The sequence below is a fragment of the Sebastes fasciatus genome, chromosome 5 (genome assembly GCF_043250625.1).
Source record: "Sebastes fasciatus isolate fSebFas1 chromosome 5, fSebFas1.pri, whole genome shotgun sequence".
Classification (NCBI taxonomy): domain Eukaryota; kingdom Metazoa; phylum Chordata; class Actinopteri; order Perciformes; family Sebastidae; genus Sebastes; species Sebastes fasciatus.
In genome coordinates this window covers 6,317,567-6,605,924 of record NC_133799.1, presented here as the reverse complement: position 1 = coordinate 6,605,924, position 288,358 = coordinate 6,317,567, and the positions used below count along the sequence as shown (strand labels likewise).

Genomic DNA, 288,358 nt, shown 5'->3' with positions numbered 1-288,358 from the left:
CTGCAGTTGTTTGAACAATATCTGAGTTAACATGGGACTAAATCTATGGCAATAAATGAACAGCTTCTCTGCAAGCCAAGGTAACAGTACCAGGCCTTTTTATGTTCACATATGCAATGCCACCAGCTGAAATTACTTACAATATGTCATATTATCTAATGTGCATTTTAACATACAATTACAGGATATTGTTGATTTATGAACAAATGAATCAAAGTTCAGTTAATACAACTAAAGATCACTTTACAGTTATGTTTTTTAATAAAATATGAAACGGTACGTTTCTTGATGTCTCAGGTTGAAGACGAAGAGCTGCCCGAGCTGGAGTTTATTGAAGTCAGCCCCCACATCCAGGTATGACCACCTGACACTGACACTTGTCTGCATCCACACCACCGCTTGCAAAACTTAAATGCTCTAAGTTTCTGTATGACACTTCACCATGTTGTTGGTTTGTTTCTTCAACATCTGTATTGCAGCACCAGGTGACAGCTGAGCATGAAGTGGTAAATTGAGAGATTGAGCAGAAATCTTTAGTTTATTGATGTACACTCATTATCAATTCAACCTAACCTAAACAGTTTATATGTACAGTATATGACAATTTTAGTAATTGGATCATTGCCTTAACTTAAAGACTGACTTATGAAAGTTTATCTTAACTTCTTTTAAGCTGCTGTTTTTCTGTATGTGGGCAAAAAGAGTTGTTTTACAAAACAAAACAATAGCGTGAACAAACACCTCTAAAGTCTTGTTCATTGCTGTATTTTGTTCAGGGTATGGATGACAACCCATTCAGTGCTCTGCTAAATGATCAAACCCTCAGCTACAGTGAATTGGGCTGGGCCTTGACCAACAAATCGCCTCCTACCAACCCTTCCTGTCTGCCCTCCAGCCCTCTCGCCCCTCCAGATGTGATCCAGACCCAGACGACCCCAGCTCACTGTAACGCAGGTCTTAAAGTGAGAAGACATCAGTTGCAAAATAACTTTTTTAAATTTATGTGTTAAGCACTTTAAAAACAGAATAATAAGTAATAGTTATTTTTTGTCCATTAAATAAACTTTACTCTCTACTCCATCCAGCATCTCCTACAGCTCCTGCAGTTCAACACCGAAAGAGGAGCAGCACCGGCCCAAACTCGTTGCCCCCTCGTTGGTCAGGCCACCTCCGATCCTGAGGACCGAGAGCCTCCACACACCTGACCTGGCCCGAATCCAAGACTGCACTCAGGGTACATGTACATGCATCTTTACTTGTTGAGAGAAGTATTCAATGTGCACAGAAGTCATGACCTTAACTTTAAGAATATAGTCGGCTAAGGTGTTATGATTCAAATTGAGTAACTGCAACAGATTCATAAAAATTAATACTTTCACTCTTTATTGTAGAGTGATAAGTAAGTTTGATTTACTGTTAAGCTATTTCAGCAAATGTGTTTTTTTTAATTTTAATTTGTTGTTGAATGGCAAAAACATTGTTCTTGTCATTTCTGTTCATTATAAACACAAAAAATGCACTACTTCTTGTGAGGGACTACAACTTTGTGCCAGTGTTCTTTCCAGTAGAGTAGATCATAGATCAGAAAAGTAAACTCTGAAGGGTTAAGTTAAGCTAAATGTTTTGTTACATAGTAAAAAACATAAATATTTGATTATTACAAGGCATCACATAAAGATTGAATCATTTGTAAGAGTAGTTACCGTTTCCTCAGAATTGTAGAAAGATAACATTATGGAACAAAAATCCTAATGTACACACAAAGGCTTGTCCACTCTCTCTTGCGCACACACTCTCATTTTCTAATAGGATTATACAATGACCTTCATTAACCTGCTCATGTACACACTGAGAGAGAGAAGCCTTCAATGAAATTAGACTGTCCATGGTTGCAGAGAGGACGTATTGATTTCCAGCCTGCTGCTTGCAGTGGTGGATGTACCTGCACTGAGAACCTGACACTGATTCAATTAGACCTGTTACCAGAGCTATTTGACCCAACAAGCTGCTTTCATTACATTGCATTTGTCCTGATATCGATACACTGCTGCTCCACCATACCTCTGCCTGCACAGTGTTAACAGAAAAAAGCAAAACAAAGTGGGTCAAGGCAGATTTATCTACAAATCGCTTTTGTGAAATGTAGCATTACAAAGTGCTTTACACGTCTGCACAAATACAGATAAAAACACAAGATAGAAACAAGAATTAGTACATGACAGATTAGAAGATATGATGTTTGAGTGTGTGTGTGTGTGTGTGTGTGTGTGTGTGTGTGTGTGTGTGTGTGTGTGTGTGTGTGTGTGTGTGTTCTGAAAATATGTGTGACTACATGCAGACAGCACGATCTGCTGACGATATTTCCTGTAGTCGGTAGAAATTCTTCCCCTTCATACTTACATCTCATCTCTGTATTTTGTTTCCCAGCATGCCCTGAGACTTGTATGCAGGCTTCCCTCAGAAACCTGACATTGCAGAAACGTGACTCAAATTTAAAAAAACAAAACGTATTAAACTGAAGACTTATTCGACCGTGGGAACACAGCCTCCTTCTTTCTCCAAAAACTTGTTGATATCGAAGTCTTTCATAATGTTTAAAACTAGGTGTGATTCTCCTTCCTTTTTTTGGGCATGCATCTCTGCAAACTGTTGCTAGTTGGTTTGTGTACAACGCACAGAGCTGGCCGTAAACAGCCAAGAGGCCGTGTGTCGCAAAATGCAGTAAAAACCCCTATTGAGATTAATATTCTGAATGTGCTGTATACATGTCCAAAGAATGCTCCTAAAGCCTGAATAATATCGGCATATCCCACATGTCTTCATCGGAAAATGCTCCATTTCGAATAAGGCCTTAATCAGAATATCCAAATGGAATAGGCTGTGGCTCAGAGGGTAGAGCAGGTTGTCCACCAATCGGAAGGTCGGTGGTTCGATCCCCGGCTGCTCCGGGTCACATGTCGATGTGTCCTTGAGCAAGACACTTAACCCCAAATTGCTCCCGGAGGCATAGCCATCGTTGTGTGAATGAGTATTTAGATTAAATCCTGATGGGCAAAGTTGGCACCTTAGTAGCCTCTGCCATCAGTGTATGAATGTGTGTTTGAATGGGTGAATACTGACATGTAGTGTAAAGCGCTTTGAGTGGTCGGAAGACTAGAAAAGCGCTATATAAGTCCAAGTCCATTTATCATTTACGTGACCCGTATCAAATTTGGAACATTGTCATATTTGGAATATTAGTGTGCATGTAAACACAGTCACTGTTCATACAGCCACGACTTTCAGTGCTGATTCACACTTAAGTCTTTAGTTCAGTCTGTTGCTAGCTCGGTTCAGTCAAAAAAAGAGCCTATACCAGCACTGCACATGAGGGTAATAGCTCAGCAGCCACTTAATTATGACTAACTTGTCAGATTATGATTGTTTCTGTGGCTTTCGAGGTCATTCAATATTATTTTACTGAGGAAGAAGCGTGCTGTGAATCACAGCTGAGCTGATAACAGTGCTCTCAGTCACCTGTGAGGAGCTCCACTGCTTAAAGGTACTGATTCGTTCAGTGACAATGATGATTCGGTAAAGTGACTTCACTTTAAAGATTTGTTTGTATATGTACTGTACACCTCTAATAGTAATAGTCGTGTCTCATATTGATAATAATTGTTTTATTCTGTTGTCCAGGTGTACCAGTTTCTCCGCTCCAACTACGAGACTCTGGCATCCTGTTTCCTCTGTTTGGTTCCAGGTAGGTGGTGCCTCCTACTGTACATCCATCCTTCATCCAACCCAACCGCCTGAAAGAGTCAAAACCCAAAGGAAGGAAAATCTATTCCTTAATAACTGCTAATAAAATATCCTGACACTCTTTGAGATCCAGTTTTGGAATCATCCTGTCAGCAAGCACTTGAGTTAGTTACTGAATTGTAAAAATAACTAAAAGCATTTTTATAAAAAGTTAATTTTAATCTATTCTAGATTAGTTGAATTGTATGTTAGGCCCTGTTTGTTTTGTTTTAGTTTGTTATCATGTAATTATCATGTAATTGTAACAATTTCCTAACAATTTATTCTTGGAAGACAAAAGAAATACAGGAAATGGATGGCTGTTCTTTTTTTTCTACATGTGAATACGCTTGTGAATGCTCTTTGTTTTAAAAACAAAAAAAAAGTTATTTTATGTAAAGCGTTTAATCATTTTCTCAGAAGCCATCAAGATGTATGTGAAGTGTGAAATGGTTTAATTTCCTTATAAATATTAATATTGCTGTTCTGGACGGGGTCAAAACATTTCAAAATACTGTTATAATAAACATTACAGAAAGTCATGAGAAAATGTAACTTTATTTTGAAAAATAAATCTAATTTGATAGAATATTTTAGTATTTTTACTTGTTTCATATGATTCTTAGTAGTGTGTTTTAGTAGTTTCTTATTGAATACATGAATATGTAGACCAATTTTAAAACAGCTTTACATAAAGACAAAGCCTTTTTGCTTGATTTTGAAATATTTTAACACTCCTTGAAATGATTATAGCTAGAATATTGTTTGAATTTCTCCAGGAAATTGTAAGGGCTGCAGAACAAATTTTGAGATGGTATTATTACCTTTCAACCTTTTATAAAAAGTTAAAATGAAAAAGATAATCAATTTAGAAAATGCTCCAGTCAGTGTTGTGATTTCAGTGTTGTTGGTCCAGTGATGCTGCAGCTGTAGTGCCTTTCCTCTTCCCTTGTTCTACTTACCTCATCATGACAATGTCAATGGTGACCTTCAGACAGGCAATTAATCCATGGTTTGCCTCATCCTGCTGAGTCACTCAAACTTCTCTTGTTTATACAAATCTGTTCTCCTGCATTTGACTCTGCTCTCCCAGTGAAGCTGCATGCGAACGCTAACACTTTAAAAACATATCTCAGAGGGAATATGAACGAGAAAGACAAAGACAAGATCAGCGCACAGGAACGATGAATAAAACAAAACAACAAGGAGACCATCTCTGAACTCAGTGACGCTCATTGCTGTGAATCAAGACGCCTAATTGAGCAGAGCTGACAGTTATGGAGCTAAAATGTGTTATTTAGTAGAGCTGCCAACGCAACCCAGTGTAAACTCAAAGCCTCTCCACAGTTCCAAATCCTACCTTCTTCACTTCATTTTCCAAAACAAGTTAAAAAAACTAATTTAATGTATGTATTCCTCTGAAATCTATGGAGAGGCTAGAGCTTGACACTAGAGCTCGGTTACCAAAATGTGGTTGGACTTATAAAGGTTAAATCAAAATGTGTAGTCCTGGATCATTAGTCTGCATCCTGCTGGGCCCCCTGACCTTTACTGCCTCAGCCAAATAGCTTTTTAAAAAGGATCCTAATGAGAAATGCTCCTCCTCTAACACAGCAACACAATGAAGAGCATTAACCTATATACTGTACGTACACACACACACACACACATTTCCTGTACAGTCTACAGTCTGTACAGTCAACCTACATTTATATACACAAACCGTATCTCTAATTTGCATGCACACACACAGAGTATCTTTTTTGTTGTTGTTTTAAGTCAAGTGCATGACAAATAACTATACACACACAAATGGATAAACATTGTCTTTCACGTTCTCAAGCTGATTTTAAAGCAGACATACAATGGCAGTCTTTAACAAGCTTGCACATACTCACACACTGCACTAATTTTTAACACCAATACACAACAGAAAGCTTTTACAAATGCACACATACACATTGCAAAGGCATTGTATGATACAGGCTCCATTAGTGTGTGTGTATGTGTGTGTGTTTGTTTGTGTGGAGGAGGGTGAGGGTTGGTAAGGCAGACGCACACGTAAACCTTATTAAGGAGGAGAGTAATGTGGTTGCAGCTGAATTAGCAGCCAGCAGCAGCAGCAGAGCATCAGTGTGCTGAATGAAGCATGAAGATCGGATGGTTCTGATTTACAGTCGAGACCCTGAACCAGACTGTCAGAGGAAGACTGCTTTTGTTTCACAGGCTTTTTGGTTCACTTGTTAGCTGAGTAGATGATGGATGCTGTTTATCATCTGGATCTTTTGTCTCCCACTCTTTTTTCACATTTACATCCATATGTTGGACATTTGGTTGATTGAAAATAGCCTTTAGTGCAGGAGCAGGTAGAGAGCAGGCCATTAATAATGCATTTTATGTAAAACGCAGGAAGTGAGAATAAGTTGTAGCTTCAGTGCTAACACCCGTAATGACAGTTAGGTAGTGGAAGGTGTGATGATGATGAGTGGCATCGTTTTGGGTCCTCCAGGCAAGTTTGCTGTTCATTGACATCCTGTTTTGGGCATTACAGTAACAGAATATTGATCCATATTTGATCAGCGCTGCCTAGTTTGACTGTTTGATCTGAGTTTGCAAGTGATTGACAGCTGCCTCTGTTGAATGAACAGCCAATAGGAACGCTCTCTCTCTCTCTGAAATGACCTGTGATTGGTCAAAGTCTCCCGTCACGGGCTAGAATTATTTTAAAACCTGAAATCAGAGCCATGAGGAGGTGCAGGAGTCTAATTATCTCTCAGAACACTTATAATATGCTGTAAGGTTATTATGGAATTTTTGCCCAATGATGCCAAAAATGTTCTGCCTACTGCAGGTTTAATACACAATGTTGTTAAGAATAGTTAAATAAATAAATGATGCTACACGATGAATAGAAGGCCTCAAATCGACTCTGTGATCGGTGATCAAAATTGGCCGATACTGCTTCTAGCGATCGATGATGGGCCCTAAAAATCCTGATCGGAGCACTCTTAATTGTTATTGGTGTCATCCTTCAGAAAATCTGTGTCAGTTGAGGAATACAAAGGAGAGAAGCGTCACACCTCAGATGGCCAGTAGACCAGTCTCTTCTTTTGTCTGCTTTTATATGAGCGTTTCTGGATGTTAATGTGTGCGAGTGTGTCCATGTGTGCGTCCTAATAAGGTGTGTGTGTGTAGTATTTAAGGAGGTTTATGTGTGAGCAGCTGTGTGCGTGTGAATTTATATGCTGTGTGTAAATAAGGATGTATTAAGTCACACTCATCCACTGAGAGATAATTTCTAGAAGAGAGCCGCCTTTATTTTTATCCCTGTGTCAATTCTTATCTGCTGTATTAATTTGAGGACAATTCTCTTGTTAATCCCTCAGGCCTCACACACACATCAGTAGAACCAGCCCTCGTAATCAAGCTTTTCCACTCTACACATTAGATTTATATGTCACGCTTAGTTAAGAGTTTCCTTGTTCCTTCTACTAACTTCAAACAGTACTTTAATCACCACTACATTTGTAAGGATTTGTCTCGTTGATATACTGTTGGCATTGTCAAAGTAAGATTATTCACTCTTAAAGGACCAGTGTGTAACATTTAGGGGGATCTATTGGCAGAAATGGAATATAGTATTAATAAGTATGTTTTCTTTAGTGTATAATCACCTGAAAATAAGAATCGGTGTGTTTTCATTACGTTAGAATGAGCCTTTTATACTGTATCTACATAGGGAGCGGGTCCTCTCTTCACGGAGTCACAGAGTTTCTACAGTAGCCCAGAATGGAAAAAACACTGTGTTAAGTTTTCCTGCTTGGGCCGGAGTCGATAACGTTTCTCTATCCGGAGTTAACCCCCGTCGTCTCTCCACTCAGCCAACGCGAAACAAGACACAGGAAACCTCTGTTGGTCTTGAAGAGCTGCAGCATTTATTTCTGCACTAACTGCAACTTCCACTGTAAATTCACTTGATATTTTCAGAGCTAAACTAACTCTTTTCTTCTCCACTAGCTCACCTGTTCGCTCACACACATTCGCCACCTCTCTCTTTCTTGCTTCACCACTCACTTCTCAAATACACACACCCACTGTTCTCCAAATGACCTACCCTACTCTTGCAGCAGCTCTAGATAGGGCCTTGCGCGTCGGCCACTGTAGTTCTCCTACACACTTGGTACACGGGAGAGGTTTCAATCTGCAACCTCACCGCTGGATGTCGCTAAATCCTACACACTGTTCCTTTAATCCACCGAATAGTCTTAAAGGGCTTCAAAGGTCAATATCAGAAACAATGATGTCCACCTCAAGTTTAAAGACATTTTGGGAAATGTGCTCATTTGTTGTCTTGCTGAGAGTTATATGAAAAGATCAATACCACTCTGATCAAAAAGCTAGCCTGGCTCTGTTCAGAGTTCACTCATGAGCATAGAGTTTCTGTTACATTTTTACACAAACAGAAACGTTAAAGAGACAATTAATGGTTTTATGGGAAGTGGTGTGTCACACATGTTTTTGGCAACTAGCACGGTGATCACAAACATTTAAATCCCTATAGAAAAAACTACCACTTTTCTCTTTGAGTATTAATCAAAGAAGATATAACGTGGAAATTAATAAAATAAAAAAAACACCTGCCTCCAGTCTTTATGCTAAGCTAATCTAATCGCCTCCTGGCTCTAGCTCTGTACAGATGGATAGGAGAGTGGTTTCAATCTTCTCATCTATCTCTGCGCAAGAAAGCAAATAAGCATATTTCCTAAATTGTCAAACTGTTTAACAGTTAAGCAATCCACAAACACAGGACATCGGGACTCTAATGAGCTAATGGAAAGCATAGAGTACAGTTAACAACATCAGTCCATCCTATCCTATAACTATGGTTTTAACTATAAAGAGAACTTTTTAGATCTTTCTAAAGAACAGCATCCTGCCACCTATCGTGATGACACTCCCCTTATGATCCCAGCCCTGCCTCCTGTCAGTCTGAGAATCTATGACTGAATTAATGGAGGCCTTAAAGAGACTCTGGGGGGGCAGAGGAGAGCTGCCTGTTGGAAGGACTGATAGCTAGAAGGAGAGAAGAGGGATGAAGACGAACGCTGAATCCCATTTCTTCACCTCACCGATGTCCTCGATGGTCCCCCTTATGATGGCTTGTTATTGTTTAATGTTATGGTGTCCCCATTTAAACTTTGACTAGTTAGCCCTCCCTCCTTACAGCAAATGTGGTTCTCAGGGAGCTGTGGCTCAGGAGGTAGGGCAGGTCGTCAACTTATCGGAAGATCGGTGGTTTGATCCCCGGCTCCTCCAGTCTGCATGTTAAAGGCTGTGCCATTGGTGTGTGGGAATGAGCATTTAGATTAGATCCTGATGGGCAGGGTGGCACCTGGTATGGCATGCTCTGCCATCAGTGTATGAATGTGTGTGATTTGGTGAATGTTGACATGTAATGTAAAGTGCTTTGAGTGGTCGGAAGCCTAGAAAGGGGCTGTATAACTTAAACGTTTCCAGTGTAGTTATATTTTCTGTTAAGTCAATTAGCTGTAAGTTTGGCAGTTCCAATATAAACTCTGGCACCATCACCTCTACAACTAGACAGGCGTGGTCCTTATAGACAAGCTACCCTTCAGCTAGTATGGATGGATGTTGTTGGCACTTCTACTCGTTGTTGGAGGAATCAGAGCAAGCTGCTGACAGAAATCCGATGGTAAAATTAGGCAACATCATTAAACAGATTAACCACCATGAAGCAGAATCGACTGCGAGCAGGAAAGTTCATTTTTGACCTTGGAAACCGTAGTTTGACAAAAACAAACTTAAGACCCACAGCTCTGGCTGAGTTACGGTCGTTTTTGTAATTAGGCACCCACTGAACATGCTGGGTGCTTCTGACATGACTGCCACAATAAGATAAAAGCAAATAACTTAAATTAAGAAGTCAAATAATGAATTAGAAAGACTTTCAAATAACTTTTTGAATTATTTAAAAACAGGAGATCTTGGAAATCTACATTTGAGTAAATATTTTGCCAGCCGAATCAAATTATTTACAGGATATTGAACCTTTCAACCTTCGTTTCATGATAATACTTTCTACGTGACTCCTTTTTTTCTTTTCTTTTTTACAGGGATTGTATAAAGGAGATAAAGTATGTCAATGAATATGATGAATGAGTTTACAGTGAATTCAAATTCCTCCCCGGCATTGAGGATTTTGGTTTATGGCGCTTTCCCGGTAACGCTCGTTGACTTCTGGCTTCTTCACAGAATATTTTGTTTGTATGCCCCCTGGCTTTTCAGGGAATACTGCAACGAACAACACATGGAGCATAAACGCCTTTGTGCATGCTCGTAGCTTGTTCACCATCTGTGGAGTATAAACAAAGCTTTAAGACTGTGTAGGCTAAATGATTAACTGTTTGCAGCAGATCCCAGCAAGCTGCACAGCCACAGACATTGTACTCTGAAAGCTATGGGAGGACATGGAAAAGAGTAACACAAAATAAAATAAGTATTGTTTTTTAATAGGAAAAGTAACACCTTGTGGTGAACTATAATAACAATAAGTCTGCAAAAAATACCAGTTTTCAAATTCTCTACAGAGGGGTGTTGATCTGGGGTGGGGTCGTTATGGATTGCATTATTTAGCAGAGTATTAATTTGTTAACAACAAATTAAACTTTCACATGCATATTCATATCATGGGTTTTTCATTGGATTGTTTACAGTTTTAAAACAGTTTAGTATTACAGTTTAACTTACAATACATGGGCAAAAATTATTGCAAATTCCAATTTGTTAATTTTTTTGTATTCAGCATGGTAGAAATATACAGGGTAGTTTTTTAAATTAAAGTATTTTTTACACACACATTGTCCATATTCGAGTCAGCACAGGTTGCTCAGACCACCTGCTGCACTCCCTGCTGTTCTCCACCTGGATGCAGATGTGGCCAGTATTGTTTGGCAGCAGCATCCAGCTGCAGCTGAGCTCCAGCGTCAGTTAATATGCGATGGCACACACTGACAGTTCCATTAAACCGTATTTATGGCAGCCACGAGTAATCGATATGCAGATACGCCAGGCTGTCCGCATTCGCAGAATTGTCTTTGGTCCAGCAGTGCAATGCATCAAACTGCCATGCTCAGTGACAACAGAGACAATATACACCATCACTGGGTATTGTTTGTCCCCATAGACCTCTCTCTCCCTCTCTCTCTCCCTCTCTTTCTATCTCTTATCCTGTCTCTCCTCCTCCATCGTCATCTTTTCCCCCATCCCATCCTCCCAGCTATTGTCTTTTTTTGTTTTGAACAAACACTTTAGCCTGTATATTTGATTCTATAAAAGATTATAAAATATATCCATTAAACAGGCAAGGTAGAAAGATATACTCAATGTGTGAATGTCCCTGGAAGGAGTGACCTCCAACAAGTACTGTAAATCTGTAGTTAAAACCCTCTCTGCTCATTCCATTGTCAGTCCCTTTGGTGCATTAGACAGGGTCTGTACAACAAAAGACACTCAGCTATACATCATATCTGGGATGAGCAGGCTTAAACCCATTCATATACAGTAGGCAACGTCACAGCAGTGGGACTCAGCAACGCTTTCATTTTAGACATTCATTACATGAAACTACAGTCTGCAGCTTCTGCACCAAAGACAGGGACTCACCACTGTTTAACCAGACAACCGTATGGTGCTAGAGAGGTGCAAAATAAATGGGGTCAAGGGTAACAGAACGTTGATATTGGATGATGTTTGGATGCTCAGTTATCTATTTTTTACAATATCCACGCATGGTGGATGGTTAAGGTGAGGGACCGTTAGCTGCTAGCTGCTGGCTCGGACATATCCTTGTTCAGAGCCATGTTCAGGCAGTTAATCCCGGCTGTATGGGTTGTAGCTGCTGTGGTAATGGGTCAATCACACGTCGCATGAAATCAAAGGACACTTTCGGTGATTGGCTGCGAGCAAAACCATACCTATAGTCTTTTTTTTCTTTTAGATCTGGAAACAAAAGGTATAGATTGCAGGTATCGTTTGACTGGAGACATTTTGATACTACTTGGTACTGGGTTATTTCGGTTGATTACCTAAAGGTATCGAGTACCGATACCTAGCCCTGCTAATATGAACATTATGCCTATAGGGATACTGGACTGTTATATAAAGACTGTGTTCATACAAGTCTAATGTGTGATCTACCACCACAGTGACCCAGCTTCACTTCCAAGGCAATGGTGCTTCAAGCTTGGTCATGCCGGTCAGTTTTCATGGGTGGAAAGCATCGGAGGGATCCTGTCCTCGTCGGTGCTCTATTAACAATTACTGTTTGGTTTTGCCGTCTGTATGGAAGGGTTTTCTTCACACCATCTTGCTGAAAGGTTGTGCTTTGTCACCAAATCTGGAGGTACAGTCCAGGAGAAGATAAAAATGAGTTCAAGCAGGTTGTCTAGGCTGACCCTTGAAAACAGGAAGAGGAGCATCAAGGAGCTTGGAGTTGAACCGGTTGTTCCATTATGCTGAAAGAAACTAGTTGCTTACTGTGGAATTAATCTGGGCATGTCCAACGGAGTGGAGACCCCAACTGGAGGACATGTCTGGGGAAAACGACACCAACAATGGCGGAGAAAATAGATGAACGGATTGAAAGATGGACCTTCTAAAGAACTAGTTTCAAAAGGAGCAGTTCTTGCAAGGATGTTGTGTTTGTGCGTTTGGAAACATTTCACTCGAATGAAAAAAGAAACTACTCCCTGAAAAAGTGCCCTGTCTCACTGCTTGTTCCTGACTATGCTAGATTACAGGTGACTGATCATGTAGGATGTTCATTTACTGTGATTTGAAACGTTGCATATCTGCACTTGAGTTAACGTAGATAGATATTAATGTCGACTGGCTGCGTGTAATCGATCTTAAACCGATGTTGTCTGTCTGCAGTTAAGTGATGAACCTTTGTGTTTAGAGAAAGCAGCGTTGAATGAAGAGCAGCAGGTCACCTGACGAATTGCTTCACTTACAGCCAGCAGCATGACGCTTATTCATGATCAATCATCACCAACATGCCTCGACTCCTCTTCCTCTCTCATCTCTCTTCTTCCCATATCTCCATTCTTAATACTTGTTTCTGCTCTACAATCTTCTATCTTCTTCCCTTTTCTTTGGTCGTTTTCTCTTGCCCCCGCTTTTCTCCTCCCCTCACCTTTTCTCTACCCTTCCTCTCTCCTCTTCCTCTGTTGTCCTCTTCCACATTAATCTTTGCAGGGACAGAGGAAATTGAAATGTCACCTGTAATCATTGTGTTTATTAAGTTATATTTTAAAGTGATATTGACCAGCTGAAAATTAAAGTACTATATATAGTACAATGTGATAGCAGGTAAAATCCCCATGGAACATAATGTCAGGACCAATCTTCAGTCCTTGCTTTCTTTCTTGCGTTATGGCTGGATCGAATTCGACTTTGTCATGCTTTGCCTCCATCTTCCACTTTAGTTTAATATCCAAATAGTCTTTTTTTTTTCTTGCCGTATGCACTATTTCTCATGTGAGTGCATATTCCTTGAAAAAAACTAAAATACTGTAAAGATGTGACCCATTTGTAGGCTCATCGGATTGAAAAAATAGCTTAAAGTGAAAGAGGAGGAACGTGATTCCCTAAAAACTTGGTATAGGGCGTGGTTTTGTAGGAGGTAGCAGTGCACGCTTCGGCGAGCTCTGTGACCGTCTCTCAGCCCACAGCCCGTGCTCCAAGTGCAGTTTCATGAGTTACGTTAGTTTTGTACAAATAATGTAGGTTACTACTTTTAATTTGCACTATCCAGTCATGCTAACATTACACCGATCAACCATAACATTAGGACAGCATGGGCACCCTGACCGGTCTGTGGCTACGAAGCTCCATACGCAACAAACTGCGATGCACTGTGTGTTCTGACACCTTTCTATCAGAACCAGCATTAACTTTTTCAGCAATTTGAGCTCCAGTAGCTCTTCTATTGGATCGGACAACACGGGCCAGCCTTCAGCCCCAACGTGCATCAATGAGCCTCGGGTCTGACCCTGTCGCCGGTTCACCAGTTTTCCTTCCTTGGACCACTTTTGGTAGGTCCTGACCACTGCAGACCGGGAACATCCCACAAGAGCTGCCGTTTTGGAGATGCTCCGACCCAGTCGTCTAGCCATCACAATTTGCCCTTTGTCAAAGTCGCTCTCATCCTTATGCTGGCCCATTTATTCTGCTTCCACCACAAAGTTCAAAGTTCAAAATGTTCACTTGCTGTCTAATATGTCCCACCCACTGCCAGGTGCCATTGTAATGAGATAATCAATGTTATTCACTTCTCCTGTCAGTGGTCTTAATGTTATGGCTGGTCGGTGTAGAATGTCGTAACATGTGCCCCATATCTAACGTTAGTTAACTGGTAACAAGCTAATGTTACATTAACAGGTTTTCTTTGTGAACGAGCTTCACGTGTGGAGCGCTTGGTAACGTTAACGTCTGCCCCATGGAGCTATAAAGAATGAAGTCACCCTAGTCTATTGTTAACGTTAAATGGTTAACCCTAACGTTAAATTATATAACCCTAACGTCACCAGTTTGTCAATAAGTTTAAAGTTAATTGCTCGGCGAGTGTATGAGAGTTGAGTTGTGTAGGTAAGAGAGTGAGTTAAGTAAAATCAGTGTGATCAGACAGTTAGGTTAATTGCTGCTCATTGGATTAACGCTTCATAGATCTATTCCTACGTGCTTTCATTTTTTATTTTCCAGTAACGTTATGACATTATGATGGTCAATTTGAGAATTTCTCAACAGTCAGGTAAAGTCATTTGAAAAGCAGCAGGAAAGTCTAGTCGTGGTTGCAGCCGTGTGAGTCGATGAGAATGCCCCGGGTGAAACACCAGGTTTTTAGGGAGACTCAAAGAGAAACATGTTCACCCCTACTGATGAAGCCCTTTGCTAAGTGATAAAATGAAGCATTTGGCGTCTCCATGACTACCAGAGGAAGCTCAATGCCTGTCCACACCTTCTTGGTCAATGATAAGGACCACAGTGCTTAAGGAACTGGGATTTCCAAATGGAGAGAAAATGTGGAAAACATTGACATAAAAGTGTTCAAAAGGTTTTGAGTACAGCATCGAGAAGAGAGATCTGCACATGCCCAATAGAAAAATATAAGCGTTTTTTTTCCAATGTTAATGACAAACTTTTAGAAAGCTATCTTAACAAGTTTATTTGGATGGAAAATTTGACATGAAACTGATTTCTATTCACATTAGTGTGGACATGGCCAGAGAGACAACCAGTCAGTACACTAAAATATCAGGGATGGGCAAATCCAGATAAGCATCAAGTCGGAGCTGCCTCCCAGCACAGGAAATAGCATTAGCTTTGTTGTCACACACACACAGTGACCTCTTACTCCCCAGGTTGCCATAGAGATACTGCTCCCTCTTTACACACTCCCAAACAGCTGGCAATGTGAAGGCTAGTGTGTGTGCAATGGTTGTATGTTCATTGACATGCATACAGTACCAGATACACTGCTTTATTAGATTTTACAGCAGCTCCACCTTCAGTGCCAGAAGTCATTGCATAGTGTTTCAGCACGGCATTTCCCAGAACCCACCTGTCAATCAAACAGTGTGGGTGGGACTTTCTGGTTCTGGATTTTCTGTTGTTGTTTTGTTAGAAGGGATTTTTTTTTCTTTGTCTGTTCAATCATAGCAACCATCACTGCTCATCCAGTTCTTCTTCTTCTTCTATTTAATCAAAACAACACATAATTATATAAAACGTCATCCTGCACATAGAAGATATTCGCACATTGTCCTTCATGGAACGGTGTGTCTCCCGTTTCTCTTCTTTTCTTCTCCATATTGAGCTTGACTGTGAGACTCAAACTTCTGGCTCGAGCTCATCACTGTAATAGATCGCTTGTCTGGCAAACCGATCGAACAATTGCCACAAGCTGGTGTTTAGCTCATCAGCTGGAGCTCTAATTAAGATAAACGGTGAAAGTCAGTCTCATTAATACTCATCATGTTGTTGCAACAGTGTTAACCACCAAACCAAACCACCACTTCAACTTCTCCCAGCTTAATAGCATAATGCATTCTTGTATTTGCTGGAATGTTACAGCTATTGTTGAAACCAGCGTTATCTGACCTGTCTGGACGCTTTGACCTCTGACCCTTAAATCTGTGATCCACTCACTCAAGCGTAAGCCACTGCCAGTCGGACTATAATGTAATACTGCAGGACTTTGGTCCTGGATGCAAAGAGGGAAGGTCAATGCTGACTGACCCAGCAATCTGAAGCCCAGATCTAGTGTCACACCTGGGCAGTTCACCGCACCTCCCACAGAGTCGATACCATCAGTCAAATCATATACAACCCAAAATACTGGCCACACCTCTGATCCAGCCAGTTCTGCACTGTGGATGTTCTCCTGCTTTTCGCCAGGTGAACTGGATTAATGGTAGTTTCAACAGAAACAAATTTCAGATCAAATTAGTTTTCAAATAAGATTTAAAACATTCATAGAAAGCTTGAAATTAAATCCTTAAAATGAATAATGGGCGTCTTTAATTTCATGATTATAGACATTTCAGTGGTTGTGGTGGTTTTACCTTTCACAGCAGCTGGATTCTCGCAATGTCTCGCGGGATCACATCATGAAAATCCATCATGTCAGGTTTCAAGTAATGCGTTTGTGGCCGGCAAGCCAGAGCACGGACCAATCAGCATCCTACTGGCAGCTACGGGCGTTGCTTTTGTGTGTGAGGCGACATGGAGAGGCGAATGTTCGTTCTTAATAACAATGGTTGCTCCTGAGCAGGTTCGCGTAGATGCTGCAATAGCGTCACTTATATCAGAACTGGAGAGTATTTCTTCATTGAAAGACGAACAAAGAACGCCACCGAAGACTTTTCTCGATCAAAAAGATGTTTTTGCTCTTCTCCTGATTGGCTTCGACAAGAGTTTGATTGACAGATGGTTCATCCAATCACCTGCCAAGTATTTTTTTGAAAGGGCCTGTCCTTTTCCAAACAGTTTCCAATGTCGGCTTCTCAGATGGTTCTGTGTAAGAAACCATCTTGTGGGTCAGGTTAGTGGTGGCTCTGGGTCACCTTGGTTTTGGTTTTTAAAAAAAAATAGTTCTACATTTTGGGAACTATGCTTATACGTAACTGCTCCCAGCCAAGAAATAGTTTAACACATAACTCCCAGTTACAGTTTTTGCATGGGTAACAACATATATAGCATGTTAATGAGCTTTAGAAGTGGAGAGCAGGCTGGCTGTTTCACCTTGTTTCTAGTCTTTATAGAGCCAACCAGCCTCTGGACTCTTAGGGGAAAACAAATATTTGTATTTCCCAAAATGTAAAATGATACCTTCAAGTTTGGATCCCACTGCACGTTAAATTCATTATGTTTATCTTTCTTCAGTGATAAATAAAAAGCTCCGCTCTGCTTCACATTCATCTGATTCTATAGACTGTGGGAGCTGGACTGGACAATACCAGAGTCTACTTCGCAGAACCAGTGGAGTGGCTGGGGCCGAGTGCCTTGCTCAATGGCAGACGACAGAGTACCTTTTCAAGGATTCTGTTTACCTTTTTTTTTTACCTAGATGTATACAGCTGCTTTAATATTTGTACCAGTGATTCATTTTGATAACAACAAAGCCTACTATTTCCCATCAACCCGATCTCTGTCTGTATTTTGGGCAGCTGAGGGTAAAATGACTTTCTGCAGCAGTGAAGGCAGTTTTCTAGCTGAATGAACACAGATGAAGTACGGAGCTACAACCAGCACTCCCTGCAGCTTTAGCTCTGCTGCAAACTATTGTCAACAGAAGCTGCTGTTTCAGGGAAAGTTTGATCTTCATTCTGTAACTTTATTGCAATATTAGCCTTTTAGCTCTACTGTGGTAGTGTCTCTCAGGCTGATGGTCGGATGGGTGTGGCTGAATGTGAGGCTAGTGGAGAGAAAGAAGTCCCAGCAGAAATGAGCAGGAAGGAAACAATGCGCTGATCAGCTCAACATCAGCCCCAGAACAGATGACAGCTCACTACGTTTAATGGCAGATGTTTAGGCAGGAATTTGAGGAGCAAGACAAACGATACACTGTCAGACATTTTTAAATCGGACAGACACACAACATGAGCTTTGATTTTTGGCTTATTTCATAGTAAAATATGTTACATTTATAGCACTTTCAAGTGTGAAAATGAGTGCTATATTATTAGTATGCATGTAAATGAACTCACTGAAATACTTGCTGTGCTTTGACTTTCGTAGAGAAACTGCACATTGGTTTATTTATTAGCCAACAGTTTCAAAAGACATCAGAAAGCCCAGTTGGCACAGGGTTCCTGGTTTCAGCCAATCAGGTCATCTTCAGTGCTATTACTCTTCTTTTGAGCTCTTATTTTGCAACATGACTCATTAAAGTTTGTTTGCTCTCTTACCTCCCTCAACCTGTTTGTTGAAGCTTTTTGTAAATACTACATGTTAGCCCCAAACAGATTCCCTGACATCCACCCCCCTCATCTTCCCAGTTGGTCCTGTGACTCAGTAGTATATGAATCTATACGTGTCTCAGTTTTGTGGTGCAGCACTGTCTGGTCCGCCTGGCTTTCCCTCTCTGTCGATATTTGCGTTGACTTGGTTGCAACAGTAAGTAGATTAAGGGACCAATGATTGAGGGCAAATCAATTACTGTAGCTCAGTGGTCTGTGTTCGGGGGGGCTTACTGTAGCATTTATTTACTGTGTGCAGGGCACAGCCATATTACCCAACCTCCTTTTCTAATGGGAACATCCTGAACAAACCATCATTATGATATTCAGGTTATGATCATATAGGAACGTATGTGTATATTATAATATTAGCAACTAGAACAGTCTGGTAAGTTCAGAAAATTACATCACTTTACTGTAATGCAGAAAAGACAACACTTTCACTTACACACTGCCATATCACCATATCCAAAATCTAAGACCATATCTCATATCACAATATCAATATCAAATTTTGCCCAACCCTACACCTATAAACTTATAGTTTGTAATATTCAGGTAATGTATTGTATAATATATATTCTTCCTCTCTTATTGATATAAATGTTTCAATAATACTCGCACTAACTAGGTCACACTGTCCTCTATGATTTATATTTGTGCTCTTATATAGTCTGATCATATTCTGCCAGCTGCTTCTATACAGTGAAGTGAAACAAACCGTGATCTGACTGCAGCCTACTTCCTATTGTACCTTAGAGACATATCTCCTCTAATAACAACCTTTTGTTTCCACACAGATTTTTTGATAGTAGTAATCCTCTGAAGCACATCAGGACCTTTTCCAGGGAGGTAGAGTAGAGTAATGCTGGGCGGCTCCTCTCCTCCTCCCACCACCTCCTCCTCCTCTCCTCCTCTCCTCCTCTCGTCTCCTCTCCTCTCCTCTACTCTCCTCCTCCCACCGCCTCCTCTCCTCTCCTCTCCTCTCCTCTCCTCTCCTCTCCTCCCACCGCCTCCTCCTCTCCTCCTCTCTTCTCCTCTCCTCTCCTCTCCTCTCCTCTCCTCTCCTCTCCTCTCCTCTCCTCTCCTCTCCTCTCCTGTCCTCTCCTCTCCTCTTTCCTCCTCCTCTCCTCTCCTTTCTCTCCTCTCTCCTCTCATCTCTTCTCCTCCCCTCTCCTCTCCACCTCTCTCCTCTCATCTCCTCTCCTCTCTCCCCTCCTCTCCTCTCCTCTTCTCTCCTCTCCTCTCTCTCCTCTCTCTCCTCTCCTCTCCTCTCCTCCTCCCTCTCTCTCCTCTCCTCTCCTCTCCTCTCTCCTCTCCTCTCCTCTCCACCTCTCTCCTCTCCTCTCCTCTCCTCTCCCCTCTCCTCTCCACCTCTCTCCTCTCCTCTCCTCTCCTCTCTCCCCTCCTCCTCTTCTCTCCTCTCCTCTCCTCTCCTCTCCTCTCCTCTCCTCTCCTCTCCTCCTCTCCTCCTCTCCCTCCTCTCCTCTCCTCTTACTCCTCCTCCTCCTCCTCCTCCTCCTCCTCTCCTCTCCTCTCCTCTCCTCTCCTCTCCTCTCCTCTCCTCCTCTCCACCTCTCTCCTCTCCTCTCCTCTCCTCTCCCCTCTCCTCTCCACCTCTCTCCTCTCCTCTCCTCTCCTCTCCTCTCTCCCCTCCTCCTCTCTCTCCTCTCCTCTCCTCTCCTCTCCTCTCCTCCTCTCCTCCTCTCCTCCTCTCCTCTCCTCTTACTCCTCCTCCTCCTCCTCCTCTCCTCTCCTCTCCTCTCCTCTCCTCTCCTCTCCTCTCACTCCTCCTCCTCCTCCTCCTCCTCCTCTCTCCTCCTCCTCCTCCTCCTCTCAGTCCGCCCAGCAGCGGACTCCCTCTCCATCATTTCGCCTCCTCGTCCCTCACTTGTTGGATGTGTCCGTTTCCTGTGATTTCACTCTTCCTGCTGGTTGTTTGTCCTCTCAGAGTCCAGACTGCTGCTACTGCTGCTGTGCGTGAAGGTTAACGCGTTTTCACACGTTTCATCCGCGTAAAAGGCGCTCATCCTGAAGCCTTGTACCTGTTTGGTTTGTTTGTTTGCGTATACCGTGACTATGCTCCGTACTCCAGTGGCTGCTGGTCGTGGCTGTCTCTGCAGCCGTCTCTCTGACCTTTAGTTTGCTGGTCCCGCAGCGGGAGTGTATAGGGTTTTCCTGGCGGTGTTGTGCGCTCTGGACTCCGGCTCATCCTTTGGAGAAGTTCCGCCGCAGTCCCATGCACCGCGCGTCTCTCCTCCATCCTCTCCTCCATCCTCTCCTCTCCTCCTCCTCCTCCTCCTGCTGCGATAAGGATGCTGGCGGCTTTACACGGTCAAACTCCAACAGGATTAGCCTGAGTTGAACAAACGGACCATGTAACCAGATCAGGTATGTGCATGATGAAAATGGGGAGATGTGTGTGTCACATCATATGTTTGTTATATATTATGAGGAATTTGGCTCTGGATTCAAATGTCAGAGTTTTGTATTTTGACATAATATGCTATATGGTCCAACCACTAATGAGTCATATTTACCTCTGTACTCTGTGATTAGTATTAACTTGAACCTATAGGTCCTTTGTTGTGTGTTGGGTTGTGTCTTGAATATTGCCGCTGTCGCTTTTGATGTTGTAGTCATTGTTGGTAAAAGATTGTAATGTGATTATGTACTGAAATGTATAGCCTAACAGTTCAAAGTGATTTAAGTGGACACCAGGAAGAATAGCTGGGCTTCAGCCACAGCTAATGGAGATCCCAATAAAAGATAAAGATAAAAAAAGAGGTGGCAGATACTTTTCTCTCTGACTCGGACCCTTGGTGTGAAGGAGTCGCCCCCCATTCAGTTGTGAAATGTAAAAAGGTTCACATTGCTGAGCAGCATAGATATGTGTGACTTCAATACAATTCAACGTGGAATTGTGCCTTTAAGGCAGCCAGAAAGAGAGGAAGTGACAGTGGAGCAGCTCAGCCGGAGCTGGAGTCTTGGGGTTTTGCCATTTTGCTGCTGCTGTGATCTTCTTTCACACTGGTTCAGTCTGGTCTGGGTGGCCTGCTGCTGCTGCTGCTGCTGCTGCTGGCATTGGGTTTTTAAAGAGATTGCATTGTTTCTAATTGAAGAAGATGAAGAGCAAAGTAAGGCGCGGTGACTGCCATGGATATAGGGTTTCAATACCCACTTGGGTCACCTGTATTTAAATGATGTTCAATCATGAGGCATTTTGGAGAGAAAGAGGGCACAGGTGAAGGTCCTGAGTTGAGCACATCACTCCCACTGCTGGTTCAATTCCCACTGAGGCCACTCCTGTTGAAAGAAGAGCTGCAACGATTAACCGATTCAACTATTAAATTAGTCACCAACTATTTTGATAATCGATTATCAGTTTGAGTCATTTTTTTCATCTCCAATTCCAGCTTCTTAAAAGTGAATATTTTCTGCTTTCTTTACTCCTCTATGACTCAGACTGAATACAAGACAACAAGACATTTGAGGACGTCATCTTGGGCTTTGGGAAACACTGATCGACATTTTTCGCCATTTTCTGACATTTCATAGATCAAACTAATCGATTAATCGATCTTAACAATGAAGATAATCCGTTAGTTGCAGCCCTAGTTGAAAGTAATTTCCTATATTTTACATTGAATACCTCTGGATTGCTTATACAGTATATGATGTTAACTATAAAAAAGAGGAACAACATTTAACGGTCATTTCACTCAGTTATAAAACTCTACAGTTCATACATTTATATCATTTAAAAAACGAAGACAAATCTCCAGTCCCACTTTACAATAATGATATGTCAACATGTAACCCAGCTGCTACTGTTTGGATTGTACAAATACTGTATATTGGGCACTTATATTGTTAGCAGTATGCTATTTTTATAGATACAGTGGACATCCTGCAATAGATGAAAGAAAAAAATCTCTAATCTTGAGTTTTATTTTTGTTGTAAATGAGCAATTTAATTAAGACGTGCATGTCATCCCCCCTCTCTCTCTCTCCCCTTTCCTGTCTTCATCTGCACTATCAATAAAGGCAAAAAGAGCAAAAAAAAAACTCCCTGATTGCCTGCAATGATCTGTGCATTTGAAGCTGTATGTGAGGGTGTCACTGCATCTGCTTGTCTCGATCTCAAATATTATGTTCATAATAAACATATAAACAAAATGTTCACTGCAAAGTAGAATGTTCCTTCACTCTGTGCACATGGCAGCTAACGTACAGCATGTGAAGAGTATTGATCTTCCACATCATCAGCCATCAGCAGGTGCTGTGCTGCTCTGACCCATTTCTCACAGAGGAAGCTACAGGAAAATACAGCTTGACTAAATAACTGTAGAGCAGCCTCTCTATATCCTCCTGTCTCCACCTCGCCCCAAACACACACACACACACACACACACACACACACACACACACAGACTCACACACACATGCACACACACTTCGTAATTCCTCCACCTCCAGTGGCTGTGATACAACAGGAAGTGGGCTGATTTCCCAGAGGAGTCTGCAGTCAGGGCCCGTCACAGCTAACACAGCAGCAACAGACAAAATGTATTTAATACACAGGTTGTATAATGGTGTGCTGTGCCAACAGTTCAAAACACTGACGGGAAATTACAACCAGCTGCTAGCAACATTTAGTCTGCCAGTGCAAAGTTGTTCTGTAACAGCCTCTCTGGCTGGGAAACTAAATATTTGATTGACCCTGGTTAATTTAAGAAACAGTTAACCCAAGCTGCCTTATTAACCCTGACAAATCCTCATGGTGCATGATTTTTACCTTTTTGCTTCCCTTAAAGGACCAGTGTGTTGCATTCAGGGGGATTTATTGGCAGAAATGGAGTATGTTTTCTTTAGTGTATAATCACCTGAAAATAAGAATTGTTGTGTTTTTGTTACCTTAGAATGAGCCGTTTATATCTACATATCTTCACAGAGTCCGCCATGTTTCTATAGCCCAGAATTGACAAACTAAACACTGGCTCCAGCCAATGCGGAACACCATTTGCATTTTCACGTTTTTGCATTTGCCACCGTAGTTCTCGTACACGCTTGGCACATGGGAGAAGCTTCAGTTGGTTGCAATCTGCAACCTTACTGTTAGATGCCACCGGATCCTACATATTGGACCTTTAAAGAAAGACTGTGATTATTTGACCTTGTTGGACAAACTGACTGTCTGCTGTTGTGATTTCATCCAAAAACGGTGATGTATATGTTGGTCACATACGTCCTTACCAGCCTGCAGATGTTGTACGTTATTAAAGGTGCTATCAGTGCTAAACAGTGTAAACAACGGCAAAAGTGCTGACATAGCTAACAGTGTTAACCTGGGGGGAACCGGAGGATGGGTGCTACGCTTCCACAATGGATTACAACATACATAGAGGGAAGAGCGACTTCTCTGCTCAGGTAGATATTACGCCGCTATATCTTTACATATCATATAGTTGTTTGATGCTATATAAATGCTCTGGATATTGAATTTAGCACATTTAAGTACTGGAAAAGTTGCCACCGTGATTCTGCAATCCTAATCTCTGTCTTTATGCAGACACTGGCCTCATATAACCGTCTGTATTTTAAAAGTTTTATAGTCTTCATGTTCCTCCAACATTTTGAAGTTTCTGAGTCATGGTCGGGCAACTAAAAAATACATTAAAGAACCTCAGAATGAAGAGCAAGGCTGGCTGGTCAAAGTCAAGTCATCTTAGTTGAGCACGTGTGGGTGGATTTTGCTTTTAAGTGTGACCCCACTATCTTGCATCATGTCTACACAAGATTGGCAGGAACATCTGAAGGTTGGCGGGCTCAGACTCAAATCTGCTCTGGGTTATGCGGAATTTAAATGAGCCATTTTTTAAAAATCAAAGTAGAGACACTGTTACTGTAGGAATAGATTTAGTGTGTCTTGCTTTCTGGAGGCGGACTACTGTACTCAGCCTACCTTTGGTTTTAAAGTCATGTCTCGCTTCCTCCTGCTGACAATCCACTCAATGTACTTTCTGGGACAACATGCATAGAAGAGTGTTTTTAAGATGTGGCAGTGATGTACTGTATATGTGTGTGTGTTTGTTGGTTTGAGGTTGGGGTGGGTGGGGAGCTACCCACGGAAAGTGTTTCCGTGTTTCAGGAGTGGTGTGTGTGAATTATTGAAAAGCCCTCAAGGTTTTTCTGGCTGCCGTATCGGTATTTCTTGCCATAGAGTCGCAAGTAGAGTGTACTGTAGTTACACTTTAAAGGTGAGACGAGATGTGTCCAAACTGCACTGCAGCATTAGCAGGACAGGAAACTTAACTCCAGGGTCTGCTCCCAGCTTCAATCAGTCAGTCAGTCACTCCAGCTCGCCTTAAGGTCATGACCAACTAGCTATATAGATTTGAATCTCCAGTTGACGGCTGGTTTCTGGCAGAAGTGTCAGAGAGAGAAAGATGTTTTACTAGCCACTTTTACTCATGGATGTGTTAAACAAAGAATGAGGAATCCACCCAGCACATACAAAAAGTCTCCCACTTCCAACTCAGATGCACATAACAATTTCACTTTAGTGTAGCCTGGCAGATTGCTTGATGTGAATGATACCAAGATAATATGTTGGTATGTGTGGCTCTTGATGCAGCTTTGAAAAATACTGGACATTAAAGGGATAGTTTGGGTGTTGAAGTGGGGTTGTATGAGGTACTTGTTCATAGTCAGTGTTTTACCTACTGTACAGCCAATGATGACAATCGGCACGGCCCCAGTTTGGAGAAACAGACAGGAGTACCAGCACGGAACCAAAGCAATGTACAGCTGTGGACGGGGCCAGCAGCAAAACATATTTTAGCCACCTAAAAGAAAGGTCCACCTAAAAACAATCAATATCAGTTAAAGTGTGCGCTATATTTAGAATATTTTCTGCGCTTTCCCTTGCCCTCAGACAGGCCTTTCCAATGAGGAACTGAAGTATTGTATCCATCTATGCTCTCTCCAAAGCCACCGGACACCCTTGTAGAACACGGGAGTTGCTGGTCTACCACTGCCTCGTTCGATTAGTTTAGTGTGTGACTTTAGTTACTGTAGTTCAGATTCACCGAAGTCACACAATAACACAAACAAACTAACCGACTGAGGCAACGATAGACCAGCAAACCCTGTGTCCTGATGGAAAAATTACAGTTTTTTTCAATGGAGTCTGGTGGCTTTGGTAAGAGCATAGACGATACAACGGCTTCAGTTTCCTGTTGAAAAGGGCTGTCTGACGGCAAAGGTAAAGTGGTGAAAATGATCTAAATATAGCGAACATGTAAACTGATGTTGATTTCTTTTAGGTGGGCCTTTCTTTTAGGTGGTTAAAATATGTTTTGTTGTCCGTCCACAGCAGTACATACCGTTGGTTCCATAAATTAACTCCTGTCTGCTTCTCCAAACTGGAGGCGTGCCGACAGTCATCTACTGTAGGTAATACTCTGACTATGGATAAGAACCTCATTCAACCCCACTTCAAAACACCAGAACTATCCCTTTAAACCTAATGGTTAAAATTGTTCTGGAGAAAGGATTTGTTGTTGTTGAGGGGAGTTAATCAGCACTACGCCTTGTGACTATAATAGCTACTAACAGGCCACTACATCATCGACCACTGCCAGCATCAGGTGGGCCTGAGCAGGTATTATTTGTTTTCAGTTGCTTAGGTGACTTGGATCACAGCTTGTGACTCTTACTGTGTCGTTGTGCGAGGTGATCTGTGCGAGTTGATGTGAATGCAGTTCGGAAGCGCAGCCAGGCAGGCAGGCAGGCTGGGTGAGGATGAGGCCAGTGAGAGGAAGGCTTGTTGGCAGAGCCGGAGGCCTCTGGAACAGAAATGCTGTTATCTGCTAACGTTGCTCTACTGCTGCTGGCTGCTGTATCTGTGGTGACTCATCAAAAACACACACATACAGACATGCACACTTATGGAGAAACTCCCTGACTTAATCAGACTGACAAACATAAGCGTGCACACCCTTAAAATGACACAATACTATTTGACATTTACATACTCACACACAGTTAGATAGGCACCTTGAGACATGCACACAGACAAATACAATCCTGAATTCTTACAAAAACACACATGAGCATTATGACAAACGTAAACACATACTATATACACACTCTTTGTGTTTTGGGACTTGAAGTCAGAGTGACATTTCATCCAAATCAAGTCACATGGAATTTTTGTGAAACGACTTAACTTTGATTTCCTGTAATAGAGATTGATAATAAGATTATGTGGAAGAATACAATTTGGAAATGTCAACACTTTTTGTCCTTTTTAAAGGTGCTAAATTCGATATCCAGAGCATCATTATAGCATCAAACAACTATTTGTTATGTAAAGATATATCGGAGTAATGTCTACCTAAGCAGAGAATGAAGTCACTCTCCCTCTGTGTGTGTTGTAATCTGAGCTTCTCCTTGCTTTGTTGACATCACCGGGCCAGCATCGTGTACTTTTAGTGCATGTTCGTGCATGTGAGCGTGCCCCACTGGCTAGCTCATGGCGAATGCTCTGCACTGCTGTCGTACGGCGGTTACAGCTGATAACGCCGTCCTGACCGACGGTTGCATAGCACCCACCCTCCGGTTCCCTCTCAAGTTAACACTCTGTCAGCACTTTCACCATTGTTTGCAATGTTTAGCGCTGTTAGCATCGTTAGCTGTGAGCTGCGGCTCACCGTCGTCATGTTGAGAACCGTCGAGAGGCAATAAAAATGCTCCAAATCTCGTATTTAGCACCTTCTTTAAAAAAAAAAAATCTTCACTCATAGTAAAAAAACTTGAGTTTTGAATTGAACAAGGGACATTTGAGGTAAAGATCCACATCTACAGGTAAAGATCCACTTCTACTCCTTTCTACCCCCCCATAACCTTCACACCCTTTACTTTGAACACCTATTTCAGCTTCAAAATACCTCCTGTATTTAGCCTAAACCTGTCCATATCCCAGTGAAAACCCTTTCCTCTCACTGTTCATGCAATGATCTCCTCATGTTTGTCCTATAACATCTGTCATAAAACATCTGCCCTTTGTCGTAACTACCCACCAGCTCCCTAACTTTGTTCTATTCATAATTTTTTGAAATATAGAACTGTTCATGTAGCAGCCTTCTTATGCATCAAGCATTGCTTGAAGTTTCAATCAAACATTTACACTTGCAATTAGCAGTTTTTTAGATTCTCTTACCGGGAGCGATCTGCAATACAGTTCACAGTTCAGTACTACATCACCAACATGCACATGGAATGAATAGTAAGGAGGGAAAAAGGTCGGAGGTCACAGGACAAATAATATTCCTGTGACCTGAGGTGAACATGGAAGAAATATGTGCTAAAACATATATATATTCAGTATGAATAAAACATGCCACACAGCTGAAATGTATTGTAATACTGCTGATGTCAAGACTTTCAAGTGAAAACTATAAGTTTCTTCATAACGTTATATGATGGTATTCATTCACTCTACTCTGCACCTCTTACCAGTTTTCACATCCACAATCCTTCTCATTCAACCGTCACTATTACTTTAACTTCAGTTATTATAAGACAGAATACATTTTCATTTTAAAATATAAACAGCACTTTCATGTGATAAGTTTTCATTGAATGCCCTACACATGCCTCATTAGGTATGTCTGAGAGGTCACCTCATGGTGAAGCACATACAAACAGATTTTTAAATGAGTCCATGTAAAACAAAATATTAGAGATATCACATTACTTCAAACCATGTAAACCTTTAATCTGAATATAAGATGATGAATCCCATTGCTGCTGTGCGTATAAAGGTACTGATTTTGTCAAGATGAAATAGGTGTATGAGGAGCTGAGTATGTTATCTCTTATCTATTCCCTCTGGCTAACATTATGTTAGAGATTTAACCATTTCCCAAATCGTGTCTCCATCCTTTGACCCAAACAAAGATGTGAAAACAATAACTGCTTTCCAGTTGCCATCTTTGTTTGGGTCAAAGGATGGTGACATACCAGGTCAGGGCTGTAGTCAAATCCAACTTAATTGAGTCCAATCAAGTCCAAGTCTAGGTCCAGTCGAGTCTGAGTCAAGAACAAGTCCTAAGGCAGTCGAGACCTAATCAAGACCGAGTCCTGAGCAAATCGAGTCCTGTTCAAGACCATAATCGGCAATAGTGCCTTTCCAATGCTAATATAGTTATTAATGCGTTAGGATGGACAGAAATCATCTATAAACAATATTGATGTATCTTCTAACATTAAACTAATCAATGCATAATTTAGGTTTGAGGACCATTACAGTCTAACGTTCATAAACCTTGAATTTGATCTGATATTTGCTACAGACGTTTCTACTTACTGTTAGTGTTTTCCCCTTTCTTCCTGGGATACAGTACAGGCAGGATGTGTAGTACACAAGGAGGCTATTTGTGGCGGGAAAGAGGATTGTTTTTTTATCTGTTTATCATCATATTCATTAGTCCATTATTCCTTGTGAGGCAGACGCTATTGCGCACGACAACATTGAGGAGAGAGAGAGACAGAGAGAGGACAGAAGTGTAGACGTTATACAAAAACTGTCTTTGATCATGAAGCCTAATGTTGCTGTACAGTTCTCAGGTGTTTCAGTGAAGTAGCCTAAATACACTGCAGGGTGAAGTTTCTACTAACATGGACAAACAGAGTGACAGCTGACTCAAATGAACGGGTCCAGTGCGGGTTGAATGCTCATCGACAGGTCTGTGTTATATACAGTACGTCTGGTGTATGAAACATCAGTATCATCACTGCTGCATTTTTATTAACTATAATAATCTGGTCACATCTCTCATCCAGGCGCCGTCTCACTCCCTCTTCCTCTCATTGCATTTCTCGCAGTCATCAAACTAGACGACCTGTTTTTTTGCAGTGGCGGGCCAAATTGCGTTCGGGGATATTTTTAGCAGCACCGCTTTTGAAAGCGTATAAGATGACGGTCAATATGTGTAGGGTGCTTATTTTGATCTTTACCGTCGGGACGGTTGTGTGTCTGGCCTCTCCGGTCCGGCTTCACTGCGGGGCTGCAGGGGTCTACCAAATAATGACACCTGCTACTCTGAGTTGACACACCGTATGGAGCAGATGCATTCATGTTCAGTTTGCAGCATCCGTCTTCCGACTATCTAATGATAAAATGCAGCTGTTACGCCAAAATTAACCAAATGGGTTTTATTTCTTTAAAAAAAAGCAAAACGACGATGTGGGCGGTGGGTACGTAGTGTAATCGGTCTGTGCCCGACCACCGTGTAACACCTGTAACACTGACTACCGCTACAAGCCTACTGGTGCAACAGGTTAATAGTTTACTCACTGCATAATAGAAAAGAGTTTGATTATGGGCGTGTCTTCAAAACCTCTGTGAGATTCCTTAAATTACCTCCTGAGCTTTACTGGTGTGTATTTTCTTTTTTGATAACAGTGGGTCATTACAGTTACAAATATGAGAACAATAACCTAATTAACTAACCTAACTAACTAATGCCGAGAGCTGAGAGGAGAGTCAGTGTTTGTCCTGGAAGTGTTTCTCCTCCTGCGTGTCTGCCCAGCTGTTAGCAGGATGACACAGTGGATTCAGTTACCATCCTGTCAGCTGAAGGTCACAGGTTCAGTGTTTTTTTTGCACAGCAATGTGTTGAGATGGCCTTGAACACGAACAGCGCTCTCAAATTCACACCTACTCATTCAGGCTGACAGCAAAGCATGTGGTGTTCAGGCAGGTTTATTTCTAATTTATCCGTTTCGACAGTTGTGGGAAAAGCTCGAAAGTTGACAAAGACCTGTCTGGTGGTGTGACGGCTTTACAGACTCTGTTGACAGACTGTCACTGTTCAAGGTGGCAATGTTTTATATTTACAGTTAAGGATAGGATTGGAAACGTAAAAGTGGAAGTACAGTAAGGCCCTGTTCAGACCTGTCATTAGCATATCTCTTGGGTGATCCCATCAAAAGTGGAGAGCTTTAAACCTGCAGTAGGTAGAGAGTTTTTGGCATCATTGGGCAAAAATTCCATAATAACCTTTCAGCATATTGTAATTCAAGTGTTCTGAGAGAAAACTAGACTTCTGCACCTCCTCATGGCTCTGTTTTCAGGCTTTCAAAAATCTACTTTGGCCAATCAGAGGTCATTTCAGAGAGAGAGAGAGCATTCCTATTGGCTGTTCATTCAACGGAGGCAGCTGTCAATCACTCGCGAACTCCAACCAAACGGTCAAACTAGGCAGTGCTGATCAAATATTAATCGATATTGTGTTACTGTAATGCCTATTTCTCTCCTCAAATGTTTTCAGAAACATCTTGTAGTGTACTGTTTAGCTGTAAAATGAGAAAGTCTGCTCTGGCTGGTGGGCGGTGCTTGGTGTTTCTACAACTGATCATAACATGGCTGCCGGGTCACAAACTTTACCTGTCTCATGCACTGCTGTCAGGATATAGTGACACGCACATGCATCTTGCAAAGACCAAATGTGTTGATGTTTAAGCAGCAATGCACTTCCATTCCATTGTTTTGAAAGGTGCTATATACATAAAGTTATTATTATTATATTATTATTATTATTATTATTATTATTATTATTATTATATTATTATTATTATTATTATTATTATTATTATTATTATATTCTATGGTCTATTCTTTGGAATGTTCCAAGTAAACCAAATCGCCCAAGATGTTTGATGCACTCGTAATATCTCTATGGACTTTTCGAAAATTTTAGAGGTCGTGGACAAAGTTGAATGTGTACATAGGCCTACTTCTGCTTATGCAGAGGTCGTCAGTTGAGTAGGCGGTTCATCAATGTGGCTCAGGACACATTCACGTACACACTGCTAAAAGAATGTGGCCATATGCGGCCCAGATCACGTCCGAATGTGGTCCGAGCGATCGGATCTCAATTAGGGATGTGATGGTGAGGAATATTTCCCACCGGTTAATAAACTTGTGACAACATCGGTGTTACCGATTACACCGGACGTTTTACAAGAAAATATGACGGTCAGTATGTGTAACATTGATTTTTACCGTTGGGTGGCTGTGTGTCTGGCCTCTCCGTTAGAGCTTTTGCTGTAGGGGCGAAAGGGGTTTACCTGGCACCGCTGCACCGTGCACTCCAGCTGTGACCGCTCCGTCCTACTCGCGGCGATTACCTCATTAACGTTATGGTTCTCTCATAGTATTGGGATTAAATCTGAAATATAGCCAAATAGGCGCGTTTGCTTTTCGCTTCGACACCAAATCCTCCGCCATTGTCCGACTATCTATTGATAACATGTCGTCTATAGACATGACTATCTATTGATAACATGTCGTCTATAGACATGACTATCTATTGATAACATGTCGTCTATAGACATGACTATCTATTGATAACATGTCGTCTATAGACATGACTATCTATTGATAACATGTCGTCTATAGACATGACTATCTATTGATAACATGTCGTCTATAGACATGACTATCTATTGATAACATGTCGTCTATAGACATGACTATCTATTGATAACATGTCGTTAGTGTCATATATTTTGTATAATGCTCAAAAGTTAACGACCATCAGTAATATGTATTTAAATGAGCTGTGAAAATGTTCTCACGCATCAGTCCACAGGCAAATGGCTAATTCTAAGGCTGATGGTTTAATCCCTCATGGCAAAACAAGGATATCTACAGGTCCTTAGCGAAAGCTGACAACTCATTACATCCTAACTTTTACTGCTGCTTTTCTGCTCCTGAGCAAGGCACCTGCCTTCATTCATCCTCCTCGCCCTGCCATCTGTGACTGTGCTCCCTCATTTTATTAACTGTCACAGATGAAGTGTCCATGTGAATGTATGCTAATGTAATATCCGTGGTACATTACTCCCTCAAAGATAGAAGCTGGACCATTTCATTTCCTTTTATGAGACTGCCGTGCTGACCAGCAGAATGGAGGTACAGTAATTACAGCTTCCCCGGCTGCCCGCTGCCCTATACTGGGTGTGCGTTCAGTGCTGCTCTGCTGCCAAGTGTGAAAGGGAAGCTGGCATATCGCAGGACAGCAGAGGAGGAGCTGAGCAGCTATAATGAAAAAACCTCTGCAAACCTCGTAAAGCAAGCAGACGCAGAGCTGTGTGCATGTTTAACGTCAGGTCCCTTCTCCTGCAGAAGTTATTCACTGTGAATCTGGACATAAATGAACTAGAAAATCAATCCAAGCATTCCAGTTTGAAGTGTGAGCGAGTCAATGGTTAAAATTGTCCCCTCAAAGCCAGAGGCTGTTGGTTCAGATTGTTTTTGAAGAATCTTAAAGAGTAACTTCATACCAGGCTGAAATCTGTTTCACTGTCTTATCTCTCTTTGACACACATAGTAAAGATTATAAAGACAACAAACATAAAAACAACATTTGGGAAAGTATAGCAGTTGAACTTACTTGTGATGGTGAGTAACCTACAAAAGAGGGGTAAACATACTTCGCTGTCAAGGTAACGTATAGAGAATCATTCATTTCCTAGTGCCTTAAGTCACAGTCACACGTGCGCCATCGCGTGCCTTTAGCTGATGTTTTGCTATGGACATTATTTGTGTCAGAAATGACATGTAGTCGTTGTAAAAGGTATACTATAAAACCTGACTATAAACAATATCAATTACGCTTTTATATTATTATTTTGATTACCAGCAATGGAAGCATATGAGCTCACTGTCTCAGAAATTGCCGGAGCCCCGGAGGTATTGTAAGTTGACCATTACAAACTAACCATTGAATTAAAGGCCATGTATCACATATGATATGAACACATTGAGACTCTGTTCAGTCAAGTCATGAATGATGAGAACCGGTGCAATGTAGCTCAGCATTTACACACGCGCCACCCATAGGAAATGCGACCACATTGTAGCTTTTTTACTGCACACTTGGAATATCGCGCCTCTCTCCAGTGTGCAGAGTCGCCCGATTTGACTGTTATCAGCTCACTAAATGTGCTTTATTAGTCGTTATAAGCCTCATAGATATGGGTCTATTACATTGTAAAAATGAAAGTATTAAAAATGAAAGTAACTAAAACTTTTTTAGGTTTAGGCAACAAAACCATTTAGTTAAGGAGTGTGGGTTTATTTTAGTAAAAACAACGATGAATCGATTTTAATACATTTTCAGTGGAATTCACGGAGAGAGAATTTTTGTGTTGGTGTGAAAAGTTTGAACGCAAAAAATCATCAGCGAATATTCCATATGTTCGTTTTGGTTTTCTGTATTGTCACGGTGTGAAAAGGCCTTTAGAGTACACCTGTACATCACTACACCAAGCTGAGAACTTAACCCACTTGAGGTCAGCAAAGAGAAGATTTCCAGGGGGTGTTAAGTTACTCTTTAACAAGCTGTGGTCGTGGTCGTGGTTGTATGTTTGTTTGTCGGCATGTTCATTCTGTGACTGACCCAAATCGGTCTAGGTTGTTTCCTTTCTTTGCCTCCGCGCCGGCGACTAATTCGATTTTGGTGGTCATAGGTCAAGACCACTGTGACCTTACAAAACACGTTTTTTGGCCATAACTCAAGAATTCAAATGCTAATTATGACAATTTCACACAAATGTCTAACAGGTTAAGATGATGAAGTGATGAGATTTTGGACAGACGTGGATGTAAATTGCAACTTGACTGGTTGGGAGAGATGTACAACTGTGAGGCTAGTTTTATGATTGATTAAGTCTTCCAATCAAAAAATGATAAGAGAAGTGTTAAGAACAAAGAGTATGAAAAATGATGATCAATAACACAAACCGTATTCACTTTCATGTCTCTGTGGGTTTGACCTCGGACATCATTGTATTATATTATTCTTAACGTTGATTATATATGAATTGTCTCCACTGTTGCAACCATTTTGGGCTGCATAAAAGCCTTCAGCAAGGTTTTGTGTAGCTGAAAGCGATACTGTCATAGATATGCAGTGTCCTTCTCACATCTCCTCTTCTTTCCGTTCTTTGCGTTCTTCACAACAGTCATGCTTCTGGATTTTTATTTTTTTAATAACCCCATTCAGTAAGCATTTAAAGGACGGGGATGTACAGGATGTTCAGAACAGTTTAAACCCAAATCAGCACAAAATACTCCTAATATAATTTTATGGCATGGTAAAAAATAAATCAGTCAATATCAAATATATATAAAGGGCCCTGTTTAAACAAAACAAACAGTCAGCAGCTGTGGACGACCGCTAGTGCAGCTTTACCTCCGCTGTTTGCTGAGCGTTGCTGCAGGCTGCTGTGTCCACATCTGCTTAATGTCTAAATGTGTTTGGGATGTTTATCGTGGGGAGATGGGCTGAGCTCCATGCTCGTTTCTAACACCGTCCTGCTCTACATTTGTACAGGTCCACACATTCAAACCTGAGAGCTCACAATCTGCTACTGATGGCTCCATCTACAGCAGTTAGTAGCATACAATGCCTGGCCTAAGGGCACTCCAACAGCTTTGTTGCATTACAGGAGGGTTTTACTCAGTGACTTTCACAGTCAGAGTTTGTGACAGGCTCCTCATCAGATCTAATCATGACTGTTATTAAGTGAACCATGTTTGAGCAAAATATCCATCATGCAATAAATTATGAGCTCCCTGCTGCAGGCTTGGTGCCCGTTGTGGTTTTTAATGGACTCACCAGAAAGCTCCCCAAGACACCGGTAGCTTTGTCACTGATGTGATATGAGCTGATGGATTTTGAGAAAATGTGAAATAATTATGCGTCGTGTGACCCCATTCTGTTACCAACAGCCTTTCAGTCAGCTGCTACTAGCTGTTGTCATACAGGTAGTTATAGCCGCCCTGTGCTGGTATCCATCAATTTCTACACATTTGTTTTCTATTAACAAATACGATTAAAATATTTTCTTCAACACACAGGGTCAAATTATAACTTTATTGAAATAATACACTTCAAAATAAGAGAATAGTTGATACAGAGACAAACGATGTACTCTAATAGTAATCAAACTGTTAAAGCAAGGTTAATAAGATATAGAGATATATGAGAAAAGAGAAATGGCAACAGAAACTGAGTTTGCGGTAGTTAGATGTGTCTACAACATTGGCGTGTCAAAAAGAAAACTCCGGCTGCCTTTAGTTATTCGAAGGAATGAAAAATTTACAAACATTATCCACAAAGCATCTCTAAACTTTGAACAGTGGCAGCAGTAGTTATAGAGTATACAGTATATTACTCATTATGGTATACCATTAAATAACAGAAAGTGTTTTGTATTTGCACTATAGGAGCACCATTAAATAATAGAAAATGTTCGTTATTGTTTTTTTTACTGTTGATACACTCTTAAATAATAGCAAATTGCTTGTTTTTTGTTTTTTTAACTATAGATACACCATTAAATAATAGAAAGTGTATTGTTTTTTACTGTAGGTACACCATTACACAACAGAAAATATCTTTTTTTTTTTTAGATACGCTTTTAATTATTAAAAAATTTCCGTTTTTAAATTGCAGGACAAAGTCCAATTTTAAGCCTAAAAGTCTAGTAAAAAAAAGATCTGAAAAAGAAGATCTGAAAAATGTCGGAGAAAAAAAGTCTAAAAAAAAGATCTGAAAAATGTCGGACAAAAAACGATCTGAAAAATGTCGGACAAAAAAAGTCTGAAAAAAAAGTCTGAAAAAATGTCCGAAAAAAAAATCTGAAAAAAAAGATCTGAAAAATGTCCGAAAAAAAAGATCTGAAAAGGTCTAGTAGTAGTAGTTTGGATCATAGAAGTTTGCAGTATTAGTCACAGTAGTAGTAGGAGTATGAGGTATGAGCAGCAGCAGTAGTAGTCGTGGTTGAGTAGTCGTAGTAGTGGTAAAAGTGCAGTAGAACCATAGAGGTTAGAAGTCGCCCATAGCCATCCCACTGGTCTGGATGTCTGCTGATTGGCTTTGATTGAAAGGGAGGAAGTTGAATTTGGCATGTGTATAAAATTCCAGATGAACTGTGAGTAATGAATCTTTTGCTTGCCATGTGAGTGAAGGTATTCACCACATCTTTAGTCACAGTGAGTGTGTAGAAAGGCTGAATCAGGAGCTGGCAGGCTGGGGCACAGTGGCCTGGAGAGCTGCATAATGTACACCAGTTATAAATCTGCCAGCAGCGTATACGGCATCACAACATGGTCCAGATTGGACGGAGAAAAAAGACTGAAACTGTGTTCCAACTCTCTGTCGTCCTATCTCCCTTCATCTTCACGGGGACGAAGGCATTTTTACCGCCTGTATTGATCATGTGCTTTTATAGGGCCAAGAGGATCATTCTGGGGAGTGGTTCTTCACGTCCATTGCATTCTTCGCCCCAAATGACCTCGAGCAAAATCAAGTAATTGAACTAAAATGTTCGGTGCCATCAATCTCTGCTTACTGGGCTGTAACTGCTGCGACAGCTTAAGAGGGAAGATGGGATAACGGTTGGTTGAGCTCCTGTAGGTGTCTCAGTACATGAAGAAGGCTTTCAAGGTCACATGTAAGTGTTTGCATCCGGGAAGTTAATTTACGTTTCATTAGGAGCATTCTTACATCACAAACATATAGTCGTAAAATACTGAAAGACTGTTTGTTATTCTGTAGTAAATTTCAGTGCTGTGGAAAGTTAGTTCCTTGGTTGTTTCATCTTTTCCATTTAACTTTGTTTGCTTGTTTCACACTCATTGAATAAAAAACGCTTTATATTAAGGTCTTTATAATAAACATTAATAGGTAATAAGGCCCTTATAAGTCCTTATAGCAATAAGGCTTTTATTAACATTCTTAAGCAGTCTATAAACTGCTAACACGTTTCTTATAAGTGCTTATAGATGTGTTATAATGATGCTATTATCAACACTTATATAGTCTTATTAACACATAATAATGTTAAAAAGCATCTTATACAAGTTCTTATAAGGGCCTTATTACCTATCAACTAATGCTTATTACATGAACCAATATAAAGCATTACCAAATAACATTTTCTTTTTAAATTCATAGTGTATAACAAAGTGCAAAAATGAAATAAAAATACACTTTTAACAGATATTGTCACATGCTACAATGAAGAAAGGGTTGCTTGTATTACAATGCAGAGTAGCAGCCAGTCTGAGCCTTTTTGTCTTCTTTGTGCCATTAAGTGCCTGTATTTGTGCACATATTGAGTTCATGAATGCTCTAATTTTTCTGCATTCAGTGGCTCCTTCTTGTCCTTCGTTTTTATAGATCAGTGAACAGCTGATATTCAGATCAGTCATTCCCTTTTCACTTATCTGTTCCATTTTCCATTATGGGCATGGATCGATCAACAGGACAGCCTCTTAACCAAAAGCTACACAATATGTGGTATTTAATTTAATAGGTAATACTTTTTCGATTTATCTTAACTTAACTAACCTATTTAACTTTTGAATATGTAAATCAAGACATCAAGTGTGGACAATTTATTTTTCTTATGCTTTTCATTGTATGTAAATACTACTTGTTTCTGACTGTCCACTTGTTAGTATGATCATTCTCTTTTTCTTTATTTTTTCTTTTATTCTTTTTTGTATTCTACATGTTCAAAATAAATTTTGAAATTAAATTAAATGAAATTAATAATGGACAGAATGCAAAATATGCATACATATGTCCTATTACTACTTACTAGTGAAGTAACACAACACAAACATTCATATAAGTACAGTGCACATAGGAAGGGTATCAATGGTATAAATGGTTGTCAGCAATGCAGCTAAAAACTCGAAATGCTCTTTCTCTCCTGTTTTAAATGTTTTTATTGTGAAGCATTATTTTTCCAAGATAGCAAAACATAGTATTGTCACACTCCTTTTCCATATATATATATAAACAAAAGTCACAAGAAGAACACTCTTCAAAAATATGAAAATAAATAAATAAATAAATAAATAAATAAATAAATACATACATACATAATAAATGAAGGAAAATAAATACATTCTGAATAATAAGATCAATATATACTGTATATAACTATTACTAATAATAATATATGATAAACAATAATAATAATCATGACAACAGTAATAAACCAGATGATTTTACCCTGAAGATTTTTAGATAATCTGACCCAAGTGGTCATCTCTCCATGTCACTCTCGATAGTATAAGAAAGCCCAATGGACCTTCTATTGCTATTCTTCACCCCACGAATCCCCAATCCCTCACTACCACACTTTGGCACTTTGGTTGATTTTCAAATGTGTGTAGGAAGAGGGAACAGTGCGTATGGAAGTGTTTCACCAGCGTTTCAGCAGCAAGAACAACACATAAACTGTATGTCTGTCGCCAAACCAAAGCAATAGTCCAAACAGTAACCTGCCATAAAGCTCAATACACCCGGCCTCACAGTTTAATCCATTTATTGGGTTTAACAACATGGATAAAACTACATGTACACACAGTAGGACAGGAAAAAACTTCCAGTAACATCACTTCAGCACCAAGGACAGCGCATATTCCTTTACAGTGGAGTATAGGTCACCTGGTGTTTTCCAGCTTGTCATATGTTTCCAGTGAAATACACTAAATAATAACTGTACTTTTACAGTTTACAGTTACAGTGTACAAACTGCTGTTGTCACCTTACAACATTAACTAAAATCAAATGATCCAAACACTTCCTTTAATTGAATTTTGAGCTGCCACCGGGTGAAGTTTTCCAGTGCAGCTTTAACAGATTTGTTTTTTTTTGTTTTGACATTTTCCTCATGATTCTACTTTTACGGTGAATAAACTTAATTAAAAAAAATCCCACAATTTCTAAACTGAACCCGTAAATTGTGTTTACTTCGCACACCCACGCATGCAAACAAACAAACATGCACACACACACATGCAAACACACAATCAGACGCCCACGCTGGGCCGCAACGGAGACGATAGAGAGAGGAAACAGATAGAGGAAAGCCTTTGGAACGCCAGATAACAGGATTAGACAAATTACATTTCAGCTGTGACCATGAATCCCGTTTGGATGTGCGACTTGTTTTCTCTCCGCCTACAACGCCAGCCGTAGAGCCGTGGAGTTTAGATGACAAAATGGTGGTTTTCCAAAATAATGTGTGGTGAAATTTTGCATGAATTAATGCCTGGGTGGATTGGCTCTGGGTCTGTGCTGCTGCTGCTGCTGCTGCTGCTGCTGCTGCTGCTGCTGCTGCTGCTGCTGCTGCTGCTGCTGCTGCTGCTGCTGCTGCTGCTGCTGCTGCACAGACCAACACCTGAAGTTGTCAGGAGTAGAAAAGAGTTTAACAGGGAGTTTAAAAAAAACAGTCCTGGGTTCAGGGCTTGGACTGACGTTGATGGTGGGAAGATTGTCAGTCTTCCACATTTTTGGGGACTCAGGTGAAATTAACCTTGCAAAGGCAGCCCACAATTTTCACTTCTGTCATTTTGCTCTGACAAGGCCGTGGATGAAAGTACAGTCGATGGCTGACAGTGAACACTTACTACAACTCATGTGACACACACATCGAGTGCTGAGCTGTCTTTGGTCTTCGCTTCCAGTTTTAGTTCTTTAAACTGTTGACAGAATTATTTTCTAAATAACACTGATGTGAGAAACAGATCATACAGTTGCTGAATCATTTCCATTTTATATTCATATATATAATTGTTTCTTTCACCAATAAGTGGTCAGAGTCAGTATCATCATCTAAACACTCCCTAGCGTTCACTAATCTGGTACCTGGTTTGCACAATTTATTCTCAATGGACATTTCTTAAACTGTGTTCACACTACGAGCGACACAGCAACAGGCTACAAGTCATTTTCAATGGAAGCCGGTGACAAAAAGCCACAAACTGACGCCCGACACTTTGCTGCGTGGCGGCCATGACGTGCTACAAATAAAGTTGTGCTGGTCTCATGGTACGTGTCCACATGGATGTTTTTGGATGTGAGAGATCGCCTCGCTTCCCAGCATTGGATACTTGATGGGCTGCCACTAGACACAAAGTACCTGATTAGACAAATGCTTTCCGTCGTGGGCTGCTGCTCACAGCTTTCAAACCGGACATGGCGGCTCGTTTGGAAACTCTTATATCACGAATAATAGTTCACCGAAAGGTGTTTCTGAAAACGAGAAATAAGCAATACAGTTGCTTAATCTGTCGTCATTTTAGATTGACAACTGTTCGTTTTTCGGGAATTTCCAGAAACGACGAGTCGAACTGGACGCCCCTGATTTTGCATAAAATAGCCCAACTTTATGCAAATGAGGAGCGGCCAACGTGATGGTCCGACTCTACAAACGCAACGCTACACAACCATAATGCATTGCATGGCTGCTCACATAGACAATGAATGATAATGATATAATGAATGAAGCGTGGAAAGGACGGATCCATCAACTTTTCTTCAGCACTCCAATGAGGCTGTGAGGCGTCAATCAATCATATGTTTTTCTTTCACCCTGTTCCGTTCTATCTAACGAAATGCTGTTAGCTAGTTCCCAGCACGTACATAACTACGTCAACAAGCGTTTAAGCAACAGCAACTCGCCGACAATGTAGCTGGGCGCGCTGGCGGTTTTGTTCTTTTTGTCGCTTGTAGTATGAACCTAGCATTAGACTTAAACCATGTATTGCAAACAAGGGTTGGATATTGAGAACCAGTTCTGAACTACAACAAGGATTCAATAAGAATATGCTTTTTTTAATTCTGCTTATTGATTTCTGGTAGCATCATTTGTACTATGATTTAATCTACATTGCCCATTCATCAGCACAAGTGTATAAAATATGAACAGGAACCAAAATCAATTGTCAGAATCAGATCGCTAAAATCTAAACGATGCCCAACCCTAAAACATGACCTTCATGATGCAGTCTGACTTTGCAAGGCTTTGTCACAAGCTCACTTCTGTAACCTTTAGACTCTTGCTGCTCCTACGTTAACAGGAAGTATAGTGTAAAGTTCAGCTGCATGTTTTCAGAGCTACATAGGCATAAGTACATTCATTTCTGAAAATGGGATGATTTGGAGATTTCTTGGTAGTTACAGGTTTGGGACACCGTTCTTTGGTGAAACCCTTTTCAAAATCTCCAAAATGTCAGCAGTAAAACTAGTCTTCCTATTAGTTTCACTACAATGCATTTTTTTTAGTATCCAGTGGGTTTGATGGGGATTTACATATTGAAAGTTAATAATCCTTCATGTGAAATTACAAAATTGCTTGGTGCCTTGCACAAACAATCTGTTTGGCAGGACACACTGTGGGGATCGAACCTGTGGCATTTATGTTACAAGCATGGATTGTGTTTGTAGTGTGTTTTGGGGGAGGAGAGACTGACACTGGCCGGCTGCTGGCCGGAGCAATTTAAGATCCGAAGAATCAATCTCGTAAAAATCCTCCAGGGCAGTCGAGGTCCTTCAGCTGCTCCTGAAGACTGATGGCCGAGACTCCAGAGGGAACACTCCATCAGAGAGAGAGAGGAGGGAGGTCGCTCATGAGATATTCTCATTACTCTCATTTGCCAAAGAAAGCATATGGGAAACCTGCAGTTTTACAGCATGAAGGGTATTTATCCTACAAACCAAATAACTTACAGGACAATGGAAAGCAACAACGGAAATGGAACCAATATAGTGCCAACAAGCTGATAAAACCCACCAAATATAAAAGACCAATAATTACAGGTGTACAAACTTCTAACATCAATATAGTCTAGTGTAGTGCATTGTATCATACCATGACATAATCTAACGTTAAGGTGTGTGATGGAGTGTTTACAGCATACACTTTACAGTATATCATAACAAAGAGAGGGACACTTTGTTTTGCCCTAACCATGAGTCTGCCAAGCCAACGTCATTTTCAGTTCACATGGAAGCTGCAGTAGTTTTTCTTTCTGTAATCTGACTTATGCCACAGCACAGGTAGTACAATTTGTTGGGAGATCTTTTTTTCCTCTAAGCCTAAAGGCTGCAAACAGGTCACAACATAAACTGAATGCCTTGATGACCAACTACAAGAAAAGGATCCCTGAACCCAGAAAGCTCTGCCTGCTTCAGGCAGTCGCTCCACTCTTCCCCAAGCATGTATCATAAGAAATTAATACCAGACTCCAAGATGGCGCCTATTCAGTCCAATGACAACTGCTCGCCTGGAGCATATGACAAAAATGTTTTCTAGCTTCTGTGTTTACTTCCGTTGTACAGTAGTGTTTCTCAAGCTTTCCCCGCCGGCGAGTTCCCGCTCGGACCATAGACTTTACATTGTGATGACGTCACAGATGTTTAAATCGCTTTTCTCGGCTCGAGGGAAGTTTTACAAATATAAAACCTCCATGGAGCAAACCTTAATCCACCTTGTTTGCAGTTCGAGGTGTCCGGTCAACAGTTTTACAGATGTTTCTTTTACAATGGTGATCTATGGGGGAAATGCTTTTTGGGCCGTGGGGGGATTTTCCGTTGCAATATCGCAAGTCGCCACTGGAAAAAATGGGAAGCAAGGCTGAGCAGCAGCGCTGTATCCTGGTCTTATTATACATCCATGCTCTTCAACAGCATCCCTCGCATTCTCAGTGTGGTAGGGCCAGCTCGCTCCGATCCTTGTCTCGTGTTGCTAAACGTGCACGGAGCTCAGCGTTGGCTTCAGTTCATTTAGCTTAACAAATACATGCAGACAGAAACTAAACCAAAACATTTCAGTACTCTTTTTACTTTTACTGTCTGTCCTCTGAGGTTGGTAACCAATCAAAACTCAAATGAAAATCGATGACCTTTACGCATACAAGAACCTGTGCATCTGCGAAGACATCATCCACACATGTTGACATTTTTGTGCCATTTTTTTGTTGCTATTTTTAAAGGCTTAAAGGTTTTTTAAAGGCTAGGTAGTTATGTAGGAAGGCGTCTCCACTCTTATTGAAGCTCTGATTGGTCTGATTGTTTCTTCACCTTAGGAAAGCAGTCATCAATTAGCACAACACCAGACCTATTTGAGCTGCTGAACAAATTAAAGATGTGGGCAATGATTTAGGTCAGGAAACAGGCTGCTTCCAAGTAATTAAAAGTGACAAAAACAAACCAACAAAAGGAGACAGTTAAACAGTTTTTTTTTTAGCTGCAAAATGTGGTTTTATTATGTATTTTCCTCAGTTTCTTTTATTTACAAAATAAATACAGATAAAAAATAAAATTAATGAGCCCTACATATACTGGATCGTACCACAATGTAACACAACATGCTGTTAGTGTAGTGTAACAAAATGTAATATAAGATATCACCATTTACAAACATCAGCATTACTTACAGCCTCAGGATACACATAACCCAACCGAGATGACTGACATGTGTCAGCATGGTGGTGGGAGAGAAAAATGTATTTTCTGCCTCAGGCTAAAATGTTGCAGATTCAAGCTTTAAAGAAAAATAACAGCTTGTCCAAAACTGAAATGTGCTGAGCACCAGAGTGCAGTGCAGCTCCAACTCAACAAAGTGACACACCGAATGGATTCTGGGAGGATTTCATCATCCACAGGGCCAGTGTTGCCAGATCAGACTGACAGTTTCAAGTCCAATCACAACTTAAAACACATCCAATTCAATAAAATCATAACCTTGGTAAAAACCTGTGTAAAAGCATTACATGTGCAATAGAAAACACATCAGACGCATACAAAATTTCATATCTGCGTCAAATAACCAATGATAAAATGTTAGATAAATAGGCTATCGCAACCCACAAAGAGTGCAGTCAGACAACCAAATACACAAATTCCCATTTGAATGTCAATGATGATGACGTCAAGGTCCTCTCTTATCCCTGCAGCGATTGAATACAAGTCGTGTCAGGGAAATATTTCTCAAATGAAATGAGTGAGTGGACACAACAAAGTTTACTGAATTCTGTATCTGTGTTTTTGACCATAAAATGACAGCTTGTTTGCCAGCCCAGCTTATTCAAAAGTAGCCAAGTTGGGCGGAAACCAGCCCAATCTGGCAACACTGCACAGGGTACGGTTTACCTGAGACACACCTAAATTTAATATTATTAGCCTATGCTGACAACTTTGATGGATATATGTATATACTTGTTGCTCTTTCAGTGTATTTTTGTCTATATGACTGTAACTGTATGACTATAAATCGGCTAAAACCTCCCGTTAAACCTGTGAATCCATGAAGACCTGAGCTGCTGACTTTATTAATGTGTTATGTATGTACAGCACTATCCGCTGCTGCAAACGACATGAGTTCCGCTGCTTTAAACATACTGAAATGAATCAGACTTAATGTGTATTATACTGCAGTATCAACTTTTCGATTGGACATTTGTGGTGAGTGTTGAGGTATAGTGGTGTAATTTAGTAAATGAAACACTTGTGCTTTTTGTGCACTGACCGCAGCTAAGTGCCATGAAGACTCTGTGTCTGTTCTAATGGATGTTTTATTAGGATGTCCTGATTTATTTGGTAATGCATGAGTACATGTTTGCCTGAGTGGGTTCTGTATGTGTGTGTGAGAGTCTTATCAGTATACAGGGCTCTTCAGGCAGTACTGGGGATTGAAGGCCACTCTAATCTGGACCCAACGGTGACTGATCCAGCTCTCTTTCTGTCTGTGCTCAGCATGAGTGTGTGAGTGTGTGTGTGTGTGCTGATGCAGATATCTCATTTCTCTCTATAGTTTGTCAAACAAAGTGAACTCAAATTAATCTAACCAACGAGTTTTGCCTGAAAGTGCTTGCAAAGCAACATGTAAACAGGGAGAAAAACAAATCTGTTATTGTGTGTCTGAGTAAAGGATGACGTGGTGACAGCGGTGACTCCGTTTCCATTTCCTCCACGCTGAACAAGTCACCGCGCTGGCATTAATTATGAAAAATAGTTTGGAGTCTGAGATTGCGCACAGTGGAGAGAGTTCTGATGAATGATGTTAAGAGGAATCTGTCAGCTGCCATCCCGTTTGGTCTCCACAAATAATTGAAGGCTAGTGTACTTTGTGACGGAAACATGGTTTATGAGCTCGGAGCCAGTGTAGCGGTTCAGACCGCGGCCTCTGGGAGCAGCACCGCCTCCTTTTCTTTTCTTCAGTGAAGAGTCTGACAGCACTTCCAGCTCGGTGTGCTTTTAATGAAGAAACCCATTCAGCTTCTCTTAACACCGGTACATATCATCAGTTTCAGATGTTCAACATGTCTCAGGAGCTGTTGTATGATGCGGTTTGGTCTTTTGCTGACCTCAACCTGCCTCAACTGCTTCTACAGTTAGTCCCTGTATCGACATGTCATAGAAAGTATGAAGTAATTCTGTGTTTGGACTACAATATATAATGTAGTCACTCTTATATGCTTTAAAATACAAATATGCACACTAACATTGATCCATTTTTGATCCATCCATTCATGACAATGGACACAATCATCCCACATCGATGAACAGAGAAAAGACAAACATGGGAAAATATTGATAGGGGTGCATATCAAACAAAATATTATTTTCCCAGAGTTGTTGCTCAATATGTACATATTTCCTTTAGGTAGCTTTCTGAAATGTTTAAAAAAAAAATGTAATTATTGGAAATGTTTTGTCAGAACTACATGAAAAATCAGCACACAGGGAGAATGGATGGCTTTCATTCAGCAACCTAGCGTACTGTCAGTCAGACTAAGTGGAATGATTACGCTGTTAGGTGATTTTAACATCACAGGTGATGTGATGCCCTTTGTCCCAAAAGGGCTTTCTCCCCCATGCACCATGCACCATGCACCATGCACCACGCACCACGCACCACGCACCACGCACCACGCACCATGCACCATGAATTGTTTTTATAGCATCACAAACATTTCAGTTTGTCTCGGGAAAAATTACTGGAGCGAACAGGGCATGGAGTCCATTTCTCTAAGAGGAGCATGGTGTAACATTTCGGGGGATCTATTAGCAGAAATGGAATATAATATTCAGACCTATGTTTTCATTAGTGTATAATCACCTGAAACTAAGAATCGCTGTGTTTTCATTAGCTTAGAATGAGCCCTTCATATCTACATAGGGGAGCGGGTCCTCTTCACAGAGTCCACCATGTTGCTCTGCCATGTTTCTACAGTAGCCCAGAACGAACAAACCAAACACTGGCTCTAGAGCGAGACTTTCACGTTTTTACATTACCTGAAGGCCACAGTAGTTCTCCGTCACGCTTGTGAAACTGCGGTAACGTGAGCCGCAGAGTGAAAAAACGTGGTACCGTCAGCCGCCGTCTGACTTGCGTTGCTCCTAAAATAGCGTTATTATGGTAAGGATGCCCTCTGAGCGAGGTGAACACCATTACCACGGTTTTGCACTCCAATTTTGAAAGGGAGGAGAAATCCTACACGCATTAACTTTAAAGGGGAGAAGACTGACTATCTAGTGAGGAGCCCAGATCTCACTAAACTGGTCTCTGATTAAATCTGGATTTCATCGACACTTTGTACAATGATGGACTGACAGACTTCATCTATCACATCACATGTACAACACAAACTGCTCACATGCTGCTACAAACACACACACACACACACACACACACACACACACACACACACACAAACACACACACACACACACACACACACACACACACACACACACTCAGACATCAAACAGCAGGAATCATAAGTGACAGGCTGAGAAATAAGCCCTGTGTGCTCATGCAGAACGGTGTGAATGTGTGTCAACATCCATACACATCTGTACCCATAGTGCTACTTCCTTAATTCATTCCTTTATCGTCTTGTAGTTTCTTACTTCCTCTTTCCTTCTTCCTTACATACATTACCTTCTCAATCCTTTATCCCCCCTCCTTTTTTTTCATCCTTTCACTGAAATGCCCTCCACCCCAATCATGGTTTTGGCATGTTTTTATCAGCAGTGATAGATTTCCCTTCACCTAGACAAGCCTCAGCGTGCAGATTAAAACCCCTCAACAACAGAGCCCCTCGCAGCTAAATCACTTTTACTGCTGCTCTGCCGTAATGCTGCATGCATGTGTGTGTGTGTGTGTGTGTGTGTGTGTATTTGAGTGTGATGAGATGAAGCGATATTGCTCAAGAATACATTTGAGGATTTTAATCTCTTTCTAAATACCATGATTCTCAGTTTCTTTCCTCTGAGCAGTGATCTGACCTACGAGTTTCTGTTACACTGGTTATTTGTAGCCAAACTGAAAATTTGTTTTGAGGAGATCTAAAACTACTGCGATGGAGTAGACGGTGAAAAAAATAAAAATCAAACTTCATCAACAGAAATCCAAGAAGGAAACATCACATGCATGCATTGAATATAATGACAATGCTGTTTATTTACAGCTGGTGGACACAATTATAACACCAGTCGATCACAACCTAGCACCCCCTAAATAAATATGTTGTAGAGAATGTTGTAATAATGTGATGTCATTACTTTATTGTTGTGAATGTGTCAGAGCAACCCGATCTCATGGGACGGCATATAAATATCACGACATTACAAAGACATTCCGCGTGTCATGAGGATGCATTTTAGCATTTTCGCGTGTCATTTGTAAGCCATGCAACAAAACTACAGTAATGTCCACAGTTAGGTTTAGGCAACAAAACCACTCACTTAGGTTTAGGAAAAACATCATGGTTGGGCTTAAAAGAAGTAAAATATGTACGAAAACAACGTAACATAAGTATAGAAAACACGTCATAAATATCACTATCGTAACTTACAAAACAAAACACTGATCTCGAACACCGATCTCCTGGTTGAAAGTCGTGTGTTTGTTGGACCCATCCACCTCCCCTCCCGGCCTTTCTCACTTTTTATTCTACCCCACTAGCTCTGAGCGTAGCGTAGTTACACGGATGCATTTACATTTCAGTCAGTATAGACTACATGGCATACAAATGACATGCCAAATGCAAGAATTGCACGCTTTTGCCTTGCGTATTATCATGTCATTCATACGCCTTGTCGTGCGACTGCGCTGGTCAGAGACAAGTAGATTCAACTCTGTGATATTTGAAGCTGTGTTGTGGTAGTAAATTAAATTGTTCATGGTGTAAGAGCTGTGTTAAGAGTTGATAAGGTGTGTTCAATGACTTAGTAGTAAAAATGTTGAAGTTCTCCTTTAATTATGTTACTGACTACGTCATAGCCAATAGCTCGCAGTTAAGGGTAATCAGTCTGTGGAGCAAGACAGTTTTTTAACCGGTGTGTCAAGTTGAGCACAGAGTGAATCTTAACTTTAGTTTTGTTCTTAGTAAACTTTTAAAACAGAGTTTCTGTCTCTGAAGATACATTTTGCGTCAGGCTTATTGCCAATATACAAACGGTAACAGTAGTGGTAATGTAGATTACTGGACAGAGAGAAGATTGCCGCTACACATTGTAGCGGACAAAATACTGAATTGCATTACACTATAGGAACAGGTGTTGCTATTATTTTGTCCACCCTCTGTGTGTACTGTAATGCGACATTAGTTTGTGTGTGTGTGCATGTTTAAGCCTTGTGTCCATTTACTGTGTTACAGACATGACTTTCTGACCTTGCTTCCCTTTTTCCTTCCTTCCTCCCTTCCTGCCTTCTCTTTCCTTACTTACTTCTTTGCTAGTTTCCTTACTTCCTTTCTTCCCTTCTTCTGCATTCCTGGTCATCATCTAGTGTCAGTACTGTATGTTTGTGTCTGTGAATGATATCTTTCTGCTCTCTCTGTGCCACCTAGTGGAGAAAAATGTGTAAAGCTTCTTCAATTCAACTGTTATACTTCCCATTTCTTCCATTTGCTCTCTCCTTAGAGATGTTCATACAGTGTGGCTATCCAGCGGTGTGACCTCTCACCTTTGACCTCTGATTTGATTTCTCTTCACCCTTACAACCTTCAAACACTCTTCTGATGTAAGTCTGTCTGTCTGTCTGTCTGTCTGTCTGTCTGTCTATCTTTCTATATGACATTTAATATATGACCTCTGTTGTTTCTCTGCTTTCAGGTGTTAAGCAACTTTGCTGAACGTGAGTATATAACAACCATAATCACAACCAGGTTTACTCTATAGGACTTATGCCACGTGGCAAATTAATTTTAATATTGCTTTGTTACAGTTTTTCTCCATCGCTTCGGCTCATTTGTCTTAACTTTCTCTAAACTGTAAGTACAACTGTCACAACTGTTTGATGGGACATCACAACTCTATTGCATCTTTGTAAAAGGTAGTAACTCACCAAACCATTTCATTCATGTTTCAAAACCTAGTTATTGTGTCAGTAAGTTGGCCAATGGCACCAAAATGAAAAGTTGTCATCGTGTGAGCCGTACTGGTCAAAATGTTTACATGTTTTTTCACCATAGAAGTCAACCCTGGAAATGTTTCTTATTTAATTACATAAATTAAAATTAAATTAAATTATATAAATCAATTTCTGTTTTATTCTACTTTTTGTTCACACTGACTGCTTGCTGTTCTATACCAGGATGTCAGTTTTGTTCAGCTGAATGCTGTTGTGTGTTTAGATTCCCCATTTCAACAGTAGGTCAAAATCTACTGGGAAAAGTCAATACTGTAGTAGTTACACAGAAAAAGGATATGCACTTTTACAGTAAACGTATTGTGTAGCAATGTGAAAATTATCTCTTGATCTTTCATATAAAGTCATAGACAGTGAACAGAAATTTTGCCACAAAATGACATCTATTCCAAAAAAACAACAACAACCCTGCAACAATGAAAAAACCTGCAGTAGCTCAGTTCAAACACGACTAATTGTACCTCCTCGTCATAGATATTTATGGAATATACATGCATGTCTGACAAATTTTGATAAATAAATGGATCATTTTGCATGTGATGGCTCAAACGAATGATAGAATTTTTAGAAGTTGTGTAAAGGACAACAATTTCACTGAGAATCAACTCATCAGTTTGGATCAGCAAGACGTGCTAGTGGTTATTGTAGCAGAATGGCATTTTTATATGAATTTTGAAAATGTTTGATTTCTGTTCTGTTTAAAATTTGTTTTTCAAAATTTGTTTTTCAGTTACATTAAAGTAAATACTTGATAAAACAAAACATCTTCAAAATAAAGCTCTCTATATGTTTATATTCACACAAGTTACAATAAACATAATGTGGTAATTTCAGCTGCAAAAAAAATGAGGTGCAGTTTGTTGATTGAGGTATTAAAAAGGTTGTTAAAAAAAATAAATTTAAGTTTGAAATAATACAAAATATATATTAAAGTGTCTTTATGATGGGAGTCCTTTTCTGCAGGTAGAAGAGTTGACACTGTGTTGGATGTTGATAGATTTCAGCTGTACTAACTCTCATAATGCATGCTTGTATTTAAGTCATTTACACTAAACACATTTTCTACCAATTCTCTCCATATAATTATAGAATGACCTTTAGTGTTTGCTCTATTAACATACTTACATAGAAAATATATTCCAGCACATTGCATCTGTGTTTACTGTGATGTTGACCTTTGCGTGATTTGATTAAGCTTCATATTTGCTGTGCAGTGGTTACAGATTTTCTCATTCGCTTTGGCTCAATTCTTGAATAAGAATTATTTTTTTCAAAACAATGAGTTCAAATCTCTGAAAAATTAGATTGTTGTTCACAACAGATTAGAATTTTAAATTGCACATTTTGGCACATGTGTGCAAAAGAGTCAGTACAATTTGCACAATAACCACGTACACGTGTGTTGCTGATCAGAACTGATGAGTTGATTCTCAGTGAGATTGTCATCCTCTTCACAACTTCTAAACATTCATTGTTTGAGCCATCACATGAAAAATGATCTATTCAATTATCAAAATCTCTCACACATACATACAGTATATATTCCATACATATCTATGACAAGGTGTTTTTTACTTTACTTACTTTTGGCATAGATGTCATTTTGTGGAAAATGTTCTGTTCACTGTATATGACTTTACATGAAAGACCAAAGGTTAATTTCCTGTTTACAGTAGGCTACATGTTACATATTGCCACACAAAGACATTTACTGTATACATACAAACGTGCATATCCTGTTTCTGTGTAACTACTACAGTATTCTACAGTACTTTTCCCAGTAGATTTTGACCTGCTGTTAAAATGGGTAAACCGCTCAGTGCGATACACAACAGCATTCAATAGACAAAACTGATTTATAGTATAGTACGGTAAGCAGTCAGTAGAACAAAACAGATATTTGCAAGTAAGAAACATTTCCCGGGTTGACTGTCATGGTGAAAAAACATTTTGACCAGTACGGCTCACACGATGACAAAACAACTTTTCATTTTAGTGGCATTGACCTACTTACTGACACAATACTGTAACTAGGTTTTGAAGTAAGAATGAAGTGTTTTGGTTGAGTTACTACCTTTTGCAGACATGCAATAGAGTTATGATGTCCCTTCAAACAGTTGTGATGATTGTACTTACAGTTTAGAGAATGTTAAGACCGTTTCACAAAATGAGCCAAAGCGACTGAGACCAAACTGTAATGTTAACTTGCTAATGATGTCACTTCCTGTACCCTGTGTGTCAGAGTTTGATGGAGAGCTGGTCGGATGACAGCTGGAACTGTTGTCATAACCGGAGGAATACTGGCCACAGTGATACTTCTGTGTATCATAGCAGTGCTCTGTTACTGTAGACTCCAGGTACGTCTCATTAAGTGTCAAACCGTAATCCTTCTGCCACAAGTGGTTCTCAGTATATATATACAGTATATATGGAATTATATGGAAATTGTATTTAGAAAGTTCAGTAAGAGTTTGTAGTTCACAGTGCTTTCGATCAGTGTTTCCCGAACTTTTTTTTTCTGGGCACCAACTTTAAAAATGACAAAACATTGCAACCCAATTCACAATAGGCCTTATCTATAAATCGTGACACCAGCGAATCTGTGCATAAATTAACATTTTACTGCTATTTCCACATCATACACATCATACTATCTTGGAGAGGTAAACCAGTCATTTTGAAAGAGATATATGTTAGATAAATCATACATTTGTTTTATGCACGATATTAAAAACATCTACACGTTAAATACTTTATAAATTAGACCAAATAAATGCATTTAGGCGGAGTTAATAGGCCCTCAGTTTTTTCCTCTCATCAGTAAAACAGAATATACGCTAGTCTTTCATATTAGATTCAATGTTATAAGTAGGCTGCAATTATCATTGATAGTATATTACAATACGGATATTCAGGCTCCCTCATGTGGCACAAAGGTGTACAGCAGATATATATGTTAAAAGACTATGGAAGAAATTCTGCAAATGTATCTGGCGACCCTAATAACATCTCCTGCGACTCACCTGTCTTTGGGATTGACTGCTTTAGACAGTTTAAACAACATTATATTGGCTTCAGCTTAGTAAACTAAAAGCCTCTATCTTTATCTCTATCTATAATAAGCTTTGAAAACTTACTTTTGTTTCAACAACAACATCTGAGTTCTCAGTGCAGTGTGTCTGGTTGTAGGAGTATTGTAGAAGTGGGTGCTAGTAGCTACCTTAAAAAAAAGACAAAGTAAAACAAGACACTTCTTTTGTATCAAGAAAACAGCATTTGAATATGCTACATTCTTGAAGCATGTTGATTATATTGGAAAAAGTGAATTGATCTCATTCTATTTGCAGATTTCTTCATTTGTTTTAAAGGTCCCATATTATAAAAAAAGCGAAATTTTCATGTTTTTTTTTTATTATAAAGCAGGCTTAAACACTGTGAAAGTATCAAAACACTCAATCCACAGGGAAATACACACAGCCCGTATTCAGAAACTCTGCATTTGAAACAAGGTGTCAGGATTTCTGTCCATTTGTGATGTCACAAATGTACAATATTTAGACCCTTTACGCAGTTTTAAACGTAAACCTTCTAAACGTGTCCCAGTTTATTCCTGGTTTCAGTGTATGTGAATGTCATCAGCTGACAGGAAGTACACATGGACCCAAGCTGTTGCCTAGCAACACAATTCTGTTGCAATTTCGTCACAATTCCGTCGAAATGTGCTAAAACGGAGCGTTTCGGACAGAGGGTAAATACAGGTATATTCAGGAAGACAGTATGAGGAAAATAAAGTTTTTTTTTAACATTACAGCATGTAAACATGTTCTAGTAGAAACACAAAACACAAGTATGATCCTGACAATGAGCACGATATGGGACCTTTAAGAAAATAAGACTCAATAACAAACTCAATGTTGTAGACTGAAGAGCAGCCAGTTTATGTCACAAATCTGTATTGTTTGACATGTAATGGACTTCTCTCTCTCTCTCTCTCTCTGCAGTACTACTGCTGTAAGAAAAATGGGTCTGACAGCGGCTCCATCTCTCAGCAACACTTTGCCTGCAACGCCTGCAGCGTCTCTGGCCTGGACGGGTCGATCGTCACGCCGCTGTCCATGTCACCACCAGAGCCCCCCGCATCCTCCGACCCCACCAAACCCACAGGGGGGCGACGCGGTTACTGCCCCACCTGCTCACCCTACGACTCGCCCTTCTATATCCGCACCACTGATGAGATGCGAAACGGCGGCGAGCGCATCACCTACATGCCCACACACTATGAGAACCAGGCGCTGGCGATGCCGCTGCCCGCCATCCGAGGCTCCCTGCTGAGGGAGACTCAGAGAGGCCGGCCTCCCGATTTCTACACCAACACCCGAGCCATCAGCACCGAGGTGTGACCCTCCCTCTCCCAACACCACCCATACAAACACATACACACACCACTCTCTTCACTTACACACACACCAGCACCACCACTAACAAGATCAAACACATACTTTTGACACCTGCTGCAGCTGCCAGTGAGGATCTGCTGGATAAAGGCCCACTGTTAGTGGAGGTTATACCATTTATTTAAGTGAGGATTGTCTAAGACATGTTTTGAAGACTAAAGTGTGTGGGATCACTTCCAAACCTAGTTCCTCACTTTATACCCTTAAATTTTAAGTTTTCATGTTCACTAAGATAGTAATTCTGTAATTGATGGTAGTAAAACTGTAGGTTTCTTGTAGGAAAATGTCTCTTTGTGCTCCCACATGAAGGGTATGATTGTAAACATGTTGACTGTTACTGTGTCTTTACTGACTGAGGGCTATCTTAGATAATTTATGATTTCCCCCAACTACACATTTTCCTAATGACTGCCAAAAAGACAAAAAATGAGTGTAATGAAGTAAATATGAAGCAATTTTGTCATAATAAGCATAATGGAGATACATTTTGGAGATACATTTGAAAAAGTTGGAAGAAGGAGAAGTCAACATCCCCTCTGCAGTTTTCTGCATCTCTGGAAGCATGCTCGAGTTACAGGAAAGGTGGAAGAGGGCGGACGACTGGTGCTTTCTCTATGCAACTGCAGCTCTTCATCTCCAGTCATCTCCTTTTTGACTCATCATGTAACTTTATTGGAGGAATATTGTAAGCACGGTGCACACCCAGTAAGATATGACGATGCTGCACATGTAGATAGACATACAAGCATATAAAACTGGATCATGGATGGTACTGTTGTTCTCTTGGGTTGCCAGATCCACACTGAACTGCCACTTTCTCCACTAAGGTGTAAACCTGTGAATGGGCGAGGAGCCATTGAACGCAACAGTGGCGAGCTTGAAATGAACGGAGTGAATTTCTCCTTTGACAGTGATGCAAAAAGTTTGATATGTAAATATTAATTGGAAAGCAATGAACGTGCGTCTCTTGATTCCACCGTGTTCTTCTTGACGAACACGAGATGGGATTTGAACATGATGTATTTTGAATGAGGGGGTGTGATTTACTAGTTTGTGCTATTTTGTGTACACACTCCTCCTATACTCCCGTACTACTCTCATGTTGAATCTTCGAAATGCAAATAACCATGTCATTTCTTTTCATGTTTTTTTCATATTGTGAGGAAGTCAGAATACACATTTATGTGATTGAAAATTGTTTCACAGTGCTCATTTTCTACATAACACTTACCCAGCATTGCTTGTCATACACAATAATATTTCCTGTGATATGTGTCTTTATATGTATGTGTACAGCAGGATTCAGTGAGGCCGAATAAGCAATGCAAGAAACCTTAAGGACTTGCATGGTGTGATAATGTTGGGTCATTTTGCAAGACTTTCAGGCATTAAACAACAGTGCATATAACATAATTAGCATCTATTGATCAGCAGCTACTTCATTATCTCTCAAATACGTTTTCATTAAGATTAAATAGATGCCATCTGCAGTGCCATTACACTATACACCTTGACACTTCTCAAGACCGTTTTACACCAGAATTGTGTTTAACTTAAAAGGGCAAGTTAATGTACAGAGGGCTGTCAAAATGAAAGTTCATCACTAAAGGTTGACAGGTTTGATTTTTGGAAAACTGGTGAAATCTGGCCAGAAATGTCTTGAATCTCCGAAGAGGATTCAGTGAAATAAAATCAGTGTGTCTCCATGTTGTCGTCCAGCACCACAGATAAGGATTCATAGTCATCGTTCATTTATTTAGGCATTGTATTAATATTAACTATATATATTTTACTACTTACTTAACCAGTTATCTTTGAAAACAGAGAAAAAAAAAGATTTTTAGAAATGTGGTCAAAACAGATATCGTACCTGACAAATACAAAAACAGTAATATTTGACAGTGTTAACTTTTGACAATAAAGATTTGTAACAGCTTGAAATGGCTCTTTGTGTAATGATTGACAATACTACACACACACGGACACAAATTATGCCTATTCAATTTGAAATATTATTTTCACATTGTATTCATTTGAGTTCCATCAAAATGTTAAAGATGAAAGGAGAAACTAAATCTAATAATTGTATCTAATCATGAGCTCAGAAAGTCGCATGAACTTTGACCTCCAGCTAATGGTTGTCATGAGGCAAGTGACCACTATCAGACACTGAAATTAATTTTCAGAATAAAGCATTCATTTTAGCTTATGTTGTTCCCTAAAAAAATGCCCTTTTGTGTAAAACAAAAGCCTTTATAGCTGTCATACTTTTTTTAATATTTTCCCAATTTGATCTACCAACAAGAAACACGAGATGTTGAAATAAGAAATAAATAAGATGAACCTTTATTAATCCCCGGAGGGAAATTCAGGTGTCAAAGCAGCAACATCAGCAAACATAAGCAAACAGAGTGAAACACAGGAGAGGTAAAGGTATACAAAAACTATAAAAACTATAAATAGAGATATAAAAGATATAGAGTGAATGGGTGAACAAAGTGTGTGCAGTCCGTCAATAGATAAATGTAGTATGTATGTTAGATTGCCCGAGCGGTCAAGGAGGAAATGAGGATCAGTCCACAACTGGATGGCATTTCAGCATAGAAGCATTTAATTTTTATTTTACCACACCCGTCACACATGTTAGCCTCCACCTTAGTATTCCCCAAATGGACTGAAATTCACCAGCATTATATACTCCCTTCAATTGGCACATACCATTTCCCATATCCAATACCACACACAAATATACAAAAATATACAAATCTATGTACATAAAACCATTTCCCAAATATAAATCCTCTTAATAAATATATACACACACCTAAATATCTTCATTAAATATCAATAAATATTCAAAAGCACAATAATATATATTTTTTTATGTAAAAAAAATACATTTTTTTGTGAGCATATGTGTACACTTATTTTGAAAACGGTGGTAAAAATCCCAATTCCTATATAGAAATGATCGTCCTGTGAATGTAAGAGGTGTGTGAGCACAGTGCATATGCAACATTTATGTCTTGACATGACTTTAAAAGCACAATAATATATCTTTTTTATGTAAAAATATACATTTTTGTGAGCATATGTGTACACCTATATGGAAAACGGTGGTAAAAAAAATCCCAAAATCCTATATAGAAATAATTATGTGAATGTTAAGAGGTGTGTGAGTATGCACAACATTTATGTCTTGACATGACTTCAAAAGCACAATAATATATATTTTTTTATGTCAAAAAATACATTTTTGTGAGCATATGTGTACACCTATATGGAAAAGAAAATCCCAAATTCCTATATAGAAATTATCATCCTGTGAATGTTAAGAGGTGTGTGCAAGCGCAACATTTATGTCTTGACATGACTTCAAAAGCACAATAATATATCTTTTTTATGTAAAAAGAAATACATTTTTGTGAGCATATGTGTACACCTATATGGAAAACAGTGGTAAAAATCCCAAATTCCTATGTAGAAATAATTTTCCTGTGAATGTAAGAGGTGTGTGAGCACAGTGCATACGCAACATTTATGTCTTGACATGACTTTAAAAGCACAATAATATATCTTTTTTATGTAAAAATATACATTTTTGTGAGCATATGTGTACACCTATATGGAAAACGGTGGTAAAAAAAATCCCAAATTCCTATATAGAAATTATCATCCTGTGAATGTTAAGAGGTGTGTGAGCATGCGCAACATTTGTCTTGACATGACTTCAAAAGCACAATAATATATCTTTTTTTATGTCAAAAAATACATTTTTGTGAGCATAGGTGTACACTTATAAGGAAAAAAAATCCCAAATTCCTAAATAGAAATAATCATCCTGTGAATGTTAAGAGGTGTGTGAGCATGTGCAACATTTATGTCTTGACACGACTTCAAAAGCACAATAATATATCTTTTTTATGTAAAAAAAATATTTTTTTGTGAGCATATGTGTACACTTATTTGGAAAACAGTGGTAAAAATCCCAAATTCCTATATAGAAATGATTGTCCTGTGAATGTAAGAGGTGTGTGAGCATGCGCAACATTTATGTCTTGACACGACTTCAAAAGCACAATAATATATATTTTTTATGTAAAAAAATACATTTTTGTGAGCACATGTGTACACCTATATGGAAAAAATTCCTATGTAGAAATGATCATCCTGTGACTGTAAGAGGTGTGTGTGAGCACAGCGCATGCGCGACATTCCAAACCGGAAGGCGTGTCAGTAAACTCCCGAGTGATTCATCTTCTTACACATATACGATCTTCGTTGCAACTCTTCTGACAGCTAGCAGAGCAGAGCAGCAACTCCTCTACGCTTCGAACTAGTAAGTTGACAGCTCTTCTACCAACAACCTCTGTCCGCTTCAGTGTCCCAGAGAGAAGAGAAACGTTGTTTACCTCCTGCTCTCTCGTCGTTTCCCTCCTGAGCTGGGCGGTGGTGTCTATATCCTCCAGATAACAGTGGTCCAAGTGTTGTGGACTTCGAGCTGGTTAGCATTAGTTAGCCTCACTTAGCTTTAGCCTGGCACACATATAGGCACTTCCTCTTTAGCCTGCACTCACCTGTCCTGGCAGCTAGCTCCTCGTCTACAGGTCTGCTTGTGACAAACACACGTTATCTCTGTCTTATTATGAAAAGGCTGTGGTAACTGCAAGGAGAAGTTAGCTTCCTAGCTAGCTTTTCCTTGCCTGTCTGTGTGTGTTGTTGTTTATGAGCTAGCTGCTGTGAGATGAGTCTGTCAGCTCAACCAGCACCTTGCCAGTTTCATCTATCCTTTCTAAATGTCCTTGTTGAAAAGAGAAAAGCTGTCATGTAAAAAGCTATAGCCTGCTGCTGCTGATGCTGTGAGACTGTGGATGTGCTCCATCCATCCATCCAGGCCTGCAGACACCAATGAGAGCAGCAGTAACAGTCTACTGCAGTAATTAGTGAGGAAATCTACTCTAACACAGAATAAGACAACATTTCAATGAGTTTTGGACGAGAAAGTTATTATCTAAAAACACCTGTCTCCTCAGTTGGAAAAAAAAAAAATCATAAACATCTGTATTAATGGTTCCATCAGTTGACTCTTTGGAAATGAACAATTTACACAGTATTAGTGTCTTAATCAGATTTTATTTAAAGGTCCCATATTATAAAAAAAGTGAGATTTTCATGTTTTTTGTTTTTAATATAAAAGCAGACTTAAGTTCAAGATTCAAGATGTTTGTTGTCACGCCGGTTATACAGGTACAATCGTGTGAAATGCTTTTTGCTGGGAAGCTCCATTAAAAATAATAAGTTATATTACAATTATAAAAGGAAATACTTTGTACAAGGGCATATTAAGAACATATACAGTATATACAGTATAAGATATATATTTTTGTGTGAGAAGGTGTCGTATGAATTATCTATTTAAAAGTCTGATGGCCTGTCGAAACGGTCAACCCACAGGGAAATACACACAGCCCGTATTCAGAAACTCTGCATTTGAAACAAGCTGTCAGGATTTCTGTCCATTTGTGACAGTTTAGCTCTGCCTTGACACAATTTTAAACGTAAACATTCTAAATGTGTCCCAGTTTATTTCCTGTTTGCAATGTGTGTGAATGACATCAGCTAACAGGAAGTAAACATGGACCCAAGCTGTTGCCTAGCAACGCAATTCTGTTGCAATTTCGTCGCAATTCCATCGAAATGTGCTAAAACAGAACGTTTCGGACAGAGGGTGAATACAGGCATATTCAGGAAGACAGTATGAGGAAAATAAAGTTTTTTGGGAATATTACAACATGTAAACATGTTCTAGTAGAAACACAAAATACAAGTATGAACCTGAGAATGAGCATGATATGGGACCTTTAACATATTCCACCCAGTTGAGTTTTATTCTACTGGAGGGCTTCCAGGTGTGTTGTAGAAAACGTACTCATACCTCAGCAGGCTGACATCACTGTGGCTGCTGTCATGTTGTCATGGCATTTGTGTTTGGATCAGCTCCAGGATGTGTCTCTGGATGACATCAGTAACCACAGTCTGTGTCTTTGCTGTTTACCTGAAGGAGAGACTTGAGAAAGTTGAGAGAAATTCACAAGCCATAACTGAAGCAGGACTATTAGCAAACATATCAATGTGTTTATGATATTGATATGGATAATTGAAAGTTAATTTGATGTAAATTCAGAGTAGAGTTACTCCAAACAAGGACAGAAGTATTGTTGCACTAAATTGAGTTCCACAACATTGTGATTTGAAGTCCTGCATTGTTCATAGGGATTTGCATATTTTCTTATTATCAGAGTCTGGCTGGTAAGTTGGCTTGCTTCTTTAGCCCTTTGGCAAGCAACTATCCATTAATTAGGGGTTGGACTTAGTTTTGAAATGCTCAAGCTGCTCCGGTTGATATTGGCAATATTTTCAAAGTAAAGTACAGTAATGTAGCAGATATAGAGCTGCAACAATTAGTTGTTAATCACAACTATTTTGATAATGATGAATCATTTTTCAATCAAAAACAATTGCTGTTTTCAGCCCCTCAAATATGAAGATATTCTACTTTTCTGTGTTTTACATTTGGGTTATATTTGGGTTTACTATTGGACTCTGGACATTTGAAGACATGCCCTTGGACTTGGAGAAACTGGGGTGGATATTTTAATGAATAAGTTGATGTTTTAGGAGATGAAATTAATAGTTTCACACATGGCTTGGCTGTGTAGACTGACATGGATACATACTGGTCATAATTTAACAACTATGGAGCTTCTTGACCGGTAGTAGATTGTGGATGTTTGAACAAGCGTGAATAAACAGGTACTACTAGTTTGATGTGAGCCAGGCTTTAGCAGTGGGCGTAAGTGGTCTTTTGTTGTGTGTTTTGCTTCTTTGTCATGAAGGAAATACTTTTACTATTAAGGAGTAGCATTACACAGCCAGCCGGAAAACTAACCAGTATATCAAGAATTAATTAGCTTACATTCCACATTTTTTTCCTAATAGCTTTGTATGCAGTAATACAGGTTGTCACGACATTGTACTTCAGGTCAAAACAGTGTACTTCATTTACAGCTGTAGTAAGACTTTTCAATCTACAATAGACAGACCAAACAGATGAGACCATGTATTTGACTATGAAAATAACTGGGATGGCTTTAGCATCAGACCTAACGGGAAGTGATTCAATGACAGGTGTAAGGTGTCATTAGAAAGCAGACACTATAATGTTCCCCAACAAGCCTCAAAGCAGGTTTCAGTCCCAGCTACAGAGGAGGCTGAACGGTTTCTCTCTGTGGGGCTGTGTGGAGAGTGAGTCACCTGACTCAATCTTATTCACATGTTCAGACTGACTGAGGTTACTTTTAACAAGGCGTGCAATGGATGCTTTTGCACAGAAAGGTTTCCAGGAACATTAATGAGAACAGGGAAATTAACTCCCAACCCTGACAGTGCTAATGTCACAACCTACAGTAAGGAGTTACTCATTGTAACAGATTACCAGTATCTACAGAGATAGTGTGCAGTGGACGACAGACTGGGACAAAATCTGAAAACAAACAAGACCAAAGACATACATACGATACTTTTCAAGTTAATACTGTCTTAAAACCTTAACAATGCTATTATCCTTTGTAGGCTGCACATTGAACCGGTTTACCATGCAGCAATGACCGGTCGGTTCAGTGTGCTTATGCACCATTATCATTCAGGTGCAGTCAGCAGGTTGGGCAGTCTTTAGCTGTGTTCCTTATTGGTAGGTCAGCAGAGTCACAAAGCAGATGGAGTTAGATTGAGGCACAACTCAGACATGTAGCTAGGGCTGCAAGACTATGGCCAAAATGATAGTCACCATTATTTTGATTAATATTGAGATCTCTATTATTTATCACGATTATTCAGCAATTTTCTTGACAAAATATTTTCATTGCTCTTTCACATTAAATAAACAGCTTTCACTTTCATGTTGTGCTACATTCCTGCTAATGCACGAATCTTTGCATCAAAATAAGACAGGTCCTCATTCACAGTGCATCTCCTAGAAGCATAATAAAGTGGTACCCAAACTTTTTACCCAAAATTAAACCAACAGAGCACACTTCACTTTCACATTCCTGCTAATTCACAGCGGCATGACAGCTCCCCAAAAGTGAAACCAAAACATCTTGATCCCCCCCTGGTGGCTGGCTGATAGTTTAGGAAGCTTTTTATTTGATATGCAGCAGAGTTTTCTATGAGTGGAGCATGCATTTTAAACGTTAACATCGCTGTCGATCATGTTCATTTAATTGTGGGAAACCAAAATCGTGATTGCGATTAATATTTGATTAGCCCTACATGTGCAGCCCTACATGTAGCCATCATTATCTACAACCAAAAGAGACGCCAAGCCAAATACATTGGCTATCACCGGCTGAAGAGTTTGCCCCAGCCCTCCTGTGAAGTGTCATAGATTTTGCACCAATGCTTCTTGTACACAGGGTCATGAATACATATGTCACAATGTGATGATAGATTTTGTGTTATTTCAGTCAACTTTCCTGGTGTCAATGCCGTCCATCCATACTGAATACAGTATTCATGTGTGTCTGTTGACACTGTTGTGTCTGTAACAAAAGAGCAGGGCAAGTTGACTAATAAAGCGCGCACACACCCTCACAGACGTAATATGTCTGGTTAGCCCAGTGCCTGTGGGTGTTGTTCAGCCTGTCTCCACCACTGGCCACTCACAGTTTCCATACAAGCCAGTGGTTGGGTAGCAAGGCTGCCAACTGGGACTGTACTGGTGGAGCAGGCTGGTAATGACTGGGTGCAAACTTGCTGCTGAGTTTACAGTTTGAGTTACAGCCAAAGTTGATGCGACAGGCCGGCCTCACAAGGGCAGCAGCAAGAGTGAGAGGAAGGTTAGAAACAGTGTAATCTGGATAAATACTGTTTTATGTATATAATAACCAGGTTTGAAATGACCACATGGCAGTAAAATGTATGGATAAATCAGTCAAAGCCACCTACCACATTTTATTGTTTTGACATAATTCAAAAGCATTTGTTGCAGTCTGTTTGTTTCTTATTTACTTTTGCTGGTAGAAATACATTTGATCACATGCAGTTGTAGTTAACCTTTTTCATTTTACAAAATGCTGTGTCACAACATATTTAGAAGGAGATTATGGGATGTTCTGTACTTGCACTGTCAACATTAAGTAATTATGATTAATAGCCAGTTCAGTATGTCTGGAGTGTGTTTAACACATGCTTCAGTCTGACTTAGAAGAAGAGACATGTGATCCAACAGAGCCAATGCATACGTTTTGCTCTAAAATTACATAATGTTCCTACAGCTTCTTCCACACTAAGCGAATCAGTGGTCGGTTTCTGCTTCACGCTGCTCTCTGTAATTGAATAAGTGTGATTGGAGCACATGACCCCGTCGCTTTCCTCATGTATGTCAATGTGGGTGTGCACATTTGTGTATAATTTTAGCAGGGTTAAGCAAGCATGAATGCCTTCTGTATACATGTAATCATGTCACTGTGTGTGAATGAATGCCCCCTTCATGCTTTTGTTCTCAACTATGTGTGTTTGCTTGTGTTAGTGTATGCGTGTGAATGTGTGCGTGCTCCTCTACGTTATCATCATAAACCGCTCAAATGTTAAGCGATTAATCGTTTGGTCTATAAAATGTCTGAAAATAGAAAAAAATTATATAATATTTTATAAATAATTTCTTAAAGCCTGAAGTGACATCTTCAAATCTCTTGTTTTGTCCTACGACCAGCAGTCCAAACCCAAAGATATTCAGTTTACAATGATATGAAACTGAGAAAAGCAGCAAATCCTCACATATGCAAAGTATGAACCAATTCAATTTTGGCCATTTTGCTACAAAAATGATTCAAATGAGATCTTGATTTCTAAGATAATTGGCTGTTTATTTATTTTTCGATCAACTAATCTCTGGTTATAGTACATTTGGAAATGTGTTTAGCATGAGGTTAATATTGCTCCTGAAAACCGAAGCAATAGGTCCGCCAGGTTTCACTTAATTTGTCTGTCCTTGAGGATAACTTAGGTATTTTTCAACCTGTAGATTCTGCGTTTTTTCACATTATACTCGGTGAAATTACAGTTGAGTTCGACCAAAGCACACTTGGTGATTGTTGGAAAGAGTAACTTCGACGGTTTAGGTGAGTTTTATTTAGTTTCTGTCCAGTTTGATTGAAGTGTTTTACGATGCTCCACTACGTACAGCTGATGTCATCATAAACAAAAATACACGTGGATGATGGCGCAAGCTGAACGGAGAGGGGGAGCAATCGTACTCGGGCAGCTTGGCGGAGGTCTGTGCTCTCCGAATGCTATTCTAGTTATTATAAGTGTCAACATTATGGAATGAACCATACAGGAACATTTTACGTTTTTCTTACCTTTCACTTTCACAACGTCTGTTTGTTATTGTGGAGAAATCTCGTTGTGACACCTCGCGTCGCCTCCACATTGTGAAAATGATTCTCATTTCTGTACTTCAACACAACAAACTCTGACAACACCGGTGTCCAGTGTCACTCCTCTCTCCACTCTCACTCACGTTTCCACCGTTGTCTCTTCCGGCAACAAGTCACATGACACAATGACAAACAAACTGAATCAAGCGAAAGCTAAGAAAAAGGTTTTATTTCTCCGTAGGGTCCTTTCCATAATGTTGTCAGACACTTATAATAACAATCTGAGCCAGTCAGTGTCAAAAACAAGCACTTTTAGTGGACATAAACTGATGGTACCAGGTTGCCCTAAATGATTACATTGCAGCTCGTTTATCGGCTGGCGGCTGCAGCATTATCCTTCAATACTGGACCAATTTCAAAAAGTGTTGTCCCCATTAGTCATTTAGACACAAAACCATGGGAAAATAAGATACAGGTTGAAATATACGGAAGTTATCCTTTAATTAAACCGTACTTTAGAACTGGTACAAAACACTTCCTTAATTATATGTGTGTTTTATTTATCTATGCTTACTTACAGCCGGGTTTCAGCCAGCTTTGCATGAAGACATGTTTGTTTGTGGTGTAGTCCGGCTCATGGCAAAATGAATGAGCCAGCAGGATGTAACATGTAGAGGCAATGGGCTGATACAGATGTGCAGACAGACTGTGTCTGTGCTTGTCTTTTGGTGCTGTTGTGCTAACAAACATACACGTATAGTCCACAAGAGTAAAAGAAATAAAGAGTTAAATACATGACAATTAACGCCTCGCCCAATAGTTAGAGTTGTGTCAGCAACACATTAGCCTCAGACTGCTAGTATAATTGCTAGCTTAGTTAGCAGTAAACTGATCACAGAAAAAATTAAATGTGCAGAATCACAAAACAAATTTAATAAAAGAGTACTTAGTAGATAATAGTCCAACAAGGACATTTCAAGAGTAGATAAAAGATGCTTGGTAATATGTGTTTGGTCACAGATCTGTGGATGTAACAATGTCAGTTAAACTGCTTAGAAATGTATAGTGGTTGCTACTAGCAACAGTATGTTCAACTGGCAGAATACTACATATCAAATTTCTTAAATGCTCATAAAGTCCAATATCAAATGCTTGAATGTTGAAAATGAAACCATACAGAAACCTGACTGCCAGCTTGGGCCTGCCAGACACTGTGACAGGGAACTAAATGCCAGTGTGATCTGGAAGACACTAATGACTAACCCTAAGCACTGAAAACAATTTTAGGAATTGCGGAACAGCAGATTAGTGGTTACAGTAGGTTTACAAATTGTGCTCACTTCTGGGCTGGTATCATTAACTCAAAGATGACGGGGCATAGAATAACTGGTTCGGGCTCACAATCTAAACATGTGGCCTACAAAACCAGGGAGTTGTTTGGCCAGTGCTTGGGATGTCCTTGCTGTGTCTAAGTACTGAACACTGCACACAGTACCTTAAAGTGGCAGTAGGCAGAATATGTTTGGCATCATTGGGCAAAAATTCCATAATAACCTTTCAGCATATTGTAATTCAAGTGTTCTGAGAGAAAACTAGACATCTACACCTCCTCATGGCTCTGGTTTCAGGCTTTAAAAAATCTAGCCCGTGACGGGAGACTTTGGCCAATCACAGGTCATTTCAGAGAGAGAAAGCGTTCCTATTGGCTGTGCTCTGGTCATATGACCGGTACTTGACGTTCCTTCAGGCCATCTCAACCTGATCTCAACATGGCTGCTGGGTCACAAACTCTCATTTTACAGCTAAACCGTGCACTACAAGATGATTCTGAAAACATTTGAGGCGAGAAATAGACATTAACGTAACATAATATTGATTCATATTTAATATGCACTGCCTAGTTTTACCGTTTGGTCGGAGTTCGCGAGTGATTGACGACTGGCTCTCATAGACAGCAGATGGAGAGCAGATCTCAGGTCAGCTCTTACTGCTTGTTTTCCTCCGGTCTGTGAAATCTTGCAAATGCTGTTAGGAGCACCGGAGAACACCGGAGGTGTCCAATCTCGCCTACTTCAGCTTTAACTGTGATCTAATAAACTTTCTTTTATTCTTTTAATAGGTCCTAGACAGATAAGATAAGATAAGATAAGATATACTTTTCAGGGCTCTAGACTGCGACCAAAATGATCGCATATGCAACCTTTTTTTGGGAGTGTGCGAGTAAAATTTTTACCGAGTCACATTTTGCAAGTGGGAATGAGTGATCGTTACTATTTTGGTAACAAGGTAAGAGTGTTGGATATTGCAGATGAAAGCGGTGCTTTTTGTTCCTCACTGGCGCAGCCTCTCTCTCCTCTCCTGCACTCTCCTCTGTTCTGTTTAAACCTTCTATGATGGAAATGACTGCACGTTTTGTGTAGCGCACCGTTATTATTAAACTTCCGTGACAACATAAACACACACACATACACACTGTATGCGCCTGATCCGTCCCGCACGTACATACACACACATACACGCACACACGCACACACACAGACACATACAACATATACCGCCGGCCTCTGATCTCAGGAGCTGCAGCTGCAACGGGGAATTAATCTCAAGTCAGTGAGTTAAACTTTCTAGTAGTTACCAGTAACGTTACAGTTAGCTAACGTTAGACTGTTGGATGTTAACGGTAACGTTACCAGTTAACGCTCACTAACGAGCCGGCAGCCGACGTTTGCAATCACAGTTGACGATAACGTTACGTTAACTACGAGGAGTCAAAACCACAGCTCAAATCATGTTACTAATGTTAACCACTTATTTACTTACTCCTCTCTTCGTCTCCTTTGGGTAATAAGGCTGCTATGAATGAATTCTGTCCGTACCAACATGCTGCGTCTCTCCTCACCTCTAACTTTAGGAGCAGCTAGCAGGGCCGGTCATAACTTTTTGGGGGCCCTATGCAAAATCTTGTTTTTCGACCAAATGCTATTTTTTTTTCACAGCAATATAAAATAGATAATAGAAAGGGAATTATGATTATACATATTATATTTAAATAATCACAATTAATAATTATGTTTTTAATGCAAATAACCACTACAGATGGTAATAACAAACCACAGCTAATGGAAAAAAGTTAATTTCAGACCCTGCTCACGCACATCACACACTGCAGGGCGCCAAAGTTTCGCTGTTCACCAAAATGAAGCAGTCTATCGTTGATTATTTAAAAAAACAAATGAGGAGAGAAAGGAGGAAGCTGGTGGTGAGGGAGAGTCTAACAGAGGTGCCGACTCAGACACCACCGATGATGAAAAAGTTGGTAGCACAAGTGCTACCAGTGGAAAAGTTAGTCTAGAGCCCTGCTTTTATTGTCCAACTGCAGTTACAAACACTAAATGAAAACAACAACAACAAGAATGATAAATGATCCACATAAGACATAGAAGCAGTTTCACAGAAACAGATGTTTCAACACATACACAGTCCACGTACATAAAGGCACGTACCATCTACTGTCTTCCCCCTATTGCACAGACAATAGCCCAATATTACAGAGAGGCAACATATTGCACTGTCCCTATTTCACACATTGCAATTTCCTAACACATTGCACTGTCTAACTATTGCACTGTCCTAACTAATTGCATTGTCCCTGTATAACACATTGCTCTATGGCTTTTTGTCACTTATTGCACCTCCTTTATATTGCACTTATGTCACCTACAGTATTTTGTTGTCTAAACATATTGCGCTCTCCCTGTGTATTTTGCACTGTCCTTATGATAGCTTTATATTACGAGTTGTTGAGAAGTTTAAAGGACATCACACATGCATATAATTTAGATCTCTAACGGATCTGTAATTTTATTCCTTACATTCAGGCAATGTGCTAAGCAATATTTAAAATAAACATTTCCCCCCATTATTAGGACATTGTATGAGAGCGCCATACAAGAAGGCTGAAATCATCATTGAAATCATTAACCTGACCAACCTTCCACCAGTCTTGTTCATCAGCAATAACCTTAACAAATTCTGCAAAGAACGCAACGAGTACTAGCCGGTTAGAGAATGAGGGTGAGGAAAAAAAATTAATCAAACTACCATAAATAACAGGCCTGGCATGCATATGAGAGAGCATTTGAGCATTTAAAAAAACTCTCTTGCACACTTATTGCTATTGTGCCATTGGTTAAGCTTGCCTGAGGTTGCCTACCCCTGGTCTAATAGGATTCGTTTGTCTTCCCACAGAGCTGGGCGGAGAGGAGAGGGAAGGGGAGAGCTTTAACCCTGGTCTCCCCAGCCGACCCTGAGTAAACCAGCCAGCCATGGATGACCGCTCCTCACTTGGAAAAGTCAGCAGCTCCACCGAGTCCGTGGCCACCGTCACCAGTGAGGAGTTTGTTCTCGTACAGACCAGTGCCGCTGGGTCACCGCAAGGCTCTGAGGGCAAACCAAGACTCAAGGTCAGAACCACACATGGACAGACTTTTACACCCGACTTGAATGGTGCAATATATAATATTCATTCCCCAATACAACACACATGGAGCATCTGGAAGGCTGCTGGTCAGATTTACAAAAGGTCAAACACAGCAGCGAAAACACCTTTTACCCCATCACCCTCTTCCTGGATAGGCCTTTCACGATAACTACTTTTATTGGACAATATATTGTCCCTGAAATAGTTGCGGAAAATGTATGTTATTGTCATTATAGTCATTTTGTTAACTCAACCAAATGTGAGCTGGTGTGGCTGATTACATCATCCAAAGATGTGTTTGTACTTTGATTTCATGTATCATTGTGGTGAGATTACGACCCAAGAAAGCAAATTGGCAGCAAATGGAAACAAGGTGATCAACCAGCTTTTGCCAAAGCGCTGACTCAGCCCAGGAAGCTCCACTCAGTCTTCATCTATCTTTATGTGTCCTTATCCTCACCCTGTTTTATCTCTCCTTGTTTCTCGTTCGTCCTCATCCACAATTTTTCTCTCTTTCCCTCTCTCCCTCAGATGAATGTGAATGGTAATGAGCAGCTGGAGAAAGCTATGGAGGAGGTGTTGGATGATGACGATGAGGTGAAGGTGGAGAAGAGCAATGTTGAAAAGATGGAGAAGCACAGGGACCCAGAGAAGCACAGGGAACCAGAGAGCCAAATCCTGGAAACCCCACCTGCAGTTACAGGTCCATTTACAGTCATTGTGTCTACTTTACAATCTGCCTGTCAGCTGTTCTTTCATTCACCAGGCATCAAAACTAAAATATCAACTATATTGTTCTTAGTGCAAACATGTTCCTTCCTTTTTCTGCAAGATATTACCGTCAAAAGGCAGCTGATAGATTTGTGAGTCTTGCTGTTTGGCACCGTACACACTTCACCTTGAAATTTCCCAATTTCTTTTTCTAATTTAACTAGTTAAATCAGATACTAATCAGATTGTCTTTCATTGGGTAGTTATTTGATTTTCAATTTTGGGATTCAGATATTCGTTGTTGTTTTGTTTTGTTTGTTTTTTTAACCCCTCGGGATTACAAACTTGTTTAAAACACGCCGAACCTTTTGGAAATGTTTTTTATATTCAATAACAAATAACAATACAAATAACAATATTGTAGAATAACAGAATCCTTAAAAATAAATGCCTTTAATTAATCCAAAAGACACAAGTTAAGGCTTGCAGCTGGGCATTGCTGGAGAGGCGGTGTGTAATGCGTGGAGACATCAGCCTCAAAACGCCGCCGTTGAGCGGGAGAGGGCCCGCGAATGTGACTTGAGGTACGTCGACGCTGCGTGCAGACAGAACAGAGGCGGGGATCGCTCTGGCCACGGCAGTCCCGCCAGTGACCAGAGGAGCCCCCCCCCATCAGATTAGCATAGCTGGTATCTGAACTCTCTGACATTGGCTCTTGGTTCTGTATATCAGCAAGGACAGGCTGGCCCTGACAGCTCAACAAACATTAGTGCAAAGACAACATACTAACAGTCGTCAACGATATGCTGCGCTGTTTAGCTCAGCTGCTGGTGCAAGGCATTAGCACTACCAGGGTTACAACTTGCATGTTCCAATCCCTCTGGGAAATTGTATGGTTGCATTATGAGCGTCTCTATGTTTTGGTTTCATTTCCATCCCTGTTCAGTCCCGGTGCTGGTTTTGGAGTCCAAAATATCTAGTACCCAGTGTGCAACCTCTGGGTCTAAATTAGTAAAGCCAATGCAGAAGCGCCTTAAACTTGCATTCTTTCTAACAGCCAGCAGGGGGCGACTCCTCTGGTTGCAAAAAGTCTGATTGTATAGAACTCTATGATAAATGACTCTACTTCTCTCTTGATTTATTACCTCAGTAAACATGACTTTATTGTCTCAATAGCTAGTTTCAAGTCTTGTTCAGCATTTGGCTGTACTTAGCTAAACCCTCTTGTGTCACTTCTGGTTGCAAAAAAACAAGATGCGGCGACCAAAAACCGAAATTCTGAACTCGAGGCTTCAAAACGGAAGTCCACAAACCAATGGGTGATGTCACGGTGACTACGTCCACTTCTTATAAACAGTCTATGGTAGTACCCACAAACATCAAATGTTCTTGTCTGGAGAGTGATTTAAACTCACTCTTTCATTAGAGACCAGCAGCTTCAGCTCTTCAAACACTTCACAAAGATACCTGTAATGCCCCGGATCTGAGAAGATAAAGTCAAATGAAAAGAGATAGATAGATAGATAGATAGACAGACAAGCAGACAGATAGATGTACTTTATTGGTCCCAAATTGGGAAATTATTGAACAGGAGCTGCTGCAACAGGCTGCCATCTATCACGGCACCAGTGAAGCTGGTTTTCCGGTGTAGCTGCTCACTTTCAGGTGAAATGAAACAGCAAGTGATACCATGTTTCACAGAGAAAGGAAGCACATGTTTCTCTTTCTCTCTCCAAACCTACAGTGGAATTAGCAACGTTGTTAACCATGAAGTTTGTAGCACAACAAACTCCAAAAAATCAAGGTGTGTCAAAACCTTTTCATAGTACTATGCCATTATTTTAAAACATATTATATACGGTCTAACAACAGGAGAAACTGTTGGATTGATGTCATATATGCCTTAGGTACTGTGTGTCAGTTGTTACCAACTCTTCCTGTATGGACACACTTTGTTCAATCCCATAAAAATGTACCCTACCTTAGGTCAACACATCTTTATTTATTTACTAGTAGTTACTTCATTTTTTCGCAGCGGGGTCAGTGTTTTGTGCTTTACTACTGCAGAGTGAACAAAGAGGAAGTGGTTAGCGATGTGTAGAATAATAGCCAGTCAGCAGTGGAAGTCCAGCTGCTGCTCTCATTGTTCTGCTTCCTGTTTGCAAAATGTGAAAGTACCAAGTCAAAGTTAATTTCAGAGAAGACCCCCAAATTTCCTGTGTAGTTCTCTCTCATCTTCTGCTTATCTTTACTTCTTCTCAGTTGTGTTTTGTCTGGTCAGCTGTAGAGCTGTTGAACATTTTCTCATGATGCGAGAAAGGGATATGTTGTTGTTGAAAGCTAATTAAAATGTTACTAGACAGTAGAGAAGCAGACGTCAGTTTAGCTTAGAATACGGACAAAAAAAACGAAATACACGTTCCAACTTTTCAGAAAAATTAACAATATCACAACCTTTCTGTCTGTCCACAGAAACATGTCCAGTACCATCCAGCCCCACAGTGCTGGAGGAGGACAGTGTCCAGTTCAACAAGCTGTCCTACCTCGGCTGTACTTGGGTCAAAGCCCCTCGCAACGAGGCAGAGGCACAGAGGGCCATGGCCACCCTGCGGGCCGAAAGCGCCATCCCCATCCCCATAACCCTGCACGTCCCCTGTGGACCAGACGGCTCCGTCAGGTCAGCCACACATTGAGACAGAGCGGGTGTATGTTGACACGTGGGTCGTTATAAAATGGGCTGTGATTAAAGCAAAGTAGATATACTGTTGTTAAACTTATTAACTTAAACTCTTAAATCTGACCACTACATCACTACTGGTTTGGTAAAGCAGAACTTAACTTCCTGTATATACAGCCCAGGCACCCATCGCCTCTGAAGCCTGTTAGCCAGCAGAAGAAGTGAAGTTACAGATTAAGTGGATATTGCATGTGTTGAGAGGAACTTTTCAAACATCCTGAGGTCATGAAAGGGAACATGAAATGTTTATATACACTAAAGAGGAAATGAGATATGTGTTTTTAGGACCACGCTGAAATTTTATTTTAATTTCCGCTCTGCTAGACAAGAGTGACATGGATGCTTGGTTGAATATAAAGTTTAATATTTACACATTGAAATTTATTATCTTTAATCTACTGTTACACTGATTGTAAGTCTGAACCAAAGCATCATTTTCACGTGTAAAATAAAATAACTCTCCCCAGGATTGTGGACCAGGCCTCCGGTACAGAGATCGCCTCATTTCCCATCTACAAGGTTTTGTTCTGTGCTCGTGGAAATGAGGGTTCAGTGGAAAGTGACTGTTTCTCCTTCACCGAGAGTTACCGGAGCTCTGAGGACTTCCAGATTCACGTCTTCTCCTGCCACATCAAAGAGGCCGTGAGTTACCTACATACATACATACCACCTTATAAACTACAGCTCAACATGGTTCAATCCCATAACAAGTTAGCTTTAAAGGAGAGTTGATTTTGTCAACATGCTTAAGTTAATCCAGGCTGTGTGAACCAGAACGCCACTAGATGACTGGATGTTCAGTGGTGTAAGACTTGGTGTTGTGTAGACTAACAAATAGAAGATATTAAGAGAACTGTTTTGAACAGGAAAAAAAAGTATTCAAAAGTATTTTGGTTAAAATAAGATTTGGAGTAGCTAATCAAAATGTTTATCTCCACAGACTCCATAACATCTGCCTCTGGTTTCCTTTTAATAATGTTAGATGTCACGTTAAGTAAGTGACGTTACTTCAGATATATTTTAAAGCCATCATGATATACTGTACCAGAAGAGTGGAGTCTACAAGATCATCCATCCACTAACTGTGATGAATACAGTACACCTCCATAAACAGTGTGTACTTGTCTGTAGTGAATTATTCTCAGGTGGCAGAATTGTGAAGCTGACTACTGCCTCTACACTTTTAGAAACATAATACCCACTTCTGTCGTTACTTAAAGAACAGACATTTCCAGTATGCTCACTGTATGCTGATGTAAAAATGGTAGAGATTCACTACAGTCCTATAAGTACTGTCACTGGTAAACCAGCAGAGGGCACTGTTGTCTTCTATTGTATTTTCTCAATAATGTCCAGTTCTATTCTACTCGTCTTTATTATTCTCCTTTAATTGTCATGTTGTGTTAATTTCTATTTGCATGCATTGATTCATGTTACTTTATATTTTCAGCTTGCTCTTAAATAAGTGTTTATTTCGATTTTATTCTTTTTTTAATAATTTATCTTTCCTAACCTTTCCTTCTTCCTTGTCTTTCTGCCTTTAAAGCTTCTGTTTTTCTTTTCCTCTTCCATGCAGGTCAGTCGTATCTTGTACAGTTTCTCGACAGCCTTTCGGCGTTCTTCACGGACGGCAGACATCAGGGACACCGCGCTGTCCGGTCCACCGGACGGCGACCTCTACACCTTCACTGTCTCACTGGAGATCAAAGAGGATGATGGCAAGGGCAACTACAGGTACTTAGTCCGCACACCCATACACACACATGCAGATACACACTACAATTAAATGATATAATAATAATAATAATAATGATAACTTTATTTATGGAGCATTTTCATACAAGAGATGTAGCTCAATGTACTTTACAAAAGAAAAGAAAAATGCAACACATTCAAACAAGGGCAGATTGACCGTAAAATTAGACAATAAGAGGACAGTAGATGCTAAAATATGTAAGTGAAATTAACAACAGAGCACATTAAGAATAATAAAAATTAGAGAATTAGTAAAAAAACAAACAAAAAAACCCAATAAAATAATAATGATTTGAGTATCATTAAGTATAAACCAAATTGTTTAAAAATGTTCACAGAGCCTGCATCTCTTATAGCTTTTGGTAGGGTATTCCACAGTTCAAAAAAAGCTGTGCTGCCTGTTTTCTTGTGCCTATAATTGTGTGTATTTAAAAATCCAGCAGTAGAAGATCTGAGAGCTTGTGAAGGCTTATAAAATGACAGATAGACTGCAATGTAGACTGGTCCCAAACCATTAAGAGCTTTAAAAACAAGTACACATATAGACCATTTCAATAGCAACATGCAACAGTTTGGGTCCATGTGTACTTCCTGTCATTCACATACACTGCAACAGGAAATAAACTAGGACACATTTGGGATGTTTGCATTTACAACTGGCTCTATAGGTGTCTCTGAGTAAAATTTTTTAAATTCACAAAAAGTATGTTATCTTCATATCTTTTACATTATATGTGGACATTTCACGAGAATTAAACACCCTTTTATGGAAGAAGAATGATGGTGCTACATTATAGTATGATCATGTGGTGCCATTATCCTGTTTTTTGAGGAAAGCCCTGTGATACATGTGAATTACACACATACATAAACACATATAGTATGTGTTTCTTATCAGCTCAGGGCCGTTGGTATCACAGATATGTTGATAGTTGTAAAAAGCTTTAATATGCTGCCGCAATGCTGCTTTATCTGACTGTTATTGTTCATCCGTAAAGAGCATAAAGCTTATCGGCACAGTAAGACAATTTTCCATTTTCACAGGCCATCATATATCGAGTACTTTAGTGATGGATTTTCATTTTCTGTTCTCCTCTGAAATAAAATGGCCTGATAGCCATTCTGAAAGCACAGCAGACACTCGTAAAATATAATACACTCAGAAGACTTGAGGAAAGAGATGTCGTATTTTATCTTTAACAGAGCTATTCATACTAAGGTAATGAAGATCGAGCAAAGAAACTTGCATTAAGACAGAACAGTAACATAAAACATTTCAAAAATACACTTAAAATTACATTAAAGAACACCACAGTACTTCAAAATTGAATCACATCGAAGTCCCTAAGGTTATGTATAATAACCCCCCCGTTCTTCCCCTCCACAGTCCAGTGCCTAAGGACAGAGATAAATTCTACTTCAAGCTGCGACAGGGTGTTCAGAAGAAGGTCGTGGTTTCAGTTCAGCAAATGTGCAACAAGGAGCTGGGCATCGAGAGGTGAGGAGGATCACTGTAAAAAGAGATGATGCATGACAACATCCCAGTAACCTTCCACTGGGGGTCTTTGTTGGGGTCTTTACATCTATCCTTCCTTCCACTTGTTTTTTTTTTTTTACATCATCGGCTTAATTTACTATACTTTGAAAAGAGACTTGCCTTTTCAACTACTGTATCTTGGTGCTTTATCCACCAGAGTTTGTAAGGCAGCTGTCTCAGCAGGACAAATGAGCTGAACTAAAGGAGGTCATGACGTAGAGCTCAAAACACTGCTCTAAACAGCATTGAAAAAAATATAGCATTGTTATAAACTTCATAATGGTAAATTATACAATGACTTTACAGATTAAAGCACCAGACTGTCTTGTTTTCAGAAGGACAGTGCACACTCAGTGGTCAAAATATTGCAGAAGGAAGGCAATAAGAAGAACAAAAAAAGTGAAATGAGTCAAGCCACCCAAATAGAGCATATATAAATATACTGGTGTACTTAAATCACTTTCGACCACCTGAAATCTCTCATTTCTATGTGTTTACATGCCCTATCAGCACCACAGAAGTAGGTCATCTTTATCACCCGCCTCTTTTCTTCTTCATTCCCTCACCTCCTGTCGCTATCAGGGGGAGACAGACACCTGCCCTCTCTGTTATTTTTAGTGTCTATGGAAACCATACTAACCTATTGTGTTCATGTTTAGAACTGAGACTTTCTGAGGTGCTTGGCCAATGTTTAACAACACTTAATTTTATTAATATTCATTGTAATAGCCTAATGGTTAATTCTTTTGAAATGCTCTATGGTGTTGCATCATGTGTTGTATGGATGCAGTACATTATGTTCTGTTTTTATCCTGAGGAGCTCAATGACGCAAAAAAAACAAGTCTAGTCAAAGTTTGGAAGACTTTCTATCCACACTTATAGATCCTGTTAAAAAATGACTTTGCAAGACACGCAGACCCATATCTTTCAAACTCAAAATGACCCCTCCTGGGTTAGTGTTGTAAATATATTCTTATATAATGCATTTCTGAAACTGAAAGATTCCCATACTGACCACTTGATGGCACCTCCAGCCTAACGCTGAAGGGACTTTAATATAACAAGTGATTATGTTGGATTGGTATGAAGATGGACTGGAAACAACATAAACGACGCTGCCTCAGTATAGTGCAAGACCTTAGATATGTGTATTAAACCTGCATTCTTTCTAATAGCCAGCAGGAGGCGACTCCTCTGGTTGCAAAAATAAGTCTGATGGTATAGAAGTCTATGAGAAAAATGAGCCTACTTCTCACTTGATTTATTACCTCAGTAAACATTGTAAACATGAGATTATGGTCTCAATCACTAGTTTCAGGTCTTTTTCAATACAGCATGATGTTCATTTAGTAAACTATGGTCCCATTTGAAGTCTAATAGACCATAAAAAGCAGGGTATGCTTTAGGGGGTGGCTACCTTGTGGTTGACAGGTCGCTATCACGGCGTTGTCCAGTCTGGGAGTTGTCTGTGTTTTTGTCTTACAACTTTAATAGTGGGGCAGCTAAGCTGAAATATTCATAACAATTGTGCATTTTGAGATAAAAGCAACACATTTGGCACAGACATAGGTTTATATGTTATGAAAAGATATAGATATCGGGGCGCTGCAAATTTGGCACCTGAGGGCTGTGGCAGCCATTTTTCAAAATAGCTTAAATACTGTATAAACACACAACAACAACACATAGCTTAAATATAAACACATAACAACACATAGCTTGAATAAGAACACATAAAAACACATAACAACACACAACTTAAATATAAACACATAACAACACACAACTTAAATATAAACACATAACAACACATAGCTTAAATATAAACACATGGTTTAATAAAAACACATAACAAAACAGAGATTCATAACCATACATAGCTTAACTTAAAACACTTAGCTTCATAGCAACACATACTGTAGTTTTATAAAAACACATAGCACATAGCTTCATAACAACACAAAGCTTAAATGAAAACACATAACAACACACAGCTTAAATGAAAACACATAACAACACACAGCTTAAATGAAAACACATAACAACACACAGCTTAAATAAAAACACATAGCTTCATAGCAACACATAGTTTCATAAAAACACATATCAACACATCGCTTAACCCCTTGCCATTCCGTACTCTTTTTTTTTTTTAGAGTGGTACGGTGCACTGAAAAAAAGGGAAATAGCAGGTCTTTGAATTTACAAAAATGTAGTTAGTATATGTAACACAATTCATTCATATTCCTTGTGTAAACATGGTTTAATCATGTAGACTTAAGTTGTTTATGGGAAATGTTGAATATACAAGTTTCTCTCGCGTTGATAGAAAGTGATTGAATTGAAAAATTTAAATCAATGTAATTGAGTTTTGTCACCACCGGAAATGGAATATATTTAAAAAGCGCGGGGCCAACTGTCATTGGTCACTCCGGAGCAGGAGGTGGCGCTAATGCACCAATCAGCTGGAGGCTCAACCGCCGCAATACAAGAAGAAGAAGAAGAAGAAGCGTTAACCGCGTAAACAGTTGAAGATTCTCCAGCAACATGTTTCCTCCAACAGAGACCTAACTACTGAACAAGTAAGTTCATCATATTCATTTATGTTCGTGTTCAAGTAGGCGACATTTCCACTAGAATGTTGTTTTCGTAACGTTACGTTACACTAAGTATCAATTACAACAGTCAATCGAGTTGTTTGTGTTTATCTTTTAGCCTTTTAGCTAGCTAACTACCTTACGAACTAACGGCGAATACGAGCATGCGGTTGGTTATACTGTTGGTGGTGGGGGTCGCATGAGTTAATACGACGTTTAGAACGGTGTGCGTGAGACAGAGAGTGTGTGTGCGTGTGACAGAGAGCTTGTGTGTGAAGGTAAACGCAAGTTATTTGCGCGCGACACAGTTGAGTCGAACCTGTGTTAATCATGTTAGTTTCTCTCATCCCCTCTCTCCTCACATACATCAGCTAAGTGTTCAAATGAATTAAGTAACGTTCTTAAAGTCTGACTCAAACTTGATTTAAAAATATTTTCAGCTTGCCATTGTGTCCAACATTGTGTCATATTACAGAAAATACTTCAAAGTTAATGTCGGTTGGATCTTTGCGCTTTTATTATATTTGTTTGTGGTCTTTTAAGAAATTGAGTTTACCTCACTGATTCTAAATATTGTCTTTCACAGGTCCATCATCCTATTTGCACAGAATTTGGTAAGTGCTGTCACATTTATTTTATTTTGTGTTTTGCTGTTATAGGGGGGGGAGGGAGGGTTACAGGAAGGTGCTGCACCACCTTCTTACTTTATGCATGTAACTATCACTTATTTGTTACACGTGTTATATATATATATATATATATATATATATATATATATATATATATATAAATAATAACCTACTCTATTTCATAATTCTATTCCAGGGTGTCTGCAGGTCCTTACTTTTTTTTTTAAAATTCAATTGTATAGTATTGGGCTCATTAAAAACTCATTAAAACGTCTTAAATATGAATTCATGAGGTCTTAATTTCCACATAAACTTGACTTAGTCATTAAAAAGTCTTATATGAATTCATGAGGTCTTCATTTCAACATCAACTTTTTAAATTTATTTTTGTCAACATCTGACGTGGACCAGATATACAGTACTGACCTTTATACTGACCTGCAGTGATGGTTAGAATTGGGAAAAGGTGATTTTGGCCAAAAATCAGCCTGAAATGTAGTTAACATTTGTCTTTAAAAAGGTCTTTAAAAGTATTAAATTTAACTTGAAATCTAAAATGTATGTATGTCTGACGTCTAATCATTGTTGTGTGTGTCTGTGCAGAGTAAACGGCTTTGAGGATGGGGACTGCTGTGATCCTTAAGATCATCTTGACTGATGGCAGCTGTCAGAGGTTGACTCTCTCCCCTGGACTCCCTGCATCCATTAATGACCTCATCGTTGAAGTGAAGAAACAGTGTGGACTTCAGGGAAATTTTGGACTTCAATTTATGGATTCCTTGTTTGGAAATGAGTTCCTTAACCTCACCTCAGTTTCAGAAGTAGAAGATAAAGGTACTCTTAAAGTCATGATATGTCAAGGCCCACCACTATGCAGCATGATGATGAGAGGTCCACTGTTTTCAATCCAGTCCTAAGACCCCAAGCATTCACTTCTTCCCCTGTAAATGACTCTTCGTCCCTGTCAAATGGATCTGTGGATACAGATATACTGTCATCGAGTGAGTCTACAAGCTCGCGGTCCTCTTGGCCTGCTGTTTTTCCATGTGCCTAAGTTCACCTGCGATGCTGAATTAAAACTTCAGCAAGCAATATTAGCTTATATTCAAAATGGCACTGTACTTATTCCAGATCCCAAGTTGAAGTCATCCAACCTTGATGGTTTAGTGCAGGAAATTGTGCAGTATAAAGTCTGTCAGTGATAAGGAGATGGAACAGGTAGCCCAGAGTCTTATCAAGACGCATTCATGTTTAACTGAGAAAGGGTCCTGCACTGGATGTGGCGGATGGAAAGACCAGTTTAAAATATAAACTATCTAACTACCGCACACACCTGAGAAAACTGGGCTGCCCAGAGGTGACAGTGAACTCTTTAAAAAGCAAACCTGCAGGACAGCGCAGTGCAGCCGTTGGTGTCAAAAAGGCAAAGAGAGCTGAGGTGAATTTTTGCCCGACAAACCCATCGGCAGAAACTGAGGAGAGTCTGGAGGCCATGCAGAAAGCTCTACTCTTAGATGTAAAGAAGAGGAACAACAGAGAGATTGTGTAACTCAAGATGGAAAAGACTTTCGCACACAGAAGACATGAAGTCGTTCGTGATGTACCAATGGTGGAGGATTTCATGGCTATGTGGCCTGCTCTGTTTGAAGTCAGTGAGGTAAGGCTTATCTCATGCTCGATTTTTCATCTTGGATTTGCTGTAGATAAAAGGAAATTCTTGGGTACACTGGCAAACTGCTAATATGCCTGATTGTTTATTATTCATCTGTGCTTTATCTTCCTCCTAGACTGTCCTGGTCTGCAGTATGTGTGATGGTGGCTTTCTCCTTGATGTTTAACGTTTTTCTGATTCCTTTGTGCTCTTTATCTGTTTTCAGATCAACGCTGAATTCAAGAGAATCACCGTCCCACTTCAATCCAAGTTCCTGTCTCAGCTGGACCACTACTCTGATAACCTGACAAGGCTTTTCCAAAAGAGAGGAGGAGGACAGCTAGGGGCAAGGCTCAAAACAATCATTGCACAAATGGCTGATGTAAGTGATACCCATATGACAGTTTACACCAGTAGCTGACTTTAAAATAAAGCACATGGGCTGAAGACGCTAATCAAGAAAATCTCTTGTCAGTGTGATGATGTAGATGCTGGACGAGAGCGTATCATTAAGGGAGTCTGTATCTACATGGGTGAAGATCCAGAGAACCTTGTGCGGGAATATGTGGTATGAACATGAATCAGTTCTTACTTTTTCCCTTTATCTTCCAGCCTTCTCTTATTGCCCTACTTTATCACTTGGGCTGAAATAATTCATTGATTAATATAAAATGTATTGATTATAATTTTGATAATTGTTTCATACCATTATAAAATCAATACAATGTTTCTTGGTTGCTGGTTAAACTAACAGCGAATTTGAGACATGACTTAAACTGTAGTTGTGGTGGGTATTTATCATTATTTTCGATATTTTTTTAACTAAATCATTGATTTCATTGATTTGAAAATGTCAGGTTATTTGAATAATCAGGAAAAAAATCTGAAGATTAATCAGTTAAATTAATCGTAGTTTCAGCCCTTTGTAGCTTCACACACTCAATAACTGTTCTGTCACCATTCTTTTTGTCTCTGTCCTGGCCACTGCTGTTGTTCTATTACAATCCATCACTTTTGTAACTATTCACCTGATCTAGGTCTACATCTTCACTCTTTGTTGCTCATCTATTATTTTATTCTTTAATGTGTCGTTCTTTCATGTTTCATCCTTTTCATTTTGTTAAACAGCTACACGGTTCTCTGACATGAGTAAAGCAATTGAAAGATAATAAAACAAAAGTCAGTCTCCAATGTGATGGTCAAAGTTTGACTAGAAGTATGGTGGCCACAACAGCGTTCATGTGATTTAAACATCATCTGAAAATAGGGGCTTGGTTAAGTAGTTCTTATTTACCTTCCTTTATTTACCTACCTTTATCTGTTTTGTACAGGGCATGGATGAAAATGCCGTCCAGGAGGCCATTGAAGACACCACTGTTGGGATTTATGTTCTTAAAGAACATGCTTCAAGTGATGAACCTGAGCACATTGGAATTGTCCTTGAAGGCATCAAGGTGTTGCAAGATCTGGATAATGTAGCATTAGCTGTTGCTATGCTGTTCGGACTCATGTATGTCCTGAACCTCAGCTACCCTGCTGACCTCCGCTTCACCTTTGAGGTAGTCCAAAAGATTTTCATGGAACTGGATGGAGGTAAACTTTCTAACAAAGCACTCACTCTAAAAAACAGGCTCTTTCAGTGAAAGGGTCAGAGACACTGCCAGCAAAAAATCTAAAAACCAAAGGACATTTGAATTGTCCTCAAAAGCATCTTGGGTATTGCTATACCATTTGGACTGCTTTTTCTTTTGTGAATCCACTGTTGTAAGTTGACACTATTTTCTTTTATGAATCAATTATGAAAAAAGTTTAAAGAGGGTTTGTAACCATTTTAGCTTGCTGCTCTGAGTCAACTTAAAAATACAGCAGCTGTTTTTAATTTGTTACTTTGAATCCTCTTTGACAATAGCTTGTACACGGTTTACATATCTGTGTTTATTCCTCAGAGAAAACCTATTTTTCGCAGGGTTGATATTTGTTTGTTTTTTTATTTGTAAATCCACTTTTGAAAATACTGTTGTCCGCACTGTGAAAAATGGTTTACGCAGGGTTAACCTTGGGAGTAAAGTTTTTAACAAAGCCCCACCTCTAATTTTGCCTTATTCACTTTGTACCATGTTTAGTTTACTTGTGAGATAGTTATTCTAGTTTTGTATTTGCTCTTGAAAATGTGCTGTTTGTGGTAACAGTTGGCAGTATTTTGTATTTGCACTTTTAAATCTACTGTGACAAGTTTACACTGGGTTTATAACTGTATTTGCTGTTCTTAATCCATTCTGAAGATACGTTTGAAGTATGTATATGCTCCTATTGATACACTGTGAAAACGGTTAATGCAAGGTTACATTATATGTATTGCGAATCCATTGCACTCTATGCAGAATTAAAAAAAATTCTATTGTGAATCCACTCTTCAGTGAAACCACAAACAGTTGTGTGGTTTGTATTATGTATTTGTGTTTGAATCCACTGCTGTTGATGCAGGGCTCAATATAGTGAAATTTGGGTAAAGAACTCTGACTCTGCCTTTTCTTGTCAATGCAAATCAGCTTTTTTACATTTATGATTTTGTATTTGCACTCACTTAATCAGAACATGGAACCGATGTCTACAGTACTTTTGGATAGAGTTAACTTTAACAAATCAAGTTAGATTTACAGACCTAACTCAGGTACCAGGAACATTTTGGAATTGTTTTAAAGTTACACAATACCTTTGAATAATATCAGCATTAACAAATCAAGTTGGAGTTACATGATGAAATTACTTTAACATTACACAATAAATTGGTATTATTGTAACTGGAAAATAATGTGTTGAATCAACATGATTATTTTAAACAGTCTAATGTGAATTAAACATTTTGGTTTGACAAGCAATAATTGATTGAGAAAAAGAAGAAAATTGTCAGTTGGCCACATTCTGATCATGTGGGACTGATGTCCACATTAAAATCTAGTAAAGCCAAAGATGTACAGCACATTTCAACAACAGGGCTTTACATAAACATTTAAAGAACATCAAGACAAAATTAAAACGGTTATAAAAACAAAAAAACATTAAAACATTAAAGATTAGAAAATACAAACAAGCTAAAAATAAAAGCTAGGATAGAAGCTAAAATAGAATATAACACACAAGAGTGAAAGCTCTATTGCAGTATCAGATCATTATCTGGTTTAATTAAAGGCAGCAGCAAACAGGAAAGTTTTAAGCTTTCATTTAAATGAACTCAGAGTTGGAGTTGGTCCTGCAGTTTTCTGGGAGCTTGTTCCAAATATTTGGTGCATAAAAACTGAACGCTGCTTCTGCATGTTTAGTTCTGACTCTGGGGATACTAAGCAGACCTGATCCAGATGACCTGAGAGGTCTGGATGGTTCATAACATAGCAGAAGATCAGAAATATATTTTGGCCCTAAACCATTTAGTGCTTTGTAAACCAGCAGCAGTATTTTGAAATCAATTCTCTGAGAGACAGTGTAGAGACCTCAGAACTGGACTGATGTGATCCACTTTCTTGGTCTTAGTGAGAACTCTAGCAGCAGCGTTCTGAATCAGCTGCAGCTGTCTGATTGATTTTAGATTAAAAAGTCAACAGTTTATGTCACATAGAAGTGGTGTACATCATCTGAACTGGGAACCCACAGAATAATTGAAAAGGTGAAAAAAATGTAGATGAACCTCAGCACTGTGTGTCAAGTTGTTCTAGTCATTAATAATAAATAAAAACAAATTAATACATAAATCAATTAATTTATTGATTAAAATATAATTGTGAAAGTGTATCAGGGCTTAGAACATGGTGATATGAGTTTGTGATGGCCATTCCCATGCTCTGTTATGTCAGGTTTATTTCTCAGGTTAAAAGATTTTAAAAAGCACCCTTAAAAAATAAAAACATGTCTGTGATCTTCTGACATCTGATCTAGAACACACCTTGGAAATCACCAAGAGTCATAAAATCAGTTTTCTGCCACACTTACATCTGTGTCAAATGTGTTTCTTTTATTTCAAAATGCACATTTGTTGTGCTTAACTGCCCCGCTATAACCCTTTCACAGTGTGTTTTCAGGTCATGAAAGTTAATTATAACATTTTGGTTGCCTAAAAATGTCTTATTCAGCGTTCGTTTGCACTTAGCTCCACCCTCTCGTGTCAATTCTGGTTGCAAATAACCAAGATGTTGTGGGTTACCTTCTATACATGACCGCCAAAAACCAAGATGGCGAAGGACAAAATGCCGATTTGAGGCTTCAAACGAGATCTATATATATCTCGGACAAAACGAATTTGAGGATTGAAAACGATATATATATATATATATATATGGTATATACTGTATATCTCGTTTTGAAGCCTCAAATTCTGCATTTTGTCCGTATATGCAAAATACTGGCTCTTGAAGCCCTTTCAGAGTGTCCGCTTAATGCCTGAAAGATTATAATGCATTAACATTACAATATTTGACTGTAGTTTGGTCACTTGAGTTGTTTCCATATTCCAGTTTCCTTTCCCTCCCAACAACTGCTTTGATTCACTCTGCTGGTGAATGCAGACTGTAACTCTGCAGTGGAATTAGTGATTATTGATTAGTGATTGTATCCTCTTCCAGGTGTTTTGGGATGCTGCTGAGTCCAGGACAGAAAGTCTGCAACAGTGACATGCATCTACTAGACATGGTGAGCAGAATCCACCTTAATTTTTTGCCAAGTACTGTAGTTAAAGGTATACTTCACCCTTAAAATTACAATTTGTTTGTCAATTACTCAAGGTTTGTAACCTTGAATTATTGAAGAAAACTTAGTTTTTCTCGCATGCCTCCATTGGTGAATGAAGAATCCAAATTTGGAGAAGTCTTGATAAATTGAAGTAAATGGAGGCCAGGTTTAAAGGATCAGTGTGTAACAATTAGGGGGATCTTTTGGCAGAAATGGAATATAATATTAATAAGTATGTTTTCATTAGTGTATAATCACCTGATAAGAATCGTTGTGTTTTTGTTACCTTAGCATGAACCGTTAATATCTACATAGGGAGTGGGTCCCCTCTCCACAGAGTCCGCCACATTGCAATGCCATGTTTCAACAGTAGCCCAGAACGGACAAAACAAACTTTTAACTCTTCCTGCTTGGCCCGGAGTCGACAACGTTACTCGCTCCCATCGTCGCCGCGCTCTCCCTCTTGCTTCACTACTCACTTCCCTCGTAAATACACACTCTACGCACTGGCGCTGCTCCAAATGGCCGACGCTAGTCTTACAACAACTGGCTACCATAGCTCTCCAACCTGCTTGGCACACGGGAGAGGCTTCAGTTGTTTGCAATCTCCTCACCTCACTGCTTGATACCGCCAGATCCTACACACTGGACCTTTAACGACAGCAAAATCACATCAAAACATCCGTTTAAAAACTCTAACACAACTCGTGCTGTATATTCCAAGTCTTGTTTATCCAGTTGTAAGTTCAGTATTGCCTAAACACATGCATTTTTGCCAAAATCGTACTATTAAAAACACTTAAAACACCGCCACTACTGTCTCATGCTTGCGCATAAGCGCAGTGAGTCTGTGAGAGTCCAGAGTGTTTTAAATAGTAAGGTTTAGCAAAGATGCATGTGTTTGGGAAGTACTGAGCATACGACTGGAGAAATTAGACTTGGATTATACTGCTTGAGTTGTGTGAGAGTTTGTAAACGGATGTTTTGTTATAGTTTTGCCATTGTTAAACCTCCTGTGCTGTGGCCGAATAGTCCCAAAAAATTAAGTCCTGTCTTTTCCTAACCACTTTTTCTTGATCTTGATGGAGACATCATGAGGTCAAGGAAAAATATGAAAGGAGAAATCATGAGTAATGAGGAAAATACAACCACGGTGCTCGGAGAATCCGACTGCAATTACTCTAGGCCAGTTAATTATGCAGTGTATCCTAAGCCTAAAGGAGATAAAGGAAGCATTGAAGCACCTTTCTTTAGAATTTAGTGAATTCGACCGGCTCTTATCATGGCTGTCACTTAGATAATTCAGGGTCATTTCCCTGTTACAATTGCTAAGCAAAAAAGACTATTAGATTGCAGCCCTGGCCTCCATTTTCAATTCATCAAGGATTTACTCAGTTTTTGAAAAAAATACTTTTCTACAAGAATTCAAGGTAACACACAGTGAGTAACTGATATACAATTTTAAGGTTTGGAGTGCTCCTTTAACCTGCGTTCTTCTCAGCTTTCTTTGTCCCAGTTTATATTTCTGAAACTGATCTTACGTGCTTGTTCAAAAATTTTACATTTACCTGTATGGATATTTTCCATTAATAATTTTACTAAAACCTTCTATGTGTTGCAATTTATATGATAATACGTTTTTTTAAAAGTACATGATCCATGCATTAATACTTACGCAGGAGTCGATGGGGAAAAGCTCTGATGGGAAGGCCTATGTGATCACAGGAAAATGGAACCCGAACATGGCGACCTTCCAGCTGCTGAATGAAGACACACCTAAAGGTGAGGCGAGTTACTGTCCCCCTAAATGTTACGTCATACAGCTTACAGTTTAACTTAAAGTATATCCAGAGTAGCTGTGAAACATTAAACGTTTGCAGTTGTATGTCACTGAGCAAAGCTAGCAACCTTCAAAATTCATTTAAAGTACGTTACAACCATGCATAATGTTCAAATGTTTCCAATGTCTGAAAAAAAAAAAAAGTCTGAAAAATGTCCCGAGGAAAGTCTGAAAAATGTGTAAAAAACAAAGTCTGAAAAATGTCCGAAAAAAAAGTCTGGAAAAATAGATCTGAAAAATGTCCAAAAAATAATTCTGAAAAATAATTTTGAAAAATGTTGGAAAACTAAAGTCTGAAAAAGGTAAAAAATAAAAAAAAGATCTGAAAGATGTCCGAAAAAAAAGATCTGAAAGATGTCCGAAAAAAAAGATCTGAAAAAAAAGTTTGAAAAATGTTGGAAAACAAAAGTCTAAACAATGTCTGAAAAAGGTAAAAAAAAAAAAAGTCTGGAAAATATCTGGAAAAAAAGATCTGAAAAATGTCCGAAAAAAATGTCCGAAAAAAAAATCTGAAAAAAAGGTTTGAAAAATGTTGGAAAACAGAAGTCTAAACAATGTCTGAAAAAGGTAAAAAAAAAAAAAAGTCTGGAAAAAAAGACTGAAAAATGTCACGAGTGAGTGTCCACAGCTCTGTTAGCTCGGCTGCCTGACACGATTCACACTTCAATGTGCGAAAACGTGCCAGGCTTTGACAAGTACTGGGTCACAATTCCACATAAGAGACTATATGTTATGCTAGAGAATGGATGAAGGATGAAAAATGTCCCAAAAAAAAGTCTGAAAAATGTTGGGAAAAAAAAAAAATCTGAAAAATGTCTGAAAAAAGTTTGAAAAACGATGGAAAAAAAGACTCTGAAAAAAAAAAGTTTGAAAAATGTTGGAAAACAAAAGTCTGAAAAAATGACCGTAAAAGAAATGTCTGAAAATGTCTGATAAAAAAGTTTGAAAAATGTTGAAAAAAAAAGTTGGAAAAATGTCGGAAAAAAAAGTCTAAAAAAAAGTTGGAAAAATGTTGGAAAAAAAGTCTAAACAATGTCTGAAAAAGGTAAAAAAACAAAAACAAAAAAGAAGTCTGAAAAATGTCCCAAGAACAGTCTGAAAATGTCTGAAAAAAATGTCTAAAAAAAGAAGTTGGAAAAATGTCCCAAAAAAAGTCTGAAAAATGATATATTGATATAAATATATTGATTTAAAATTCCCTTCTGTAATAACTCTAGTGCACGTAGCAGTGATAGGTTGTCTTTTTTTAAGTAATTGTGCACTGAGTTTTGCTGCAGTTATGATCTGTGTGAAGTGGAACCCACCAGTGTTTTACTGGTTGTTCGCACACATATAAAGTAGGAATTATTTCCATACATTATCATCATCACGTGATGTGGGACTGCACAAAGCTCACGATCACGTCTGAGAGTTATGCAGTGCTTGCATTGGAGCCAATTGCCTTCATCCATTCTCTAGCATAACATATAGTCTCTTATGTGGAATTGTGACCCAGTACTTGTCAAAGCCTGGCACGTTTTCGCACATTGAAGTGTGAATCGTGTCAGGCAGCCGAGCTAACAGAGCTGTGGACACTCACTCGTGTGAGAAATAGAATTAAAAGCAGCATTTTGAGGAGATTATTCTTTTGCAATTCACTTTGCAGTCTTGTCTGACATTCTTATAGCTCTGCAGGTCTTGAGCTTTATACACTTTCCTCCTTTTATTGGCTCTTTGTTTTGTGTGATGAGGCTCCTCATGACACAACTTGATAAGATAGGCCTGCAGGATTATTCTATTGCACACACAAATAATATGATAATATACTCAGCTGATGCTCTAAATGTAGTTATTAAGTTAGAGAGAGAGGGAGGGAGGGAGGATTTATTGGTTTGGTCATACTGTATCTTTTTTCTGAATATTAACATCTAGAACCTGAATTGAACAAGAACATCAAATAAAATATTCATGAATTAGATACACAAATATATTGAAATTGTAGTGAATTGTAGTGCTTTTTTTGAGTTTCAAACAGAATTGAAATGTGTGTTCATAAATGGAAGTGTGTTCAGATAAATATATTGGAGTTGAACGAGTTGATTTATCATCACATACCTGAGAAGACACAATTTTTATTGTCTTTTTAAAAGGGAAGAATTTACTTGTGTTTGCACCGGATCCCACAGAGAGTATCCAGGCAGAGAGCTTGCCTCACCAAATCCATTACAGCTAATAAATTAGAACACTTGGCAACTTGCTGACTCGAAGGATTCGAGAGCTTGACTTGAAGGTGGATGGCAGATCTGTCAAAGCAGTGTACTTCATGGGAGTCAGACAGTAGAAAGCCCGACTAGCTTCAACACACACACATGGCATGAAGTGATTCATTAGTTTGAGGCTCACATCTCTTTGTGTATAAACCAAAACCTCTGTACTATGAAAACAATTTTAAGTTCCAGGGCTCACGTAATAAATATATGTATAGACTTCAGTTGTGAAGTTCAAGACTTTAATGTTATGTCCTTATCCACTAGGGGGTGTGGCATCTCCACAGGATACATGTGTGGATTTCCTGCCTCCCAGTAGAAGCCAGTCAGATAAATAGTGGAATCTCTTCAGCTTACAGTTACATTTATGGATTTCTAATTCATAGTAAAGTTTGTTTTACTAGTTCTGAGTATTTTTTAAAATAGTAAAAGCATTAGTACCGCAAATAAAGGTTGGTTTTCTGCCACAGGTCAGTGCAGACTTACTAATGTGTACCAGTTTTTGGACAATTCATAACCTGGTTACACTTTGAAAGCTGTAGTGCACCTAAAGCTGTTTATCATGTGTACCTAACACTGTAATTCAACATTTTTAAGAGTAGACAATAGGTCAATGGGCCTCACTGACTGAAATCAAGTTAAAAGAAAAGAAACTAGAATGGCACTCGGAGAGCGCAGACCTCCGCCAAGGTGCCTGACTTTAAGAATAGATCACAGCTCACAGCTGGCGGTACCTTGAGGTGGTCGGCTTATTATTAACACGGTGTGTTTCCTGTAGCGTATCGGTGGATGCCTCTCTCATTCAGCAGTCTTGTTATGTCTGTATAACGTTACACTACGTTGTCTCTCATCCCGTCATCTACCGCTTTTTTTCTTTCTCACCTCGATGTCTCGCCACGCATCCACACACTTATCTCTCTGCTCGAAGAAGGAAGGAGGCGGGGTCACGCATCATCAACGTGTCATCAGTTACACTGCGCATGTGTTATACCCAGTGATCATAATGTTGTGGCTTATCGTAATCCGTAAAAATATTCATGAATCCGGATCATGATCCGGATCGGCACTAAAATCTAATGGACTGTTCATTGTGCCACACCCCTACCCTCCAAAAAATGTCAATCAAATCCATCACAGACTTTTGGAATAATCCTGCTAACAGACAAACAAACAGACAAACAAACAAACAAACAAACAAACAAACAAACAAACAAACAAACAAACAAACAAACAACAAACCAACACCAGTGAAAACATAACTTCCTTCCTTTGACCTTGGCGGAGGTAACAAAGGAGTCTCACATCATACCTCCACAGTAACCTTGCTTTTTTTCCTGTCTCTCTGGTTTGCTCCAGATAAGCAGGTCTACATGACAGTGGCGGTGGACCTGGTCGTTACCGAGGTGGTGGAACCAGTTCGCTTCCTGCTGGAAAGTCTGGTCCGGGTATATCCATCAAACGAACGCTTCTGGTACTTCAGCCGCAAGACCTTCAGTGAGACCTTCTACCTCAAACTCAGACAGGTATTTTACATGTAGTTAGGAACTAGTTGATTGGCTAATTCATGGTTTATTTGTAGATCGATTCGTTGTAGGATTGGGCAATATGCTAATCTATCCTGTACAATTTTTAGACATTTCTCAACCGTCAAGTATTTTGCTATCCTGTTTATATTATGGCAGTTGATACAGCCATCGCGAATGCCTAGCAACCACCCTGCAATTCCCCGCCAGGTTAACACTGATAGCTCTGTCAACAGTGTTGCCTTTGTTTTCACTGTTAGCACCGTTAGCTACGAACCGCCGGCTCAGCTGTCGCCATGTTGAGAGTCGTGCAGAGGCAATAGAAATGCTCCCGATCTCGCATTTAACACCTTTACTGATTTCAGTTGCACAGTTATTTGTCAATGTATATAACAGAGCCAATCCATCAATTCTATCATGATTCACCCAAAGCACTCAGCCACTGTCCTTATTGTAATAAGAACTCAAAATAGTAAAAAAAAAAAGTAAATAGATGAACTGAAGGAGTCTGAGTAGAGACCTCCGGCACAGAAAGGTGTCAGCCATGTTGCTTTCACAAGGTTATTTAAGTCAAGTCAAGTTTATTGATATAGTCCAACATCATGTCTCAGAGGTCTTTACAGCCCACAACGGCTTCACTTCCCAACTCAGCCCGAGCTCTCCACAAAGACCGGGTAAAAGTGGAGCGGGTGGCTGGGCAGCTTGAAGGAGGTGTGGAGTGGAGGAGGAGGTCAGAGCGGGCGTTTGGAGGCGTGGCCGTGTGTCAGTGACCAGTCAAATGCTGTGCCCCAGAGAGCTGAAACACTTGCTCGTTGTGAGAGCTACAGTTCTGTGCTGAAAGATGCAAATCTTTCAGCACAAGTCTCGTCAGCTGACTTCAATTTCTCTCTTTCCAACTGTGCATCTCCCACTTTGGCCCCCTCGTTTTGTCCGCCTGCCTTCCATTGTCAAGCTGGTGCATTGATGTGCAACATGTTATTCCCTAAGCCAGTGGTTCCCAATCTAGTTTCTTTTTAAGCAGAAATGCTGAGCCCCCCCACCAATATTTTCTGACGTCACTACCCTTAAAAAGAAATTACAAATCCTCAATTTGAATAAGGTGATTCAGTGTATTAAATGGGTTAGTCTTTCTTTAATGAATATAACTCATCAGTTTTGTAAACATGAATAAAGTGATGACGTCTTGACTGATTCGCCAAGTGAATGCAGATACATAATATTATCTTTTTTTGTAACCACTTAATTAATTTACTATAATAGCTTTAGAGCCAAAATAGATTTTTGTTATTGTGATTAAATAAATGTAATTTATGGTGCTGTTAGATTGCTGCTAGACCGCCCTGTAATACAGGTGTGTGCCTCCTTTAGTGTGCAGCAAGCGGGAGAGCAAATACTTTTACATACCTGCAGTGAAAATGTTGTTTTTGAAAGGCTAAACGTCAACAAATATGGATTGAAGAAGAACATTTCATCAGATAAAAATTTGTTGTGAATTTTGGAAATGATAACATCGATCGTTTTTCAATACATTTTGACTTTGGACTTGTTTGGAAATATTCTACAAATAGTATAGTACAATTAATATTAGTTATAACCCCAATCTTTATCTGCAACTGTGCAGAAATACCGGGTTTAAACAGAATGTGTACTACTAAGTAGTAAATAAATATATCCTTTTAAATAGTTTTATGTACAGACTCTGTTATTAGGATTTTAGTTATAAATGTGCATATCTAATTTTGACAACCTCAGAGGTTGGGAACCACTGCCGTAAACTTTGTGCCAAACTCCACCTCGGTTATCACATTTATCTTGTGAGCTGATGTTTGGCAGCTGAATAATCGTCACCACAATCAACTGACGTGATGAGTTTTGTTGATAGCACCAAATAAATGATATCGTAGAAGTTCTTGTATCTTACTGTTAGTGTATAATGACAAACATCACACACCCTGAAATGTTTGCCCTTTTGAGTTTCCTCACAACTTGTCTGATTAAAAAGTGCTGAGAGAGAGAGTGAAGAATGCAGATTCACTTACCTCCCACCAACACAAGGACACCCAGCCTGAGCAGTTGCTGCAGGTGCTTAAAACAATACAGTTAAGCTGTAAGCTTCCTCTTTCCTGTTAAAAAGCAGATCTCCTTTAGTAGGCCGTGGGGAGCTGGCAAAGCAGTGGAGTGTGGGGAGGCTTTGGATTGTAGGGAGCTAATAAGAGGCTCTGTCTCATTATTGGCATGTGGGTAATTAACAGCGGCGGTCTGACTCGTCCGCCTGATTGCCTCTCTAGTTATCTCCTCAGTGAATGGAAGAATGTTGGACTGGTGCTGTGGTTAAGAGCTAATTAAAAGATAATATTGTGTGGAGGTTTTAGTGGAAGATGGTAATCAGAAGTGATACACACACACACACACGCACACACAAAATATGTAGTCCTATTGTCTTATTTTGCCAAAACCATTCGTCATTAAGTACCAGGGATTCATTATCTGTGCCAACTTCTCAGAGTGTTTTCTGTGTCTGCTTCACTGGAAAATGTATTCGGTTTTCTGCTTTACTGGGAAACAGACCTAACAGGGCTGTAGGTTACATCACCTGTCTCAAGTTCAAGTTGATTCCAAGATTGAGTCCTGTCATTTTTTTAATTTAACCTTCATTTAACCAGGCAAATCCAGACCAGGGTTATTATAATAAAATAAAACTGAAACCCAAATGAAAATAAGCAGTAAAAAATATTTTTAGCAAACTTAAACTAAACAAAAACAATATCCTTTACGAAAAACTTAATTGAAACGATATTGCCTGGTCAAAAAACTAATACAAATGAAAAAAATAACCAAAATTCATTTCAGTTTTTAGTTTTTTACCTATAATATATCACTCCCGAAAAAGAAGACAACGGGAATTTCCGTCAACTCTCGTGATATTGAACCATTCAATTCAACGGACTTGACATTCCAGGAGATGGCGCTGTGCAGCAATTGCTTCATAAAGTAGCCCGAATATTAAACCTAAAACAATATGGCCATTCCTACACAGTCTCCAATAGGGCTGTGTATTGGCAAGAATCTGGCGATACGATACGTATCGCGATACAGCGGTTACGATTCAACATATTGCGATATATTGCGAAACTGTAAGTAAGGCGATATATTGTGATTGTTTTTTTATCTAATTTTAGGAAAACTTTCATAGAATAAAGAACACACCACCATATGCATAAAATGTTTTTTATGCAATCAGAACAGTGGGATCTGCATTTGCATTTATCACAGCCCCTATAAAATCCAACATCATAGCACTACTTTCAGAGGGCACATACACTGAGAGGGCACATCTCTTTGTAAATGAAATAAAGTATTGACTAAACAGTAAATTATTAATTAAAAATCAATACAGTATCACAAAACCTAATACAAATTGTATATGTTCTTACACCCCTAGTCTCCAACCATGTTTTTTATATGTAACATAAACAAACTAAAACTACTGTAAAACTAAAATAACTACTAAAAATAATAAAAACTTTTCTGAAAAACCAAAACTAACAAATGTGCTCTGAAAACTAGCTTAAAAAATAATGCACAGCGAGCCGGTCATTGTTGTGAAATAAACCCTGACAGGGCGATGTGTCGGGTCCTGCTATAAAGAAATAACAGACTGTAGAATGCTGTAACTGACCAATCAGAATTGAGTATTCAACAAAGCCGTGTAATAAAATAGAATAAAAACTAATTGAAAATTCAAAACTATTATACAATACAAAATTATACAATACCTGCAGGAGCTACATACATGTTTCTGCAAGTGATGGTTATCTAATGCTGGAAAATCAAAAAAGAAAAAACACTTTATAACTTTGTAAGCTTTTAAGATGATAACTAAAAGCTTGAGGCAGCATCAGAGGTTAATGGAACCAACGGCAGAGAGTTATACCAGTGGTTTTCAAGAGCCCTTGTTTAATGACAACAGCTGAAAAATGCTTTGTAAGAGAAATACTGCTTGGTGATGTTACACAGACTTGCATTAACTGTTACGGCAGTCCTGTTATTTTGTGAGGTAAAATGATATTCATCTCATAGAATAACATTTAGCAGAGAGAGCTGTTCTTTCTTTATGCATCAACAATTTTGGATAAACTTTTTTTTCCCACTTCTTTCTTTCTCTTATTAGAAATCCACAATAGATGATACTGTGTTTGCACAGTGGGCCTTCTTCTTTCTGTCTCTGTCAGTGTTAATAATTCATCCCGTAGGGTTAACAATTTACCATGAGCCATAGCAAAGCCAACGTGTTACCTAAGCCTCCTCAGATTTTCTCTAAAAATAGGCCAGGCTTGATATTCTCTCCCAATTTGTGCTCTCATCACTGACTTGAGTTAGTCATTAGATGCCATGCGAGTGGGCAGATCGATGCAGCTCATTGATCCATTCTACCAGGTGGAGGAGAGAGGCAACGGCACTACAGTAATTGAAAAGACCAGAACTAAACGTCAGTAGATTATGACACCCAAGGTCAAGTCTGCTGGTGTATTTGTCCTCTTGTGCATTTCTTCAGTCTCTTATTATGGATTTAAGGAGTAGTTAAAAACTGTATTAAGCATTTTTTACACCCTAGATTTCAAAACAAACTTGTTACAGTGATCATTGATATACTAACTTTATATGACTAACACTTTTTCAACGGTACCTGCCCAGCAGAAACGGTATAGTCGTCCTAGATCTCGCTACCTGTTGAATGCAAGTCAAGTATTCGCTTGGGTTTTATCCCTACTTTATCAACGCCTGAGTGAAAATAATTAAGTAATTCATTGTTTATTTCATTCATTTGAGTGAGCGGTTCAAACACAACGTGTAATAGTGATACTCGTTACCCGGAGAGGTTAGAAGGTGGGTCAATTGATGGGCTGGTCTGCAAACCCCCTGCATCCCATCTCAACTGCTGCTGATGGTAGTGCTTTCCCTCTAGTTCCTCATACATGGCTCTTTTTCTTATACCGGTGTCATCTGATGGGACAGTGAGCTCTGGCCTGACCACCTGCTTGATCGATTCACACAGTTGGTCAATGTCAGGGCTACGGGTGATCGTGCTGATTGCCTTGTTGAGATTGACCCTCACTGCCAATCTCATACTGACACAAGAATACGTGTAGGTGTTCTCTCCGGAGCTGGGACTGCTGTCTGTCCTGGAGAAATGAGAACCGGTGGTATGCTGGTTGGAGGAACTCTGTGCTATTCAATGACTCTGTTGCTTCTTTGGCTGTAATGATTTAGACGGATTCAACGGAATTGTATTGCTAGGCGACAGCTTGGGTCCATGTTTACTTCCTATCAGTTTATGCCATTCACATACACTGAAACAGGAAATAAACTGGGACACATTTGGAATGTTTAAATTTACTGTGAAATGGTCTATAGGATGTCCTTAATGCTGCAAACGAACATTTTCACACTAGATGATGATCCTCCTCCTCCTCCTCCTAGCTTTCCTGTGCTTGAAGGGATATGTCATCTGCATATGTAAATGTGTTTAAAGCTCATCACTGCGCATCAATTGAGCCTCTCGAGCCTTTGTAGCAACTGTCTCCTGGCGCGGATTTACCCCAGTTGTTTGAGTCAATTTGTCAATGAATTGCCGTGCCTTGTTGGCTGTTAAAGGAACAGTTTGTAACAATAAGGGGGATCTATTGGCAGAAATGGAATATAATATTAATAACAATCTGCAACCTCACTGCTAGATGTCGCTAAATCCTACACACTGTTCCTTTAACTAGTAATATCTGATGTCCTATCTATGTTAGATTGTATATACAGTATTTTTGGGCATCATTGAGGTATTTTTTCTTTAAGGAGGATGATTTTTCAAATTTTCCAAAAAGAAATGTATGGAATTAATTCCAGTTTAGGATAAAATAAGGTCTGATCATGTGTGTTTGTGTGTGTGTTTGTGTGTGTGTGTACAGCAGGCACCAGAGAGGGTGGGTCAGAGCGATGCTGTGTATGAGGTGGTGAGTCTTCAGAGGGAGGCAGAGAGAAGCACTGAAGGACTGGCCCCTGAGGAAGAGGAGGCTGATGAAGGTATGGATGTCTCTCTTTTTTTACTCTCCCTCTTTCCCTCGTCAGTTGCTTGGTTTCTATCTCTCGTACTCTTCGTTGAGTTAATCATATGCAATATACACGAACTATGCCACAGTACATAATCACCAATAATGCAAATTCTTTAAATCTTTGAAAAGCCAGTGAGGATTTCTGTCTCTGTACATCATTGATAAGATGCCAGAATTCTTCATCAGAATACCTTCCCCCCCAAATACACACACACACACACACACGCATATATATATATATATATACACACACACACACACACACACACACACAGGCATAACATAATTTGTCTTCAAAATCTTGCATGATTGAAAAATGCGACCTCACATTGCATAGCGCTGTACAAATCTACCACTGCCATTAATATCGGAGAAAAACGAGACGTTTCTGTAAACCATCACCGGCCCAACAAAGAAAATAATTGCTTTACCACAAATAGCTTATCGGAGGGAGAATTTGCTTTACATTCCACATATCCAGCATTTATTTATTTTTTTCTAGGTGGCTTGAACGCCTCATCTAAGTGAGATCATATGTCCAGATGTTCAGTCTAAAATAGAGGTTTACCGACACACACCTACTCTGTGTTTTCTTTATAGTAAGGCCTTGTCACAAGCACACGTGTGCTATTCATTGGCTGACATGAATCAACTGTGAAGTTTCATTTTGTTTAGGCACATAAACATCGGCAGGGTTGTGTGTACATGTGTGTGTTTGAACATGTGTTTATGTGGGTCGTGTGTAAGTGAGTGTGGCAAGGCATGTGATAACGGCAATGTGTATATATTATGGGGAATGAGTTTGAGTGTGTGTTTGCATATGTGTGAAAGAAAATGCATCTCTTCTGTGTGTTTTACAACAGATTTTGTGTGTGTGTGTTTCATGGTGAGCAGCAATGGCTGCAGGCAGAATCTCAGGGGTTTTGATAGCTATTTGTGTGATTATGCACGCTTGTGTGTGTGCGTGTGTGTGTGCTCGTGCGTCAAGCGTGAGTGGTTTTGTGTGGAGCCAGCCGGTCCCAATCCTGTTAGAGCTTGTTGGCTTATAGCACTACAGCACTGCAGTGTCAAACTACCATCAAACAACCCCCACACAACCTTTTTGGGGGAAATGACCCGCCTTTCGTCAGTCAAGCAGGCCGATGATCTTCCTAACCAGCCGAAAGGTGCCAGGTGTTTAAATGTGACATTAGGGCTGCACAATTAATCAAATATTAACATGATCATGATTTTGGCTTTCCACAATAAATGAACATGATCTACTGAGATACTGACATTTAAAATGTGTGCTGCTATAAATCAGGTGCTTCCCTGAACTATCAGCCAGCCACCAGGGGGTGATCAAGATGTTATGGCTTCACTTTTGGGAAGCTGTCATGCTGCTGCGAGCGCACCATGCAGCGGCAGCTTGTGAAAACCTTTCCTGAATGCTTCGAGCAGATGCACTGTACATTAGGACCAGTCTTATTATTATGTAAATATTTATACATTAGCAGGAATATAGCACAACATGGAAGTGAAAGCAGTGCTCTGTTTATTTAAGTGTGAAAGTGCAATACAAATATTGTGAATAGATTCGATGAATAATAATGATGAATAATCATTATCTCAGTATTGATCAAAATAATCGTAATTATCATTTTGGCCATAATCATGCAGCCCTATAAAACAATATAACAATGTGACAATATGAAAGAAAAGTACAACAACAACAAAAAACAATTACAATTTTTTTTTCAACCACTACATTTGGCACCAACAACCATCAATCAGAATAGAGTCACTCATCAAACCATGTTACTTGTGATAATTAGAGCTGCAACGATTAATCGATTAGATGTCAACTATTGATTAATCACCAAATATTTTGATAATCGATTAATCGGCGTATTTTTTATAAATAAATTCTCTGATTCCAGCTTCTTAAATGTGAATATGTTTTGGTTTCTTTACTCCTTTATGACAGTAAACTGAATATCTTTGAGTTGTGGACAAAACAAGACATTTCAGGATGTCATGTTGGGCTTTGGGAAACACTGATCGACATTTTCACCATTTTTCTGACATTTTATAGACCAAACAACTAATCGATTAATCTAAAAAATAATTAACAGATTAATCAACAATGACAATAATAGTTTGTTGCAGCCCTGATATCAATTCCCTGTAAGTGTCTTATGTCTTAAGACACTGAATTCATTAAACATAACCAGTTTAGGTGACAAGCCAGAGCGGAGTAGATATTTTCCCGTCAATAATGGCAGGTATGCCAGAGGGATGGAGGCAAAACAGCAATAACATTAAAAGCACCAACACTGGCTGTTAGACTCCAGTGGTTTCCAAACATGACCCAGTTTCAGCCCGCTAATATAAACAGGACTGGCATTTCCACCTGACCAGTGCCTCGGCTGTGCAGGTGTCGCAGATTAGGTCTGGCCACAATTCAGACTGCACGCTTCATAATGTTGGTTTGGATAAAGGTGCCCGTATTTCTGTGTTCATTTAGCGCTTGTGTGTGTGTATGTGTGTGTGTGTGTATCACTTCAGTGGATTTTCTCCTTCCAAGTTTCACAGTGTGTGGAATATTGTTTCATAGCAGCTAAATTAATTGAAATGGAGATCATCCCATGGACTGAAATATTTTAATTATCAAAATATGCATGAAAAACACGGAAATCTACTAAATGACTGTATTATTTATTATACTGTATATATGGCAGTATAAAGAAATATCCTTGGTGGATGTTACTCAGGTTAATTAGTCACAGAAACATCAAACATTGGAGGCTCCTCTTCATCTCATTCTGTGGCTTCTCTCTTTTCTTTGCCACCGTCAACACGCTTCTACTTTTTCATCTTGAAGCACAAAAAGGTGTTAACAGAGTGGGAGGCAAAAAATTGTCGCCCAAAGTCACGAGTTAGCCGCCAAGGCTGGAGCTGACGGCTTTCAGCTGGCACTGTGGGAGCTATTCAGAGGGCTTTTTCTATAACGCCCCTCTCCTCCCCCAGAGCTGAAAATTGGAGGCGCTCAGGGCCGTGGAGCTGGAGGTCAGCCTCATTGTGTACAGAAATGAATACACTCCCAGTGTAGATGCCACCGCTGTGAGCGCACACACATTCAATTCATGTGGATTTTTTTTTTCTTCTTCTCGGAGGCTGCAATGTGGAAAATAGGCCTGAAGCTGACATCTCTTTTTTTTTGTTTTCTTTGCTTTTCCTTTCACAGCAGGCTTTGTGATTGTTGCTTATTGTGTTTTTTTGTTACCCATCCTTATATACATGTGCGGGCACACACTGTGTGTATGAACTGTATGTTCATGAGACTGTGTTCACACACATGCATATATCCATACAGTCCTTCTGCTTTATCATTTATAACTGGAACCATATTGTATCTGCATAATACTGCTATTCAAATGTTTTTATTGTTTTTTTTTTGCCAACATCCTCATCCCACCCATCCCACCCCCCTGAGAGACTGGCCAACGAAAGAAAAAATAATAAAATAAATTATTATTATTATTATTAATATTATTATTATACTACTACTACTACTATTACTAATAATAATAATAATAATAATAATAATAATAATAGTGTAGTAGTAACAAATATTGTAAAGAATGTGAATAAAACAAATAAAGGAAAAGAAAAAAAATAAATGGTAAAATAAATAGGTAAAATATATGTTTTTATTGGGTTTTCAAACCTTTACACATTGTAGATTATACAGTATGCCAACATCTATTATATATAAAATAATAATAATAATAATAATGGTAGTAGTAATAACAAATATTATAAAGAATATAACTTAAAAAAGGAAAAGAAAAAACACATGGTGAAATAAATAATAAAATATTCTACAACAATTCTATGCAGTTATGGTTATTAGTTACAGGCAGTTCTATTTCTTGTTGTGTAGATATTATTATAGTAGTCCAGGAATGGTGGTATTTGTGAAATACAACACAAAGAGACAAGAAGAACTTGATAAATTCAGTACACTGCTGTCAAATACGAGGTCAAAAAACAAAGTGCAAGACAGAGTAAAGGACAACAATGTCAAATTTAAAGGATAAAAATACATTAAAATTGTGTAACATATTAAAGGGGGGACATCTTCATGGCACTAGTAGGGAATTTCTGCTCACTTTACTGTAGACAAAACCAATCCACTAGTGGATCCTTCAACATCAGAGAGATCCTATTTGAAAGTAATCCTGCAGTGAATCCACAGCCCCTCTCCAGATTAAAAGGTAACAGTAATGGCCCTCGTCTTCACGGTTTCTTTCATCACCTGGTAAGTTGTCAGTGGCATTGGACTCACGCTTCCTCGCCACGTGGCCTCAGCCAATCTGAGGACAGAGGCAGCAGCTTTGTGCTGGGTCTGAACCGTTTGAAAGGGCTCATCAAGCATTTATAAAGACCTGAAAAGCTCCTGCTGAGGCTGTGGGGATGTATAGGAGCAGCAGTGCATTGAGCATAGCGGCTGCATGTTCTGGAAGAAAATGTCTTAAGTCATTATTTAATGCCAACGCTTTAGTAAAGCCTTCATTGGGAGTGAATGATGCCTTTGAGGGCTGTTGCTGTTTGGATTTGTTGTTGAGATATCAGTGAAACCTAAGGCCTTGCCCTGAAAGTTCGTTGCCACCATTGTTTTTTTTTTTTCAAGTCGCAGTCTCCTTCTTACTGTGTGCTATGTGCTGGACGCACCGTGTGAATCTCTGTGTGGACTGTGTGAGTGTGTGTGTGTTTGTGTGAGTTTGTTCCAGTGGGTGGCCTCTGTGTGCGGATCAGTTCATCTCTCCAGCAGCCGAGCAGGCCAGACGGTCAATTAGTGCTCCTGCATCTAAACACAAGTGGTTCGCTGTGCTGATTGCTTCTTGTCTGCCTCACGAACCACCAGACAGAAGAACAGCTATAATGGAAAGTGTAGGCACCGCACAGGCACTCCTTCTACCATTTGACTGTGTGCCATCAATATTAACAGGTTTTAAAATGTGCACAGACATCTTGAGGGGCTGTTGCTCTAACCTGAAAAAGGGCATCCAGCTACAGCTATGAAGAAAGGGTGTTTTAGTCATTGTTTGAATTATTAAGACAGAGAAAAGTGTAAAAATGATATTTATATTTATAGGATTTGAGGACATTCTGGGCTTATCCTGGACCGCAGTAGTTTATGCTACTTTGTAAAATAAAATAAAACACTTACAATCATGAGGAAGAGACATGTATTCCATATTATAAATCATACTACATGGGTTAACTTCTTACCTTTCCTTCTGTTTTGGAAAACAGATTGAATTGATCCCTCTCACATAGCCGCCACTCTGATCTTAAAGATTCACATGTCTCCTCCATGAGGTTAAAATAGTCACGATTCTGATGAAACATCCTCAAGACCAAACAATGTGTCCTGTTGTCATTGAGCACATAGACAGCTGAACACATTCAGTAGTAGACGATGTAAAAGGTCTTGTCAACAAGGTGTTGATGTGGACAGAGGTTACAGATACCAGGATTCATCCATTCATGCTCTGAATGTCTGTTAATATCTGGATGTGTTTGTGTTCCCCTCAGATAGCGACAGTGAAATCTCCAGTGGGACAGGAGATGTTTCCAAAGACTGTCCTGAGAAAATCCTGGAGTCCTGGGGAGGAATCCTCACTAGATGGTAAGGCTGTAAAACAGACAGAAAAACTGAGAAGTTGAGAATGATTAAAATTTTATTAAATTAGATGGTGGCGTCTACAAGAAGAAATAATGGAAGGTATAGAGAGAGACAAGAAGAATTGGAGATAAAAAGTGGGAATACTGGAGATGGTGAGTTTAGAGGTGAATGGTTCAGAAATAGAGGGAGATGGCCATAGATGCAGGGAATGTGGAAATACTGTACCCTCAATTAAATTAATTTCAGAGATTGGAGGGGAGTGTTTTTAGCTGTATCAAAAAATCTCAAGCTATATTTTGGTTTAAAAAACCTGTACGATATGGCAATTTGTTGTAAAGAGCATACATAAATCATAGTGATAAAAATCAAGCATTATAAAATATATATTCAATACAGTCATGAACTAGTGCAGTCGCATTAACCGCAATATTGCAATACCGTGCTATTGACAAGTCAACAGCAGGGGATGGCAATCAACCGCCACAACCGCTATGTTCATGTCTTTTTCTTTTTTTAATTCTCTGCAATGGGAGCGCCACATATTTATGCTGTGTTTCAAACGCCAGCAGTGTGACGAGGCGCCGAGCGTTTATTCTGCACTGAGCGCTGCACGTTTGCTGTTTTTTTCTGGTCACAGAGAGTCGAAAAATGTTCAACTCTGGGTAAAGCGCTGCGCTCGTCACTTCCACTTTTTACCCACCTGTCCAATCACAATGGAGGAAGAACAGGACCAATACTAAAAAGACCAGCACTTGTAGCCTACATGTACTTCTATGGATATTCCGTATCATAGCAACCAGACACAACCAAAGCATCTCAGCTGACAAAAATGCTGCGCCTCATTGCCATACTGAGTTCTATTTCACAATAAAGCTTATTTTTATTGCACTTAAATCAGGATAAATGAAGTAATCTGCAAAAAAAAAGGCAATAATATCGCATATCGTGCTGTTGAGCCAATCATTGTCACCGCAGGGGAAATTCCTTCACTGCGACAGAAAATCCAGCCTTTAAGAGGTACTGTACATAAGCAGTGCCTAAGAAGATCTATGATTTATGCAAGTAACTTGTGAATGAATTACAGCAGCAGCAACTTCTCATACAGGATACAGCAACAAAAAAAAACAGAGTGTAAACAGAAAATGGAGCGTAAACCAGTTTAAATATACGACCAGGGTCATAAATGTAATCACGTCAAACATGAATTTTAGCTCTTCATCTTGTGCAAAAGCACTGCAACATGACACGTTGATGCTGAAAGGTGAATCGGGCTGTAAATCTTACAGCACAGGGCCGGGGTCCCTTGATTGTTTTATCATCCCTCTTAGTATGTAAAACAGCTCCCTTCAGATACAGCCATTAATTTACCTACTCTAACACATACAGTCATCATTCTAACACTTTGTGCTTTTACAACAACCAGCGTTGATGCATACAGCTTTAGGTGTGGCATGATTAACTGGATGAAAGATGAAAGATGTTTCTGGCTTTTTCATTTGATTTCACAGCCTGTTTTTCTTGCTGTTGCATCAGCACAATGAAGTGAAGTAGTTTATCGGGAAATTGCTTTCATATGGCCTCAATAAATGCATTATGATGAGATTTCAAGCATCATTAAAAAGAGCTGACGATGTGTTTTCAAACAAGCAAGATATTTCCTCATGTGGGAGAACTCTTACAGCAGAATACTTTACTCTAATACACTACAGTATTGTACTTGGCACTGTAGTTAGTGTAGTAGATACAGTAATACTGTACTCAATATGGTATTTAATGAGGTAGGTATTACTGCAGTACTATTCTGCAGTAGGCAGGCTGCCAGGTCACAAACTTTCTCATCTTACAGCTAAACAGTACACTACAAGATGTTTCTGAAAACATTTGAGGAGAGAAATAGACATTACAGTAACAGAATATTGATTCATATTCTAGCAACGCTGCCCAGTTTGACCGTTTGCTCAGAGTTTGCTAGCGATTGACAGCTGCTCAGAGACGGCAGACTCCAGCTCGGCTCTGATTGGTTGTTTTCCTCCGGTCTGTGAAATCTTGCAGATGTGGCATATGATTTTTTTCAGATTACCTGTCTCATGCACTATTGTCAGGATATAGAGACCGTTTTATAAGAATAACTTTTTTAATCATATTTACTCCATTTCTACCCACTGCAGCTTTAACGGACACCTTTACTCAATACTTAAGTTAATACTGTAATTCAAGGGTATTTGAATGAGGCAGTGATCCTAGAGCTGCTTTAGTAGACATGAAGAAGAACCATAGCAGGAGTCTGTTGTTGCACTGGGTAGCTCCCATTGTAAACGTTTGTACCAGCAGGGCTCAACAATAAGGATTGCCTGCTTGCCCGCGGCAAGTAAAATGCCACGTCGGGCTAGTAAATCTAGCAAGTAAAAAATAATTAAACACAGTTTTTTTCCGGAGCTGATAATGGAAGTAGCTAAGGAGTGAGCCATCTTGCTTCCTTCCCATCTCTGTTGAGAGTTGCACATGTTGAGCACCGATCGGGCACTCGCGAGAAAATGACGGCAGGTAAAGACAAAGTTTATGAGCTGAAGCAGCGCAAGCAATCATTTCAATTATCCCCAAAACAGGTGTTTAGTTGGGTGGCGCTAGAGGATGTGGGCTAAACTCCAGATTAATTTATTTAAATAAAGATTAAACATGACAATTAGATTTGCTCTTATTTGGTATTTGATAACCGCTAATTAATAAAACAATTTGTATAGGGGAAAGTACAAATTGATCTATGGCAAGTAGATTTCTGACCCCGGCAAGTGGAAAAAAAACATTAACGTTGAACCCTGACCAGTACGAATAGGGATGGGATGTTCAGCCCTACCTGGCCAGAGAAGTGAGGGAAAAAAAACATAAATGCATTCTGATCTTATTATACTATAATTAATAACTACTTTGTTATGAAGTCAAAGTAATGTTCATGTTTAGTACAACATGAATACTTCAGTGTGACAGGCGTATAACTCTGCACTTGATTGACTCGATTAGTCTTCAAACTGTCACTGTACAAAAAACAATTATCAAATCTGTCCAGCTGCACTTCACATTAATATTTAAATTGGCTGAATTGGATTAAGTGAGATTATGACATAATGGATTACCTCTGCGTGTTGTGTATCAGGCACGGGAACCTGACCACTCGTCCGAAGGGTTTGCCCTCATTGGTTCGCAGTGGCATTCCCGAGCCACTCAGAGCTGAAGTCTGGCAGCTGCTGGCAGGTTGCCACGACAACCACGACATGCTTGAGCACTACCGCATCCTCATCACCAAGGTAAGCGCACACACCACACACAAACACACACACACACACACACACACACACACACACACACACACACACACACACACACAGACCATGGAGGAACAACTGCTTATGACAAGTTGCATTTCTCATATTTTGTTTTGTGTGAGTATGTGAGGTGATGCAAAACATGTGCAGGATGTTTGCAGACTGCTTAACTTCCATTTCCAAACAATTGTTTTTTTATCATACCCTGATCTGAGGGCTGACAGGCCAACTGGCTGTTATTGGTTTCCGCTGAATTTCATGTCTCAACATTAGCTTAAAGGTACTGTTTGTAACTTCTTACACGTATAAATCATTGCAGGCTGCTTCGTCTGGTCAGCTAACATTTCTACCAAGCAGGTGAAATATAGAGTGATATTGTGGTTTTAGCTGACGTGCGTCGCCTCACTGTTTTGAGCAATGCTCATTCATGTCTGTGTAGAGCGAGCACAAGCGTGAGCGCGAGCAACAGGACGCTGACTTTCGTTGACTTAACGGCCGTAGGTGTCGCTGTTAACAAGCAATTTCTGATTCTTACAAAGAGTTCCTTTAAAAAAAGTCAAGAGTTGGTTTAACTTAACAGGCTGATGTGTAGTCGACATCGTCTCTTCTCCTGCTCTGTATTCATGACTCTATGTCGATTTGAAATATGAAGTGCTCTCACAGGTAATTTGTGTATCATTCCATTAGTTTCACTTGTTTGCCTTTGGAGATATGAATCTTTAGCATACAAACTATTGAATATATTTTATCTTTCTCTTGTGTGATAAGTGGTTCCCAACCTTTAAGTCCTATTTTATGGATATTTCATATTATATTCAATGCATAACAATAATGGTACTGAACAAGCAATGAACTGTACAATTGACCCAAATAGTGAACGCAATAACTGCAGGAAGTTTCTATAAAACGAGCGATTTGGATGAATTTTGAGCAGATTTCCTGTTATTTTAGGAACTTTTAATACAAATCACTGTCTGTATTATGTGTTTCTTTTATGATATCATGTCACTATGATGAAAATAAAGTGGGAAATATAATAATATAATAATATATTGTGTGTACCGATGTGCCAACATCATCGACAGCATAGCTGTTCCTCTGAACTTTGCGTCTCTCATTTAGCTGTGACATTTAAATGCACGTGGTGCTGTCTCGGGACTATTACAGCTCATGTCGGCCCTTTGGCCTCCCAGAGAGCTTGTAAGAATTCAAAGTGATATTTGGACCTTTAGTATTTAACTGTTGGGTGTTCTTCAGGCTGCGTCCAACTTCACATATAACCTACTTGGTGCAGTTTGACTGTTTGTTCGGTTGAGTTTAAGGTGGTGAAAATGCTGTCATAGAGGTGAGCATCAAACTCTGGTGCACCGACACTTCCTGAATATTGGATTTGGATTTGGATCTGGTACTGATACTGACTATGGTTGCTTTCGCACAGTTAGTTTGTTTCATAGGATGAGGACCAAAGGACCACAAGGACTCATTGGGCCTCATGCAGGAAGCGATTTAATAAGAACAAATTAATTTTTATTTTTGTTCGCATCCACCATTTATTCATTTGTACACATTGATTTCTGGGATTCACTTATGTGTTCTTGTTTTTCTGTAAGAGAAAATGATATGAGTGGTCGAGAGCACTCTTACTAAGATAAGAAAAAAACATCTTGCATTCATAGTCCACTAATGGTTTGTCCAACGCAAGGAAACACAAGTTTTAAATTTGAGAAACAAAAAAATGCATGACTATCATATAATCAGATTTAGATTATTATATGTTTTAGAGTAATTATAATGATTGGATTATTAAATTTGTGGGCTAAAGAAGTACTATTGGTCCATTCATCCCAATTAAGACTATAAAAACCCATTGATGATATTGCGTGCGTTCAGCGTGGCTTACATACTGCTTTTTCATTGCGCTTTTTGATTTGATTTTCCTGTAAGCAGCTGCTCAGAGCTGCCGCACTGAAAAATCATGTTTACTTTGTTGAAGTTTATTTATCAGTACCTCAATTTCACTACTGCTGAAGTTCTTCTTACAGACTTTGTTTTGGTGGCATCTCTCCAATTCTTGGACACTCCGGCACAACACCTGTCCTTTTATAGTGTTAGGGGTCGTTACCTATGCTAATAACAATGCTAATAATAAACAATCAGCCACACGCCTCACATTTATGATCAAGTGGGATTCATCATTCAGCACACCTGGTAAGAGCAGATTTGAATAGTTAAGAACATTTGGTGCATCCGACTTCTCTTATTTTTTCTCTTTACAGAAAATTAGGAGAAAATATAAAAGAGAATTTTAAGAGAATATCGCTGCATGAGGCCCAGTGATCGGAGAGTTTTGGCAACTGTCATCCTGCATTATCAGTCCTACACAGACCCTTTGACAGTTTACAGTATACACAATTTTTTCATTTTTTTGTCCTTCTCCAAAATGACTTACAAGGCTAGGCTAGAGCAAAGTAACAGTAAACCTGTCATCCAAACCGGGTGGCACAAACACCCAAATTGTCCTATGCCAATATATTATAGGCAACCAGTAGTAAGGAGGTCATAGTTGAGGTTAAAGGTCAAAGCTTCAACGGCCAGAGAGCAGAAATGGAAATTTTCCATTGACATAAATATTGAAATGGAATCGAGTAGCAAGCTATTAAACAGTTATGACCTTTTATTGTTACACATTTTCAAACACTGTATTAGTCAAATAAAGTAAGTAACTGCTGTTAATTATGAGTTGCACTGCATGAGACTATAGCTTTATGTAATGTTGCCCTATGGAGGCCCCTTTGAGTTGGTTATACTGCATGATTATGATAAAGATAACAATCCATCATTGTCTAATCCAGTAAATATCTATTACTTTGCTTGACATGTTGATATATTGATGATTTCACAAATACATTATTAATGCCTTAGTGTCATGTTATCGGTATCAAAGCTCTAGTTATCTCTCAGAGCGCTTGAATTACAATATGCTGAAAGGTTATTATTGAATTTTTGCCCAATGATGTCAAAAGTAGACTGCCTACTGAAGCTTTAATCTTTTTATAGTTTTCTTGCTGTGCTAGTTTTCTACAGTTTTCAATCTTAGTAAAACTAAACTTTCCAAATGTGATTGAGCAGTTGTGCAAACAAGGTCTGTGACCTGTCTTTGGATTTCTAGCGAGAGATTTGTAAACCAGTAGGTAGAGTGACAAAGCCCCACTGGACCAGACAGCAGCAGTAGGAGTAGGAGGAGGTGATATAAACACGCAAAGCTTTTATGGATAATGCCATAGTCTTTCTTTTTGCCGCACAGAAGCGGGGGAAACTACCTGCCTTGATCAATAGGCAGAGAGAGAGAGAGGGGGGGGGACGATGGAAAGAAGAAAAATGGGGAGAGGGAGGAATGTGGACCTATAAATTTGAGGTTGTAGTCACTGAAGGAGAATTGGAGAAAAGGATTGTGTGTAAACGTCAAGAGAGCTGGCAGATTTCTGTCTTTCCTGAGTCACATATCTTTAGTTGTCTTTCACCTACTGAGTAAATTTCTCTCTTTGTCTTTCTCAATCTTTCAGTTTCTCTCACCATCTTTATCTAGTAAATTGGGACCGTTTTTCTTTTGCTCTTTTATATCCCATTTCTCTACCTCGCTCTCTCTGTCCTTCTTCCCCCTCTCTTCTTCCCCCTCTTCTTACATAAGACCAAGCTTCTGTAGTTCAGCTCATTTATTCTCATTCTGGTGGCTGGGCCATGCCCACATCCTCTGTCTTGCTGGAGTAGTGATGGTATTGATAGGCGGGTGGCCGGGCTATTAATAGCTGCACCAAATGAATGGAACTGAGGGGAGATGGAGGAGGGAGGGAAAGAGGGAAGAGAGGCGAATGACAGCAACGGCGCGGGCGATGTGGAGCTTATTAATGTCTGTTGTCTGGGCTCAGTGACGACGTTAATGCTGATTGAATTTTAAGTAATTGGACTGTCGTCCTTATGGAAGAGGTATCGTAAATCAGCGCTGTTCAGGCGCTATGTTAGTGACCCACAGCCAATGGGTGTTAAACCATGTGTGGTTTCTAGTCCTAAACCTACATATCCAAAACAGATTTCTGTTTTCTTATTGTACTTGGTGATTGAACTAATTTTAATTGTGATTTTTGAGTTGTAGAGTCATAAAAACGAAAGACCATATCCAACGATTTAGTTATACAGTGCATTGTTTTTCCAGTGGAAAATGAGCTGCAGCATATGCAGTAGGTTCTATATTCAAAAAGGTGAAAAAATATCAGAAAGTGTGTTTTTCAATATGTGCATAAAACTGGCAACCTTGTCTTATAGCAGCTCCCTCTCTCATTGTAAAGGTCTTAAAAAGTCAGATGTTAATCTTAATGAAACTATCAGACACCCTGACTGAAATGTCCTTCAGCCTTCTGTATTTCACCCTTGGGAATGAATCCTGTGCAATTCTTCTCTAATATAATTTACTGTAGCAGGTCCATGTTAATGACACAGCAAAAAACATACTTTAGATAGAAAATAGAGAAACGATTGCAGCATTTCCTATCAACTCTATCTTAGCTTTTTAGTTTGAGCCATGTTCAGACAAACACTTTAAATGTTTTTTTTCAGTACAAGTCCTATATGTATGTGATTTTAAAATGTGATTCAGATCACATCTGATTTTCTGTCACCCCGTGTGACATGACATTGACGCTAAACGAACTGGGAGGACAGACAGCATGAGAATATAGAGGTCTGAACAGATAAAGATATTTCATGTCCTTGAGAAGAACTGAGTAACAGCCAAACGTTTGTATTACTAATTTTGACATCTTGAGTTTGTGAGCTTATTACATGCATGCCCGTGCAGTTACTATGACGACCAATGTTATAATGACAGCAAATGATTGTATAGTTTAAACCCAAAAATGTGAACTGGTCTTTTGTAGATTAGAGTGTGGACAGAACTGTTTTTCTCTTGTCCTGCCTGAACACAAAAATGTGTTATGTTCAGTGTTCAACTACAAATGTACATGGATTGGTCATTATAGACACACAGATGCACACACAGACCTACACCCTTGCGGTTGACTCATTTCGATGGGTGTTTGGTTTTACTTGGCGATACCTTAAGATGAGGCACTGCCTACTCATAAGCCGTTTTCGTGCCAAACAGTTCTGGAAACTCAATGACCGGAACTGCTCACTGGGGAGCTCCCCTGAGAACTACATACCTTAAAGTGGCAGTAGGCAGAATATTTTGGCATCATTGGGCAAAGATTCCATAATAACCTTTAAGCATATTGTAATTCAAGTGTTCTGAGAGATAACTAGACTTCTGCTCCTCTTCATGACTCTGTTTTCAGGCTTTAGAAAATCTAGCCCGTGACGGGAGACTTTGACCGATCACAGGTCATTTCAGAGAGAGAGCGTTTCTATTGGCTGTGCTCCGGTCATGTGACCGGTACTTGGCGTTCCTTCAGGCCATCTCAACCTGATCTCAACATGGTTGCTGGGTAGGGATGTCACGAGAACCGATACTTCGGTACCAAGTCGCTGCCAAAATTCTAAAAACGTGGAATTACTCTTTTTCTACAGTACCGAAGGTACCGTACGATGCCTGTAATCAGGGTCCGAAATTAACAAGCGCCAAATGCAGGTGGATTTTCCGTTTAGCGAGTAACTCTCTGAAGGATTCTGTCCTCTGCTCTCTGTGTGTCGGAGTTTGACACACACAGCAGCGCCTTCGAGATGTTGGGTTTGTTTACCTATTTCAGAGATCCTTTATTAATTTGTTTGAGAAGAGGATTCACTCGTGGGGGAGAAAACTGAACTGAACTGAATTTCTATCTTTTGTTGTTTATTGCTAAATCTCTGAAAAGTGGTGCTTTTTTATTGTCATCAAAATATAACATTAGCATTTTAAATAAATATTGAATGGTCTAATGGTCTGTCACCATGTTTGCAATCTGAGGATATATATAGGGAGAGTGTGTGTGTGTGCGTGTACAGCCTTACGGTCATTGAGCTATACCTGAGGAATAAAATCTCATACTTTTAATTTTTTGTATTTTTTACTTTTGTATCGAAATTGGTATCGAGAATCGTGAAAATTCCCTGGTATTGGTATCGACTACTAGATTTCTGGTATCGTGACATCCCTAGTACTGGGTCACAAACTTTCTCATTTTACAGCTAAACCGTACATAAATAAATAAATCATGTTGCGAGCCTCCAAAGTGATGTTGTCACCTCTTGAGGAGTCCGTTCCCAAGGTGAGAACCACTGGGTTAGACTAACTCACTGAGCATTTAGCAGCATGTGGCCCGTGGCCGGCTAGCTTGATATCATAGATCGCTAGTGTCATGTTCAGTGTTGTACTGCTCTCATTTACAGTCATCACACACAGAGTCACATATACACACTCTGTCACACACACCGTGGCCTTAGGGCATCTGAGACATTCACAAATAACTTCTTTCTCGGCAGGCGCAGCACTGTGTTCGGGGTCGGGGTTGGGGGGCTGCTAGTGACATTTGAACAACCTTTTCGTCTCCCTAGAGCCGAACAAGCCCAAGGTGTGCCGCCTCGCTTGAACCCACAGCTTAAAAAAGCTCAGCCAGCTATTTCCAGGACTGCCTTTCCAACAACCATTCTCACTCGCAGCACAGGCAGTGTGTTAACAGAGGTCAGCATCTCTCCTAAGGTTGTACGGTTGTCATTAGAGGCCTGGAACAGAGGTTTTACCACAGCAGGCCGTAAGGAGCCTTATACTGTATGAAACTGAAGGTCTTCCAAGGAGATTGTTTCTCAAAGGGAATTGATTTTTTCCATTTTAAGTTTTCTGTTCAATACTTTTGTACAATCTCCCACCCTTTTCTCCCTGGCTAAACAAATTTATACCAGTGAGCAGGGTAAGAAAATTTGTACTTAGAATTGGCACTGGCTTTTGTATATATTGTATTAATACAAATTATAATTCTTCTAGAGCACCATATTGAAACACTATACATTTAGATCGATGCATGTGTTTCTGGCCATTAAGAGGTGCAGTAGGTCAAATGTCGCTCTCAGGAATTGATAAATGGAACTGAAAAGCATTTTTCTGCATAAATCCTTGTTATTATATATTTTTTTTAATATGTTTCTTTTTTGTTTTTTATGAACAAAGAACTGGTGAGGACTTTTATATAATAATAATAATCAGCGAAAAGAAAAAAAAAGAGAGGCACAGTTCAAAATGCATATAAAAGGGTTCAGACAAAAGAAAAATTATTAAGAGTCTAAGTGGTTATAACAATCCCATTTTTCCCTGTATTCGTCCCCCTTCTCCTTTTGAACTCGAAGAGTGAAAGTAATTTTCTCCTTTGAGCGGATAGAGTTGATTATGCTCATAAGAAGGGCAACGGAGGGAGGGTTCCTCCAGAGCCAGCATTTTATACTAGTTTTCTTACTAGCAGCCATAGAAATCTTCAAAAGGTATGCGTCGCTTTTACTGAGACCTTTAGGAATATTTCTTACGTACAAAAAGGTAAAAGAGAAATCAGGTTCAGAATCTCTGAGACTAAATGGCCTACTCCTTTCCAAAAAGGCTTAACATCTGGGCTACAGAAGAGTCTCTTGATACCAACCCTACATGCAGTATTGTGCCACCACTGTGGCTGTGCAATGGCCCCATGCTTACTTGGACATATTGTGACCCCGGTATGATTACATTTGATAGAGAAATGCTATTTCAAGCTATAGAAATGAGTGCATGGTTAAAGTTTTAAAAGGTTAACTTGTTTTAGCTGTTAACATTTTTTGTTCATTGTATCATTTTTCATTTATTTTCTGAACTTTGCTGGAATTCCCACCCGTGACCGGAACCTGCTTGGTTTAATTCTTTGCAAAGCATGTAATGAAATCGAAGAGCAAATTAGACCAAGGCTGTGAGGGGCTTTACATTCTGATGCTGAATCATATTGAGGCCAGGCGCCAGCTTAGCGATGACATTTAACGTCGGTGTACAATCAAAGGTAGCATCAGCCATGCAGCCAGGCTGGAATAATACTACACCCACGCCTGATAACCCACATAAAAATACATGGAGTACAATGTACATAAGATAGGCTGCCATGGTAACTGCGAGGGTCTATGGACTTCTCTCTGCTTGAAGTTGTCTCCATGACAATTCTGTGTCTCCTTTCGTCCTTGTCACTTAACTTCTGCCTTAGTTCATCAAGTGCTTGATATTTGGATAATTGGAAACTGGGTAGGTGGCCAGCTACTTATGAATACACACTCCCAACCTTCTGGCAACCACAGTATGTGTACACATGCAAGTAATAGTTTTAATTTTGAATAAAAACCTGAAAGCTCTACTGTCTAGTGAGCTGGAGAGCGCAGAGCATATTGGTACTCGCAGGGACCGTTAACATTATATGGCTAGAAGCGTGCTTGTTTCTCTATCGATTAGAGTCACTGAAAATGATGTATCGTCTCAACTGACGACATCACACAAAACCATGTATTTTTCTAAATAAAATGACATGAAAATAGTTACGTTATTTTATGTTTCAAATACATTGTTAGGATTACTTTTTGTTCTGCTAAGGTTTAAAATATGAGTTATTTGATTCAATGATATATATACAATGTAGGTGCTCATGTGCCGTGACCAGATGCTGTATAAAATATGGACGTAGTCTCCGTGACGTCACCAATAGGTTTCTGAAGAGCAGTTGTGAAGGTTCGTGGCTGGAAGGTAAGGCGCAAATTGCGAAACTCTTGCAAGATGGTTAAGGTTAGGCATTGACCTTGAATGGTTAAGGTTAGGTTCTGTATTGACCTTGAATGGTTAAGGTTAGGTACTGTATTGACCTTGAATGGTTGAGGTTAGGTATTGACCTTGAATGGTTAAGGTTAGGCATTGTCCTTGAATGGTTGAGGTTAGGCATTGACCTTGAATGGTTAAGGTTATACATTGACCTTGAGTGGTTAAGGATAGGCATTGACCTTGAATGGTTAAGCTTAGGATAGGTCGTCGGGCAATGAGTCTCGCGAGAGATTTCTGCAAGTTTTCGCAATATGCGGGTTACCTTCTAAACACGACCGTTGTGAAGCTCAAAGTGGGTGGCAAAATCTGGCAGTGACGACACAGCCTAACTCGCGGCTAATCCAAAAATTGGCAAAGAGGTGGATTGTCGGTGGAGCTGAGGCGGGCCGGGTGACGCAGCAGAGAAAACGGCACCCACCTATCACTCAATTTATGCCTTAATCTAATTTAAACAGGGGAGTTATATACATATTCACCCCCCGTACAGTTGTCATGAACAGGGAAATTAGCTATAGCGACCAAAACCGTTTTTGTACCAGACTGTAAACATGTTTATTTCTGCTGTAAATGTAGGCCTTTTAACAATAATTGTGTTGCTTTTGGTGCCAGTCTCAAATGGCCATTTGTAGAACTGCATTTTTTCGTCACTTCCGCGTTGGCTTCATTTCTCAGCACCGGAGGTTGCCGTTTGGCTGTGACATGCATATTGCTATTGAAGGATAGAACTTTGATGATGTTGTTGTTTGCACCTCTACCAGACCTCACAGACCACAGAAATCCATCAGTTTAGTCAAAAACATGCAGTGTGATCGAAGCCCTAAGTTGTTTTTCTTAGGTCTTCAAACATTGACATTTTAGAGATACAAGTTTTCCTCCCCCTAGCTGAAAATACAGTATGCATGCCTGCACAGACACACATCCTGCACATACATAAACATAATTCCTCTGGCTTAGCTGTGTGCCCTGCCACCAGTTTGAGGTCTCCCATCATTCATGGATGAAAAAAAATCCCCTTGAGGGTCTAGAGTCTTGTCAATCACAGCCTCTCACACAAAGACGCGGACACACACACTCCCCACTAGCCCATCCTGCTTCATAGTATCTGTAGAGACCAGCTGCACTGCATGGCCACACCACAGCCAAGCAACACCACTTTCATTCTCCCCTCCTTACAATATAGGTCTATTCACAGCACCCCTCCCATCCCGGCTCTGCGTGTGTCTCCACAACGCAGCCCTCCGGCTCCCATTCACATATCCATAGCAGGAACCCAGTAGGACACACTGCCTGTCTCTCACAGCTTCAGGAAAATCTATATCTGGAAAAGAAAAGCAAAAATTGGATCTGTCATTTCTGTAGTCTAATCATTTTGATTTATTAAGTGAGAAGTAATTATAAGACAGGGTTTATGATGAATTCTGAGTGTTTATGTGTGCATGTAAGCGTTTCATTTAATGTAGAATTTCTTGCGTAGATGGAAATTAACATGCAATGCCAAAGGTGTGATATATAATTTTATAAGTAAAGGTGTTTGTTGTAGATGTAGCTGTGCGGCCATACAGTGTATCCACCATGTGTGTATTAGCATAGCCTCCTAGCCATGCTGACACTGATATGACAGCTCGGATTAAGGAGATCCAGCCTACAGCGTCTTCTCTGGTCACAACACTTCTGTGTCTCAGTCCTCATACCGACTGTAGCCTCAAAGCTAGAGTAGTGCTCTGCTTCTTCCTCTTCCTCCCCGCAGAGTTGCACTAGCTTGTGTTTCCTGATTCAATAAATGTACACGAATCTTCATGAACAATATCATTAACAATTTTATCAAGGTGTCGAGTACGTGATGTTAGACAGGATTTGTCCTGAAAGGGTATAAAACTAGTGTGATTTATTTACAGTTTAAGCAAGAAAAAGCTTAAAGAAAATACATTTAGCATGATCAATAACATAGTACTGAATGTACCTGAACATACCGTAGCGGCACATAGATAATACAGAACAACAGGCCACTCAGCATTTCACATTTCCTCTATGAGAAAAGTATTGCCTGTGTGTTAGTGGTGTTGAAAATGCAAATGCAAAAATACAGCCATGACCTGCATTTTATACAATGTGATTTATTTAACAAATATCTATTTTAAGTAACGGCACAAAGACTTATTGTTTACTCTCAGCCTTTACAGATGCAAAATACATCCTGACCTACATGGTGCAAGGACAATAGGTGCTACAGAATGATGAATATAAGTATCTTACCTGAGTGGTCAGACAGGGCTTCACTGCCATGTGCTGTGAGGTTAGATGAAGGTGATAGATGGTGATTTCAGTAGGCAGCCTGTCTGTCTTTGACCGTTAGTTCCTCTTTACCATACCAACTGCTGCAATCCCAGTGAACGCAGTGAACATGGTGACATTGTGCTGGAGGTGAACATATAGATATTTTTTCCTGTTAATGGTGTTCAGAATAAATTGTTGTCATGTGAAATGTGATAATAATAGCTGTGTCTTTGTTTCCCACATGCTGTGAGCTACAGTAGCTCTTATCTTGACACTTGACATTTTCCCCTTCCCACGGTGTCTGCTTCATACATCTTCTCTCTTATATTGACCAGAAATAGAACGTGTCCTCACAACTATTACTTTCTAAAACAATAATTATAACTTGCTGCTTTTTTATTTTTATTTATTTTAGAACTTTTTAGCTGCCTTAATGGTCGTTCACATGCTGGGGTTTTTGCGCCCTCAAATCCATTGTTGTAGATGTAGCGGAAGGCGTGCTCAAAAGCGAAAGCGTCGTAGCGGGCAGGTGTTACCAAGCACCTATTTTTCAGGGTGTGACGGTTGCTTGTTAAACTTTTGGAGCACAGCAACGCGTACCACATGTCATGTTAAAGAACAACAAATCACACCCAGCGGATATCTTTTCTTTGACCAGTCTACAGTAACTTTATGGAGGAGATGTTAATCATTTTAGTGCAGGACTACCCAGATTTTTACGATCTGTTCCACAGACTGTTGCACTTGCTTCACCCTTTCCGTCCAAGAACGTCACAACATCTGTTTGAAAGGTCAGCCAACCTGACACAGAGAAAATCGAGCAGTAAAGCTACCGTGAGGGATTTACGGTGACTTTGTTGAGTTTAATCAGTTAGGCTAACTGCTAAATCACCACAACTTCATCATCATCGTCATCGCAGCACGCAGATTTTTGTTGCTTAGTAACGGAAAGCACGACAGGACGCAACCTCCCAAGCACCTTTGATAAAAGTATGAAAGCAGCACGGCTGGCGTTTTCCACACGTTTTTAGATGCAACATGTGAACAACCCCTTACGAAACTAACTTCTTCTTCTTCTTCTTCTGCTGCTTCTTCTGCTGCTTCTGCTGCTTCTTCTGCGCCATCAACTTGGGAACTGAATCCAGACAAAGCTTGTCCCACAAATAAATACTGGCTTCTGCCTGCTAAGCTGGTTTAGTGTTGGTCCGTTGGTGGTGCTCGCCGAATGTTTGTATTCAGGCAGTGAACCAGCTCTAATCTGCCTCAATAACCACCCATCCCTCCATATTTCCAACCCCTAGACTCTTGGACAAGAGGTTTGTCAGTGATCAGAGCTGCAGAAGCCACTACATTTCAGATTTTACCCTTCAGGCAAATTACATGACCTGGAATTCCTTGACAACCAACTAATAAACAAAGCACCTACATTCATACAAAGAAAAATAAATCACGATCTAATGGAGTTTAGTTGCAGAGTAAAGTCTGAGAGGTGCTTCTGAAGTTAGTGGAGATTAATAATTTGTAGTAGTTGTAGCACAGGCTGCATACTTTGGCTTTAGGCCCTTTTGCCATCGCATGTCATTCTTGTAACCAAATTTATTATGCAATGAATTAATAAAATGGCCACTAAGGCACTCATTAGATATAGAAATTAGCAATCGCCAAATGTATGGGTAGCATAAAAAATGCGTTATTATCATTATCCAACATTAATCAAGAATGACATGATTCTGCGTAGTTAAGCATAACACATTACGCCTCAGCCGAGTAGGCAATACTTGTATCTGTATTCTCAGTACCCGTGGTTGTGTCGGGAATACGGTAATACTTACCAAAACAAAAGTACAGATGGATGGCAGTTTTGCAAAAACAGAGCATGACTGATGCGGACAAAACACAAGAAGAGGAAATGGAAAGCAGCAGTGCAGGTCTGCATCTCCCTCCCAAGATCTGAAGAATATGTGTGTTCTTGCACCTTGTCATTTTAGTTTGGTCACACCAAGGCAAAGCAGTGAGATTACAAGCTTCTTCTACCGAGACCAGCTTTGGACTGGGGTAATTTAGTTTGCCTTAAAAGAAATTTGGACCTCTGATAAATACTGGAGGGACTTCAGACACAAATTTGGCAAACATCCCACAAGCGGTTGCATTAAAATTTGTATTGGTGTGACAATATACTGTACATCCGCTGGTCATTTGGATCACTGAACAATGTTTCATTATATAATATCACTGACTGCTTCACTTTTGCATTATTCCGCATATTTACATATATAATGCAGTCATCTGCAACTTTGCAGCGCCTGCTAGTCTTGAAGTAGGAAAGAGCATTTATCTTTTACCTGCTTCTCTGTAAGTTTCAATCCAGGAACCTGTGAAGGTCTTGTACAGCCACGACTTTATAATGTCATCAGACCAGGGCTTACAATACTGGCTGTCCCTTGTCAACGGTCAAGACCAAGGCTGACTACTGTAAGAGTTTACATGGCCACCAGGTTCTGTAATAACCATAGACTGTATATAAAAAGTGGATGTAGTCACTGTGACGTCACCCATTGGTTTGCGGACTGCTGTTTTGAAGCCTCAAGTTCTGCATTTTGGCCGTCGCCATCTTAGTATCTCAAGGTAGCCACGCACTAAAGCATCCCCTGCTTTATGGTCTATTTGACTCTAAATGGGACCATAATTTACTAATTGAACATCATGCTGTATTGAAGAAGACTTGAAACTAGCGATTGAGACCATAAACTCATATTTACAATGTTTACTGAGGTAATAAATCAAGTGAGAAGTAGGGTCTTTTTCTCATAGACTTCTATACAATCAGACTTCTTTTTGCAACCAGAGGAGTCGCCCCCTGCTGGCTATTAGAAAGAATGCAAATTTAAGGCACTTCCGCATTGGCTTCACTTTTCAGACCCGAAGATTGCCCACTGGTAATAACCTTTCTGGCTTGTTTAAAGAACATCCGATCGCCTATTTGTACAGACAGGACTTGGATTAACTTTTCGTGTTATCTTTGAGTGTGAAGTTATTCATTTGTTTTGTTTATATTGATTTAGCACTTGTGATGCTTGCTCTAGACAGGTGCTGCACATATAAACTTTACTCACTGAATTACTTACTCACCTTGTCCTGGTAAAATGTCCTTGAACAAGATGGTGAACCTCCTTCTTCCTTTATCTCTGTACTGTAAGTTGCTGTAGATAAGCCCATCAGCTAAACACGTGTAATGTAGATGTAAACTCCCTGCTTATACCAACACGTTGCTGTTGAGACTGGAATCAGCAGGAGCCCAGGGGTGGAGGAGGGTGGGATGCTGGGAAGCAGTGAAAGGTGAATCAGCCTACACCTTTGTTTCCAAGTGGCCCCGCTGGCTTTGTTTTGGAGCAGAATGAATTATTAACGGTGGCCTTCTGGTCGTGTTTTTCATCAGTGTCCACCTCCAAAGGTAAAGAGCACTGTGCTGAGAGATCTCCATTGACTGGCTCCTTCCATCGTGACAGCACAACTGTCTACTTTTTTTTTTAATCTTCACTTTGTCTGTCTTTATTTTTAGTTTTCCTTTCTTTCTGACCCCTCTCTCTGTTTTTCCATCACACTGTTTCTCTTGAATGGCCAAATTAACCAACACAGGTGCTGAAGAATATCTGCTCTCCATGACAATGAAAGAGCCGTCCTTCTGCATGGCAGACTACCTTGTACTCCAGTTCACAATCACATTGTATGAAACACACTGTGTTAAACCTTAAAAGGATAATTCCACTTCACCTAAATTGAATAATCTCTCATAAACATTAGTTAACAGACAATAAATCTCAAGCATAACACCTGTAAATCACTTTTTAGTATGCTTGTGAATCGGTGTCTCAACAGTGAATTATTTAGATTTTTCAAGTCGGTGAACCGTAAAGTGGGTCAGGAATGACTTCCCAATATAGTAATCATTAGATGTACACCTGCAGTGATGTGAGGTAATACTTATTCTTCTGCAAATTGTCACAGACAGCAAATGTTTTGATTTATATGTTATTCAAAAACTAGAGACAAAAACTAATGTTTCTATTATTTTACAAAATGTAGTGATACTATTTTTTATTGATGTCAATCAACGTTTAATATATTATTGTTGACAAACTGGAAAAACTATAAACACAAAATAGAAGTTTGAGTATCCTGTATTCTGAATCAGAAACAGAAATACTTTTTTTAGTCTCCAAGGGAAATTGAGATGTTGCTGTTGCTCTTATGTAAAAGCATAAAGAAATATAAGAAAAATAGAAATAATGGAGTGTGTAAAATGTAAATTATGTACATAATGCTACAATATCTAAGTATAAATAAATAAGAAAAATAAGAAAGGAGAAATATGTACATCAAACCCACAATAGTGCAAATAAGAAATAAATAAGAATATTTCTTGATGAATAAAATAAAAATGAATAAAATACGATAAATGTTTCCCCTTATAGCGAGGTTATCTGAACTGCAGATACAGAGAGTAAAGAACATTTTTTGTGAAATAATGATCTTTACACCAAGATGCATCTAGGCAGTCTTTTAAGTTAAATTCCAGCGGCTACTACTGCCTCCATATTTAAGGTCAACGAGTCTGTGTGAGGCATTTTCATTGGCTTGAATGCTGTCATAAACAGGTGTGTTAAAGGATTGGATTGGCTGCATGCCACCTTTTTCCTGTATAATATTCTTACATGGTATTACATCTTCCTCAAGGACACTCAGTCAGGTCTGATCAGCCATTGTGTTTGTGTGTGTGTGTGTGTGTGTGTGTGTGAATGGCTCTTCTTCTGGAAAACACATTCCCTTGTTGTTGTTCAGATAACACATTTGGTTTTGCTCTGATGGTTTAATATGTGGCTTTCTGTCTTGATTTGACCAAGAGTTTTTCTAGAATTTAGTTTTGTCAAATTTGACACGTAGGTGAATATCACCATGTTTTCCTTTGTCCATCTGCAGTATACAGTATACGTCTACTTTGGAGGTTGACAGGATGTCAATATTTTTCCAGAAGGGATTTAGTTCTTGTCATGTTTGCTCCTTTCAAACAATCAAACCCCTCTGCTCTTCCTGGAAGAGGCCAGGTGCAGTGTTGTTTTCCAAAGTAGCCATTTTCCATCCAACTTGCAGACAGCCGCTCCTCGTTGCCTCTAATTAGCTCTGATAGTTAAAAAACTAAGAAAAAGATATTGATAATTATCTTTTTGCAAGATTCTCCTGCCCGGCCACGCTGCTTGACAGTTTCTTTCCATCCGCCCCTTCTGCTTAGCCAATTTGCTGTCACTTGATCCTCTTTATCATCTGCCGGCCAGAGGATGCTCCCGACTGGCCGAAATGCCCGGCAACTGTAACTAAGGGGCAGGCATAACTGTGCTAAGCTTTTGGTTAAAAATAAAGAATACATAAAGTATCCAGAAGAACCTGGAGCCGGGCTGGATGAGAGAAAGGACTCATTTTACTGTGGTTAACTGTGCAAGATGTTTCATGGGACTATGGAGGTTGAGTGTCATCTATTCATGAACATTATATACTAATGTATTTAAGAAAGTGGCGAGCTCAGGCTGACACTAACAGCAATCGTCTTTCCCTCTTCCCCCAAAGTAGAGACAGCATAACGGGTGACTCATGTGTCGTGAAATGTATATTTTGCTATTTTTTGCTGTGATATTTTATCTCATGTTATATTTTCAATGCTGTTGATTGTTTTCATGTAGGAATTAAATAGACCTGGGTGTTTATTTTTACATACTGGGGCTAGGTAGATGAATGGAGGAGGGAGATTGAGGGGAAGAAGTGAGACTAAAACAGTGAAGGAAAGAAAGGAGGGGGCTGTGGGGGCTTTAGTTAATAGAAAACCCGACTGAGAGAGATAAGTAATATGTAAAGAGGAAATGTATCCAAATTTACCTCTGGGAAAAAGCCAGAGTGAGAGACAGAATAATGTGGCAGGGAGCCTCAGGTGCAGCTGGGATGGGAGGAGGCGGGGCAATGAGGGAGAAGCTGAGGGAGAGAGAGCGAGAAAGAGGGAGGGTTCATGTGTGTGTGTGGAAAGAGAGAGAGGTTGAGTGTGCAAGCTAGAGAGATTGTGTGGAGAGGGAGGGAGGGAAGTGTAAGCCAGTCACAGCATCTCTCCTTCTCACTGCACCAGGGCTGAGGGACTCTTCGTCCCCTCGCTTCCCTCGCTGCAGATTTAACTCATTTCCATCAGCGCAGTCATCTCTTTTTTTTTTTCTTGCTTTTTACTTGCTGCTTTTGACAGATGCATTGCATTCATCTCTTTCTGTATGCCAGGATCTAAGGATTTATTTATCAAAAGCGTGGGTTGTCCTGTTTTAACGGAATTAAAAGGGGGACGTTTGCAGAGGACAGTGCTTGAAACTGGAACTCTGACTGGGACATGGTCTTTTTTTAATGCTGCTGGAGTGGATTCCCTTTTTGTTGCGCTGCCAGTGTTTTGTTCAGGACGACATAAATACTGAGAGAGGAGTTGTAGGACCCCATTCCTCTACAACTAAACACAGCGCATACTTCAAAGGACTAAAGCAAGTTAGAAAATCTATGGTTGCATTAAGCACTTGAGGAGGTGCTAAGCCTCCCCTGCCAATGCTTCCGAATGTCACAACAAAAATGCAAGTAACACGTTTATGGGATGAATAGATGGATTTCCGGTTGATCCCCACACCCCTCTCTGCAAGTGTCTGCCACAGGATTGCGGAGGAGTCAAAGCGAGAGGAGCGCTGAGCTATTCAGCTGGCCTCTCATTGCTCCAGGAGAGTCCTTCCACCTGCCTGCATGGGAGTCTTACATTCAACACTTTTCATCAGCTACTGGACTTTTACATTTGTTTGTCTTTCGCGACTTGCAGTCCAGAACACTGAGAGGCAAGTTTGCACATTCGGATTAAAACTTTAAATCACTTTAATAGCAAAACTCATCCAGACATTTTGACGCACATTTTTTTTTTTTTTTTACCTCATTCTGCCGAGGGATGCCTTGTCAACACATTTCCCCCCCAGCGCCGTGTGTGCTGAGAGAGCTGTGACATTATCTCCTGCGGAGATCCCCATGTTGTTCTAGCCTGTGTCTGTGTTTTGATTCAGACAATAGCTGGGCATGCATGGGCTCCAGACACTGACCAGAGGACCACCAAAATAAGGGAAGCCTGCTGTTACATTGTAAACACACTAGCACCCATGGCACAGTGAAACTTTGGATTTAATTGAAGGATTGATTTGCAGAGATGGATGTAATTTCTTTTCCAGACTTTGGTTTACACCAAGACAGACTCCTAAGAAGCTTTTTTCTTTTGAAAGGTAACTGCACTCAGTCAATTTCAACTGATCTCTTGGAGTGAAATGGGAGCCATATGCTGCTTATTTATTTGATCTCCTGTGAGGATCTGTCAAGAGCGCAGAGCATTGTGCTTTGCTTCATGCTTTAACCTCTTTGTATGGTGTCCTCCCTCGCATCTTCTGTGCTCTCTGCCCTTGTACGGACAGCTTATGCCCTCAGCCTCGCGGTGGCAACCCTCATTAGGATCAGGAGATGAGGCCACAGACTGGCAGGCAAAGCAGCAGGGATACTCGCCTTTGGGATAGATGCTGGCCAAAGCACTAATGCTACCCTGCTACTCTGGTTTACTGAAGCAGTGCCGTTTTTTTTTCTCTCTACTCCTGACTGTTACCCACCCACTACTTTCACTAACCATGAGTGATTGGAAAAGGAGAGCTAAACGGGTTGTCCTACCCGCCCAGAGGCTGTATTGATTTTCCTCCAGTCAGTGTTCATTTGATTGAGACCCAGCTATGTGAGCGTAAGGTGAAAGAGAGAGTGAGTGTGTTAGAGAGTATTGAGCTCGGTTAACTGAAGAAGGCTGCAGACACCGCGCTGTAGAGCGGGTGGGGGGGCTAGGCAGTTCTCCAGTTTCAGGCCAGCTGCCTTATGGGTGACACACCACAAACCTGACCCACCTGGACAGCACCCAGAACAATGAACCAGTCTGAACTGACAACGGACCCGGTGCTCAGTGCCAACAGCAGTCATGGAGACTTCTTTCCTGGCAGGGCCGGCAACCACTCGTGTCCCTTGGGCTGGGGGCTGAACGAAGGCCTAGAGGCTTGCGTCCTGGAGACTGCTGTCATTGTACTTCTGACAGTGCTTATTATTGCAGGGAACCTGACGGTAATCTTCGTGTTCCACTGTGCCCCCCTGCTACACCACTACACCACCAGCTACTTCATCCAGACCATGGCCTATGCTGACCTGCTGGTGGGTCTTAGCTGCCTGGTGCCCACCCTGTCTCTACTCCACTACCCAGCAGGTGTCCAGGAGCCCATCACATGCCAGGTCTTCAGCTACGTCATCTCCGTTCTGAAGAGCGTTTCAATGGCCTGCTTGGCTTGTATCAGTGTGGACCGCTACCTGGCTATAACTAAACCACTGTCTTACAACCAGCTGGTGACGCCATGCCGGCTACGAGGCTGCATCACTCTAATCTGGGTCTACTCTAGCCTGGTTTTCTTGCCCTCTTTCTTTGGGTGGGGTAAACCAGGCTATCATGGGGACATTTTTGAGTGGTGCGCTCACTCGTGGCCCACCTCTGCCCTCTTTACGGGCTTTGTGGTGTGTTTGCTCTACGCGCCCGCTGCACTCGTGGTTTGTTTTACCTATTACCATATCTTTCGCATTTGCCAGCAGCACAACAGGGACATCAGTGAACGGCGGGCACGTTTCCCCAGCCAGGAGATGGAGGCTGGTGAGGGGGGCGGAGGCGGCGGGCATCACGGAGGGCACGGACCAGATCGGCGCTATGCGATGGTGCTGTTCCGCATCACCAGCGTTTTCTATATGCTTTGGCTGCCCTACATAATCTACTTCCTGCTAGAGAGCTCCCATGTGCTTGATAGCCCTGCCCTCTCCTTCATCACCACCTGGCTGGCTATTAGCAACAGCTTTTGCAACTGTGTCATCTACAGCCTGTCTAATAGTGTGTTCCGCCTGGGCATGCGTAGGCTCTCGCAGACGATTTGCTCCTTCAGCCACTGTGCGGCCGATGACAGGGACTTTGGGGAGCCTAAACCGAGGAAGAGGGCAAACTCGTGCTCCATCTGAAGGGATGACTTTTACAGGATGAGGATACTGCTGGAATCCATGAATGGGGAACGTGAATCTTAACAAGCTTAGCAGCTTGTTAACTTTCAGTAACATTGGCAGGGCTTAACCAAACAGAAAACAATTTCTGTTGTACCAGCCTGTCAGCTGACACCAGTGACATTGCCTTGGTCACAATAAACCATGGTTTATTGCATTACAAGCTTCTCAAGGAGATGGTGCAGTGTCTAAACAGAGAGATTTAAAGAGATGGGCACTCTGTGATGGCTGTTATTCTGTGGTATGTGACTTGGCTGTGGATCATATAGAAAGTAGTCTCCCCATGGCTTTCTTTGCCTTTACATCTCTCTGTATGTCATCAGCCAGGTCAGACATAGTGGGAAGACAAAATTGTAAAAGATTCACAAATAGCTCCTCAGACATCAAATGTGACCACACTATTTCATGGCTGTTAAACTTTGTCAGTGGCTGTGAATTGGATCGACCTTCTATTCGATGTCTCTGTGCTTTCTGTCGTTAGGAGAGACTAGATAACCCACACATACTCGTGCTCATACACCTGTTTAAAGGTTGTAAATGGATATTTGACTTTTTAGCTGTATAAACCCACACGGTGACAATGACGACAGCCATTATGCTGCTGATGAATAACAGATGGGCGTATGGCCTTGACTGTTTTCTAAAGGAAAGTGCGCAGTCCATTTCTAGTGAAGTATTTTGTGTTGAGTCTGTAAACATGATGTGTGCAGGTGAGCAGGAGAGCGATGCAAAAAAGTCATGATGTACTGGTCAGGTGTTCTGGCACATTTTTTTCTATTATCAGAGTGATGGCCAATGAAATTTGGATAAAGTTTACTTTAAAACATAATACATAATGTAACAGTGGACAGTAAAACATGCTCCTACATCACAGCATTAGACCAAGGACTGCAAAAATATCGAAACTTGTAAAAGGAGTGTTGAAACCTTTAAATCAAAATCCCCAAAACGAGAATAAAGTTTTCACTTGACTCAACATGATTACTAATCTATGATGTAGATGGTCAAATTATCAACACATTTAAGGCATTCCCTACTGCCGTAGTGTGACCTATATCAAATTTTCCACGGATGACATGCTGCTTTCATTGTTTACCAATTTAAATATTAACTGATTATAGTCAGTTACCACCAATTGTTTGGTGCACCCCCTACTAAAAAGCACCTTATTTCCAGAATCAAAGGTGTCGGTTTGACACTGAGGCCTTTATATTGAAGACAGTGAACTGATGCTCTCAGCTTAGAGTTTTTTCCCAAAGTCCACTCTTTGCGCTTATGAAATAGCCCATCAGCACCACCAGCATTCCCACCATTGGTGTGGCATTCCTGATATGGCTGTGTTATGAGTATTCTGCTAACAGTTTGATGCATGAGTGCTCATGACAGCCATTTCTAACCAGCAAATAAATATTACACCCCTCCTTCCCCCCGTACTGTATATGTAGGGCCATATACTGGATAGTGAACAAACAACAGAATTTGAATTATCTAATTTTTCACATTATTATTTATAATGCAAAAGGTTTAGTTTAGAAACTGAATTCTGTAATTGAGCTGACTTGAGGATATCTGAATGTTGCTTTTTTACCCGCTCAAAAACCTCCCTGAGTCACATGGGCAAGAAAAAATAGTGTAGACCTGAATATGTAGGCTGGTTTCGGGTGCTTTGCATCAGTGACACAGTTATCTTTGTTAAAGATGATAGTGGATTTCATTTCCCAGCAGCGGTGGACAGAGGCTCAGGTTAATGTGATCTGATCTGTCTGGAGGTCGCTGTGAGGTTAAAACTTAACTGATCTGAAATTACATGCTTAGTTGTGATAAAGGTTTAAGGCTATCAGTAGCTTATCTTGTGGAGTTTTTTTTAAACTATTGGTCCGGACAATCCTCTTTAATTTTAATTTGCCCCGCTCTCGTTCAGCTCTACCAATTCTGTTGCTAATCTAAAAAAGTTACCGCCCTCAAATTACAGGCCTCAATGTCTTACATACTCCTCAGTGCTTTTGTAAGTGACCACAGAAGTTAGTGTGCTCTTCTCACAGGGTCCAACCTAACTGGGAATCACACTGTAAATTTAGTTGAGCTTGTTGAATTTTCCTTATCTTTTTTCATGATGTCAGTGCCCAAGCAACAGATGGCTGTGTTGGAGAGTATAGGTGTTAGAAATGGAGTCCTTAATGGATTTTGTATGGGCTTCTTATTGGAGATAACTCCATTCTGCAAATAAAATACAATTTTGTTCTTTTACTGTGCCCATTCCAGCTTGGTAAATCTAAAGACTGTTCCCCAATCTGGGGCTTTTGATATACAAAGTTCAGATGATGTGCGTTGTTAAAGCAACCCACAAACTGCCATTGGTTATGATTCCCATCTCTTGCGACAGCACATTAGTATACAGAAGTCATTCCAGTCAATCTACCTTGTACATTCCCTTGATCACTGGATCAGTGTCAAAGCATAATTCGTTCCACATGAATACAGCCACGTACTATAGCCAATAACTGATACTCATTTCCCTCTTTGCTCATGTAGTGTCATCTGTGGTTTAGGCCTTGCTTGTCGTGTATGTGTGTCCATGCTAGAAACCAAGTGACACAGCAAACCCAGCCCCTCGATATTGTAACTGCATTCTATGCTGCTTAACGGTAGCCTGTGTAAGTCATTCCTCATTTTAAAGCTGCATTAAGTGATTTTTGAACACAAGGGGCAGAAAGACTCTAAGCCTTTAGCTTATTATATATTAGTGGCAAGAAATTTGCTTCTTCACATCAAGCAAAAACAGAGCTACTTGATCATTCCATTCAAGAGTCTTTCTGGCCATTCTGATGAATGTAAGTACAATATTGTTTTTTAAGCCAAGGTTTGGTAAACCAACATCACCAACAGAAAAATATCTGTCTCGTTTAGGTTATCTACATGCTCCACTTTCTTTACCAGCCATTCACCCATTTACTTTGGCGCTCTGCAGTTTTGCATGAGTTAGGTAGCCCACAGTCAACTTGAAATGATCACGTGCTGGGAGTGCCTGCTCATGGTTTGTAATGTATGTGCCAGCATTGTTTTGGTTTTGTTGGTTCAAACAACTAAGATAACCAAATCCGTGAGGTAAAAGCAGCTGTGTAAAAGCTGCAATATTGATTCTTAGCGGGATCATCAGCGGTCATCACCCTTTAACATAATCAGGAGTTGTTTGAGTCAGTGTTAGTATAAAAAAATATTGCTTCATGCAGCTTTAACGCATTACAGATTGTTCTGTATACGTGCCTAAAGATGTTATTTTGTAGGAAAAGTGAAAAAAAAAAGATGTTGAGAAGTATTTACTGTTACATGGACATGCTGCACTTTTTAAAACATTTTCCAGCTTCATGAACATACCTTGTGACCGCGTACACATCTGAAGGTACATTGTTGTTGGATTCATTTTCCGTGACTTTGTAATCAGATGGTCAAGTCATTAATTTATCACAGTCGATCTGACTTCTGCCTTCAAGTGGGTACATGTTCTACTATCTGACGTCTGCATCATACCTGTAAGATAAGAGGAGACAGCAGATTTGTCGAAGTCTTGTGAATGCCCTTCTTTAGCCATATGACCTGGCATATATGAGGAATAGCAGTAGGGAACCACAGCATAGCCGTGTCAAATACTAGACTTACGATGATATTCTTTTTTTTTCGATAGCTCGTGTTTTTTGATGCTCCTTTGGAGCATAGTGCAGTGGGTTAGTAGAAGAAATGTATAAGGTCTGAATTAGTGCTGTATTATCTTCACAATGTGGTGACAAACAACAACTAAATAACAAACTGTATAACACGGAAGAAAGCAAAGTTCTGTAATAGCCTAAAATAAAATAGCTCAGTTGTTACCATTTAATGTAAAATTTGGAATATACCATTCAAGTGGAGATTATAGTATTTGCACAAATATTCATTCCTTTGGTGGACTTTTTGTAGCGGGTTATGTGAAATGGGTGTCTTGGCTCAAGGTTTCAAAAATCCAAGAGCCACTGAATGAATATTTAAAAAGAAATAAATTGTTTATATGTGTCTGTATTACACTGACCAAACTGAAGTGGTAGAAAATCAAAACTGTTAACTTGTTCAAACAAGTCATCTTTGGTTTCATTGATCAAGTCTTTTAGTAAAAAGAGTTTTATTAATTACAGGATAATATGTATTTATTTATTAAGTTATGTTTAAACCTTTACACAATATACTGTATATGAGTATACTGTATGTAAAGTGTGTGTATCTGTTTTTAATCTGCTGTACAGCCAAAAAAATCAGACAAATTCTGACAAAGGTATGGCGCACCCATTTGTGTTAAATCAACCTAGGCTGCTGATGTTTTGAATAGGAGGCAGAGTGTGTGAAATTACATAGTATCTATTTTTTTATTTTGAAACTTTGTCAAAGACTATGGTTTTGTCGTTGCTGCCAACCCAATAAAGGTGAAAATAGTAGACATCTGCACATCTGTGTAGTTGCTTTTGTGAAATGTGTGTGCTTTTGTAGCAACACTCACCAGTTAGCCAGCTTTCATTCATAACCAGTACTCTCTGTTAAATGCGACCTGTGAGGGTTTCTGGACAATATTTGTCATTGTCTTGTGTTGGTAATTGATTTCCAATAATAAATATATACATACATTTCCATAAAGCAAGCATTTGCCCAGTCACATGTTGAAAAGAGTATTAAATACTTGACAAATCTCGCTTTAAGGTACATTTTGAACAGATAAAAAATGTGTGAATAATGAGTTCCAGCAATGAAATTTTGGATTTTGGGATTGATGCACTAATGTAGTACTCATCAGGCATCAGGCAGTGGTAACAGATTTTTATAGACGGATGGCCAAAAACACTTCTTAATCTCGTCTACAGCAGATTCATGTTGGCATCATAAAGCCTGGAAATTAGCTTAGCGAGAACGTCATGTATTCATTTTACTTAATACCATTTCCTATTACATATTATATAGAAAGAATGCAAGTTTAAGGCACTTCCGCATTGGCTTCACTTTTCAGACCCGGAGGTTGCTGCCTGGTGTAAATGCGTCATGATGTAAATCTCGGTCCAATGAGCAGATCAAATGTTTAAGCCACATGGCTCCTCCGTGGAGAGAGAGAATCATGGATAAAAATTGCCACCCTATAATTTCACAGCCATTTATCAGAGAATGAAGCCCAAAAATGGGGACTCTATTGTCATTTTGCTATTGATCATATACAGTATCTGTCCAAAGTTCTGCTCCTGACGGTTGCTCCAGCTCAGTTATGAGCAAATTAAAGATTTATTTCATTTTCCTCTGAGCCAGCGGATGGCTGGTCAGGTGGCATTTGCTAACAACTCTGCAGCAGTGTAGCCTTTTCCTTTTGTGTCATTGGGAGTTAATGCCCACCATCATGCCCTCTCTCTGTGTGAATAGTATCCTCATTATAGAGCCTGATCCCTTGTTCTTGGTCTTAAATTGGCCTTTGAAATTTCATACGCTCAACCTTTTGGACTCCAGACGAGCTCTAAAACAGCCATAACCCCAGCGAGTAGCTTAAGGACTAGCAAGAGGAGATAGAAGGAGGTATTGAAAGAAAACTGAATGTAAGAACAGCAGATCATGGAAAGGAACGGGTTGGAGAGAGAAAAGGTGGCAAGATAGGTGAAATGGTTTAGTAGACTACCTGAATGAGAAGAACAAGATGATAGAGAGAAGCAGTATCAGGAGGGAGGAAGGTAGGGTGAAATAAAGGTGGTAAGAGGAGGAGGGTTGGAGAAGGAAAAGAGGGAAGGAGCAAGAGAGAAAGGATGACTATGAACAATGATTAGGAGGATATATGCAGTTTCATGCTCATTTCAAAAACGCTGGTAAGATATATTTCAGTAAAATTTTAAAAAAATTGAAAAAGGTTATTTGTTTCGGGTAGTTTTATATTAGAGCTGTCATTAAAATATTAAACACGATTAATCACAAATGAATCACACATTTTTTTATCTGTTCAAAATGTGCCTCGAAGGGAGATTTGTCAAGTATTTAATACTCTTATCAACATGGGAGTGGGCAAAAATGCTTGCTTTATGCAAATGCATGTATATATTTATCATTAGAAATCAATTATACTTCATTCACATACTGTATCTTGAGGTCAGATGTCAAGGGACCCCTTTGAAAATGGCCATGCTAGTCTTTCCTCGCCAAATTTTAACATAAGTTTGGAGCATTATTAAGCCTCCTTCGCGACAAGCTAGTATGACATGGTACTAATGAATTCCTCAGGTTTTCTAGTTTCATCTTCACTCTAGCTTTAAAACTGAGCCAGCTACAACCCAAAACTTGCAAGTTACTTTAATAAGCTAAAGAAATTAGTGGCGTTAAATCAAATGTACGTTATCGCATTAACTTTGATAGCCCTACTTTATACATAAACAACATTTGCAATACAAAATTAAAAAAACCCAATATATTTCTACACCACTTCTACATTACCATAAAGGTTGCATGTGTAAGTATATGAGCACAAAAGAACCATTCTGAAATTGTTATTTATAGCGCTGTGAACTATTTGTATCGAGCCGTTTAAGCTCAGCGCTACTGTATAATAAATGCTCATTGCATTACAAAAGGTTGTTGTATAGCACAAAGCCTTAATAGCTATTTTAATATACAATATTGAGTCCTATTATGTTGTGTTTGTGTTTTATTTTCATGCCAGCAACCATGTATAAGAGGAGGCATTTTTTGGATGCTTTACCAGTTTTGTTTGATATCTACTTTTGGAATGAAAATCTGTATATGTCTCTTCTACCCGAAAGCATTTCATCCACACCAATTATTCAGCCAAACCAAGAACAGCTTCCCGGTCCAAGCCTGCTCAATATTCATGGCCAGCACTAAATCAGGAATTCCCTTTTATTTCCACAAATGGCAGCACTCGCCTCACTTCCTCTTTCCCTTTCCATCCTGCCACTTTCCTCCTCCTCTTTCCGTCCTGATTGAGAAAGGACCACCTGACCGTCTTTTGAGGTGGGGAAGTCATAATTGGAGGGGAAGCCAGTTCCTGCCCCTGTGTGCTGCTCATGGTGGAGGCTTGCGGCGCCCACCAAAAGCCTTTGATGGCATAAGAAGGACACACTCATGCATCCACACACCAACACACCCTCATACATCTTGCATGGCCTCAGTCAGTCTTTGAAAATGTGGGCTGCGACTGTGGCCTGATAGCTGACAGGTGTTGATCTAGGCACAGCTGATTGTGTGCTCTTACAGTATGTGGTGTTAAACATTTATATACCCATTATCAAGACTGAGGCTAAGACTCTAGTGGTTCTGTGAGGCTGTACTTAGGCACAGCAGTGCTTTGAGCTACATGTATGCTCCACATTTCATTATAATTCTCCCAATAGTTGTCAAGACATTTCACTAAAAAACATAAATATCAACCTTACGGTGGTACAATGTCATGACAATCTATTTAATCGATATTTCAGTCTGCATTGAAGTGGTGGACCGACCAACTATCATTGCCATCCGTAGAGCCTCCAGCTAAAATATGAGCATGCCTGCTCTTCTTCAGTACTAGCACATGCTCACACGTTCACCTTATAACCACAATCTTCTACTGGCTATGTGGGGTTAATGTCTTAATTAAAAACACAATGAAGGTAAGGGTAGTTGTTGTGGGAAGGCAATTTCTTATTTTCAGTTTTCACAGCTGGGGATTTTCTGGTTACAAGCCGAGTGTGGTTGTGTTGCTCTGGGATTTCTTCTTTTGATGCCATCTTTGAATGTGCCGAAAGTTATCAGTTTAACAAACCAAATGCAAAAAAAACAACACGACATTTCAACACTTTTGTACAGTGCTTTGTAGAACAGTGTCCAAAAAGTTTGTTTGATTTTACTCCATGGTTATGAGGTGAAGCACTGCAACTGGAAACATAACAGAAATGGCCCTCATTATGACATTACACACACTTACTTCACTTATTCACAATCACAAACAAAAATTAAAAATATCAGGTTGCAATCAACTAGTGAGTGCATACTGTAGGTTTCAGTCAGTATCATGTTTGTAAGCCGAATATGTGTACTGTGTATTATGTGTACTGTGTATTATGAGTTAGTCATGCCTCGTTTCCACACCGTTTTGTGTTGTGTCTATAGAGTGCATAGTGGTTCATACGGCTTTTAACAAAATAGTCACAAAAGTGCTAAACATGCCATCAAACTATTAACAACATTTTTTATAAATAGAGCTGTATTACATTCATCAATCATATTAATTTGCAGACGCACAGTGCATACGGTCTGTCGGTAATCTATCGCAAAAGTTGAAATTTTTCAATATACTTGAGGCAAATTACAGACGGAATAAAAAAGGATTGAATGAACTTACACAACATACACAGAGCTATGTTGAAACAAGGCATTATAAAGCATAGTAAATGTTGTCATTGATCATGGAAGCACACAGTGATGCTGCAGAAAGTTCCTGCAGTTTAATGAGAACACTGTGAGAGCCTCTCAGCAGAGCGTACAGTAGGGACTTGACATTTCAACCACATGGTATTTTTTTATTTTCTAAATATTACTATCTCTCTAATCAGAGAAAAGTGTGTGCGGGAGCAAGACATTTTTTTGAAAAACTATCTCTCTAATCGCCATTGTTGCTAAGGGACAAAACGGTTGCAGGTTAAATCCCCATAGTGGACCTGAATCCTGTCAAAGTGCCCCGGAGCAATAAAAGGAACACTTACCTGCCTGCTCACTGCAGGGCGCCCTGGATAGGAACATTAGAAAATGCCTAAAATGTGGAATGTCTCATCAGCTGCTTTTCAGACTTCAGCTCTTTCATTTCACCTTTGGACCTGATGATTGCCATAGGTAGGCTTTCTATCCATCAGTGGCCACTTGACTGAGCGCTTTCTCTTCCATCTTGTCTAAGTGCTTCGACTCTCCCAAATGTGCTCATTGGTCTCACTGGTTGAAAGTAACGTTCAGCATTCCACTTTCAGTCTGAAAAGTCTGATTCTGCAATTTTTCGCTCTTTGTCCTCTTAGTCTCTGTTGCATAATTTGTTTTTGTCTTGAGTAACGCTGACTCCGCAAATAAGAAACCAATTTGTGAAATCCCACCTCGTGGCATCCCTATGGCCAGCGGCAACTATGAAAACCAATTTAGGTCAGGGTTGTTATTTGGCCTGTGATGGGACCACATTGTCTATGTTGCTGATTTGGCAGGTAATGCTTCTATCTGACTGGTCAGAAACTATTTTCTATTGTGAAAACATGGGTCATTTTACCTTATTAAGGAATATTTGTTGTGTTTGCCACTTGACCTTCAAGAAAACTATATATTTAGGTATGTTTCAACCTCGCGTATTTCCCATAAATATGGCAATTGTGATTAAACGGTGCTAAAATTGCACTCGCAACCTCCATTGTAGAGATTCAGGTAAATGAAGGACTTGCACAAAACAAAATAAAGATGAGTTACACAAGCCTCCAAGAGATTCTCAAAGAAACATGATTAGTTTAAACACCTGTCTTTGAGTCCGACAAAACGTGGTCCCCTGGAATGGCCATTATGGCTAACTGCATAGGGATTTAAAATTAGCTACTATATAGCGTCGCAATTTATGGGAAATATGCCAGATTGAAATATACTGGAATTAATTAATAGATGAGTTGTTTGGTCTATAATCTATATAATATATCTATGTGGACTTTTTTCTTTCAAAAATTACTCAAACCCATAAATTGATTATTAAATAGTTGGCAATTAATTGATTAATTGTTGCAGCTCTAGTCAGATTTAGATTAAGGTTAAATTAAGGTAAATGTTAACGGTAGCCATGTTGTTGTGACGTTTAAGGGTGTGGGATAGGGAATTCATTACATCATAAATAATACAGGCCCTCAAAATCTAGTATTACAAAACTGTCTGTGTGTGTGAGACAGTAAATGCCAGCCTCCTCTATACCTGGGCCTTGCTGCCAGCCTTTTGTGCCCTAGCTGAGGTTAGCACACTGAGAGCCCTGTTATGATTCCTTTTGTGTTCACATGAACACATAAAGAGAAGCAAAATAATACTGGAACCAAACTTTTAAGTTTTTGAAAGTCGATGAGTCGAATCATCGTCAGTGACTCCCGTTCTTGAAGAGGCTAGATCTATGAAGAGCTTTGTGCTCTTGTAAACAAAGTAATCATAAACACATTGGTTGTAAAGATATGAATGGTGATGACACAGCAAAAAAGTCACACCCAAGCAAGGTAAACAAGACGGATCCGTGTTTCAACACGAGTTGGGTGGTTTGCCAACATCGCCCCTCATACTGAGGAGAGTCCGCCCCGGTTGACAGTTGCGCCGAGAGTCCCATCCATCCCCGCAGAGAGAGGGAGCCACGAGCACCACAGCCCCGGGAAGCGGCGAGGTCCGGGCCAGGGGTGCTGCAAAGCTCACGTTCGGAGCCACGAGCCACCGTCACCCCGGGCCTTTCCAAGCCGAGGCGCCCTCGGCGAGTTGAGAAGTGGGAAAGTATTTTCGGTTCATTATGAAACTGTGGTGGACCTCATTTGACTATGTTGGTCGAAATCATTACTGAAACTCAGGCCAATGGATTTTCTGATTGCCAGATAGTCTATATGAAGAAAAAAAAAAAGAACGAATAGTCGAATCTTCGTATTGAACATCCAAATCTGAATCAAATCCAAAAATACTCATTCAGGTACAACCGTACACATCTTATACCTTAAACTCAGTTTTAATCATAGGGAGCTAAAATACTCTCCAGTATTAAATATTTAACAGGTTAAAAAGCAGAAATGAAATACTAGATGAGTCTGACAGAATAGAAATATAGATAGATTTGCTGAACTGAGCAGCTAGTTATTGATTCACTTGAACCACTGTAATGATCATTCAACCTGTGATTGATAAACTGTCAGCAGTGATCTACTACAGCTCCACCTCCTCTCCATCTTTCCAATCTCTCCATGCCTCATGGTCAGAAGCACTGAATATTTTAACACCAGGAAATGTACAGGAATTAGGTCACCATCCTTTTAGTACAAATCATTTCAATCCAAATTATTATATACTTGAAAAGGTAAATCAAAAGAAAAGCTAAACTTACCACAACTGCATTTAATAAAACATTTACTTCATCACTATGTTTTCATTTGAGGCAGAACTGTTACATGATATTTTATCACCTGCATTAAAGCAAATAAACAACATTCAAAATCATATTCACATGACAAATGTAGAGTCTTTGAAAAGCTGTTTTTGCTCATTCGTGCTGGTCATTTTCCTGCTGTCTGAAAACCAAAAACAAGGGAATTCACTTGGTGTTAAAGTGATATACTAAGTCATTTTTGTACAATTGACGTATTAAACATTTGTTGCAGCTTTTAAAGTAATGATGAATACAATCTATCTGCAACAATTAATCGATTAGTTGTCATTTATTAAATGAATCGCCAACTATTTTGAAAATTAATTAATCGGTTTGAGTAATTTTTGAAGAAAAAAGTTCTCAGATTCCAGCTTCTTAAATGTGGATATTTTCTGGTTTCTTTGCTCCTCTATGACAATAAACGGAATATCTTTGAGTTGTGGACAAAACAAGACATTTGAGGACATCATCTTGAGCTTTGGGAAACACTGATGGATATTTTTCACCATTTTCTGACATTTATAGACCAATCAATTAATCAATTAATCAATTAATCGATTAATTGAGAAAATTATCAACAGATTAATTGACAATGAAAATAATCATTAGTTTTAGCCCTAACACAATCAGTCAATGTTTATAAAAGTGATGATGCCAAATTTAACACTTTAAAAGAATCCCTAAATGTGTGTTCTTGTTCAGTCGGTCTCAGACTGTGATGGATCCTCCTCTCTTCTCTTCCATGGTCAACATTGTCAGACTACTGACCTATAGCCACAGCTGGCACATTGAACTGCACACGTTCTTCCTCCTGTTCGAAAAGGATTTTATTGTGACAGAATGGAGCTCATTAAAGTATTGGTTTTTGGAAGTGCTTCAATCCACTTCCCTTACTGCTGTACTAAAGGGACATCTAAAGTTCTTCTTTCTTTTCTATTCATCCTTTCAAATTTGATTTAGCATAATTCGCACCAATATTCTTGCTCTAGCTATTCATACATAGAGGACAAAGACAAGCACCTTGACGGACACTGGAGGACAAACCTGTTTTTTATTGTTAACCTCCCTGCAGACCTCAGGTTCTGAAGCTCTGCCAGCAGACGTACAGCCAGCTTCTCTAATTCTCTCTCAGGGCATTTTAGCTGAATTAAATACCATAAGACAGTCAAATTACCCCCTTGGCTCCTTAGCATATTTCCTCCCTCCTTTTACCTCCCCTCTTTTGCTCTTCCTTTCCCTCTCTCTGTCCTGAGGCAGTGTTTCCCACAGTAGCACACCAGGCTTGTCTGTGTTAGGCAGTTATTTAGTAGAGATGGTCCAGCAGCTCGCCTCAGGCCATTGGTGATATGGCTTGTTCTTCCTCTGTGGCATTTAGCCTCGCTACTCCTGCCGGGGTGGGAGGAGGGGAGTGACTGAACGAAAAAATTAAAAATTAAAAGTAGCTGTTTCTGGTGTTTGCTGGTCTGTGTGACCAGTGAGACTCTCTGTCCGTCAGTTAGTCAATGACTAAATTCAGCAGTCAGTCAGAAAACCAGCTGTGATAATATGCTGAGAAAGAAAAAATATGTACATTATTACTAAACCACACCAAACCATATCTCCTGCTATTCAGTTTACTATCTTGTGCATGTGAAAATTGTTTAGTAATCAGGTTAGTGATTGAGTGTTGACGTAGCCACCATGACGTCACCCATTGGTTTGTGGACTGCCGGTTTGAAGCCTCGAGCTCGGCGTTTTTGGCCGTCACCATCTTGCTTTTTTTGCAACCAGAACTGACACTAAAGGGTGTCTGTCAACTCTCTCTCATCCCGTGTGTGTGAAATATGACTCCTGCTGCTCTGTGCTGAGACTCCCTATGCAGCAGACATTTTCACTTTCAGTTTGTTGTGTCCATCATCTGTAACTTTATTGATAACACAGTGCTGATACGCAAAAATGAACTAAATGAGTTTTATTTCTGTAAAAAAAGCAAAACGACTGTGGGGGCGGTGGATACGTAATGTAATCGGTGTGTGCCCAACCACCATGTAACACAGGTAACAGCGACTACCACGGCAAGCCTAATTGAGACCATAAACTCATGTTTACAATATTTATTGAGGTAATAAATCAAGTGAGAAGTAGTCTCATTTTGTCATAGACTTCTATACAATCAGACTTCTTTTTTGCAGCCAGAGGAGTCGCCCCCTGCTGGTTATTAAGGCACAAATTCACTTTTCAGACCCGGAGGTTGCCCACTGGTTGCAGTGTAGGTTTCGAGCCTCAATATTTTTGTGTAAACACACCTTCAAATTGGCGACAACAACTACAAAACATAACCTTCCAGGTTACCCTTTACAAAATAAAGGTTTTGTAGTCAGTCAGTATGAAGATATGCTCGGCACTGATACTTGGAGTGAATTCTTCTGGTGTGTGCACTGACATGTACTGTGCACGTTTTATAACTGAAACTACTTCAGTGTTATATTTGTCATATTAGTTATTGGTCTTAATGATGAATTTGAATATTTTGGGGTCATTTTCACAGAGGCAGTGTTTCCTGCACTCTGCACATACAACAATGGGATAGAAATTGTATGTTTAAAGGGACTGTTTGTAACTTCTTACACGTATAAATCACCCGGGTCGGTGTCCCATGCGCGCTCGCATAAGCACAGTTCAGACAAGACTTCAACACAAACTACACGGAAGCACCAAAACCGCAAAGTTATATCTAGTGAAGCCCGTCTGTTAAACAGTGTTGGCCGCGGTCGGAGTACGCGGGGGAGACCGTAGCTTTGGTCTCCAGGGCCGGAGTCTCTGCTGTACTCTGCTCCTCTGCTCCTCTGCCTGCCTGCCTTCACCCAGCTCGCTCCACCTCTACACGTTTATGCGCGCACACTACACACTGCAGAAGACTTCGTAGCTCTGAGAATATCTAGTGTATGTACAGTGGACGTTTGTGCAGAAATAACTGCTGCAGCTCCTCCAGACCAACAGAGGTTTTCCGTGTCTTATGAAGTGACGGGGCTCCGCAGCGAGAAACGTTATCCCCTCCGACCGGGTGCCGGTCTCTTCCCTGTTTCCTCCGGCCGTGTTCGGGAGGCTGTGGCAGGAAAAGCCAACACTAGGATCAGCATTGATTCATGGAGAGACCTTCGTCTGGTCAGCTAACATTACTGCCAAGCAGCTGAAATATAGAGTGAGATTGTGGTTTTAGCTGACGTGTGTCGCCTCACTGTTTTGAGCGATGCTCGTTCATGTCTATGTAGCGAGTACAAGCGCGAGCCCGACGCTGACTTTATGTGACTTAACGGCCACAGGTGTCGCTGTTAACAAACATTTCTGATTCTTACAAACAGTCCCTTTAACCTTTGGTAGCATACAAAATAAACTGTAATGCATTCACCACATGCATATTTAATACTGGATTTCTGGTTAGTTGTACTCTCCCTGTTAATGTGTGTATTAAACGGTAGATGAGACTGCATCTCTGGTTATAGTTGAGTGTCTCTGTTGTCTCTCTGGTTCTTCCCAACTGAACATCAGGACTTAAGAGGCGCTGTGTCGCTATGGAAACCCAGAGCTGAGTATGAAGAAGCAACAGAGTTCATTTTAAGTTTATAAATAGGGCGCAATTAAAATGGATGTTAACATTGGCTCCAAAATAGCAACCCCTTCATTATTCATTCATGTGCGCTTTTATTTTGAAGATGCAGGGGAAAGAAAATGCAGGCAGAAAAGAAGACTAAAACGATGTGTGTATGTGTGTGTGTGTCGTATCTGCATCTCTGTATTGTACAGGCTGTTTCTTTCACACTAGTCGATCGAAAGACACAAAGACCCTCCGCACATACAACAATTCACATAACTTTATACACATCCATACACAAATCTTCTCTTGTGGACCGACCCCCTGAGTGTCTGACCCTCCACTCACTCCACCTCTATCGTCCCCTGGGGTCTTCTGTCCCCACATAACAGAGACTCAACTCATATCCTCCAGGAAAAACCACAACACACAGAAAATGTCAGATATCTGGGGGGATGCACTTTATTCACTGACCTCTCTCAATGATGCTGTGTGTGTATGTGTGTGTGTGTGTGTGAGAGAGAGGAGAGGGCATTTCATCCTGCTCCAGCTCCAAATTGTTCCAGACCAAATGCAAACGGTACAGCACGTTTTTCAAATTTATTTTTGTTTGCTTTCTGCATTTCAGTTTGAGTTCAGTTTCTAAAAGCCGGGTTTCCACAAAAAGTTACCGTGACTTTTAGTCCCTGGAACTAAAAGGTTCCTTCAGCCCACTGTTGTCTGCTCTAAATACCTGCAAAGATTAGGCAAATTAGTCCGCTGTACGGAAAAACAACTTGACATGAGACAAGGGCCCAGCAGTAAACACACTCTGCAGCCTGCAGTTCAGTGTGCCCACCTGTTTCATCTAAAAAACATGATGGAAAAAATAAACAGGTTTTGTCTATATTTACGGCTACATATATTTACTGATGCACGTTGGATATACTGTATAGAATGAAATGCCTACGAGGAAAATGAAACTAAGACCGTTTGTTTCCACAGTAAATCATCCGTTGAGTGTTTTGATGGTTATTCATTTGTGCTTTCGAACGTAACGGCCGTAACACAATCAAAAAAGATCTTTTATTTCTCTCATTCGCAGCACCGCTGGGCTCTTTCTCTTCTAACGTTACCTCTCATCCTTGTGATCCCTCTCTTTTTTCTCTCTGTCTTTTTTTTTGATGAGTCGGGAAGTCCACAGCAGAGCCTTACTTTACTTTTTTTTAAGAAAACAAAGAAACATGTTCTCCCCTTGTCCTAAAACGGTCCTAAATCGATACTAGATTACTTCCTTGTTTATGAATGGAGCAGTATACGAGTTAAATCCGTTGAAGCAGCGACGATGTGTGTAAGTGTGTGTTTTACCAATCAGCCCGGGTCATCCCTGAAAACTCCACCAAGGAAGCTCCGGTATTTCAGAAAGTACTACCCCCCGACCAGGGCCTTTTGGGGGTAAAAAGGCCCTGTAAAATGTCCCCGGAACTTACTTTAGACCGCGGTCCCTGCGATTGAAACGCAATGAGTTCCTCAAAAGGTTATTAATTACGGGGGGAAGTTCCTGTGGTGGAAACAGGCCTAAGGGGTGCTATACTTTGGCTACAGCATAGTACTAATATATATCCTCAAAATACTGTCAGGCTCACCCCATTACATTTGCAGTAAATAAATTGTAACACTACATTCAAATAGAGCACAAGACAGAGTGACATTTCTGCTGGAAAAGTCAGTTGAAAGTGTCTGGGAGGGACACAGCCTGAGGAGGTGGTGATGAAACTTTATTTTAGGGCTGCAGCTAATTTCATCATCATTTAATTATTATCGATGAATCTGTTTTTTTTTATTAATTTACAACATTTTTTAGTCTATAAAATGTCAAAGAAAATTATAAAAAATGCCCATCACGATTTCCCAGAACCCAAATCAATGTCTTAATTTTTTTTTTGGTCTGAGCAACTGTCTTAAACCCAAAGATATTCACTTTCCTATGAGAAAAAACAGAGCCGGAACCAGATGTGAAAAATAACAACACAAACTGATTGCATGTTTTGGGAAGGATGATTACGGCCTTTTTCCCAAAACATGTTTGAGTAAAGAGCGGACCCTTACAGACAGTTAATGTTGAGTGTATTTTTTGCATTGAGTTTCTGGTGTTTCCACATCTAGTTGTTGACGAGTCAACTAATGACCAAACGCCTTTTTCATCAAGACGGTTGAATGAGCAAATGTTTGGCATTTTTTCCTTGATAAACGACTTTAATCAGTAATAAGGTTGATTCATTTTCTGGCTATTGACTAATCATTTTAGCACAACTTAATTAAATTTAAAGAATAAGTAAAGAAAGATGTTAACCAAAACAGCTGATCCTAATAACAGCTCTGTTGCGCTTCGGCTCTCTGGTGTGTCAAGTGTTTTCTCCAACAGGCTTTCTTGTCACCAATTTCACTGCAAGCAAAATGAGAAATTTAGCTTTTTTTGCTTTCTGTGTGCACACTGCGTTTGCACTCCCAACTCGGCTTATTGAAATGCAGAACCAGCCGGACCATTAAAATGCCACGGCAGCGATACAGAGACAGATGAATTTGCAATCTGCCAGGCGGGCCAGCTGTTGCCTCCCCACCCCACCCTCAAACCTCCAGGGAAGCCTCTAGAAACTTCCTCGCCAGCAACCAAGGACAAAGGCCTCAGGGGGAGCTGGTTTTTAATTACCGGGCTGCCGTCCTCTGAATATCACTCCAATCGATTATTTCCCTGTGTACAACTGAAATGAAGAGAAATGAGGAGTGTTTGTGGCAGACAGGTGTGTCAGCAGAGAGGGGTGGTGTCACTTTTACATCCGGCTGTCTCACTGTGTTATGACTAAAGGCCAGACTTTGAAGTTAGAATATGGTCCGTGTTTTTTGTCTGACATACTTTTAGAATTACTGTAGCACCTTTCTTTGGAAAATCTAAAGGACCAAGACATCTTCCAGTATATAGGTGTACCATCTCTTCAGGAATCTGGCATTTAGGGAGTTTTTAATCCCAATACCCCAGTCATGTTTCTTGAGCCTCGGAGTTACCAACTTGTATCACCTAAATTTAATCCTATGTTTTAAGATCAGACAAAACAGAAGGCAGGGTTCAAACTATGTTTAAAATTGTATTAGCAGCTAATTCAGTTGATCCTCTAACAATAAATAGTTTATACCTCATTCAGCCCATGCATTTTTTCCTGATATCATCATTTTTTATGAAACCAGGAGGTGCCTCAGTGGAAATTAATGGCAGACCTTTGAATTGCTTGGAAAGCATTTTATTTACCTTAACAAGGAAAGGTTTGCTGAGCACATATTTTTCCTTTAACAGCACCCATCTTGATCAGCAAAGGGAAAACTCATGGGCTAGAGTGTGGTCCGTGCTTCCCAAGTGGGTTCTTGCTTGCTGGTTCTGTCGTAATAATACCACCTGAGAAAGATGCCTCTTCACTCTGTAAAGGCAATCAACAGATAATAGCATGTCAGAGACTCAAATGTCAAGCAGTAAGATAGTGACATAAGCAGCAGAATACAAAACCACATAAAGTTGTGACAGTGTTTTACTCGTATTTACCATATTTTCATCAAGCACAGTAGAGCATTAAATCATCTGTTGTTTGTATGTGTGGTGTGATTATTTAGTAGGATAGGACTTGTTTCCAGATGGTGTCAAATATGAAAAATGAATCATGTAAATAATTGGGTTGGATAAAATAATTACTGTTATTGAAAGGTTGATCACAAGTGCATTATACACAGTATGTGTCCGGTGTGTATGATGTAAGGGGATCTATTAGTAGAAGCAATATAATATTTACAACTATATTTTCATTAGTATATAATCACCTGAAACTAAGAATTGTTGTGTTTCCGTTAGCTTAGAATGAGCCCTTCATATCTATATAGTGAGCGGGTTCTCTTCATAGAGTCCGCGATGTTTCTACAGAAGCTCAGAATGGACAAACCAAACACTAAGCTCTAGCGAGAGCCTTTCACACTTTTACGTCACCTGAAGGCCACCGTAGTTCTCCGACACTCACCACTAGATGCCACTAAATCCTACATACTGGTCCTCCTAACAGTGCCATTAAACAAACCTCTCTTAACGGCATCTTTTTTTATACACCACACGTCTTTCCTTCCCTCTTTCCTTCTTCCATTTCTGTTTTTATGTGGGGTTTAATATGGTTTTTGCGATCCAAATGCAGCCTGTTTGTCACTTTCAGTGCTGGCCTTCCATTGAAGGAGCTGCCATCCATCCAAAAGATGAAGAGGCTGGCTAATATTCTGGCTGTCAGTCATTCAGCTCCCACTCTCCTCTTGCTCTCCCCTCATGCCTCCTCTGTCTGCCTTTTTAAGTCATCTCTTCCACCCTTTCATATTTGTACTTTACATTCTCTACCATAGAGATTCTCCACCATCACCTGTCTTCCATTTGAATGTGTCTGTCGTCCATAACGAAACAAATGATGTTGCTTTACACTGAAGCAGGCATTTTTTCCAACCGGTTTGGAGACTCTGGGTTTCAGTGCACTCTCGCCTGGAGGAGGTCCAGGGTGCAGCTCTGTAACAGACGTGCTCTTTGACATACCATCCTGCTGGTTTATCACAGCCTCTGTTGTCTAGTGTGGCCCATAATGCACCACTCCCCACTCATGCTGAAGCCAGGCTCAGATGGCGCAGCACTTGCTTTTGTTTTCTCATTCCCATCAGAGAGAACGGTGCATTGAATTTATTCAATTGATCCACCACTCTGCCAGGGTGAGAAACTATTGATCCTGAGAGTAGGATCAATAATTAGGTTTGACAGTATATGGAGATGAGTAACACATAAACAGTAGTGTAACGATTTCTCTCATCAGCTTCAGGAGTGTGTTTTACTGTAAAACCTGCTGTGAAACCTGCCTCGGGGAGCTGTTAACCTACCTAAGAGAATTTGATTACCCTATGTTTTAATGGAGAGTTTTAGTGACACGATGCTGATTACTGTTTAAAGATTTTTTTTATCTACTGTGACATTAGTACGATTGAGGAAAGAAACACTGAATTTGAATGGGATGAAAATCTAAAAATGACTGTGAGAGAATGTTTGCAGAAAACATTCTCTCACAGTAGTCCAGAAACCTGTTCTGGTTTAACACTGTTGTGACCTTCTCATCCCTCCTCCTTCAGCTCTTCAAGCACCAGCAGGGTGCTGCAGTCTCCCATTGTTGGATTTAGTGGTGTTTGTTTGTGGTTGTCCAGAGATAAACTTGACTAAATATAGTATTCATATTAACACAGTAAACAATGCTTGAATGCCATGTTGGTGGTTCAAGCCTTTGCAACTTCTCACCCTGCTTGTTCCTATTCACCTAAACTTGCTTTTACATTATTATTGAGTACAACAAAGTGTATTAGTTTTACTGTCAGATTGTGTAAATTGGGACTTTTTAAATGTTTCAAAGAATACAGTAGTGATAGACAATATGGATCAAATCCTCTATCATGGTATAGATAACAAATTTGAACCATAAACTGTATGTAAAGATGGACGACGCGTCTCCACTTCCTCCCACTGTAAAAAAGTGAAGCCAAAATATCCCGGAAATCTTGAGATTTTGGCGTAATTTTGAGCCCTAGTCTGTGCTGTAGTGATCGGGGGGCTGGAGCCGCGGTATTGATGTCACGCCAACACACCCGCTCAAGTCGAGCGCAGCCGCAGCTTGTTAGCGTGAGCCACCTAGCTGCTACGTTAGCACCACAGTAGCTGTTTGGTTAGAAAGACACAACAACTAACCATAATATCTCTATAACTACATTTATGATCAAACTGACTCACGTTCTATTACACAGACAATCGTGACGGTTATGAAAAGTTAACGTTACATCTTCTCTCTGGTATAATTGCCGAGGCTCCGGCTAGATGACGACTTCACTCAGAGCAGCTGTCAATCACAGCTGACGTCTCACCCCCTTTTTATAGCATCAAATAACTAAATTGAAACCAAACTTATCAGAAATATAAACGTGAACATACATCCGCACGATAATAATTACCTAAAATGACAGAAACCCTCTTTTAAAAAAATGTATTTGATGTGTACTTTGACTTTTTAGTTTGGCCCGTGTCCCATCCGCTAACATGGAGGGGGCGGGACTTATGATCTATACTGCAGCCAGCCACCAGGGGGAGATCGAGATGTTTTGGCTTCACTTTTTGGGAGCTGTCATGTCGTCTATCTTCATTCTATACAGTCTATGATTCAAATGAACACATAATTCGATGACCAACCGTTGGAGGTCAGAAGGAGCGTCTTACCATTCAATATAGTCTTTATATTTTCCCTGTGCGGTCTTGAGTAAGCAGTCAGACTAGGTTGTATACAATAGTTTATTTTGCTCCACTCCTTCCTGGTGCCTCTGTTGCATCACTTCGGTGGCAAGCTAGCCAAGCCCTCAGATTTGTTGTTGTTGCAGAGTAGAGATGTTAAAGGGCTCACTACCACAGTATAAGCAGTATGGCAAAATCTCACAGTATAAACAGTATTGTCATATCAGACAAAACAATAGCAGTCTGATGTGTGAACAGTCACACCATTAAATTCAGATGAACCTTTTGTTTGTGACAAAACGCACACATCTCTCCAGTGGACTGTGTTATCTTATCCAGTCATCACTGTCTGTGTCCCTATAAATGGCAGTTGCTGGAGTTGTTAAGTAAAACATTTAGGTTTTGTCTCTTGCTGTGCTCCGTCTGTAATTATTCTGTACACACAGTTTGACTTTGTACCCAGCAATCTGTCTTCATGGTTGCCTCCAGCGGTTTAACGCTAGCAGCATCCTCTCTGATTGGCTGAGCTGTCACTTCAGGACTTAGTGGGCTCTGAGTGCTCAGCTGTCTGAACCCGGCGTATTTCGCTGCCGCCTCATCGGTTTAGCAAAGCGTGGCTGCCTCTCTGTCGAGGGGGCTCACCAGCCAGCACCCGTGGGCCCCTGCCACACCCGGGAGTTACATAACACTGTCAGAAGAGAAGGGTAACTGGAGAGCTCACTGCTCTCTCTCTAAAAAAAAAAAAAAAGGGAGAAAGATGGAGCTGCTTCTAAGATTCTACATTTGCATTTTTACATTTTGAGCGTTTAACTTGCACTTTTATTCAGAGAGACTCATAATGTGAGAGCAGGTAGGTGGTTCATTATCTTTCTCAAGGACATTTTGACAGGATTCTGTGCTATTGATGGACAGACTGACTCATGCTTCTAAAGCAAAATGTTACAGTGCGGCGAAGAACACATAAGTGTCGGCATAATTTTTCTACACTTTGTGCTTCACATGACTCATGTTTAAAAATTACCAGTGTGGGTTGCAAGTCTCAGATCAGCCTTGATAACTTTTCCCTTATTTAGGGACAGACTTACTGAGTCCTGATACTGTATCACAGAATACTGTAGTGGTGGATCCAGTGTAGGTACAGCACGATATTCTGTCAGTGGAAAAACTCGACCTGCCTACCTGATACTGTGGACACTCGGAGCAGGGCGGCATGACTAGACTTCACCAAGGTCACTAGTCACCAATGTCAGCTGTCCTCAAATGAGTGACCAGTGTCTCTGAAGGTCCCCTGGTTTCATCTTTCCTCCCTTTAGAGGCAGGGGGAAGCTGACAGAGCCTAATGGCCAGCAAGGCAAACACTAAGTGGACATAGGAGTTAACCTCTCAGCTGCAGGAGCTCACTTGACATGGAACAAGTCTGGTGTCAAATCCGCTGTACCAGCTTCTGAATGAAGAGTTTTTATCATAAAATGACAGGTGTTTGCTCGTATTGCCTTCAAGCTTAATGTAAATTAAAGCACAGTTCCCAAGGCTGTGATTAACATTTAAAATATCCCCCATCAAGCATCTGCCCTTTTACTGCTTTCTTCTACTTGCAGCAGAAGCAGTTTAGTTTCAGCCACTGGAGCTTTTCTTCTGTTATGACTACTATAACCGAAAAAGTACATTGTAACACAAATATTAACCTGCTAATAATAAATATTAGCGCTGTCAATCGATTAAAATATTTAATTGCGATTAATCGCATGACTATCCATAGTTAATCGTCATCAATCGCAAATGAATCACACATTTTTTTATGTGTTCAAAATGCACCTTAAAAGAAGATTTGTCAAGTATTTAATACTCTTATCAACATGGTAGTGGGAATATATGCTTGCTTTATGCAAATATATGTATATATGTATTACTGGAAATCAATTAACAACACAAAACAATGACAAATATTGTCCAGAAACCCTCACAGGTATTGCATTTAGCATAAAAAATATGCTCGAATAACATGGCAGGTATTAGAATAGGTAACGCTCCTTAAACACTATATAAGGGCAGGTGTTGTGCCGTTAGCAAAAACTCTGAAACAGGTCCCAAGGATTGGAGAGATGCTACCAAAAAATGCTGTAAGAAGAAGAAGAACTTCAGCGTCAGTACTGGCGTTTACAGGAAATTCGTAAAGCATCGAAGAGCAGTATGTAAGCCACACAATATCATCCAAGGGTTTTATAATGTTAATTGGTTCCACTGGACCAATAGTGTTTCTTTAGCCAACAAATGTAATAATCCAATCATAATTACTCTAAAACACATAACAATCTAAATTTGATTATATGATATTCATGCATTCTTTTGGTTTCTCAAATTTAAAACTTGTGTTTCTTTGCGTTGGACAAACAATTTGTGGACTGTGAAAACATTGTTTTTTGTTATCTTGGTAAGAGTACTGTTGACCACTCGTAAAATTTTCTCATACCAAAAATAAGAAATCAATGGGTACAAAAATATAAGAACAAATCATGGATACAAACAAAAATAAGGGAGAAAATATGTTAATATAACCCTTCGGGCATGAGGCCCTTTATGATTTGAATCTATACAAAACATAACATGCTCCACAAATCATGTATGTAAAGCACAGCAGAGAATGATTAATGATTCAACCTGGTTTGACCGTATGGACATACAGTATGTAGGAGTGTTTGCTGCTCTGTGGCTGTAGTGTTTCTCCAGTCAGTTCTTTTGCAGAGGAAAACCTCTTGACTCCGTGAACCTGTGGCAGCTTTCACAGTTAAATGAATTGCTGTTGAATGTAGAGGGATGTGGAGGTGAAGTGCAGGTTTGGACACATCAGCAGTTTTTATTTTTAGCTGCTTGTGTTAAGTAGGTTACCTGTTGGTGAGGTCTGAGTAATGGACTGTCTGCCCAACAAGCCCCGAGGCTGCAATTAGAGGAAGCCTCTCGTTCCCCTCTTTGTACACACCCCCCCGCACCCCCTTCTCTTTATCTCCCTCTTTCTCAGCCTCTGTCTCAGTCTGCCTCTCTCTCTCTCTGTTATCTGTCTTGATCTGTCTCTCTTCCCTCTTTTCTCTTTGCTTCTCCTTCTCTCCTTATTTCCTCCTTTTTTGTCTTGTTTTCCGCCTTCAGTCAGTTTGTTTAAAAGCCACCAGGGGATAAATCTGACGGAATAAACACACACCGATAAATGCGCAGACGGTACGTTGGATTCAGACTGATGGTGGACAGTGTTGATGGAATCCCCCTGTCGGTGCTGATGCTTTTTTTTTTAATCCCTCCATATTTATTATGTCATCTGCAAAATGCTGAGAGAGTCTGTGCTGATGTGTAACATTCCTGCAGCTTATTTCTGTCCAGGTGTAAGGGGGGAGTGTAGGTATGTGGCTCAGTAAAGGTTGATTGTATGTGTGTTCGAATGCACGTTGTTGCACTGACATTTGTGCTTTCATGCATTCATTAGTGTACATTTGTGTGCATGTATACTGACTATAGTGCATGCCCTCATAAATATGTGTATACAGCTCTGATTTACACAGGTTTTACAGTCTAACAGGCTCTATAGGATTTCCTTCTCACTCCCGTGGAGCAGCTTACTAAAATTTGCATGTACTGGTTTTGCCAATCAGGAAGGATCCAACAATCCTTTCTGTTACCGGTTGTATAAATCACACCCCAAACCACCATCCACTTTTTTCAGCAACTGAAAGAGCAACATGAAAACTAAGAGGATTACCTGGAGTCAAGAATAGCCTTGTGTTCTCTTCAGATATGATGCTGCCTCTCTTACCATGGTCTTATCGCAGCCACAGCTCCTCTGTGCTTCTCTTACCCCTGTCTGGAAGTGGAACAAACACATTGCTAACAGCCTTCTGGACGCCCCCCGACTGTCTGTTACATTGATTCACCTGTGGCAGCGGTGGAAAGATATTCAGGCTGAAGATCCTTTGGAAGATGGCGATAGTTGTGACCATTAGGGCTGTCCTCGACCAAAGTAATTCTTAGCTGACTAATCGATTAGTTGATTTAAACGACAGATCAGTAAAACTGAGTTTCTCCACTAAGAATCACACAATGTGTGCTCATAAGTTTCTTGGAAATAAGTCATTCAGCAGGAAAAAAAACATAAAACGACTAATCAACTAGGAGGGGGCAGCTCTAGTGAGGATGATGAACTCACTGCTTATAGCTGTGCCACACTCAATGACAACATCCAGCTCTCTCTCCTGCTTCAGAGGATGATGACCTGGTCGTGCTGTATGGTTTGGACACTCTGTCCAAGCCGTGGCAGGAAGGATAAACATCTGGATTTGCCCCATTAAGCCTATAGAGCCAAAATAACCTCAGTTATATGAGCACAGACCGGGTCCCCTGACCTGGTCATTATGTTGCTTGTAAAGTTCCTGGCTTTCTGATGCAAGGTTAGGGTTTGACAGCTGGTACTGGGAGGGATTAGTGAGTCTGTCCCGAATCGCCTACTTCCTATAGCTGCTATATATATATATATATATATAGAGGGCTCTCTATCTACCTGTGCTCATAGAACTAGGATTATCGGGTATAGGGTTTATTCTGTTTGTTTTGTGTTTGTACTGACGGTGTACCGCAGGGATGTTGAACTGGGGCACTGTGATGGAGAACTGATGCTGCTGATGAGGCTGCAGTTCCTCCTGAACACTTCAGCCTCCCTGCAGAGATCAAAGAGCTGCCAGCCTCAGCATTCACTCACACGCACACACACACAGCATATAGCTCTTGTTCCAGCACGCACTTCACAAGAAAAGGTATACCCTAATCAGCTCTGGTCTGCAGTGAATTTAAGGAACAGTCCACCATAGAACAAAATGAACTTGGGAGACATTGAAGACGACAGCGACAGCAGATTTGTTAATCACTAAACAAACTTACATTGTTCTTTTTGAGTTGTGCTCTACTGAACACAATACAAGGTGGATGCAGTAGGTCTACAATTCTTTCTATGGTGACTGCGCAGATGAAGATAACATGATGATAATTCCATCCTTTTACACAATGTAAAAATATTCCCACAATAACAATAAATTAGCAACTGTAAAAAGACAAGAACAACCCATTTACTTTTTCCATTTGATGTTGTTGCTGCAAAAGAAAATTACTTAATATTACTTTTTTTTAAATATCGTCATCATCATGAAAACTAGTACACGGCACTACACCCTGTAAACACTACAAACGCTATACACTCCTATCTGTGTGTGTACAGTATGTGTTTTATCTCTCTCAGCTTAGCACCTGATCAAATTTTGGTGTTACAGATAAAAACCTGCGTTCTTTTGATTTCATTGAAGAGGAGAATATTGGTGCAAGAAATATGTAAAGAATTGCTGTCAGAGAAAAGGCTGGCCCTGAGACCATAGCGCTTAAATGTCTTTGCGTGTTTGCTTTCTGCATTGAAAATGAGATGAGATGAGGCAAACATTTAGGAGGACACATGGAGGTGTAATGAGAGGAGGGAAGGAAATGAAGTAGAAAAGAGAATAGAAGATTAAATAGAAGTATATAGCAGGCAAGAGAAGGATATAGAGAAAGCAGTAGTAGAGATGGTACAGAGGGAGATGAAGCAGAAAAGAGGGGAGAATATGGAAGTAGAAAAATGGAGGAGATGAGTGAGAAGAGAAATAAAGGAGATGGGAGTAAAGAATTCAAGGATGGAAGGAAATATGCAGGGGAAATTAATGGGGAGGAGGAAGAAAGGATTCCAGACGAGGATGGAAGGAGATTAAGCAGAGTAGAGGACGTCCGCACCTCATTTCTGTGTGGTGTTTTTTTGAGTAATGAGGCTGTTAATTAGCAGAGGCATGCATGGTTTATTAAATCAAAGTGTTTACAACTTTCACTGTCAACCAGATTCTTGCCGGTCTTCGCTGATGTTGCCATGGATATTACACGGTCGTAAATGTGTTATTGATGAGCTAATTCATAAAAAGTAATACATCAATCATTAGTTTATAATTATTTTAAAAGTAATGTTTTTACTCTTTGAGTAATTAACTAACTGTTCTCTTTGTGGTCGTCCTTTACTCTCAATTATTCTCTTGTTAATGTTCCTCACTTAAACTATGATTGGTCTTTGTGAAGATGATAACATCTGTATGGAGGAGGAATATGGCTTTTCAGTCTTCAGTCTAGTACTGTATTGATTTAATTTAAGTAGGGCTGCAACTGACAATTATTTTCTTGATTAGCGATTGATCATTTGGTCTATTAAAGCTAGGGTCAGAAATGCTGATAATATAGCAAGAGTACACTAGATTTTAGAAATTATCCAACAGAGAAACCCAGCCCAGTGGTGACAACTCTTTTCCAATGGAAGTAGCTAGCAGCACTAGCTCCAAAAGTCCCCAAATCTAGCGAGAACGTTGCATGTCGTCAACACTGACGGTCCGTCCCGTCAGGCCTCCCTCTATAGCCACTCCCCCAAAATTATCGTAATGAACATAAACAACAATCATGGTTATTGTTAGTACTCACAGCTGTCAAGCTAGCAGCTTGGGGAAGACTCTGGTGACGCACAATGCACACAGGTAGACAGGTAGCTGATTGCTGTCAGGAGGAATCTAATATAACAAGAAATATATTTGAAGAGCACTTTCAACTCTTGCTTTAAATGTCAGAAAATAGGGAAACATGTACATCACAATTTACTAAGGCCCAGTGTGATGTCATTAAATTAATTGTTTTGTCCAACCAACAGTTCAGAACCCAAAGACAGCGCTACCTTCGTTCCTGAAGAGCTGCATCTTTTTTTGTCTTTTTGTGCTGCAGAAACACAATGTAAAGCGGTTAGTTCCATTTCCAACACATAATACACAGAACGACTCACCACCTCCACACTACAAATCCCATTAAAGCATTACACACAGTTGTGCCAGCAGCTTCTATCAAACCCTTTTGGGGTGCGTGTGCATGTGCCCGTTGGATACACACTTAAACCATATATATTTGCACTTGTACAAATTAAGCATATTGTAGGATAAGGGCAACATGTTAAACAAGAAATTATATGTAGCTAATTGTTGACTGTAATATCAAAATATGTTACAGTAGTGATAAATTAAATGTGGGGGCATAATTGTGTTTGTGATTATTTCACGTACATTGGGAGCCTTCATATTTTTTGACAAGAATGTGACAAGACGTGGGTGAAGTCAGGCGTTAATTAACAACAGTCAATATTCTGTCATAAGCTTTTGGTTGTGGCTGTTTTTTTATTTAGAATTTTACTAGATTTTTCTTCCCAAATTCAATTTATTTACCAACAGAAAATAAATCAAGTTGATCAACAAAAATATTAAAAAAAAAACTAAATATAGGTTACACAAATGGCCATGTAACATAAGTCAAGTTACTGTATGTAGCACATGTTATATATTAAAATATTAGCATGGAGCACTAGGGGTTAAGGAACCGCACAACCCCTGGTTCACGTTCACGTCCTTGGTTGAATGTTATTCCCCATCTCACTCTCCCTTTCATGTCTACTGTCTACTATACAAAAAGAGTAGATTAAATTGAGCATAAAACAAGGTCTGCAACTAGCAATTATTTTGATTATCAGTTGATCTGCAAATTTTTTTTTTCGATTAATTATGAATTTCGATTAATCTTTTGGTCCATGAGATATCCAAAAATTGTGCAAAATGCCCAACTCTGTTTGCTGAGCTCCAGGTTACATCTTGAAATGTCTTATTTTGTCCGACCAACAGTCCAAAACCAAAAGATAGCAAGTTTACAATAGTAAAACACTAAGAACACCAGGAAATATTGACAATTGAGAAGCTAGAACCAGATAATTGTGGCATTTTTTCATAAATAATAACTCAAAATAATGAATCGTTGGTCGACCAATTGATTAAGCTTTGGTTATACTTTCCGCAAGGACAGCCGCACGGACATGGACTGACGTGGAATCGTGACGACGAAACGTTTCGATCTTTTATACTCCATGCCAGTTTCTCCTCGCAGTAAACAGACTTTCTCAAAGCTCCTCGAAGTTCTCCTTTTCGTCTGCCCATCGGCGTCCGCGTAGTTAGAAAAATGTGTATGTGCCCGGACGGGCGAAATCCCACTGCACTGAACCTCCACTAAGGGCCATGGCCCGTGTCTGATGGTGTGACGCCACTTTGGCCATGCAGACAGTCGGGGCCCTTGCAGATGCGGCAAACATAAATCAAGCCTTAGTCAGCTAATTGTTACAGCTCTAAAATCTCAGATCAAAAATCAACAAACTCAGAAGTTGTACAGTGTCATTTAAAAGCCATATAACAATATGAGGAGAGTTTTGAGCCATAAATATGTCTTTAAGGTCATTAGAAAGGTCCTTTTATTAAGTACCTGTCCGCCTATCTGGGGAAAAAGATACATTTCCTTTATGTAAAGATTTGATTTGGGGATTTTTTTGATGTGATAGTTGAGGCAGATAGGAAACATAGAGGGATTGGGTAATGACATGCAATAAAGGTCTCTGGCCAGAGTCATCCCAGGGCCATTGAAACTACATGGTAATGCATGTTAACCACTAGGCTGCCAGGACACCCCAAAAAGATATCTTCTCTTGGTCTGCCACCTTAGTGTTCAAGTTGCACAAATCTGTAAGCGATGGCACAAAAACTGACTTCCATTGTTATACAAGCAATATCCTGGCTAGCCTGAGCCACTTGTATCCATTCAGTGAGCAGTGGTGGGCTTTTATTTTTTAGGGTGGAAGAAACTCCCTGCACAAATACATGGGGGCAATAAGGGACCCCCTGACCAAGACCTCTTACCATATGAGCATGATATTCTGCAGTGTTTTCCACAAACATGCAGCAGACTGCTTCCCTCGTTCGTTTCTCTCTACTGACAGGAAACGAGGAGAAGAAAGAAGCAAGAAAGATGAAATTTCTCACTCACACACTCTCCCATTTTCTCTCTGATACACACAAACACACATCAAGGCCAGTCAGGCTCAGGGTTGGTTTATCTGCAGCTTACAGTGAGTTGTTGGTGAATACTGTGCTGCCAGTCTTCTCTCCGGTAGTGTTTGCACTGTGTGTGTGCGACTGACTGACTGTGTGAGAAAAGAAAGTGAGGGGGGAAATAGTGCCTGTCTGTGTACAGTATGTGTTTGTGAGTGAGAAGCGCATAAGAAAACAAGGAGGCTTGTTTGGTAAATGTGTGTGTACACTGCAGTGGCTGGATTAGAAAGCACAGACTAAGAGAGGAATGAGACAAACACTAATACACACACAAACAAACACGGCGACATAGCAGTGTGCTGCTTTGCATCATAGCTGTGAACCGATACAGTCGAATACATTGCCTTCTTTTCTGCTGAATATAAACATTTACAAACAAAAAAGATATATGTAAGAACATGATTAGTGTACATGTCCAAAAGGTGCTGAGTTGAACAATTCATGAATCCATTTAGAGTGTATAAATCAGAATAGGCAGTTTTTAAACTTTAACAACCTACACATTGTGTATTTAAATTTGTCTTTTCCACATATCTAAAGCGTGTTATCCATGTGTGTTGCAGGACTCGGCTCAGGAAGGTGTCATCACCCGGGACATCCACCGCACCTTCCCCGCACACGACTACTTCAAGGACTCTGAAGGAGACGGACAGGATTCACTGTACAAGATCTGCAAGGTGAGTCTGAGATATGACGTTGAGGTTGAGGAGGGGCATCCAAGTAGGGCTGGGCGATAATTCAAAATGATAATTTATCGTCTTTCAATAGAGTCATATTGTTATGAAATCATACATCGAGATATCGTGATACACATTTACGTCGTCTAAATTAGTAATAATGGGCACATACCAACTCAAATTTCTCCAAAAATCTGATGTGAAATATCTTTTACATCACACTTTACAGTACCACTCAGTTCAATGTGATTAACAAACTGGACTCCTACTGGCAGTCACAAGCCTCTCCAACCTTTAAGCTCCACTACCCAGAATACAGTAGTGCATACAGCTCCGGACAGGCTTCTTTCTGCATAATAATGGTGGAGAATAAAGTGTAAAGGTCCACTTGGAACCCAGATGTAGGGTAAAATAAATTGTGAGTAGTGTTTTCCAACAGCTGTGTTGCAGGATTTGATTCAGTCATTCCTTAATTCATTCAGCTTTATTTTTTAACTCCTGCATGCCTACATCCAAGAATTCTGCTTATGGGAATACACCAGTGTAGTTGATCTTAATCTGATTACTTTGCATTTGTGTGCATGCATGTAAACATACTCAGTGTATAGCTGAAAATATATATGTTTTTTATTTTCTCTATTATTTCAATTGAAACGGTAATGTTCATTTTGCATTAAAGTCATAATACAATGAGAAAATACTCCATACTTTTCATTTGCAAAGTATTTAATGCACATAGGTGTATACAAAATAAGCTTTACCATGTGGGTATTTCATATAGACTATTTATTTATTGAATTACCAGACAACATACAATATTGAGATATATATCATTATCGAGATATGAAATGACCCATAACGAGATAACATCCAAGTAGAGTAACATCCAGATATCTTGTATTTGATAAAATCAGCATTGGATTATCCCGTACTGTATGTTACCTCACTTTCTCTATGGCATCATGGAACAGAAGGCCAATCTCGATGCACACTCTTTCATGCTGTGTTCGATCGTTTTTGAAAACTTTCCTGCTGAGAATCAAGTGCTGTGAGATGAGAAGCTAATTCTGAAATGTGTGCTAGACCTTGTAAAATTTGTGTCTTTTCCTATGAAGCCAGCCATTAGTGTGTTTTTTTTTTACTTATTTTTTGCTTTTTGTGGTCTGGCAAGGCTGAGTAGGAATTTGCTTGGCATTTCAAATTGGCTCTACAATATATGATTGACAGTGCCCGCCTTTACTAAGACATTAACATGAACCCTTCCTACACATGACATACCCGACATACCCACCACTCAGTGGACAGTCATTGATCCTTTCCTTCCAATTTTCAAAGTGGAAAAACATGATGGCTGTTATGTAGGTGGCAGATTTCTCTCAAAATACCCACTAAAAATGGATTCTGAATATCAAATTTGAGGCAAGATATAGACTGTTCAGTTGCAGAATGTGTCATGCTTCTTTCTCTAAAGCCTAGTTAAAATGCTTTAGGTTTGGACGGTTTTAGAAGCAGAAGTAAAGTCGTCACTTTAACGACTCTCAATAATTCACCGTTCGAGATTTAGGGTCGCAATGTCAATGTATTGCTTGTTATTATTTACAGGCTGTCAGTAGTGGAGGCAGCCAAATATATCTGAGAAAATGTAGCTAAGGGAACAACATTAGCATAGTCACAAAACATCAAAGTATATTAGATTTAAAGGGATAGTTTGGGTGTTTTGAAGTGGGGTTGTATGAGGTACTTATCAATAGTAGGTGTATTACTTACAGTAGATGACGGTCGGCACGCCCCCAGCATCGAGAAGCAGACAGGAGCACCGGCACCGAAGCAAAGCAATACAGTTCTGTGGAGGGGGCCGGCATTAAAACTTATTTTAGCCACCTAAAAGAAAAGTTCACCCAAAAAAAATACACTGACGATGGATAAGTACCTCATACATTGAATACAACCCCACTTCAAAGCCTTTAAGGCTATGAGTGAGGTAGGGCAGTGTGTCCACTAATTTATTACATAAATCCTGATATGCAGTTTGAAGAGTGATGCACTCTTGGTTAGTATAAGTTTAAACACATAGTTGAATATTTAGTTTCTACGAGGAACTTTCATTTTGTGTTGATTTTGGCGCCCCCTGTGGGAAAAAATGTTGTTTCCGAGCACCAGAGTCCCTTTCGAAAACCTCTCATCTCACTGCAGCAGGATTTGACATTCTGACCCGTGCAGTCCTGGTTCTGGTTCTCCCTCTAGTGGGCCCAGCAATACGGCATGAGCCTGCAGCAATTTGTTGGCTCCCAGTGGGGACCGGTGGAGCAGAGAGGCGAAGCTATGCTCCTAGCCACAGGAGGAGCCGCTGCTGCCGGGCGTGGCGCTCTGCACCCCCCGCTGGTCGCTGCTGGAGGCCCCGCTGGAGTCTGAGCTGACGGAGTTTCTGGTGAACCTGCATGATTTCGTCTGAATCGGACCCGGTGGCACCAATGACATGCATTAAGAATAACTATTTAGAAAATAGCCAATCTTCTCGCTGATGGTCTCGTTCATTGCCAGTTAAATGTTCCTCACAGTAACGTTAACTGTCATGTAGACCCCATGTTGATGCATCCTTGAAAGAGAAACGCCTCATACGCATCAAACAGACGCATACATTATCTTTCAAGCTGACCTTTAGTGGATCAGCCTGGTACCATTAAAAAAAAAAACATGCAGTTGAGCCTTTCTTCCATTGAAATGAATGAGAAAAATAAGTGCTCTGAGGAGAGGGTCCCAGTGGACTCACATCCTGAGGTAATTATCTGTGAAGACACAAGGTACATTTTATTCAGACAAAAGCCAAGGTCAGCACTCCTGTAATGTATTAAAGCCAGTCTTAATCTCTGTCACTGTCCTCCTCTTCAGTCGTCTGCAGCTGTGAACTCAACCAAGACGGTTTATTATGCACAGATGTCTTTGCATTCCCCTACTGTATATCCAACAGTTCTATCACAAAGAGAAAAAACTAAATGTGAAATCAGCATGTAGGATTTTAGTAAGTAATCAAATAGTCAAAAAAGGGATACTCAGAGTTCTCAAAAATTGCATCTCCAAAATAAATTCCTTTATAATCTTCAACAACAAAATAGCTCACTGATCGTTACCGATCATTACTGGTTAACTTCTACAACAATTCTAACACATATGGAATGTATTGAGTAATAGCAGAGATTTGACAGACGCTCGTCAATATGTTGATTTAACAATTCACTCAAGTCTGGACAGCCAGAGGTCACAGAAAACTACATGTTGATAAAACATCTTAGTTAGCTAGACACACACACTTTTAACCACATAGACGAAGAAGACACAGAGTATGAAAGTTTAATAATAAATATTAATATGTACATACATATGAAATAAAGAAGATAAGTTCATAACAATTTTGGAAAAAAAAATGTAATTAATCTTCTTGAACAGATTTAACATTTATGTATTAAACTCTGGAATTACAAATCAATCTGTATATAGTATAGACATTTTGACCCTTCTAAACACTCCCTTGTTTACTCATTCACTACTCATTTAATGATAGACACTCTTTTCTTTATAGTCAGCAGTAAATTGAGATTTTGGACACTTTATAAATCCTTGTTGCACAACTGTAATATTCGCATCTATTAAAAGTAATGTACATGCCATGAACACTACTTTTTTATTCCATTGTGGGTATTTTTGAGCGCATTATATAGGGGATAAATTTCACATTTAGAATTCAGACACTCAGCTATATAGTGCACTACATTTAGTGTCCTCTCTTTCATTACTGGGGAGGGATTTCAGACACAACCCTTTCTATATGTTAACCAGTGGGCAACTCCGGGGTCTGAAAATTGAAACCAACGCGGAAGTGCCTTAAACCTGCATTCTTTCTAACAGCCAGCAGGGGGCGACTCCTCTGGTTGCAAAAAGAAGTCTGATTGTATAGAAGTCTATGAGAAAATGACCCTACTTCTCACTTGATTTATTACCTCAGTAAACATTGTAAACATGAGTTTATGGTCTCAATCACTAGTTTCAAGAGTCTTCTTCAATACAGCATGATGTTCATTTAATAAATTATGGTCCCATTTAGAGTCAAATAGACCATAAAGCAGGGGATGCTTTAGGGCGTGTCTACCTTGTGATTGACCGGTCGCTACCACGGCGTTGTCCTGTCTGGGAGTTGTCCGTGTTTTCGTCGTACAACATTAACCCTTTCACAGTGTGTTTTCAGTTCATGAAAATTAATTGTAACATTTTTGGTCGCCTAAATATGTCTTATTCAGCGTTCTTATGTACTTAGCTCCATCCTCTCGTGTCACTTCTGGTTGCAAAAATGTCACGGTGACTACGTCCACTTTTTATATACAGTCTATGATGTTAACATGCAGATAATTTGCACCTGTGCATAACCTGTCATGCCATCAGCTGTCATGTTAATGGAAGCATTTTTAGCAGGTGAATAGCAAGACGTGAGATGTTTATGGATAGAGAAAAGGCCAGCACCCCGACAGGGATTCTTGAGATAGAAATGACAGTAATTGAAACAAAGCAGATAGTAGTGAGGTAAAAGGAATATTTGGTCCTCTTTCTATAACGTCTAATTAACCAACAGTAATTAGATGCTAAACGCTTGCATTCAGTAACTATTTAATGAACAGAAACCTGTAAGCACAAAGCTAAATCAGATGAAAGGAGTGTATAGAGGGTATCCATTAAACATAAATATAGATATCACAAAAGTGTTTTGTTTACTTATTTAAATTAAAGGTAGTTTTAGAATGATGAAGTAGAACTTTTGCTCCTTTGTATTTTTCTGGCGCTGCGGAAGTAGAGTATGGCCCGGTCAGCGCTCAGGGAGAACCTGTCAGGAAGGGTTAGCATCCGGTCTGGACCCAACTAGGTCAGTGGCGAGCCAGCCTTCATTTGTATGCAAATCCATGTAGATTTGCTGCTGATAAGGTTGGTTGGATCTTGAGGCATGAGTGGGTTACAGGCACAGAGAATCCAGGACAAAGTTTATATTCATCTTTATATCCTACTCAGTAATAAGCCTGGAGTCTTTTATTTTCTAACCTTTATTCTCCGGGGAAGGTCACCTGAGTTCTGTGCTCTTTTTCAGTGATAATGTGCTTCATTCTCTTAATGCTCCACTCAGTCACACTTCCAGCTAACCTGTACAACCTCACATATCTACTGGTGGTCACGCAGAAGGCCTGCTGGAGCAGTCATGGGTTGACTGCCTCACTCAAGTCTCTGACAGTGGGAGAGGAGAGCATTATCCTCCCAGCTGGTGTGGGGATTCAAAACCTGCGACTCTCAGATAAATGGATAAAGAGAATATCTGCTATGTTTCCATGGAAACAAAACTTAAACAAAGCGGGGGGGAAAAGCAAACATGATAATGCCTCATCAACCAGGCTAATGTTGCATATCCCAGTGATCACTGAGTGTTTCCATGCACACATTATTCAGGATACCAGTTGATATCCTGGTGACCGCCATCAGGATCAGATTTGTGTATGGTTTGTTAGAATAAGAGTTGCCCTGCTGAATCCATTCCTATTCTGAAGCTGACACTGACATTGGATCTACAAAAGTGAGAAACTGTTTTCTACTGTACACCGAGCCAGTGATTTATCACAAAAAGGATATTACCATGGAAACAGACCTCAGGCTACAAAGTCTTAATAGTCAAAGCTTTGATATTCTTACATTTCTCATTATTCAGTACTTCTTAAAAATATATGAACGGGATTCCCTGCTGGCTCAGGGGTCAAAGTGTCAACCATGAACCATAACATCCCCTGTTCTCATCCAGCTGTGGGCCTTTACTGCATGTCATTGCCTATCTCTCTCTGCCCTCATCCCTTTACTTTTGTGTAATAAAGGCATGCAATCCCTAAAAAATACCTTTAAAAACGATATTATGTAAACCAAATCATAAAAGCAATACCTGAGATTATAGAACATTAATAACAATGTGCAAAAGCACACAATTTTTGCATTATAATATTTCAACGGAGGTCTTGAAAGACCAGTTTGTAACAATTAGGGGGATCTATTAGCAGAAATGGAATATAATATTAATAAGTATAGTTGTATAGTATAGTTATAGTAGTTTCCTTTAGTGTATAATCACCTGATAATAAGAATCGCTGTATTTTTGTTACCTTACAATGAGCTGTTTATATCTAGGGAGCGGGTCCTCTCTCCATGGAGTCCGTCATGTTGCGAACAAACAAACCAAACACTGTTAACTTTTCCTGGTTGGGCCGGAGTCGATAACGTTGCCCGCTCCCGTCGTCTCCGCTCTCTTTGTCTTGCTTCACCACTTACTTCCCAAGTAGGCACACACATCGGCCACCGTAGCTCTCCAACACGCTTGACACACGGGAGAGGCTTCAGTTGGTTGCAATCTCCTCACCTCACCGCTAGATAGCACCAGATCCTACATACTGGACCATTAAAGGTACAGAGTATAGGATCCTCCCTCTCCAAGACTGCGGTAACGTGAGCCACCGAGTGCAAAACCGCGGTAACGTTGTTTGCCTCCCTCAGAGGCCATCCATACCATAATAACACTACTTTAGGAGCAACGAAGTCAGACAGTGGCAGCTGACGTTACCGCAGTTTCACAAGCGTGTCGGAGAACTACGGTGGCCTTCAGGTAACGTAAAAACGTGAAAGTCTCTCTCTAGAGCCAGTGTTTGGTTTGTCCGTTCTGGGCTACTGTAGAAACATGGCAGAGCAACATGGCGGACTCCATGAAGAGGACCCGCTCCCTATGTAGATATGAAGGGCTCATTCTAAGCTAACGAAAACACAATGATTCTTAGTTTCTGTTGATTATACACTAATGAAAACATAGCTATGGATGTTACACTATTCCTTTAATGATCTCTTACAGTTTTGTTTCTATGCCACCTTGAAAGTGATTAATAATGATCTGGTTTTCCAATAATAATGCGATGATAATGTGGTCTTGGCTTTCTTTTGCCACTGGCACAATATCCCTCAGCTAGTTTACATATCTTTTTAATAGATTCGGTGAAACACTTCTCTGGAATGAAGTGTTCACATATTCATGATTTTGCTCAAGGACACTTTTACAGTAGAGTGGTTCCATTGGCTGTTGCATGATTAACCTATGACCTACAGTATATATACGATGGAATGAAACCGTTCTCTAAGTACGATCGCTTTTGTAGTAATAATACAAGACAGAATGTTCAAGGACTATAGGTGCGATTTGCCAGCAATGAGAAACCCACACATACGTTATAATGATTATCAACACAGCTGTACTGCCTAAAAAGTTTTCTCCAAAGTTATACACATATGGAAGAATAAAACTCTGGGGCTTATGGTTATGAGAAACTAGGCATATAGATGTAACAATCCACCCCTCTGAGCCTATTATCTGCTCAGGCTAACAAATTTAGATTTCACCCACCAGGACCTCCCCCATCCATCTGTCAGCATGCACTTCTCCCAGCCGAGTTGGGGACATGTGAATGCCACACTCCATCAAGCATGTCAGCTTGTAGATTACACTCCAGACTGCTCCACAAGACTTCTCCATTACCTCCACATCAAACCCCAAATTAGCTGAACAGATCAGCAGTGGAGCTCTGGATGTCCACACTCATTTTTCAAGCATGGAAAGGGGGATAGGATCTTTTAACCCGATGTGCGGAGGTTTGACTGCTGTTGAAGTTAATGTCCATCAAAGAGCGAGCATGCTGCTGAAATATCTGTGAGGGAGATATTGAACTATTACCAGCTGAATCATTTCAAGTGGCTCTGGATAAGAGCGGAACTAAACACATAATATTTAATGGTGATATTAAAATTGTACGTTTCATTTAACTCCACACAACGTATGTATAACTGCCCAAACATTTGTACAGGTGCATATGATTAGAGGGTATCTCTTCTACGCTCTCTGGGTCCGTGATCAGTTCTGGTGCTGCTGACCTCTCAAATAATTCAGGCTGCGGGGCTTCTGGTTTTGCCTGCCAGCTTTTATGTAGGAGTCAGGTGAGGTGGCTTACCTGCAGTGTATGGTGCCTCACTTACTGCTGATGCCTCCCATTTTATTTACATTAGACATTAGGCATTCATTGGAATTACGATTCAGTGATAACGTATGTTTCTTACAGTCCGTATGTCTTGCAAGGATATTGGCAGATAAGAGTGGAAGCTGTGTGATGTGGTCGTCACCTTCTCTCCCATTAAACAAAATGAAAGTCGAATGGTTTTAGACAGATTTGCCTCTCCCTGGATCCGTGTTTACACTGTGAAAAGGCCTGTCTGTTTGCTCATTAGCATGATTGGTGGGGTGTGTCATCTGCCGACCGTTTTGAGACAGCGCCTCTCCCGAACGGTCATCTGAAGGTTACTCTTCTTCCATGCTTTAATGACAGAACCAGCTAGGTTTCTGATATTAGACAGGCCACCTCTTCTCTTACTACTAACAGACAATAAAGTTGTATCGTATCGTATCGTACTGCAATGGTGAGACGTTGTTGTTTTTTTGGCGTGGCGAGTTTCTTTGCCTTACTATTCAAAATCCATCAGGCTTTAACAGTGGCAGTGGCATTCCTACCCAAGGCTAAGTTTTCTTTGTCAATAGCAGCTGGTCTTTGTGGTGAGTGACACACATTTTATTATGTTGCATTGGTGCCATGACAGTGAGTAAAGGCATCTGATTTTATACAATCAATATTTTTATAAATGACAATGTAAAAATTGTTTGTCTGAAAGTCATCCGTAGTGATGAACTTACAGAGAATTGGCATCTGAATCTGCAGCTCCCCTCGCCCTTACGGAGCTTTTATAGTGAGTTTCAACTCATTGTTTTGAGTTGAGCGCATCTTTATTGTTTTGGTTCACTCTCACCGCTCTCATAGTGTTGATTTCGGCTGCAGCAAAAAAGCTCTAAAAATCCACTGTACACAGCAGTCTAGCATATGGACATAGTGGAACATTTAGCAGCTTAAGAGACAGATATTTCCCTCAGGTTTTTGTAGAGACCAAAATCAGAGCTCGAACAGAGTTAATATTGACTTAAATTCGCAAGGTTGCCAAAAACACGGCTCCCAACATATTGACATAAAAGGTGATATGTCAGTGTTGTGTTCACATCTTGTTTCCGCTGCCCCCTAGTGGCCAAATATATCAGTTGTTGCATGTTTAAGGCTACAGAGTCTGTCATAAAAATGAAATGTGTGGAATTGCGAATGGTTACACACTGCAACCTTGTCACTCTTTCAGTTTTGGTGTTATGTTATTAGATACAGGGACTTTGCTCAGTATTTAGTGAATAGATGGCTCATAGTGAGCTAAAAGGTGAGAGAAGAGAGGTTGAGACTGAGAAAGAGAAAAACCAAAGATAGAGAGAGAGAGAGCCCCCAGGGAAATTCCTATGAAAAAAGAAAAAACACTGGTACTGGAGTGAGAAACTGTCTCTGTATGTACTGATGCTCTACATCAACAAGGCATTAAGCATTTAAGATCAAATGATGTTCAGATGACTCTGAAAAGGAAGCTGGGATTCCTCAGCATACTAAAAATATTACCATACTCTACCACGTGGTCACAAGAAACACATTTTTCATGACGACTCAAGCATAGTTAATTACTGTTCTATATCCATGCTCGTGCTACTATAACCTATATTAGACAACAAGTAACTAAAGCCGCATTATTGAATGTTGTATGTAACAGTTAAACTGACAGACTGTTAAACCCAGGGCTGACAACCCCCCCCCTCCCTCAACACTGAAGTGCAAGACACTAAATCCCCTAGCTGCTGCAGTGGAGTTGTTCATTGACTGGTGTAACTGTATCACACTGTGGTTGAACTGTGCAGCCCCATGGTGTGAATGTTTGTAACTGTGTAAGACATTGAGTAGCAGAACAGTATTCAGGTTGCCTTGCTGGGTAAATAATGAGTATAGAAAAAGATAATAAGCACCTGCCAATGGTTGTGATAACATGTACTGTATGTAAGTCTCCCAGAGTTTAAGGAATTATTGTTTATTAGCATCGCAAAAAGTAACAAGGTTGGGACACAGTAGCAGTTTTGATTACATTAGTCACAATACCATTCAATCAAAAATCATGTTAAATTTGACAGTTTCATACACCAGCTTCAGCATATAAAAATGTACACTCACAGATTTCTCAATGTCAGTGTACACCACTCCACTACTGTTCACAGTGAGCACCTTAAAAGTAACAATACAATAAATACACTCCAATAAAGACACATCTCAAGAACAAATTCATGAAAATTAGGATGCATTGTAGAAATGTCCTTGCACTAAAGAATATGTCACTAATCAAATTGAACGATTCATCTGTTATTGATGCTTTCGGCGTCATGATAGTACCAGATTATTGAGAATATGAAACAGTCACAGTATGCTATAATAATAATTGTTTGCTGGAATAAACACATTTAAAAGTAGAACAATTTATTAGAAAAATAATTATAACCCATTTGATTACCATGACTGATACATCAGTTTGAAAGCAACAAGACATATACAATATATATACACCGTTATATATTGTATACTGAGAAAAGTAGTTATTGTTGAGAGAATTTCACATGGTGATTTTTTTTTTAAGATTATTTTTTGGGACTTTTTGGCCTTTAATTGACAGGACAGTTGATAGACTGGAAAGGGGGAGAGAGAGGGGGCGGCATGCAGCAAAGGGCCACAGGTCGGATTCAAACCTAGGCCGCTGCAGTAAGGACTCAGCCTTGGTCGATGGGCGTCCGCTCTACCAGATGAGCTACCGGGGCACCCGACACATGGTGCTTTCTGAATAAGGATTTGTCGTTAATTTATATTTAAAGATGCTATTGATAACATTGATATAATTCAGTCACTAGATGTCACATTCTCCCTCCCCCGTTCCATTGCATTTACTTCACAACAAGTGGTTGCCAGGCACAAACTCAAACAACTTGATCACTGATGACACAGAGATACCACTTGATACCAACGTCGTTTTACTATTGGCTTACAAGCCTTGTTAGAAGTGGAAACCGAACATCAGATATCTTCCACAGAGATAAACAAATGCATACACACATCCATACTTTTAATTGTTTTTGTTTTTTTAAATATTCATCTACATAAAAATGTTATCAATAAGACCTTTAATGTGAGTAGCAGTTGGTGAGTTGAGTTGCAAAGGCATTTCTCAACGCCACCTGTCATACCTACAATGAGAGCGCTCTTAGAGGCTTATGAAGGAGTTTTGCTTGGCCATCATGCTTTTTGAGTATGTTTGGAGTGTGTTTATCCGTTTTTTTATGCCCAAGGAGGCAAACTATCTTCAATTTATACAAGACCATGTTAATGTGACCTCTGATTTCTTGCTGATAGAATAACCAAACTGAATTTTTCTCATCTCTCTTTTTCTTTTTCTCTCGCAGGCCTACTCTGTCTACGATGAGGAAATAGGGTATTGCCAGGGTCAGTCATTCCTCGCTGCTGTTCTCCTGCTGCACGTGAGTTACCTTGTCATCCATCCATCCACTGAGCCTGCCGTCTCATAGGCAAGATAATGCACCAGATAGAGGACTAGATGGATCTAATACATACACGCAGGCATACAAACCCGGGTTGAACAAAACATAAAAGCTTACAATAACATGTATTTATGTTATTTTGTCCACTTTCTGTACGTACACATTCTCAACAACATTAGTAAAGCCTAAAAGTAAAACTATTACATTTACCTCCTTTACATTTACAGAAGTACTGGCTTCTGGTGCTTTTGTCTTGCACCATGCTTTCAAAGTAAAAGCTGTCTGACGCTGCTCGAATGCTACCTTGATGCTACAGACTGTGTTTGAGAAGAAATTATTGCATGATTAACATTTTAAGAAAGAAAATATGTCAACCTTGTGCAGCTGCACCTACGCCTCTCTGCATCTATAGAAACCACGTCTCTTAGCCTGTGCTAGGTGTATAATAAAGCAGAGCTGGTACAATATAAAAGAGTAAATGGTGGCTGAGAGAGAGACGGAACCCACATCTCTGGCTGACCGCTGGAATGAAAACACTTCATAGCAGAATGATGTGGATGAATAGAGGGAGTGAGAGAGTGTGAAAGAAGGTAAAGCTGAAAGCACAAGACTGTCATAGCAGAAAATGAGAAGTGGGAAAGATGTTAGCAAGACACTCATTCACTCTCTCACACATTTATTTTCAAGGTCACTGACAGACACACATGTCTTAAAGAACTTCTTTTCTTTTTACCGTCTCCACACATATTTAAGTTCATTTTTTTCTTTTCAATCCTTTGTTTAGTGTTTCTTGTCTTGTCTGTTCTGCTCGTAAAACGCACCTGCAATTTGGATGTGGGGAAGGTGTTAAAACTAAGACAGATGGAGGAGAGATTCCCAAGTGGAGGAGGAAGTTTGGTTGAAGTCCAAATAACAAGGGCAGCAGAGGTTAAAGAGGAGGAAGACTGAGGAAGAGGGGAAGAAAGGTCAGGAGGAGGTGGGGTGAGGAGATTCGTGGAGGAGAGTTTGGTGAAGACACAACATGATGTACAAGGGAGAGAACACAGGGAAAGATAGGAGAGTGGAGGAGGAGGGAAACAGGAGGAAGTTATGGAGGTGGAGGCTGTAAAGGTGAAGAGGAGGAGGGGGAGAGATAGCAGCAGTAAAAGAAAGAGAGGTTATACAGGAGGAGGAGGAGGCAGACGGGTTATAGAGGAAGAAGAGGAAGAAGGGAGAGGTTATAGAGGAGATGTCAGGAATATTAATAGGGGTTCAGGTTTACCTGCAGGAGCCCATTCAGCCCCAAACACATACTGTCACTCTGATTAAATATCACCTCACCGTGTGTGTACCCACACACACACACACACACACACACACACACACACACACACACATACACACACACACACACACACACACACACACACACAGTTTTAAGCTTTCTCTCATGCCTCTTATCTTCATTCATCCAAGCAACACACAACGAAGCACTCGCATAAAAGCAGAATTTTGCACACACTTGCAATGTAAACACCATGAAGTATGTCCCTTCATGTCATTCACACCTTCACCTTCTTCTTCTGTCCTTCAGGCTTTATTTAGAGCCAGTCAGATAACGTTGGATACTACAATGTGTCTGGTTCTGGTTGAAGACTGCGTGACCGACAGTTGTCATGTGGAGATTCAGACAAAGTGTCCTGGTTTCCTTGGTGGCAACAGATGTACATTTTGGACAGTCAGTTTTAGTTCATGTCGCTGTAGTTTATCGTTATCCATGTGGTTTCAGATGCCGGAGGAACAGGCCTTCTGTGTGTTGGTGAAAATCATGTATGAGTACGGCCTCAGAGCTCTCTACAAAAACAACTTTGAGGATCTTCACTGCAAGTTCTTCCAGTTGGAGAGGCTGATGCAGGTCAGTGATGCAATGTTTTATAATATTTGAAATGTAATGGAGTGTGTAACAATGCAATGGAAAGTCACATAATGCTGAGAAGACGACCCTGACTGGATGGACGGACAGTTAGATGAGTTGAAAAGTGGGAGGGGCTGCTGGTTGTGGAAGTGTTTTTTCCTCGTACTGAATTTCCATTTAGACCCGCTCCCTATGTAGATATAAACAGCTCATTCTAAGGTAACAATGACACAAAAATTTATATTTTCAGGTGATTATACACTAAAGAAAACATACTTATTAATATTAAATTCCATTTCTGCCAATAGATCCCCCTAATTTAATGGGAATTTTACTTCCGTAGCCAGTGGCTCCTGAAATACCTCCTCCCGGTTTGTGACCCTATAAGTCTTCGGCTTCAAGTCACTCCCAGTTTCATCAGTCCATTGATCACAGTTTCTTTTATTTGTTCGTTCATCACACGTTTTTCAGACACCTCAGGGCGTAGTTGAAGAAATATTAAATCTCATCACTTAGTGGCAGAAATTTAAATGCCTTGGCCATGTTAATCAGTCGTTTTGTCTACATGATAAGTTTAAATGCCATGAAATTCACTTCACATTTCCAGCTCTCCTCGTTATACAGACTGTTAATTTACACTAGATTTGAGTTTCCTACATTTTTACTTTCTTGAGAATGAAGGTCCCTCGGGCAGTTTCATTTAATTAATGATTGAATGCAGGGTTTGTGCAATTGCTCATACTGGTTGCCACTAAAAAGAAGAGACTAGCAGACAGTGCAAATAGCCTTACAAAATGTATTTGCATTTTCCATAAAAGCAAGGAAAGCTTGGTCATATTCAAAAACGTAGAGCCTGTTACCAGTGATTGCATCATCCGTGGGGGACGACGTGTTTGTTGTTGCCTTGTTGACTCGTTTCTGGTCACAAAATATAATAGAATATAACAAGAATTACTTCTAAGTGTGTGTGTGTATGAGACTTGCAGCTTCTGTAGGCTAAACAGCATCCTTTCTGTCTGTTGAGGCTGATGATCGTGGTGCTGGTTGAGTCCCATCCCACTCAGGTATTACAGCCTAAATCCACTCACTGAGTAGAGTTTAATTTAGCCCTGAAATCCATCCCGGCCCTGCTAGCAGTCGTCTCTCAGCATCAAGATCAACTCGGTTAGCATCGACCAAATACGCTCAATGTAAGGATGTTAGCATTGACTGCTAATTATTAGCGTACAGGTGGGAGCTCACTATCTGATCCAGTCAGGTGTCATGTGGCGCGGTAAATGTTGGCTGCCAGAGTGGATTGCTATCTGAATGGATGAATCCTTTATTCACTGTACATGCATGGACACTAAGATGCACACTTTTCTACTTGAAAGTTTCTGTCTTTTTCAGGTATACATTTTATATTCTGTATATAAAAACAGATGAACTAGAACAAACAAATGGTGAGGAAAGACAATAATAAGAAATGTAGGTACCCTCATCAAATGAAGTACCCAGAATAATATAATTCTATTGCTCATACACTTTATACATTTAATGAAACATATTGCTCAACAATGGTAGAATCTCGTTACAGATTTGTAAATGTCAAATTTTGTGTTTAATGTATTTGCTGGAAGTTTAACAATTTGTGCAATGTATGAATAATGTCTCTGGCTGTTTGGGAGCTGGGACGTGATACTGAATTGTGTTATGTGTCTTTTTCAACTTTTTCTTTTGTTCTTGGGTCTCGCTTGAAAGAGATTATTATCTCAGTGAGACGGCATGATTTAATAAAGGATGAGTAAAAATGAAATAATGTTAAATTGAAATGACAAACAGAGCCACATCTTTCTGTTCTTGTAAATGCTGTTTCATCTCACAAGTTTCTCCTCCTCCTCCTCCTCCTCCTCCTCCTCCTCCTCCTCCTCTTCTATCTGCTCCCACAGGAACAGCTTCCAGACCTGTGGTCCCACTTCCAGGAGCTGAACCTGGAGGCACACATGTACGCCTCTCAGTGGTTCCTCACCCTCTTCACTGCCAAGTTCCCCCTGTGCATGGTTTTCCACATCACTGACCTGCTGCTCTGTGAGGTATAATTTGGCTCACTGCACTACTTTAAACTGGTGGTATATGAAGAGTGATTTGGTCTACATTGTCCAGCGTACAATGAGGGGAGGGTCAGAAAGATGACAGGAACAGTAAGGAGGTAGAAAAGAAAGTCACGGAAGGGGTGATAAAGGTTACTGGGATGTTTTGAGGGAATATGGGAACCATTAAGGTTGGAGGAAGGAGAAATGAAAGGAAAAGGGGAAAGAGAAGGATGGAGGGAGGAGGAGTTGGTTCAACTGTACTGTTCTACTGACCAGCTATCAGTGGCTGCAAGTAGAGAGCACTTAAGGCTAAGTTAAACCAGTACCAGCATTTATCCATCTGCATTCTGCTCTTTGGTTTGATCTAATATCTTCCCAATGTAATCAATAGGGATGCACCGATCAGGCTTTTAAGGGCAGATACAATCATTGATTTAATGTCATTAGGACCACTTGACCTGATACCAATCAGTGCTTCATGTTCTAAAGCATTTTTTCTGAACACTCCTCTGAAGAGACCGTCTTTCAAAAAAGCCACTGGTTTACTTAAAGCAAGGGTTGGTAATATTCTTCAAAAACATTTATTGTCATATTTGTTGTAATTTGCATTACATCCCGACAGCAATCAATAAATCAAATGCTCTGGCAAAAAAAAGAAAGAATCTGGTATCTGTGGCTGTCGCAGGACTGTAATAAACCCGTCCAACCATTTCATTCGATATGAATGTAATGATTGGACAGGCTACCTGTCAGCCTGCGCGCACTCTGTCCATGCGCTCATTGTGCGTCACCGAAGTCTTTCACAAGCTGCTAGCTCGACAGCTGTGATGGCTAACAACAACCATGTTCATATGGTAAAGATACAAATCTCTAAAACATAAAAAACAAACAAATCCTACGATGCTCAAAAGCTCAAACTGATTTCTTTTGTCATAGCATGTATAATGTAAATAATAAACTTTAATCATCATCATCATTTTTTACAGTGCTACAGAGTAATTTACAATAGAAAGAAAATGATTCATAAATTCAGTAATACACCAAATACAAATGCCGAAAGTAAAACATAGATAATTAGGCAGGAAATAAAAGTAGTTAAAGCAAGTACTAGAATAGTATAAAAACAAAAGTAGATGATGATAAAATGATTTTTATAAAATATTTTTTTCTTGGAGGACATTCCCTTAGGACTCAATAGTTCAACACTTCATTCACTGACTGTCTGAAACAAACACCATGTTCAACCATGAGGTAGTTCATAAGTGTACCTGTACAAAAACACCGTAAGATTGAGGACCCACACCCGAGTATGATCTAATCTGCAGCCGTATGATTTGGGGACTCGGGTGAGGAGAGAAACGGAGCTTTCAGCCGATCACAACCGGCTGGTGAGTCAGATCAGGTGGCCGGTGCGGCTGCCAGACAGACTGGTGAAGCCAAATGTGTAATGAGGATGGACTGGGAGTGTAGAGTGAGACCCTCTATCTGGAGGTGGAACCATGCAGCTGCGTCCTTGTGGAAAATGAATATTGTTTGATGCGTAGAAACTCAAAGTAACAAGGGTCCGAGAATAGAGCCTTGAGGAACACCACGTCCAACATGAGCAGATTAAGAGGAGGCCTTACCCATAGAGATATAGCGCAATTAAGTCCCACCCACATCAGAGCTGAAAACAATTCATCGCTCTTCGTTGACTTTGTATTGTGTGAAGGTGCCTCCTTGTCAATTCCGTCTGCTAGCAAACAACCGAAAAATGCCTAAAAGGTGCTGTGTGGTGAGATGCACTACCAACACGGTGAAGAACCCATATTAAATTTTTATAAGCTGCCAAACTGAAAAACTGAGTCTTTAGGAGGGCAAAAGTGAGGCATCAGCAGCAAGAATGGGGAAAACTGTGGGATCGTGACACTCAGTATGCCTGTGTGTGCAGCAAGCATTTTGTCCAAATGTCAGTTTTAGGGTAACTATATTTCTATAAATTAAGCTAAAGCATTTTGACAGTATGCAACTTGCGTTATAGTGGAATGTGGATAAATCAGAAAGCTATGCAGTATTATGTTTGCAGGTGCCTTAGCTAACTTCAGTAGCCTGCTAACTTCATCAACTTAATACTCATCCATCATCATTTATTTATCAATAGTAGACATAGGGCACTAAAATTTGACGTGCTGAAATCGGATGTTTTTAACTAGCTACAGGCATTTTGTTAGCGTTTCAGCCCTCGGTTATATCGTGGCGCCGATTGTTTTCGGCGTGGTTCTCAGAGTATGACGCGTCCTCACAACAGCTTGAGTTCTGTCGGAGAGATCTAAACAGTTCAAGAGCAGTAGGCTATTGCGTGGACCAATTTTTCCAGGTGACTTGGCAAAATAGCATGATCCACTGTATCAAATGCTGACCTTAAATGTAAAGCACAAGAACTTAATATCCACCACCATTGCTTTCTAGAATTATGTTTTACTTTTATGTTTGTGTGTACAAAAGAAAGAGAGAAAGGTGATGGATTATTAGTGAAAAGTTTTATTACATAAAACATCAAAAGTCAAGTGCCCTATTTGTTTCCTCTCCCCTCCACATCGTTCTCTCTCTCTCTCCCCCGTCCTCTGTCCTCCTATTGGCCTCAGGCAGAACAATTAAAAGTTTCCCAGGTCTTTCTCGCCCAATGAGCCGCATGATGAGAATCTGCTTGTTAAACCAGAATCCTCATCTCCTACATCCCTCTCTGTCTGCCCTCCTCTTCCTGGCTCTCCCCATCATCTTCTACCACTCCTTTATTGCTTCCTCTGTCTACCATCTTTTTCCTTTTGTGTCATTTTTTGTCTCTTTTCTGGACATTTCTTTCACAACTTTTTTGCTGCGCGTTTTCTTTCTCCTGCCGTCTCTCATTCCATGTTTGCTGACTCAATCTTATATTTATTTAACCAGTAGTGTGTCTATCATTTTCTTATCTTTTTTCTCTCTTTAAACACCAGTACTGTCTCTTCACCATCTTTACTTATTTGTTCTTTATTCATATTTATTTACACTTTTCATCTTTCCTGTTCTTTCCTTTATCCCCTCTCTGTCCGTGTTCCCTTTCTGTGAGCTTTTTTTCTTCATCCCGTTTTATCAATCACTCTCTTCATACTCCCTCAGTCAGCTGTGGTGTTTCCTTGATGAAGTCTCCTCAACAGTTTACTTTGATCATTTTTTTACGTTAACATTCTGTCTTTCTTCATTCTTTCTTTCTTTTCTTTAACATTCTGCAAAAGTAGCACGCAGCATTGAGATGGCCCACAAGAGGTGTCTTATATACTGTAACTGTAAACATGTAATCAACCCTTCACTGCCCTGATTGGGCGTGGTTTCAGACCCTTCAACAGACACATCCCCGGTGTGTCAGAGCAGAGAATACTGCTTATTTTGTCACGATTTTGAAACCTAATTTTATATACGTGCCAATTTGGCTGCGTGGTTAATAACACATTTTTCTGTGGTGTGACAAACTCAGAACACATATATTTTACTTTACTTTGACTTTAACTCTGCTCGACACACATCTGAATTTGTTTTTGCACTCATCATATAGTCCTCTCTTGGCCTATTGCCCCGTCACCTTCCCAGTCTATATCATGATGTCTCCCCTTTTTGCACGTTTATCTCATTCTCCCCATGCATCTGTCTTGCTCGGATACACACACCCTGAGATAATCTCTCTTTCTCTTGCACGCACCTTTGATCCTGCCTCAGCACTGTAGCTCCATCTTGAGGCCTACAACGATAGGTGTGTGAAGGCAGAGCTCCCCCTCTCTTTTCTCTTTCTCCGGTTATTTTTAGAGCTGTCCCGATATTTTTAGCTCTGTGTTGCCATGTGAACTGGTTGTCACGGAGACCAGGAAGACGGGTGTTCCCATGCAGAGCTGACATCAGCTTTACATTTTCTTTCTTTCTGTGTCAAAATCAGAAGCATTGTGTCGACAAAAGAGGAAGGAAAAGACACGTTGTCAGTCACAGCATTTATGTTCATATAGCAGTGAATAGAAACAAAACTTCTTATCCCAATAATCGGTGATTCATATAGAAACATTATACATGTAATGAATAAAACAAAGTAAACTTTTAGCTTTATCTGGTTTTCCCTTTTTTCACTTTTACTGTACCTCTTTCTGCTTTATTGTTTAAGATTGTGTTTCAACTTTGAGCTCCCAGTGAGGATTCCTTCTTGCTGTCGTTACCTTTACATTTAATTATAATGCTGATAAACGTAATCTGTGCAGAACTTTTCAAAAATCATTGCAATTAATGGCTTAAGCGATAAAGCAGTAAACAATCTAAACAAGTGCTGTACAATAAAATCGCTATACCTGAATTTTAAGATTCTATGTGAGCATTTTTGACATCAGTATATAAATGTTAGTAAGTTAATTGTGATAGATAAATCATTTAAATAGCCAATAGTTTTCAGGTCAGATATCTACTTGTCTGGATAAATGTCTTCTTTGTAGTTGTGTTTTCTAAGGACTTTAATCTTTTTTCTCCTTTCTTGCTCTTTCCATACCACTTTTAACTTTTCTGCTGAATGTTTTATTTGTTTTAAATGGCAGTTATTAGAGGTTGTATATATCTTTACTATCTAGTGATGGCTTTCATTTCACTGCAAATATATTTTACTGTGTTTGTTTCTTTTCTTTGAAGTTGTTACAATTTGTAAAAGAAGATATTTCTATGCAAGTTATTTTCATGTTAAATCAGTAAGATCAGGAAGTGTGTCTGCAGCAGAGCATCCCATCACTGTATACTGACACACTGTAGACAAGATCTGATATTTTACCTCTCTTTGGTATCCTTTGGCTCTAAACCTTACAGGATTTCAGATGTCTCAGTCATATTTTTGAGAAGATTAGGTAATAATTAAGCTGCCAACATGTAAAGCTGCAATTTACAGCTATAAATTGCTGTAATTTTCAGTTCCTGAATAAAATTATCAGCTTCAATTTATCAGAAACAAATAACACTAGTACACTAAAACTTTTAAAAACTTGCCAATTCACATGAACATGACTCTACTTGTGTCTGTACTCATATCTATTTGTCCTCTCTCTCTCTTTCAGGGTCTGAGCATCATCTTTCACGTAGCCCTGGCCCTGCTCAAGGTTAGTACTTGTTGTCATTCTTTCATTTATCTGTAACCATCTGTGTAAATTTGCTTAACTATCAAATCAGTTTTCATGTTAAAAATCCTTTTTCAATCGTGCTTAGTATTGGATCCATTTTGCTTTAGTAAAAGAGAAAAACAATATTTTGTTTGTATGATGATATATTAATTTAGTTTTGAGCACCAAAGATAAACCCAGGTGGATTTAAGAAAAAGCCGATCTTGACTTTTTTTTGGCATTTTTGGAGATTAATTGCATGTAAAAGTAAACAATATAAATGGTAGTTGCGCGCAGATGTTCTGAGCAGTATATTAGAGTTGTTATTAGTGAGAATGTTACAAGAAAGTACTGTGCAATGTTTTTGGAAGCATGACTGTGCAGAAGAGGCATTGTGTGTGAAGAGGTGCTTTAAATCCTACTGTGCGTCTGATGTGATGTGAAGAGGTCAGAGAGTTTGTTCGTTGGCATTTCTTGCCCCCTAGTGCTCAAATCAGAAATTGCATCTGGAAGTTAGGAAGCTGATTTGTGGGTAAAGACTCACTATGTTTAACGTCAGGTTGAATGCGATGCAGTATGTTTCACAACAGATAGATAAACAATAGATGATATCTTTCATTATATAATTTTACTATAATGTTGCAGCATATATTTTGAGCAGTATATGAATTGGATTATTTGTTATGTTTTCAATTAGCACACCCAACGCCTTCAGCTGAAGTTACTAACTTATTAACACATGCATCTACATTTTTAGAATAGCAGTACAGCTATGGGTGCATACAGGATTTCCACACAGTCCCCCTCAGAGGTTGATAAAGTAATGTATCATTTAGAATTAGAAAATATCATTTTCCATAAAAAACAATTTGGGATGTGGTATAAAGAAATTCTATAGCGTTGGCACACATACTAATAACATTTAAACAATTTGGTTTAAAATCAATCATGATTTTAGTTACTTTAATTTAAAAAAGAAACGGTCTAGATTAAAAAAGAAAAAAAAAGACAACAAATAAACTCACAAAATGCTATTGATGTCTGAATTTTAAGTGTAGTTAAAGAAATGTAAAGAAAATATCTCCTTGAGTTTTTATATTTTTTTAAATATTACCAAACCAAACTTTCATGTTGTTGCCGTCAGAGCTGAATGGTTTTGAATTACTAGTTGTTGTGTTATCAGATCTGTTTTGTGGTGGGATGGATCGATGAGTTTTGGTAATGACTGTGTCATATTGCATGTCTCTGGTCTCTGGTTGGTCAATGTGGGCATTCATTTGATGGGACAATCCTTGTGGAAGTCAAGCTGAAACTTAAAGAACACCCGGTGATGAAGAGCAGGCTTGTCCCATCATGTAGTTGTTTTTCCTGCTACTGAAATGAATAACACAAATAACTTAACAGTGTTTTTAATATTATATTTCTTTTCAGACTATTTTACAGATTAAGTTTGATATAAAGAACTCCTTTTAGAAAAAACGTGACAAAGAACTTTAGACAAAACGCTAATGGAAATCAGCTAAAACGCAGATAATTTTATGCTGAGATGTAATTCTCAGCGCCCATTTAACATGATACACATGTAGAAAAGGTATGTTAACTACTAGTAACTAATAGAAATCTAACTATCGAGTGGTTTACTGCTCAAATTTCTGCTTCACTTTTTTCTGCTATATCCTCAAAAACCATCACAGCTCATAAAACCTCAAGTAAACCAAATGTATCAGTTAGATATTAAAAGGAACATGAAGGCTGGCAGTATACAGCAGAGGGTGTCATATCCTGTACAGATTGTAAAGCTCCCTGAGGAAAATTTGTGATTTGTGATATTGGGCTATAGAATATATTTAACTTGACTTGACATTATAAGCCAGTTTGGACAGGAAAGCTGTATGTTAGAAAGCCATACTTGGATGTGTTTTGTTTTTCTTGGTCCTCCAATCAGCTCATAAGAAACAACATGTCCAATCAGTTTATTTATTATATTTATTTACTAGTTTATTTTTAATATTTCTCAGATCCTCAAGTATTTTGTGCTCATTTACAGATGCTGATGGAAAAATAGGAGGCTACAAAATCTGTTAACAGAAAAATAGCCATATTAAAAGATCACTAGGGATGCCCCAATCAAGTTTGTTTCGCCCCCAAAACCAGTCCTTTAATACTGAATATCTGCCAATACTAATATTTATTTTCCATACGTAAAACAACTGCACAGTATACATGAACACACCAACATATCATTAAACAGGCCTACATTGAAACTGATAAAGCCAATCCAATTTTGCAGATTGTCTCATGATATAAGTGTTTTTGCTTTTACTTTGTAATCCTACACTCAGGATTTCCTCTCTAAATGAATCCTACATGGTTGGTTTTAAAAAGCCCTCCTGCACAATATATTGGCGATAATGCATTCAGTGTGTCAGACAGAAAGATGTGGTGCATGCGATGGTCGGGAATGAAGAACAAATGAGGATGTAAGGAGGGTGGAAGGGGCTTCCACTGCCTGTCTGTCATTGGCCAGGCATGACGGCATTCTCCCTCGAGGCTCCCTCCTCCTCCCTCCATCCTCCCTCCATCCTGCTCTCCTCTCCGCTCTCATCACCCCTCCCTCCATCTGTGTTCACCTCCCTCGCTCTCCTGCTTAGCAGTCGCCATCCACATCACAACAGGAGCATAAGCTATAGCGTTAGCAATCTGGACCTGGAGGAGGAAAGCTATTTATGTTTCTTATTTTACATTTTTTTTCTCCTCTTCATCTTTACCTCCAGTGGATGCGTACTTGGAGCTTTTTCTCTCCCACAGTTCTTCGTTCTCTGTCTTCTTTCCTTCCTATTCCTCTTTACCTCCTCATCTCTGTTGGCTCGCTATGCATTTCTTCAGCACGCTACCTCTGTCCACCACCCAGACCTCTGCAATGGAGCCGCCCCTGCTACAGTAGCTGCTAGCCATTAGCTGTTAGCATAACAAAGAGAAAGTAAGGAGGTAGAGAAAGGGAGGAAGGCTGAGAGAGTGGAAAAGAGAGAGACGGTGGACAGGAAACACTGTGTGGTTTCCTTGCTTTGCCTCACCCCAGCTGCTGCTCGGGACCATCACTCCTGATAGCATAACAACACACACACACACACACACACACACACACACACACACACACACACACACACACACACACACACACACACACACACTCACACTCATGCAAACACTCATCCATTTGGCCTTTGTTGTTGAGAGGCAGAAGTGACTTTCCATCTGACGAAGCTGGCTTCCCATCTAAAGGATCTACTGACCGATACAGACCGGATGCCTGGCTGATGCTGATGATGAAAATGTGCCAGAGGGACAGACTCTGGAGTCCATGCTGGAGCTGTTGACTGAACTGTGCTCTTACTGGTTTGGATCTGGTCAGATCAGACGGTTTTATCAGTGAAGAGGAAGAGCAAAGACACGGAGAGGCTATCGTGATACACTTTACTCTGTTTTTCTACCTCATCTTGTGTTTCGTGCATCACAGGCTTCAATCTGACTGAGTTCAGCATCCACTCAGCCATAAACAAACACAAATGCATCATCATTTCCTGAAGGCAGCAAAGTGCCGTTCTCCCATGCAAACAGACCACATCTCGTCTGCTTCTGCAATGTCGTCAGGACCGCCGGCTCAGGATTAGACTGGGGCTCTTCATATAAAAGGATTCATACTATTATTTCAGGTCGTTCTACATTTCAAAGAAAGCTAAGAATCCTGTCAGCTTCACACCAGGTGCGGCCTCCCGTTTGGAAACCGGGTACAAAACGCATCGAGTGCTTTGATGTGTCGTCTCACGCTTACCGAGCCTTGAGCGTTGAGGCCACTCAATAGCGCAGACTGAGGGAGATTTTCTCTCCGTCTTTGAAGTCTGACAACGAAGGAAAAATAAAAAAAGGTGGAGTACTTATCCATCACTGCTGTTTGCCGGAGCAGCGGCCCACGTGTTGAGCAGCTTTGTTGCTAGGCAACGGCATACTGGATTGGAATTGGTTGGGGGAGTTTGGCACGGGAAGATGAGAGTGGGTAGTGTGACTGGATTTCAGAGTCAGTCTGGCAGGTAGCTGGAAGACTCAGCATTATGCCGAAAGCAGCGCCAATACATCATTTTCTGACTGTTATTTTGTTGCACCTTGTGGCCGTTACTGGGCTCTGACAGTGGTACAAGCTGAGTGGCCTCCACTGACGTCTTGTCCACTTTGAACTGGATCAATGTTATCGTTGCATGCCTTGGATGCCTGGGCTGTCTCTGCTGTGATCCTATGAGCGTCTCGTCTCTTCTTTCGAAGCTGGCGTCCTGAACATCAGTCTGTTGTGTCACTGCCTCATTTGGCTTAATCAGCTTCTCTTCTCAGACGGTCAGTCACCTCGTTCACCAGGCCTGGCTAGACACTGACCTCAAGGCAAATCTCGGCTCACCGAAGTTGAACACACTCAAAACTCCCAGTCCACCCGTCCTCCAACTCCAAGAAACCCACTGGGACGTTCGGACGACACGCTGGAGTCTTCTGCCACCCTGGCCCCGGAGCGGGACCGCCCCTCTCCCTCCCCCTGCCCCACCCCGCCGCCATCCCCTCCACCCTCCCCTCCGCCCTCTCCTCCCCCTATACCTGCCCTGACCCCGCACTTGCCCTTTGCTGCAGTGCACAGGGCGGTGGAGGATGGAGAGGGAAAGTCGGAGGAGAGGCCCAACAGCAGTCAGGCCTCACCGGAATCATACTGCAGGGTGATGGGTCTCCTTGGGATGGGACACCGGCTCTTCGTCCCTAAGCTGCTGGCGGTGAGAGAGGGGGGAGGGACTGGGAAACGGACGCTGGGTGAAAGAAGCTGAGCATGCAGGGATGGTTGGGTTTAGAGTTAGAAAGGAGTGGTTGTTAGTTTGACTTGTGTTGATAATGAAAAGAGCTACTGATGAGGACAGAAGAAGCAGGAAAGCATGTCTCAAAGAAGCAACTTCTGTCTCTCCACTTCTGACTTCGGCCAAAGAAATATTTATTGCATCTGATGTGGTGAAGGTTTGACCTCTAACCCTTGACATCATTTGAAATTGAAGCTTGCACATTCTGCTGTTCTGTATGTCACATTGGATAGACGTGCCAGCCAATTGCCTATCAGTTATTTTCAAGAGATGGCTAGCCTGTTAGCTTTCTGCTATAAACCCTGAATCTAACACGAATAGATTAATTTGGAAAACTCATACCAGAAGCTCTTGGAATGTAAATATCAACTCAAAAAAGGACACCTGTCTTCACCTTCTCCTATTCATGCTGCCTAGAAGTTACTTTTCATAATAATTGATCCTATACTCTCATTTAGCATTAGACAGCCAACACATGGTCTACTATGGATCACATTTAAAAACATAAATACAGACTTGGTCTTTGAGTTCATCAGCCATGCACAGTACAGTTCCTGTGACAATGCATCCTTACACCACAAGATGGTGTTATTGATTGTTTAATTCTGATTCACACTGCCAGTACAAGTTCAGCAATGGAGCAGCTCCACTGCACTAGTTGGGGCTTTTTGTGTCCAGCATCTTAACATTTGTTTTCAATGGAGGGGAGTGCTTTCAAACAACTAACCTTCCCGTCAATTCCCTCTGCTCTAACCTGTATGCTCACACCAACCTTGCAAGACAGTAACTTATTAGGTTCTAGCTATTTTAGTCATTAATCTTGTGCTCTTTGTGATTTATATAAAAGATCAAAATTAGAATAATCTGCTTCAAGCAACGCGTGATAAATAAAACACTTTCAATGCTACAGGACTTTTAAGGATCATGTTAGAGAGACACCTGAAAAAGAGTTGAAAGCTAAAGGTCTGAAGGGAAATTGCTGCACCATATAGCCAGCCACCAGCGATCATACCGCACCCTACAGTTGAAGGAATCGATGTTGTGTCTGCAGTCCAGGGTAGAAAAGTAATATACTGTTTATTACTCCTTTTGAAATCGTTTAAGTCTTATTTGATGCAAATATTTGTACATCAGCAGGAATGTAGCACAACATGGAAGTGAAAGCAGAGCTCTGTTGATTTAAATGTGAAAGTGCAATACAAATATGTTGTCCCTAAAATGAATGAATAATTGTGATAAATAATCGTTATCTCAATATTGATTAAAATAATCGTGATTATCATTTTGGCCATAATCGTGCAGGAGGTGCGTGTGTGTGCTCTGTATGTCTGACCCTTAATGACCGTCCCTTGTCTATCTGTCTCCACCACCTCCTCCCCCCCTCCTCTTGTCTCGCTCCAGACGTCTAAAGAGGACCTCTTGCAGGCGGACTTCGAAGGGGCTCTCAAGTTCTTCAGAGTTCAGCTCCCTAAACGCTACAGAGCTGCGGAGAACGCCCGCAGGCTTATGGAGCAGGCCTGCAACATCAAGGTAAAGACCTTTACATGCATTTGCTTTCCCCGTACCTATATTTTAAAGTTTAACTGTAAAATCAAGACCTTTTGCACTATAAAAAAAACCTCTTGTACAAACGCACACACACACATCATTCCTGGAGTGACAATGAGATTATGTTATGAGTCCAAGCAACACATTGAGGAATTCCTGTCTTGACATCCCCCACTGAAACTCAAATACCTTTAACCAGAGGTGTCAGAGGTCCTTGAGCATGTCAAGTACAGTTTTGGCTGTTGTGAGGATTGAATGCAGTATGGGGTGCTCTCTACCACAGTGACATCCCTGGATCTCAGGTGTAATGGTTTATTCTTATTTAACACTGACTGCTGAGCATTTGTGGCATTTATGATTTATTTTAATCTCTTTAGCCCAGAGTTGGGGTTACTTGTGTTTTATTTACACTGTATTTTACAGAGATTAGCTGTCAGTCAAAAGGAGTACGCTAGGTGGGACTGTGACATCGTCTTTCATGGATTTCTTGGCTTTCTGTCTTTACTTTTCTTTACCTTAGGTCATTTCTTTGTGTCTTCAGGCATGGGGATTGTCACTGCTCTGTTATTCTGGGTTTTTTTCCGAACAAGCCTGAAACGTAAAACACATCACTTTCTGTGCAGCAGGAAAGGAGCTACCACACAGCAGATGTTTAGAGCAGGATATGCTTTTATGAACTGGAGACGCTGCGGGTTGGATCTCTGTTGTGTTGGAGAAGCCTGACAGAGAGGAAAATCTCTCAGATGATTACTGCATTCTTTAAAGCGGCTATAAACAATGTTTTACAATAATTATGTATCAAATGACAGTGTGGCAACTGAATTTGCAGGTCCACTTGTCTTTACGGAGTTTTATAGTGAGTTTCAGTTCATTGTTTAGCTGACCAGTCCAAAAATTTACTATTTTGGCTGACTCTCAGCGCTCATAGCGTCGTTTTTGGCCGCAGGCAGCTGTTTTCAGCGGAAAAAAAACACTGTATACTATCTACCAAGCGGCAACTTCCGGTGCTGAGCAGTGAAGCCAATGCAAAAGCTGCAGTTCTTCAAATGGCCACTTGAGGCTGGCTCCAAAAGCGAGTCCATCCCCATAGACCCCCATGTTAAAATGCCCGACTTTATAGCAGAAATAAACCTGTTTACAGCCTGGAATAAAAAACTGTTTTGGTCACTATAGCCAAAACCCCGCTCATGACAACTGTACAGGGGGTGAATTTTTATACAACTCACCATTTAAATTATATTAAGGCTTAAAATTCGGCATAATGAGGCCGCTTTGAGTGACAGGTGCCGTACCAGGCCGCCTCCACTTCTTTGCCCATTTTTGGATTAGCCGGGAGTTAGAGATGTGTCGTCACTGCCAAGATGCCGACGGCCGGAGCCACCCACCTTGAGCTTCACAACAGCTCTTCAGAACCTTATGGGTGAAGTCACGGAGACAATGACCATATTTTATAGTTTATGCTACATGCTCTGTAGTTTTGCAGGTTTAACGTATAGTTTAGTTGTGTTGTCTGCTGTTACCCTTTGAAATATGCCATGTTATTCATCCTTGCTATTTCTTAGGTCTATTTTTATTCTAGTATGTTGTTGTTCATTAGTCTGGACTGCAGTCTGACAATAGAAGATAAAACATAGCTTCTTGGATGGATGTCATAGTTTTCTTCAAAGCTTACCAGGTTGTGTGGTCACAAAAATACCCTTAGATACGCACACGCACACGCACACGCACACACACACACACACACACACACACGCACACACACACACGTTATCATCCTCCTATTGACCTTAATGAGGCTGCTGGCATTTGGAGAATTTGCTGAGGTCACCAGAGACCAAAAGCAGTACACTGTGTATATGATATTGTGTGTGTGTGTGTGTGTGTGTGTGTGTGTGCGTGTGTGTGCGCTTTTGTGTTGTGATAGAGGAAGGAAAGAGTCGACAGAGATAGATGGAAGAGATAATCATCTTTCGTCCACCACCCTCCTCCCTTTCTGCTCGCTCTCTCTGTGTCTCTCTGTATCTACATACAATTAATATTTTACATTTTAGGCATTTTTCATCTTTCTTTATCTAGAAAGACTTTCAGTGAGTATCAGGCTGTGATGTGGTCTTGTGCTCAAGGGCGTTTTGGCAGGACACATGGCTCTATGTGCTTACGATCCCCCATGTTTGGTGTATTTCTGTGTTTTTCTACATACAGGATATCCTGCGCTGTGACTCACTTTTTATCTCTAGCGGTTTGGTGCCATTTCGGCACTCTTGCACAATCCTGCTGCAATGCAAACTTTCATGTCGGGCCTTTAAGTTGTACACACACTCAACATGTAATGTACATGCTCACTAACTGAAATACACACACTTTCCAGGTATAAACACACACATTCATAAGCCTCAGCCCTAACCATTCTTCCTAAAGATATTCCCTTTTTTCTGTGTTTTGGTTATGGTGGTAGAGCTATTTAACACATTGGCCCATCAAACTATTCAGTGAACCATCCTGCCCTGTATGGAGGAATGTGCATTTGTTATGTTTCTCCACTCATTTATTCAGTTTTATTTCCTTGTATTTGTCACTGTCTGTATTTATAAACACATTTATAGGATTATTGCACACAGACCAACTGACTAAATAAAGTGTCATCAAAACACAAATACTGAATGAAGAGAGACTGTGCTGATGACGGGTGAAGTGAGCTGTCTGATAGGATGACTTAGCCTCAGGATAGACAGGAACACTTTGTGTCTCTCTCTGCTCATCTCTTGATCGTCCCTCGCTGATCTTTCACTCCCCTGCTGTTCCTCAGTTTTCTCTTGTGTTGGCGTATTTATTTTTTCCTCCTCCCTACACAAGTTTATTGCTGAATGTTCTCTTTGCCTGGTCGCTGTTTTGTTGACACTTCCCCCACGCACACACATAAAAAAGCACACATACATAAGCTGTGTTGAATTCATTCAGTCTGATTGGGTCCTGAACTTGTATCGTTTCCTGCTCAGTTCATAGAAATATCACAAATATTCAGTCACCCTGTAGGAATGCAGGGAAGTGCCTTAGGCTGGACATTGTTGGACTCATGGTTACAAATTTGAGGAAACTCAGAGGGAATTTTAGAGAAGTGATTGACCAAAACACTACATAAACCAGACTGTATGTAAGAAGTGGACGTAGTCACCGTGACGTCACCCATTGATTTGTGGACTGCTGTTTTGAAGCCTCGAGTTCAGCATTTTGGCCGTTGCCACATTGTTTTTTTTGCAACCAGAACTGACACAAGATGGCAGAGCTAAGGAAGATGCTGATTAAGTGATTTTTAGGCGACCAAAAATTTTACAATTAACTTTGATGAACTGAAAACACACTGTGAAAAGGTTAAAGTTGTAAGACAAAAATGCGGACAACTGACCTGTCAATCACAAGTTACCCACGCCCATTTATGGTCTATTTGACTCTAAATGGGACCATAATTTACTAAATGAACATCATGCTGTATTGAAGAAGACTTGAAACTAGAAATTGGAACCATAAACTCATGTTTACAATGTTTACTGAGGTAATAAATCAAGTGAGAAGTAGGCTCATTTTCTCATAGACTTCTATACAATCAGAGTTTTTTTTGCAACCAGAGAAGTCGCCCCCTGCTGGCTGTTAGAAAGAATGCAAGTTTAAGGCACTTCAGCATTGGCTTTACTTTTCAGAACCGGAGGATAACCACTGCCTTAAACATTATACTTCCTAATCCTAATAGCCAAGGTTTACACATCAAAACTGTGTGTGCGAGGTGTCTGAGGTCTTTAACTTCTTCTCCTTAAAAACGTCTTCTTTCTACTGCCATGTTTTTAAACCAGTCACTCTTTTAACTTTTAAAATATAATATTCCCTGTGGATAAAAGTATATGGAGAAAGTCAGTCAGACGGAGAGAGATAAATACAAAGATTTGTGAGTGATGAGAAGGACTAACATAAGAAAGTCTTGCTTTTCTTTCACTCCTCACTTTTCCCCAATTTTGCCCAATTTTGCCCAATTTTGCCACTAACCATCCAGCCAACCCAAACTAGTACACCAACAGATCACAGCATGCCACATCAGCCACAGCAGATGCTTTCCTTGGAAGAGTGTTGGAAGACCTGCAGGGGGAATCCTGCCTGTCCAAGCCACTTTGCTCTCTGTTCACCCCCCTTTTTACATATTTTTCTCTGTCGACGTCTAAATCCGATCAGCTGAACTCTGTAAGCTGCTTAAAACATCGAAAGAATTCACTGGCACCTTGGCTTGATGAACACAACGGGCAGTAGGGTGGCTTAGCCTTTCTGGGGATTATGGGAAGAATTTGAATTTCTCAGCCTTCTTAAACATCCGCCCGACCGCAGCTGGAGCGATGACTTTTCAGGACTTTAGGAAAAAAGGGGAGCGATGTTGTATATTCATTTGCTGCTCAGGGTTTGACTGATTAATCCGTTTTTTTTTACCAAATCCTTCCAACAGAGAAGCAAAACTTTAACAGACTGGGGAGAAAGAAGATAGAAGGATGTGTGCAGAGAGGCAGACAGACAGAATAATTTATAGAGAAGGAAAGATATATAGAGTCCCAGAGAAAGACCTACTGTACATGGATGGATGCAGACCATTTTGTGAAAGCAGCGTTTATATTTCATGCGTAAACTGAGACAGTTTCGAGTGGACGGGTGTTGTCGCTGGTGTTATAGTTGTCTTTTTATTTATCTGATGTTTAATGTATGGCACATGATGACTTTCCGAAAGGACTCATAAATATCTATCTACCTAAACCGGCCACAGATGTTAACAGTAGATGAACCTGCAAGGTAGCTAAAAACAGTTTGTTCATGTTATCTTAGCTGACTTCTATTAAGCTACTACTCAGAGGGCCAGATTTACGGAGGAGAGTAAATGCAGCTAAATTAACGCTTAAAATATCTTCCTAAAAGACTACAACTCCCAGCTTATAGGGATTCAAATTTCAAGTCTAGTTCAACTTCAAGTTTTGTGAACATAATAATAATACATTTTAGTCATCTATTATTTATGTACTATTGTACTACTAGAATATATTTAAGAAATGTTTTATTAATATGTTCCTTATATTATTAATGTATTTTAGTTGAATAATTCAGTGTGGCTCATTAGATATTTTTTCAATGTGGTCACTCTTTGCTGTCATTGAGATTTCTCTAGAACACAGGTTACTTAAAGTTATTTAGGGATGCACCAAATATAAAAAATACAAATATTTTTTTGATGGGCTATTTAAGTACTGAAACATTCTTCTCATTGAGTAGGTAGTTGTATAGCAGCTAAAAAGGCTGAAGCAGTTATTAAAAAAAACAAAAAACCTATATATATATTTATATATATATATTTATATATATTTATTTATTTATATTTATTTATTTATATATATATATATATAAATATATAGAGTATATATATACAGTATATATATATACAGTATATACATATATATATATATATATGTATATATATATATATATATATATTCATGTGAACGAAGGTTATATTAAAGGTTGTTTCATACATTTTTATGATTTTATTTGTACCCATTCAAAGGCAGTGTAATGAAATGCTGAATGACGTTAAAACATTATTTTTTTATAATGAAGAGGTCTTTTTTTTCCCAGGCACGAAATGGGAATAAATTACAGCAAAACCAAAATAAACAACAGCATAAACATCAGTATTGCCATAGTATTACGGGCAAATTGTTATTTTAAACATCGGTATCAGCCTAGAAGTTTACAACTGGTGCATCCCTAGTTATGCTACAACTGCTTTCCTTTTTAATTCACCTGATTTATGTGTGTTTTCTCTTTAGTGGCGTAGAATATTCCACTCAATAGTGGCCCTCACAAAGTGCAAGAACCTTAGTAAATCAGTTATTGCACCCCTTCCTATTATATATGCAGAATTCTCCCTTAAAATTCACATGCATGAAGGAGATGACAGGAAAACACAGTCAGCTGCAGAATGCATCAGGATTAAGACTAAGTAAATCTGTTTTGGAGGAGAGACTAGGGCTAAAATCTAGACACTTTACTTCACCGAAGCATACATTGGCAAATGGACCTCCATGGTGCAGCCAGATGTGATCAGGATAGAGGGAAAACAAAAAGGCTCATAGTAAGAGAACTAAAGAGAGATGAACCCATGGTTGCCGTTGATGCATCTCCCCTAACAGGGGAATCTGTTGCCATCACCACAGAGAGGTTGTCAGGTTGTTTTTCGCCGTGGGGTCCCATGGGATGACGGGCATCATCCAGGACAGCCTTGAAGTCGCTTTCACTTCACTTCCTGGGCTTTACTGTTGGAACGATGTACAACTATGAACGACAAGTCACTGTGGTTGATCTGACAACTTCCTTCCTATCTCTCTTAACCTCTAAACACACACACACACACACACACACACAGAGAGAGTAGATGTGTAAACAGGCCTTTATCTTTATTTTTACCAGCAGCAGGAAACAGAAAAACCTCCTGAGTACAACGTAAAGTGAGAGTCTAAGAGAGGGAGGGACAGAGAGGCACAAATGAGAGACGAGGAGGAAGTACTCACTCAGTGGAAAGGAAGAAAAAGCAAACTCATTCTCCTTTGTCGCACACTTCTAGCGTTACAGAGAGGGAGAGGGAGAAACAAACAGGTGTGTTGTACTAGCCTCTCGCTCCCCCCCCGGCCTCCTCCTCTCAGTGGGCGGGGCTCAGCTCCTGAGGGACTCTTGAAAGCAGCCAGTCGCCTCCTCCACTCTCAGAGAGAAAGCTGCACTCCTCTCCTTTTCCTTTTTTGCCACTTTTCCTCCTTCTTCTTCTTCATCCTCTGCCTCCTCCTTGCTGTTGGGAGCAAGAGGAGTCAAGATGATGCAGGAGGTGTCCATCATGGTGGCGTACGACGCTCATGTAGTCGACCGACCGGGTGAGGAGGACACCCTGGCTCGCTTGGTCGCCCACTCCAGACCTCTCAGAGCTCCCAGACCGGTGGTAGGTCTGTTCTCTCGTCACTTTGTTTATTTCTTTCTGTCTTTGTCATTCTGTCGGACTGTCTTTCTTTCTTTCCTTCTTTCATCCCTCTCTGGGTGTATTGGATGTATTCGTACTTAACTCTGATGGGAGACATTCCCATCTAGTCCTTCTGAGCCTTATCTCTTGCAGTTTTTAGATAAGAGAAATTGAAAGAGGAATTCACCTGCTTCTCTGTTACCGATCGTTGTTGTCGGTTGTTTTTGTGATCTTATTTTCTCAATTTTCTCTCTTTTTTTATTCTGGTATTGCTTATAGATTTGTTCATAAACAGAGGTGGAAAAAGTTAGATATCACAGAACATACGTGTTTCTTTCCATGAGGTCGATGTAGACTTGTGTGTGAGATTGTGTGGGTGAGTGTGGTGTTCCTACTGAAAGTGTATTTGATGTTTGAGGTTACAGAGCTTTGTTAGTCAGTCCAGACGCACGGCTCGTTTGTGACTCAGTTTGTTTCTATTACTGATACAAATTTGGAATCAATGGAGACCTTGGGTGTGTGCGTGTGCGTGTGCGTGTGCGTGTGCGTGTGTGTGTCCCCCTCACATGGGTAATTTAATTCCATGGCCTAGTTTTTCCTGTGGTGTCCATTTTTTTTTTCTTCCTTATTTCAATATTCAAACTTGGACTGCCACTTTATGTAAGAGCAGATCACCCTTCTTCACACACACACACGCACGCACGCACGCACGCACACACGCACACACACACAGACAGTCTCTTTCTGGTAGTATAATACCCAGTACAACACTATAGTGTGTGATCTCGGCTTGGAGGTTTGGGACCAATTCCATTTTCTGCTGCAGGGATTCAGGTCAGGAATCTAAAAGTGGGCCTAGTACCATTTCCTGCGGCACCAGGCGTGTGGCCCCTCTGTCCTCAGACTATTAGCCTCTAGGGGTGGGGAAAAAAATCAATACAGAATATTATTGCGGTATTTTGCGTGGCAATATTGTATAGATACACAGACGTCAAGTCGATCTTTTATCATATAAACTATTAACCTCTTAACGATCCGATGACCCGCCGCTGTTCTGTCTTTCAGGGTTCACCTCTGACCTCAAGATATGTGAATGAAAACTCTGAGATGAACAGAGTGCAAACTGTATCTTATTAAATGAAGCAGATGTTGACAAACTGCATAATTTGCAGCTGATAAAAGTTAATAAATCGTAATATATCTTATCGCAAAACTCAGCATATCGCAAAATGTTTAAAATCGCAATAAGATCCTATCGTGAATTAAGTATCGTGATAATATTGTATCGTGGGGCAAATGATGATTCCCACCCCTACTGGCCTCTAATATTTACACTGTAACTTCTGTGAAACGAGTACAAGGATGCATGAAGTGTGTATGTGTTTGTGTCTATCAGCAACCATGTGTGTTGCTGTCTGAAGTGGCCTTGAGTCCTGTACATGCTCACTAGCTGTAACTCAACAGAGCATGACGTTTGACATGTTTTCCATTTGAGGAAAGTCACTGGGAATGTCTGAATATATTAGGGGGAATTTTACCCTTTCCTGTAACACTGTTGTGATGTTGGTGACCTGAGAATTGTAACTTATTCTACAGTTTCACTGACTGTAAGTCACTCTGGATAAATATATCAGCTACATAATGATAACAAAATATCAATGTAAAGGGCAGCAGTCTCTCTGAAGGCAGGGGAAAGTCAGGGAGTTTTGTAATTGTGTCTTTTTGTTGTATATATTTCGCAACATATTTATATATTCATTGATGAGATGGTTTTTTAATTCCAACTAGAGTGACAACCAGACTGAAAAGCATCAACAAATTGGGGGAGTTAACAACAGATTTTGAGAAATGGAAGCACTCTGATGCCGTTTATATGGAAGGGTCACTGAGTTGTGGATCCTGTGTGATTGTAGCTGTAGTGGGTCTGTATGTTTGAATAAAAGCCTCACCTCTAACAGGTAAGCACAGCTGGGTTTTGCATTGCACACAGTCATGCTGTAGTGTTTGTGTGTTTAAGGGGTGTTGGAGAGCAGCAGGTTGCATAATCAGTAGCTAGACAGATGATTTCTGTTTTAATGTGTAACTCAAAGAGAACAGCACTTAAACGTTGTAAAATACAAAATCATGGTTGTGATCTGTTCTAAAAGATGAACTGTTTCCTGTATTATGCAATCACATATATCACTGATAAAGCCTCTTCTTTCTTTATTGAAGTTCTGCATTTTGTATCAGCAGGAGAACCAGGTTCAACCCCCCAACATGCTCAAGTGTCCTTGAGCAAAACACTGAATCTCCACCAGCTGCTGTTCTCCAGCTGACCCTGATCTCTAAAATCTGCTCCTCTCAACTAATCAGGGTTCAGTGTTGTGAGGACTTAGATATTAGTAATTCTGCTCGGTGTTTAACAACAGTGCGATCATTTTAAACTCATAGTGATAAGTATTATTAGAATATTGAGGCAGGGACATCACGATTGGTAGAGTCATGGTAGCATCTCGTTCACTGCACATGTAGTTGTTCAGGCGCACGACATGCTACTAAAACAAAACAAAATGTGTTGGTGGTGTGGAGATAAGAGTGTGAGATGGATAATTGGCAAGGGGGAGAGCTAGTTGACGTTAGCTGTTTCCTGTTAGCAGCTGGTGGGCAGCACCGTCCTGCTTGGTTAAATAACGAAGCCGACAGCTAATTTCAACAGAGGTCACATTGCGTTGGTTACATTATGATGCGTTCAGGCTCTGTTCAGTAAAAATGAGTATTGGGCGAAGGTAAATTTTAACGTTATCAGGATGTGTTCTTATGTTATCTTGTAAAATGAAGGCGAGAAACTTGAATAAATCCAGTTGTTTGACGGAGAAGTTTACACAGCAATATAAAATAGATAACAGAGAGGAAATTATGACCTGTTTAACTACACAGCTTTTAATTGTTTAAATCAAAGCAAATATTTAAATAAAAATACAATAATTTATCTCCAAAGTATTTGAATTGTGTGATTCTATGCAAATAAACACAATAGATGATGATAACAAAGTAAAAGGATAACATTTAGAGTTATTTTTCAGGATGGTTCTGGGACGGCGGTGAAAAAAAGTTAGTCTGGAGCCTTGTATACCAGCAATAATGCACAGCTAGCTGGTCATTGTTGTGAAATAAACCCCCTTGTGTCAATTATCCCACTTATTACACAGCTACTTACTTAAGAAATCAAAAACTTTACACAAAAATGGTCCACCAGAGTCTGACATCAGAACTGCGCCCATAGCAACGGTCTGCTGTAAAGAAATAACAGACCGTAGAACGCCGTGATTGACCAATCAGAGTAATCTGATTACTCTAATATCAATAATATTATAATCAATTTTGTGGCCTGTGCTACAAAACCTTCCACCTCTGTAGCACCAGTGCTATGTGCAAAAAAGTTAATGCACAGCCCTGGGTAACTTGGAAAATATGACACAACCAGTCTTTAGTTGGTGGTAGATTCTGTATGAGAATGCTTAAAGGCCATAAATGAGTGTGTGAGAGGAGGTGAAAGCACAAGCTAGAGGTGGGTTTTAGAAACATGTGGGTGTTTTCGAGTCTCAAAATCAGAAACGGCAAATCTGGAGGTGTTTAAATTCTCAGGGAAACGCACACGTCACATGTCTCTACTCCTCTTTCTCTATTGCATTTAGTTTACATTTTGGGCATTAATCTAGGACTGTTTCAGGCACATAGGTTTCAACACACACACACAAGTGGCCTGAGAGGGAAGCTGGTCCTTGAATTTTGTTGTGTATCACTAAGAAAATGTATCCGAGAAGCCCACAAAAGAAACCACATCTACTTAATCAAATAATCTTGAAAGGTCTGCTTTGGTCGTATTTCACTGGTGAAACATGAGCTGTGTAAATTATAGGTTGGACTGATGGATCAGGTCACAAAAGACTTCTATCACTCCCGTGTCAGAATAGAGATTAAGTGTACCATGATGAGGGGAATTGTTTTTCAGAGGCCTTTTAAACCAAACAAGAACAATATTTTAGAGGCAAAAACAAAAACATGACAGTTTGTGACATTCAAATTTTATTCTCTTATCTCCTAAATATCACCAAGAAGTAGGAAAAACTTTAATTTCCAGCAGCCCAGTGGTTCACTTCTTGATCTATAGCTGAAGTTAAAACATTTATGATGAGTAAAATTGGATTCATTAATAGATTGGTGGCATCCAAAACACCTCCCAGCACCATGAGTGTAAGCCGTGGTGTGTAGATGCCTGCAGGGGAAGACCACGTTCTATTGTTTTGTTACAATAAAACGATTAATGACCAGCCTGCAGAGACCAGGCTGCCCTTTCTTCCCACACAGATAACAACAGAATGAGTGTGATGTGTTATCTGCTGGGGTGTTAGATAGACGTTCATTCACGTCAGTGGTTCCTGGGTCGTATAGGTCAAGGGTTAACCCACAGGTCAGTGAGAAGGACAGGTAACGACTGCCTTGGTAGGGACTCTGAATAAGCAGCTTGTCCCTCAACTGGTTTTTATTCATGAAGGAAATCTGTAATACAATGCTTTGTTTTTTAACTTGTTTATTGGGGCATTTTATTGAATCATTCTCCACGATGATCTTCATTTGTAGCCGGGACATTTCTACTCCTGTTTGTTTTGTCTTGATTAGATTCAACTTTATTGTCATTGCAGAGATTACAGTTGCTGAGAAAGCGTGTGTGTGCATGCATAGTCAAAATACTGTGAATTTCAAGCCCATTTTTAATAGTACCAAACTGGCTGATGTGTCATTGTTATGTTGTTATCAAACTTTTATTTTATAAGACCAGTGATGGACTAAAACAAGACAAAATCACTGTTTGTAAAGAACTGCGACAGTATAAATAAAATACAGTATATACACCAGGCTGCAGCAGACTGTGACAAAGTATATGAGTTTAATTCAAAGTTATACAACCAGGGAGGAGAGATATTTATTGATTTTGGAGGAAAATTAATTTGTCACAGCAGCAACATTTGAGATACAGATGACAATCCCCAACATTCCCCATTAGATAACTGCACAGTGTGTTCCTCTGATGCCTCCCAAACAGCAGTGATCCAACCTGTACTCAGTTTATGAAAGCTCTTGTATTCACTGTTCTGAACACTGAATGTCTTGTAACACTTTTCTGCCACACAAGAAGTGATGCATTTTATGTTTCTGGTTTGTTTGGAGTTAACAGCAGAAGTTTGCACCAGTTATTATGTTATATTCAGGGTTTATTTCACAACAATGACCCGCTCGCTGTACATTATCCCGCTTATTACACAGCTACTTACTTCAGAAATCAATAATTTGACACAAAAACTCTCCGCCAGAGTCTAACATCAGAACTGGGCCATGGCAACGGTCTGTTATACATAGCAATATGCAACTGTATGCAATATTATAGCAACTGCTATAAAGAAATAACAGACGGTAGAACGTTGTGATCGACCAATCAGAATCGAGTATTCAACAAAGCCTTGTAATAAAGTAACTAAAACTGAAACAGACTCTAAGGCTCGCCCCAAACTGCATGTGATTATCATAAAGTGGGCATGTCTGTAAAGGGGAGACTCGTGGGTACCCATTCAGTTTTCTTTCCATAACTTCATAACATAACGCAACACATGCAAGACACACGAGAAATAAACGGCATACTACTGCAGCCATATAACAGTGAATTAGGTACTTGACTCGACACACACAGCAGTCTCAGAGGAGAGGGTCATGTGACTGAGACTGACCTGGAATCCCCAGGCCTAACTGTGTGCGCTATGGCAACGCTGTTTCCACCCAGGGGAGATAACATTACCACCCACCTGAAGCACACACACACACACACACACACACACGCACACACACACACACACACACACACACACACACACACACACACAGATGCAGTTCAATCAGTCAGTCATCAATGTCGTCTCATATTTCACTGCTGATATTTTGGGTGTTTTCACTCCATAACTTAGATTGAAAGTCTTATTTTAGTATAGGAGTTACATGACCTTTAAGATCTCAACGCTGATTTGAAGTGAATTTCAGAGACAGTTACACCACACAGAACATTGTTTGCTTACTAACTGAATTTCCTTTGTTTTGACAGATACTTTATGTTATGTTCATGTGAACTGAACTTCCAAGATGCAGAAAAGAAAGTCACAGATTTTATGTTTGCATTGTTTGGCAGTTTCAGTGAACACGGTTTAACTCTCTGTGGTCTTTCTATATCGAACCTGCCATAACTGAAGTTCACAGATTCAAAACTGAGACATGCAGAAGAATTTAATAATCAACAGGACATAATTAAAAACATAGTATGCTTGTTTTACTCCGCTTAATAAATGTGGTTGTATATTAAAAGACTTAATCAGTGTGGGCATAATGACAGCCTCCCGTCCTTTGTGCCTTAACTCATTTTAAACATTTAAATCATAGACTGTTGAAGTTACAGAGACGATTCACTCCCATTTTGCACTTTACCTGCAGGGCTACATATTGTTTACTGAATGAAACTGCATTGGTAGCAACTAGGGCTGTCAATCGATTAAAATATGCTGCTTTATACAAATGTATGTATATATTTATTATTGGAAATCAATTAACAACACAAAGCAATGACAAATATTGTCCAGAAACCCTCATAGTTACTGCATAAAGCCTAACAAACATGCTCAAATCATAACATGGCAAACTGCAGCCCAACAGGCAACAACAGCTGTCAGTGTGTCAGTGTGCTGACTTGACTATGACTTGCCCCAAACTGCATGTGATTATCATAAAGTGGGCATGTCTGTAAAGGGGAGACTCGTGGGTACCCATAGGACCCATTTACATTCACATATCTTGAGGTCAGATGTCAAGGGACCCCTTTGAAAATGGCCACGCCCGTTTTTCCTTGCTAAAATTTAGCATAACTTTACGACAAGCTATTATGACATGGTTGGTACCAATGGATTCCTTAGGTTTTCTAGTTTCATATGATACCCGTATCTTCACTCTAGCTTTAAAACAGCCCAGTACAACCTCTGAATCACATCAACTTTGACAGCCCTGTTAGCAACACAATGAGGCAAAGTGCTCATCTCGTTGGCTGCATCAGAGCTCAGCCAACTCTGTCCATAGCTCATCCCAGTTTCCGTTGTAGGAAATGAACGACTTTTGGTCGTGTAGCTCGCAGTGTGAACTGAAAGTTTCTGTTGTCTGAGAACAATTCTTTGAATAAAGGGGAGTGCTTGATTTACAGTCAAATGTAATGTTAATGGGCAATGTGGGTCTCTTGATTTTCACATCATATCTAGTGTGAAAATAGCACACGTAGAGAACAACATACGGAAACATGTACCGCTCATAAATATGTATAGAGCTGATACAAAATAGAAACTGCAGCACGATCCACAGTACCACAATGTTTCAGCAGCAATGTTTAGAGTTAGTTCAGTTAGATTTAACTTTGTGTTACGAGGATATCTGTCAGTGTCTTCTCTATGTGTTGTGACCTCTGACCCTTTCAGTTCCTTTTAATATTAGTGATCTCAAAACTGGAGTTTTTGTTCATTGAGTAAAGTCACCCAGCATCTTGACATATTTTTGACATGCCCTGTTGAATATGTACCGTACCATAAATACAGTATACGAGGAATAACTGGATGTTGTTCTTTACTGACTCTTAGATGCGGCTGACCTCTGACCCCTCTAGTCACTTGTCAATTGAAGTATTTGTCTCGAGGAGAAGGCAGTAAAGACGTTAGATGGTTTCTAGTTTGAATCCCACTGAGAAAAGAAGAGACATCTCTGTGGCAACTACTGAGCATGATGACTTCTTTTGCAAATAGCTTCACTTAACAGTATTAAAAGCCAAATGGTTGCTTTAGCACAAATCCCTATTGTGTCTCTCAAACTGATGGACTGTGCTGAAATTTGATCAGTTAGCTTTGGGTGCATGAAAGTTAAAATAATGACTTTTTTTGGTGTTTTTAGGTTCCAACCAAAAAGCTGAAGAAGTTTGAGAAGGAATATCAGACACTGAGAGAGAGCCAGCTGCAACAAGAAGACCCCATCGACCGATTCCAGGTAGGACGGGCACACACACACACACACACACACACACACACACACACACACACACACACACTAATGTTTAGATAAAAGATATCTTACTTTTCTTACATTCGTTACTTGTGATACATTGTTTTATTCACCCTACCAGGTCGGTTTTGGTTACACATTACAAAATCGCATACATTATATTCCCGTGAGAGCAACCTCGTTTCCTCTACATTTCAACTGAATAACTTCTCAGGTAGTGTTGAGTTTTAGAGATGGTAAGAAAATGCTTGGGTCTTTGATATATTTTTTTGCTAAAAATAGCCATGTTTCTAAGATTAGACATCTCCTGTGGAAAGAAGACTTTTCACACATCACAGACTTTTATCATTATCAGACATCTATAACATTTATTTTTGGGCGAAGCTGCCGCGGTGCTGTCAGAGGGTTTTTGGCTGCTGAAAGTGTCTTTATCTTCAGAGGGTAAAAACAGATACAGGTGAGGCAGATATTTAGAGATTCAGACAAACTCAAACAGTCAACAGACAGCATCTCGTCCTTTCATTTGTTCGGTTGTGTCAGGATTTCTTTCCTTTCCTCCTGGTCCTCTTTAAATCATTTTTGTTTTTACACAGTCAGCTCAGGGAACAGTTTAATTATTTTTTTCCCCAAAATTTTTCTCGCGTTTAAACCGACATAATTACAGCTGTACGGATAACATTTTTATTGTCTGCAGATTTTTCATACAAATTAAAGGAATAGCTATATATATATACTATTATATATAATTATACTGTAACAAGAAACCTGCTCTCTCTTAGTTAAACACATCAGTGAGTTGTTCACTAGTCAGTAAAACTCTGAATGGCTTGATGAAATATCCCAAAAGTCGTAGGTATAAAATATGAATCAAGACAAAAATAAAAGAAGTGCTTGTATTCATGGGTGGCGGATTGCTAAATTGTTAGCTTCTGTGGCTTTTCGACGCCAACAATAACGTTAATATTGTCGTTGCTTAGCAGCGGTATTCTCACAACTTAATCACTTGAATGCCAAGTATATCGTGTACACAACTTCCCATGTTGTAAACACAAGCTCATGAGTTTCATTTGAAGGCACCATATGGTGAGCATAAATATAACGGCAGAGCTGGAAGACCCGCCTGCAGGTTCCCGGTCAACTACAACAGCAAAGAAGAGAGAAAGTTGTGTAACTTATAAGACGAGGACGGTGTGTCGGAGTTGCTCCATCGTCAACCAACATGCTAACGCACATGTGACAGCATCACTCAGATGTGTCGATCACCAGGACGAAGAAAATATAGTTGGATAGTTCAAATAAGTACAAGTTTTTTGTTCAGTAAGGAGAGAAATAGCATCGTTTTTGAAGGTAAAATGTTTTATTTTATACTTTTCATACATATATTGGTATCAAAATGGCAATATGGCCTACCACAATTTTGAATTGCAGGAGAAGGAGGAAATCGCAATATCTGTTAAAGGCGAAATGTGTGTCAAAATACCATTTATAATTAAATATTCGTGAATATTAGAAAACATATCCTGGCCTACACGTAATATTCTACAGACAAAACATCTTTGTTTGGTACAGATCCCCGCAAAAATCACCCCATAATCATTTGAATATGTTTTCCATGAAAATGAGAATAATGCTGATAATGAAAATGATCATACCCTCTAATATCACAACTCATATCGCAATTGCAATATCAGTCAAAAATAATTACGATTAGATATTATTTTCAAAATCGTGCAGCCCTAATTGGTACTTTTGGGAGGGATAAAAATCATCGTCAGAATTCACCGCATAACATCACCAACAAAACACCAGTAAAAAAAGTTCAGTCAAAAAGAATTTTCTCACCAGCACCCATGTGTATTAAACATTCAAGTGAAACTATGAACCACACAAACAACCAGTGTGATATGTTGGCGTAAACAGCAGCGCTGTATAAGCTGCTGGTTCTGGAGGGAAGGAAGGAAGGACTTTTATTGTTGATAAGAGGTTGGACCAGAGCCATCTCCTCTGCAGCCAGTGGAAAGACTTTCTTACAGAACAAGGAGACAAAGCAGGAATGTAGCTGCTTGTAAATTAGCACAGGTTTGAGTTACTTTATGCTTATTGTAATTCAACATTTTCATATTGTTTATACTCCAGGTTCAGGTATGTACTCATCGTGTTTGGGGTGTGCGTTTGTATTTTTTACGGGTCTCGTTTGCTTTATATGTGTAAAATGTATGTGTGACTTATTCGGCCAGTTGTACTTTTTCTTGGCTGCTTTCAATGTTTATCTTAAAACAAAATAAAAGCATTGAAAAGAGAGCGAGAGAGAGAGAGAGAGAGAGAGAGAGAGAGAGGCTGGGAAGGGAACTCCGTTCAGGATCATGTGTTAAAGTTTAGTCTGTGCTGCTGGAGGCTCGATGTGAAGACGTTGTTGTTGTGACTGTGGACAGCAGCACGGTAAGCTGCCTCTGCTCCAACAAAGCTTTTAATGTAAGAGATTTTGAACAGGTTCTTATGCTTACGGCTTTTACTCATTTGAATTGATCTTTCCTAGATATTAAACTTTGATGTGTGAGATTTTATATGTTTTTCTGATTGATATGAGCTGGCCATGTTGACTGAAGTAGACTGTTTGGTAAGATATTGAAAGGTAGTCTATGGAAGATTTTAGTGTGAAGACTAAAACATGCAGCAGAGAAGAACCTCCCACACTAACTAATACGACGTAGGTCTTTCCTCTGTTTGCCCAAATTAAACCCCCCACTTCTATGCTCACAGGAAGAGATTAATTTAATCGGTCTCCAGAGCATGTGACTGTGTGTCTATGTTTATAGATGTTCAATTGTATTTGTCATTTGTGATCTGCTTTTTCATAATTGCATCATTATGTAAAAAGGTGCTCCAACAATTCAGCTTAGCTATACAGTTTATTTATATTCCCTGTATGTGTGTGGGTGAAGTTAGTGTAGGGTAAAAGAGGTCATCGTTAGGGCGACAGGATATCGAGGTCAGGTGACCGATGGAAACCGTGACAACTGTTTTGTCCCATTGAGGCATGGCCGTCATGTGAGACTGTTTAAGGGCAGACCAGTAGTCATGAGACTCCACTAATGGTCTACAATGGGGACTTTAAGATGATGTGGAGTGTGTGTGTAATTGAAACAAATAGAAAAGTGGCCGCTGCCTTTTCCTGATCAATAAAAGCTTCTTTTTTTTTTCCAGACCGAAAGCTGTTCATTTAATTTCAGAATTACAACACTCAGACGTAACTGAGCGCTCACTTCTCAGAGATTCCTGACATGATCAGTTTATCAAAAGGAAGCCTGTGCTCTAAAGTGCACTGAACATGTGATCCGTTTAGAAGTTTAGATGACATGCACTGATACATTGTCCAACTGTGTGTTTGTCCAGAGGGAGAACCGTCGTCTTCAAGAGGCCAGTATGCGACTGGAACAGGAGAATGACGACTTGGCCCATGAACTGGTCACCAGCAAGATTGCCCTTCGGAACGACCTTGACCAGGTAACACAGCACCTCCTCAGGATGTTTTCAAACCCACAATATAGTCTGCTTCCTCTGTGTCAACTTCTACTTGTGGGTAGAATTTGAGCAAATATGATTTAAAAAAAAGTTATTTTTACTATACTATATCCTGACAGTAGTGCATGAGACAGATAATCTGGAAAAAATATCATGTGCCTCTGTGTCCTCCGGTGCTCCTAATGGCATCTGCAAGATTTCACAGACCGGAGGAAAACAACCAATCAGAGCCGAGCTGGAGCCAGCCGTCTCTTAGCAGCTGTCAATCAATAAAATGAGAAAGTTTGTGACCCTGCAGCAATGTTGAGATCAGTTGAGGAAATACAAAGCACCGCCCACCAGCCAGAGTAAACTTTCTCATTTTACAGCTAAACAGTACACTACAAGATGTTTCTGAAAACATTTGAGACCAGAAATAGTCATTACAGTAACAGAATATGGATTCATATTTGATCAGCGCTGCTTAGTTTGACCGTTTGATCAAAGTTGGCGAGTGATTGACAGCTGCCTCTGTTGAATGAACAGCCAATAGGAACGCTCTCTCTCTGAAATGACCTGTGATTGGCCAAAGTCTCCTGTCACAGGCTAGATTTTTTAAAGCCTGAAAACAGAGCCATGAGGAGGAGCAGAAGTCTAGTTATCTATCAGAACACTTGAATTACAATATGCTGAAAGGTTTTTAAGGAATTTTTGCCCAATGATGCCAAAACTATTCTGCCTACTGCAGGTTTAAAGCTGGATTTATTTATTTGTTTAGTCAGGTTCTGTTTACATGTATTTATTCCCAACTATCAGAACAATGAGACGCAGAGTAGACTCCAAATGCATATCTCAAATGCGCTATAACTAACAACTTTTTGGGGTAATTTCAGACGTTGAGCTGATTAAAAAGCCGTACTAAGTTGCTGTCAGAGCTGTAAGCAGAAAAACATTCCCTCGCCTTTCCTGACATTAAACATCCTCAACAGCTGTTGTTGAGGTGTTCATAAGCATTTCTCCTCTCAATGCACCAGTAGTATTTTCTATTATTCTATTAATTTAGTATTTTCAGTTTCATAGCAGAAGAAATGCTTTTCAGTTGTACTGCCTTTTGTGACCTGTTGCCATTTGGGAAAGTGTTTGTAATACAGAAGTGTTGATTATTTTTACAATAGATAGTTTACTAAAGTTACCAGGGAGCAAAATACTGCCTCAGTCCCCAGCAGGAGGATTGTGTCTGTCTTTAATACTTGCACTACAGGGGTATTAGAGATTATCAGTGTGCAGTCACATATGAAAGTGAGAAGAATTTTAACTTTTTTCTTTTACTGACTGATGTAGATTCTGGTTGCCTTTTTAAAGTTGATAAAGATAATAATTACAGAAATTAGAAATAAGTTGTTTTGTTCAGTAAGGAGAGAAATAGCATAGTTCTTGAAGATAAAATATTTAATTTTCTTGTTGCCGTAAGTCACACAACCTGACCACCAGTAAAACACGTTCAACCAAAAAAACTTTTCTCACCAGCACCCATGTGAATCTCTAATAATGAAAGTAAATAGTACAGAAAATGGAAGTGCAAATGTTCCAGTGTCATGCTTTGAATGTGTTTGTGCACTCTGGTGGTTGTGTGGAAATGTCACTGTGCTATAGTTGCAGATTTGATATTAAATGAAAGGTCTCTCTGTTTTTGTTTGTGTGTGTGTGTGCGTGCATTCAGGCAGAGGACAAGGCCGATGTTTTGAACAAAGAGCTGCTGAGCACCAAGCAACGTCTGGTGGAGACGGAGGAGGAGAAGAGACGACAGGAGGAGGAGACGGCTCAGGTAAGATCTGCCCTCAGTTTGCCATCACCTAGGTAATTACAGCAGAAATCCAATCTAGAAAATAGGTAATATAATCACCATTTCAGATGATACTCAGTAGTTGTGTAATTAGTGTTGATCAACAGCTCAAACACACACCAACTAAACTCATGGCCTCTATCTTTAAAACTCATATTTCACTCTATAACAACCTTTCCTGTGAGTGGTGGTTACTATTGATCATCAAAGTAGCCAATATTGTTATGATTATTATGCTTAAAAAGAGACTGATGCTGTATACTATTTAACCACAGTTGCATAGTAATGTAAAATGTCTGCACAGTGGATGTGTGATTGCTGTTAATTCTTACCAAGGTTATTTTATCACCCTGACATTTGCATATGTATAAACATCATGTTGTAGTGTTATGCCAGCTCACGCTCCTCATTAATGTGAGTTTATGTTTCTTGTCATCTTTTTTTTGCCTCTCCCAGCTGAAGGAAGTGTTCAGGAGGGAGCTAGAAAAAGCAGAGCAGGAGATCAAGAAAACCACAGCGATCATAGCTGAATACAAACAGGTTGGTAATTACTTAGATCCATCTGCTGTATTGAAAATGGAAAAAAATACACATATTCTTTTCGTTTTTTTATGCACACTTTTTATTTATTGAGCACTTTGCATTGAAGTGTTCTATAAATAAAGACAAAATTATTAGTTACTGTAATAACTTTTGTACTCATGTCAGTCACATTGTCCCTATTCATTTTGTATAATTTATGCATTATCTTTCACTGCTATAATAACTGTTTACACAGAGTAACAGGGTAATAGAGATTGAACTACATACCAGGTGAAGCCCAAATAACATTGTTTTTCTTGAGTATGTGGAGATACATAAGTGTGAAAAGAGTTTTGATGGAAAAGATCATACTGCTCAGTTGAGTTAAAAAAAAAAATAACTAAAGTATACGTCTTATCTTGTAGATCAAGATGTGTCGTCTCTTATATAACCCCACTTCCTCTCCGTGTTTCAGATCTGCTCCCAGCTGAGCACCAGGCTGGAAAAACAGCAGGCGGCAACAAAAGAAGAGCTGGACATCGTGAGGGTGAGATCACACTGTTAACGCACAGCTACTGTAGCAGGTAGTAGATGCAAGCTAGGAGACTTTCATACTCTTAACTGAAGCCACAATGTGTCACATCACAGCAGAAGAGAATTTGCAGGACTGTTCTGTCTTTCAGTTCAGTTAAAGCTGCAGTCTGTCACTTTGAGCAAATATGATGAAAAGTTATTTTTATAAAAACTGTTGCTATATCCTGACAGTAGTGCATGAGACAGGTAATCTGTGAAAAACATTATGTTCCTCTGCCTCCTCCCAGTGCTCCTAATGGCATTTGCAAGATTTCACCGCGCCTGAACCAAAGCAACCAATCAGGGCCGAGCAGTCTGTTACTGTAATGCCTATTTCTCGCCTCAAATATTTTGAGAAACATATCTTAGTGTACTGTTTAGCTGTAAAATGAGAGGGTTTGTGGCCCAGCTGCCATGTTGAAAACGGTCGAGTCAAAACCAAACACCCACTGGCTGGATCAAACTTCTCATTTTACAGCTAAACAGTACACTACAAGATGTTTCTCAAAACGTTAGAGGCGAGAAATAGGCATTACAGTAACAGAATATTGATTAATATTTGATCAGCGCTGCCTAGTTTGACCGTTTGATCAGAGTTCGAGAGTGATTGACAGCTGCTGTAGAGACTCCTCAGCTCTGATTGGTTGTTTTTCTTCAGGCATGTTGAGATCTTGCAGATGACATTAGGAGCACAGGACGTCACAGAGGAACATGATTTTTTTTCACAGATTACTTGCCTCATGCACTACTGTCAGGATATAGAGACCGTTTTGTAACTTTTTATTATATTTGCTCAAAGTTACAGACTGCAGCTTTAACACAATCCCAGGTTGGTACGTTATCACACCCATAAAGAACCTGATTGGCCGCTCGTTTAGCCCTTGTCAAGCATGTGATGTTGCCCTTCGTGGGTGTGGCAGTGTATGACCAGAAAGTGATCAGGACATTCTTCCTAATGTAATGTTTTGCCAGTCGAAAGACGAAGTTGTAGCGTGACATAACACAGGGAGGGAACACTTAAAAGTATTCAGGAGAGAAATTCTGTATATGTCAGAGCTTTACTGTCATTTACATTGCTATAATAAACTAATGAGGCCTTGCAAGATTTGGAACATGAGAGGACAAGAGAAACCTAATTCAGAGATATATATTATTGTAAATGTAGGTATGTTGTACTCAACAAAGATAGGAAAAAGTCAGGATAAAGTCAAAGGAAAAGGAAAAGATGGATCACATACTGTTAGTCTTCATCAGGGCATAATGCTCTCACAAAGATGAGACACTGAAAACATAAAGTGGGTTTTGCATCTGGACTAAGAGAATGTGATTGTTTTCATGTAAGAAATACAGGATAAACAACCAAGAGTATTATTTTCATCTACTGAATAACAAGCTGGTGTTCTACCACATCAGATGTATTGTTCTGCTTGGACACAACACTTATTTGTTGCATATTTCTTTACCTGAACTCACACGTCTGTACAGTATGTTCACCCACCAACCTCTGCTAACATATGTGTGTGTTTGTGTGTCCGTGCAGAGTAAAGTAAACGGCTGTGACCACTGTAGGGACCTGTTCACAACCCTGGGGTCCCTCCAGGCTTCGTCCCCCGGCAGGGACAAGACATCCACCGAACCGCTGGACGAGGAGAAGGACGGACTGAAGGAGCAGCTGAGGCATCTGGAGCTGGAGCTGGCACAGACCAAACTGCAACTGGTGGAGGCCAAATGCCGCATCCAGGTAAGCAGCACGAGGGGGGGACAGTGATGTCAATAATAACTGTTGCAGAAATGCAGGACAATACACTGTACCAAGTCTGTAGGAGCACTCTTCAGATAGATAGGAGTAAAACTGTCATAAAGATGTAAGTCGGTATCACAAAGAAAAATCTGTAGAGTGTTCATAATAAAGAAACAAGGACACCAAACACAAACAAGAGTCTAAAGCCATGCTAGCTGCTTTATGAGGCTTTTGTTTTAGGTACAGCAGCGCTTTGAGAAAAAGGTACATTGATACCTGTACTAAATTTCCTGGAAATCCATCCATTAGTAGTCAAGAGATTTCACTAAAAACTAAAAATATCAACTTCATAACCCTAAAAACACAACATGATAAAGACGTGATACAGTACATACAAAAGCACCTGAAACCACTCTATTAGCAATGTACATGCAACCATGGATGTGACACTTATGCTGCATTCACATGGATTCAGGCAGACGGTAGAGGGCAAACTGGATATCATGTTAGTGGACGAGAGCTGGACGGTAAAAATTGGCGAGGCCGACAGCATTGTTGTCCAAAGTTGACGTTACTTAGCTCCCTCACACTGGAGAAAGTTTGCAATATAATATTAAGAGAAAGCTTCATTTTATAGCTACATGCATTACGAGAATTACATAAAATAGATTTTATTCAAAATATCGTCATACGTGTTTCATTTTGCTGTCCTGCCATTCCATCGGACTGTTTGTTTTCCCCGTGCCGTCCAGAAGGTGTTTTCTGTCTGCTGTCTACCACTTGCCTGATTCCATGTGAATGCAGCATAAGAAGGAAACACCAAGAAGACAGTCTATTAAGTGTATTAGAATACATTGAATGCATAGAAAAGCTAGCTAAAAGCTCATTTTAATAGTCAAAGTGTTCATGTGTGATAGGAGATATGTTTCGTAGCTGGACGGTTCAGATAATGTGCTAAAATACAGAGCCACATGACAAAAGCCAGTGTTTTAGATGAACTCCTCTCTGCTTCCGTTGTGTCTCTGTAGGAGCTTGAGCACCAGCGGGGAGTCCTGATGAACGAGATCCAGGCGGCCAAGAACTCGTGGTTCAGCAAGACCCTGGGCTCCCTGAAGAGCTCTTCCTCCTCTTCCTCCAGCTCCACATCCCAGACCCCGTCCTCTCCAAAGGAGGGTCCTGCCTAGACGACCCACTCTCTCATTCCCCTGCAGGATGCACACTAGAGCTGAGGAACACAAGTTGAAGAAACAAGCGGTGGAGTAATGCAGTATTCCTTTTCCAGCCGGACTGCACATAGCTGAAAAGATGAGGGAGGTAACAGGCGGAGGAGGACTGGAACCTGCCACCTGAGTTTCATGTAACGTTTACGTTTGAGTGAACTAAAACATGTCTATTGACCTTGGACAGGTGATGGTGAGGCTTGAAGTTGATTTAAAGTCAAGTGGTCATTGCTGACACTGTTTTGTTGAGTTCTCATCATAGGAAAACTGAATTAACATAAACAATGGCATCCCTCATGTAGGTGAATAATTTAGCTCCCCCTTGTGGCCAGACATCGCTGCTGCAGAGTTATAGTCATTTAATCTGAGATTATGTTTTTAGGTAGTTGAGCATTAAACCTGCATTTACTGTTCTCTCAATTTGGACATTATTTTCAATAATAGTGATACAGCTACAGACATATTAAAAGTTTACTGCATAGAATCATAGTGATCTACATTAACCATCTTCAGTGCACAGCGAGCCACAGCACTCTGAAAAAGGAATACTGCATTCAGTCTTGAACGAGAACAACACAAAAAGTTGTATTTCTTTATAGTAATATAACGTAAACAATGTTGTCATATAAATATGTATAACTAATTATTGATTTTTGTAATAATCTTGTACAGTTCTTTAAGAGAAGAAAAAAAAACAAGGAAAGGTTCTTTGTTTAAATTTTTTTTTTACCATTTGGAATTTGAATGTCATCTCTCTAGATGTTGACGTAAGCACAGTGTGTGATCGAGCCGGTCGAGTCCAAACGCTGAAGAACCAAAGTGACAACCTGTAAAGATCTCAATGTTCCTGCTGTTTACTTCAGTCACTTAAAGTGTGTAATATCACTCTAAATTCATTGATTAGATTAGAATTCAAATCCCAGTTCCAGCTCATGCCTCTAAGTATTTAATTGGCAATTCATTTTGTGATCACAACAGAAATGGGCTCTTTTCCCTTTCTGTGTCCGTTCTGTCTTTTTTATACTTTCAATTATGATTCAGTTGGAATTACTGTAATAACACAAAGCCACACAACTTCAGTGATCACGTAAAGTCTCCAAAATGGTTTTTAATGTGCAAGCTACAAGATGACCTCTGTTGTAAATGTTCCGTTTTCAAAACATCTTTTAATTTATCCGTTAATCTCGTTGTTTAAAGGTGCACCTCTGGCATCTGCGATCAGGCAGTTTAGTTTGAGATATCAGGGATTTTCTGGCATTTGTTCTTTTACAGACTGAAAAAAATGTCTTCCACAGAGCCAGATAATCCGTCAGCACATTAAATGAGGTAACTCTATAGTGCAGTGTATGCTCTAAAGTATCTGTGACATAGCACAATTCATTCCTAAATAAATGCTTAGCATAACATTAATAAGCAAGATTAAGTTACAATATTCCCCCAGCATTGCCAAACAGTCCTACGGCCATTTGCACAGCTGTGCCAACACCTTCTTTGCCCTTCGTCGGGTCAAAACAACACACTTTTTAATCAATTCTTGACGCAGTAAAAACAGCAAATCGTCCCCGTGTCCATGGTGAGCTCTTGGCTGTGTTGCTCAGTGCTAACATTTTAGTATCAACTGTAATGAATGATACCAACCAACTACCGTAATTTCCGGACTATAGAGCGCACCTGATTATAAGCCTCACCCAGTACATTTTTAAAGGAAAAAACATTTTGTACATACATAAGCCGCACCTGTCTATAAGCCGCAGGTGCCCACATTTTAACATGAGATATTTACAAAGAAAGACGGTACACAGAAAGAGTTTTCAAAGTTTTAATAACATACCTTAACTTTTCTTTCCAAACAGTGCCTGTAACGCGGCAGTAACACAGCAGCAACACAGCAGCAACACGGCAGTAACACAGCACTAACAGGGCTGGTTAAAAAAACATAAAAGTCACTGTTAGCCGTCTTCATCTTCCTCCTGTGCACTGAAACCATGGAAGTCTTCCTCCTCAGTGTCGGATTTGAATAGCCTCAGATATACTTCGCCACACACTTTCTCAGTCTCTCTTTCGTTGTCGCTTTCAGTGTCACTCTCATCCTGAGGCAAATTCACTCCTGAGCTTGTGCTGTCCTCTCCGTCACGCAGCAGACCGGCTTTTCGAAACCCGTTGGTGATGGTGGATTTTTTCACACTGCTCCACGCTGACAGGATCCACTGGCAGACTTGTGCAAAAGTTGCTCTTCGCATGCGGCCAGTTTTGGTAAACGATTTCTCGCCGCTGGTCATCCAAGCCTCCCATTCAACTCGGAGTGCCACTTTAAATGCACGATTCACACTAATGTGACTGGCGGCCGTTAGAAAAATGTATAAATTGGCCGCATCATTGCATAAGCCGCAGGGTTGAAAGCGTGTGACAAAAGTCGCGGCTTATAGTCCGGAAATTACGGTAGTAGTTTCTTCAAAAGGGACAACTGAAATCAGGTCTAAAGCTGGATAGTAAGAGATCTCAAATGATGTGCAGGTCAATCTGGCAGTTTTCTTCAAGTGAGTAAATTCATATACTGTATGCTTGATAAATGAATGTCTCACTTATAGTTACATGGGACTACTAGCTACAAAGATCAAACTGAATACATCACCTTTATTGACTTAGAAACACTTGTACTTGTTACATTACTGTTTGCTAATATCTACAGTAAGTGTGAGGACCACAGCCAGTCATTTAAGGACACAAGGATGATTTTGCTGTCTGCGTACTAAGTTGACAAATGCAACAATTAGCCAAAAAGTCTGTTTTGCTTTAACATGAATGCATGTTAGTGCTCTGTTACACCTCTTCTTAACTGGACGCGATGCACACAAGCATCAGATTGTTTCTATTTTTCCCAATGAAGATGTCCTAACTTGCTCCGTGCGTCAGCGAACAGTCAAAGCGACGTGTCATTTGTTTGAAAAGGTTTCGCACACCTCTAACCTATTTTCACTGGTCAAAATCAACGCGGACAGTAACTGACCGTTAATCAATATCGTGCTCTCTATGCGACATCATTCGTAGTATGTCTGCACAATTTTCGCCAGAGTTCGCTCGGTCGCTGTATTTTAGGAAGAGGTGTTAGCAGGCAGAGAGCTGCAGCGCAGGTGCCAAATGTCATGCTTTAACTTCCACTCTGGTTGTCACTGAAATCAGCCGTTGGACTCTGACCGAGCCCGTGTGTACTTGTTTGTGTGTGAATGTGTTTTTGGATGTGTGTATGTACGTGTGTGTCCTGCACTGTAACTCACGTGGTTGAAGTTGAAACGGTTTCTTCTTCACGTGGCTGCCTTTTCTGTTGATGACTGAAGCTGTGGGCTGATGAGAGGGAAGCCATCTGACAGTTTGAAATGTCGGAGAGCGTCAGCTGTGCCATAAGAGCCTCCCCTCTGCTCCGTCCCCAGTGGTCTTCCTTCATGCTCCCAACGACCTGAACCAACCTCACCAACAACCACGTCGTCTGATCCTCTTGACAAATCTGATCAATATCTTTAATATTTCAGCAGCTTGTTTGACACATTTCCACCAGGGGCCTCCCAGTACGACCACTGTCCTCTCACTGGTGCCCACTGAGGAGCTCCACTGGAGGAAATGCATCAATATCATAGAAAGGGAGAATCATTGAACCCCATTTGTGTTTTTCAGGACATTCCTTCTTCACTATCTTGCATCATTCTTGTTGGTCACACCTGTGACGGTTACAGTACAAAGTCGTACAACCGGTTTAATGTAAACTGTGGCCAAGTTGGAGAGAGCTCCTTGTCTTTTATGTGCACTAACGCAGCATCAATATTTTAAACACTATTTCAAGATGTGCATTTGTTTGTTTAAAAGTTATCCTGAGCACAGAGCATAATTATTTTTTAACTGATGATTATTGCCGCGGAGAGGACAGCTGCCAATTTATAATCCACTCTAATTCAGTTCATTTCAATGATGATGCAAAAGCAGGCGGGGAGTCGGATTAGAGGCGTGATGTGTGTTGTGTAGTTTACAGTCCGCTGTAATTCCACAGTCCTGTTACACAGCTACACTGTTACCTCAGCTGGTCCGACTCCAGCACTGTTTGCTGTACAGTAACTGTCTGACCTGCATTAATAAATTTCAGTTTTCTCTTCATTCATGCACTTTGAGCTTTTATTTAACAAAATACTGACAGTAATTATTCATTTTAGGAATGATAATTCTTCATGACATCCTGTCCTTATCGTCAGTGACACAACTGGAAGCACAAGCTAACATGCAACATAACAATAAACATGATCTTATCTGCACACATCTGAGAAACTGGGAAGTTATTTCCCTGACATCAAATACTGTTAAGAGCTAGGGTTGGTAGTGCTCTTCAAAAACATGTTTGTTATACATTGAAATTCTCTTAACATCCTTACAGCAATCAATAATCAAAAAAGGACTACAAAAATCTGTGGCTGTCGCAGGACTGTAATAAACCTGTCCAATAACTCCAGTCATCCCAAATGTAATTATTGGACGGGCTATAGCTACAATAACCATGTTCGTGGTTTAAGTTCATCATGATCATTTTGGGGGAGTGGCTTTGGAGGGAGGCCTGAAGAGACGGGCTGTCCAACACGTTCTCATTCCAACTCGTCACATACTGATGGTTTGTCAGACCAGAGGCCTGTACTACAAAGGGAGTTCAACATATCCAGGGTATCTTCCGATATCCCGCTAAACAGTCCTACGACGGTGGTTATCAACTCGGTAAATCAACCCCGGGTTTCTCAATCTGGCTATGAGCGGGTGGTGTTTAAAACATACGAGTCTACTGTCAGCAGAGCGGCAGCTGTCCTTCCTGCATCTGTCAGTTTAAACTGTGTTGCTTTTAGCCTCTGATTGGTCGGTAGGCGGTGTTATACGAGTTGATCTCTTATCTCGAACATAACCTAAGCAGGTTAGGTGTTCGGTTTATGTTACCATGGCGATCTACCCGGTAAGAAGTGAACCACCGTCGTAGGACTGAAAACTCAGGGTTAAACCTGAAGTTACCTCGCTAACTCCAAATCCTGCGTCGTAGCAAAGGCCTCAGGCGTCACTTTTCGGTTGCAGTTAACATGTGCTTAATGTTGTGAATTAACCAAACACTTGCTTAGGTTTAGGCAAAAAAAACACTTAGTTAGGTTTAGTAAAAAACACCATGCTTGGGCTTAAAATTACTACGATTATCAGCTGATTGTGTAATGAAACTTGACGCACGGGACACGAACAGCGGTCTCCTAGATGAAAGCCTTGTGTCTTGGCAACTTTCTCGCTAGATTTAGGGAAATCATTTTTTTAAATCTAGCGTACTCATGCTAATTTTCTCAGCATTACCAACCCTAACTTTAAGATAAAGCTAGTTACTACAAAGCTTGATGGAAAAAAAAATAGGCACTTGAATGACTTGCCTGAAAACATTTGTTAGTGTGATAAACAGTGATAAAACGTTTGGTTTTATCACTGTTGGTTTCAAAGACTGTTGACTTGCTGAACGTCACTGAGCTCATCGAAGTAACTGTCAGTGGAGCGAAGCATCTGGATGATGGCGGTGAGCAGCAGGATGTCGCAGTTCACGTCCAACTCCAACTCTTTGCTGTAGTTTTTCACCGGAACAACACAGGACATTGGCACACCGAGCCGAGTGCTGACCTCCTGCATCTGGATCACAAAAGCAACACAAAAGATTCAAATGAGGGTAGTTTGTACTTTTTTTTGACACCACAAGACAAATAATTGCATTAATTACTACCCATTACAATTCTACGAGAACGTTATTATTGTATACCTAGGCTATTACTGTAAACGACAGAAGAGAACTGAATAAGATAAAAACTTAAAAGGTTAAATGAAATTCAGATTTCAAGTTACGGTGAGTTACAAGTTACCCTTCCATCAAGGCTACAACTGAGAATCAATAATTCAAACTTCAAACAAGCTCTTCATGGAGGACCCCGAGGCGTTCCCAGGCCAGACAAGATAAATAATCCCTCCAGCGTGTTCTGGGCTTACAGCTGGGCCTCTTATTAGTTGGATGTCCCCAAAAAAACTCTTAATAGGACGCGTCCGGGAGGCGTCCTGATTAGATGCCCGATTCACCTGAGCTGGCCCCTTTCCACGCAAAGGAGCAGCGGCTCTACGCCAAGCTACAGCATCTCCAGATGTCTGAGCTCCTCACCCTATGTCTAAGGCAGAATAAAACCCGACACTTTAAAGTAGATCTCACCATTTCCTCGATGTAGCCGCTCTTATAGATGTTCTGAATGTCCTGTGAAACAAAAGGGCAGGCTTCATCCACCTTAGTCATCAGGACGAGCTGAGGAATCCCTGGGGAAAAAACAAAAATGTTCAAATATTGTACTATATTCTACTGTATACTCTACTGTACTGTACTTTACCACTTTCCATTTGTTTTATTTTAGCTTTCGATTGTTTTGTGATCGGTGATATGTGTCTGCAGCCATCTGTCTGTACATAAGCATTAGTATGAACTGCAGTACTATGTTAGCAGTCCTTCCATGTTTTGATGGTTTGTGAATATCAAACAAAATGGGTATCAAATTATGTGCATCGTACATGTACCATTTACATGAATGTATGCTGTTAGAGCGCTGCGGGGAACCGACGTATTTTCGGCTCCCTCGACTAAAAGCTAATGGTGTTTTTCCATTGGGTTTTGGATTATTACAGAAAATGAGCTCTGTGGCAAACACACGTTTATGATGCTTACATGTTTTATTTAGCAAGATAATCTTTACAAATTAACATCACTTTTATGATTTTTGAAGAGTGAATGCAATCGCTAGAAGTAAAAAGCTGATGTCAGGCTTTAAACGAACTACACCCCGGTCGCATGAACGTGAGTATAAACGAGGCTGTAAAGGCGGACGAGTTGCCGTGATGACGTTTAGTAGTCTCATTTAGCCACTTGTTAGCAACCACCTTTTTTAAGACACATAATTCATGAGTGGGATATGTACTGACGTATTTTATGTCGTAGAACAAAACGTTAAAATCTCTCAAGCTTGTGTTAACCACAGACCTTATTTCAGGCATCCAACTAAAAATCTATTCAAAACTTCCGGACAAGGGAACTGGAAGTGCTAAAATACGAACTCATTTCCGGGTTTTAGGACTCATTGCTGTAGCACTCCATAGAGTACAAAATGAGTCTTAGTTTGTGTATCTTTCATGACATTTATCAGGATGCAGTAACACCACTTGAATGATGTAGGAGTCATTTTCACTAACCCATTGAGTTGACCTTTCTGCGGATAGTTTCCAGCTTCATCTCCAGTTTTGTGGACATGATGGAGACCTTGCAGGCATCGATGACGTAGACCACACAGTGGATCTTGTCCTTGAGGTCTGGAGACTTACGATAGCCGCTGGCCTTCGAATGCAGAGCAGCAGAGGGGTTGAACTGAGTCACACAGGTGAAAGAAAAGGACAGTTTGAGGTACAGAACAAAACTACATCCAAATCAGTGCATCGTCATGTGTTTATTATTCTGCTGAATGTAACAAAATGCTCTACCTGATAGGTGTCTGGCAGATGACCATTGAGGATGCTGATGATGTCATCCATGTCAAGCCCCGCCCCCGTGCTTTCCTCCAATCCCATGGTATCACACAAGATGATTGGCAGAGGCTTTCCCCCCCGTCCAGCTTTCACTGAGTAGGTGCGAAACTGACAGGTAAAATTTAATTAGTTTATCACACAAAATTGTGGCTGTTTTACAGTGATATAAACTGTAAAGAGGATGATGCACTGATTGTTGCAGCAGTAGACACAACTAACCTTTGTGGTGAGGCTGGTGCTACAGGAGCCAGCGATGGCCTGGTTGCTGACGTGGCCTCTGAATACAGAGTTGATAGAATTGAAGAAGCTGGACTTTCCAGCTCCAACTGGTCCAATGAGCAGGACCCGAACCTGGGACACAGAGCTGAATTCGGGGCAGTAGAGCTTAATAGTCTCCATCAGCTCTGTCCTCTTCCTGGAGAAACAAGAGCAGTTTTAAAACATCCTCATTTATAATTTCCTCAAGTCTTTTTGTATAGTATGGCATGGTGTAGTACACTGTAACATATTACAGAGTAGTACAGTAAAAGCATTATATGATGCAGAGTGGTGCCCTGTCCAGCTTACTCATTTTCCCAGACCACCGGCCTCCACGGCTTCTCAAATTCTGGGACCGCTGTTGAAGAGCAAAAACAGCTTTTAATAAACAATTATAATTTAATGTATTCAAATATCATCCAGTAATTCAATTTTTATTTAGTTACATTGTAAACATTAACAAAATTAATCATCAATAAACTGTCTTTTGAAGTTATGAAACATGAATGATCGATGAGTGACTGAGTAATTAAATCTAAAAGTAAGCATCCGTCAGACAAACTCATTTTTTACTTTCGCTTGTTAGCTGAAACCACTCCCTTGTTTGTTTCCTTACTTTCCTCTGCTATTTAACTGCTTGTTCAGACCGAGTGCCTGTATCCAGGTGTACTTTTACAGAGAAGTCTGGTTTCTGGTAACCAAATTGATGGTGTTTGTTTATTGTGTTTATCCTGGCAGAACTTCCAACATAATACAATAAAATAGGAATATCATTGAGCTTCCATTGTGTAAAGTGCAAAAAAAATATGATTTATGAAAACAGGAAAAGATAAATGCTTTTGTTTATGGGTTAGGTGCTCAATCAGGCTTGCCTTGTGCTTGATGTAAGATACAATCTGATCATTTAAAGAGAACTCACCTTCCACTTCATAGACTTCACACTCAGTCAGGTTGAGGTCGTTGCCATGCATTTCTGCAGCAGTAAAGGTGTAATAAGTTCCTGGATTGCTATACACTACTGCTTTGCTTGTATAGACAAGAGCCAACGCTTCTCCAAAATATGGACCACAGCTATTTATCATTCTCACTGCATTAGCAGGAGTGGTGACCGGATATTTGAGGAGCTTTTCTCCACTAAATGTGAAAAGAAAGGCCTGGTCATCATGCACGTACTGCCCAGACTGACTGAAGGGTTGTTTGGTGTAGCCTCCAAACACATAACCGGTGGCGTTGTAGCCAACAGACACGGTGGGAGAGCAGTTGTCACATCGTTGGTGGAAGGCTGCACTGGTGAAACCATGGATGCTGGCCTTGTACAGCAGCTTGAGTTTGACAGTTCCCAACTGGGAGCAGATAGTTTTCTGCTGGCTCCTGGTTAGCATGGAGTTCATGCTAGATAGTAGTTGTTCTGCTGAAGTTCCTGTGAGTCTTCAAAGTGTCTGAACACAAAACAAAAACAGTTGCATGAAAAATAAATACTTTTTGGGGTTTTAAGCAGTGTATCTAATTTGAGATTAATTGACACATGGGGTAAACTGGATGCATTTAGCATCAAGTTGAGACATTAAAACAGCTTTCCCAGGTTGAATGTACCTGTCTTTTGGAGCCCATGATAAATCTGACATATTGTATATAAAATACACCACCCTATATAAACTGGGGGGGAAAAGTTCAGAAACTTGTGTTTGGTGGATTATTTCTCTGTTGTTACAATGCTAATTGGCATTGTATTTTACATCGTTGGAAAGCCTGTTTATTTACCTTCACAATGATGTCCAACTTGTAAGGATCATGCATTTGTGGGATGAGCAGCACAGCTGATTATGTGGGTAGCGCCCAAGAAAAATTTGCCAAAATGCTCTGCCAATGGTAAAGAGTGTATTCTCATAAGGCTACCAGGAAGCCTGCAATGACTGCCCTTCACCGTCAGGCCTGTTTGCGCTGGTGTCGACAACACAGACAATGGAACCTGAACATGTGGGGGAATGTCATGTTCAGTGATGAGTCTAGGTTTTGTCTGCCAAAGTTGGATGGCAGGGTCAAAGGATGGAGACGATGCGGAGAACGCTATGCTGATTGTTGCACCGATGGAGTAACAGCTTTTGGTGGGGGCTGTGTCATGGTGTGGGGCGGCATCTCCCTCACTGGCACACAAGGCTTGTCATCATTGAAGGCCATCTCAATGCAGTGAGATATCGGGATGAGATTCTGCAGCCAGTGGCGATCCCATATCTCCACAATCTGGGACCTAACTTCATCCTCCAAGAAACAACGTTCGCCCCCACAGAGCCAGGGTTATCACAGACTACCTCCACAATGTGGGAGTAGAGAGAATGGAACGGCCTGCCAAGAAAGAAATTTATTGAAAGAAAAGGATAGCCCCTTGAGATGTATCATCTCATTTTCGAGGGGGTCCTATAAGAGAGTCCACACCTCAACCCAATTCAACACTTGTGGGATCAACTTGGGCGTGCTGTACGTGTTAGAGTGACCAACACAACCACGCTGGCTGACCTGCAACGAATCCTGGTTGAGGAATGGAACGCCATCCCACAGCAACGTCTGACCAGGTTGGTGACCAGCATGAGGAGGAGGTGCCAGGCTGTTGTGGCTGCGTATGGATCTTACACCGCTACTGAGGCTCCTGACGGTGTATTAAATGAATAAAGTGTAAAATAGCCAATATGTCTTGTTTGTTCCTTGTTACTGATAGATAGTTCAATCATCCAATCCACCAAACAACTCAAAACAAGAGTCAACACCAACAGGAGAATACACTGTTTACCATTGGCGGAGCATTTTGGCAAATTTTTCTTGGGCGCTCCCCACATAATCAGCTGTGCTGCTCATCCCACAAATGCATGATCCTTACAAGTTGGACATCATTGTGAAGGTGAATAAACAGGCTTTCCAACGATATAAAATACAATGCCAATTAGCATTGTAACAGCAGAGAAATAATCCACCAAACACAAGTTTCCGAACTTTTTTTCCCCAGTTTAGTTGTACTGGCAGCAGCATACTGTATTGAGTCTAGAGTGGTAGTGGAAATTCAATAATTTTGTTCAATTCAGTTCAAAGACTTGTAGTAACTGACTATGTCAGTGCTCCACAGACAGACTCAGGAAATCCTTTGTACCCCTAGCCATCAAACTGTACAACACCTCTCTAGGGGGGGACAAAGGAGGACGGTCTGCAAGACAGATAATAATGAACTATACTCATTTTTAACAGTCTCTTCTGCACTATATTCACTTTTTAATAGTTCTGTATCACAGCTGTTACCCTGCACTATATTCAGTTTTAACAGTTTTTCTTCATCTCCCTGTATTCTTATATCTGGTATATGTTTTTGCACTTTGCACTACTAACTTTTTTACTGTGTTTTTACTAACATGTTTTGCACTTTGGAACTGTGATGCTGGAAACTTGAATTTCCCTCGGGATCAATAAAGTTACTATCTATCTATCTATCTAGTTCATTCCTGCACTTCAGTACTCACATCAGTATATTCAGTTTAAAGATTAGTTTGTGCATGTAGCCTACTGAACTCCTCTAATTTTGTCCAAGCACTCTTCAGACGCCATAATTATTAGTAGGCTACTTTTGTCCCTTACAAAACATTTTGGCCAAAACAGTGACTTGCAAGTATGTCAAAAAATGCAAGTGTTTACATTTATCTTAAAAAACGCCCAAACTAAAGAGGTAATCACGATTAAACGTAGCAGCCAAACAGCCAGTCACAGATCGAGTCATGCAGCAATCAAAATAAACGTCATCAGGTGCGCACTATCAGGCATATCAGTAAAATATGAGTAACTTCGAACACATCACAACTATTCTTGTAGGCAACAACTTCATATTTATATTATATTATCAGTTTGGCAAAAGTATTAAAAACAAATATTTTAGTTTTACCACTGAACGCAGTCAGGAAAAAGCAGCTTTCCGGGAAGATGAAGATGATGAAGGTGATGATGCAGACACACATTCAGCCTGAATAAGACCGGATGTAACTTCAAAATAAAAGAGTAAAAAACTCAATCTTCTAAGAAAGTGTAATTTATTAGTGTGGACATTTTGGATGTTTAACAGGATGACACGAATACTGCAAACTTTAACAAACTTTTTAACATCTTTACTGAACATTTCTATTGCCAGGGCCAAATTATGTTCCTGACCACACCCTTATCTTGTTAGACTGCTTTGTTTGTTTTGTTTTTAGGAGGAAAGCATTGTTATTTATTTTCTTACCGACAATCAAATCCAATAAGTTCTCCTTCGTAAGAAACAGATGACTGAGTGTATTTCTGTAATGTAGCCAATTTTTTTTTTTATTACTAGGCTACAACTAAGGGTCTTACTCTCATAGCTCCAAGAAAAATGTGCACCAATAAAATACAATTAATATTGCATTCCCAAACTATTGTGTGTTTGAGTGAATACTAGGCTACTTTTAGCTTAATTAAATTGACACTTTTGGTCCAGATTTTAACACACGAATAATCACTTTATTTTGAAGGTGATTACCGGAAGTTAAAGACACATTTTAGCTGCTTTGACTGACACAGCTTTTAAGTTTCGTTTTCCCCATCACCTAGATGTGAGGGCTTACAACAGCATGACATTGTTACAATCTCTGGAAAAGAAATACACTGTATTAAATCTATTGTGAACAGTCCATAAGTTATTCATTTTAAAAGCAATATAGAGCTTTGGCCTACTGCTTAATTTTCCACTATGGTATACACTCAGTTATCAGTTTACAAGTAAAACATTTCAAGATGTGCGGTTATTTGTTTCGACATACTATACTATGACTTTTTTTATTTTTTCGACATACTATACTATTTTTTTTTTTTTGACATACTATACTATGACATTTTTTATTTTTTAAACATACTATCCTATGACTTTTTTTCAAGAATTTTTTCGACACACTATACCAGGACTTTTTTTCATGAAATCTTTTAACATACTATACTATGACTTTTTTTAATGACATTTTTTGACATACTATACTATGACTTTTTTTCGACATACTGTATTGTACCATTACTTTTTTTCGACATACTATACTACGACTTTTTTTCAACGTACTATGCAATGACTTTTTTTTGACAAACTATAGTATTACTTTTATATTTTTTCGATGTACTATACTATGACTTTTTTTGCGAGATACTATGCTATGACTTTTTATTTTTTAGACATCTATACTATTTATTTCATTTAACATACTATACTATGACTTTTGTTTTCGACATACCATACTATGATTTTTTTTCAATATAATATAATCTGACCTTTTTTATTTTTTAACATACTATACTAGGACTTTTTTTTATAAAATTTTTCGACATACATATATATATATATATATATATAGGGGTGCTTTGGAAACACAAAGGAGGAATTGCAAAGTGAACTAGCACTGGGAGGATCACCTGCTGATAAATGGATGGATCATTGTGATGGGGCATTTGATTACAGTTGGACAAGATATAATCTGCTGCACAGATACTTCCTATTCTTTGGTTTCCATGTTGCTGAATCGGTCACTGATTTCATCGAAGTAATTATCTGCGAAACGAAGCATCTGGATGACGGCGCTGAGCAGCAGGATGTCGCAGTTCGGATCTAACTCCAACTCCTCGCTGTAGTTCTTCACTGGAACAACACAGGACAGGGGCACACCGAGTCGAGAGCTGACCTCCTGCATCTGGATCACAAAATGTTGTTTTATTTTGTAATTTAAACATTGGAAAGGTTGATTGTTATATTGTTAAGACTACCAATTACAAGGCAAATGACTCTTAAACAAAAGTCAGATGACGTGAAATATTAAATATATTTGTTTGATTACCTGCCATCTCACTCGTCTATTATTGCACAAGTACTACGATACATGACCCATGATTTCCCACAACTTCAGGCCATTAAGAAGAAAATCCTCAATTTTCAAATTAGTGTTAATACATCTTCAATCTTACAACATCAATTCGATTTAAATCCATCTGAATTAGATAACCAAATAAAAACACACAACAACTCTATAATACAACAAAACCTTTTCTTCTGTATAAAATCATAAAATCCTCACCATTTCCTTGATGTAGCCACTCTTGTATGTGTTTCTCACATCCTCTGTCACCAAAGGGCAGGCTTCGTCTACTTTAGTGAGCAGGACCAGCTGAGGAATCCCTGGAAACACCAGAGCAGAAAGAACATTTCCAAAATGATGACGATTTTTAGGTATCAGGCTGTCAAAATATTGAGTTAACACTTGTAAAATACTTTACTTTTGTGTTGCAATTTAAATGTCTCTTCTATAACTGAAGCACAGCTCTAAAAAAAATAATTTCTTGAACTAACTTTTCTTGAAACATTCACTTTTCAAAGTAAAACTATGGCTGTCTAAACTCACTCCATTTACTCATTCACTATTCCCTATATAATAGACACTGTGTAATTTATTAATCACATACTAATTCATCTATTCATGAATTCACTAGATACTTTTATGTTGTCGCATGGCTATATTTTATCAAATATGAAGCATTTCTTTGTAGATTATTAGAGTAATGTAGTGTACATGCTATAGAGCTGTTTTGCTCCACTGTGAAAATGTTTGAATGAATTTCAAACTTCATCAGTTAAGAAGATAATAATTAATAAGAAGTTGAAAACCGAGGAACAGTAGCTGAAATACAGCATTTACTACTTGTAAGCTAGTAGTTAACAGTGTTGATCAGTAATTAAGGGTGTCACGATTTCGATTCTAAATCGGTAATTGATCAAAATTAGCTTCTAATTTCGACCATCGAAATCAAAAGCAGGATTGTTGATTCTTCCAGTATTGTTTTTTCTTCACCCCTGCCTACTTGCGTGCGTCCGAAGTAAAAGAGAAACCACAACACACAGAGTATCTTACCGGAAGCCTGCATGACTTTGAAAGAAAAACTACAGTTTTAGACTAAAATTTAGAGACTGCAGCAACCAAAGAAAACTGAACTCAATCGAACTGTTTGGCCATTTCAGCTGCGGTCACGCCATCTTCACTTAAAATCCATTGTGTATCTACATCTCTTTGTACGGTAAAGCAGGGTTTATGCTCGCCGTATTGTAAAGCATGTAGGCGCCGATATGGACATCAAGGTGCACTCAGGTGTGCTTCATAAACGCTGAGAGACTCTACAGTAGCTGTTGTTGTAGTAAAGTACACTCCTGCTATCTAGTGGATCTTGTGTAAATTACATTTGTCAGGGCATAAAACCAATTAACTGTTGATCTTTACAAATCAAGACTCAATAGAGTGCTGCAGGAATGAGTGCTAAAACCCAGAAATGAGTTCGTATTTTAGCACTTCCGGTTCCCTCGTCTGGAAGTCAATGTTTTTTTTAATGGGTTTTTATTCAGATGCCTGAAATAAGGTCTGTGGTTAACACAAGCTGAAGAGATTTTAACGTTTTGTTCTACAATAAAAAAATACATCAATAAATACCTCACTTGTGAATGTTGAAGCCTTTATGTGTCTTAAAAAGGCGGTTGCTAACAAGTGGCTAAATGAGACTACTAAACGTCATCAAGCCGACTCGTCCGTCTTCACAGCCTCGTTGTGTTTACTTGCTCTCATGTGACCGTGGTGCAGTTTGTTTATAGCCCAACGTTAGCTTTTCACTTCTGGCGATTGCATTCACACTTCAAAAATCATAAAAGGGGTGTTAATTTGTGAAAATTATCTTGCTGAATAAAATGTTTAATTATAATAAACGTGTTTGCCACAGAGTTTATTTTCTGCAAAATCCAAAACCCAATGGAAAAATCCCATTGGCTTTTAGTCGAGGGAACCAGGGCGATGCTAACTTCTTGTTTGGCCTACAAAAATACGTCATCCTTGGAGCCCTCTGTAGTCTTAATAATGGAATGTTTAAATCAAAAGTCAAATCGAATCGTGGATTTTGAGAATCGCGACACCCCTATCAGTGATTCAATTTAAAACTTCACTACCAGCACTTCCAACAGCTGTAAACTGTTGGAAGTTGGGACTGCTCACATATAACTTTTTCCTTGCTTTTATTAATAAAAAACTATTAACAATACTGTTAAAAAATATCTTAATATTATTTAAATTAGGTAGTCTCCCTATGGGGCCCCTTGTTGGTCTACAGTATGTTTGTTGTACTATGTTGAGATTCAGAGAGCATACACTCATACTGATGTTTTCTAAGAGTGCGCACATACAGTACAGGTATGTCTTCATTATAACTAAGTTTCACTAACCCATTAAGTTGACCTTTCTGCGAATGGCATTCAGCTTCTCCTCCAGCTTTGTGGGCATGATGGAGACCTTGCAGGCATCAGCTACGTAGGCCACACAGTGGATCTTGTCCTTGAGCCCTGGAGACTTGCGATAGCCGATGGTCTCCGAATGCAGAGGAGCAGAGGGGTTGAACTGAGTCATACAGTTTGAGGAGAAAGACAGGAACAGTTTGAGTTAACTACAACCAGATCAATGACTCATTTATTCAATATCCTGTTCAATGTAACAAAAAGCTGTACCTGATAACGGTCTGGCAGATGACCTTTAAGGATGCTGCTGATGTCATCTATATCAAGCCCCGCCCCCGTGCTTTCCTCCAATCCCATGGTATCACAAAAGATGATTGGCAGAGGCTTTCCTTCTCGCCCAGCTTTCAAAGAGTAGGTGCGAAACTGTTGCGAACAAAGCAATGGAGTAACAAACCACAAAATGGGGACGGGGCAGGGTTTTCATTTTGAAATCAATCACCACAAATGGAAATCATTAAGAGGCGGGAACTAACCTGTGTGGTGAGGCTGATGGTAGAGGAGCCAGCGATGGCCTGGCTGGTGACGTGGCCTTTGAATACAGAGTTGATAGAATTGAAGAAGCTGGACTTTCCAGCTCCAACTTGTCCAATGAGCAGGACCCGAATCTGGGACACAGAGCTGACTGTGGGTTTGTACATCTTAACAGTCTCCATCAGCTCCGTCCTCTTCCTGTAGAAACAAGAAATGATAAAGAATGTTTCATCCAGTGAAAAGGTTGTTTTTAGCCTTGTTGTTAAAGAGATATTTTGTACACAGCCAGTTGACCTCCGTGATAGATGGTTGCTGACAAATTTATAACAATTAATCAAGAATTGTACAGTTAAAATGTATATAGCACAGTAAGCAGGGCAAACAATGTCAATGCATAATATTTTGCATAGACACTGAGTCCATTATAAACTAACATAGTTGGTATAGTTTGTCCAGTCAAGCATCTCATGTCGTGTGAAACACATCAACTTCTGTCATAGTGTATATTGTATTATAGCAAACTATGTTAATAACATTATGTGCAGGATGGTATCCATCTTACTCAGATTCCCAGGTGATAGTCCTCCATGGCTTCTCAAGTTCTGTGGTTTCTGTTGAAGAGCAAAAACTTTTATAAAAACAACATTGATCTTATCAAATTTGATAAAAATATTACCCACCCAGGTACATTTTCAACAGGCAATGCACTAGTAGTATCTAAAAATATAAAAATATGAAAGCACATTAAATAAGATTATCTGATGTCATTATATCATATTTAGTGTTATCTGTAATCGGGTTGGGGGAATATGTTAAGTTGCACAACTCCATCAGTACCAGCAGAGCTGCTGCTCCACCTGGTTCATTCATTTGAGGGTTTGTTTACTAAAAAGACAAAGAGAAGTTGGAATATTCACCTTTCAATGGGTTTTTATGTTTCATATTTACCTTTTATTTATATTAATGTCATATTCAACTTTTGATTAAATTATGTTTCATATTCTCCTTTTATTACCTCCGCCAAGGCCGAAGGACGTACATGAAACCTGCCTTGGCGGAGGTCTGCGCCCTCCGAGTGCACTTCTAGTTTATGTTTTGCATCAATATGTTATTTTGAGATAATGGGGGGTGGGTTAGGTGGTTTTTTTTCGAAGTCGAGGGGAGGGTACGAATAAGCATTAACAACTATAATGTGTGGGTGGGCCTAGTTGTTTTTATAAAATGAAATGTAAGATTCACAGCCCTCTCAACCCAAATAATTTCATAATTTATAATATTATTTATATTGAACTCACCCTCCACTTCATAGACTTCACACTCAGTCAGGTTGAGGTCGTTGCCATGCATTTCTGCAGCAGTAAAGGTGTAATGACTTGCTGGATTGCTATGCACTACAGCAGTGTTTCCATAGACAAGGACCAACGATTCTCCAAAATATGGACCACAGGTATTTATCATTTTCACTGCATAAGCAGGGCCAGTGACCGGATATTTGAGGAGCTTTTCTCCACTGAACGTGAAAAGAAAGGCCTCGTTATCCGGCATGTACTGCTCAGACTGACTGAAGGGTTGTTTGGTGTAGCCTCCAAACACATAACCAGAGGCGTTGTAGCCCACAGACACTGTGGGAGAGTGGTTGTCACATTGTTGGTGGAAGGCTGCGCCGGTGAAACCATGGATGCTGGCCTTGTACAGCAGCCGCAGTTTGACTCTTCCCAGCTGGGAGCAGATAGTTCTCCGCTGGCTGTTGGTTAACATGGAGTTCATGGTGGACAGCTGGTCTGCTGAAGTAGGTAAAGGATGGTGAATTAACCGTTTATTCACTTTGGTGTCTAAAAACAAAAAGAAACAGATGCATTAAAACGCAGGATATATAGACTGAGTTTGGTTAATCCCCTGAATAAAGTAGATTCATATATCATCCAGGTTGCACCCAAAGTTCAAAGTTTCATTTGTTTGTAAAATTATAGAAATTACAGTCCTTCATCCTCATCAACCACACTGATTACAGAACATAAGATACCAATAAAATAACAATAAAATAAGACTATTGATAAAATCATCACAAAACTACATTCCAAAACAACTTTAAAGAACTATTCAAACAATAACATGACAAACTATACTTAAAATCAGAGTTTACTTCCTCCTTACATATTTCTTGACTGGTAGAGGGTGGATCAGAAGAAACATGAATTTACTTTATATTCCTATATGAATGTTGTGATTGATGAATTGTGATAAAAACATAATGCACATATCAATTGGTCAACTAGCTGACTGTCATCAAATGTATTTTATATTTCAAGAGTAACAAATAATCTTCATTGTATCAAAGTTTTAAGCTCCCATGTGTGGACATTTTGTTTGGAGATATTAACATTTTTATTCTTCCTTCGATTTAAACCGGCAGTAGGCAGAATATTTTGGCATCATTGGGCAAAAAATCCATAATAACCTTTCAGCATATTGTAATTCAAGTTTGTGACCCTATAGCCATGTTGAGATCAGTTGAGGAAATACCAAGCACCACCCACCAGCCGGATCAATCTTTCTCATTGTACAGCTAAATACACTACAAGGTGTTTCTGAAAACATTTGAGGTGAGAGATAGGCATTACAGTAACAGAATATTCAGGGCTCTAGACTGCGACCAAAATGGTCGCATATGCGACCTTTTTTGGGAGTGTGCGAGTTACATTTTTACCTAGTCGCATTTGTGCGAGTGCATGATCATTACTATTTTGGTAACACGGTAAGAGCATTGGATATTGAAGATGAAAGCAGTCCATTTTGTTCCTCACTGGCGCAGCCTTTCTCTCCCCTCCTTTACTCTCCTCTGTTCTGTGTAAACCTTCGCGCGTGCCCCTACCTCACGCGCATCACACACTGCAGGGTGCCAAAGTTACACTGTTTCCCAAAATGAAGCGGCCTAAAAAAACAAATGAGGAGAGAAAGGAGGAAGCTGGTGGTGGGGGAGAGTCTAACAGAGGTGCCGACTCAGACACCACTGATGATGAATGTGCAACAGGCACGGAGAGACTGGCTGACAGACAGGTGAAGAAAAAGAAGTAACACTTTCAGCCACAATGGCTAACACAGTACCCGTGGTTACGGTACGAGGGGAACGCTATGCTGTGTGTTTATTGTAGGCAATGTGGTCCGTCCGTTGCAGGCAACTCTAAACTTGTTAGAGGCTCAACACAGTTTAAACTCGAAACTTTAAAGAGGCACAATGACAGCAAATGTTGAAGGAATGTTGTGTTAAGTTAATTTAATTGAAGTTATGTTCATTGAAGTTAAGTGCAAACATACATTCTGTTGTTATGCTTTTCTTTTAACAACATTTTTGTTATGTTTTCTTTTGATGTTATAGAAGATGATCTATTTTGTTAATCACTGTTCGTGGCAGAGAAACTTAATACTCAGATTAAAATATTTTGCAAATATCAAGTTTCGAGGCATTGTCAATGTTTCACTGGGGTATGTAAATTAAGACAACTATTTATTAGCACGCAAGGTCATTGATTAATACCATGCTGTAACTCAAAAAAAAGGGTGCGACCAAATCATGTGCTTGTGAGACCAACTGAGAAAGTTGGTAGCACCAGTGCTACCAGTGGAAAAGTTAGTCTAGAGCCTATATTGATTCATCCGTTTGATCAGTTTGTGAGTTATTGACAGCTGCTCAGAGACAACAGGCTCAAGATCAGCTCTGATTGGTTGTTTTCCTCCGGTCTGTGAAATCTTGCAGATGGTTAGGAGCACTGGAGAACACAGAGGCACATGATTTTTTTTCAGATTACCTGTCTCATGCACTACTGTCAGGATATAGTGACCACTTTTTGTTATCTCAAATTCTACCCACTGCAGCTTTAACTTGAGTCAAATGTCCAATCTTGAATAACAATGTATAAAATCAAATTGAGATTGTTCCTCTATTATTTGTTGAAACGTGCAAAATTAAGAGTTTTACTTAAAAACACTGGAAGTCCTGCATTTTTTGTTACCTTGGCACAGATTCAGACAGAAACTGTAAATGTTTCCCCTCACTGACAAAACCCAAAGCTTGATAAGCTGAACATACCTACCGTGCCACCTTCAGTCACATTCACAACAATCAATAAAGCGTTGAAAAAAAAAACACTTGCTGACGTTTCTTTATAGTAAATATGTTGTTTGGCAAAATATGAAACCCTTTAATATAATACGATAAAATATGTTCATCCTTACCTTCTTTCTTTCTAGGTTGTTGAGGGTGTTGCCCAGCTCCAGCAGTATGTACACGATGCCAATGAGTAGACACGGTGCCACGGAGCTGGTTGAGAAACGAAACTGAAAGTATCCTGGACTAGAGTAAATCTGCCTTCAAAATAAAACTGGACTTTGTCTCTAAATAAAGCAAAGTAGCCTACTATGTATGCGTAACAAAGTTTTTAAAATGTTCTCATTAGCTCCTCCTTTTAGGGCAGAATTGATGCCATTGTTGTAACTTTTCAAAATAAAAAGTTTTTTCTTCAGCACTGTATCTAATAACACACATGTATAACTTTGAAATGTGTAATTGTCAATCTCAGGCTATTTAATGTATTTTTCACAAGGTTTTTCTAAATGGAAGATGGTTTATAAAGTAAGAGGATTGGACTGAGTTTTTAGCACAGCATTAGCAAATACATTACCTCCAAGTAGTTTGCCAAAACTCTTAAAGTAATAATAATAATAACATCTAAGAATTAATTTAGGTAACAGGACTGAGATTGACATTCTCAGTCATACTTATGGTGCCTTCAAATGAAACTCTTGTTAAGCTCTTGTGTGTACAACCTGGGAAGTTGTGTACACAAAATGCTTTTGGTTCAAGTGGTTAAGTCCTGAAGAACACGGCTGCAAAGCAAAGAAAGATAAGCGGGTAACATAATGCAGTAAATGCAAAGGCATAATAACAGAGGAAAAAGATGAGGCCGTTGGGAATATCAATATTCTCCTCAGACCTAAAAATTTACTTCCATGGCCTCCGCCATTTCTGACAACGTCAAACAAGTCACAACTCATTAACTCCGAGCTTTCAGAAACTCTCCACTAACCATTATATAATATGATCAGAAATACAGAAAATGGAGGGAGTGAACCAATGGCAGAGCCAGAAATCACAGTGTGGGTGGGCACTGAGAAAACCAGGTGGACCTAGCCCATCATAAAACATCTATTGAATGAAAACAAACCCATATGTTAACCAAAATAGACCATTACAACTTGCCTGAATGCACCACAGTTCAGCCTTATACATCACCAGAGGTAATGTTACAATGGTTTGAGCTGCATTTCTATTTCACAATGAGAGTGAAATAACCTGAGTCTAATTCCAGGTAGCCTCTATGTGTAGGCCTACCAAGCTGATTCTGGTCCAACAAGACAAACATTAACAGCCTGGCATGGGGGCCACATATTCACACAGCATCATTAATCAAGTGTATGGATAGAGCACCAAATTACATTTTAACATAGCCTGGCACGATGGCCAATATTGTTGTTATTATTTAGTTGATTTTGGTAACTTTTTTAACTTTAAATGAATTCAGATCAAAGGTATTATGATTCTTGTGTTAAACAAGGCATTTCCCCCCTCTGGAGAAAGGCAGACTATCCGTACAGTATGTCAGAGCTCTGGACCACTTGTACATTTTATTCCTACCAACAGAAAGAGAAAGTATGAGAAAACTGTTGAATGCAGTGAGCTTTCTTACCCTCTGAGTGCCTCTCAAGAACAATTCTGTTCCTACTAATGGTTTTAGCATGAGACCCACTGCCCTAGATATAAAGAACAGATCACTCTTACAAATAAAATATCACAATATTCAGATTTTATTCGGAATTACATTATTTAGTCCATTATAGTAGAGGTTTACAAGATAGTTTAAAGGCACTATTTCTTGCATGTATGTGACTATACTGTAGCTTTGATATTACCACTAATGTAGGGGTCGCTGAAGTCAGAAATGTTCAAATCCCGCACAAATAAATCCCTTAACCTGAGTGTGCTCATTAACTGTTGGCATTAAACCATAAACCATCTTTAGAAAAGCATATCCTAGATGTGTATAAATTAATATATGCCCTTTGGCCCTGTGTGTTGTTGTGTGTTGTCCTGGAAATACAGGTCAGCATATTGCAGGATGTGGTCGACAGCACTGAGCAGAAGCACATCAGTGTTCACATCCAGGTGCAGCTCTGATGAGTAGTTCTTCACCGGGACGATGTAGGAGGTGGACATACCCAACAGAGCTCCAGCTTTACTCATCTACAAACACACACACAAACACATGTGAAAATGTCATGCCAAATTGGGTGACACTAAGACACAGAACAATTATAATCTCAAGCTGCGTGGTTCGTAAGAAACGAGAGTAAAGTTTAAATTATTCTCACCTCTCACAGAAAGTAAAGTACTTTTAGTTTGAAAATAATATAATACAGACAGAGAGGAGTAAAACATGAAAAGGATCTGATAACTCGTAGTTCCTCATTTTGGAAAATTTAAGCATTGCAAAATCATACAATAAAGTCTAGAGTTGTTACTGTTCAGACCTTTGACCTTACCGCCCCAAATTAAAAATCTCACAGGCGAATTTTAGATTTTTTTAGATTAAATGTTTAGATTAGTTTTTAGATTGAAGTTTGGCCAAATATGAAATCCTTAACAGTATACATACACCGATCAGCCATAACATTAGGACAGCATGGGCACCCTGACCAGTCTGCGGATACGCAGCCCCATACGCAACAAACTGCGATGCACTGTATGCTGCTCATTATGGTTCAAATCAGTTTGTAGAAAACTTCCCCACATGGAGTCTGCATGGTGACCTCACCGTCCTGTGTATAATTAGGCAAGTTTTGTATTATATGCCGCAATGCATTCAAAATTACCACTTGTATATTGTTATATTTGTTTACATAACCATATTATTTTTAATCCACGTTGTAGACTACATAGAGAAGCGGTCCAACTGAGCTTAAAAGGTTACAGGACACTCTAGTTAAATCTTCTAAGACACAAAGTTTAAACATATATATTGTAAGTTGTTGCATCTGTAATATTTTGAGTGCTAATAAATCCGCATTGTGTCCTCACAGGCATGTTCATGTTGACTAAATGACAACTTTAGTGTATGTATCATGCACCACATTCATGGGAAAGTGGTTAGTGCATCTCCTTTTCTCTTTTACAGACAATTTAGAGGAAATGTCTCTGAGTTTAGAGTGTTTAATTACAGTACATGAACATTTCTCAAACTGCATATGGTTTATTTCAACCTACCATGTCCTGAATGATGCAGCTCTTGTAAACCTGGGTGACGTCTTTGGCTGTTTCTAAACAGATTTGGTCGATGTGGGTCAGCAGAGCCACCTGGTGAACACCTAACAGACAGAACACAAGGCTGTCATTAAGGTTTCACTGCAAATAAAACAGCTTAACTGTTACATTAGAGAAAAAAATAATTACTGACAGTTAAGATTTAAACAGTGCTTTCATTCAGTTGATCTCTTAAGGTTTCAAGCCCAAAGTTGTTATGCACTTCAGTCCCTATGCAGTTCAGAGGTCGGTGAAATCTTAATACAATACGGGGTAAATGTCTAAATAAATAAACAAATTCAAAACAATGAAAACTAAATTAAGGTAAAAACTGACAGAAGCACAGCTGTTTTCAAAAGTCAAAGCCCGTTTTGTCTGCCAAGCGACTTCAATCTGTGTGTGACAATGTCTTTGTGTTTGAGTGCTTGTTTGTCCTTTTCTTACCCAGGTCACTGATGTGCTCTCGGAGCTGCTGTAAGGTGGTTTTGAGGCCAGTGGGGTAGCTCAGGAGTTTAGAGGCGTCCACCACAAACGCAACACAGTGGATCTGCTCTTTGAGGCTTGGCCTCTTCACATAGCCGACAGTCTCAGACCTCACTGGCTGATCTGGGCTAAACTGGGAGAGAGAAATGAAGAGATTCAATTTTCAAAAAACAACTCATGTTGAGCACTAAACAAAAGGTATAGCTGAGGCTGATGGGCATGTCATTAGTTTTGCAAAGTACTGTATTAAAATAATAATTTTGACTTGATGATGATGCTAGATGAGAAGAAGAGGATCACCAAAGTTCTTACAAATTATATTGAGGGGAACATGAATGTCTGTACCAAATTTCACTGTAATTCATCCATTAATGGTCGACACATTTCATTCAAAACCACAAAAGTCAACCTCATGGTGGCGCAAGAGGAAAGGCCAGAACTCCACCAAAGTCATTAGGATGAATCCTCTGTGAACCATGCGTGTCTCTACAAAATGTTGTGCCAATCCATCAGGTGCTTGGTGAGATATTTCAGTTTGGACCAAACAACCGATCAATAGTCCGGCATTGCCATCTTTACAGCAATGCTGCTAGCGTAGCTAAAAAGTACAATATCACATATCAGTCAGTATTTATGTAAGTTGAGATAAATAAGTGATTTCATTGAATAAGTTAATTAATAGTAATTAAAACATTAAAAGGTTATGATCATTTGATTTAATTCATCTTGATGTTATGTTCTTTATGTGTTACTTTGTAAGAGGCAACACTATATAAGCTTTCTGTTAAAACGGTATGTAGGTTCATGTCACTTTAAGAGAAATAGGCTTCTACAGAGCCACACGGTTTTCTTACTGTAGTACAGTTTGCTGATTAGGAGAACTTGACCTTGAATACTCCTGTAAGAAGATATTACAAAACTGTGGAAGAAAAATACTTTGTTTTATCCCTTTTACATACTAACCTTGTGTCCCTCAGGTACATGACCTTTAATGACGGACAGGATGTCATGAAGGGTCAGTCCGGTCATCTCTCCACCTCCAAGGCCCACGATATCGCACAGCACCAGCCCAGTAGGATCCTCTCCCTTCTGATGGATGTTGAAGGACTGTAGCTAACACACACAAGAACAAAGTTAAAGGGATGGACACCTAAAGCAACAGCAGGATGTTTACACCAACACTGTCTTCTGATAAACAAACTTGAGATATTCTTGTTCAGTGTCGCTTTAATGTTGCTTTTTTTCAATTCAAAATTTATTTCGAACATGTCAAATAACAAAAAATAAAAAAATAAAAAAAATAAAAGAGAATGTTCATACAAACAAGGGTACAGCCAGAAATAAGTAGTATTTACATACAATGAAAAACATAAGTAAAAGAAATTGTCAAACACTTCTTTGGTTTACATATTAGAAAAGGAGTGAGCAGAAGTACAAACTTATTTAATCCCACCCCTCTTCCATAAATCATTCATTAATAATTAACCAGCTTCCCTTTTGAGCTATACATATACTCTAACTAATTTTCCTAAATTTGTCTAACTATAATTATTACCTTTTATCTCTATCATACAGAAATATAAATTAATTACTGATATAATCTCTGTGTGTGTGTGTACGTCTTGTCTGCCTGTATTTTAATATTTGTTATTTTGTTGTCATTCAATAATTAACTTTGACTGTGAAAGTTCATTCTTGACCTGAAAAACATCTGAAACGTGGAGTTTACCGAGTCGCCAACTTCATGACAACCAGGTAAACTCCACTTGCTGACAAAGACCTTCAGATTGAAAGCCTGAGAAAAGCTACTAAGTCTTTGTCAACTCTGAATATATTTTGTAGGAAATTATGTTTTACAAATAAACTGGTCTTTAAGATAATTGTGTCCAAGAAGTAGAGGCTTTTATTTTACATGGAAATGACTGACAACACTTTGAACACAGACGCTCTTTCTCAACGTAATGGAGCACTGGGAAAGTGAAAGCAGTGTTTGGGTGTTTCTGTGGGTGAATTGCTCAGATACCCTCTTGAATCCAGAGGCCACACGAGTCCCACTCTCTTTTTAGTATCTCAACATTTTTAGAAACCCCAAAAATGAATTTCAGCTAATTTTGTCTACACCTCCCTCCAAAACAAATGTCAATAGTTTTAGTGATTTCTCTCAGTTACATGTTACTGTTCCACTTGTACCTTCTTGGTGAAGCTGGTCGAGGAGGAGCCCACCATGGCCCGGTTGGTGACTCTTCCATTAAACACCGACTGGACTGAACTGACGAAGCTGGACTTTCCAGAACCGACCGGACCCAGGAGGAGAACCTGAGCCTGAGTCACCTCGCCACCGCTCGGTTTGTAGGAGCTGACGGTCTCCATCAGGCTCATCTTTTGCCTAGATTAGAATTCAAGATATTTGCTGTTCAGAATAATTTGAATATGCAGACATAAGGCATGGGAGGAGTGTATTTATCTAAATGAGTTGAAGGAATAAAGGTAATATGTTGATAGTACTTTAAAGGACCAGTGTGTAACATCTGGCGGCATCTAGCGGTGAGATTGCAGATTGTGGGTGCCAAGCGTGTAGACAATCTATAGTGGCCGACATGAAAACGCAAATGGCCCTATCTAGAGTTGTTGTAAGAGTAGTGTAGGTCATTTGGAGAATAGCAGAGCCAGTGGGTGTGTGTACGTCGAAAGTAAGTGGTGAAGCAAGAGAGAGAGAGAGCGGCGGCGAATGTGTGTGAGCGAACAAGTGAGCTATTGGAGCAGACGACAGAGTTAGTTTAGCTCTGAGAACATCAAGTGAATGTACAGTGGACGTTGCAGTTTGTGCAGAAATAAATGCTGCAGCTCCTCAAGACCAGCAGAGGTTTCCTGCGTCTCGTTTCCCGGGGGCTGAGTGGAGTGACGAGGGGGGTTAACTCCGGAGCGAGTAACGTAACCGACTGCGGCCCAAGCAGGAAAACTTAACACAGTGGTTTGTCCGTTCTGGGCTACTCTAGAAACATGACGGACTACACTAATGAAAACATATTTATTAATATTATATTCCATTTCTGCCAATAGATTACCTAATTGTTACACACAGGTCTTTTAAATGAACACAAATATACTAATTTGTCTGCTAGTAATTAAAATAGTTGCAAACTTGACTTGAATGTCAAACTTGTACTCACTCTTCTGTCCACTCCATGTTTCTCCATTGAGATTCCAACTTTCGTTGAGCTGCTGAAGAAAGATGATGAGGTTTAACCCCCTGAGACCTGCTGGACCTATTTTTCAATTCTGTGAATAAGTGACAAAACATGAACTGATGTAACATCCAGAGAGTTTATTAGCACAAAAAGATTCTATGAGTCTCTCTTAGACCACAGCTACGAGACAGGTCGGTTCAGGGACGTGTCCAGACACAGAAAACAGGCATCATCAAAGTAATGGTTTTGTAAAATGTAGGAAATCAATTGCCAGCTTTATCATTTTGTAGGGCTGTCCCGAATGCCATCTTTTGGGCTTCAAAGCTTCGGTGAGAAATATTCAAATGTATGATCTTGTCGGTCTGTCTCCATTCAGTGCCCGGAAAAGTGCCACTACTATTGTGGTGGCGCAGACAGATAGAGGACAAGGTGGCTCTCAGTGCCGCACTACTGTACACACAACAAACAGCGATATCCGTCTGAGAATAACTAATAATAATTCATGTTGAATATGAATAATGTTGTGGGATTATTCCTTATTTCATGGGATATTTTGGGATTTATACTTTATTATTACATACTTATATTTAAAAAAACAAAACAAAAAAAGCATTTGAATACTGATTTGGAGATCGATTAACATGGCAATGCTTTGAAGCTTTGAAGCATTTGGGTCAGCTCTACTTTTTTGTTTGAATACATTGCTTTTTCTTCTACATGTTTTCCCCTCCATCAAGCACTTTGAGCTGAATTTTATGCATCAAAGGGACTATATAAATAAAGTGTATTATTATTATTATTATTATTATTATATCATTATTGATGATAACAGTATTAACATTGCAAATGCAATAATGTAGTGCTTTAACTGCTCTTTTAATGATTTTTACTTTTCACACAAAATTTGCACAGCTTTGAGATGTACAGTAGGGGTGTTCAAATGTAAGGTGCATTTGCAATTTGTGCACGAATAAGGCTATTTTCTTTTTTTTCTGTCTTGAATGAGGCTATTTTGGTTGACAGGTTTTTCTTTTAGACACCATTATGTGACTTTGTTAATTGCATTAAGGGTTTTGAAGCAGGCATTTGCTGTTTAGGACACTGGAACACACAGTTGTATATCCTATTTCTAAACTGGGTTTTCTTTCACAATGCATCCAAACAATGGAGAAAAACCATAAGAGTACATATTCAGTGGCAGTGCTGGTCTTTGACAGTTTTCTCGGTGTGGAACTGTTTAGGAGCTTACCTGTGAGTGCAAACAAAGATGTGTTCTCAGTTTTCTCTGTTGAACTGACGTCTGGAGCTATGCTGAGAGCATCTTTGGCGTCCGCTGCTATGCCAGAAGCTGGTTTGATGCCGAAAGGGTTGAATACATTGGCTGGAATAGCTGGAGCTGTGAATAAGCTGGGTTGACCAAAATTAAAGCCTGCCGGTCTGATGAGGGAAACAATGACATGCATCAGTACGAGCATAGATAAAGAAAAGGAGCAGAAATTAACTTGAATGTTCTTGATTAGAGGTCTTACACTTAAAATACTATGTGACTTAAAAATGTAGCCCAAAAATAGCTGCATTGTTGAGATGAACAGAGAAATTTAATTTCGTAATGCTACGAAGTTAAGCTAAATTTTGGCAAGGAAAAACTGGCATGGCCATTTTCAAAGGAGTCCCTTGACCTCTGACCTCAAGATATGTGAATGTAAATGGGTTCTATGGGTACCCAGAAGTCTCCCCTTTACAGACATGCCCACTTTATGATAATCACATGCAGTTTGGGGCAAGTTATAGTCAAGTCAGCACACTGACACACTGACAGCTGCATATTTTGTATGTTTAATGCAGTACCTGTGAGGGTTTCTGGACAATATATATCATTGTTTTGTGTTGTTAATTGATTTCCAATAATAAATATATACATACATTTGCATAAAGCAAGCATATTTGTCCACTCCCATGTTGATAAGAGTATTAAATACTTGACAAATCTCCCTTTAAACTACATTTATAAGGACTTTTATCCTCTTAACTGAGGCTACATTAGACAGCTAGCTAATGTTAGTTACCTGATGTTTGCAGCTTCTTAAATATAACTCAGTCTTGCTGCAAGCATGAAAGAAAGTTTACAACGCTGATGACAACCTGTGTCTCCAAAACAGCAGATACCGTTACAGTCCAAAACTGAGCAAAACACAACTACGTTGTAGAAACTAAACTAGTGTTAGATCTACTAGCGTTGTGTCAAAAATATTACCTGATTGGATCTCCAGGTAGTTTAGCCATAACAACTGCTGCATGTAGACGAGGCGAGTAATAACTCGGTTAAAGGACAGACGGGGAAACAAAACCAGACGCGCTTTCCTTTCTGAGGAAAAGAAAGTGAAACCTAAACTGTCACAGAGCTGGTATAGCTTGTTGTTGTCTGGATCCATACCCTTAAATCTGCCCACTCCACCGATTTCCAGACTATTCTGTCTTTGTTGCTCTCTCCAAACAACAAACATGAACATGTATCATTTATATAAGGATTAAAATATGAATTGAGAATCTTACTGACTGAATGACACATGATTCATATCATCTCACATCACTGTAAATAATAACACCTGGACCTGTTTGTGAAAGGGACAATGGTGATCTGTGAATATCTGTTGAGAAGCCTGTAATGCATTCAAATACAAAAGTCATGCAACAATTCTACCTTTTTGTGAAGCTTTAAATACTGTATATGTGTTTCCCCTTTCTGTGGATGATTGCTTCATATATTTTATCTATTTCAATGGTTCCCAACCTTTTTTTTCTATCAGCGACCCTTTTTCTATCATGGAGTAAACTGACGACCCCTGACTAAGTGACATATCTTATGGATATTTAATTTTATATTCAATGCAACTGTACAATTAACCCAAATAGTAAAGAAGTTTGTGTAAAACGGGCAGGTTATTTCCTGTGAATATTGCATCAGTGATGAGTTTTCCTGTTATTTTTTAGAAACTTTTAATAAAATTCTTTGTCTGTATTACGTATTGATTTGAATTTTTAACAATCATTCATACTTAATAGGCTTGTTTTTTGACAGATTCAGTGTTTTGCTCTACCTGACGCTTGTCCATTATTCAATTATCTCTTTGGTTGTTTTAACTGCGTACTTTTCTAAATGTAGGACGAGGCCGTTTAGCAGAGAGGGAAGGCTCTGTGAATATAGCTTGTGTTCAGGTCTTCACTGTGCCCTTATCCGGTTTATATTTTAAATAATAATCCAAACTTTAAAAATACAAATTTAATTTAGTTTCCTTCACAGAAATGATTGAAATGCTGAGATATAGGCTAACTGTATATATTTTTTAAAGAGTTTTCTTACATCTCTTAAAATGACGAAGGCCTCGAGACCCCCCGTGAAGCTTTGGTGACCCCTGGTGGGGGTCAGGATCTCCAAGTTGGGATTCAGTGATCTATTCTACTCTATATCAGGAGGTAGGTTTCACAAAGGTATTCAATCAGTAACAAGTCCATCCTCAAATTTTAATGCAAATGATGGCATATTATCAATTTTAGCTTACATAGCCAACACATGCTCCTCCATTCCTCTGACACATTTACACCACAGGGGGTTTATAAGTAGCCTAATATGGAGCAGACTGTCATCACAAAGGGACAATAGGTTGCTCATAGAGAGGTAAAATGTGAAGGTAGACTGTGTTGGTGAACATTAGATGAGGACATCACAGCAGAGACATGCAAGGGAGGATTTCAACATTTCCGCGAGTAAACGCCAGGCGCTATGTGTGGCAATCACGGAAACAGCATCTGTGCACTATTGTAGGCTATATTCACCATTTAAATAAATATTTTGCTATACATGATGTCAAATGTTTCTAATTTCTTTCTACACCATACAGGCATTGAATGGTGTGTTCAGGTATGCATGAAGCTGGGGGTGGGAGGAGAACAATATCAAGTGATGAAGGTTGGAGTAGCCTAGTAGTACCGGCAAGAACTTCAATCTACTTTCACCTCTGCTAATCAAGCCAGTGGGGCCAGACAAGGTAGTTTGGCCTAATATCTGCTTTTTGCTTGGTTGAGCAGGATTTAAATGCAGCTTCAAGGTACTGTTAGGTCAGGGCTAAAGAACGGTGTAGCCTGTCAGAGGGCCAAGTAGATTCATGAAGGCACAGTCTGGTACCCACTGCAAGGTCTAATGATAAGTCAAAACATCATTTAACATGAATGCCAGGAATGCTCACCCTTGTTTCTATTGTTTCTACTCATCTTATCCACTAGAGGGAGCTCTAGTTTTGTGTCTTAAACTGTAGATGCTCACCTGCAATCTAGCAGCAGGGGTCAACCTGCCACCGTTCATTCTCTTTCCTCCACAGGGAGACCCAATAGCTTGATATCCTCAACTCCTACAGTTGAGGAAAAATGTATCCTTACACACAATCATTGTCATCACTCAGTAGCTTTTAATAACTGAATGTTTTGTTCTGGATATTCATCTGTAATATATGGTGGTGATTGCTATTCCTTGGATAAGCTTTGTGTACAAGTGTGTGTGTTTGCCTGTGTTCATGTGTGTTTGTTTCTTTGGACCTAAGTAAGAGAGGGTTAGTTTTGCACTTTGAATGAAAGGAAATAGAGCTTTGCCAAAGTTCACTAAGGAATATTACTTCTCATTAGGGCTGTCAAAGTTGACGCGATAACGCATTAATGCAAATTAGTTTTAACGCCACTAATTTCTTTCAGGCATTAACGCAACTTGCGATTTTACGATTGTAGCGGGCTAATGAATCCATTGGTACCATCCATGTCATACTGGCTAAATAACGCTTCAAACTTGCGCTAAATTTTGGCGAGGAAAAACTGCCATGGCCATTTTCAAAGGGGTCCCTTAACCTCTGACCTCAAGATATGTGAATGAAAATGGGTTCTATGGGTACCCACGAGTCTCCCCTTTACAGACATGCCCACTTTATGATAATCACATGCAGTTTGGGGTCAAGTCATAGTCAAGTCAGCACGCTGACACACTGACAGCTGTTGTTGCCTGTTGGCCTTGAGTTTGCCATGTTATGATTTGAGCATATTGTTTTATGCTAAATGCAGTACCTGTGAGGGTTTCTGGACAATATTTTTCATTATTTTGTGTTGTTAATTGATTTCCAATAATAAATATATACATACATTTGCAGAAAGCATGTATATTTGTCCACTCCCATGTTGACAGGAGTATTAAATACTTGACTAATCTCCCTTTAAGGTACATTTTGAAAAGATAAAAGTGTGATTAATTTGCGATTAATCTTGATTAATCATGGACAATCATGCGATTAATCGCAATTAAATATTTTAATCGATTGACAGCCCTACTTCACATACGTTTTCTTCACCTCCACCTCTGGTGTTTGTCAAATTGGCCTCAGATTGTGATCCAGCTCCAGGTCCAGTGAGCCCCTCAGGAATCCTGCAAGACATCACCAAATCATCTCCATGTTTTACCACCACCACTCCATTGAGGAAATCTTGTATGCAGGCTTCATAGGATTTAACGGACTTTTACGTTATTATCAATAACAAACACAATCACATTAAATGATAAGAAATGATAGTGAGCTGAGAGGAGCACAATTACTCTGCAAAACCCCTCAAAGCTAAATAACCATTAAAAAATTTAAAAAAAGGTTTGCAGGTTCTTTCAGGTCAGCGTCTGTCATTCAGCACAGCTTTACCAGGGCTGTTTTGGCTTGCAGCCTGTAACTGATCAGGCATAATAACTACCCACAACAAGGCGCAGCGATCTTTATGACCTTGTGGCCATGCCAAGCTTCTGCTGTCTCAGCAAAATAGTTTTTTATTTCTGGAGCCTCATGTAGAAAGACTGGGAAATGTTGAGTCGCCATTTGGAAGGACACAGGAGGGGTAGGTTAGGATATCCAAAACCGGTAGGAAATCCTGTTCCCAAAGAGAAACATGCCATGTTTAAGAAGTCTGACGCATCAGTTAATGTTATAGTTGGAGCTGCCAAGTTATCCGAGGGCAACACCCAAATCCAGAATACGACCTGCTGCGGCCTTGAGGTCATGACTGGGTGTCTTTATTGTACTGTTGATGGCTTGACAGCAGACACTATCTATAGGTTGTTATTCGTGAATGGAGGATGTTGTCCTGCAGAAACCAAAACACAGTAACTGTGTAAAACAGGCCTGATGATTTAGCTGTCCTGTAACCAGAAAACAAGTGAAGTGTATACATAAATATGTGTAATGTGCACTTAAATAAGTTGTTCAGAAGTATTAGGGCTTTTAGAAGAACTCAGGTCCCTGGTTTGGTTACTATACTATGCTATGTGATCATCATCAAGTGTAGAGAGCAGGCACCTTCTTAGCTAAATTAATGGCGATGTACTGTAAGTTAGACAATGTTAATTTTATTTCATTAATTAAATACAGCCTAATGTGGGGAACATTTTCTTTAAACCACAAAAAAAATAGACATATACGCCACAGAATCTTGCATACTGGAGTTTTTGATTTTAAAATAGAAGTTGATATAATTATCATGGTAAGATATTTCCATACAGCCAGGTAACTAGGGATGTAAGAAAATATCGATACACATGAGTATCGTGATATTATGTTTTGCGATACTGTATCGATTCTCCAAAACACTGTATCGATTTTTAATTAACCGGCAAACACGGTCGCTATTCTGTCTTTCAGAGGTTGTAGCAGGCTCAGTTTTAAAGCTAGAATGAAGATTCTGGCATCATATGAAACTAGAACCTAAGGAATCCATTGGTACCAACCATGTCATACTAGCTTGTCGCAAAGGAGGCTTAATAACGCTCCAAAGTTACGCAAAAGTTTGGCGAGGAAAAACTGGCATGGCCATTTTCAAAGGGGTCCCCTTGACCTCTGACCTCAAGATAGTGAATGAAAATGGGTTATATAGGTACCCACGAGTCTCCCCTTTACAGACATGCCCGCTTAATGATAATCACATGCAGTTTTGGGCAAAAAACAAGTATTGTTTTGCATGCAGTATAAATGTTATGTTATTTTCACCTATTCTAAAATGGTATATTGAATATTTCTGCATACAAGGGTCTATAAATAGTCTTAGAATTTCATAAATTGGGTTATTTAATTGGGACTTTTGTGGATCCAATGAGCCCAATTGTATTAATGTGTAATAATGTTAATCCCCATACTAGCCATTTCACATAGTGACTTTTTTTTTACTCAGATTTTATATAAAAACAATCACAATATATCGCCTTGCTTACAGTACAGGCAGCTAGAAGCTCACTGGTCTCTCAGCTGTGGTCGTTTTTTGTTTACAATGATTATATATCTCATAATTAATGTAGAGAGGTAATGATTTATTGATGGTTAACACCTTTACAGCAGCTCTTCCTCGTTATCATCTGGGGCTGTGAGTTTAGGAAGTTCAGACAGATCCAGCTTTGACTCAGCAGCTCCAGCTGATATGTGTGGAGCTGCAGGTGGGAGGAGGGGTGAGCCGTCTAAACAGGGAGCTATGCTGACTATGTAGCCGTGTGACACAGCAGTCTGCTTTACAGGCAACACTACCCCACCACTCTTATCCATCCACACTGGGTGACACACACGCTGAACGTCTCTCAAAGCTGGTAAAGCCCGTAGTAAAGCCTTAGTAGTGCAGTGAGGGTTGAAATGAAAGCACTGCAGTGATCTTGGTGAAACAGGCTGGAGTTGAAGAGAGGAAATAACTTTTGCGTTTGATTTGATCAAGTTTAATTTTGCGGTTAGCGTGAAAATCAGACATTGATTTAGCATTCATGAAAACAAGACTCTTTCTGCTTTTCATTTTATATATTTAGATGGAGGATGAAATTAACATGTAGTTTTATAATCTGTGTATCTAATGAGAAGTAGAAGAAAATACTATGCCTATTTTACATGATTGTTCAGTTTTTTGTCCACCTCAAAAAAACAAGTAAACACGGCTTCACCCTCGAATGAGTGAATGAATCTTGTGGGTCAACAACAAAATGGGACCTGGTTGTAGCGTTGCCAGATCTCGCGAGCGAAACAAGCAACCAGGTCTATAGAAAAATAGCCCAAAACAAGCGACCTTACCTATCTACCGCAATACAGCAGAGAGGCGGCCACTTGATCACTTCATATATATGTAAAATGTGATTTTTTTCTGGATTACAAGCATTTCATTTCATTTTTGCATCCATTTTGAGCTTGTAACTTTCCATTTTTCTGGTTAACTAAAGCCTTTGAATCGTCCGCCACTGGAGGGCAAATCAAATATTTAAGTCCACTCTCATTTTCACAGTCTTTGTTGTACTTTGCCATATTTCGCCCACTTAGTGCCAAATCTCCCTTTAAAGTACATTTTGAACAGATACAAAAATGTCTGACTAATTTGCAATCAATCGCAATTAATCATGGAGAAATCATGCGATATATCGCATTCTATCAGGATTGTTTAATAAGTCTATTTTTGTCCTTCTATTCTACTCAGATGTATTTTTCTGCTGAGCTCTCCCACTCTACTTCTGTAAAGGTGATAATGTGACGTTTGGGTTTTGACACCTACAGATGGACAGGACATGATGTTCTGTACCGACAGCCTCTGATCATGTTCACAGTGCCATGTATAGACAGCAGCCGGACGTAGAGGTAATCACTACACCGTAGCCTGCAAAGTGTAAAATGAGACGTCTAGTTTGTTCATTTGAATGGAGAGAGTATAGCCTAATCTAAAATTATAAAAAATAATGTAGAAGTTAATTTGGTGATTGGTGAATTGAGCAAAGCTGCCTGTGAATGTGATGTACCTTTTTGTAAGGTTATGTCAGAGGTAAAAAAAAGGACTGAGGAAATCAAAACATTAGCTTAAAATTATATTTATGACTTTGTGAAAGTGTATTCAGCAAGCAGTTGGATTGATTGACATCTTTCACTAATGAGCTTCAAGTACTGAGAGCCCATTTCTGATAAGCTGCATAAAATGAACAATCAGTTGATGGTATTTCCCAACATGATGTCGGCTGTGAAGCTGTCGTTATTTCCTGTTTATTTTAAACATTTCTCATAAACGGAGCACGGTTTCAGTTTCATGGATTCGTTTACATTCTGTGAAAGCCTTTCCAATTTCAAAGAATGGAAAGGTAAAGTGTCCCCGAGGGCCACTGCAGGTACGAGCGTGACTGTGTGTTTGCCTTGCTACATGTTTTACTGCAGCCTGCTTGCTGCTTGTGACTCATGCATGTCTGCAGGGCAATATTTGTAAAAACAAAATCACATTTTGTTTTTCCGTTTGTTCTGTCAAGTAAACTTGTTGTACGTTATAGAACAGAATTATACGGTATATAATACAGTATTTTTCTCTTTGATCCAGTGCTGTCTGTCCTGTTGCAGTGACAGTGATACTTTCAGGGTGTTTTGATGACTTCTACTGTATGTGTGCTGCTGAAGGTTATTTACATGGCTGTCACTCAGGGTGATCCATTTTACAACATACAGTATGTGTCACTGTAATTTAAACCACCTCAGTGGGTGGCTTAGTGCTGGCAGAGGGCCATGCGATCGAAATGTCTCAGGTACGATTCTTCACTGTCAAAGGGACTTTGAGCGAAACACAGAAACCTCTCCCTGCTTTTCCCTTTTAACTGAATATTGCTTTGCGTAAAACGTCAGGTTAAGACACGCTGACCCTCCTCCACTCCTAGAATGAGTAATATATGGGTAAACATGAATGTGCTGTTTTCCCTGCAAGTTAAAGGTAGTCTGTCGCCTTAACAATGTGACTGATATAATCACACATGTTGTCTGTTTAATTTGTACATTTAATGGTCTCATTGATAATATTTTTATGTAGACGAATATTTAAAAACAAATAATACATCCACATTACAAAGGTACCTAATAAAAGTATGGCTTTTCCTGAAAGTAATTATTATGATTGTGAATTAATCATTTCAAAAATTTTGGCGGATCAAAAATTAATGTTTTGTTTATCTCTGTGGAAGAAATCTAATGTTTGGTTCGCACTTCTAACAAGGCTTGTGAGCCAATAGTAAAATGACGTTGGTATTACGTGTATCTCTGGGTCGTCAGTTAGTGTGGAAAAAAACGGATGAATGGCTGAGATTGACGGTAAGCGTCTGGCAACGACTTGTTATGAAGTGAATGCAATGGAACGGGGGAAGGAGAATGTGACATCTAGTGGCTGAATGTTATCAATGTTATCAATAACACCTTTAAAGGAAAAATCTGACATCAGATCATCTTCCACTCTTATATGTCAATAATGTCATGATGTTTTATTTATTGTATCCACTTTCTCTCACCTTGTCTTCTTCTTCAGATATTGATTTACACGCAGTGATCTGCTGAGATCTCTTTATTACAGGGGCTTGTTTGATTACGTGTTGTTTCCTTTATTTTTACACTTCGTGGTAACTTGCATTAAGTGCTATTCAAATGTAACTATCATTATCAGGGTGGAGAACCTAAATTGACGGGTGTGATGAGACAGTTAGTCATGTTTATGTTTTTAGAGAGGAAGTGCTTGATGATGTCACTTGACTGTCTCTGGGTTGTGGTGGACTCTGTATCAGACAGACAGCTCACCTTTAAACACCCAGTGTGTCATTATAGTTGACGCTGGTGTTTGTCGGGTAAACATGTAGCTGCAGAGTGCTGGTGGTGCTGTAGTTCAACAGGTTTGAGTAATGCTACCAGAGCTAGAGAATTATTAATTAGTGATAACAGCTGTTTGCTGAATGGTAAAACATTGTTCTGTTATATTGGTTGAAATTCTCATTACATCACAAAAGCAATCAATAAAGCAAATGCTCTGACAAAAAAGAAAGAAAAAAAATCTGTTATCTGTTTGTTGCAGGACTGTAATAAACCCGTCCAATCACTACATTCGACCCGAATGAGGTGATTGGACAGGTTTGCCTGCCCGTCTACCTGTGCACTCAGCTGTGACTACTAACAATAGCCATGTTCGTTGTTTTCGTTCATAATGATCATTTTGGGGGAGTGGCTTTGGAGGGAGGCCTGAAGGGACGGGCTGGCAGTGTTGACGACTTGGCGACTTTCTCTCTAGATTTAGGGACTTTTGGAGCTATGTGCTGCTAGCTACTTCCATTAGAAAATAGTTAGTAACACTGGGCTGGGTTTTTCAGTTGGATCACTTTAAAAATCTCGTGTACTCTTGCTAGTTTCTCAACATTACCAACCGTAGCTTTAACTCTCTCAACCTACCAACCTCACCTTCCCGGAATAAGCATTTAGATATGTGTTATCTTCATTCAAATGTTATGTATCTCAGACTCTCAGTCTGTAATGTCTCCAATTTACATTATTATTTACATTATGTAGTTGATGCATTTACCCAGAGAAATTTAAAATGACTGCAATGGCATAAAAGTTATAATTCTTGAAGTCCCCCTGTACTTAAAATGTGTTATTGTTGCTTCACTTCGATGTTTAACCTTCACTGTGCAGATTGATGGATGTACAGTTTGACACTAGAAGGCTGTTTTCACATTAAAGGTACAGTGTGTAGGATTTGGTGGCATCTAGTGGTGTGGTTGCAGATTGACAATTGGGTACTCTTCCGCTCACTTGTCCCTTTCCAAGACTGCGGTAACGTAAGAAAACCGCGGAAACGTGAGAAAACTGTGGTAACGCCGTTCGCCTTGCTCAGAGGCCATCCTTACCATAATAACACTACTTTAGGAGCAACAGAAGTCAGACGGCAGCTGGCGGTACCACTGTTTTGCACTCTGCAGCTCATGTTACCGCAGTTTCAATAGTGGCAAAAGGCTCTCTCTAGAGCCACTGTTTGGTTTGTCCATTCTGGGCTACTGTAGGAACATGGCAAAGCAACATGGCGGACTCCGTGAAGAGGACCCGTTCCCTATGTAGATATGAAGGGCTCATTCTAAGCTAACGAAAACACAACGATTCTTAGTTTCAGGTGATTAAACACTAACTAAAACATAGTTATGAATATTATATTCCATTTCTGCTAATAGATCACCCGAAATGTTACATACCGTTTCTTTCATTTGCTGAGGGAGGAAAGCTTCTCTTTGACCACCTTACATTTGAGTTTAAGACGTGTATGTACGAGCAAAATCTTGTGACATCACAACTAGTTTGGAAGCCAATCATGGTCCAATATGCAATTTACACAACTGGACACTTGAAACCTCCAGCACACATGAAGAGAATTTACTTTTCAGTGAAGCTGCAGACATCTTGTGTCCAGCAGCAATTCAACTTTTGAAAGGAGAAATATTTACTTATTCAAAGATTCTGAATTTTTCAATGGGGAAGAAGGAAAGGATGACTAACAGGTTGATTGAACTTTTTTGTGGAAAACACCATACAGACAAAAATTATTATTCAAAGAAGATCTTTATGTCTGGAGAACTACCTTAAACCAATATTATGGAGATCAGTACCAGAGTGTAAGACTGATGCTTGCAATAAAAGGATAAACATGTAGGCTAGATATATAAAGAATCAACATGACTTGTATACCAGGAGGGCTTCGCACTTTAATAAGTGATCGATGACATTATCAGATGCTGCGTTTGCTGGTCAACGCGCTCAGCGAATCTGCACGCTTCCTCACACAGACTGTAAACAAGCCTTAATTAGCAAGTCAAGCTATCGAGTGTCTCTCTCCGTCACCAGAGCTGCTTGTTTGTGCACGGGACTTTGGCATTGGGACTTGCAGTATAGATAACTTTCATAAACAATTTATGGAATGAATTTATTTTCAGAGTTGCCAAGAATGTATATGAGAAGAGCCAAAGATAGCGGGGCAAGAAAGAAGTTGTCGCGAGCAGGGTGTGTGCATCCATTACACCGTCTGCTCCAACTTCCTTACAGAGCAAAATATGGTACAAAATGTCTGAATGATGTCTGTGTCATGATTTTTAAAAGTGGTAATCTACAAGTTTTTCTCTTCTCCTTTTTTGGTGCCTGTTGCGTCTGTGCACTGCACTTCCCAAAAATCACAGATTAATCATGTTTTCGTGAAATGTACAGAGCTTTAATCTTTTAGGGCGCTTCACTTTGACTCTTGGACACGCTGTACTGAAAGCAGAAGATACAAAAGTACATCTTTGTTTCAAGAATCTTCTGTCAGTATTTCATCTCAGCTGGCTGAGCTCTTGCTTTGCGTCAGATCTCACTGCTGACAGTCTGTAATCCTTCTGGTCGATAGCCTGGAGGAGGAAACATTGTTCAGTCTCACAGTGTTTACATCTCCAGTCTCCTCCGGGTGAACACAGCCTGCAGCTCAGAAGAAAAATTAGGTTTTTCAGAGAAATGCCAAACCATCCCTCTCTGTTTCGAATACCACTATTTCCTCTCTGTTTGGCCTCAAGACAAAGTTGTTTTTCCTCAAACTACACCTGTGAAAAACACAGTTTACATGTTACTGATACCTGGCTCCTCAGATGATTCTGCATCAGAGTAGTTTTATGTTTATACTTTGTAATGTGGTGTGGCAGTATATGTAAAGTTTCCACTGGGAGTAAGGAGCATGCAAAGGACTATTTATCTCTTGGTCTTTCTATCTTTTTTCTTTCTCATGCTCAGACACTTCTCATCACACTTTTATCTTCTCTTTCTGGCTTTGCTTCTCCTATTCTGCACTCTCTCTGACTGCCAAGACACACTAACCTATAACGTTCTTCTGATTGTCTGTATAAGAAACAGTGTTGTTAACGATGTTTACAAAATTAACATTTTAAAAACCTGGATTGTACACATTCTAACCATATCAAGATGATGAATTATACTGTTTTCAGCAGTGGGAGTACTGACTAAAATTTGCAGCCAAACATCTGTAAAAGGGAAATTCGAGGAAAGTAAGGAAGAGAGTAGAGAGAAGGAGAACACAAGAAAAGGGAAACAAGAGTAAGACGTGAATTAGACCACAACAGGAGAGGCAAAGAGATGAGTAAACTAGAGGGAAGAAGGAGGAGGGGAAGCAAGAGAGGAGAAGGGGAAAGGGAAGGGGGAAGAAACCGGTCTGGACCAGCGTAGGCTGACTCTCGGGGCTTTATACCCCTCCTCACTTCCCTCCCTCCTCCTCCTCCTCGTCTTTCCTCTGACTCAGGCTGCCTGAACTTTTTCTTTAAGCGCTCTGTCATGCGCTTGTTGTCACCAGGAACAATTTGGATACACATTCCCCAGAACTGTAAGAGGATCCACAGCAGAGTGATGATGCTGTGAACATCAGTGATGGGCAGATGTCCCCTACGCATTACATAAGGAATCAGAAGCTGACATGGGAGAGCCAAATTGGGTGTAATGATTATCAATCAGACATGCATGACATTAGTGAACATCCACACATAATTCTGGTGGAACAGTGTGTTTCTGTGCTACACTGGGTGTTCCCATCAGGCAACTATTTGTATCTCCCAGTTGTAGATCTATATGTGGAAACTATGACGATGAAATGGAGGAGTGACGCTTTAAATAAAATGTATCTTCTTTCAGTATTACTCAAGCGGCAACCTCCGGTGCTGAGAAATGAAGCCAGTTCCTCAAATGGCCACTTGAGGCTGGCTCCAAAAGCCAGTCAATCCCCATAGACCCCCATGTTAAAATGCACAACTTTACAGCAGAAATAAACATGTTCACAGCCTGGTACAAAATACAGTCTGGGTCACTATTGCTAATTTACCCTTTCATGACAACTGAAAGGGGGGATAGGGTTTTATATAACTCACTATTTTAATTATATTAAGGCTTAAAGTTCGACTTAATTGAGGGTGTGGCCGCTTTGAGTGACAGGTGGGTGCCATACCAGATTGCTAGCTGCTAGCTGTCTGTTTGAGCTTCACAAACGCTCTTCAGAAACCTATGGGTGACGTCACGGAGACTACATCCATATTTTATGCAGTCTATGGTTTTACTGCATGAAATGAGTGATATATATCTTTACTTACTCTACTTTCACACCATGTAATGATGTGGCAGTCTTGCCTCAAACATTTTACATTTTAGGTAAAGTGATGAATTTAGAGATGCTGAGTCCTTTAAGGTCTTGGATGATGATGGTGATGAGAAGATGATTATGTATTAAATAATGGGCATATAGGGTGTATACGCAACAATGATTGGTTTGGTAGTGATCTCAAGGAAAAAGGACATGCTGGTTTAGTGATTTGGGAAGAGTAGGGAAAGTATTGATTAGTTTGGAATTAATCATGGCAGGAATATAAAAAAGATTGGTTGTAAAAACAATGTAAAGAAATATTAGGCGTGTGTGAGGGGACTCGTGGTTGTACTGCCATTTGGGCTTGTTTTTAGTAGGTGAGAGCTGTTTAAAAAACCTAAAAAGACCAGTGTGTAACATTTAGGGAGACCTATTGGCAGAAATGGAATATTAATAAGTATGTTTTCTTTAGTGTATAATCACCTGAAAAAAACGGTCAATGTGTTTTTGTTACCTTAGAATGAGCCGTTTATATCTACATAGGGAGCAATATATCGTAATATTGAATCGTAATACTTGTATAATCGCAATACTTAAAAATCGTAATACATATCAAATCGGCACCCAAGTATCGATTCGGGAGATAGGTGTATCGTCCCAGCCCTACGCTACACCTCTCTCACCCAAAACGAACAAACCAAACACTGTGTTAACTTTTCCTGCTTGGGCCGTAGTCGGTAACGTTCCTCGCTCTGGAGTTAACCCCCCGTCGTCACTCCACTCAGCCGTCGGGAAACAAAACACAGGAAACCTCTGTTGGTCTTGAGGAGCTGCAGCATTTATTTCTGCACAAACTGCAATATTAACTTGATATTTTCAGAGCTAAACTAACTCTGTCTTCTGCTCCACTGGCTCACTTGTTCGCTCACACACATTCACCACCGCTCTCTCTCTCTCTCTTGCTTCACTACTCACTTCCCACATACACACACACTATGCACTGACTCTGCTTTTCTCCAAATGACCTACACTACTCGCTACGACTTACAACACCATAGTTCTTCTACATGCTTGGCACCCGCAACCTCACCGCTAGATACCACCAGATGTTACACACTATAACTTTAATAAGAGAGGGGCAGCGAGGTCAGAGGCAGCGGTGTCTCCGTCTCCGGGATGAGCCCAACCTTGTGTAAGCTGCGGTCACCGGGCTCATCCGAACTGACACTATTCCTGGACTCAGCCAGCTGCCAAGTCCTAAACTTATTTTCCTGGATCAGATAATGCTGGCTGTTGTCTTGACTGGAGATCAGACACCTGCTATTAATATACATTACATTCATATCTTCACTCATCAGAGCAAACATGGAATAACTGCGTACCACAGCCAATTCTATTTTAGGGGTTGGGGTTCGACAGATGCTGTAAACAAGTTTCATAAATTATTAACGTAACGTAACGTAACGTAACGTAACGGTGCAAATCAAATTAAGGCAAGATTAAATAAAATATATATAAATAGAGAGATAGATAGATAGATAGATAGATAGATAGATGGATGGATAGATAGATAGATAGATAGATAGATAGATAGATAGATAGATAGATAGATAGATAGATAGATAGATAGATAGATAGATAGATAAGTACAAAAAGATGATGTAGTTGTATGTAGTACTGTAAAATTTGGAGTTAAATGTAATCATGGGTTAATATTGGTGGTGGTGGTGGGGGGGTTTGATAGTTATGGTGGTTTGTTTTGGAGGATTATGGAGAAGGGTGTTCTGGTGGCCCATTGTTATTCATGGATTAACTGTGTCATGGCCGGGTTATGGATGGCTCTCTGTATATATCTCTGAGTGAGGATGGTGTTTCTCTCGTGGATGGTTTTGCGTCCGGACATACTGTGGATGTAGTGGGTTGCCAGTTTTATTTCTTTGTTCTGGATGATTTGTAGTCTGTTGAATTGATGTTGTGAGGCCGTGGTCCAGGCTGGTGCTGCATATTCAAAGATTGATCGGATGTATGTTTGGTAAACCTTAAGGATGATTTCTGGTGATGCTCCGTGTTTGTGTCCGTTGAGTGCTTTGAGGTGGTTGAGTCGCTGGTTGCCTTGTTGTTCCAGGTTATTGATGTGGGTTGTCCATGTCATGTTCCTTTGAAAGGTGACTCCTAAAAACTTTGCCTCTTTAGCCAGGGTGAGGGGGGTGTTGTGGAGGGTGAGGTGGATCGTTGCTTTGAGTTGGGTGTTTCTGGTGACCAGGATGCGCTGGGTTTTGGTGGAGTTGAGTTTGATTCTCCATTTGTTGGACCAGGTTTCTATTGTTGTGATGCATGTCTGGAGTTTTTTTGGCAGCCAGTGGAATTGATTTGGAGTGAGTCCAGTAACAGAGGTCATCGGCAAATTGTGGGATGCATGCTTTGGTGGGTGGAGGGTAGTAAAACGTCAGAGATGTAGATGAGAAAAAGGAGGGGACCGAGGACTGCACCTTGTGGGACACCGGCTTTGGGAGTGAAAGGGGTGGAGAGGGAAGTGGAGACCTTGACCTTTATTTGTCGGTTGCTTGGTAGCTTGTGATGATGTTGTATATTGGAAGTGGTATTTGGAGTTTTGGGCCTTGCAGTCTGTAGAGTAGTCCGTTGTGCCACATTTTGTCAAAGGCTTTTTCGATGTTGATGAATATTGCCACGGTGAATTATTTTTTGTTGAAACTGCGAGTGATTGCTTCTGATAGCCTGAGGATGTTGTCGGTGGTGGATCTGTTTTTGCGGAAGCCAGCTTGGTGACTGACCCGGAGTCCCATGTTGTCTGTGTGTTGTGTGAGGCGTGCAGTGATGATGCGTTCATATAGTTTGCCGATGTTACAGAGGAGGCATAAATTATTTGGCTGAATATTAGCCTTATGTAAGCCAGTGTGACCCATTTCAGATATGGTGGAGGTCTTTAACGTTGTATTAATCACTTTTCGTGTCAGTCTTTTCATTCTGAAGATCTGTTATGTATAAATTCCTGAAAATACATCGAGGAAGAACTTTGAAGTTGTGACTGTGAGATGATTGATGGTTCTCTAAGCTTTGTTTTTTTGGGGGGAAGTTTGGTTGACTTTACCTCTTTGAGCCTCGAACGTGACAAGGGGCCCCAACTAGATCTGGTTTGCGGATCTCCAGCCCAGCGGGGTGAACTCCCTGATTGGATGTCTGAAGCAGTGGAAGAGGTGGTACTGGAGGTCAGACTCCTGACCTCTGACCTCACCCCATAACTCTGCCAGGAGCCTCACTACATGCAGAGCAGTCATCAATCCACTGCATTGTGAGATAGTAACTGCCCTGTGCTGACTCACAGGTTTTATAATGCATGACCAAAGGCAGCTGTATACCCCTGGAGCAGCCCAGAGCTGCTGTGCAAAATGCAAGAAGACCACAGAAATTCCTATCCGACATACGAAGTCCAGCTTTGATTCACAGCAGCAGGAGGAAGACATTATGGTGCTATTTATAGCATTCGAAAAATTGGTAATTCCCGTCACATTCTAAGTGATACCTTGCTATAAATTTAATAAATAAATAAGACCATGGTGCACGCCACTGGTCACCTCTGCCGCTCGCCAGCAGTATTGCTAGCTCTAATATTTGCAAGATCAAAAACACATTTCCCATAAGTCTTAAGAGGATGAACACTTTGAGGGCATCACCTAAAACTCTGTAGACTTACAGAAAGTACATGTGTAAAGAAAACTGTATACCATGTTCAAAGATGACATCTCATTCATTGCAATCAAGCCTCGAGTTCGGCCTTTTTTGCCGTCGCCATCTTGGTTATTTGCAACCAGAAGTGGCATAAGAGGGTGGAGCTAAGTACAACCGAACGCTGAATAAGACAGTTTAGGCGACCAAAAAGGCTATGATTAACTTTCATGAACTGAAAACACTGTGAAAGGGTTAAAGGTATTTCAGGATTTATCTGGCTTCTGCATTTATGGGTCCATTGAGCATGCATATTGGCTGAGCTAGCTGACTTCCTGCTGATTCCCCACACACATGAATGGCATGAAAACAATTTACTGATTTGGCTCTTCCGAGACATTTTAATTTTCATTGCACCTAATGGACCAAATTGTGATCATATAAAGACTAATTTCAGATTGTTTGTGACGCTCTGGGAGCTTGATTCCTTCTATTTTGGTCTGTTAAACAATGCATTGGAGGGTTGAGGCCACTTGAGGCTGTCCCTCAGTGATGATCATGTTTGTTAATGGTGATAATACTAAATGTGTGTGGTTAAGATTCATTGAAATTAAAATGTGGCACCCAGCTCTTTTAATTGGCCAACTCACATTGTTCAAAACTCCAAACTGACCATGAGGTTTACAGTACAGGTGAAAAAGTAAATGAAAACTCTTTCACATCCTTCAGCAATGACCGTCAAGGTCATTGCACTCAGGTATATTGCAGTGAAGCTCAACAATAAGACAGAGCTCAGTGGATAACTAGTGGTAAAAAAAAAATGCCCAATGGCAGTCTCCTCTCCAAATCTAAACTCTCACCAACTGATTTGTTGGAAAAACATGCATTATAATCCAAGTAAAGCATACTTGGGCAAACTTCCTCCATCTGCCACAGCTGAAAATCAGTTCCACCTGGACAGAGGCGAGGCGGCACTACAGTATTTAGTTTTTCCATTGCACAACTCTCCAGCTGCACTTTATTTGTTCCTCTGGAGAGTTAAACATCTTGCTGAAGGAATGGCCGTTCTCTTTCACAGTGAATGTCTATAAAGATGTATCTATTGAAAGCACATTTTTTTAGCGTGCTGTATTCTGCCAGTATTAAATGTTTGGAAAAATCCAGTTTTTCTCTATTTCCAGCTGCCAGACTTTAAAAGAAACCTTCTAGAAATAGTTGGTCAAAACACTGTGTTTGATTAGATGGACTTTGTTTTCCTACATAGCATTCAAGTAAAACTACAGAATGTGTAAATACATAGTAAATTCACTACCAGGAGACTTTTTTAACAGCAAAAAAAAAAAGCTTTTGCCCTCAGAGGCCCTAGCAAAACATTCAGTTAACTAATAAATAACATTCAGAAAAATCTTATTAACACAAAGAGTCAACCTTTAAAGTTAACCTTTGACCTCTAATCCCAAAGCCTGAGAGAACCACTTACAATCAGATTACAAATGCTCTGTTTGTATTCAAATGAAGCCTTAAGGTTTGACACCACCTACAACGGGTTTTTGTTGGCCGTAACCATCGTGAAAATCTCTTTTTGTGCATTTTGTTTTTGACTTGTTGAAAAGCCCAGACACACTAACCCAACATCAAAGAACTGGCCGCCATGAAGGCAAACTGTTACGTCACCTCATGTTGCCCTTTTCTTCAATACAATTCAGTTTTATTTATAAAGCGCCAAATCATAACAGAAGTTATCTCTGTTTACAGAGACCCAACAATTCCCACCATGAGCAAGCACTTTGCGACAGCGGCAACAAGGAAAAACTCCCCTTTAACGGCAGAAACCTCGAGCAGAACCAGGCTCTGGGTCGGTGGCCATCTGCCTCGACTGAGAAGACCATTTGAAGAAATAGCTTAATACGAATGCTTCACATTCATTGGTCACTGACATGTTTAGGCATCTCAGTGCTGTTATGTGATGCAAAACATCCTTCTTCTCAACAGGGCAGACAAATGAACTAAAGAAGTAAACGCTCCAGACATTAAATAAACCTCCCAACATGCCTGATGTGAACAGACTATTGGATATGGACAGTATTGTGCTGCAGTCCAAAAGAACAGTGTGAATAAACACACTGGAGTCTCTGCCAGCTCTCATAAAGCTCAGCTGTGCTTCTTTACTCTAAACACAGCAGTAACTCTGCTGCTGCTGCTGCTGCTGCTGGTGTTTGAGTTAAACAGCTGTACAAGTGACCCGTCGCTCAGTCGGTTCAACACACTGCAACAAGTGCGCATGAACCAAAAAGATTGTATATGTTGAGCTTCTGAGGGAAGCTTGTGTAAATAATCACTGTCTCATTCCATTGATTATCGATTACATACATCTGCTGTACGCTCTCACATACAGCACATGTGAAAAGGTCTGTAACAGAGTTAGTTGGGTAATTTGTAGTGCTGGGACGATACACCTCATCTCCTGACTCGATACTGTCTATATTTGTATTTTGTATACAGTTCCCTTTGTTAACACCTTTTGAAAAACAGATGTAGTCACATGTGTATACTTCCGCTGACTTCGCCAAGTCCGTTGCTAGCTCTCCCGTCAGCTCCGTTCTCTTTATACATCCATGGTCAGCTCCATCTGGGCCAGTTGAATGTATTTAACATAAATATCAGTATATGAGTGCTCTACAGTTGTAGCGTCGGCTGATTCGACCGCAGAAATAAGAGTGACGGCTGGCTTGACCGCACATTACCGCAATACGATGACGTTTCCTGTCCATGACAGAGTTAGCATGCAGCTTTAGCCATGATGTTTAGCTCTGCTTTTCCTGGCAATGTGTGAAACCCAAAGTGTTTCCATACTTTATTGTACGTGTAGTAGGGATGTGCATTCCAAGCAAAAACACTATTAAAAAAATCACTAGGAATTATTCAACTATTATTCAATTATTCGCCCCCCCACACCTCCCCACAGCAGAGGGGGATTGAGACAGGAGAGACAGACACAGGGGGGGAAACGACATGTAGCATGTGGAAAGACAAACCATGACGGTTTGGTGAGATTTATTTTGTTTCTGTCAGGTTTGAATGACGAAATGCTCCGCTGCTGGAACAGCTGATCTACCTGCTGAAACTACTAGGGGTGTGGTGCCGCTGGCACGCGCACACAACGTCGGGTGCTCTCGCGGCAGTGCGGGGGGCCGCCCGGGGATGTTGGTCCGGTGCCAACAGCCAAGGCCCGCCATTCGGAACCTTAAACCAAGTGCCGCCTCCGGGTACCCAACTCTCCTCCCTCCACGGGGGTTTGTGCAAGTACACACACACACACACAAACACACACATACACACACAAACCCCTGCGCTGACAGAAAAGAGCCGAACTGAACGTGCCACACACCTTTTACCGGTAGTAACATTACTACCAGGCAGCACCTGCGACGGTTAATACAAGTGAAATATATTTTTTTTAAGACGGGACGAATAGTCGCATAAACTAATTTTTTATAATTTAAAGACTATTCGAAAAATCTAAAATCATGACACATCCCACTTTGGATTCAACATGAGAGAGTGCAGGTCGTATCTACGCAGACCCTATGCCGTTTTCTGCTTTGACGTTTCGGCTCACTGCGGCCGGCTGCGTTTTGTTTTGGTGACAGACTACAACAATAAAAGCGGTAACTTCCTTTTACCTCTGCATAGACTGAAATGAAGCATATATATTGATTCTGGCATCTGGCATTAGAAAATCAATTTCAAAATCATAAAAAACAAAACTGCAATACATAGGTGAATCGATTTTTTTTCCAACCCCTAGTAATTTGGGAGGCTGAAAAGAAGTGCCAAAAAAGAATCATCATGTGTTATTTGTCTTATCTATGCACAATGTGTTGCTTGATATGGTGAAATGTTTTGCTGCGACTGATTCTGACTCATCAGAAGTCACAATCATTTAACTTTCGCTTCTGCTTCTGTGTGGAATAAATTTAGTTCAAATCTAAACGAAAAGGGGAAATTCATTAAGAATTACCACATGGTGACAATAACCGTGCAGAGCACGTGTGTGTTTGTGCACGTGAGAACTGTCTTTAAATGCCTCTATGTGCACACGTGTGTCCATAGTGTGATACATAAACCAGTATCCATATGACATGCCTCAGTATCTTAGCCTTGATTCTTCACACAGGGAGGGGTGATGGCCGCTGCGTGCGTTCTCTACATGCAGATATTTGCCCGCCATGTCAGCTGGTCCGGCATGTGTGCTGCAAAGGGCAGTCGAGGCGCTAAATGACTCCCCACTCTCTAACCCACCTCCCCACCCCAAATCCACCCGCCTCTCCGCTAACCTCGCAACCTCGCTGTGGGGCTGGGCCGGCGAGAAGCAGCGCAAACCGGCGTGAGCCAGTGCTCAGAGCTCCATCAACCTCCCCCGCCTCCTCCTTCCTCTGACTTCTTCCTCCCATATGTGCATACACACACACTCATGTCAAGATTAGTGTACTTATGAGGGCCAGCCATTGTCTGTATTCACTCTGTGATATCTGACCCTGAATGTCACGTCACTCGCTGAGCTGGGATGGACCACAGTGCATTTTTGCCAAAAGATCTTTCAAGTTTTTAATTAGAAGTTTGATTATTTAATTGCAGTTGCTTTGATTGATGATTTTCATTCTTATTGTGAGTCAGACCCATAACATGATATAAACAGCATTTAAAGAAAGATCCAACATCACTTCTTCATGCCTTACCTAAACATCATAATTCTAGTCCCCTAAATCTTGACAAAATTCTGACTTCTAGCAACTTGTAGTTGAAAGTCTTGATCTGAATTGAAACCTAATTCTACTCTCTTAAAGAGGACCTATTATGCTTTGTGCTTTTTCCCTTTCCTTTATTGTGTTTTATAGTTTTTTGTGTATGTAAAGGGTCTGCAAAGTCACCAAGTCCACGCCAAAGGGAGTTACTCTCCCTCACAGAAACACTGCTTCTGAACTGCCTGAAATCAACTCGCTTGAAGTCCTGCCTTTTCTTTCGTAACGTGGTGATGTCACCGAGTAACACATTTGAATAATTAGTTTGGTACACCCTTAAAAAAGATAGTTAGAGCTGAGCTGGAGCGGAGTCCGAAGAGTTTGGTTTCGTTGTCCAATCACAACAGTGGACCAGTTGACCAATCAGAGCAGACAGGGCTTTTCGGGAGGGGTGGACCAGAGGGTGAAAAGAAGTACTGCAGCTCAGCCGGTATGAGAAAAATAGTGTCAATAAGTTAATAGGTGTTTTTGAACATTAAAGCATGTAAACGTGTTCTATTAGAAACCCAAAATACAAGTATAAACCTGAAAATGAGCATAATATGTCCTCTTTAAGCCATTTCTAAACTAATTTTAAGAGGCCCAAGTCTTTATACTATCCCTGTAGAATTGTAGAAGTAAAGACTGCCCAAAAATAACTTCAGTTCACTAAAATCTTCTCATTCTGGAGGTCTAAAACTCAAACTGGTACTCACAAAGAGAGAAAAACAACAATACTCACACACACTTCCTCCTCTGTCCGCCAGGCACACTCTGAGCTCTAACTATCTCTAGTTGCATATAAACAGTGAAAGTAGGATGTATAACTGCCTGTGAGCAGGCTTTTTGAAATGGGTTGAACTAATCTGTTTTCTCTGTGTTTACACTGAGAAGATGAGCTTTTCCTAGAAAACAGTTAAACACTGTAACACAAACAGAGTTATGTTTTCTCTCCTGTTAATTAACCATCTTTAGGATGGTTGTTGTGTCAGGGACAGACTTTTCGGCAATTAAAACTTGTGTTTTTTTTAGATGTAGGGCTGGTGAATACAATGGTATCTGTTCAAAATGATTTAGGCCATAGTGCGAGAATGTGTTTCTGTGAGAGCAAACACAAAGTTTAGCCAGAGTTGTCCAAGTTTACAAGGCCTTTTCCTGTTGTTGGGGAGCTGTGAGGTATTTTGGTTAGCCAACTTCCCATTAAGTTCCCACTCGTTCAAGGACACTCTTTTAGCTCGACTCCTTTTCTGGAGTTTAAAAGGGAAAATGTGAGAAAACGTCCTCAAATTAGCACAGATGCTGTCACACCACGAAAATACATGCAGCATTCAGCAGACTTTACAGCACAAGCCTAACCCCCTCTTTATGAAAAGTGAATTAACATGTTTTCATATATGTGAGTACTTTAAATAGTTACTTTTTGTTGACTCCAGCAAGCTTTTACTTTAAGTGAGCATACGGGAGATTCAGTTCGACCATATTTTCAGCTCATGACATTGTGGCATAATAAAACTCAAGAGGATATTTATTTCCCAGTGTCACAGATTGAACCAGTTGGCTGCTGTCGACTAAAATTTTGGCCGTATATTTACACAGAATTTAAAGGTTTGGTGCAGATTGTTAAATCAATGATACCTTACATATAGTGTACAATGTACCAATCCTGTAACAGAAATCTTATTAAACAATATTCATCATTTATGTGGGAGAGATAACAGTGTTAACCTGGGGGGAACCGGAGGGTGGGTGCTGCGCTTCCGCAACGACAGCTGTGACCACCGTATGAGCGCAGCGCAGTGCAGAACAGCGGCCGTGAGCTAGCCAATGGGACACACTCACATGCATGAACATGCACTAAAAGCATGCAGGCCAGCCCGGCGATGTCAACAAAGCACAGAGAAGCTCTGATTACAACACACACAGAAGGAGTGACTTCATTCTCTGCTCAGGTAGACATTACTCCTCTATATCTTTACATAGACAATAGTTGTTTGCTGCTACATTAATGCTCTGATATCAAATTTAGCACCTTTAACAGTCAAGCCTTATCTGGCCTCAGCTACTCAAGCTTTTTTAAGTTTTAAATTTCAGGGCGCCTGGTTAGCTCAGTTGGTAGAGTGGGCGCCCATGTAACAGGCCTCAGTCCTGACTGCGGTGGCCCGGGTTTGAATCCGGCCTGTGGCCCTTTCCGCATCCACTCTCTCTCTCTCCCCCTTTCCAAGACTCTATCCACTGTCAATAAAAAAATGCTAAAAAATGCCCATCATCAGTTCATTGAAAGGGAATCATCACAAATTACGGCGTCACCTGCAGAGGCAAAGTAAAAGTGCATGGGGCTTTTGCATGGGATTTAACTTGGGGGAACTTCAACAATGCTGTTTTTAGCAGAACTGCTTTTTTTTTGTCCCTTTTGCCAAAAAACAACAAATGCCATCTGACTCATTATATTTATAACTCCATAGTAAATCGACATGTGGCTCACTGCTGTTTTCGTCTCACACACACATCAGATCACATCCATTTGTATCATGCTGAAAGACAGTCACACCAGTACACATACAAATGTCAGACAAACACATTGAGTAGGGGAGAGAGTAAATACTCTCTTCTTAAGGATCAGTTCAGTGCAGAGCAGCAGAGAAAAACAACGAGCAGAAGGCAGCATGTTTCCATGTACAGGGAAGAAGTCTATATAAAGTATAGAGGCCGTGGTGGGTGATCGGTCACATGCTCCGAAGAGTACAGGAAACACATTTCTCCTCTCACCATGCGCGACGTGCATCACAGTAGGTTTGTGTGTTTTGGAGTGTGCGTCTGCCGGCAGCACGGGGGCGCATGCAACTGATTTTTCTCTCCACCTGCACTAAACACACAGGCAGCAGCAGAGCCGGATTAAATGGATGGATTGCACTAGGCAGACTATATTTTGCGTCCCCCCCCATACATACACATTGATATTTGGTAAACAAACAAAATGACTTTTAACTGCCACATTATTAGCAGCAGCGCCAGAGAGTTGTGATTGGGGGTGAATTGTGACACAACAAATAATAACAAATTATACTACTACAGAAAATGAGATTCAATGATCCCGGGCTAATATGCTACATAATTGAAATACAATGCAAGCACAATTAATTATTCTTAAAAAAGAAAGAAAAAAAGTTAAAAAAAAAAGTTTATGACAACAAGCGTGAACAAACAATGGCAATCCAAGTCATAGTCACCACAGAAAGCATCTGTGGATTTACAAAATATTGTAGCTGTGATATCGCACAAGCGACTGTAGCACTGACAGTTGAATATAGTAATGCAGAGCCGTCTTACGTTACTGTGGAAACAGGAATACACAACTCCTGATAGCAGCTGCCTGCCAGCTGTAGCTCACGACATGCCGCTACAGCTGTTTCTACGTGCCTTCCTCTGCTGATTTCGTTCATAAATTCAAAAATTCTTACGCGAGTGCTCTGATTAATAAACGTATTCTTTGATTTTGAAACAGGAGCCGTATGTTGTTGTTACAGGCTGCAATGTGGAGTCACTGAACAGTAGCAGTAGCCTGCATACGAGACGTTTAGGGACAGGCTGTTCTCATACACCGTTCGTAGCCATACCTATGAAAAGTTAATGGACTGTAATTCGTATATTATCCACAAAATAAATTTGTATGTAATCCACGTAATGGTTAACCAGGAAGTGTAAAGTGAGGAGGTCAGGGTGGATGGGTGGGTCAAAAAACACCAGACTTCCGCTCAGGAGACCGCCGTTCTTTCCCCGTGTGAAACCAGAAGTCAACATTTATCTATTCGTCACGAAACTAAATTTTTTCATTTATTTTTGTCAGAACATTTGATTTATTGACTGCTGTCGGGATGTAATGAGAATTTCAACTAATATAACAAAAAATGTTTTTTAAATCTTTACCAACCCTGCTTTTAATGGCCTGATTATTGGCCTGAATGCAACGTTTAATTAATGTAACATTAATGAGACATCCTGGAATTTTCCTAGAAGCCGTAATGAATAACAATGTGCTCATATAATAGAATTTCACCATATGGGATCAATGAATTTCACTATTACTATAATGAAGAATGTATATACTGTATATACTTTAAATCATTTTGGAGCTGAATCTCTTCAGACAAATAAAGGCTGCAGAGTTTGTCCTGCTGGTCAGTCACCCAGTTGGATGTGACCTCTTACCCAGTGACTGCACGTCCCAGTTTCCCCTCAGCAAGGCCCTAAACAAACTCTCTGCCCCCTCACCTGGATTCCACCTCTCGCAAACACAGTTTATAGGAAGTGTGGTTCCACTGGTATGAGACAGAGCCTGCCAAGCTCTTGTATCATGGCATGATCTGTTTATAGTACTTAATCATGGGGATTTTAATTATTTTTCCACAGTGGCTCAGGGTTGAACAGTATTGCCTCATAACTCAAATATCAGCCCTTCTATTTTCTGTGTAGAGATTGCATGTTTGTTGCACATTTACCAAAAGACGTGCTTGTTGGGTATTTGGGCAACCCGGGGAAGCGTATAAATAGCACGACAATCTGGAAAACCTAAGGAATCAATTGGTATCAACATGTTATTCTAGCTTGTCGCCAAGGAGGTTAAATAACACTCCAAACTTGCACTATATTTTGGCGAGGAAAAACTGGCATGGCCATTTTCAAAGGGGTCTCTTGACCTCTGACACACTGACAGCTGTTGTTGCCTGTTGGGCTGCAGTTTGCCATGTTATGATTTGAGCATGTTTTTTATGCTAAATGCAGTACCTGTGAGGGTTTCTGGACAATATTTGTCATTGTTTTGTGTTGAAATTGAAAGCAAGCATATTTGCCCACTCCCATGTTGATAAGAGTATTAAATACTTGACAAATCTCCCTTTAAGGTACATTTTGAACAGATAAAAAAACTTGATTAGTTTGCGATTAATCGCGATTAATCATGGACAATCATGTGATCAATCGCAATTGAATATTGTAACCGATTGACAGCCCCAGTATCAATACTTAATTTGTATGCCACGCAACAAAACTACGGTAACGTCTGCAGTTAGGTAGTGGCAACATAGGTTTAGGAAAAACATCACGGTTGGGCTTAAAATAAGTACGTAAACTAAGTAAAATACCTACGGAAACAACATAACATAAATACGGAAAACACATCACCAACTAAAAAACATGCGACAAACATTACTAACGTAACTTACAAAACAAAACACTAGTCTTGAACATAGGTTTATTCTGTCACTAGCTCTGAGTGTAGCATATTTACACCATAGTGTCAGTACAGACTACATGGCATACAAATGACTCACCAAAGGCAAGAAAGACGTTTTTGTTGCACGCTAAATGCCTTGCATCATCATGTCATTCATTCGCCTTTTCGTGCGAATGGGCTGATTCGGGACTCTCCTGCCATTGGCTTTAACCAAGTAACTGAACTCAAATGGTCCCTGAAAAGCTGCACAATGGCTGCCCACTGCTGCTAAATGATTAGGATTGTTTTATATGCAGAGGATGGTTTCCAGCTTGGGCATTAATGTAATGAAAACACAACTTAATTTAAATTTTTATGGTGAAAAATATAATTATATATATTCCCACTTTTTCATAAAATAATCCTGCAGGACTTTTTTTGGCCCTCTCTAGCTGTGGGCCCCTAGTATCATTAATGAGTGTCTTTATCAGCCAATAAACACACACATGCAAAGCTCCTTTGAGAAATCTATACATTTAAAATTATATGTGGAATACAAAATGCATTGTGGTCAAACGTGCTCCAAGGTTTTCATCGTCATAAACTTTTTAAAGGGCCTGTAAGTAGGCCAACTGTCAAACTTCTAGACACATGCAGGTCTGAAACTTTTTTTTTTGGTTTTCTAGGTGTGTTTCTGTCTCATCGAGCCATTTAAACTCTGCGGTGTACCGTTTAAAGAGCCATGCGATGTCACCACAGATAAGATGCTGTGGCATGTTAGGGGAAGTTCTAGCTCTGTCTTGATTGGCTGAGCTGCAACTTTTTTTTTATTAAATGCGCTTGACAACAGCACAGCCAATGAGCGTGGAGCGGTGGGCGGGGCCCAATGTTCCCAGCTGCCTCAAACAAACACACACTCACACAGACACACACACACACACACACACACACACACACACACAGAGTTTTTAGTTTCATTTCCTCTTTGTTATTGAGGCTGATGCTGAAAGCGAATTTGCCCAGTGCTTTGCAAAGTTTTGCAGCCCTGTATTTTGTTTGAACATGTCAGTCTTGTGCAAACACACAGCAATTTACTTTTTTGTTACGTTTCATGGCAATTTCCACAAAGAATCTTGAGGAGCATAATATAACTAATATATGATACACAATAAGTTAAACAAAATATAAAGGAACAATACAAAGAGAAGAATATTGTTGCTAATTTGTGCTAAATACAAATTGCAAAATAGATTACAGTGTGCACCAACAGTATTACTAAAAAGGAAAAAGAAAGACAATATGCACAATATCAACAGTTGCCAGTAACATGAGCCATGGGCGCCTAGTTATAGTTGAAAGTGGGGGTACAAGATCAGTGACAGACAAGGGGAGGTACGGCAGAACATTTTCCATTTAATTAACACCTAAAGTGCCATTTCCTGCAATATAAAGCTTTCAGTCACAACCAATGAAGCTGCGCTTTCACTGGTAAAGTTAAATGCATTATTCTGGAGCACTTTGAGAGCAAAATTAAGAAGCTAGATCAACGAAGAACTCGGTGCTCTTGTAAACGCTTTAATCCTAAACACATTGGTTGTATTGATATCACTGGCACTGCAAAAAAAGTCACACCCACAAAGCATGGTCAACTAGACAGGGCTCGTGTTACAAGACGGGTCGGGTGGGTTGCCGATATCGCCGCAGACCCGACGCACTGTAAACAACCCGCCCAAGTTGACAGTCACGCCGGGTGCCCCGTCCCTCCCCACAGGGAGAGAGGGGACGTAGCAAGGACTAGCGGCGAGGTCTGGGCGAGGGTTATCCGGAGTTCATATGACAAAATGGCTTAAGGATGGGAAATGTAATTTTAAATATAGCTTATCACATATGAAACGGCCAGATATAACTTTTTTTATAACTAGCTCAAATGTTTAAAAATAGCAATAGTTGTATAATCAAAAAGTGGGGATGCAAAAACACATGTTGCTCCCTCAAGTCTAATAGTGGGGGTGCAACTGCTCCGCTTGCTCCATTGCTCAGGCGCCCACGATATGAGCTGTGGTGAAGAGTGAAAGTGAGAGTATGAGGGTATGAGAGAAACATGCACTGTATGTGAAATTGCGGGTATTTAAATGACGCAAATTGTGCATCAGATTCTCACATTGAGTCTCTGTAAGGCATTATATTTGGACAGGTAGTCTCTTAAATAGAAACAAAATATATTTCATTTAAACTACACTAAATTGTGTACATTTCAGCCACTTGTTGCTCTTTTCTGACTGGTTTCTAATGAGGTCAAAAGTAGTATCACTTTAAACATCTTGATCGCAAATATTACAGGCCGTCTGCAGTAAAGGGGTCAAAGGTCAGAGCTGTTTTTGTTGCTGACTGCTGCAGGCAAGATTTATCATTTGAAAGTAACTTTGGTTTGTTGTTTCAGGTTTTTGAGGAGAACTGGAAACACACCTTTAGGCTTGTTTTGGATTTAGAGACAGTACATCGCTTGCACTTTTATTCTGTTTACTGCTGCAGCTTCCTATTTCTAAATGTATTGACAAGTATTTTCTATTTTTTGTTTAACTTTGTTTTAATCATTCTTGTTTCATTCACATTATAACAAGGAATCGTTGTATGTATTTTGATACGGCTCATACTGCCCTGGGATACAAACCGGCAACTTTCCACACACTGACAAGCAGACTGAACAACAGCAACAGTTTGTGTGTGCACACGAGCCAAACACAGCTCTCACACACACACATAAATGAATACAGATACACACACCAGTCCAAACAAGCAAAAACATGCAGAAAGGCCGCCCACACACACACATACTGGCACACAGTTAGGCACGCACATCCTCCATATGTTATTACACTTAAATGTTCAGAGCCTCAACACAGCTGGTGCTGCACAGAGGAAGCCTCTGTGTGTGTGCGTGCATGTGTGTGTGTATGTGTGTGTGTGTGTGTGTGTGTGTGTGTGTGTGTGTGTGTGTGTGTGGGGGCGTGTGTGTGGGCATGTGTGTGTGTGCAGACCAATACATGCCTGGTATGCAAAGCAGTTGTCACTCTGTCTGCTGTACTTCACTGTGTGTTCTGCTGTGCACGTGTTGGTGTTATTACTTGTTACAGTAATTTGGTGCCTGTTCTTGCATACATGTTTGCATTAAAACTTTTGCACATTACAATATGCATGTGTATGTGTTTTTATTATTTATTATGGACACATCTGAGGCCTTGACAAAGTGACTTACAGCAGGAGAACTCAGCAGTGTGCTTGTTACCTAAAGTATTGGCATAACAGTGTAATCAGCATCACATCAGACTTCAATGTGACATCTTGGTGTGTGTGTGTGTGTGACTTCCTCATAAATGTGAACAAACTGTACAGACAGTTCGGCTCACTCTCAGATCTGATGACAAAGCATCTAGTGTGCGTTGTCAACTTTATTAACATGTTTTTTTTTATCCAGGCCAGATATGCCAGTTTGGTGGCAATAACTACACAGCGTTGCTTTGTGTTCATAAGTCTCATGGATGTGATAATACACTCCAAAATGTCCTGATATGGAAAATATAAGATTCTGCTCTTCCACCTCAAACCTTTACTTTCTATATTAGGCCACTGTTTTATGCAATATGACTTAAACTAAACCCATTTTTAAGTGGGATCTCTTATGCAGTAAAATTAGAATCACAATTCGTGGAATCAAAACTGAGATTTTAAAGGAGGAGAGAGGGTGGAGCTAAGTACAACCGAACACTGAATGAGACATTTTTAGGCAACCAAAAAGGTTATAATTAACTTTCACGAACTGACAACACACTGTGAAAGGGTTAAAGTTTGAAGACGAAAACACGGACAACTCCCAGACCGGACAACGCCTTGGTAACGACCTGTCAATCACAAGGTAGCCCCGCCCTAAAGCATCCCCTGCTTTATGGTCTATTTGACTCTAAACGGGACCATCATTTACAAAATGAACATCATGCTGTATTGAAGAAGACTTGAAACTACAGATTAAGGATGTCACGATACCAGAAATCTAGTAGTCGATACCAGTACAAGTGAATTTCCACGATTCTCGATACCCAATTCGATACCACGGTAAAAAAGAGACTTTATTCTTCAGGTATATTTAATTACTGTAAGAAAACAGCAGAGGCTGTACACACACACACGCTCTCTCTCTATATATATATATCCTCAGATTGCAAGCAGTAGTTTAAATTCACTGACATGGTGACAGACCATTAGACCATTAAATATTTATTTAAAATGCTAATGTTATATTTTGATGACGGATGACACAGACCGGTTAGGACGATAGCCTACTACTACGAGCTATGGTTACATTACGTTAGTCAAAACATGGTAGCCTTTAGCGTTTTTCCATTGCAAGAGTTATATGGAACATAATTGGCTACAAAACAGTGTCAGCTGTCTCAAACAAAAATAATGGTAACGTGTAGGCTATATCAGGATAAAGATTACATAAGATTGTTTATTTAATGTTAACATGAATTGAAACTCACTCACCTTGAATTCTTTGAACAGATCTGGATGTCTGTCTTTGAGGTGCTTTGCTAAATTGGAAGTATTTCCTCCTTTGGTTTGAAAGGTACGACGGCACCGTTTGCATATTGGCTTTTTACGAATGTATTATTACTCCTTGGTGATCCACTTCGGCCGCAAAGTACTTCCATACCCAGCTCTTGCTATTTGTCTTCTCAACGAGTCGAGGCGGCGCTAGCGCTGCAGCTGCACTTGTTGCCATCTTTCACAAGTAGTTGTTTTTTTCCATGTTGTTAGGCGTTCTTCTTCTTCCTTCATTTCACGGCAGATGAGAACACTTGTAAGCGTATATGCTGCCCCCATCAGATCCGGACGGACCGCATCTCCGGTACCTCGGGTACCAATGACCATTACAGGCATCGTATGGTACCTTCGGTACTGTAGAAAAAGAGTACCATCACGTTTTTCGAATTTTGGCGTTGACTCGGTTCTCGTTACATGCCTACTAAGGATTGAGATTGAGACTAGAGATTGAGATGTAAGGTAATTTTCTCAGACTTCTATACAATCAGATTTATTTTGCAACCAGAGGAGTCGCCCCCTGCTGGCTGTTAGAAAGAATGCAAGTTTAAGGCACTTGAGCATTGGTGTCACTTTTCAGACCCCAGAGTTGCCGCCTTCTTACACCTTTAGTTTTAGAGCTTTTTGATTCAACTCACTTGTTTTGGTGATTCAAGTATGTCTGTAGCTTTCCATGCTAGAATTTGAGACGCTATCTGAAAATGGATCTGTCTGGCTGTGTACCAATAATGTTTGTGTAAGTTTTCCAGCTAAACCTGTTTTTATTAATCAGATAACATGTCAATCAATACAGTAATTTTCATTTTATGAATTCATGTTTTTAGTTTCATTAGGGCCTAATGTACACCCGGCTTTTTATGTGGGTTTTGTATTCATCATGTGTTGGTTATCATGCGTTATCATATGCTGTTTCTTTATATGTAATGCTGCTCTGCAGGACCCAACCCAGAGGGTTTTGTTTACAGGATGTTCTTACAGATAATCCACCTGTCAGAGCTCGACAGTCGTGCACTTTGTGTTCTCACTGCAGGTCACCAAGTTTATCTGTTTGTCTCCATTCCTCCATCTATCCAGGGTTCAGTGTCTTTTTATTTGGTTGCCGTTTTCTGGCTGATTTCAGATCAGACCCACGGCCCACAATAGGCCTTCTGTGTCAGAGACATTCCTGCACTTCACTGGTTTCAGGTACAGGGAATCCTCGGCATCACCTACCCAGTGTTGCTTTCATCACAACACACACACTCAAACTGACGGACACACGTGTGCTGCCTCTTCTTCTTCTGCTTTGTTTCATTTCTCTGCATTAATACTTGAAGATCGTTTTTATGGTATTTTTGCCTTATTAGACATAGCTTAAAATCCTGTTGCCATCTACGTATTGTATTTTGTTTTGTTGTTGTTTTTATCTCTTCCCAAAGACTGAGCTATATATTTATGAGTTAGTTTCATACTCTCTGTAGTCTTTGCTTTCACAATATCTATTTCTTTTCATCTTCTCCATCTCTACCCCTATTATCTCTCCACCATCAGTACATTATTATTCTGTCTTCTGTTATAGTATTGCGTGACCAGAGACTTCTTATCACATAGTGTAATCGCTCCCAGTTGTTTTTGCAAAGGTCTGTGTAAGTGCTGCTGTACGTCTGACGGACAAGAAAACGAGCGAGGTGCGGTCACAGTGTAATGCAGGACACGTGCAATGCTGCAACTCTATGAAATTCACCCCGCAGGTTTGACAGCAGCTTTGAGATGAGTGGTGTTTAGAAAAGAAACTTACGGTCATTCATGTGTAACAACAATAGAGACAAACCTAGGAAATGAATAAAAATGGATGTGATATTCACATTTTAGTCACTTTGGTGATGGGAGGTGCTTTTGTAAAAAAAAAATTCAATTTTCATCCAAGGAAAATAGCATTGAAGCTTCACACTTGTATAGTCAACCCTGTCTCCTAGAAATTAGGTTTATAGTAATTAAATATAATTAATTTAATTTATAGAGTTCATCTTATTTGCAACAGAAAATCATTTTTGAAACAAATGTAATGCCACCCAGATTAAATTTTTTTTAATGAGAAAATAGTTATTTAACGTATCCACACAGCCATCCAACGGTAAAGATCAATGTAAGCACTCTACATATACTGTATTGAATATACAGGAATTTTGTCCGGGAGGCCAGGGTTCACATCTTGTGTGAAACTTTATGTGCACACAAGCGTTACATTTCACTTTTATTTTTGAATATAAGTTATTTTAAGGCAAAATACAAATTATTTTTTTTTGCCTAAACCTAAAGAAGCCTTTTTGTTTGTGTTCAAACCGTAATACGGTTTTACAACGTGTTAGAACGGGTTGCTTTTAAGTTTCACTTTCACTAATGACCTACATCTATGGTTCTTATAGCGACCGATAATGCCTATTTAATGGCCGGATAACAATCAAATCGGGGACATTTATTAAGGTAATTTCTATGAGGGCTATTAGCTAGCACTATAATAGCATTGTCAGGTGTTCCTCTTTTTGGCCCACCGTCTGTATTTGTCAACACTCAATGTTAAGCCCTTTTTCCCCGAAATGACTTCAACTTAATGTAATGCAGTTAAAAAGTGGTCAAGGGCGCCTGGGTTAGCTCAGTTGGTAGAGCGGGCGTCCATGTATTAAGGCTTGGTCCTGACCGCGGCGGCCCGGGTTTGAATCCGGCCTGTGGCCCTTTCCGCATCCACTCTCTCTCTCTCCCCCCTTTCAAGACTCTATCCACTGTCCTGTCATAAAAATGGAAAATGCCCCCAAAAAAATAACTTTAAAAAAAAAAAAGTGGTCAAAAGAATTAGCTGTTCTTATGCAGCACGATATGTTCTGATGCACAAATTGGATCAAATTTGAGAACTTCACAGTCAGTCGTTGAAGCTGTTATTTCTGTTTCCTGCTTCAAGCTTCAGCTTCATAACAATCCTCAGAGCATCTACGTCAATTTATTGGTTCTTTTCCCAGTGTTGTGTGTTTATGTGACCTGGACCGGGGATTAAATCAGCTGAGTGACTTTAAGACTCTCCAGCTGGGCTTTTGGCTGCAGGACCAGAGAGGAAGAGGAGAATCTGGGGTTTCCCATGGGGTTCTGGTGGATGGGTGTCAGGGGGTACATCAGGGGTTGAATCTGTTCTGTTTCCCCACTGAGTTTGTTCTTTCCAGAGGAGAAGACCCAGACTGTCAAAGACACAGATGTGCTGTGACAGTTAGAGTCCTCAACTGAAAGAACAGCACCAGTGTGTTTGTAGTTTCTGTAAATTTTTTTCATTTAAAACAACTTTTCACTCTAAATAATACAACTTAACTCTCACTGTAGAGTGCAAGAAATTAAAACTAACTTTTTAAAATGTAGCTTCCTTTCTATTTAATTTTGCAGACTATTGCTATCAGTAAGGGGCATGACAGTCATATCACTTGTCTGGTTGAAATTACAGGGAAAATCCAAAATACACCTATTAAACTGGTTCCTGAAATGTTGGGGAAATCCTTGTGTCATGTGGTTATGTATAAGTATAAGTCACAGACTTGTACTTCACAACTCACAAAAGTCCACTGAAGTGTTTGAGATAGGTTTATGAAAATAATCATCATATGGTGTTAAAACAAAGAGGAAGAAAAAGTCCTGATGACGTAGGATTAATGTTTTTTGTCATGCTAGCAGTAATAGTTCCCTAAAACATTACAGGAAAAGCTTCCCATTCACATAAAGGCAGTCACTAAGAAAAACTAAAAAAATTTGCCTCAGGTGAAAACCTTAAAGAAAAACATACTGATCCTGTTAAAACACAAACACACCAAATAAATCCTACATTGTTGGGCAAAATGTTCCCTCTCAAATGGGCAGAAAAAGGTCCTAAGAGGTCCTTAAAGTGGGATCAGGCTACATGATATCAGCCCAATAATGGCCTTGAGGTGCATCACAAACAACAATGATCACCATAAAACTGTGTTTATACACGTAAACATTAAGGCTGTCAAAGTTATCGCGATAATAGCGCGTTAACGCAAATTTATTTTAACACCAATTTTTTTAACACATTAACGCAACTTGCGTGCTAGAGTGAAGATACTGGCATCATATGAAACTAGAAAACCTAAGGAATCCATTGGTATCATGTCATACTAGCTGGTCGCGAAGGAGTCTAAATAACGCTCCGAACTTAAATTTTGACGAGGAAAAACTTTCAAGACCATTTTCAAAGGGGTCCCTTGACCTCTGACCTCCAGATATGTGAATGAAATTGGGTTCTATGGGTACCCACGAGTCTCCCCTTTACAGACATGCCCACTTTATAATAATCATATGCAGTTTTGGGGAAGTCATAGTCAAGTCAGCACACTGACACACTGACAGCTGTTGTTGCCTGTTGGGCTGCAGTTTGCCATGTTATGATTTGAGCATATTTCTTATGTTAAATGCAGTACCTGTGAGGGTTTCTGGACAATATTTGTCATTGTTTTGTGTTGTTAATTGATTTCCAATAATAAATATATACATGAATTTGCATAAAGCAGCATATTTGTCCACTCCCATGTTGATAAGAGTGTTAAATACTTGACAAATCTCCCTTTAATGTATATTTTGAACAGAAAAAAGGTGTGATCAATTTGTGATTAAATATTTTGATTGATTGACAGCCCTATTAAACATATGTCATTGGTACTGTAAAGTGCAACAGTGAAATTGGTCCTGGCACCTCCGATCACCTATAGACGTCACGCAAGTCATGAAAGATGACAGTAGTTACAATTTGACAGAAAACAACCTCTTGCCGTATAATCATTTAAGGTATTTTTCAAGCAAAAATACCAAAAAATACCTTGTTTCAGATGTCCCAATGTGAGGATTTGATGCTTTTCTCTGTTTTATTTCACTGTAAATTTTATATCTTTGGGTTTCAGAAATTGTAATAGGCATTTTAACTAGGAGTGTGAATCACCAGAGGCCCCACGATACAATATTATCACGATACTTAATTCAGGATACAATCTTGAGATACAACATTTTGAGATATGTTGAGTTTTGCGATAAGATATATTGTGATTTATTACTTTTTTAACTGAAAATTATGCAGTTTGTCAACATCTGTTTAATCTAATAAGATACAGTTTTCACTCTGTTCATCTCAGAGTTTTCATTCACATATCTTGAGGTCAGAGGTCAAGGGACCCCTTTTAAAATGGCCATGCCAGTTTTGACACAACAAAAAGTTTTTAAAAAGTTCTTATCTTAAATTGTCTGTCATTGTAAAACAAGAAGTAGTGTAGTATATTGTGGGAGAAATCTTTTCTGTCTTGTTTTCTCAATTGCAGAAAGTGTTCAATGTGAACTTTGAGGTTAAAGTTCCTTTCAAATGACTTAGTAGGGGAGAAATGCTCCTGTTTTTTTGTTTTTTTTAAAGCTACCTGTCATAAGAGTGTGAAAAACAAACTCATGATTCAAGTCAACAAAGAAGAACAAAGTGTTTTTGACTGTTTGACTGTCAGCTGACAATCTGTCCAACTAGTTTGAAATGACAAAAACATCCAAAGATGACAAAGAAGAGACGTCAAAATCCAGCCGTGTAAGCCTCCCTCTGCTCCTCCCCCCTGACCCAGCGATCCACCTCATGTTTTTCTGAAAGATGACTCCCTGTTCGCCAACACCTGGGCTTTAAGAGCAGGCACTTTGCCAAGAGAAGGAGAAAAACAAACCCGACAGGTTTCGGCTTTCCCTTCAATGAAAAACAAACGGGGAGAGAGTTGAGAGGGAGGGATGGTGGAATAGATGGAGACAGAGAGGTGAGGATGAGGGGGTGTTTGGCCTCAGATTCTTCTCGGCACGCTCACCAGCTGAGAGAAGAGCCTGTTTTGTTGGCCTCCGACACGGGACCAGCAGGACTTCCTCTGAAGTAGCAGTTTGCTGTGAGCCTGTGGGTGGGGTGGTGGTGGAGGGTTGGAAAGGGGAAGAAAGTGGTGGTGGAGGTCCACAGGGTTGTGGTCATGTTGGAGGAGAGAGGTTGTCCTCTGTTTCACCCCCCTCTCTAGGTAGCAAACAGGCTATAATTCCACAAAGTCACATCCACTCTCCAAAAGTCTGAGGGTGTGTTCCTCGAGGAAATCAGCACGTGCCAAAAGAAAAAAAAGCACTGAGGGGAAAATCAATGATGATGTTAAAATGTATAGCAAAGATAAAAAATAACCTTTCAGAAATGTGTAAAAACATTATAGAGCTTTGAAAATATTAAATCTAATTAAAAATATTAAAATACTGATATAAAATCTTGAGATGCTTTATTTTGTGTTAAGTGAAAAGTTTATTATGATCACATATTTTTAAAATCCATCCACTATCTGTCACTATCACAGGGCTGACACAGAGACAGACAACCGTTCACACTCACATTCACACCTATGGGCAATTTAGTCATTATTAAAATCCTTATTAGTAATAATAATAACAATAATCTAAATTATAACTATTTAGTTCATATATATGTTTGACTATCTGCCCAATATGGCTGATATTTGTGTTGCATTGCATTCTATCTTTGTTATAGGTGCATCATCACAACTTTAATCCACAATGTGTCTCTTTTTGATAAACTTCTGTTTGTCTACACATTTGCCAGTTCTCTTTCGTCCATTAGCCAAACAGAGATTTGAAACAGGCACAGACGGGACCTTTTTTTCCCCAGATAAAAACAACCTCATGTACTGTTTCCCAGTCTGAGGTTGCTACACTGGTTCTTCAAAAAACAACCCTGCTCGCCTGTACGAACCTCTGACACTGTATCCTCTCCGGGGGGATGAGCTGAACAAAAACAACTCGCTCCTTCAGCCGTGACATCACTGCCAGTTGTTGTTACTCTCTCAGCACTGAGGCTTGGGATAGAAATTAAAGAGAGAGCAGCAATAAAAGTATTAGTAACGCTGCCTTCACATGATAAGAAATTTTCTCTTCACTCACCGCGAGGTAGGGCGCAGAGCCTTGCAGAGATAGCAGGTAAAATATGTCCCAATAAAAAAAGCACAAGGAACGACGTTCACTGTTTCTAAGCAATAACAGTTGCAGCTGTTCTCATTGATTGCGCTTTGAAAGGTCAGCGGCAACCGAGGTCAAAGTTGAAATAATTGTAACTTTGAGCGCAGCGCTTGGTAGCGACTTTGAGCTGTGCGCCACACCAAGGGTAGCGATTCCGACTAGTTGGGCAGCACCGTTCTCCCCATATAAAAACAATGGCACAGCTAGCGCAGAGTGACTTTACCGCTGATCATGTGTGGGCAGCTTAAGCCAACCCAATCTCACACAACTCGACCTCATGGTGGCACCACAAGGAAAAGAAAGGGGATCATCAAAGTCATCAGGCTTCGTCCTCCAGGGACCATGAATATCTTGACCTTTCCAAAGTCTGCAGGTATTAATCACCCAATTTACCCAATCTGCTAAATCTACTACAACAGCTCAGTGGTTGGAGCTTAGAGTGAACACATTAACTGTGTTGAAGAGATGCATTTAAATCATCATTCTGTTGACCAACCAAACTGACAGGTATGTTCTTACATCAGTGATCAGGTTCACCACTAGAGGCTCAAGAGGAGCAGTGCAGAGTCATTTTACAGCTGCTTGTTTACAGCAGCAGCATTTCTCAACCATGGAGAGATACTGCAGGTTTTCATACTAACCAGTCACTACAACAGTTTCCCATCCCACTGATTTACCTTGCTGCATTAACATTCCTATTATGAGAGTGTTTCAGTGCAGATAAAAAACTCATTTTGATCACAAGCGCAAATTCACAATAGCTGCAATCACATACGTGCATGCATACACACACCTCTCACAGGTGTCTACGAGAAACGGTTCATGAGTTATGAAAAAGGCCGTTGCTTAAGTATAGGGGGCAGAGCTAACCCACACCAATGAAAACAGAAAGTCTCTGCTGAGACCAATGATGCCTCCCACAAGAATCTACGACAAACGGGTCATAAGTTTGGCCATGGTACATGAATCCGTTTAGAAATGATGCGCCTTTTGTTATAGGCTACACCCCCTTTTTGCCAATTGGCATGAACACAAACACACACCTTCACACCACACACTTGACCTCCATGCCAAATTTCAGCCTCCTAGGGCAAAAACTGTGGCCGCTAAAGGGTGAGGAATTATTTGCGGACCAACCGACCGATAGAGTGAGCTACAGTGCTGCTGGTTGCAACTAAAAAATGTCTGGGGAGACACGGATATTTTTCCAAATGTAGTGTCACTGCCTGTGACTACTTGAGATGTTTCTGATGTAGAGCTAGAGGCTCATTTTTCCCAGGAGCATCAGCTAAATATACAAAATGAAAATGAAAATAAAGAATAGTCTGCCCATGTACGGAGGGGAATTCGTGCTGCAGTGAGCCGACACTAAAAACAGCCCCATGTTGTGTTTACACTCACATTAGTAATGCCAACTTAACATTAGCAAGTCTTATCTCAGTCAGAGTTAAGGTGGTAACCTGTGTAAAATTGTCCAATCTGGCACAATGACACTTTAAATCGAGACCTGGAGTCAATTTATGGATAGTTTCTATTAGGACTGGAGCTGCACCATCTCTTCCACACAAAGTCTGTCTGCAGTTCAGTTCAGGATGCTTCAAATCACACAAATCTGTTTATTTCAAACCACACCTCTCTCCGCAGCTCTGCACGAACTTGCAGACCGCAGATTTATCTTATCTCTGTATTATCAGCATTGAGAGCAGTAAATACTTTTAGTTTCACTTTTCACAAGCAAGACACGCTGTGATTAATCAGAATAAGGATGCCAAATTATTACAATCTCTAGTATACTGAAGGCGTCAATGATATCAAGTTTCGCTTTAATGTCAGCAGGGATTTTTTTTCAGAGTAGGCATCAAAACAAAAAGTATTAGCTTGTTTTTATTACCCTGTCTTCAGGGTCGCTGACTGTTATATGTTTTTGTTTAGTTTATGGTAATTTGCAGAACATCTAAAGCGAAACTAGGTGAAAGGTTATGAATGAGGATCTCCATGGCCGTCACAGGATGGTTCTGCTAAGTAAAAAATCATCTGGGATACATTTTGAGCTTGAGTTTTCTGATGTTTTGATGAATGGATGTTTGAGCAGAGCCTCATGTTTGGTTTCACATCTGGCCTGGGGTGCTGTAAATGTCACGTAAACATATCAACAACTGGGAATATACTTTATGCAAGATGTCTATGTCATTAAAATCAGCAAGGTTGCCAAGGGTCAAAGGTTACAGACAACAGATGGAACAAATATGATATCTAGTATTATAAAAAAAAATCCCACCCTTTATTAGCTTATTAATATAAAGCAGTTAACACAATATTAACATAATGATATCCTTAAAAAGATTATTTTTTACCACATGTAAGTCAATAGTCATTCTCTTTTAGCTCTGTTTTGGTCTCCACCAACTCCTGAGGGAAATATTCGGTTCTTTAGCTGATAAACGCTACTTTATGTTCACCAGCTACTTTCACCAGTCTGCCGTTTGGTGTGGGACAGGTCGTGTACATTTGGTTTATCTGAGCTTTTTTTTGCTAAAACTAGAATTACCATCTAACGGTTGTACGCCTCCGCCAACCAGTCAAGTTGCAGTTTGACTGCCATGACTGTCCAAAATGTCATCATTTCATCATTTTATCCTATTAGACATTTGTGTGAAATTGTCATAATTATAAAGTGAATTCTGGCCAAAAACGTGTTTTGTGAGGTCAAAGTAACCTTGACCTTTGACCACCAAAATCGAATGAGTCCAAGTCGACGTTTGTGCCAAATGTGGAGAAATTCCCTTAAGGCGTTCCAGCAATATCACGTTCACCAGAATGGACCGGATGGACGGACGTGGACGTATGTACGGATGTATGTGGACATACGTTCAGACGTACGGACAGACAACCCAAAAACATAATGCCTCTGGCAACAGCTATCGCCAGCACGGACGCATAAAATTAGCTGCCTGCTGCAGCTGGAAACGAGGCTGATGACGTAAGATCAATATCAGCAACCCATTTCACAATACTAATGACATACATTGTTATAACAACACTAAGAGCCTATAGCCATGCTAACAGCTCTGTGAGGCCAGTACAGTGAACTGTGTGCTAGTACAGTGGTGCTAACGTCAGTATTCTAACATTCTCGCGATGGCAGTGTTAACATAATAGTGTTTAGCAAGTATAATATTTACCATCTTAGTTTAATGTGTTTGCATGCTAATATTTGCTAATAAGTAGTGAACAAAGTACAGCTGAGGCTGATGGGAATGTCATTAGTTTTGCAGGTATTTGGTCCTAAGCAATAGTATTGGTTTAGTTTTGACCTGCTAGATGAAATGTCAGGAGATTACCAAAGTCAGAAGGATTTATAATCTGGGACCACGAAACTCTGCACAACATGTAATTAGTTGAGATATTTCAGTCTGGACCGACCAACCATGCTGCTTACTAAAAACGTTGATTAAAGCAGCTTTAAAGGTGAAAGTCATTTTAAGAATATTTCTTAATAAACTAGAAACAGCTACTGACTTTTTTTGTGGCAGTGTTTTTTTTTGTTTTGAAGTCCTGGAATTTGAAACCTGTTATATATCTCTGTGACCCTGAAAGGGTAATGATAGTGCTATATGAAAAGAAATGAAAGACAACCGTTGATAAGATATAAATCTAAATCCTGCCTGTCACCACCACCTCATGACACCTTCATTTCAGCGGATATGGTGAAGTTGATAGAGCGTGTTTACTTCCTCTCGTCAAGACAATCTGCTGTTACAGAACAGGACAAAATGTACAGCAAACAAGGCTTTTATCCTCCGAAACTCACATGCTGAAGCTGCCGACGAGAGTCAGGTCACAACATGCACGTTTTCTGCACACCAAAAGACTAAAAATAGAGACTGTGGTTGGAAAATGATAAAAAGCACAGGAAATATTTGACTTCAGGGCATGAACCGTGATACAGAGACCATTTAAACCCTCTCTCTTCTCTTTCTTTATCTCAGTATTTGTGTTCTCCTCCCTCCACAGGCTGTTTAAATTTCACACACCAGTCGACTTTATTGCTCTGCGCAGCTGAGTTTATAACCTGCATGCCTCCTACAAGGTGGAAAGCACCTGAGATAGTGCACATAAAAACCAAGGTCAGTGAAAATGGCTTAATGGATTCGAGGTATTGTACAGTAATAGAGTTACGTAACAGTTACATTAAGCTAACATTAAAGAAGTGCTAAGGGCAGGACACCATAAAAGGTTTTTTATTACTGTAATATTAAACTGCAGTCAAACTTTTAAATGACGCAGACACAACTATGACATTTGCACCAATAAAAACCTGAGGATTTAAAAGCATCAACAACTGTACTGTGCAATCAGCTGTATTAAAATGAAATAGACTATCATAAAGAGAATCAGAGGTAAGAGACCTGAGCTACACCCTGGAAACCTACCCATGTTTGGCATATCGGTCCAGTCATATTCCTTACCAGATGTGGCGGTTCGTTGGTTTCTTTGAATCCCCATTAGCTACTACATTACAGCAGCTTTTCTTAGACTTGATCAAAGCATTCTGAAGAACAAGCTGCTGCACTAAAAGTGGTTTATCTCCCATTAGACAAACTCAGGATTTTTTGATGACCACTTGTCCCCTACCTTACTGGTAAATTGTGGAGCACCCCATGGGGTCAATAGAGTGCTGCAGGGATGACGTATTTTTGTAGGCAAACCCGGAAGTTAGAAACGGGTTCCCTCCATTGGCTTTTGGATTATTGCAGAAAATAATCTCTGTGGTTAAACACATGTTTATACTTACATGTTTTGTCTCGTAAAATAATCTCCACAATTTATTAATAATAATAATAATCTCAACACTTTTACGATTTCTGAAGCATAAATGCAATCGCCAGGAGTAAAAAGCTGCCGTTGGGCTATAAAGAACCACCCCACAGTCGCATGATCTCACATCACCACCACTACGCTAAAGGCGGACTAGTGTTCGATGTGATGTCGTTTAGTAGTCTCCTTTAGTCACTTGTTAGCAACTTCTTTTTTGAAGACAGGTAAAGGCTTCAAAATTCGCAAGTGGGGTATTTATTGATGTATTTTATGTCATAGAACAAAACCTTAAAATCTCTTCAGCTTGTGTTAACCGCAAACTTTATTTCAGGCATCTAACTAAAAACCCATTCCAAAAGAACCATTGACTTTGAGGCGAGGGAACCAGAAGCGCTAAAATGCTAACTCATTTCCGTGTTTTAGGACTCATTCCTGCACCACTCTATACTGGGACCATTTTTTATTTTTCTTATTCTATAAGCACCCAGAAATTACACTGACAGTGGATTGAGTTCAGTAGCAACTTTGTTTCCGACGAAGAAAGCACTACGTTTTTGTACTGCAGATAAGTTGTAGGGACTTGGTCAGGGAGAATTGTGGGCGTTCAGCGTGTAGCCAACTAAAGCACTTTGGATAAGGTTGGGGAAAGGCCGTGGTTTCAGTTAAATGTTAGTTAAACTAGCAAAACATTTTTGAATCAAGGCGACGATCATTCGCTAACCTAACTTAGATAAGTGGTTCCCAAACCTTTTCTGCAGGGACCCCTTTTGTAGATAAATTATATTTTCCGATTTTTGCTGTTCACACAGACCTAAGTCACATGGCAGGAAAACACACAGGAAAGACAGGAAGACTTTTAGCAACATTGTGAACAGAGTTGTAATAAAACACCTTGTGACAGTAGTGTGAAACCGGTGAAATGTCTGCACACTGAACCTCCCACAGCTTCTCTGGCTAGACTGACAGTTACACAGGCCATTGCACAGCTGCAGTGCAACACTGAGCCATGAGTCAGGGATGCAACCACCAACCCCCACCCACCCCCCACCTCATCACACCACCTCATCCCACATCCAATGGGACAAACACAACACACCTTTTGTGCTCTGCTCTCCTGGAGCTCCACATCCCAAGACTGCTTGTGGTCAGCAAACAAACACACACTGCAAAAAATACCAAGCGGCAACCTCCGGTGCTGAGAAATCAAGCCAACGCAGAAGTGACAAAAAATACGGTTCTTCAAATGGCCACTTGCGATTGGCTCCAAAAGCGAGTCAATCCCCATAGACCCCCATGTTAAAATGCCCAACTTTACAGCAGAAATAAACATGTTTACAGCCTGGTACAAGAAAAGGTTTTGGTCTCTATAGCTAATTTCCCTGTTCATAACAACTGTATGGGGGGTGAATTCAGCGTTGGCGTTAGGGGCGGGCCATGGGGGTCCAGGCCCGTCCAAAAAGGTTACTGTGCCTCCTCAGCTGAATTCTCTCCTGACAAAAATCTAAACTGAAATAACAGCTAGGCTATAAGTAAAATTAAGTCATTCAGTTTGGTAATGGAAGGACTTAACACTGCAATGCAAAATAAAGCACAAAACAGTGATAGTTTTGCATTTAGGAAACAACTAGGACATGTACTTGGGCTTGATTACATTGTTTTCTATTGGAGGGTCCTAACTGGCTGCGAGCAACACGGCGCTGCACAGCGCAGCGCGACGTTTTGTCTGAACTTCTATCGGATACCTTGTTCCTATTTTTTCCTGTCACTCATATTGAGAGGAACGGCTGATTAGTTTAGGTAAAATAAGCCGAAAAAACCGGGTCAGTTGTCCTGGATGTAAATGAAAATATTAACTTGATTACTGACACTTTCAGCACAGGCATTGACGCTCGCAGTTATATGCGTAGCATTCACTAGTGGTTCAAATAAAACACGAACACACAGCGCAAAGAGACAACTATGGAAACTCTAGGAAATATGAACCGTCACGACAATATTTCAGTAAGAAGCCTCGTTTTGATCCGCTCCGTTTGCGTGTTTTTTTTTTTTTTGTTGTTTTTTTAATCTAGCTCAATAGAAAAAAATTAGAGAAAGTAGACCTACAGACCTGGTGCATTAAAGCACAATAGGACCAAGAGAGTAAAAAGCATCCTGTGCTCCTCTAACATCTTATTTTTAACTGTATCTCGGCACCTGCGTGTCTGCACATTTTGACCCTGGCATGAGCAAGACGCAGGGCGTGCCGGAGGAGTTATCTGTAGCCTCCAGTACCTCCTCATTTCAAAACAGAAACCAAAATAAGGTGGCAGCTGGCTGGAGAAGATCACTAGATAACAACCTACTTGCTCTTGGCTATATCGTAAGTTATTTCCAGTAAATATAAAAAATAAAACGTGTGTTTTCTGATAAAAAAAAAAGTACGAACGTAGGAAGATAACAAGTACTACTAACTCATCTTTTAAGTGGTTACGTCTCCAGCTCCAGTCTGATCTGGAGCTCACAGCTGATATGTTCCTGGTTTGTTTACATGATGTTACAGAAGTGCAGATTTAACGTATTCAGTGGACAGAGAGCATCAGATGCAGCGCGATAGTCGGACGATCGCATCCACTTAGGACACGGTGTTAGTTTATAACCTGTTTTTGTGGACATAACAGCATGTGTATGCGTGCGCATAAGTGGCAGTATGTATACACCTCTCTGTCAGTTTATTTCTTTCATGAAACATGATAATGTTAAAGATACACTTAATAAAGGCTATATGAGGTGAAAAAAATGCCCCCCCCCTGTCAAAGCTGATTGCCCGTCCGCCCCTAACACTCTGGCGCCGACCCTGGGTGAATTTTTTATACAACTCACCCATTTAAATAATATTAAGGCTTAAAGTTCGGGATAATGAGGGCATGGCCGCTTTGAGTGACAGGTGGGTGCCGTACCAGGTCGCTAGCTGCAAGCTGTCTGTTTTGCTGCGTCACCCGGGCCGCCTCAGCTCCACCGACGATCCACCTCTTAAGCCCACAACGGCTCTTCAGAAACCTATGGGTGACGTCTCGGAGACTACGTCCATATTTTATACAGTCTGAATGTCAGTCAGTATGAACAATACACATTTATCCCATGAAATAGAAAGTAAACTCTCACCTCCAGTGGTTCATTACCATTATAGGGCTAAAAAAACTTTATTTTGAAGTTAGAAACGTACTGTGCATGATAAAGGAATACTGCAGTTTATGATGATTAAACAGCTTTCAGTTTTTGTTGTTAGTCTGATTCACTAAAACCAGGTTAGGACCAGAATCAACATCAAGGTTAAATGTCTTGCTCAAAGGACTGAGAGTGTTGCTCATCAATTTTTCCTCCATAGATTTTCCAATAAATCTGAATTTAAACCGGAAACTCTCCAGCTATGAACCTGCTTCTCTGAGCTTTAGGTCACTGCTGCCATAAATAAGTTTTCTGTGGGAAAGGACACAGTAATGAGACACAGGGGAGGGACAGTATCATCATTTGGGATTAAAACAGAAACAGAAACCAGAGATAAAATCATACTTGAGGCAAATACATTTGTCTACACTTTTCTTGTTCATTTCTTAATGTGATGAGGCATGTGTATCTCATGTATACCAGTTTCACTTATCTATTTGAAAACTAGGTCGCTGCTCTGCCTTCAATCATTCCATCTACATAGAGACACGGTCAAAGTGCACAATGCAACATAAACCTAAGACATCTATATTGTTCATTGGCTGATACCAGTCTACTCAATCTGTGTCTAAATACCCAGACACACCAAACCGAAGGCCAAATGTTGAGTCTCCTCACCTCTTTTGTGTCTTCGCCAAAAAGTTGCACTTGAACACACCGCCTACAGCCAACGGCCAACTATCACTTGCATTCTGCACAAGCGTTGGTGTCCCGTGTAAAATCAAAAGTTGAGTGATTTTTACTGATGACGTTATGTCACGTGACACTACGTTGCTGAGTCACATGTTGTTACGTCCGTAGCTTAAAGGCAGGGTTGACGATGTTCTCCAGTATACACTATTTGTTATATTGGTTGAAATGATCTTTACACCCCGACAGCGATCCATTACTTATGAGCTCTGAAAAAGGACTGGAAAGAGCCGTCATCTGTAGCTGCTGTAATCCTGTAAAAACATCTACCAATCACTAACTAGCGGTCCGCTTGGAAAGAACCAATCAGATGCCTCCCTGTCTCCCTGCTCGTACTCTACCCTTGGCGTGCACCAGCCTGAACTCAAAGCGCATCGCCGCCGCAAAAAAAGAGAAAACTCAGCCAAAGGTAGCACTGCCGCGGTTACTTGTCATGAGGTAGCGTTGTTGAGTTGAGGTCCTCTCTCCGCTCTGTGTCCGTGAAGTAGTTACGATGCGGCGGTGCTCGTTCATGTGTGTGGGGGGCGTTGCCTTGGAAGGAGCCCCGAGGGGAGGGGGTGGGTTTAGACGGAGCTCCTGAGGCGAAGCTACTTTCAAATTATGCTAGCTTTCCAACATCGTCGACCCTATCTTTAAGTTCCGTAACAAGCGTACTGTATTTTAAGCCAAACCATGATGTTCTTTTCAAAACCAAGTAGTTTTGTTGCCTAAACCTAACCGCAACTGTTTCACAACATGAACCATATGTTACAACGTTAACTGCGACTGTTTCACAACATAAACCAAAGTAGGGATGAGATCACTTTGGTACGCAGGAAAGCAGTCACTGTGTTCTTGAACTATTAACTTTTTTACAATTTAGTTCAGTTCCACTCATGGTTTTTGATCACAAACAACATAATCACTTTAAGACAACTTTTTCTCGTGTCCTAAAATATGCAGCCTGCGGAAATGTAGACAACTGAATCACAAGCTCCCAAAACTTTCTAAAATTAGTAGTGTCTTAAAGGGGACATACGCTCATTTTCAGGCTCATACCTGTATTTTGGGTTTCTACAAGAACATGCACAAGCACTGAAAAAGTGAGTTTTTTCAGTAGGATACGTCAATTTCAGAATGCATGTAAAGTGCTCTGTGCATTAAGATCATGTGGAGGAGACACGAATAGAAGAAGAAGTTGACATAACAGTAGACATGGTAAATCAAAGAGTGTGTAGAGAGGAAGTCAGATGAGCAGTGACTTTTATCTTCTTCTCCATCAGGCTCGGTCATCCACCACAATCACCAAAGCTTTACTGTAACCAAGTTGCTTTTATTTACCTTGAATTTAATTGTTTGTAAAGGTTTTCCGTTGGAGAACATTATGTGTTCAATTTGTTCTGTTCACATTTCCAGTTTGTGGTTCTGTTGCAAAATCTTTTAGTTTTTATAATTTGCTTATGTAATCTGCAATTAATGGCTCAGTGTGACTGGGCGTGCATGACGCTGAGCTCTTTGACCCATTTAAAAATCATTCACCTTACTGATCTATTAACTATCATTCTTCAGCCCTTCACCTCAATGCAGTATGAGTGCCCTTGAGCAAGGCAGTTCAGACAGATCTTTGGTGCACAAAGCTAAAGGCAGGTCAGGCCCTGTTTTTAAGAGTTTAGTTTTGTTGCTTTAGGAGCTAAAATGGGTTAAATGAACCACTGCATGTCATGACAGATACATTTAAACATTACTTAGTTGATGCATTTGAAATAAAAGGATTCTATTCTCACTATATTTTATGGGAAAAACTAGAAAAACAACACTGAATCTCACTCTCTTGCTCCCGTTCTTCTTTTCTCAAATCTCAAAAGTCGACCTTGGCTCATGTTTGTCTCTTCCTCTAAATGTTAACAACAACAACAACTCTGTTTACATGTGGGCTCTTCCCTCGATTAGTCTTTGTTTAACTTACCCATGAAGCCTGACGTCAGAACCCAGGAAAGCCCTTCCTCCCAAGGGACAACCATAAGACGATGAGCTGTGAGAAGTAAACACACAAAGAGAGATAGTTTATGGATGCGTTATATAAACTAAAGAGCTGGAGCGATAACAAAATAAAGTTGACCACAAAATGACCCGTGGGATACCAGTGAACAGGATGATCTGAAGTACATGCTGAGAGAGAGACAAACAGTCCCTGTTTAGCAGAAACATTTAATAAATAGTTTATAAAACACTATAATATAGTTGTAAGCACATATAAAGAGTGATTATTAATATAAAGTATGTCAACAATTATAACTTCTCTTATTAAAGGTGCAGTCTGTGATTCTAATACAATAATACACTTTTTGGCAAATTCAGTGAATACCTCCTCATGGTCCGCTGGCTGTCTATTCTGTGTGTTCATACACAGTCCTGGCTCTGTAAATGGGAAACAAACAAAGAATGAATGTTATTATGATTGAATACTGTCCGAGGTAGGGATGTTAATAATTAACTGTTTAAACAACATTACAAATTTTAACTGATTAATGCTAACAGTTAAAAGAAACATTACAAATTCATTAAAAAGCTTCAAAGGCTTGCCTTATGCATGGGGTTGCAGCCCGGCACTGCCGGAGAGGCGATGCGTAACGCCCAGGGACGAGCCTCAAAACACAGCTGTTTAGGAGGAGAGGGCCTGCAAACGTGACATTGAGGTACGTCTATACTCGCGCAACCAGAGGGATGGGTACAGGAGATGCTGAGCACCATCCACACGAGGCATAAAAACTTGTGGAGTCATCATGACGCATTTCCTAAAAGACATTCTGCTTCAAACTAAAACCTCAATAGAAGATTTGAATGTACAAAAATAACATTCGGTACAGCCTACTGTGTTTGTTTCCCATTTACAGAGCCAGAATCACAGACTCCACCTTTAAAACATATGGAGTTAGTACCAAACTAGCTCCATTTACCATTGTGGTCACTAAAATAGAAGTCAGCAGCTC

General features: G+C 40.0%; 7 protein-coding genes and 2 long non-coding RNA genes across 22 annotated transcripts in view; 5 read left to right on the top strand and 4 right to left on the bottom strand.

The window, feature by feature from the left end:
• The window catches only part of tdrd5 (tudor domain containing 5), an 11,625-nt gene extending 10,103 nt beyond the window's left edge, over positions 1–1,522 (top strand). The window contains exons 15-17 of one of the 3 annotated variants that reach the window (XR_012593851.1): positions 298–354; positions 827–962; positions 1,086–1,098. Coding sequence is in view for 2 of the 3 variants with exons in the window: in XM_074634759.1 (XP_074490860.1) it covers positions 298–354; positions 777–962; positions 1,086–1,205 (363 nt within the window). In the remaining variant the exon portion in view is untranslated. Of the gene's footprint in view, positions 1–297; positions 355–776; positions 963–1,085 lie in introns of all 3 variants that reach the window. The other 2 variants (XM_074634759.1, XM_074634760.1) reach the window with 2 other exon arrangements.
• An 18,634-nt stretch (positions 1,523–20,156) lies between these two features.
• Positions 20,157–56,012, top strand: fam163ab (family with sequence similarity 163 member Ab). The gene is made up of 5 exons (XM_074634772.1): positions 20,157–20,711; positions 49,136–49,235; positions 49,328–49,349; positions 51,886–52,000; positions 53,645–56,012. Exons 4-5 carry the CDS (start codon positions 51,908–51,910, stop codon positions 54,041–54,043), a joined length of 492 nt encoding a protein of 163 aa, XP_074490873.1. The 5' UTR covers positions 20,157–20,711; positions 49,136–49,235; positions 49,328–49,349; positions 51,886–51,907; the 3' UTR covers positions 54,044–56,012.
• A 2,294-nt stretch (positions 56,013–58,306) lies between these two features.
• Positions 58,307–212,806, top strand: rabgap1l (RAB GTPase activating protein 1-like). Of its 4 annotated transcripts, XR_012593846.1 has the most exons (27): positions 58,307–58,436; positions 68,785–68,999; positions 69,548–69,719; positions 72,200–72,404; positions 72,932–73,106; positions 74,041–74,198; positions 75,607–75,717; positions 85,248–85,314; positions 87,033–87,135; positions 90,796–90,962; positions 96,923–97,037; positions 102,650–102,743; positions 105,892–106,042; positions 156,919–157,032; positions 168,497–168,571; positions 170,361–170,486; positions 172,415–172,558; positions 177,649–177,690; positions 183,978–184,106; positions 199,159–199,251; positions 202,660–202,770; positions 204,488–204,592; positions 205,067–205,150; positions 205,608–205,679; positions 207,246–207,446; positions 208,475–210,312; positions 211,110–212,806. XR_012593846.1 is itself a non-coding variant. In XM_074634745.1 (26 exons), the coding sequence occupies exons 2-26, from the start codon at positions 68,862–68,864 to the stop codon at positions 208,628–208,630; spliced, it is 3,108 nt and encodes a 1,035-aa protein (XP_074490846.1). In that variant the 5' UTR covers positions 58,307–58,436; positions 68,785–68,861; the 3' UTR covers positions 208,631–212,806. The 4 variants fall into 4 exon arrangements, 2 of the variants coding, with proteins under 2 accessions (XP_074490846.1, XP_074490847.1); XM_074634745.1 differs by having other exon boundaries at positions 208,475–212,806; XM_074634746.1 differs by lacking the exons at positions 58,307–58,436; positions 68,785–68,999; positions 69,548–69,719; ... (13 more) ...; positions 172,415–172,558; positions 177,649–177,690 and adding an exon at positions 182,299–182,498 and having other exon boundaries at positions 208,475–212,806.
• LOC141767453 (uncharacterized) lies at positions 80,820–84,124 on the top strand. The gene is made up of 3 exons (XR_012593849.1): positions 80,820–81,016; positions 81,110–81,202; positions 81,966–84,124. It is a non-coding gene; the product is annotated as an uncharacterized LOC141767453 (long non-coding RNA).
• gpr52 (G protein-coupled receptor 52) lies at positions 122,045–144,193 on the top strand. The gene has a single exon (XM_074634744.1). The coding sequence runs from the start codon at positions 125,142–125,144 to the stop codon at positions 126,261–126,263; it is 1,122 nt and encodes a 373-aa protein (XP_074490845.1). The 5' UTR covers positions 122,045–125,141; the 3' UTR covers positions 126,264–144,193.
• Positions 212,807–212,809: 3 nt separating the features above from the next.
• On the bottom strand, positions 212,810–220,555 carry LOC141767451 (interferon-induced protein 44-like). The gene is made up of 8 exons (XM_074634752.1): positions 220,446–220,555; positions 217,446–217,965; positions 216,836–216,884; positions 216,488–216,683; positions 216,224–216,376; positions 215,939–216,110; positions 214,914–215,014; positions 212,810–214,348 (listed from the first exon to the last, which is right to left on the bottom strand). The coding sequence occupies exons 2-8, from the start codon at positions 217,915–217,917 to the stop codon at positions 214,160–214,162; spliced, it is 1,332 nt and encodes a 443-aa protein (XP_074490853.1). The 5' UTR covers positions 217,918–217,965; positions 220,446–220,555; the 3' UTR covers positions 212,810–214,159.
• Positions 220,556–220,573: 18 nt separating this feature from the next.
• Positions 220,574–229,754, bottom strand: LOC141767450 (interferon-induced protein 44-like). Of its 4 annotated transcripts, none has more exons than XM_074634748.1 (9): positions 229,584–229,754; positions 226,646–227,182; positions 225,913–225,961; positions 225,353–225,548; positions 225,090–225,242; positions 224,811–224,982; positions 222,631–222,731; positions 221,691–222,249; positions 220,574–221,401 (listed from the first exon to the last, which is right to left on the bottom strand). In XM_074634748.1, the coding sequence occupies exons 2-8, from the start codon at positions 227,115–227,117 to the stop codon at positions 222,055–222,057; spliced, it is 1,338 nt and encodes a 445-aa protein (XP_074490849.1). In that variant the 5' UTR covers positions 227,118–227,182; positions 229,584–229,754; the 3' UTR covers positions 220,574–221,401; positions 221,691–222,054. The 4 variants fall into 4 exon arrangements, with proteins under 4 accessions (XP_074490849.1, XP_074490848.1, XP_074490851.1 ...); XM_074634747.1 differs by having other exon boundaries at positions 220,574–221,516; positions 221,697–222,249; XM_074634750.1 differs by having other exon boundaries at positions 220,574–221,516; positions 221,697–222,249; positions 226,646–227,134; positions 229,584–229,746.
• Positions 229,755–231,194: 1,440 nt separating this feature from the next.
• Positions 231,195–238,779, bottom strand: ifi44g (interferon induced protein 44g). Of its 6 annotated transcripts, none has more exons than XM_074634754.1 (8): positions 238,630–238,779; positions 237,625–237,812; positions 236,358–236,466; positions 235,378–235,573; positions 234,151–234,300; positions 233,149–233,320; positions 232,669–232,769; positions 231,195–231,648 (listed from the first exon to the last, which is right to left on the bottom strand). In XM_074634754.1, the coding sequence occupies exons 1-8, from the start codon at positions 238,656–238,658 to the stop codon at positions 231,454–231,456; spliced, it is 1,140 nt and encodes a 379-aa protein (XP_074490855.1). In that variant the 5' UTR covers positions 238,659–238,779; the 3' UTR covers positions 231,195–231,453. The 6 variants fall into 6 exon arrangements, with proteins under 6 accessions (XP_074490855.1, XP_074490859.1, XP_074490858.1 ...); XM_074634758.1 differs by having other exon boundaries at positions 236,358–236,406; XM_074634757.1 differs by having other exon boundaries at positions 236,358–236,409; positions 238,630–238,778.
• Positions 238,780–248,469: 9,690 nt separating this feature from the next.
• Positions 248,470–287,788, bottom strand: LOC141767454 (uncharacterized). Its single transcript, XR_012593850.1, has 3 exons — positions 287,734–287,788; positions 287,335–287,400; positions 248,470–249,624 (listed from the first exon to the last, which is right to left on the bottom strand). It is a non-coding gene; the product is annotated as an uncharacterized LOC141767454 (long non-coding RNA).
• Between the last annotated feature and the right edge of the window lie 570 nt (positions 287,789–288,358).

Excerpts from the sequence above, each read along its gene's own strand:
- fam163ab (XM_074634772.1), top strand. The coding sequence starts at position 51,908 with ATGACAGCTGGAACTGTTGTCATAACCGGAGGAATACTGGCCACAGTG. Across the intron at positions 52,001-53,644 it reads TCTGTTACTGTAGACTCCAG|TACTACTGCTGTAAGAAAAA; the intron begins GTACGTCTCATT and ends CTCTCTCTGCAG.
- rabgap1l (XM_074634745.1), top strand. The coding sequence starts at position 68,862 with ATGGATGACCGCTCCTCACTTGGAAAAGTCAGCAGCTCCACCGAGTCC. Across the intron at positions 74,199-75,606 it reads GATGGCAAGGGCAACTACAG|TCCAGTGCCTAAGGACAGAG; the intron begins GTACTTAGTCCG and ends TCCCCTCCACAG. Across the intron at positions 205,151-205,607 it reads TCATAGCTGAATACAAACAG|ATCTGCTCCCAGCTGAGCAC; the intron begins GTTGGTAATTAC and ends TCCGTGTTTCAG.
- gpr52 (XM_074634744.1), top strand. The coding sequence starts at position 125,142 with ATGAACCAGTCTGAACTGACAACGGACCCGGTGCTCAGTGCCAACAGC.
- LOC141767451 (XM_074634752.1), bottom strand. The coding sequence starts at position 217,917 with ATGAACTCCATGCTAACCAGGAGCCAGCAGAAAACTATCTGCTCCCAG. Across the intron at positions 216,885-217,445 it reads TGAAGTCTATGAAGTGGAAG|CGGTCCCAGAATTTGAGAAG; the intron begins GTGAGTTCTCTT and ends GCTCTTCAACAG. Across the intron at positions 216,377-216,487 it reads GCACCAGCCTCACCACAAAG|TTTCGCACCTACTCAGTGAA; the intron begins GTTAGTTGTGTC and ends TTTACCTGTCAG.
- LOC141767450 (XM_074634748.1), bottom strand. The coding sequence starts at position 227,117 with ATGAACTCCATGTTAACCAACAGCCAGCGGAGAACTATCTGCTCCCAG. Across the intron at positions 224,983-225,089 it reads ATCTGCCAGACCGTTATCAG|TTCAACCCCTCTGCTCCTCT; the intron begins GTACAGCTTTTT and ends TGTATGACTCAG. Across the intron at positions 222,250-222,630 it reads GTGGCTACATCAAGGAAATG|ATGCAGGAGGTCAGCTCTCG; the intron begins GTGAGGATTTTA and ends TTTGTGATCCAG.
- ifi44g (XM_074634754.1), bottom strand. The coding sequence starts at position 238,658 with ATGGCTAAACTACCTGGAGATCCAATCAG. Across the intron at positions 236,467-237,624 it reads ATCTTTGTTTGCACTCACAG|AATTGAAAAATAGGTCCAGC; the intron begins GTAAGCTCCTAA and ends ACTTATTCACAG. Across the intron at positions 234,301-235,377 it reads CGACCAGCTTCACCAAGAAG|CTACAGTCCTTCAACATCCA; the intron begins GTACAAGTGGAA and ends TGTGTGTGTTAG.